This window comes from Dermacentor variabilis, chromosome 7, assembly GCF_050947875.1.
Source record: "Dermacentor variabilis isolate Ectoservices chromosome 7, ASM5094787v1, whole genome shotgun sequence".
In the NCBI taxonomy this organism is placed as follows: domain Eukaryota; kingdom Metazoa; phylum Arthropoda; class Arachnida; order Ixodida; family Ixodidae; genus Dermacentor; species Dermacentor variabilis.
The window spans coordinates 161,309,919-161,570,902 of NC_134574.1; the positions used below are offsets into that span (position 1 = coordinate 161,309,919).

Here is a 260,984-nt window from a genome sequence, read left to right on the forward strand (position 1 = left end):
CTCCTCGTGCCTCCCTCTCTCGGTTTTTGTTGCATGGTTTTAGACATAATTTGCTCCGGCGCGCCTATATACTACCACGCTTGCACGGGCGGCGGTTTGGGTTTAGTTCCGCGGGTGGTTTCGACTTCTTGCGCTCGCAAAACTGATGGCTATCTCGCTACTAATCGCTCAAAGGGCGACCGCCTGTTTTTCGCTTGTTTAGTGCTCACAGGGGTGAACATGGGAAGGATGCCGCTGTGCATGCGTTTCCTTTTTTGGGGGAGACTCTCAATATCTATTTACCCCTGATTGGCGATAAGATGAATATTAGCGGAAGTTTGTCGCACATTTTGCTTTCTTGATGGGCACACAACCACACAGTTTTCTTGGGTGCGCTTACCTACGCAGTTCGATTAGGCTATGAACGTAAATATTAGTGTAGGAGCAGGAACATTTGACACTTGTGAAATATTCTCGTGTGCACATATTCTAAGCCTTGAACTATAACAATGCATCACATTCTTAATTCTTACAAGTTTATTTCCGTTTTTTATTGTTGTTATTCATATATACAAGCACAAAATATTTTTTTCTCACTTTATGGTCACCCTAGAAAAATTACGGTAAATTTTTTTCAAAATAGGTCCCTTAGAAGAATTGGAACCTGCAATAAAAAAAAATCGACCTTGGGTGGTCGCATATGGCAAAAAATTTGACCTTGAAAGGGTTAACTAGGCCAATTCTTAAGGTGGTTCACAACACGCCCCGAAGCCTTAGCTGCCACAACGGAAGCATGGTGGAATCTGGTGCACTCTTGAGATGTGACATGCACACCAATTATCCCAAAGCACCAGTTTGCATGTGGGGAGGTGTGCGGTAGTGCTGTAACTTTCTTGTGCCACTTTCTATTGCCTAATGGACATAAAGCTTTTGGGCTAGAGAAGCCTCATCAGACATGATCATATTGTAGTAGAAGCCCCAAACAACAAGCAACAGCAACCTGGTGGCAGTCGTGATGTTGGGAACAGACTGATCTAGCCTGCTGGTTGAGGCTGCCAATTGCTCCACCTGTAGCCTCTCTTTCAAGGTACATAGTCGCCACATTGATGGAAGTCCACTGTCTACAAAATGCAAGCAGATGTAATATTTATCTTCGCATTATCTATCTATCACAAAGTGCCTGACAAGATGCATTAAAGCATCTGTTAGGGACCTTCCAGTTGGTGTGTACCACATGCCATCTAGCGAATATGAGGGGAGTTAATATATGACATCACAGCAAAATACTTCCTGGCAACACAACCGGATTCTATACAGAAACGATCGCAACGATGATGCAACTTGAGAAGGCAGCTAAAGAATGCTTCGCATTAAAACCAAATCCAGCAAGCATAAGAAGCAGAGGCCATGAGAGGTGCAATGCAGAAAGGTGCAAGCGGGAAGAACCAGCCTGACAAAAAGAAGCCAAGGCAAAACAGATGGCGGCAGAATTTTGCAAAATGTCCACAACATGGGTAAATACAAAGAAAAATAACCATAGCTGCTATATTTTCTCACAAATGCAAAGAAACTTGGTAGTCTTTAAAAAAAAAAAACAGTATAGACAACAATCTCAGTGTTAGGGCCAGAACATCCAAACTTGCACATCGCAGAAAGCCAGGGTCATGTTTTTGCATTTTACCACCAGTTAACAACCAAAGCTGAAGGATACTGATGATGAGTTCAGGGCAGTGTCTCATATCGTTCAATATCAACCCTGTTTGCCGATGCAAGTTGAAAAAGAAATTGTGGCTTTAGATAACTCGTCACAATTACATTAACAAATATTTTGCTTTCTTCATTCGATTATATGGTACTTTATACAACAGTAATCAGGGTAATCCCTTTGAATTCTTTCAAGAATCCCTAGGTATATTCAAACCCTTTGTGCTATCAGTTTGCTGGACCCTATCACTAGGTAGAGCTCCCAACATAAAATTTGCCATATTGCAGCTTTTATATTGATGATAGAACAGTGAGCAACAGTGGTGAGAACATACCAGCTACAAAGGCTACCTACCAGTAATCGGCCTCAGTTAACAGCAAAATTTCCATGCATATTTATTCGAAACGACCAAACTTTGCCGTAAATGTTTTCATTCACACCTGCCTTGCCTGCCAGTGCACTCTGGCCCTGCATCGGCAGACCTCAAGTCATTCAAGGCTGTGATGGCCTCCGCACACGTCTTGATGAGGTTGCACATCTGGATTGATAGCTCAACACTAGAGCAAATTTTCAGTTCCTGTGTGGCCCAGACCATTTTTCCCTGAACAGCTTGCATGGCTGCCACAACTTCCTGTTCTCGATGCGTCGAGTCGGGAGGCATTGAGGCATTCTCCACCATCTGCTGCTGGCTCCTGCACAACCGTGGGTCTTGCGATGCTAAAATGCATGGTGTCATGTTTTCGGCGGTGACAGGTGCTGTGGGCACAGAGGCACTGCTTGAGATGACTGTTGTGGCTCTGCGCGGGATCAGTGGTGGCGCGGAATTGTGATGCGGCTCTTCTGAGAGCGTGCTCCGAGAAGGGGCAGTCAACTCTGAGCTTGCTTGCCGTTCCTCAACGAGGCGCTGTGCTGCCACATCGGAGAGAACTGCAACACACGCAAAAACTTGTAATGCACTACTTGCATGCGAGAATACAATGCGTTTCTACATACTCTGAGAAGATCAGGGAATGATAAGCACAAACTAACTCTGTCCATTGCCATGTCACCACTGCTGGTGAGCTGTGCATGTTGGTCAGCATAATCACAAGTACACTGGCTCGTACTTGCTCCACTTGACAGGCATGAGACAGAGCGTTAGTGAGTGAACAAGAGTGCGAGTGGGTGTGTGTATGAACGGGAGTGGGTGCCTGGCCATTTGAGTGGACGTACGTATGAACAAGAGTCTGGGCAAGTGTGAGCATGTATGTGAGTAAGTATTGACAAGTGTGTAATAGCCCGCGAAAATTTTGGTGAGTGAGTATACCTATATGGCTGTGCATTGCATTATATTTCAACCAGTTTAGCATATTCAGCGGCAGTGTTTTCACTGCTTCCTTCCCTATTCTGAAAAAGTCCAACGACACTCATCACCATGAAATATATGGCAAGGCCACCTTGCTGAAGAGCTGCTAACGTCACGTAGCCAAGACATTTTTTTTTTCTTTTTCGAGACAAACCATTTTCGGTTAGCGCAAATGATCGGGAAGCAGCAGATGGTAGAATTGGACAATGCCAGGAATTTCGCTTTCTTAATGCATCATTATCGACAGTGTTCCAATCACATGGACCGCCAACCAAGGCGCCAAGCCCGTTACCACACAATCGTCTCAACGACAAGCTTCAAGACGCTCACCTGGGTTGTCTTTGACGTTCTCCATCGTGTCCACCTCTGAACAAGCGATGCAGTACGATCTGCGCTGGCGGTCCTCGAGGAGTATGGTCTGCGGTGATACAAAGAGGCAGGCATTTGGAGTGCTGGCACAATCGGAGGAACAATTAACCGTAAACTTAAATTTTACTCACGCTGCAGACATCGCAAACCTCGCTGAGCATTTTGTATCCTTTCAGAAGATAATCGCCCATAATGCCGCTAATCTTGTCCATTCGTTCTCGCCTAGCTTCGAGAACTTTTAGCTCCGCCTCAGACGGCGGTTTCCATTCGTAGTCTTCCATCTTCAGCACGGAGTCCGAGTGAAAACTGGCACCTCCTAGATCACCTGGGACAGAACGGGCTATGCGTCTTTTTCCTCCAAGCAAATGTACTACCTCGAGAGACAGCCTCCTTCAAGAGAAATTGCGCACCAAGAGGGCAGTAAAGAGTGATCTACAAGAACATGGAAGGGCAGAATAATCAGTAAACGGGGTTATGTACGAAAGAAATCTTAACCGATTTTACCATTACGATAGCAACTCAAGGCAACCAACGCGATCACGGCATGTTTTCCCGAATGCATCACGAGCGCCGATTTCTCCCCTAGTAGTGGGTAGGTTTCTGAGTTAAAGCGTCGCCCTGGTAACGGTTTTGTAAATGTGCCATAATTTGTAGACTAGCGCCTGCCGCGTTCCTCTATATACCTATATACTATTAAGGTCTATGTAGTGATCTCCACCTGTGAAATAGTCTCGGCAAGTAAAAGCGAACGCCAAGCTTCACTTGTGCCCATGTCGTTTACGTTTTTCTTGTTCGTGCTTCGGTTTAGCAGAAGTCAAATCGAAAACAGCAGCAACACTTAAGAAGCGCTAATTTCACGTCTCCCGTTAAAACAGGAATCCGTCGCATCACGTGGGGTTTGCCGGCGCCCATTTAGATGCCGCTTGTTTTCGATGTCATTCTAACAAGCGTAGCAAGCGTAGCTTGTGAGCCGCCGCGTTTCACCAGTGCAGTGTTGGAAGTTTTAGGACATCACGCGAAACTATGTTCACTCCGCGTCGTGCGGGCTCCTCCGGTGGTTCTTTTCTCACAACTCCTCACTCGCTGTCCAAAAGTCGGCGCAGTGCTACACCGTTACCGTACGGCCGGTCGCCATGCGCGCCTGGGTGATTATTCTTGGTTTCGTTTACGTATTTAACTTTTGTTTGTTGAAATATTAACCTCGGAAGAAAGTAAAGTATGACTGACATGTAATGCTCCCGTCACTTGTGTTTTCTTTTATTCCTCTATTTAAGCATGCTTTCGCTGACTCAACTTCAAGACAGCTCCCTGCACCAGTCCCAAGTGCTCGAAGAGACTGCAGACCATGTCGTTGAGCTCTTCGGCAACATTTTGCCAGTACTTGTCAGTGAAGCTCTGGTCGAGGCCGAACGTAAGCACAGACTGCTTAGCACGATTTTCTGTCTGCGGGTTGGGTTTCTTGAATTTGTCCCTTGGGAGTAGCTTTACCCTGTTGCCGCGGGCGCCCCTAGCTATTTATTTAGTTTTTCGTTTTATTGTTGTTTGCTCGCAGCTGGTACAGATATCAGTGCCCGCATTTCGAGCTGTGGCTGGGCATGGCTCGTCTGTGGTCGAAAGTTGTTTGTGTGGCAGTACAAACAGGGATCACGTAACAGAAGTGTAAGTATTCTACTTCTCACTCTGCCATTTTGTTGTTCAACTGCTCTTTTGCATGAGAGCTCAGTGATGAGCATTGTCGCAGTGAGGCACAAGCGAGTCACATACACAGCGTAATCGGCGGCCGGCAGGAGATGGAGTCACATACACAGCGTAAGGCGGGAGATGGAAATTCAAGACGATGGGCAAAATGAGAACAAGGTGAAAGCAGGAGCCAATGTTTTGACAAGTCCACTTGTCGAAGCATTCGCTCCTGCTTTCACCTTGTTCTCATTTTGCTCATACCTTATCCGGTAGTATCACAAAACCGTTTCAATACAACTTTAGAGCGATGTTACTGAATACAAAAATAATAATAACAATAAACAAAAAATAACAAAACTTCAATATGCAGACAAAGAGCATGCTATGAATGTGTAAAGAGTTCTCACAGTGACCACATTTCGATGGCAGTGAAATGCAAATACACTTGTGTACTTAGATTTAGGTACACATCAACGAACCTCAGCTGGTCAAAATTCATAAGGACTCCTTCACTACGGCACTTCTCCTAGCCTCAGTGTTGCTATAAATCTCATGGATCAATCAAAATGAGCTCTGGTTCATAAGCATGCATAGATGATAAACATATTCATCACTGGTAATCAAAATTGCTGTGCATGACCGCGATAAGTATGATGGCAGCTCCGAAACTTCCGACACACCAGTGGTATTTTCTAACAATAACTTCACATAATCTCGACAGTGTCGCATGCTGACTCTGCCGCCAAGTGACCTGGCTCACCGTGCCGATCTGGTTTGCGTGCTGCTGAGGGACGAACTTGCTCCTGCTGCCCTGGCAGTGGCCCCGGCAGGCATCCTCCGCTACTGGCCCAACATTGCCCATGAAGGCTCTTCAACTGATGCCCTGGCAGATCTCCAGGGGGAGGAGTGCTACTCCCTCACCAATACACAGGTTGGTAGGCTTGGTAAAATTAATCTTTTCATTGGTAGTTCATTCTCGCTAACAGCATAGATAGCTGGGCAAGCCGGTATCATCATACCTGCCAACTCTGCAAAATATTCTGCGATGTTTACAAGTTTGGGCTCATTCTACAATTTTACAAATGTTGCATGAAGCTTTATGAAAAATCAGTTCTGTTTACGAAAGAGTTTTAAAGTGGTTGCAAGGTTGACCGGTGCATGTTGAAAAAACAAGCATGCAAAATAAGCAGTGATGGTACCTGCGCTGTCTTTGTGCTGCAGAGTAGCATGCCATATGCCACAAGCACAGCAACCTGTATACTTTTACGTGTCTGAACATGAGTTTCCACAGAAGCAGAGTGATAATGCTGTGAATTCTGTCAATTCATACCAGTTATGCTGAATGCAAACCTATATTTAGTACACCAAACAAGAGCCGAATGGAATTTCACCGGTCAGTCTCTGACCGCAACCTTTGAAGTATTCTGGTCGTTAAAGGACACCAGAGGGGTACTTGCTTCAAGCAAGTTTATCTAGAAAAGTTCCTGAAGCAGACGAAATTGGCTACAACACTGTTGCTGTAGAAGTCACTGTGATCAAAAAATAATTTGTTGCTTGTCAGAATCTGCATGCTGTTCCAAGTCTTCTGCTGCTTGCGTGTCACATGTAAAGCTGAATTATGCTTACCCCCGTATTCAGAAATGCATCTTAACTTCAAGCCCACGCTTGACTTGACCTAAATGACGCCTGTCGTGAATGCGCCGTAGGAAACGCAATGAGCGTCTTGGGCACGTTAGCACCAGGCGTCGTTTATATCACGTCAAGCATGTGCTTCAAGTTAAGATGGATTTCCGAGTACGGGGGTTAATAAAGTAAGTGTGTGTCTATGTATCACACAGAAGGCATGTGCTCAAGGCAAAATTTAAAAATGCGTGCCATGTTGTTAAGCATTAAAGATCGTGGTGGCTCAGTGGCTGCAGCATTCTGTTGTTGAACATGGGTTTACGTGTCCACTTTTCGCTGTGAAGCTTTGCCTGTGTGACTGGTGCAAACACTTTCTGCATGTAACACAGGACATCATACTCCTTTCCTTCAGTGTGCTTGACCTACCTGTCACATTATTTCAGCAACATCAAATATTGGGCTAATTGGTACTGCATGATTCAAAATGTGACAGTGCGACTTTGGACGAGGCCATAAGAAGAGGAGCAGAAGAGGACAGCACTTATCTTTGTCTGCTCTTCGTTTTATGTCCTCGTTCAAAGTTCTGCCGTTACTTGTGGCCCCAAGTGGTCACCTGTGTGTATGCAGACGTTACTTCACTGGTGCAGATAACAGTAGCAGTCATCATTAAAGCATTAATTGTGGAGCAACCAGCCCATGGTTTCAAATAAGGAACAGGACACGCAAGCACACTGTTGCTATAATAGCGCCATGTCACTGTTGTTCGTCTTGTGGGTCCGTGTGCTGGTTCTGGCATATTGACGTAGCAACCAGCCAGTACAACAACATTGCATGGTAGTGTATTGCGCGCTGTGGCATACTGAAACACTCCAGTGTCATTTGTCCAGAGGATGTGATTAGCTTGGAAGCAATATTTTTTACCAATCCTCAACGATTCCAGAATTTAGTTGCTCTAAGCATGTTATCATTAACAGTTGCAGTCAGAGCATGACTAGCTGAGTGACCTTTTCAGGCAAAGTTAGGGTTGCAAGCAGTTCTTGGGTCTTCTATAAGCGCTATGAAAATTGTGCAAAATGGGTAGAACTGTCTTCATATTTAACAGTTCTTTCTTCATTTATTGATTATTGTTTTAGAACTTTTTTGCTTTTTGTTAGGCACTTATTAAACCAACCTTTACTTAAGAGGGAGAGGGATGATTAGTTTGACAGTGCTGCATAAAGCAACATCCCACGCAGGCAAATACGTAATGACTGTCATTCTGTTCCCATTACAGCCCATTGGGTGCATTTTGGCCACCACCACAAGCTCTCTGATGCTGGTCACACCATCCGTGGTTGATGGACAAGTAAGTTCATTAGCAACACTGCATATGATGACATGATCTTTAATGATGTGTACTGTGCAACACTTATTGACCTGATAAGCTGTTACCCCAAAGCGAAAGTTTGGGAGGAATCTGTTGTTTATTTTATTTTGTACACAGCACACTCACTGATGGGCACACATGTAGTATGAACTTGGGGACACTAAGCGAAATAATATATCTAAAATTCTGAATGATCGTATGCTATGTTTGTAATATCATGGTGAAGCTAATGTTTTTCATGGGATTTCTTGGTGTGGAAAAACTGAATTCAGCCTTTTAAATGTTCATTTTCCTTGCTGTTTCTCAGCTCCCAAGACTTCTGTCGCCTACAGAATTTTCACTGGTACAAAAGAAGGATGTCTGGGCTCAAGTATATTTGTTCTGGGCTAAACCGTGCTGCATTCATACAACTTTAAATAACCACAATATTGTTAAAAAAAAAGGTTAATTTTTTTTTAATTTATAAATTAAAAAAAAAACTACATAAAATCAAGTTTTGTTTCGTAGCTAAAATGTACCACCTCACATTGCTGCTGGCAGTTGCACTACCTTCGTAGAAGTGATTTGCGAGGTTTGCTCCAATGTGAATTCAACATGTCATGACCAGATTTAATTTGGTTTTCACTGTGATGCCACTACCTCTTCACACAGACAGCACTGCTGATCAAGGCTCTCAAGGCACCTCAGGGACTCTTGGCTGGCATAGGCCGACGAGTCTCCTCATTCATTTTTGGAGCCATGCCTTCTCAGTCGTCCGAAGCGGTGAGTTTCGTGCAAGGCCACGGTTGTGATAGCTCTCCTAATGCATCATCTTGAGGTTGGGATGAAAGTTGCCCCTTCCATTCATGAATATTTCCACAAATTACTGGTCTAGTTGTAAGTTGTAGCAAAGAAAGAACATTTATGGAAAATCAGGTATAGTTTTCATCTTGCTGTTGCTATTATATATTTTATTTGCTTGTTTAGTCTAGAACTGCGAGTCTTTATTGATTTCAATTCTACTGCTGTTTCATGTTTCTGTGACCAACACTTACTTGTTAATTAATTCAATCTCTGAATATTGTATGGAGCCATTCAGAAACTGAAATGCTTTTAACCCATTGGCGGATCGCCGGCCGCACCGGCTGAGGCCAAAGTCACTTTGGCCGGCGAACTGCCGGCCGCTCAGAGTATGATTTGTTTCGGGTTTCTTCAATAGATGGCAGCACAACACAACTTGTGTAGTGATTGATTCATGTGTTTTCTACCAGATGAACATAGTTGTCCACTGTCTGAGGTCAGTTTTGTTGTTTTTATCGACAAAAAGTTCGCAATTCCGTCTCTTTCCAAACGTGGCTTCGCGGAGAAAGCGCACTTTGACGGTGGAAGAAATTCTCAATCTTGTGTTCGAGAGTGATGACGAGAGTGACAACTGCGATGAAGAGAATGTTGTGTCAGATGACGAGAGTGACCGGATTAGGGACAGTGACAGCGACAATGAAGACAACTTGTGTTTAGCACAAGATCCGTGCGACTCTCGGCCACCATCTCCGAAGGCGTGAAAACTATAAGACTGGCAATGGGAAGCGGATGACAAAGTGGAAAAGGTTGTGAAGAACACCTTTTGTGGTCAACCAGGCATCAAACAAGCCATCCAGCTACAAGTAGGTGCAAATCCCAGTGCTCTGGCAATGTTCACCGCCCTCCTCAGAAACGAGATTTGGAGCACCATCGCATTTCGCATGCACACACAAATGCGTTTGCATGCGAGAAACAGCGTTTGCATCCTGATCCCAGTTGGCATGAAACAACACCGGATGAAATGAAAGCTTACTTCGCTATGTGTGTGCTGATGAGCCAAGTGAAAAAGAGCAGCATTCAATCTTACTGGTCAACAAGAGCTTTTATAAGCAGACCATTTTTTGCTTCTGTGATGTCGAGGCAGTGTTTTTGGGCACTCTCAAAATATCTGCATTTCTGCAACAACTCTTTCCCTCAAAGTGGAGATAGGCTGTCGAAGTTGCGTCCTGTGCTCGACCACGTACTGAAATGCATTGATACAGCCAATGATCAGGAAGAGTGTCTGGCAGTTGATGAAAGCCTTATGAAGTTTTGTGGTCGGCTGTCCTACGTCCAGTTTAACCCCTCGAAACAGGCAGGATTTGGCCTTAAGTTCTACAAACTGTGTGGGTCTTCAAGCGGCAACTGCCTGAACTTCTCGATTTACACAGGAAAAAGTGAGAAGACTCCAGTTACCGCTAGATTGTTGTGCAGTGAGGCGGTTGTAATCAACCTTCTAGAAAAATGTCTGCGCGATGGCCACACACTGTTTATGGACAACTGGTATTCTTCACCATTGCTATTTCGCCACCTAAAGGAAGCTGGTTCGAATGCTGTCGGCATAGTCCGCCTTCACCGAAAGAACATGCCGAAGGATTTCAAGGCGAAGCTGCAAAAAAGGCGAATGCAAGTCCCACTTTGCGCGAGGCATCATGGCCCTCACTCGGCAGGACAAAAAGCAGGTCACAATGCTGTCAACCTGCCACAGTTCAACTGATCTCACTGATATCGGAAAAAAGGGTGGCAAGAATGGCTTGCCAGTTCTGAAGGCTCAAGTTGTAACCGATTACAACCGAGGCATGGGCGGAGTGAATCGCGAGGACCAACAACTGGCTTCCTTTCTAATTATGCGAAGATACGCCAAAGGCTACAAGAAAATCTTTTATATTATGGACATCGCTGTTTATAACAGCTACATTTTATCTGCCAAAGCATCAGGCAAGCGGCTCCACTACACAGACTGGAAAGTGAACCTCGCAGAGGAGATTCTCGAAGCGGACGTTTTGCCCCAGTACCATGGTCGACGTAAACCGCCTGTCGCGGCTACACCAATGCGGCTGCAGGCTTCCAAGTGGGCTCATTTTCCTTGCCATATCCCACCAAACAGAATCAAGCAGAATCCATCAAGGCTGTGCTTAGTCTGCAAGACACACGGGAAAAAGTCGGAGAGCTGGTGGGAATGTGAAAAATGTGAAGTTGCACTTCACATGCCTTTGTGCTTCAAAGCTTTCCATACACGCAAATCATATTAGGCGGGATGATGCAGCGAGCCCTTCCGAACAGAATAAAGTAAATTTTGTCTCTCTACGAGGTGTGCAGCGGAATTTATTGCTTTTTTTAAAGAGCGGCTCGCACGCCCAACGTGCGTCGCTTTTTCCGCGCGGAATACCAGGCAGGAAACGCCGCGGAGGGCGCAGAAGCCAATGAGTTAAGGTTAGCGCCAGGGTTCTCGCTTGCCTGTGACTCGTGTTCTTTGCAGACCTCACCTTTAAACATTTGTAATCACCCTGAGAGAACCCTTCTCAGTCATCAATAGAAAGGTCCGAACTGCTCAAAATGTTGCCCCAGGAAATCAGAATGATTGTGAAGGTAAAAAATAGAGAGTGAAGAATGATTTAGAGCAATAAATCACACACTAGGCTCTGCCGTGTTCTTCGGTTTCCAGAGGCACCTTGTGAAAGTGCTCGTGGAACCCACGGAGGAGGAGGAGGAGAAGTATGTGTACGTGCTGCTGCGTAACACCCTCCAGAAGTGGTATCTGGAAGAAGGAGGACCTGAAAAGGTGAGTAGTCATTCACTACTCCATACCTGCCAACTTGCCTGAATTTTTCGTAAAGTTCATGAATTTGGGCTTGTTCTACGATTTTACGAATATTGTATTTAGCTTTACGAAAAATAAATTCTGTTCATGAGAATGTTTGAACCTCCTGAAAATGTGGCTGCACAAAATTTAAAAAAAAGAAAATGCACCCAGAAAAGAAGGAATTGGGATGGTGCCCGTGCCATCTTATTGTGGTAGTTCCAGGTGGCATATAAACGGGAGAGTACTTGCTTTGAGCAAGTTTATGCTGAAAAAAGGGTCCCCGTGTTCTAGAAGCATTGTGGTGCTTGTCAATACCTACAGTTTTAAATTTGCTGCTGCTTTTGTCCTGCATTTAAAAGTAAGTAGTGGTTAATAATGTGCATATTTATTTCTCAAAAGGCGTGTTCTCGAGGCGTATCTTTTTTTAATGCATGCTATTTTCCCCTCTTTATTTATGCTTTGTCATATTCTCTGGATATTTACGAAGTTTAGTATGCACGGGTTAGTAGCTATCATATTTGCTGTTTTTCTACATTGAGCAAATGCAGTGACACCTTGTCTCCCTACTAATGTTGCCACACACTGGCATCATGTGCGTGCCATTTTTCAAGAGACACTGTGTGAATACTGCTTCATGTTCTGCTGTTTGCATTAGCATAATGTATGCATTGTTTGAAACCTTAAGGCAGCTACTCTTCAAGAAAAACTTTTAGAACAAAATAAATGGATTTTTGAATTTTCAAGGCTCTATGTCAAAAAGCAAGTGTCAGAAACTGGCTGCTTGCAAAATGCACTTTCATTGTTACCAAAAGTTCATTGCTAGCAACACTTGGGTGAGGACTTCAGAATTCATTCAACATGATGGTAAGGCAGACTGACTTCTGCGGCCCCAGAAACTAATATCCATCAAGTGGTTCTAGCTTCTGCCTGAAAGACTTGGAGAGAGTGCACATCCGTTGTGCCGCAGGTGTTTCGAGGGAATGAGCATGTAGCAAAATACAGCTGATTTGTACCTATTGTTTCTGCCGCGTTATCATGGTGAGCAGGAAAAGAATAGCTGGGGATTTAGGATAAGACCTCTGTTCACTGAAGAGAGAAACTATGTTCCTGCTCTCGACGTTCTTCCGGTTTCATTGTTGGCTGAGTATTCCTAAAAAAAGGAATTGTGCCTACTCTCGTGAGGCAGTAAACTAATGGCGATGTGGTGGTTTTTTTTTTTTTTTTTTTTGCAGTGAACAGTGTTCATAGATGTCAGGTTGCACTGCGTAGTTGTAAGAAGATGCAAAAAAATACACTAATGAGACATGCTGGATGATAATACGTAACTAACACAATGCAATAACATTTCTTTTTTTGTATCTTATTTCGACTAATACAATGCAACTTAACATCCGTGATCACGGTCCACCTAGCCTACATGCAACCTTTCATTGATCAGGATTGCTTGTTGATATGCTTTCGCATTCATTTATGTTTCTGTCACTTTCTTTTCAGTTGTGTGGCGAGTGTGACTTGGATCGTGCCATGAAAGAGCAGTTCCACGAAGTTCTGTGGGTGTGTACATAACTAACCTCAAGCATAGCGCTGTGCTGAACAATATGCCAGAATAAGCAGGAGGAACCATTAGGTCAGGAGCTCTAAATACATGGGAGTGTAGAAATTGTTTTTCTCAACAAACGCTGCACAGATATTTATGAGGCTTATTGTATTTAAAAATCTAGTGAACCTAGGAAGCAGATGTTTTATATTTAGGCTGTTAGTCTTTTAATAAAAAAATTGATTGAAAATTGTGAAATCATTAAAAAAGAAACTCGAGTACTAAGTTTTGAACTCTAACTCAGTAATAAATAATGATATTGCAATTCTGCAATTTGCACCTATTAAGACGTCTAAGCAAACAGAATTGATGTAGTATACACCGCTCTGAAGTATACCAATACAGTGGAATTTCTTTAACTGTAAATTGCTTAAACAAAACTGCCTCTTAAACGGAACACCATCGTCATAGTTGGTTTTGTATTCATGCAACTGTATTCAGCTTTGTTTATCGGTAAATGGAACTCCTGATAAACGGAACCAATTTCCATGGTCCCTTGAGCTTCTGTTTAAAGAGAGTCCACTAATTTGTGAGTAGCAAATTTGCTAACATTGTAAACATTGTAACAGTTTTATGTAAGCTGTAAAATCACATTTCAAATTTATCTGCTTTAAATACTCTAACAGATGTGGTATCTAACTGTGGTATCTGCTTTTGGTGCAGACTTACAGATTTGTAAACATTGTGCTTTCAGTTCTTTTTAAATTTACTGATTCTCTGAAACTTTAGTTAAAAACTTTCAGGTCCTAAATAAAATTTTGCTTTCCCAAATCACTAGAATTTAGCTTTCTCTCTCACATGTACCATATTTCACTCAAATAGATCTGGCAGTTGTCTTATGAAAGCATATCTGCATTTTACGTGTATTTGAATAAGGAAATCGGAGTTGGTCATGAGCTAAAGCTTCCTCTTAAAGAAAATATCCTCCAAGTATTAGTGACTCAATGAACAATGATCAGCGTCTTAACTAAGCATGGCAGCAGTAGTAACTAAGCTGCATCTTGCTGCAGTCTAAATGAAAACGTCTCGCACCCCTCATGGTACGTGCTGATGTCACGGGGAAACAAGATGCCTGGAATCAAGTCTGAGATGTCTTTATTCTGATACTGAAGCAGTGTTATGAAAGGCAAAAATTTTCATCTACCCGAATGTAGCACAAGGCTACGAAGAAAACCGATACGGGTTTCTCAGAAAGAACACTTCGCAGTTGAGCAAGAATTCGTCTTGGTTCACAGTTGAGGATATTTTTCCTCAACTGCAGACCAGGACAAAAACCCGTATGGGTTTTCTTTGTAGCTTCGTGCTACATTCGGGTGGATTACAGTTTTTCCCTTTTGTGATGATTCTTCCACCTCGCAGGATTCCACAGAACTGGTCTGCCATAAACTGAAGCAATATTCTTGGTCGATCACTTTCCAGGATAGGATTGCATTCGCAAGGTTTTGCATGACTTGGCGCCAGACATGTTGGTGTCTACAGTTGACAGCATTCCTGGCACTGTGCAAAGACAGCATGTTTTGCGCTTCTTGTGTAATGCTATCACCGGTAGACATCAATACATGCAGTGCCAAGTCGCACAAAATTTCGCTAAACTGATTGTATCCCTGAAAATGATAGACCGAGAACACGGTCCTTGGTGACGTCAAGTCCGGATATAATGAATTATTCGATGTAACAAAGTAGGTTAAAATATTTGTCATTGGTATCATAGTGTAATGGATACAGTAGAACTTCGTTGATACGTTCCTCTTATGTACATTTTCTTAGCGTCAATGTTCGCAATCGATAGCACAAAGATGACTCAATTGAGTTACGCTCATTTTTTACCAGTTCATACGTTCCCGGAAAACACTATTTTTAGGCACCAACGTTCAGTACGTCACCAAACTGCGATTGTGGAATAAGTTTTCCGGCCACTGGATCCCGTGTGAAGAAGAAAAGGTGTGAGGCTCATGCGATCGAGAACAGTATACGGGTGCCTGTATCTCATGGAAACAAAGGCACGCACAGTTTCTTATTCTGGTGCCAGCAAATCTCCGCCCAGGTCGTCGCACGCCACATTTACAACTATCGCCGCCAAACATATTGCGATAAACATCTTCACCTATCTGTTTTACAGCATGTGGTGTGCACCGTCATTGGTAGCGTACTGCACGCTTTTAGTAGGCTATAATCCAAACGCGCTGCCATTCCCTGCTACAGGTGGTGTGATGTGGGCATCACGTTTCGCTTCGGCGGTATCCGGCGTCGCCCACCAGCTCAATTTAATTTTGGTTTCCCCTCACCCTCTTAAAACACCACGCAATAGGAAAACAACAAAACGTGTCTCGCCGCCGGAACACCACCAGCTCGATGCGTTGGCATCTCGTGCTGCAACATTCTGCACAACACTTCGCATTACGTAGATGTCCGCAGCAGTTGAGTCTGTCATTCTTTTAGTTACTTCGGCTCGTACGTTTTCCCTGTTAGTAAGTTCCTGTCATGGCTTTTTCCAAAACGTATGAAATAGATTCTACTGTCTATACGTATAACAAATATCAGATCTAACAAAAGTGTTTTTGTGTCGGGCGCAACTTTGTTATATCAGGGTTTTCCGGTACCCTGTATTATGCTTAGCTGCATCTCATTGGTCAGTTTATGTAACAGGTTGATCATACACGTGCATTCAATATCATTGTTACGGTGTTTCATGCATTGGTACATGGCACATTCCCTCCCTCCCTGTTTGTTCACAGGAACATGGGAACACACTCCCGAGGCACTTGAAGGCCTGGTGCATTGACATGCAGTTGTCGGCGTACGTACCATTGTGACACTTAGTTGGGCTTTTTCTACAGCTTTCATTGCAACACAAGCTAGGTAGCTTTCTATATGTGGTTGTGACCCTTCCTTCGCTACATTATTTATAGCAATGGAGTGGCCGTACTGATGGCTGCCCTCAACCCCCAGGTTTCTCAACAGCTTCACTATGCTATCGGTGAGTCTTAACTAGTATCTCACACAATTAATAGAAGCATCTCTTTTTGTGCAGTGTTTACATAGTAAACCATTTAAAAGAAAAATTTTTGCAGCTTTAAACGGTAGACTTCTGTTAATTCATCTTCAGTTAATTCGATTTTTTAGTTAATTTGATCTCGACTGAAGGTTCCGGCCAGCGCCCATGCATTTCTGTATGCCCAAACATTCATTTGAATCCTAAAATTGGGCTTTGCCGCATAATTAGAACTTGACCTGTAAGCACACACATGCCTGACCCCTGTGGTGACATCAATTAGCAACCCCTTTAGTGGCAGTGTCCGTTTCGGTGAGCTTAGGAGAGAGTGAATGCGTTGGGGGGGGGGGGGGGGGCACACTTTATCACTCGTTGAAAGTGCTTATTTTCGTCCAGCCCCAGAAAGATGTTCAAGCAATAAACCGTGTGGTGATGCTGACTTTGGGAAACCGCCCAGCATTGTGCAACAAATTTTTCTTGCCAAGAAATTTGGTCCGCATTAGATTCCTACTTTGTTTATAATCTTTAATGTCATTTTTACATTAATTTTCTGCTTTGTATACATAGAAAGTGGGCCCTCGTTTGATTCAGGGGCCTGTTAGACTCGGGCAAGTACTTCCAATTGGCAGTGTGTTTTGGCATGTTTTGTGCATCTTGTTTAATTCAACCCGCCAGATAATTTGATCAGTTTGGTCGATCCACTCAGGGTTGAAATAACGGTAGTGTACTGTATGTGTTAAATTTCAAGTATCCGATATGCAACACAAAATTTTAAGAATTGTGGACAATTATGTCTGTATATCCTAAACCGGATTTACTGTTCTGTTAAGACAGCCGTTTTTCTTAGGAAAGCTAGTTTGGGCCTAAAGTGTTAATGTTGCAGACAGAATTTCTTGCTTGCTTTCTTGCATTGCTTTGACACTTTGTTCTTTTTTATTCAGCATGTGGTTGCAGTTTGTTTCCATTGCTAATGTAGACCAGAGCACCAGAGTGTACACATTGAAATTCCTGTTCATCCCATATTTTCCAGGTATTGTGGACGTTCGAAATGTGGGCTCACCTAATGACATCCCAGTCAGCTTTACAGATTTCACGGTGCTTCGTTTCTCGGAGCAGTACACAGTTAGTTGCCTTTCCTACTTTCGCAGTTTCTGCTGCAGCTAATGCAAGAACTTGTCTTGTTTGTAGAAACCACAAGTTATTTCACTCTAACACTTGTCCAAAGTTGTCTTAAGGGATGCCAAGAAGAAAAATTCTTTCAGCTCAATTAGTAAATTACCCTTCTACAATATCAAAAGTCACTCTCACCATGAGGAGAAGGTTCGGGAAGCCGGAACAGTCGCTGAAACTAAAAACAGTCGGCTACAGTACCTTGAAGTTGCTGCACTAGCTGCTCAGTCCTACTTGGCATTTCATTGGTAAGAATGGAATGCATCGTGTTTCAGCAGAGCCAAAGACTGTGATGGGCAAATTTCAATAATTTTTACCAGCTCACAATGGCCCAAATACGAGAAAATACTTAGAAATCCATGATGTCGCACTGTTGTACCGGTGTTGTAGCTTCGGCGCAACATTCAAAACATGCATCATTGACCTTAATTTGCTCTTGTATTAATCAACCTATTACCATGAAATTAACAAATGTAGAGCTTCAAAGGAATACTTAATCAGTCTAAACTAATTTAGTGTTTCTCTTTAGTGTCCCTTTAAAATGCCATTTTTCAATAATTTTCTTTTTACATAAATCCTAAACAGACATTTACACCATTGCTACCCATGCACAGTACAGCACAAATAACACTACATTCTTAATTGTTTTGTGCTGCATCATATGTTTCTAAAATTACTAGAAGAGGTCGGCAGTATGCATTTCATGTAACAGCTGTAGTGCTCCACCAAGTTTATGCACTTAAGCTGAGTGCGCTCAGCATGCTCGCAGTGACAAGAGTGAATATGTGATGTGGTAGTCAGGCTCCACATGTCCCAGAACTATATATATATTAAGAATTTTACACCTTTGAAACATAGTTAGCACCCAACACGGTTGTTGCTTGAAGCTATTAATTTTAGACTCCCTAAGTTCTATAGATTACCTTTTCCTTGAGGCAGCACAGTTCCATGCAAACCAACAAGGCACTTCTAATGTTTCCAGTGTTAAAAATATAACATGGCTAAAACTCATCTGCACAGCATGGTCCTTTCGAAAGTTGCTTTGTGCTATCTTTGTCTTTTTTTTTTAGAAAAGGTAAATCACTGATGACACCATCATACTTTTTAGGAAAGGAATGAAGAATCATTGCTGAGCTACAAATTTGTCCTTCCATCGGTGAACCGCCGCACGAGCTTTGTTTATGGTGCCACCAAAGTGTACTGCGTGACCCGTAAGTACTCACTTGAGGGAACGTGTCGATTGAAACATGGAATCTTTCTCCAACAAGTGCCATTTCAGAATTTTTTTTCATGCAGCGCTGTTTATGCTCAGACCTAGCTCTTCTACATTGAACGTGCCAGCGCAGTAACTTAAACTTCGTGCTATGCTCAGAAGTTCAACAGAAATCATGTCATGCTAGGGTGATGTGTTACAATGTAATTAAAGCAGTTAGGTCAGGCTACGAAACGGTAAAATGTGAATCTAATGGTACACTTGGAAACAGTAAGCTTAGTATTGCTTGAGGCAAAAAAAAAAAAAGAATGGTTGCAAGAGGTTAAGGTAGTTTATGATTGTCACTGTCCAGTTCTGCATTTGGCATAACGCAATCCTCTGCAAATTGAGCAAGGAGCCATTCTTGCTTCTTTATGGCAGCAATGGCTGTTGTGGTGGGCTCTCACCTGGTTGAGAATTATATTATTTTATTTATTTATTTTGAATACTGGAGCCCTTCAAGAGCTATTGGCATTGTATGTCACTGCTATCAAATGCACAGGTTGGCATACAGGTCGAATGGTGGCACAAGGTTCAGACAGGTTAGTAGCAAAATCAAATTGCACAAGGCAGGGTGATCAGCTGTGTTCAGTACAAGTGGATCAGCTCTTGTTTGTTTTGCTGAATTGCCTGTAAAATTCCAGTTGCTTGTCTCAGAATCTTAGACACAATCTTGGACAGACACGGTGACATGAACGAAATAATTTTAGAGGTATATCACTAACTCGAGCAATGCACAATGCATCAGTCAGCTGTAATTATATCGAATTCTTCAGAAGCACGCACAAGCGTTAAACAGATTGCTTTGCCTTTTGTGCTTTTTCTGTCTTTTTCTTTTATTGGTGCACATGCACGTTCCGTTAGCATTTGCCCCTTGCACAATAAACATGGTCGAGAGTCAGCGCTGTCCATGTGTGCTTGCTTGTCTTTCGTGTTATTTCTTGAGCTGGAAAAAGGCTGTTTGAATGTGAATCAAGACCAACGAGCCCGACTTTCAGTTTCTTTAACGGTCAAAGTATAGCTCATGTAATGCATCGGGAAAAACAATGGAAGAAGTGAACCCGCTGTGTGACGAAATACTGACACCGAGTGCGAACAGCCAGCTGTCTATCTTCCAGTTCGTCTCAATAAGACACCTTACACATAATACCGAAGCTTGCAGCACAAATCCAGTCATAAGTGTTCAAATGTGTATGTGGCAAGTTTTAAATTTAATTATTTTCGTCAGCACTTTTTTTGATGCATTATCTTGGTGTGCACACTTGTGAGCATAGCACCTGAAGGGGTCGAAACCTGGAATTTTCATTGCCTAGTGCACAGCACTGTTAAACTGATAATAGTTGTTTCTATTGTTTTTACTCCATCTTTTCAGAACAGTTGAAAGGTCTCCCAGAATTTTTGTAAACATTAAATGTATACGAATTCGAAATAGATACAGTAGCGCACAAACCATATCTTTCATTCAGGATTGCTCCATTTTTTACTAGATTCTTTTGGCAGACTGTTAGAATTATTTTATAATGAAGCCATGCTATTAATTTAGGCCTGTTGCTTTTTGGCTTGAGTTTATCTAGTTATTCATGTACAAGTATACTTAAGGGTCTGAGAAGATGCAGCAAATGTCACTGTCATTGAGCTGTGGATTCACACAGGGGTATGTGTGTTTTTGTGTTTTTCAGCTGGCAGCAATGGGGATGACCCAGATGTGATAGAATTCAAGAAAGACAAGCTCCTTGGAGCAGGTGAGGCAACCTGCTGACTCTAGTCTCGGTACAAAGACTACTTGCTGTCTTTTATTCTGGGTTTTTACTATAGCAGGCAGCTATATACTGTCAAACATTGACATAAGGAGCACGGGTATAATAAGTTATTCAGATGTACCAAACTAATTATAAAACATTTCTCGCTGATACCACCATGTTAAATCTATGCTTATAGGAAATATCAGATGTAACTAAGACATTTTTGTGTCGGATGTGACTTCGTTATAGTGGGTTTTCACTGCAGTAGCTTTAAGCTGAATTCGTGGCATTGATATGGTGTTGCCTTAGGAACTCTGGCGTTATTCTCTACCTTGAGTACTAAATAAGCCCTGTTGTAGCTTTGAGGGCTTTGTATTTGTAAAAACAAGCTGGAACGCATGTGAAACGTAATGATTCATTCCTGTTAAGATTACAAAATAATTTTTGTGCTTGAATCAGTGATAGCTTGAGCGAGTTGATAGTTATTCTAAATTGCATGTAGGAAGCAAGCTGCCACACATTAGATCATCATCATCATCAGCCTATTTTATGTCCACTGCAGGGCGAAGGCCTCTCTCTGCGATCTCCAATTACCCCTGTTCTGCACCAACCAATTCCAACTAGCGCCCGCGAATTTCCTATGTGCCAACAAATGTGTGTGTAGACTAATCTATACTTGTGTATTACTCTGAAAAAAAAATTTACACCCTTTGGGCCTTATCTTGTTCCGCAACAATAATCGTCATCGGTCTTGCCCACATATTTAATACTGCAAGCCTGGTACAGAACTTCCAAGACATAAATGGCTTGCGCGTTATCAGCGTGACACAGCATTCTCGACAGGAAAGTAGCGAGCACAGAGTCTTCAAGAAAGGAAATGCAAACAAGGCAGAAGACGGTTATTGTTGTGGGACAAGATAAGCCCCAAAGGGTGCAAACTTCTTTTAAGAGTGTAGGAATCCCTATAATGTGACTCGCAACACCACGATAGGCAGGACTTGCAGTGGCACAAAGCCATGCAGGAGGCACGTGATGGGATACTTTTATTGTTGGTCGCATCAAGCACATATTCAAGCAGAAGAGCCACACCAAGTTTGTCTTCGAAGCAAAACAACCTGAAACAAACTAAGGGCAGAGACTCGGACAACATGAGTGCTGAGTCTTTGTGCTTTCTCCATTTTGCACTGTTTGATTTCAAAGATATATTAACCTACGAACATGGCCAGCTTGCTCTTTTGACCAAGTCTGTGTTGCACAAGCTCGGGTCAAAGGAGCCTTTGCTTTGTTGCTGCATTTGGTTGCTGTGGCCTACGTAATTGCCTTGGGTGTCCTTAGCAGAGTGGTCTAGATAATTATATTTAACTACAGTTATAAACAAACAAGATGGAGGTCGAGGATTTACTGCTAGTGACTGCGTGTGACTGCCATCTGATGGTGGTTTCAAGAGCTAGGCTCAATTTTATTCACATGTAGTCTTAGCCACCGAAAGTTGTCCAATAAGAGCATCTGTGCTTTTTTAGAAACTAGTTATGAAATGTAGAATCTAAGACCTAACTTAACCCAACAACAGAGTTTGAAGCTGTAAGTATAACTTCGCTTTATGTAAGTAACTTATGTAAGTCACTTCACTGTCTATCCTGAAGCTGTTGCAATAAGTTGCACTTTTGCTGTCCAGCCAAATTGCAACTTTTTAACCAAATTGCAAGCAATAAGTTGCACCCAATGTGTCATCCGACAGAGACACATGCCCGTAGCTACACGTTTTTTCCCCTCCTAGCATGATGTGAGCACCGCTTAAGTAAAAGCCTACAATAATCAACTCGTTTTGTGGGGCAAAATGCAAGAACGCCTGTGTACTGTGCGTTGGGTGCTCGTTAAAGAATCCCCGGTGATCAAAGTAAATCCAGAGTCCCTCCACTATGGTATGCCTCATAATCAGATTGGGGTTTTGGCACATAAAATCACAGAATAAAAGTAAGGATAATGAATAGACTTTATTATTTTCTCATTCAGCAGTGACCGCTGTCCTGTTTGTTTGCAGGTTCTTACGAAGGAACACCGCTGTTCTTTTCACATGTTCACGGCATTGTCTGCATTCGTTCAGTCCATGCACCTGCGCAGGATGCAAGGTTTGTTTGACCTTGGTGTTCTTAACCTTCATGATTTTTACCTCATTCTTTCAATCCTTCTCTTTGGGTGATCACCTTCTCAGCAGTATTGCTGCTGAATGAGGCATCACATGTTCAATCCCCAGTGACTGTAATGCCCCAAAATATGTAAATATGTTAATGGTTGCTGTTCTACTATTGTGGATAAGTTTGCAAATTTCATTGCTAGCCATGTCAACTGTTTCCCAGTTGAACTGCAATGCAGAAATGACAGATCACCTTCATAAGCATGATATACTACACTGGGCAGTTGCACAGAATTGTCAGTTATCTCCTCCCCGTCCACATCTTGCCTCGTATTGTATGGCCCACTCTTGAACGGAATATCCACTAGTAATTAATATTCAAACCAACAGAACTTGAACGTATCAACTTTATAGGAGATTAAGTGCCTAATGTGCTGTGTTAGGTAGGCCTATATTGGTTAAAAATGATCGCCAAGAACTTGTCAAAATTGAGCTGTAATCTGCCCTGAAATGCCAATTTTGGATTTCCCCTAATCTAGGATCATATTGCACATGCATTCTGGGACCCCTGGAGCACATTATGTAATGGCACTTGCCAAGCAATCTTGCCCCGACTGATAATAGTTTGATCATTATTTATTCATTTATTACAGCCGTACTGTGGAACTTTTGCTTCAAGATCATGGTTCTACCGATGATAAAATGGAGGTCAGTACTGCAAGCCCAGCTTCTTATTTCTAGTGCAGCTGTGTGGCTTGAAGGGGATGTTCCAGTCCCTCTCGAGTTCTGGCTAGATTATGCAATGTCTTCGCTAACCATTACGCTGTACAGAATTCCTACAATTAAGCATCTAGTGTATCAAGTTCAATTTTCTGTCATTTTTTGAAAAATTTGGTGCCCCGTGCTCCTGTGCAGTTTTCCTTACACTTGTCTGCTTCGTTCCAGGTGGCAAGTGTCGATGAAAGCAATTTCGCCAAGCTGCGTTCAGCATTTGTACTGTTTTGCAAGAGTGAAATGGTAAGTGTTGTTACATGTGCACATCTCTTCACTAATTTTCACTACTTTTCACTACTTCACTACTTTTGTGCCTTGGTACTAGTGGCTGCTGAACACCTTTGAAGGCACGCAATAAAAATAGCTTAAGTGATAACTTAATGCTCCTCCAAAATGTCCACAGATAAGTTCTGCTCTGTGTGATGCACTCAAGGAACAATAAGCATTTGTTGCATAGATTGTGACTATTATTCCAGTTGATATGACAACAGAGCACACGTGTGCTGATCTTATCTGTCAGCTGCCACGTACAAATTCTCCATTGCTTCATGCATTTCGCTGTGCTTTACCTTCTTTTTGCATCTTGAGGTCTGCAGCAGAAAATCTCCTCAAAGTCCTTCTTGCCTGTTGAGATTGATTGAGGCCTGTTTACTTCTTAGGAGACTATGCAAGGGAAAATTGACATCCACCCAATTTGTAGCATGTACCTAGGAAGGAAATCCACACGGGTTTCTCAGAAAGAAAGCTTTGCAGTTGTGGAAAATTTTGAATTTTCCTTAATCTGTGAAGCTCTCTTTCTGAGAGATCTCTATGGGTTTGCTTTCGAGCTTCGGGCTACAAGTTGCGTGGATGTCAATTTTCCTGTTCATGGACTCTCCTCCACCTTGCGGGCTTCTGCAGAACTGATTTGTCTATGGAGATTAGTCGGCCGCCTTCAACACTGAAAGTTCTCTTGAAAACTTAGTGTTTGTAGTGCAAATAGACAGGACATGAATGTGCACAAGGAATGCTAATGCCTGTGGTGTCCGGTCTTCTGTTCAATGTGTTTGTGTTATTCACGCTACAATGGTTTCACTGAGTATCAACCAACCTGTCCAAGAACAAGTTATCTTAATTCACATAAGCGTTGACTACCAAATGGTTATTTATGAAATGTCAAAAAAACTTTATTACACGCAGACAAGTGATCAGAACAACATGTCTGCGTGTATGAAGTTTATACTTCACAAAAACAGCTGTAACAAAGACTTGGATAAAGAAATTAAGGTAGGTTCACACACAAGCACTGTTTTTGTCTAATATGAACATACACCAGCTTGCAATCAAGTTTCACTGCTACTGCTGTATAAAGTTTGTTTGATAGTTTATAAATAAGCATGACCTAAATCTTAGGATATGCAGTATGGTGCATTTGCCCACACACTGCAAAGCCTGCTTGTGTGAAACTCATTTTGGCGAGATAAAGAATCTCGACAGAAGAAAAGCTCAGACTGCTCTGTATCACTTATACAGCTCTAGCTGTATAAGTGATACATCGCTTCTGTTATAACAATTAGAGACAAAATTGTTCGACTGCTGTTTGAAGTAGTGTGATTAGCTTGTGCATGCATGTTGTATTCACGTGTGTATTAATGGGTCAGCACCTTAAATAAATCAATTGTAAGTGCCACCCGTGTTGACGTCAATGTGCCTTCGTTTTTGTGTCTGTCCTCCTTGTGGCAAATACGAGGACAAATCAGAAAGTCTTTGCCACTATTTTTTATTAGCCAAAATAAGGTACGTACAGGTAATTACAAATATACATACTATTCAATGTACCTTACACTATTTTTCCATGTAGTCCCCGCACCGGTTCAGAAATCTGTCCCATCACAGTCGTCACTCAGCGACGCACGCGGCCTCTCCAGATGCTCATTGTCGTGCTAGTCTTCACGGCCTTTTTGCGAACTCACAACACCACCACCTCGCACTTCTCAAAGCGAGGCACCTTTCCTCATACGTGGGCTGCATTTCACTGCGGATTTCGATGTGCGTTTGTCCCTTGCTCATTAGGAAACAAATCACACTTCATTGCTCGTTTGCCGTGGATGTGTGAAGCACAACCGCCATCTCCAGCAACTGACAGCAGCGCCGTGCTGTGGAGCTACCGGTAGATAAGATTGGGCCAGTCCAAGAAAGGTCCACCGCTGGGAATGCATATGTTGACTTCGCATTTACAGCCATAATTTGGCTAAAGAAATAGGGACAAAGACTTTCTCATTCACCCTTGTATGTCTTTCAGCTTTCTAAGTAAACGGTTTGAAGTTAGTGCTCACATACATCATTTGTGTGCATTTATATCCCATCTATTCTTGTTGCAAATATACCCGTTCTTCGAGAAAAATTTATGAGCTAGCCCATGACCAAGTACTTCTGTACATTGCAGCTCAGGAGCGAAGCAATCATTGACGAAATCTTCCTGGGCCGCACGGAACCGTCCAGCGAGCCAGACTCTGCACTGGACACGTGTGTCTCTCGCTTGGGCTATCGGCTTGTCGATGATGTGCCAGCTTTGGATCCTCGGTGGGCACACCAGCACGCACCAGGAGGCCTTGGATCGTCGTCTCTGTCGCTCCTCATCCACCACCAGCTTGAAGACAAGCTGCGCGCCCACCAGCTGCTCCTCAGTTTCCTCAAGGGCGTGAGCCTGTGGCCACGGGTGTGTACCAGACCAGAAGCACCACCTGGTGTTTGGGCACGCAGATGTTTCGAATGTCTTACCATGGTTATTGAATCATTCGTCAATCTGAGAACATACTGCCAACTTTGAAAGGAATTGCAGTTCATTTGCATTAATGCAAACTTTAGCAGGGGGGTTTGGCTTAGTTAGCGGTGATGCATAATTACCTTTTGGGGTAAACACGGGGAAGGCGGGAGATGGAAATTCAAGATGATGAGCAAAACGAGAACAAGGTAAAAGCGGGAGCCAACATTTCGACAAGCGGGCTTGTCTTTTTCAAGGCGACATATGCTTTCCTCGGCGCAGTACACATAGGTAGGGTTCTTCTAAAAGGGAGAGGGGGTAAGAAGAGTGGGTATGGCAGCAACCGAAGGTGTGTTAGCGGCGAGGGTGTAGAATTGAGAATAAAGGAGTGCTGTGCACAAGGTTGGTGACATAGCCGTGTGCACAGCATCCCTTTATCATCTGCTTCGCTGGAGGTCGTGGGCTATTGTGTCTGTGAAAAAGGTAATAAAAGGAGCGGAAGAAAACGGTGCTTGTGAAAAGAAAAAGCTTAAATGGAATAAATATGTAAATAAAGGAAATGAAAGGGAGGGGGAAAAAAACACTAAGCAACCAAACTGAGTGTTGTTGCCTATAGCTTGAAATTTATCATAGCAAATAGATTCTAAAGCTCCCTTTGAAATGTTTATGCATATTGGTTGCAATGTCTTGAACTTATGGATGAAGTATGATTCTCAATATTTTTTCTCATTCAGAACGGAAATCGTCCCACTTTTACCTTGTTCTCGTTTTTCTCATCTATTTTGCGATAGGTGCGCAACCTTCCTACCCTACTCGTCTGCACAAATACATGCACTACTCGCACACATACAGAGTGTACATGTATATGCCTCACATTGTGCAAATAAGTAATCATGCAAATGCCTTTTCATTTGGTTTGTGGGTTTTTTGGTAGCTTCTCGCATTTTTGTCAGTTTTACATGTCTTATTATGTTGAACTGTTCGGGCTGGTATCAGTTCTGTTAAAGTCATCGTTACCAATTGTTTTTGTTTCACGGAACTGTGTGAAATGTGATCCAAGGCAGAAGCTGTGATTTAACGGGTCAGCAGAGATTCACAGAAGGCTCGTTCTTATGCCTCCATGTTTAAAAGCTTGATAAGGTGCATGCCGTAAAGCTGAGGTGAGATCTTTAGGAGAACACTAGTGGGAGCATAATGAGATGCCATGGTACCAGGATTTTGGGTGTTGTACTGACATTGTTTCATTTCACGTGCAGCTTTATGCCGTCACTGTGCGTGGATCACCGATGGCCACCAACTTGCTGCTGCAGGAGCAGGCTGAAAAGCTAGTCGCTGCCATGCAGCTGCGCTCACTCCATGCCCAGTGAGTAACGAGCCACAGCGTTTTTCAATTGAACATTTCAGTGTTGGGTTGTTCAAACGCACTGGCACAGTTTGCACCATTTGTAGTTTCCTTGCTTTTTGGTCACATATTTTTGTCCAGTGCACATTTGCCTGCATTGTTTGTTTCTGTGCCGGCTTTGTCTTCGTAAGAGCACATTGTTGGCATGTAAAAGGGTGGCTCAGAAATAATGCGTTCTTACCTACTTAACATGACCACAAGTCTAACTGAAATGAAACTTGTTGAGGTACTAGAGATCAATAAAAAGAACATATTGTTACAGTTACGACACGACTTGACACTGCATAGAGCAACCACTGCAAAGATCTTTGAAAACTGAATAGGATGAGTGCATGTGCAGTAGAAATTCACTGGCACATTTTTCTAGTAGTACAGTGATACCTCGTTAAACCTGAGATGGCCAGAGCTCAAAAAAAAGTATGTACTAAACGGTAGTACTGCTTGACCGAAATACCACGAGATCACCCACTTACCTGTCAAAAACGGAACTCAGAGAGAGTGCGATGAAAGGGGAAAAAACATGCAATGTTTATTCACTTCGCGCGACAAAAGTTATTTTCATTTGATGCCACGGCGGCCTAGCAGCGACGACAGCAGCCTCAAACTTACTGAAGCTGCGAGCCAGCTCTTCAGCCTGCCCTCTCTTCTCGGCAAACACTCGTATGGCAGATTCTTCATTGGCGTTCTCCGTGCACGTGCGCGGTAGCACTGCAGAAGTCGTGGGGCGCCTTTTTCATTGAGGGGTGCTGTTCTCATCGCGACGATTGCATTCAGGAGGCTGACGTAATGTGTAGCTTCTACTCTTGCCAGGCCTGAATCGCCCGTGCTGTTCCTTTCCGTGTCGTCCTCATCACTGTCGCTAGTCGACACTTCGGCCACAACAGAGGCAACGATGGCGAAAAGTTGAATCTCGTAGCCGACATCTTTTCGCGGTCGCAGCAGTGCTGCCGAGCAACTTCTTTGCATTCCAAATGCCACACACTGTAGTCAACAGTAGATCCCTGTCGCGTGCCATCGTCGACTTCGTGTCACATTCAATAGCACGAACGATGTCTAATTTTCCTTCTGTGCTGAGCACCTGGCATCTTTTTTATTCGAGCTTCGGCATGATGTGAGTCCTCGCTAGCATGACACCACAACGCTCTCTGGCACGGCGTTGAAGTGATGTTGATGTGGCTTCACGCGCAAACACGCAGGGCGCTTGGAGGCCGTTGTTGCGATCTCTGAGGCTTATTGTTCTGCCAGGCCGCCCGATGGAGACGACGCACCGCCATGTTTGCACGACGAAAAGTGGAAACGTTACGTTTTAACCGATATGTATGCAATAAGCTGGTATGGTTTATGCGTATACAAAACACATTATGTTAAATGGTCGCTGAGTCAAGGATTTGACTTTACTACTTTTTAAACAAAGCGGTTTAACGAGGTTTTACTATATTGTCGTAGTATTGGCAGACGGCAAGCGCTGGGAATGCAGTAATAGGAATCTGTGGGCCATGCAAGTGCAAAGTAGCTCTGTGGACAGCTTGAAAACCAGCAACACATCAATGGGTTTCTGCTGTATTTACAGAATGTCTGCATGCGGAAGAAGGGTATTGCATGCCGCTATTTGTGTACTCGTAGAATTGCAGATTGTACTCAATGAGTCCAGGAGCTATGACAGTGGAGAATCTGTAAGTTTTTGTCTTCTAAAGTGCAGTTGTGGCAAAAAGAATATGCAGGGAGTTCTGCGTACTACTTTCTGTTGGCTTCACTGTGAATTATTTGGGAAGGGCTACATGTCGCTTTGGAGCTTTTCCAAGGCTGTTTTTTTTTTTCTGTGTGTCAGTTGTGGATCCTAGGCACTCTGTCACCATCTTTCTCATTTCACTTCCACCCCATTCCAAGAAAATTCTCCCTGGTATAATTTTTTCTTTAGAACTCTGGTGAAGACTGCACCATGGCCAAAACATTAGCAAGTAAATGTGCTGCCATTCTATTTCTCTTGGCCAAGAACAGTGCATGTCAATAATGATTGTTTGGCCATTGTAATTCCTTCGCTTGCACACACTTTTGTTCCAGGTTCAGTGCCGTGATCGATGCTGGCATCAAGCGTGTAATCGAGGCACGTAGGGTCTCTGCATCTGGACGACTGACAGCAACGGACCACTTTTACCAGCAGGTAAAAGGCCTTGTCTCAGTCCTGTAGCTCTGCGTCACTGGTCAGACATATTCAAATAGCTGCGAAGTAGTTCAGTTCTGTTCATGAGCTGCAGAAGACAGTGGAATTGCAGACTTCAGTCATTGGCCATCTTTTGGACTGCTCTTCCCACCCTGCTAAGAAACACTTGTCTCACAACACCACATTACCACACCTCTTGCGGAATTCTTCTGGACTGCGCTCATCATGGTGCCACTACCTGTCAGAAGCGGGGGTACACCAGAGCCGCCCACCTTACTAGTACTATCTGTTGATCTGTTATTCACCAGACTCCACAACATGAATGCCTGCTGGAGTTCATGGACTTCAATGAACATAACAAACCATACATGTACATGAAAGATGCTTCACTTGTTCTATGCCAGAAGGTGAACTCTTGAATGAAAAAAAAAAGAAGTGAAGGAACGAAACACTGCCTGGTTTCAGAAAAATTGGCAGTTGTCAAAGTTTATACAACTCTGTGTAGTTTGGCTAAAACTCTTACAGTCCAGTATACATACCTTGTACGTTGTAGATCAAACTTTTTCAGTTCTTGGAAGATGACTTAAAGTAATTCATCCCCGCAGGGGCGTCTGCGTAAGCAGGCGTTTGGTGTGTTGCGACACCACGTACCCGAGCACACGAGGGTTGGACCCTCCCGCGTGTAGCCTTGCGCGGCTTAGCCGTGTCTGGGGAAAGGGGGATCCTGGAGGTTGAGCCGATGCCGGGTGTTCGGACCTTTAAGGCCCCCCGGTGGAGGCAACACGCCTCTTTGGCCTCCGCTTCACGTAGACGGCACCCCCGGACTGACCCACCCGGGGGAAATCGGTAGTTGCCTTTTCCTGTCTCTCACTCTCCCTCCAACCTTCGTCTTTCCCTCACTTTCCATCTTTCCTGTCTTCTCCTAGCTTCCGCTCACTTCCAATTTTCCAGGCAGCAAGGGTTAACCTTGTGTGAATAGCCAACCTAGGTTATCTCATATTTGGTTATAGTGATAACGTACAGCTGGCGCATACAGGACCTGCTTTTTACAGTCCCTGTAGCGTCCCCTTGTAGGGCTCCACGGTGGGTGGTTGGCGTTATTGCCGAAAATTCAATCCCTTTATGGCAACCTCTTTCCCTCCGCTTCCTGATCGCCCTCAGAAAAGAGGGCGCACCGAAGATGTATTTCAGTTTTTTGGACGACAAAGACCCAACTTCCCACGATTTCACGTCGTTCATTCAGAAATGCCAGATAAACAAGTACGCACAATCTCCCCATTTCTAGTTTCTAAGTCTTTAACTGAGGCTCTTGGTCCAGGTTACAAGGCATCAAGGATGGCAAGTGGAGATCTCCTTTTGGAGCTCCGTGACCTGAAACAATACGAAAAGCTACCTAATCTAGTGTCTTTTGGTGACTTTCAAGTGACAGTGACTCCACACCGCACTATGAACACTACACGCGGCGTTGTCTCAGATGATGACCTGCTTCAGCTGACAGAGGCAGAGCTCCTAGAGGGCTTCAATGAGCAAAATGTTGTTAATGTGAAAAGAATAAAGATACGGCGCGACGGTAAAGAAATTGCAACCAAACACCTAATTCTCACTTTCAATTCAAGTGTCCTGCCCGAATCAATCGAGGCCGGGTACATAAAGCTCCGTGTCAGGCCTTACGTGCCTAATCCACTCCGATGTTTCAAATGCCAGCGCTTCGGCCACAGCTCGCAGAGCTGCCGAGGCCGCCAAACTTGTGCTAAATGCAGTGCCAAAGAACACACCACTGAAACCTGTGAGAACCCTCTCCGCTGTGTAAACTGCGATGGGGAGCACGCCGCGTACTCGCGGTCGTGCCCATCCTGGAAGAAAGAAAAGGAAATTGTTACAATTAAAGTCAAGGAAAATATCACTTTCAAAGAGGCACGCAGGCGGGTTTCATACCTGCCCAAGAAAAGCTTTGCCGAAGTGGCGCGTCAGGGGGCAGCGTCACAACGGCCTCCGACGGCTGTCCGACCCACAAGCAGTGAGTCGGCAGTTACGCCGTCTGCCCCTGCGGCGGTTGCAGCTAGCGCTGCTCCGTCAACCGTGGAGAAGGGACCATCGATCCCGAAGGTGGGCGCAGCCGAGGCTGCCTCAACCTCCCAGGTCCCTTCCAGCGCTGGCAACGGCCGGCGCAGCCAAATCCCCCAGGGTGCCCCAACGAACTCCGGGCTGGTGGGCGCAGCGGTCTTGCCCTCCAAGGCGGGACTCTCTCTGATAACTTCTCGCTCGCAGGAGCACGTGTCCGGCGCCTCACAAGAGGCAATGGACACACCTATCCCCACGGCGCGCCAAGCGCCTAAGGAGCGGCGAGGCTCCCTCGAACGCTCCAGAAAGAGCAAAACTCCCGTTACAGGGCCTCGAACGGGCTCTGTAATTTGATCACTGTAATTTCCATAATCACTACTTCTGTTTCTGTACACACAGCACATATTAACTCCCAATATGGATACACAAATAATTCAATGGAACGTCAGAGGTCTTCTCAGAAACCTTGATGATGTGCAGGAACTTATACAAAAACACAATCCAAAAGTGCTGTGTTTACAGGAAACACATTTAAAAAACAAACACACAAACTTTCTTCGACAGTATCTAACTTTTCGCAAAGATCGCGATGATGCCGTCGCATCATCGGGCGGTGTTGCCATAGTCACTCATAGAAATATAGCGTGCCAACCTTTACAGCTACAAACGCCCCTTGAAGCAGTGGCGGTTCGAGCGGTCCTACTAAACAAACTCATCACCATTTGCTCGCTTTACATACCCCCGCATTACCAACTAAACAAACATGAATTTCAGTCCTTGATCGATCAATTGCCAGAACCCTATGTTGTTCTTGGCGATCTCAATGCGCACAGCAGCCTGTGGGGAGACTCTCGTATCGATGCGCGAGGTCGCCTCGTTGAACAATTTCTTTTTTCGTCCGGTGCGTGTCTGCTGAATAAGAAGACACCCACATATTATTCTCTCGCAAACAGAACATTTTCTTCAATTGACCTCAGCCTAGTTTCCCCTTGTATACTGTCTGAACTCGAATGGGAAGTCACCAAGAATCCTTACGGAAGCGACCACTTCCCCATACTGCTAAAAACACATAAAGAAAAAGAATGTCTACCACAGGCTCCTAGGTGGAAGATCGATACAGCCGACTGGGAGAAGTTCCGAAACTTAACTAATATCTCATGGAATGACATGTCTTGTTTAGGAATTGATGCTGCTGTGCAGTATCTTACAGCCTTCATTATAGATATTGCATCTAAATGCGTATCAGAAGTAAATGGCTTGGCATGTAAACGGCGGGTCCCGTGGTGGAACGAAGACTGCAGGATCGCTCGTAAGAAACAAAACAAAGCGTGGGGGTTGCTACGCGCTTCTCCCACTGCAGAGAATCTAGTCAACTTTAAGCAAGTAAAATCCCAAGGCAGACGAACCCGCCGACAGGCCAGAAGAGAAAGCTGGCACAAGTTTTTATCGAGTATTAACTCGTTTAGGGATGAGGCCAAAGCCTGGAACAGAGTAAATAGGATTAGAGGGCGGGAAACACATTCGCTCCCCCTGGTAAACACACAGGGCGATACACTGCAAGACCAGGCAGACTCACTTGGAGAATATTTTGAGAGCGTGTCAAGTCAAACAAATTATACACAATCCTTTCTCAAATACAAACAAACAGAAGAACGTAAGCCATTAACAAGAAAAGGTCGAGAGAATGAGCCGTACAACCGTCCTTTTTGTATTGCGGAATTGAGGGCTGCCTTGAGCGCATGCAACAGCTCCGCACCAGGATCTGATAGAATCATGTATGAAATGCTCAAACACTTACACAATGACACGCAGGATACACTACTCACACTTTTCAACACCATTTGGGATGCAGGGTACCTTCCAACTGCATGGAAGGAAGCCATTGTGGTCCCTGTTTTGAAACAAGGCAAGGACCCTTCCTCAGTGGCAAGTTACCGCCCGATAGCCCTCACAAGTTGCATCTGTAAGGTGTTTGAAAAAATGATTAATCGGCGACTCATTCATTTCCTTGAACTGAGCAAAATCTTTGATCCCTATCAGTGCGGCTTCCGAGAAGGGCGCTCCACAACTGACCATCTTGTACGTGTCGAAGCACATATCCGGGACGCATTTGTACACAAACAATTCTTCTTATCCATATTCCTCGATATGGAGAAGGCGTACGATACGACGTGGCGTTACGGAATCTTAAGAGACTTGTCAGAAATGGGCATCCACGGTAATATGCATAATATAATAGAAAGCTATCTGTCAAATCGTACCTTCCGGGTAAAAGTCGGCAATGCATTCTCACGCCCTTTTACGCAAGAAACGGGTGTACCCCAAGGAGGCGTGCTGAGCTGCACGCTCTTTATCGTGAAGATGAACACGCTTCGTGTTTCATTACCACCCGCCATCTTTTACTCTGTCTACGTGGACGACATTCAAATAGCTTTCAAATCGTGTAACCTCGCAGTCTGCGAGAGACAGGTACAGCATTGCCTGAACAAAGTCTCAGTGTGGGCAGACAAGAATGGATTTAAGATCAATCCTAACAAAAGCTCTTGCGTTCTTTTTACAAGAAAGAGAGGCCTGGTTCCGGATCCTTCCTTAGAACTGTGTGGACAACAAATACCCGTAAACAAAGAGCACAAATTTCTAGGTGTTATATTAGACTACAGACTCACTTTCGTCCCCCACATTAAACATATTAAAGAAAAATGTCTGAAAACAATGAACCTAATGAAACTTCTATCCCATACATCGTGGGGTAGTGACAGGAAGTGCTTAATTAATCTCTATAAGAGCCTGATCCGTTCACGATTAGATTATGGTGCCGTGATCTATCATTCTGCCACTCCAAGTGCGCTAAAGATGCTAGACCCTGTTCACCATCTAGGTATCCGTTTAGCCACAGGAGCTTTCAGAACGAGTCCCGTACAAAGTTTATATGCAGAATCGAATGAATGGTCACTTCATATCCAGAGAACGTACATCAGCCAAACATATTTTCTGAAAGTCCACTCCAATCCTGAACATCCCTGTTTTAACACCGTTAATGACATGACATATGCTACACTCTTTCGCAATCGTCCCTCCGTAAGACAGCCTTTCTCGCTGCGTGTGAGGGAGCTTAGTGATGAAATGCATGTCCCACTCCTCGAGTTCCGCCTAATGCCTCCAGCTAAGCTGCTGCCTCCTTGGGAGTGGCAGATGATACAATGCGACATATCTTTCATGCAGGTTACAAAACACGCTCCAGAGATTGAAATCCAGATGCATTTCCAGGAACTGCAATACAAACACTCCTGTACGGAGTTTTACACAGACGCATCGAAGTCACGCGAGGGGGTGTCATATGCAGCCGTCGGTCCATCCTTCTCGGAATCCGATTTACTGCATCCGGAAACTAGTATCTTCACGGCTGAGGCGTACGCAATATTGTCGACCGTGAAGCATATAAGGAAATCAAAACTCAAAAAGTCAGTTATATATACGGACTCCCTTAGTGTTGTGAAGTCTTTGATGTCGTTCTGTAAGCACAAAAATCCTATAATAATTGAACTCTATTCCGTCTTATGCAAAGCATATGTATCTAACCAGGATGTGGTTATATGCTGGGTGCCTGGCCATAGGGGCATCCAGGGTAACGTTCTAGCAGACCAGATGGCCACATCAATTGCATCACACACTGTTAATTCTACTGCTGCAGTCCCTGTCACAGACCTGAAACCCTTCTTAAGAAGGAAATTGCGAAACTACTGGCAACGATTGTGGGACCTGGAAACAAATAATAAGTTGCATTTAATAAAGCCACAATTAGGTTTCTGGCCTCCTGTAACAAAATCACGCCGGACAGATGTCCTATTCTGTCGCCTCAGAATAGGACACACATTTGGCACACATAACTTTTTACTCACTGAAAATGATCCTCCAACCTGCGGTAGATGCGGGGAGAGGCTGACCGTCCTCCACGTCCTCCTGGAGTGTCGGGCAGCCGAATCTGAAAGAAGGAAACATTTTTCCCTAGCATACCGGCAGCACATCCCCCTACATCCCGTAATGCTACTCGGCCCAGAACCTTTATTTGACACCAACACAGTACTAAATTTCCTGAAAGATGTCGTCCTGCATGTTTTTAGCCCCACATGTTCGTAGCGGGTCCTCTCTTCAGAGGATGCCGCTGCGATATCTCTTTAGTATAGCACATGCCTCTAGGCCCTTGTCTTTCAAGGGCTCTGGCGAGGCAGCAGTGCTCCAAGTAATTTTAACATCCTACATATTTTTGATTGTGCATCATTCTACTACGATGGATTTTAATGTTCACAGTAATCGTCATTAGTCATCGCCATAATTTTATAGCACGTAGATTTTACGCACTTTACAGCGACAATTTTAGGCCACTTTACAGCCAAGTCACATCTCCATAATACATCGTCAACATCACTACTTGTCATGGCGCTCTTTGGCCAAACCTGGCCCTTGCGCCATTAAACACTACATATCATCAAAGTAATTCATAGCAGTGAGGGAAAGTGGTCGAAAGAGAGTTTTTAAGATTGATTTGTCATGCTAACTTTTGCTAACCAATTAGGATAATGGATATTTAATTGGTTGCTCGTCTCATTTCCACTAAAAGTTCCAGGTCCAAATGTGTGCTCCAGTCCAGGCCACATGGAAATTCGGTCGTGCAGAAGTGCAGAAGCACAATGATGTGTCACGCTACAGTATCATTGATCGAATTATCTTCAATCTCAACAACCCCACAAATGCAACAAGCGATCGGACAATTTGACAATCACCTCATCGAAATTGGCAAGCCCGGGTATGCTTATAATAAGTGCAACTGGTCCCTGTGCTACCCAACTAAGTGTAGCTGCTCATGGACTGAGAAAGAACTGCAGGCTTGCCACTCCGAATATAGACGGATGACCCTTAGAGCACTTATTGACCTCCTTAGTTACAGGCTTCAACTCGTATTTCTTCCCCGATTCCACTGCACTGTGGAACACTATAGTCGAATACAACTCAAGTCTGCAATGAAGCCCCGCCCACGCCTTCAGAACCGCCAGCCATTGTTCCTTCACGAGGCTGCAAACAGTTCGTACTTCAAACTTTCCCTGTTAGCTAAATAAGGTGGTAACCACAAAAACAAAATTATAAGCACGTAATTTTGTACGTTTTCAATCGTCTATTATAGCGGAACGGCGAAAGCCTAACTCCTTATTGAATTGAAATAAAACGCTTGCTTCGCTGCAACTATATATTGCCAAGTTTCACTTCAGTTGGCAGTGAAGTTTCGGGAGTAAAACGGGGTCAGCAGTGAAATTAGCTGTACTACGGACTTTTGAAGAGTGAAATGCTCAGACTCCATGCACTTTGTCCATGTCTGTTGCACACCTCATCGCTTCTGCCAACGAAAAGAACAGCAGACGCTCCAGAGTTATCAAGTACAATGCTTTTTCGAAATGGTCACATGACAACGTTTTTTTCTGCTTCTGTGATTGGCTGGCGGAGCAACAACCTGGCGTAGCTCGTGTGCCTTTGTTGCCAAGTGCTGTTTTTTTTTTAAGTTGTATCCTACTATAGCACCTATCAAGCAAAATGGACACTGCACTCCAGTAATGCTCTACTGCTATTTGTATGACAGCAATTTGCTTGAAAAGTGCATTCACACTGCAATACATTCAAGAGCATGTTCAAGCCGCCTGTTTGCAAATATTTGGTCTAGATTTAAATTATCTCATTACAAAAGTAGGGACAACTGGTCGGAACATTTTTTGGGGTTAGTTGGTTCGGGATTAGGATATGTAATTACCACACGAATGCGAAGAAAGGTACAGCGCACAAGTAGGCACATAGAAGTAGTGTAAGCACTATTCTTTCTGGGACCTGTGCACCTCTAACCACAACTATATCTTGCCACATTTTTTTTTTTTTTTTCAGTTGTGCGTACGCTACTTCTATTTCTATGTCTTCTTATGTGCTTTATCTTTGTTCGCATTGGCACAGTAATTCCCTACAAACAACTGCTAACATGCTGAAAAACAATGGTATGAATGCACTGAAACATTAGAGAATTTTAGTGCGTCCAGTCTACTGGCAAGCGCGGGCAGTTTGCCAGTTTAGCGGGGGTGTAAACGTGATCGGCCAGATTGGTAGCACCAGCTGGTGGCGCAAAGCTCAACCACGCAAACACAAAGCTACTGAATATAGAGCTGTATAGAGCACAGAGCTGTCCAGAATATACAATTACTATATTCTGTTTAGCTGCTGGTGTGAATTTTCGACAGCGGCTTAATCGTGTTCACAGTTACGCCGCAAAGTTTTAGCTCTGTGTTTGTCTGGTTGAATTCTACACCACCAGGCGGCTTCCCCGCTCTGGCTGCTCACACTTACGCCCCCGCAAATCCGGCAATCTGCCAAAACCGCCCCTGTTTGCTGGAATAACGGACAGGCTAAAAGTCTCTATTGTTCTGACAGTTGTGCCCTCACAAGTTGGTGCACTTTCTCATTGATCATTGCCTTTCCTTATTGCACAGGTCTCAGAACTTGACAAAATTTTTCCTGCCCTTGTTGAAGAGGAGGAAGCTGAGCTGAACAAGGGAATATCTCCCAAAGATGAGTTTGCACTGATCACCGAAGTGAACACAATCTTTGTGGTGAGTTTGTTTTCTTTATGCTAGTCCATTCGCGTTGCCTTTCAGCAATATTCGCTGGCATGTGTTCATTTACTGATCACATGATGTGCAGTTCCTTTTGTACATAATTCTTTAGTAATTTTTTTATAAAGTCAGGCATCATGACATCATTTCCTTGTTCCTAGCTTTCACCTCCTGCCTTGGAGGGGCTGATCCTCTTGCCCTGTTCTTGTCATTCCTGTTATTGTACACTGTATTTTTTTAGCATAACAGACACTGAAATTTAAATAAATTAACAATAAATTGAGGGTGCAAGCTATACTAGAATTTTGTCTTGAACTGCCGCAGCTTTGTGGCAATGCAGTGCATTGCTGTGAAGCTATGCTTAACTATAAATTATTGTTTCCCGTAACTGCACCACATATTGACAGAGCACAGCAGTGTAAGTGGGAGGTCTGAATGGACAGAAAAAAATTGTTTGGGGAGCTTTGCCTCATGCTGAATGTAGTAGTGGGTTTGTTTCCACAAAAACTTGTGCCTTGTTCAGTGCTGTCATTCGCATTGGGTTATATGCAACTTCTTGTTTTTTCAAGAGTTCTAATTGGGAGAGAAGGTTAAGTCTTGGGTTAAATTATGACTGGGATTTGTTACAATAAAGCTTTGTATACTGTTCAGGATTGTCATTTTCATGAGTTGCAGGCAACAACATGTGCTTGTTTCTTTTTCCTTTTTTATGTGTTGGAATTGGGAGAGAAAAGTAAATCTTAGGTTGAAGTGTGGACTGTTGTGTATAGCCACTGTTTTATGGAAAACTCTCATTCTCGTCTGCTGCCACACCCATTTCAGAAAGTCTTGCAAGAGGTGTGCCTGTTCAGGGAGAAAGAGCAGCTCGTTTACGAAGCTGCCCGAGAAATTTCCCTGGAGTTTCGGCCGTGGACGTCGGCACTTCGAGCTGTCCTTTGCAAGCAGGTGTGTACATTTCTGACTCGGTTTATGGCACTGCTTTTGGGACTAGCTCGATTCTTTAATAGCTGAAGCATATATGCAAATAGGTGCTTTGGCTAGAAATACTCCTAAGTTTAGGACTACCGCATCATATATTGCAGCAATGGTAGGGTAATGAAATTAAACCATGGGGCGAAGCTGTCTTGTGGAAGTTGTGCAGGTTGTGGGTTCGCATCTCCCACTCTCCCCCTTGTCTCACATATTGAGTCTAATTCATTATAAAAAAGTATTCCCGCTAATTGAGAAGAACCACAGCTTTCCCTGTGCTTTCCTTTCCTTCAGTACCTGTCGCCCTTCAGCACATTACCCTTAGCACAGCAGGTCCTTTCATACACTACGTAGCAGCATTCATGACAGTCATCCTCATTTCATCGTATACCTTGCGTCCTGCACACCATTTTCAACCATGAGCAATTAGCGACAACATGCTTGTATTCCTGTCCTCTCTTTTCGCTCCACTTGCAGCACAGCATGACGGCCATAGGCGCAGTTCCACTGGCCGATGACGCTGCATCCCGTGGAAGGGTGTTCCAGCAGCTCTGTGACCTGGCAGACCTTGTGCTCAACGGCTACAAGATCCAGCTGGACTCGCTCGGCCATGACCCAGCAGTGTACGAGGCACTCGAGCTGCAATACCAACAGGACAGGAAACGCCTCATTGCACCTCTCAGTGGGTGCTCTTCAATGTCACTTCGTTTTGCACTTAGTATTTCACGTCATTTGATGTTACCCGTATAGCTTAAAATCTACTGCTCGCTTGACCTGTAATTCCCATCCAGGATAGACAGTGGAGCTGTCCCATCTGTTGTGTAAAGTAAATGCGATATACATCACTAGTTGAAGAATTACAGTACGGCAGTTTCTAGGCAGGGTGTTTCAAAAGTGCAGTTGAAATTCCTCGAAGATAGGGCAGGTGTCGTAATTAAGCGATTGCCTTAGCTTTCACCACAGAGGCATGTGTGTTGAAATTGCTAGAGGTAGTAATTATACTAATTATAAAATTTAGCCCAATTATCTTTTTAGCCGAATGAGTCGCATGATTTATGTTAATACAAGACATAATCTGCCTGTCATCTGCAGCATTTTTGAATACTTGCTAACTTAACACTGCATGTATTATCTCTGCTTTATTCATACTTATAAAATTTCCAACTTCTGTTGAAAAGATTTAAGCATGTACTTACAATGCTACCTGTTTCATTTGACTTCGGTTTTATAATGTCTTTAATATGTATATACCATATCTATTAGATTATAAGGTGAGGGTGCAGTTGGGGGACCTAAGAAAAAGAATTTAAGTATGTAGGTATGTATGGTATAGAGTAGCCGACAAATTATTCAGACTTCGCAGGGATTGCCCAATATACCGAATATAATCAGAAGACCCCCTTTCACAGCAATGCGGCGCGGGCTGCCGTAAACATTTACTGCTAAATTTTTGAAATTCTCAGTGCAGGTTATACGCGTAGAAATACGGTACTGCTGCACCTGCCGAGGGTTATTAGGTGTTAAAATTTACACTGCCATCTAAAATTTGGATCGCCGGAGTTGTGTGGGCTGCTGCCGCATTGTTCAGTTAAGTAATACGCCTGTCACACGGATGCGGCTAAAGTCCTTTTAACTCCCTTCAACCAAGGACGTCTTTATCTCGAGGGAGATGCGCGCCGTGTCACACGGCAGTCCTTTAGCAAAGGAAGCTTAAGGAAGTTCCTAGCGAAAGGAGATGGAAGATCTCACTTGCAGACTGAAGGGAGTACTCTTGTTCCCAGCGTGCTTGAATTTCGAATCAAGAAATCACCCCCATTTTTATTAATTTCCCTTTTACCAGCAATTATAACTGTTTTTATTGCATATAATATACTATTTGAGCACCGACAAAGATATTTGAGTTGAGCAGCTACATTCGACTCTCGAACCTGGCGTTCTCGGAATGGCTGCATAATAATTGCTGCATAAATAATTGTATTTTGTAAGTAAAGAGAAGTAACCAAAACTTTTTAGCAATATATAACGTGTTTATTTCATGACTGCGTACGAGGTGAGCAGCGCCTAATGGGCCCCCAGCGGCAGCTTTCAAAAGCTCGCTTATAGGCCTTGTGACACGCAGCTAACTTCTTTGAGGTGAAACTCCCTTGTGGTCCTTTAAGAGAAGGAAGTTTGAAGGAGGTCCGAGTTGCCCGTGTGACACGGGTATTACTCTATCTAACAGTCTCGCATATAACGTGTGTGTGTGTGGGGGGGGGGGGTTGACTTCAAGTCTAAGGATTTGGGGATAAAAATGTCACCTTATATTTCAATAGGTACTGTAATTTGAAAGAGTTCGAGAGAGGGGAATAAAACTGTTGCTACTTTTCTAAAGGAAGGACCTACAGCTATTGCAACTGGTTTTTCAGTAATGCTTAGAGGCAAACCGTGGTCTGTCTATTCATTGCAGTCAAGGCCACCCAGTACGAGAGGGCAGCAGCACTGGCGGAGAAGTACTATGATTTTTCATCCCTGGTTGAAATTTGCGAGACCACCAAGAACAAGGACAAGCTGCAGAACTACATGATCCAGTTTGCTGATCAGGTGTGCAAAATTGTCTTGCTTGTGCTGGTATACTCCGTTTTGTAGTTAGCAGGACAATGCTGCTGAAGCTATGCAAATACAGTGGTCAAGCAAGTCTCACTCAATGCATTTTGAAGTGCAATTGGAATGCTAAAAAATATTTGACCCACATTTTTAAAGACAGAGCAACATTTTTAATTGCTTCATGGTTATGCATTAAGTTGCAAGAAACTATTCGAAGAATTGTAAAAAAGCATTTTCAGCTTCGTTGCCTTAGCTAAAATGGCACCACAAAGCCACTGATCTCGGAGTCAGTGAAAGGCGCTTGCTCGAAAAGCAAAGTTTGGGAACCCAAAAAATCCTGTGGTCAACATAGGTCTAAATTTCCTTGGGTCAACATAAGTCTGTCTTTGATCTGCAGTGCTCCCTGTACGGAATGACTGCTTTAAATAGTATTACAACTACAACTTGCAAACATCAGGTTGCATCAAATCATATATTATTTACATACTATTACATATATTATCACATACTAAATACAGTAGACTTCTATAATTTCAACTCCAATTAATTAGATTTTTGGTTTAATTCGATCCTGGCTGATGGTCCCCTCTGGCGCCCATGCACTTCCATGGCCCAAATTTTCATTACTTTAATCCTAAAATTAGCCTTTGCCAGTTAATTCGACCTTGACAAGTCAGTATGCAAGAAAGTGACAACTGTGGTAACCCCAATAGCAACCTCTTTAGTGGCAGCATGTCTTAGTGGTGCTTAAGGAACTGAATGCTTGAACACACATCATTTCTCTTAGAAAATGGCTATTTTCGGCCTGACCTAGGAAGATTTCCTAGCAGTAACAGTAGCTCACATTTGGCTGATTATAATATTTACCCGACTCTTAACGCGTACATATATTTTTCTTTTTTCCCAAGAAAAGAGTTTGGAGGGCGCTTAAGCTTCACTTTTAAGAGTGAAGCATTCAAAGATCGCTGACTGCTTCTCATGCTTCCCAGCAACTGGAGCGTATGTAACTGTAGTGTTTACCAGTAAACGCTGGCCGTGAATGCTATGCACAAAAGCGGGCTTTCTGGTAGAAACGCGGCCTCAGGCGTGGGCCGCAATGCGACGGAGGCGAGCACCAGCTGGAGGTATTGCAAGGAACAGGGTGCACCGCTCCATGGGCCCCGAGACACCCACCCGCCGGGTCGCACAAATGGCGGACACCGCGGCTGGTTTGTGAATGGTATAAACGCTGGAAAAGGGGTTTCTATGAGTTTTTGCATAACAGAATTATGTTTTCACGTATAGTCAAATTACAATCTGAGAGCTGCCATGTTTGTAGGTTGTGTGTAAGTCATAGTTTACGTTTTTTACACTTATTTTAGCTTGAGGAATTCATTTAGTTCAGTAAATTCCTTGCGTAACTTGGAGGGCCTAGGTATGGGTGTTTCGAAAAGCTTTTCACCGAAACGACGTCTGACGCCGACACTGGATTTTCTGCGACACGAGCTCCTTAACGCTATCGTGCCCACACAAGATTTTCTGCAACACGGCGCCCTTAACGCTCTCGCGTAGCTCGTGAATTGGAGCTGCTAAGTTGGAGTTTGTGAGGAGCTAATTCCTTCCACGTGGTCTCCTCCCGAAATATCTGGATACAGTGCGAGTTCTTGTGTTCCAGCCACGTGTCCATCCATTTGGTGAGCTGCCCTCGTGGCTTTTTTTTTCTGTTTTTTTCTGTGTTTAGCTGAGGCTTTTAGCTTTTACACTCGTGCAGTGTTAGCTTCACTTTGGCTTGTGTGGACTCCACGTGGTTTTCACCGCGATGGTGGCTCCTCCACGACTTCATCCGCTGACTTTCTTCAGTCGTGTTCCGAAAGGCACGACCAATGTTGATGTTTGCAAGACGCTTGTGCAGCGCTTTTCGCAGTCCAAGTTCAAGTCAGTTCAGGATTTTGGTGCTAGTCATTTTGAGGTGACGTTCAAGAATAAGGCTGTGGTTGATTGCTCCTCAGCTGATCCCGCATTGAAGGTTCGTGATGTCGAGGTTCGTTTTGAGTATCGAGGTGTTCATGTGAAAATTGTGAGGGCTTTTGGCTACCCCGCAGATCTTCCAGACCAAGCTCTTGTCACCAAGCTGGAGGTCTTTGGTAGGATCCACGGGATCTCCAAAGAGTGCGTGCCAGGGTTCTCTGGAATTGGTTCTCTGGAAGCGTGGTGCAGCAGCAATGTCTTAAGTAGACATCTTTCAAGGAAGAGCACCACTCTCTTCCCTAGTAGATCCAAGTGATGGAAGCATAGTTCATACACCAGCTGGAGTTCTTGCACTGGCGAGGCAGTTTTGCATGAACTTGTATGCCGAACCAGCTGCCACTCCAGCTGTCTGTCCATTCGTTTCACCAGCTGAGCCGCCAGAAGTCTGTGACTCAGCCATAGTCATAGACAAGCCATTTTCGGCTTTGAAGTCTTAAAGCATAATTGCAGTCCAGGATCCGATGGTCTGACAGTTGAATTTTAGGTCAAGTTATAGACACTGTTAGGGAAGCTGTTCACATCATTGGTGAACAGGCTACTCGGCAGCTAATCATGCTCCTTTGTAAGTATGAGTTGAGAAGCACCAATCTAAGAGCCTGGTGTCCAATCACACTTCCAAACTGCGATTACAAGCTCATAGCAAAGTGTGTGTATGCGACTCACTCCAGTGCTCAACACTGTTTTGGGTCCATACCAGGCATGTTGTGTCCAGGGACGTTGCACTCAGCTTCACGGTTTAGCAGTCAGGGACTTTCCCCTGTGGGCAAATGCCAGGAAACCTCCAGGTATTCTGTGCTGTTTTGATTAAGAGAAGACTTTCGATATCATTAGCCACAGGTACCTGTTCCAGGTTTCGGAAGAGGCTGGCTTTAGTGTGGGTTTTCGGCAAATGGTCCAAGCTTTCTATTCTCGGCTGACTTCTACTGTTCTCATACAGCATCGCATCTCGGAGGCATTCATTGTAGGACGTGGTGTATGGCAGGAGGATCCTCTGTCCGCCTGCCCTCTACGTGCTCGCTTTTGAACCACTACTGCAGAGTTTGTCCTGTGACAGTAGAATTGGCAGGTTCCTACTTCCACCAGGTTCCCCTCCGGTTGCAGTCTTCGCCTATGTGGATGACTTGTCTATTGTCATCTCAGACGAGGCATCAGCTTGCACCATCTTGGATGTCATGGACAGTTACTGCGGGGCGAATGGTGCAAGGTTAAATAGGTCAAAAAGGGCAGCCATTTCCTTGAACTCCACTCCATCCAGTCCGCAGCCCGTTCATGGTCTTCCCGTCAAAACACGGTTGCGCATTCTAGGTTTTCAATTCGATCCAGATGGTCTGTCTCCTAAAAACTGGCATCAAACTAGGGAGAGCTTGAAACCAGGATTCAGGAATTCAGCGCGTTGTCATGTTCACTGATGGCTCGAGCAACAATTCTTCGCTCACTTCTGTTTTCCTTCCTTACATACGTGGCGTGTGTGTCTCCTGTTCCAACCCGAACCAAGCATATCTTCAAAGGGTCCTGTTTCGTTTCCTCAAGAAAGGGACAACTGGTTGTGTAGCTCAGCAGGTGCTTATATTGCCCAAGGATAAGGGAAGACTCGGAATCCCCGACCTGGGCATCGTGGCTACTGGACTACACAGCAAGTGAACCCAAGTATGCTCCTGACTCGACGCTTCACTTCATTTTTTCTTAGTACCCGACTCCACAAAGCACATTTTCCCACTATGTGCCTCGCTCAGGTTCCCCGTCCGCCACTTATGCGGCAGCTGCCAACTCTCTCTGGTATCCTCCGCAAAGTTCACCCCGGTATCGATGTAGTTTCAACTCCAATGCAAGGACTAATCAATATCCTCGCCTCAGGTCTTGCCCCACATTGCCAAAGGTATGAACTGTCCATCCACAGGCCAAGCTGGAAACTCATTTCTCCCAGATTCCTTGATGCCAGGCGAGCTACGTTCATGTACCGCCTGGCGCGAGGGTGTCTGCCGTTGAGTTACAGACCCTTCACAGCCGCACCTGCTCGTGGAGTGTGCCCTTTTTGTGGCGGTCATGAGGATTCGATTCATATCTTTACGCAGTGTTTGCTTCCCGCAGCTCTTCTCTAATGGATTGCTAGTCTTTTTAGTCTCCCGGCTGTCCCATATCAGTCTGTTTGATTTTTGCACCCTTTGCCTTAGCAGGCGATCAACCAGTTCGTCCTTCTTCTTGTTGACTGCTCATACCAAATTTGGTTGGCACGCTGTGAAGCGGCTTTCGGGGGGCTGGCGCCGGGCCTTCACAAGGTGCTTGCGAAAGCACCGAAGGAGGTCTGGTTCCATCTCACCCTGGAGCAGCATCACTTGGGCGACAAGAAGTTTCTCAAAGTGGGAGCTCGTCCTATAGTGATTTTTGATGAGTCAGGTGGAAAGCTCTGCATTAAGTTAGGATGCATGCCCCTAAGGTCGCTCGACTTGGCCGTGTGTGCCGGTCGATCCACGGGGTTTTGCTTTCGTCAGGGGAACCCAGATCCTGAACTGGTCGTGGCGCACCCTCATGTGGTCGCGCTCCATGGTTGTATGCCTTGACCGCTTTTGTGTTAAGGTAATCCGAGGGTCTGTCAGGCTTGTGTCCTGCAAGTCTGACATGGCTGTTTGTGTGTTGAGTGCAGTAGCTCAGTTGTGCTGCACCACAGCAGCCCCTTTGTCTGGGAAGGACCGTTGGCCCGAATTAAAGCTCCACGCCCAATCAACCTGGATAGAGGGGTACATGGTTGGAGAGTGTTACGTCGAATTACATGATGCATACCGATATCTTTCTTTCATATGTGGCACTTTATTTTTCCGTCGCGAACGCAACCAGTGAGAAAAGTTTAGCAGTTGTAGCATTTCTTGCAATGTATGAAATTAACTATGGTGATGGAATTGTCCTGTCGGCACCCTGTAGGAGCACCATGTTGTCACTGCTCTAGTACTGCATACAACAGTATTGTAGACAACTGCATGTTTATAAACAAGCGAGTGTAGTGCTGCCGAAATGAGCTAACACATCTCTCTGGCTCTGTTTTCCATTTTTAACAACGATGCTTGCTGAGTAGGTTTGGAAGATTTGGCTACATCTATTAATCATGCCTGAGAAAATTTATGACAATAGAGCTTTTCCATTTTTTCCCTGCACGAAGTCACACAGCAGTGCCGCTGCAGGATGTTATACTTTGCGCTTTGTTTATTGTGTTTGCTTCTTCACATGGCTGGTTACAAAAACAGAGCTTGAACAAGCAATGAATATTGAACAGCCAGTGCTAGATTGTGTGTGGCGTTAGCACAAGAGTTGAGCCTGGCTGGTTTTGCAAAGACCAAGAACAGGTTGAGGGAGTTTGTGTATTTGTGTTGTCCACAAATAGTGATAATACTTCCATAGTGTGTATTTCTTTACCTTGTGCTGACATTGCTTACGTGGACAGTAACGTCCAGAGTATGAATGGGCAGGGGTTTTCACAGGCTTCATGAACTGTACTGAATTAAAACTTTTCATCCTCATTTGACTAAGGCACTGAATAAGTTGCACTGTTGGAAGATTTTGATTCAATGGTCAATTGCTGATCTATTGTGATCAGTGTCTCATTTCTGCCTTATTTTCTTCGTAGGGATTTCCAGAGTTTGTGTTCAAGTGGCAGCTTGACTCAGGTGAGCTATAAAGTAATAGCCATCTTTCTCCATTGCAGCACCCTTGTTTGGACAAGGGCTCTCTCTTTCTCTCTCTCCCCCATTTTTCTGGGGGCAAAAACGTACTAGTGGCCGTAATTCGCATGCTATAGCTTGAGCATATTTATCGCCATAGACAGCCATATGCAAAACAAAGCTTAAGGTTACACAGGCTCAAGGAAATTCGATGTCCTAAATCTGTATCTGTGTTTTCTTGGTCTTCCAATTTTGTCTGCAAGAACTGTAGAATGTGCTGGTGTATTCCGTCATTAGGATTTGTTTTCAAAGCATTCTGTGCTTTGTTACTTATGGCCACGTAGCCATGCTCAACAGCTAGCACCACTAGCATCTGCATTGTTCAATAGTACCACCTGCCACAGTAGTTCTGCAATATGCTGTTCTGCTGCTGAGTGGAAGGTTGAGGGTTTAATTCCTAACCGGAGCAGTCACATTTGAATGGGGATAGGATGCAAGAACAATTGCGTACAACTTAAATTCATCCTATAGAATCCTATGTGGTCGGAATTAATCTGTAGGATTAATTCGTGGCGTCTGTGATGACCTAGGCATTGGTTTGTGATGGGAGGCCCCATCGATTAGCGTTACTGTTGTTGAATGCCAAGTGACCTCAGTGGCTTGTGCTTTGATAAATATGTTTTCTCTTTTTGATGACTTGTACAGGACGACGTGGAGACCTGCTGCGTCAGCCCGCTTCACAGCACCGTAACCTCGAGTGCTTCCTGGAGGGCCATGACTCCCTCAGCTGGCTGCATGCCATCCAGCTTGGAAAGATGGGCCAGGCTGCAAACACGCTGCACAGTCTGGGCTTGCGCGAGGACAAATACTTAGCTCGAAAGAAGGTGAGCTTGCTGGCTCGTCACATGCATTTCGTGAAGCTGCTTCTCAAGAAGGCAAAGCTTATGCACCAAATCCGTGCAATGCAGTCAGAGCTGTTTTTTGGGGAGGAGGAAGCAAACAACACTAAAAATAGGGCAAAACAAGAAACAAGACAGATGTTTTTAGCGTTACGTGTTTCCGAAAGGTGTACCAACTAGCTCATATTGTCGCATTATTGGAGTCAAAGGTCAAAAGAGTGGCATGTGAGCCTATGCGAATCCCTTGAAATTGTAGGCAATCCTTTTAGTTAAAAGAAATGTGAAGTTTACTGACAGCTCTTAATTTGAGAGCATGGGAAACAGGTGTATGTTTTAGAACACTGTAAAGGAGTGCATGTTTTATTTTAAAGTTATGTCAATCTCTTGTACAGACTGTGCAGCAGTAAAATTAAGCACTTGAGCCCTTATTAAGTTGCATCCCAACCAGCAGAGATGCTAGATTCCAGCTCTTGAATCTATTAACCTGCCATTGCAATGTGCATGACATGTTACCACATGCCAGTTGCATCCTTGCTTGCAATGCAGCTTAGCTTGAACTGTGTTCCACTTGTTGATTTCTTTCAGCACTTATGAGCCTAGCAGGTTTTTTTTTTTTTTTTAGTGTGTGTGTGTGTGTGTGTGTGTGTGTGTGTGTGTGTGTGTGTGTGTGTGTGTGTGTGTGTGTGTGTGTGTGTGTGTGTGTGCACGCGCGCGCGCAATCTTGCCCTAGCACTTGCTGATCAACTTTTGGCCAGTCAGTACTGCAGAATACTGCAAGGTGAAAGAAGGTTCATGAAAGGGAAGAATTGTCATCCACTTGAGTCCATGACAAAATTTTTCCTTTCATGAATGTTTGTTCTCTTTCATAAATGTTCATCTCTGCATAAGCCTGCAAGGGCTTATGCATAGATTAGTTGCCATTTACTTCACTTTCATGCCTGTGCTTCAAGTTGTCCATTAATAAAGCCTCACTCTGTGCTTAGCGGCTATGGTGTTGGGCTAAGCACAGGGTCACAGTGGCTACATTTCGATGGGGGTGAAATGCGAAAACACACTTGTACTTAGATTTAGGTGTACATTAAAGAAAACCAGGTGGTCCAAATTATTCCTGACTCTCCCACTACGGTGCGCCTCATAATCAGATCGTGGATGAAATGCATGGATGTTATGAGCGTCTCCTTTGAAACGGGGCGGTGGGTTGCGCCACCAAGCTCTTACTATTGTACTGCCTAATGTCCTAACTAGGTTAAAAAGAAAAAGAAAGAAAACCCCACGATTAATTCCCATAACCAAATTTTCTGACCCCCTATTGTGAACTTTGTTTTTTTATGTCTCCATTTTTTGTCGTTTCCCTACTTTTCTTCCACCAATCTTCCAATCGCCTCTTACTAATCTCTATTGCAGACATGTTTATTTTCCCCCTGCTCTCGCTGAACTCAAGGGCTTCAAGGAGGCCATTGGTGCCTAAATCGACCGCTGGGCAGACGTCTTCACATTCTAATAAAACATGCTCCGTCGTTTCCCTAGGTTTACCGCAGCAAGCACATGCTTCTTCTTCCTTCTTATATCTCGCTTTATAGGTGCATGTTCTAAGGCATCCTGATCTCGCTTCAAAAAGTAATGAACTTTCCTTTGAGTTATCATAAATTGTTTCTTTCTCTTAGGTAGTTACTCATGGCAGGTTTCTTTTCCATTGCTGCCACCCATGAGATTATTTTAGCCTCTCTGACTTTCTGCTTGAATTTTTTGATGCTGTTACGTGGTTTTGGTACGTTAAACCCCATAATGAAGAAGGGGGGGGGGAAGGCCTCCTGGTCAGCTCAGATGGTAGAGTGACTGGCCCTGGAACAACAGTGGTCCCTAGTTGAATCCCCAGCCTAGGTCAAATTTTTCTTTAACTGCAAAGCTTTCTTTCTGAGAAAGACTTGGTAGCCTCATGCTAAACTTGGGTGGAGGACTATCTTTTCCCTTTCTTGATTAACTTTTGGTGCTTGCCACTTGTTTCACTGCTTGATAGTTGCCACTTTCGCTTCTTTTTCTTTTTGCAGGCACTATTAAGCCTCAGCAAGTTAGCTGCTCTTGCCAATGGTGGACTGCCTGAGTCCCGTGCCGACCTCATCAAAAGTGCGTACAAATTTGTACACTATGGTCTAGGTTCTATGTACCAGCTTTCCTTTCTGTGAATCTTGTTGCCTATGGGATCCAGTGCATATTTCTTAATTAGAATAGCTTATTGGGGGGGAGGCCAGCAGTAATTTTCAATCACAACCCCAAACCGTCAAGGTTTGCTGCTATGGCACAACAGAACCACTGCCATGTTGTCATAAGAATAACATGTCGTTGTGTCATAATATGCAATATGTACATGCATTCTTAAAGAAAACAATGCACGGCACTCAGTCACAAACATGATGCCTGTCGTCCGGTAAACTGATGCGTGCTCCAACTGCATCACTAGGACATTGGTGGGCCTAAAGTTGGAGCTCTAGGGAGTAAATGCCTTGCAGGACACATGTCGAAATGTGCACTTGCACAGAGAAGAGCCAGGAGCTGTGGTTCATCAATGTTGCAATAACTGGGATGGTAGCATCAAGTAATACACAGCTGTGGGGTTAGAGATTGCAGTGTGGAGGTCCATTTTGTTTAATCAGTGCTCAGCTGTTGGTAAGGGAGTCAGTTGAGAGGAGGCACAAGAAACCACCATATGGCCTGGCTACTATCACCAAAGGAGCCAGTCAAGAAGAGGTGTTTGGCCATGTCACCTGACAGTTTATCAACAATGTCTTATGGCTTCTTCATACCAGCGACTTGACGAGGTCGCGCGACCATTTGCGACTCGCGATCAAAAAGCGACCGAAGGCAACGGGTGTTCACACCAGCAAGCCCAGCTGAGCACGACCCGCAAGTCGCAATCCTGGAGATTATCACTGTCAGCGAGAACTCTCGGAATCTACGCAGAATTTGCCGCGACACGGGAGGAGGCCGGATGTAGACACATGAAAGATCACTTCCGGTGTGCCGCCGATTGGTTTGTCAGTTTTGCGACCACGGTCGCACGACTGAAAAATCGCGCAGAGAGAGCGAGAAAAGCGACCGTTTCCGACCATTTGCGACCAACTTGGTCGCGCGACCACTGTCAGTCGCCGATGTGAATGAGCCCTTACAGTTGCAGTGAAACTTTGTATAGCTTGACTATTGTTGCTTGTTAACATATTTGAGCCCATTGTTTCTCCATTACAGCAAGAAAATTCAGTTCGTTGTACACAGGGACAGATGATGAAATGGGGCTTTGACGCTGCTAACTTGCAACAAGTTTATCTCAAAGCTTGTTACTGTACTTATGCCAGGTTAAGCAATTCACTGTGCATATCAAGCTTTTGTTGCTTGATATGCACAGTGAAATCCTTTGACTAGTGCAAGGGCGATTATGAAATTTGAAACAAACTTGCTGTGAGTTGGCACCATGTGTGTCCAATTTCTTTGTCTGCCCCTGTCTGTAGTGCACTGTGTTTTCTGCTTGCAGCTTTTTCTTTTTTTCTGCTATCTGCTGCTTTTTCTCTCTGTGTCTTCGTTGTTGCCTTTTTATTCTTGACACATTTATTAGTCACAGTGCAACAGGCAAACATTCCTTTCTATATGCATCCTTTAAAACTCGTGCTGCATTTTTCCCAATACATTTGCAACATGACATGGCTCTGCAAAGGCAGCTTCCAGACCCAGTGGACCCTAGTTCACGTCTCACCATGAAGCTTGTTTCTGAACTGCTTTTGTGTGTATGTGAGAGAGAGAGAGAGATGTATATTCAGGACTTCGAAGGAGAAAAGGAAAGGCATTTAATAGTCCCATGTTTATACAGTCTGGCATAACAGCAGATAGGACTGCTATTCTTTTATTCCCATTCATTCATTCATTCATTCATTCATTCATTCATTCATTCATTCATTCATTCATTCATTATTGTCTTGCTGCAGGCATCAACAGAGAGCATGAACTCATTATGTACCAGGAGTCACTTCCAGCGGCAGTGAAAGAGGTGAGCCGCACATTCACTTAATTTAGGAGCACCATGTCCATCTCTGTAAAGATGGGCTGTATATATTAGTGCAGTTTCAAACAACATGTCCTTATGTGAAATGTTGGAATTACCCAGGTCGTTCATATCTATTAAAAGTTTCTAGTGCTTTTACCACATTACAACAGACTAAAATGCATAATGAAACAATGGGACAAACTAAAAATTGCTTGCAATTGAGTTGTTAATTTGCATGCACAGACTGTTCAGAGAGGGCAAATGATCGCTGTATAACCTGCCGCGGTTGCTCAGTGGCTATGGTGCTGGGCTGCTGAGCATGAGGTCGCGGAATCGAATCCCGGCCACGGCAGCCGCATTTCGATGGGGGCGAAATGCGAAAAACACCCGTGTGCTTAGATTTGGGGGCACAGTAAAGATCCCTGGGTGGTCAAAAATTCCGGAGTCCTCCACTATGGCATGTCTCATAATCAGAAAGTGGTTTGGGCATGTAAAAACCCAATAATTTTTAATTTTAATTGCTGTATAGCCTGTAAAGTATGGCTACGTAAGCAATGCAGCCTACTCCACTACACAAGTTCTCATGTTTTATGTATATACTATGCCCCCAGGGGCAGAAATTTACTATACTTTTACTCCAAATTGTATGTTTAATTGAGTGCAGTTGACATATTGAGATATTCGAAAAGTATTCAAAAAATATTTGCATTCATGAATAGTGACTATTCGATTCATTATTTGAAAGTTTTGAATATTCCCACACCCCTACTTAGCATTCACTTATAATAGCTTATCACCTTTGCTGTGATCCACCACAGATGAACTGAAGCCCAACAAGTAAATTAAAAAGTGCCAAGTAAAAACAGTGAATACAGGTTGCAAGTCTAAAATGAATAGTAATACCAGTGGAAAAAGTAACATTAAATGCTGCCTGTGGTGGTGACGAGGATGATCCAAAAGGAAGTTGCACATGCCTGCAAAGATTAGTGAGGAATGTAATATAATACTGAGCCATTGTAATAATACAAAGGTACTATAAGGATTCAAGTCCAGGTGGAATTCAGATGCGTGTGAGTGAATACCTTTGGGGTTTCGCGCGTTCATCCGGCTTTCTTATGCTATCACTGTAAGTGCCAACCTGATACTTGCAGGCGTACTGCTTAGACCCGAAGACCATGAGTGCACTTGGACCGGAGGAGTTGATAGAGGTGAGTTCGCAGACATTTTGTTTGTTTTTTCAGTGCATGCTGGGGGAATGAAGTGCGGGCCTTTCGCAACCTAGGTTTTTACCACGTGGTACACTGGTACCAGTGGTCATTTAGCATCAAGGAAGGGAGCGAGCAGCGTCTGAAGTTTTAAGTTTTTCTGAGTTTAGAGGCTTGCTCTTACTTAGTTCATAAAGTACCAGCAACATGACAAGTTTGTGTAAGTTGGTATATGTGAATAACTTAAAAAAGTAATAATGTGTGTGAGACTACATATACCACATTACTATGAAGCCACATCCGATGTCAAAGTTCAACTATATATGCACTCCAGTTTGCCGTAGAGTCGCAGCACACTTCAACAGAAAGAGGCTGTAAGAAGTCGCACTGACAGATGAGAAAAGTAAAAAGACTTTTATTCATACAAAATAACATTTCGAGAGCTTTTCTTCGTGCTGATCGTGCTGTATCAGGTCACACTTATGATTGTATAACATTGTTTTAAGCGGTTATTTCTGTGTTTCTTTCCTGAGGGCTGGTTAATCCGGCATGAGTTATATGCAGAAGTGTAGAATATGTGCGAAATTGCAGTATATACCAGCAAGTTCAACTTAGTCACTTATTGACTAGCACCTGCGTCATCATTTGGTTGTTTGCATGAATTGCCTTTGGCACAGCTGTTGTGTTGGATCAATTGTGGACAAGCATGACAGCTACTTCGTGCCAAATTAAATGTTGACTTTCATCTTCTGTGCAACTACAGTTATACCTCGTTATAACGAAGTATTTAACTTTTCATAACCTCTTGTCCATAGAACACCATGCATTTAGAACCTCAATGTAAGGAATTGTGTTTGTATATGATTTCAATGTAAGAAAATTTCACTGCCGCCGCAAAGGAATCCCGAAAAAATAAGTGGAAGCTTCTACAGGCGCAGATGGTCAAACGATTGAATTACAAGCGGCTGCAAACGCACCTCAAATTGCGCAGCCCCAGGACAAGAGTGACCACTTAAGTGGAGCCACATCATGTTCCGTATAAAGTTCAAGTGTGATAAAATCCTATCACGCCCTGCGCACTGTGTGCTATTGGTGCGAGTGAAAGTGTGTGAGGTCACCCTCGCACACTTTCACCCGCACCAATAGCATTAGATGGTGGCTTCACGAGTGCTGCCTTCCAGCGTGAGCACAGGGAAAAACGAGGGGGGGGGGGGGGTGCAGCGAGCTCGCGCTAACGCGATCAAGCGTGCACGAGGGCGCGAGAGGGCAGAGTGGGGGTTAAGTTGGTGCGCGTCTCAATTTCTGCCGCGCGTCTCGGCCGTAGCCGCGCATGGCTGTAAGCGCGGCTGAGCACACACTCAGGCAGAGGGAACAGTGGCAGATATGGAAGGGGCATTAGGTTTTCCCGAGGAACGAGGGCAAATAGACGAGAAAAGAGTGGCAGTAATGAAGGGGAGGCTAGAGGATTGGTGGAGGAAGTCAAGGGAGAGATAATACCATAAATCGGGGAGATAATGTTTCCTCTACTGGTTTAGATAGTTATTTAGGGGGGAGGAGGGGAGTGAAAACTAGGTTAAGAAAAAGAGGATATAAAGAAAGGGGAAAAAATAATAATAAAATAGGAGGGGGAGCAAAAGGCTAGGTGGCGCCAACCGCCGCCCGTTACAAAGGGTATAGCCGCCATCCATCCATCCATCCATCCATCCATCCATCAGCCACGCACCCTGCTTTAGAGGTAATCTGCCACGTGTGCAAAGAGTGGCCGTGCCGAGTGGGCGTGGCACCATGTAAGCTGTCTTGCAGCGCGTTTAGTATTGGAGGTTGCATAATCGTGTGTTTCGGTGACCCATTGTAGCGAGGGGCAGACGAAGCATTTGATCCCTGCTGTAAGCCGCGGGGGTGGAGTGCACGCGAAAGCTTAGTTGGCTTCGCTTAATTCATACCGCCGAGAAGATATCATCAACATACGTGGCATGAAACCGTACTATTCGTCACCGACTCCCAAATTTATAAAAATTCATTGTTTTCTCATTTAAATTTGCTTTTTTTTATTGCCCGATAATTCGAAAAAGTCTGTGGCCTCTTTCCGTGTAAAAAAAGCTGACTGTCCTTGCTTGCATAAAAGATCGAATTTCGATACAACGAAATTTCAATATAACGAAGCAAATTGCCGATTTTACCGACTTTGTTATATCGAGGTTTAACCGTATAATATTCTCTCTGTCGTCCAAGGTTGGAGAATTTTACAAACTGCACCTGCAATTTCTACTGTGCCTGGTGTGAGCCCACTTTCCTTGTGTGCAGATGTACATCAGCCGAGACAATGTGAACGCTGACGAGTATGACTTTGCCAAGGCCCTCGAGCTGCTGAGCTTTGTCACGGACCAGACAAGAGCCCACATGCTGCGCATGCGCATCTGGTGTGCAGCCATCCTCAGGAACCAGTAAGCAGAGCACAGTCCAGGCACTCCTTGTACCGCTGCATCACCACTAGTACCGAGGGTACACCGAAGCTGTCCAACATGCAAAAAAAAAGCTATGGCTACTTCACGTGTGAGAGAGTGGCCTCACCCAGCTGGTCGGGGAGCAAGTTTAAAATTTAGCTTGTGTTGAGTCGCCCCTAAAGTGCACAGGTGGCATCGATGGACAGGTGACCTTGATCGATGCTCACATAGAGACCCTATGGGTATAAAAGTCAATAGATAAGTTAACATGCCATGGCAATGAGTGCCCCTCTTATTAACATAAATATAGACACTAAGCATGTGTATGCATACATTTGATCTGCTGCTGTCTTTACATCTACCATCAGCTACAATGACTTCTCTACTAGTCTCTCGATCTATGATTACTGGAACACATCGCAACACTCAGATCTAGTGTGACGGGACAAGCATGTGCCTTGTCCTTGCTGTTCCCTGCATACGTGTTGGAGTGTTGCACTGTTTATCGGTACACTGAATCTGCAACAACTATCCCGACTGTTCATCTTGCTGGTTTCTGGATACACCGTAATCCAGATAGAAGTTAACATTCTGTGTTAGACTTCCAGTTAGCACTGGGTGCAACACCCTGCTTTGAAGTGATAAGCAAAATGAGAGCAAGGTAAAAGCTGGAGCCAATGCTTCGATAAGTGGACTTGTCTTTTTCAGGACGACAAAAGACGACTTGTCGAAACGTTGGCTCCTGCTTTCAGCTTGTTCTCGTTTTGATAATCGCCTTGAATTTCCGTCTCCTGCCTTTCCCGTGTTTACCTTGCTTTGAAGTCATTCCACGAGGCTGTTGTTTTCTTTTCCAGCTCTTGTTGTTCATTTAGAGCCTTTGCATTTTCGTGTGTACAAACAATGTCTTTTTTTTTTCTTCAAGAAGATCTCGCACATTCGACTAGTTAGACAGCAGTTAGATGAAAAATGTTGTTGCTAACTTCATGTGTACTGTCATTTTCAAATCAGTGTTGCCGTGCTATGAGCCAAGTGGCTAAATACATTTTTATACTCCTTTTGATTTAATAGAAAGACCTGAAGTAGGCTGACCAGTGTGGTTTGTTTGTAGCCAGCAAAACAAGAAAGCTATGGCCTAAATTTATTCTCTTTTGGCAACTTCACGTTGGTGTAGACTACAAGCACGCAATCTTCAGAGATAAATGGCAAATGTTGGGTAAAACCTATTCCAGTTGTCTAAAATTAAATTGTAAATAATATAATTGTGTTGGTACCTTGTGCTCCCAAATAATATGAACACTTTCAAGCAGTTTCACAGAGGGTTTCATGATGACTTCCTATCTCTTGTCAGGGGGGGGGGAGGGGAGGGGGGGCTTTGGTCTTGCATAGTATTTGCATTTTACCAGTTTTTATTTATACTAACCTTATGAACTCGTGTGTCAGGCATATCTTGCACAAAAGTAACAGTGAGAGCTTTATGTAAGCAATTAGATTCAGATGTTTTTGAGTACTAAACATTAAGCACACCAGTGCCCTCTTCTAGCTCTGTTATTTACTTGCACATCTGATGTTTCTAGATGGGAAGACTTGAACACTGACGATCCCGTTCGCGTCATGCCAGATCTGCTATTCTTCAAAATTGCAGAACTGCATTTTTCCAAGGGTAAGTCTCTTTCACACATTTGTATTTTTAATGGGAAATAAGTCGTAAGAATACCAGCCAAGTGTGTCGAGGAGCGATGAGACTGCAAAGTCTGTTAGGGCATCTTTACTTCTGTTGAGGCCGAACAGGGATAATTGCAGATCCCTGTAACAAGGCTTCACCATTACACTGTGCTGATTAAATACTGTGTTTATACTGTGCTGAGGAAAGCACAGGAAAGTGTCGTCTTGAAAAATACAAGTCCACTTGTCGATACGTTGGCTCCCGTTTTTACCTTGTTGTCGTTTAGCTGATCGTCTTGAATTTCCATCTCCCGCCTTCCCCGTGTTTTCCAAGGCTTAGCACTGTATTACTTGAAATGGGATGATGATGAGAATGACCTTTCACATTGTTAATGATAAGCAGTTATATCTGTATGCGTCTGTGCTGTTCCCACTCGCACCACTTTGTGTCCTCACATCATGCTACGTTCCTTTGCCGTGGGACAAAGGTTTGAACTTGGCCGAGTTCCTGCCTTCCCTGGATGAGCTGCTCGAGATGCCGGACTTGCAGGACCTGGGAAGCAACCCCGCCTTCTCTTTTATGCTTGGGGCCGGCTACGAGCACATGCAACGAGTGGCAGCATGTTAGGTCCCCTGACATGACGTCCAAGATTGCCACACTCGTCTCAGTGTAAAAAAAAACATCATTCATGCTGGACTGCTGTTTTTTGCTGCCATCGTTTTATGTTCCTGTTTTGTGTCTTGCCAGCTTTATACTGTTGCTTGTACTTCATCAAACAGAAGTTAACAAATGCCCACGAAATAAAAAACATTGCGCTGCTCTTCATGTGATGGAAGCAGTGTTCAGTCCTCGTTATAACTGTACATTGGAACTTGGAAATTAAATTACCTTTTAATGAAAGATGGTTATGCTTGGTTTACTAGACCCTTGTACAATAATAGCAGGTGCACTAACCCTGGTGTCTTAGTCACTGGAAAAGGGTATGCTTGTTGAAATTTGATCAGCACAACCTACATTATTCAACCCTCCTCAAAAGTATCGGTAGATTCTCAGTATTTCTTAATGTCACTTTTTTAGCAAATGCACTCGTTGCTGAGGATTAAGGCTACAGCTCTCCACAGGTATTGCTGGATTCAGAAAATGTAACAGTAGTCCTAGCCGTATTGAGTGGTTGAGCCATACAGCCGACAAGGCAAAGAAGAAAAATACAAGGACATCCAAGCACTTTTTACGAGTTGTGAATGCGAAAGCGTTAACATCCAAGTGAACGCCACTGTGTGGTGCCGGTCCTTCAAGCTACGCACTCGTAGCGGGCAAATGAGCGCGTTGACATGTTTGGCCAAATCCTACGAGATAGTACAAGGCCGATGCAGTTCAATCCGTGACATCATGCTGCCTTGCCCGACTGCCATATAAACTAATGTGGATGCTCCCGAGTGATCCCAAGGCCTCCTAGATAGATCTAGGAGGTGTTGGTAAGCTGTGGTGATTTTGACGTGGCCACATTCATCATGCCGGCCATGACAACTGAAATGTCAGTCCAAATAGCAGGAGGTTGTATAGCAGAGTGCACAGGCCTGCTATCTAGGAGGTGCTGGTTTAGCCCAGTGGGTACGATAATCAGCCTCTGAGCGTGGGGTTGTAGGTTTAAAGCTCACTACCACTGGGTTTCTCCCTTAGAAATATATTTTGTTTTTCTATACATTTTCTTTATAGAGATTACTGAGGCATGGTTAGAACACAGGCAAGAGCTTGCGCAGGTAACGCAGGCTTCCGAGAGAGAGGGTGATTTGGCAACGGCGATGCCCTCTCCCCTCGCGCAACTCCTGTTGCGCTAGTGTAGCAGCAGGTGTATTCTTTCGCCCGCTCTGGTCCGTCGAGGCGAACTGATGACGTGGCCTCGCAGCCAATTTGAATTTAGGTGCTTTTTTTTCACTTGTCCATACGACAGACACCAGCTTTTTCACTCAATGTGACATTTGACGCCTTCACATCAACAGACGGAGGGAGGTACACTGATGTTAGTCTTTTACAACCCGCTGGATTGACGGTAATCTGGTAGATGAAAAAGCTGTGATAGAATTATTTATAGAACAGAAGTATTGTCAGTATCAATGAGAAATTTGTTCAGGCTCTTTGCCATGACTCGCAATTTTTTACTTCACTCTCACATTTGTGCGATTTTTGACATGCACTTTTCTAGATTCGTATACAATGCTTTCAGTACAACATTCATTTTGTTGTGTATGTTGCTTTAGTATCTCTCCACAATGAAGCAAGTTGAATTACAAAACTTAAGAAATTTGTTTCGCTATCAGCGTATCATGTTTTGTCAATAACCTGCCTAGTTGGTGATGAGTCCCACTCTCGAAATAGTTGGCTTGCACAGTTGAACTTGCTGGTCTCGTGCAAAGTTATGTGCACTATGTACCTAAGTATAGCGGTAGATACAAAATAAACATAGAAAGGACAAAAAAAAGGGGGACATGAAAATTCTGAGGTGCACTTTATGTGCAAGGTAACAGTCATTTGGAGCCCGCGTAAACTATCAATGAAATTGTGCGTTGCGTGCGCGCGCCTGCGTGCTTAATGCAAGTCGTGTGGGAAAAGATGCAAAGACATGCTTGCAATCTTTTAAAAAGACCCTGATGGTTTAACAACGTAGACACGAAATTAAACCGAAGGAAAGAAAAAGTCCGGGTCCGTTACGAACTAGAGGCGAAGGTGCAGTTTTAACGCGAGAGCGTTAAGGACCCCGTGTGGCAGAAAATCCGGCGTCGCTTCGATAAAAAGAACTTTGTACCAAACCCACTCGTAACCAAACCACGCATACCCAACTATGGTGCCATAACCCAACCACTCTTCTACCACCAAAGTTGCTCACAACCTTGCTTTTCATTCTTTACAAAGTTATTCCTCGGAATTTTGAGAACGGCAGCCCACAAACAATTGTAATGGGAAAAAAAAGACACCCGTCACCGCATATCCTTTATGTCCGCTTTGCTTTTTTATCTTTTATGTTAGCGCATAACTTTTATGTTAGAGGCCGCGTTCCTACTAGAAAGCGTGCCTTCGTGCTATATTCTAAGCACTATATTCGTGCATAGCGTTCATCGCGTCCCTCCCCCCCCCCCTTTTTTTTTTCCTTAAAGCATCCGAGGGCGAAAACAAATTTCATAATTTCCCCCACAAATGTGCTACCGAGTGAGCGCATTATCTATAAATATTATAGTAACCGCGGCTGTGCGATTTGCTTGCAGTAGCCGCGAAATCGGAACCAAAACTAAAGAAAAAAAATGTGACTAGATTGTTTTTGTTGTATCCTATTGCTCTCTGTGACTGCTGTTTCCTTACGTCAGGCCCTGTTGTAATTTGAAGTTGTGCAACGTTGTCGTTTTGCAATTTTTTTTTTTTTTTGTTCTTGAACATCTTGAGGCTTTCATGAGCGCTCGGCCTGCTTCTGCTAGCCGCTTCATCGTATCTAAAGAAAACACCAGTGGCCAAACAACAGCGATGCCGATGAAAGTGTGAGCAAAAACCGCAGGTTGCCGCAAAAAGCTCGCCATGTCTTGCGACTATGCAAGCGGGCTGTCCGAGTACGCCGACAAAGGCATCTGCGGCCAGCCCGAGCATTTCGACGAGCCATCGCTGCTCGAAGACAAGATCGCGCGACTCGCCGATTGGATGCAGGCCTCCAAGCACATCGTAGTGATCACCGGCGCCGGCATCAGCACGTCGGCCGGGATCCCCGACTTCCGCGGTCCGCGTGGAGTCTGGACACTGGAGCAGCAGGGTGAAAAGCCGCAGGTCAACATCTCGTTCGACGACGCGGTACCGACTTCCACGCACATGGCGCTGGTTGAGCTGGCGCGCAGCTCGCATCTCAAGTTCCTCGTCAGCCAGAACGTCGACGGCTTGCACCTGAAGTCGGGCTTCCCGCTGGACATCCTCACGGACTTGCACGGAAACATGTTTCTGGACCGATGCAACCAGTGCGGTCGGCAGTTCGTGAGGACCACGGCGACCAAGTCGGTCGGCCAGAAGCCCACAGGCGAGTCGTGTCCCGTGCCGAAGAAGAACGGCCGGCTGTGCCGCGGTCACCTGCACGATTCCATCCTGGACTGGGAGCACGAGCTGCCCGAGGACGGGATCGAAGCGGCCGACCTGCACTGTCGGGCCGCAGACCTCATCCTGTGCCTCGGCTCGACGCTGCAGATCGTGCCGTGCGGCGCGCTGCCCCTTCTGGCCAAGAAGACGGGAGGCAAGATCGTCATCTGCAACCTGCAGCCGACCAAGATCGACAAGTCGGCCAACTTGATTCTGCGCGCCTACGTTGACGACGTCATGGAAAAGCTGATGAAGCGCTTAGGAATCGCGATACCGGCCTACTCTGCTGAATGCGACCCGACCAAGATCAAACGCGAAACCCCTATGGAGTATCCAAAGGTGAAACTGCCGGACGCCAAGGCGCCTGCACCTCGCAAGTACAAAAAGAAACCTCGGAAGAGGGAAAGTAGTAACTCGCCGGACGACGCGACCGCGCGGAAAGCCATCAAAAAAGAACGTCGTCTGTCGTCAACCGATGCAACCGGTTGACAGACGACGTGGTAGAGAATCTTACGTTTTGCAGCTTAGCAACGCCTCTTGTTAGTCGTGCAGGTGTCAATTGTTTACGTATACATCGTGATTGTGATGTGATATGAGGTGGTGTTTGGGGCCACCTCTTTTAACTTCCCTCACGTGTTTATGCTTGTCCAAACAAATGCCAAGCTTGTGACGTGCTCGTGGTATTTACAGCTCAGTCTTACCTTGACATCTTCCACTTTGCGTATAATTCGCTGCCTTTGTGCATCACACCTGTTATCGTTGTTTTGCCAAAATGTACTATCCATGCTGCATGGAGAGCTAACAAATTGTAAGCTTTTATGCATTCATGTTTCATGATATTGACTGATGAATCTTTTTTAATTCCCAAAGAATGAAGTAGCCAAACTGTCGTGTAGCTGGGCATCATCCCGTAATTACATGATTCTTGATCACAGCAGTTAGTTTGACACCTGTTTATACATCTTTCACAGATTATGAGCTTGGAATAGAAAATGTTGCTCACCTTTCCGCACAAACGTTGTGTTTGAAAGTATGCACTCAGTGGTGAGGCATTCATGTAAAATGCCTTTTGGACGAGCTGTACAGTTAAACATCATTTTCATTTAAATCCACTGCTCATTCACTGCTGCATCTAGAGTAAAAGCATTGTCTAGTGAAACAAACTACATTTCAGCATTTTTTATGGCTTCATGCAACACCTTCCAAGTTGACCTGCATAGTCATTTCGAGCATTTTAGCTGAATATGATGTGTGCTGCTCAACAAGCAATAGTTTAATTTATTTTCTTTCATTTGTTATGAAAATTATTTATAGAAGATGTGCAGTGGAAATAAGTTCTTTTATTATTATTATACTTTTGTCCACTGTATTTTGTTACAAATGATTTGCTGCTGTAAGAGCTTATAAGCATTTATATGACCCACTTATGTCACATTATTTATAGATGCACATCTGTAAATTCGTGTATACTCATCTTGCTTCAATGACAGTCCATAATGCTGCATCTAGCCAAGAGCAAATGACCACCAAAGTCCACTGAGGACCATTAAAACACTGCTTGTCATGTGCCAGGGAAAAAGGTGTTTCCAAGGGTCAAATTAAGAACACCACATGTTGAAGAAGTGGAGCAAAAGAAAGAACAGAATGAAAAGAAAGCACTGCTTGTGAGAGGCTGCCTTATGGAACGAGGTGATGCACATGATCCACTGGCTTCAGGAACAGTGGAAGGGCTGAATACCTTGACAAACGCTTCTTTTGTCAATGCACTATCCAGGAGAGCTGGGCATCCTTGTGGTGGCTGCTGTGTGAAAACTCTCAACTCTTGTGAAGCAATGCATTTTTTATATCCCCATTATGATCTGCTCTTTGCTTATGAAGAAGTGGAATTATCATGACCCAGTCCTATGCCGTCTGACTCCAGACTGTGCCTCCAAATTGTCTAACCTCACGCCACCTCATCTAACCATTTATTACACCCAACTGTGTTGTCCAACCATTGGCACCCATTCTACTACTGTAAGAGATTCTGGTTACCTGTTATATGCACAACATGACCTACCTAATCATTCCTCCAATAAACAATTGCATGTAGGGTAGTTGGCTCATGATCCTAAATGTGAAGTTGATTGCACTGCCTAGATCTAACAGAACAGAAAGAAAACTTGATCACCATGTGCGAGTGATCGTTTCTTTTTCCTGTGTGTCCTGTAAGAACTGTGCAGTGCGACTGCATATCAATGATCCACTTCCTCTTATTTCCAACTAGAATATAATTAACTGATGTTTGCTCTCTCATCCATGCTGCCATCTTTTAGTCTTTTACTTTCATGTTAATCACTTTCTGTTCAATCGCCCATAATGCCATCAATAGCTTCTTTAAAGTTTCGTAGTTATCATAGCTTGCTAGGTCGGTGCAACACAACTTGGCAGTGACTGTAGTAATGGCCTTATGGCAGAGCATCAGCCTTGTATGTGGTAGGTACTGGGTTTGAATAATGGCACCTCTGAAAACACAATGGCTTTTCTCATGGGTAGAAGTGTCCCCTGGCCTGGTGCTTGGCTACTTGTAGTGGTTCTCACCTAAAAAAAAAAGCCTTTTAGAGATTATTTTTACAGGTCATCTGGCAACCCTTCTCCAACCATCCAGCGTTGTAGTAGAGTTTTCACCATTGGTGTGGAAGGCAGACTGTAGATCCTCCCGTAGATCGTCCAATGCAAAGAGAAAGGCCACAACAATCATCATCATAACACCGTTGATGTTGCTGGGGGCATAGCAGTAAAATATGTATAGGCGTCCTCCCAACCAGGTGCTCGGACATCACAGGGCCTCTATGCTTGAAACGGCAAAAAAGCCGAATTTCATCTCGTTCTTGTTCAGGAGCCTTGGTCCATGTCTCAACTCAAAGCCGGAACCCACTACAGCTGTCATGTTGCAGCCGTGGCATAGCATCACAATGTATTCTTTTGTGTTGCTGAATAATCTTCGTGATGTATGTAGGTGCCACAGATTTTTATTGTAGCCAGCCATGCAGTGTATTCAGCCATGCAAAGTGCAGGATTCATACTGCATATACTCTGTTTCCTTTAATGCAGCTAGCATTCTTAGCCTATGTCCCCCTCTTTGATATGCTGCTGCTGTCTGCTAGCAGGCCCTTAAAATGTCGCTCTTGCTCGCAAAACAACAGCACACATGCAGTGTCACCCAATACAAAACAACAGCTGCACACAGCCCCCACTATGATGCCCATCCAAGGTGTGCTAGTGCCCCTTACAAGAACCTCAATATGAACCCCTTCGCCGTGAGACCAATGAGGCTAAAATACTACTGAATGCGAAGAAATCCAGTACCTTTACAGATCACATTGGGGATATATGACTAGCAGAAATTAAGTACAATGGCCAAAAAAGTGTACTGGCACTCTTGTACATCTCTCGAAGTTCTTCTAAAGCACTATATCAGGAACTCATTTCCTTAAGTTTAACTTGATCCACTTCAATCTGTCTTGCCCTACTATAATAACACCTCTGATAAGAAGATGCTAATGATTATAAGAGGGGACTTTAACATTGGTGTATCTAAACCCGCAAATGCTTGGTTTTCCCAAAGATTGAGAGAAGCATTCAGTGTTGAAAGGGCCTTCAAAGACTTGATGCACAGGATGCAAACATGAGGGGTCATCAACCATGTGTTGGGGCTTACTGACTTCAAAGCACCATCCATCCATACTTCACCATCCACAGAACCCTCGTGCATTTGGCGACGAACCCTGTGGTGATGCTTGACTCGCACATCCCCTGATGTTTTCCCCGTATGGCTCTCGCATCTCCTGCAATCTGGCTTCTCCTCACAGCTAAGCGGCGGTCGGTGTGGTTACAACATATTACGGGAGATGGTGCGAGTGTTACCGCCTAACATCGGGGTTAGTTGGCCATGACAGGAAATAGGCTCTTCCTCTTTGGCTCGGGGTCAGTGGGTGGCATGGACGTTCCGAGGGTGCGCCGATCCATGCTTCTGTGAGACCGTATGGCAAGGCCTAGGAGCAGGACACCAGAATAAACAAACACAATTGTTTGAACGCGAGCAGCACCATTCGCATGACCGTACATGCAAACGACCAGGTGTTGGTGTCCAGCATGGGGTGAACATATTCGCTCGATATCCAGTTGCGGCGAGTCGAACTTCCTAGATTTGTTGTGGCACCCATCAGCATGTTCTGTAGGTAATGATTCGGCTAGCAGGCATTAGAGTGTGAAAGGTGCAATAAATGCCCTTGTGATTGTTTGCACTACTGTGTTGTCGTTCCTTTGTGCCAAGAGCATGGGTGAGACCCCACAACTCGAAGCTATGTAAATCTGAGAATGACCTCAGCAGATTGTAAATAAATGTGTCTTCAGCAATACAGTGTGTCGCTACATTGCTTTAATACTAATCACATTAACATACACAGTCGCTGTGAGACGGGTTCCACCAGAATTTGTTTGTCCTACATGCTACAACCTACAAACCTGGTTGATTTCTTTGTAGTCCCATGACATCCTGCTTTGTATCTACCATTCAAGTGGAATCGTGCACTGTACATTTCTCAAGTAAATCACTGGGAAAGGAATAAACTGCAAAGTTGGCAATCTGACTGTCGATTTCTTGAGAGCTAATGGCATGGTGCTTTTGATCAATTGCAAATATCCATCACGTGACAATAAAACACTTTAATGAATTTGTTAAGTGTTTATTCTCATCACGCCAAGCGCTGAACCCAGCAGTCAGATGTCGTAACATACCGTATCCAGCGTTGAACGTTGCTGCCAGAGTGTTGGTCAGCCTTAAGAAAACGGATCTTGAGCCCAGATGTCGACTGGTTTGAAAGTTCAAATTTCATGGAGATGGGTCCAAGCTCTAGCTTCCCGAAACCACCTTCATTAGCATTGGCAAGCTGCAAAGAATTGTGCATGAGAAGACATGCATCAGAGGGCTTTTTGCCAAGAGTCTAGCCAAAAAGAATGTTGCACGCACTTTGTGTTCAAACACTTACTCGGAATTTGGCCACCGCTTCCGACTTGGCTTTCAGACATTTTATCCTCCACACAATTTTCTTGGTTTCGTATTGAAATTCTGCACTCTGTTCCAATTCATTGAAACGCTTCATGACCCTGTTTTGATTTGAGATAACAAGGCAGGCCTCATTTAACGTGGAGACTCTCAGATAACTGCTAGTGTTGTAACTGCGGATCCGCACACTCAATGGCTCATGCCTTCAGAATGCATAAAGGTACAATTGACTCGCATTAATATGAGCCCCTAGAGACTGCAGATTTTTGTCTAAATTGCCTTAATTTGTATAAAATCTGGTCCCACAGTGAATTATCGGTCATTACACTGATATACACATAGAATTCAAGGCTCCATGGTAGAGAATATGGATACAGTACCTACACATCCTGAATATCTGTACAAACACAACTGGCTAAGTGTCACTATACCCTAATGGCAATCACAAACATTCAGAGCAGCCCAATAAATGATAGCAAGTGTGTTGTGAATATAGGTGCCTTAATAAACTGGCTCTTATCAACTGTTCTAGGAAATACTACGGCAATTGAAGGTAAAAGGCTCAACTTAAAGACTTGTTCTACTCAAGCAGCTTCGAAAGTAATCGAGGGCCAATCAAAATTTTGGGGGCTAGTTTGAATTATAGCAAGCCTACTGAACTGTAAGAAATAAGTATACAACACTTTCTTTTTAGATAAGCTGCATGCAACCACACCCACTTATGTCGGGCAGTGTGGGATAATTAAATCCACACAAAGAACCTGTGCAAGGCACTTTGATAACGACTCAAATAAATTTTCCAAGATAACATTCTTTCATTTTTTCCTGTGAAATGTATCGACGTCTTCTATTGTGTAACTAGAGCAGGACTTCTATTGCTTCCTTTGTATGCACTTTCTCGTATAGTAGCACCTACATTGACAATGAAACAGTGCTTCAAGCAGTGAAACCACTTAAGCATGTAAATGCAGGCTGTGTCAAAACTGCCAGCAGGATGATTGACAGCAGTAGACTTACCCGCTTGTGTTGCAAGGTAGGGGAATTTCCAGAGTAGTCCCAACAGCTTCCGATCCCGCATTGCCTTCACAGCGTAGCTTCACTGTGAGGACCAGGTCCCTTCACAGTGGTAGTAAGAATCACTGTTACCTCTTAGGATTTATACACGACAGCAAGCAGATTTCACTCTCCTAGACAGTACTCGCGTAAATGTTGCCGTGTCTTATGTCACACTGATGCATTTCAAGCATAAAGTAGTTCTCTTTTTCATTTTCTTTTTACAAATGATTTAAAGTTGCAAAATTTCAAGAACCTAAGTATCAAGTTTACACCTCTGTAAGTCAGCAATAAAAAAAAATGAAATTGCAATTATGTAAATTGCATCTATTGAGACATGTAAAGTGAAAAAAATTGATGTATCACTCATTGCTCTCCAGTGAACCACTAATTTGTGAGTAGGACATTTTCAGAACTCTTATAAACATTGTACCATTTCACGTAAATTTTAAACTTTTGTGTCATGCCCGTCCACTTAAGGCACTCTAAAAGATGCAATTAACAGAACTGTGATATCTCTTTTCCGTGCAGAGTTAGATTTGTATACTTATGTTTAGTTTGTTTTTTAGCTTACTTGTTTTTGTAAATCTTTTGTAAAAAATTCTAGGCTCTAAATCAAAATGCTGCTTCCAACAGTCATCAGAATTTAGATTTCACTCTGAAATGCAACAAATATCATTCATATCAGTCACCTGATGAGAGCATTTAGACATTTCACATGCATTTGAATAGAGAAATTGGAGTCGACCCTCGAACTAAAGCTTCCTCTTAAGTGGAGTTAACTGCTCAATTACCGCAATAAGCTGAACAGCAAACGAACCAAAAAACAGGTTTGGAAATGAGAGACAAAGAATGACCTTGAGCTCGGCACTTCCTCCACTGCTGCAACAATTGAGAATGGGTATCCATTGTTGGGCCTAGTGGTGCAGTACCTCAGAACTGGAACCTGCAGTGCCGTGAGCGCGGGAGGGGTGAAAAATATAAAAGAAAGCAGAGTCAACAAACATACAGGCCAGTGCTTTGGAGCAGTGGAATTCGTAAAATAAGAATGTTCTGAGAAAAATTATTAATGTGAAGAAAAAAAAAGCTGCCTGCAGAATAAGTCTGAGCTGACTGGGAGACTAACAACTTGTCTTCTAGCCTAGTATCTGGTTCACGTTATGCCAATGTTACTGCATGGTCATAAATATTCAGTCAGGAAGAACTATTCATGCAAAATTGGAAAATTTGGACTTCCCAAGATGATATTGTTCTCGTCTATAGAGAATTAACACAATAGCACCAGAATAAATGGAATTCATGAGTTGAAATTTAATGCTTAATACTTTTTGCAGCACAGTGGCATGTAAGCCAGAAGTTAATGTTCTAGTTCCTCACCTCTCCTTGAGGGGCTAGGACAGTCAGTGTCCGGTCCACAGAAAACTTGTCACTTTTGACCGTGTCATGAAGGATGTAGTTAGAAAGGACGACATCTGTGCTGTAGGATTCTGGAAAAACAAACTAAATTATGGGGTTTAACGTGCCAAAACCACTTTCTGATTATAAGGCACGCCGTAGTGGAGGGCTCCGGAAATTTCGACCACCTGGAGTTCTTTAACGTGCACCTAAATCTAAGTACACGGGTGTTTTCGCATTTCGCCCCATCGAAATGCGGCCACCGCGGCCGGGATTCGATCCCGCGACCTCGTGCTCAGCAGCCCAACACCATAGCCACTGAGCAACCACGGCGGGTTAAAAAAGAAAAATGCAGTACAGATGTGGCGCCCTGTGTAGTTCAATGTAACTTGCACACTTTTCAGTACACAAGCAGCCTCCTGACTAATACAACCTCAATGATGCACTGTTTTTAGCCGTTTTCGAGATACTTATACATAAGTGGCTAAATGTGTGACAATGTGTTAGCACAATTTTACCAATGACAGCCAGCTTGAACATAAGACGACAAATTATGGCATATGTCTACTATTTGGGTTGCACTCAAACTTATCCTTTAAGCAGTATTTAACTAGCTCTGACAAAGACTATTCTTTGTAGTTAATGCATCTGTGATATGCACCTTGATCCATTTTTGTGTGAACATACACTTTCATGCACTCCATATTTTCCTCGAAGCAAATTGGATGAAAATTTTTAGAACATAGTATACCTGATTCAGATGGTGCTGATGCAAGAACCAAATCTTCGTTGAATCCAAGTATGATGCTTGCCTTAGACTCGAGGCAGCTTTTTAAGTTCACACTGCCGCACAGAAGAAAGTTTGTGACACTTCCCTGGTTCCGAGGCAATGGGAAACCAAATGTGAGTGGTTTTGCGTGGACTTGAGCTAAGTTGCAGTTACCTCTGTGGAGATGGAGGCATAGACCTTCTCAACAACATCAAGAAATATTTCGGCCTTGTGCTGGTTCTGCAATCAAGCGAAGCATTCAGTTGAGCCATAATAAAGAAATTGCAAGTTTTACCAGAGTGGCGCTTGCGCCAGTTACTTTGTGTCATGTATCACACAACTCTGCCCGGTGTCTTTACCTGGCTTTGCTCCAACCTTGATCCAAACACTGGCCTCAGAGCTGAGGTATTTGGCACAGCTGACTTTGTGTCCTGCAAACACAAAAGAGTCGTTTTGAAAATAAAACACTGATCGAAAAGCAATGTTTCTGTTTGCGGCTGTGTGCTTACCAGTGCCAGGAGAGTGGACGTCAATACGGTCTTCTTTAAAATGGGTGTGCCAGCTGGTTCGCTATAGATGCAGGGTCGCAGAGAGGATAAATCTGTCGTGTAAATGTGGCCACGGTTCTGAAAACAAGGGGTAGAGGCAACAGTATTGCAGGGTGTTATTTTTTACAGCTGTGAAGAGCGTTGACCAATGTTACAAAACAAACATACATAGGCATGGCTAATTCGAAGCGTGCACTGCTAGGACAAAAGTTGTTTCTTCTCGTGCCTTTGCTTTTATCCTAGTAGTTTGCACTCCGAAGTAGCCATGCTTCCATACCAGCTCGTCCATTTTTCGCTTCTGATATATAGGCATGCTGCACCTTCAGAATGATGCTGCATAACAAGGTCAACTAGCAAATTGTTTAACAAATGTGACACATGCCTGCCTCTCGCATTAGCTTAGCTCATGACCTCTACTATGCTATTCAATAATTTACAATACCAGTCTGTTAGAAGGGGCAAGGAAAAGGAAAAATACACAGCGGCAGCTGTTATTCACGCAAGTATGGTGAATCACTGAATTGAATTACGTCAGCAGTACTGCTGGTATCAAAATTGCATGCATCACATTTCAGAAAAATAAGGAATTCTCAAATAAAGCCGCTTACGCAAATCATGCACTTAGCACTTACTCCAAGAGCCGCCAACAACTGCATAACACACTACAAATTTTGGAAATGGAAGCGATTTCTCCACGGCATACACCAACAAGCTTTGGCCAGTGCAATTTCATTTACGCATATTTCTCAACAGGTACGAAAAAATGCGGGATAACTTTTCAAGCACTCCTTACAACTATCTCAGAAAGTATCTCCTCGATGAGCAACGCATTTTTACGGAGGCTTTCTTCAGTTGTGGTTCCACAAAAATTCTTGATTAACATGTACAATCTAAAATGAAGAAAACAAACAAGATTGCCATGTCAAACACATGTACATGCACAAGTATGGGAGCAGGATTTTTCTATACAAGCTGCTTAATTTGAGTGTGAGAACTTACTCATTTAAAAATTCAGTGGCTGTAACATCTGCAGCCAATGTGTCTCCAGTGGACCTCATTGAACAGAGGAGGTAGTAGATGTTCTCACGACAAATGTGGTAAATGGAAACATCCTCAAGCTTCTGGAAAGACAGGCACTGAAGAGGCTGCTGTTTCAATGAACATAAAAACATTTTATTTATTTTACAACTTCTTTTTCTAGAATATTATGCTTCACTTTCTAACACAAGCGCTAGTATGGCACCTGCCCAAAGAGTTCGTGTTTCAACCTCAATGACTTCTCTAGTCATTGAGGTTGAAATTTCCCAGGCCAAGCATGCACACATGACCGCAACTGCTGCTAGCCTGAGGTACGAATTGCGCGGCACTCAGAAACTCAGTTAAGGACAAGGGTTGTCCTCAATCCTGAGGTCTTTGTAGGGACGTGCTATCGACTCTTGACATAAGTTCGTTCTTTATTCTATGAAATAAGCTCCATATGGCACCAGCGATGAATTACAGGCGTTGCTAGTCATTAGACACTAGTTATGTTGTCGACGTTTTAGCAGCGTTTGAAGACGCCCATACTATAAGCAGGGGTAAGCATAAAACTTAACAATAAGCTTCTCGAGCATTAAAGCGGCTGTTATTTGGGCGTGCACCTGTTCAGGTCCAACGGATTGCACATTGGTGCTCAATACGAGGTCGACGCACTCCTGGAAGCTTCTTGCTCCGACGTCATGTCTGTCTGTAGGGAGCAAGTCAAGGCGTTTGTGAACGCTCAAGGCGTTTGTGCTTCTGCGATTACCAGATTATGTTTATACGAGCGCAGGATCTGCAACGCAGAAAAGGATACATTGACGGTGAACAAGAACTTGTCGTTTCGGGTTTGCAACACCCAGGTGAACAATCATGACGACCTCACGCACTCTCCATTGCCGCACCTTCGCGTTACCTTAGTACTTTAGTAGACCGCGGCCAAGACAGTGCGATCAAAATACATGGTGTGAAGTTCTACAGCCGCGGCATGTTAGTAAACAAAGGAAGCGGTACGACGCGCGGTGTCTTGCTTGCTACCCTAGAGTTTCACGCAATGGTGGCACGAACTTCCGTGTGAATATTTTAATGCCAACTCAATGTATCTATGACCATGACGGCAAAATAACGATTAACCATAAACCATGCCATAAACTGAATTGGATTGGATCGGACCGGCCGAGAAACGGCTGTTTTCATGACGCTAGCAAACGGGGTGGTTGCAAGCGCCACCCCGCTTTCATATATGATTGATGCAATAAATTGACCCTTTTTCTTCATAATGTATTATTGGTAAAAATATCATCATTCAATGCAACAGTCGCAGACCGATGCAATGTTTTGACTGTGTTTGTACCATTTCAGCTCAACTAAGCAATAATCTGTCCAGTGACGCTTCTAGCTGTGACCTGTGTACTCATCTCTCTAGTGGCTACTCCGCTCAGCTGATTGGAAGCAGCCGAAATTAGTCGAAAGTTTTTTCGTAGTTGTGATGGGGCGAATAATATTCGAGCGCGTTGCCGGGCTCGTTGCGAAACGGAAGTTATTCGTCGTTCCCACATTTAACATAAGTCGGTGCCTTTCAGTGGGCGACACAGCAAGCATAGAGCGCACTTTCACGCGGGCGGACGTCGAGGAATTCGCTACTCTCACAGGAGACTGCAACCCCATCCACCTGGACGTAGCTTACGCGCAGAGCAAAAATTTGCCAGCATGCGTCGTTCACGGGGCACTCATTAACGGGTGAGCAACGTTTCAGAAAGAAAATGAAGGAAACAACGCTAATGATGGTCGCGGAATTTATTTTAGGTCCACAAATATTTTAGCAAAGTTTACAAAAATATATTGCACTCTATAACGTAGCGATTCCTTTCTCGCGATTGGGCACTCGTGGTGATAGGACCCTCGCAATACATACCTCTGACAAACAGAAATATACAAAACAAAGGACGGCGCGCTAGACAGCTAGCGTGCTTTAAAACCTCGGTATCCTCCGCGGTAGTCCAGTGGCAGTCGATTGCGTCGTGCTACTGAGCTTGAGGTCGCGGGTTCGGGCCCAGTCGCGGCGGCCGCATTCCGATGGGGCCGCAACGCAGCAACTCCATGCGAAGACTCTACGGCGCCATGCATTAGTTACACCGTGATATCTAGTGCTACCAAAAAAAAAAAAAAAAAAAAACATGCGTTTACTTGATCAGATAAAAGCCAGTGCAATGAAGCTTAATTGTCATATCACAGTGCATCAATGTAGGCATATGTCTTGGTCGCATTGGCATTGTCTTTGAGAAAAGTCATCATTTTTGTTTCCCGATGGATTGAAATTTAAGTAGCGCAGACCGCTTTGCAGATTGCATAGGCATGAAACAGATCCCTTTGAGAAGCTGACCTAAACTCTTTTAACTCTCCCGAGCTAAGAAGACAAACTGCTGCTAATAGTAATGCATGATTTCATTTTTTCACAGTTTGGTGTCAGCCGTTATTGGGACAAAACTTCCAGGCCCTGGCTGTGTTGTTGTCCATCAAGTGCTCGAATTTCCCAAGCCACGTGAGTTAAGCACCGAAACACACATTAAAAAATTGCGTGTAGCAAACTTTTTCATGGCAACGCAAAGTCTATCTGCAGCACTTTTATCAAGCTCACTGTTTCTAATTGAATGAGACTTCAGCATACAGTGTAGCCCACTCGATACTGCATTTGTTTCCAAAGCACTGAGACATTTTTTTGCCAAATTCATAATTTCTTCTGTTTCGAACTGAGTGCAAGGTAACAAAAATATAAATGTTCAGTCCACTTACCAGAATTTAATTATCCAGAGTAGATGACTGCTTTTGTCTCGTAATTTTGGACATTTTGAGTTTTGTCTAATGTTTACCTGAAAAGAGATAATGTGGTACAATGTAAAATAACATACGGAAGGAAAACAGATGACAGAAAGAGCACTTTTTTTCTTCTTCGTTGTCTGCTTTCTTTCACGTATGCCATTTTACATTGTGCGACATTACCTTTATTAGCTATGTACTAACTCGCCCAACATAGTACCCCACTAAAGCATCTTTACCTGAACTTTAGCTTTCCTTGTGCACTCACAGTGAATGTGACTGCCAGATTTGTTATGTGATCTGTTCCGTATGTGTTTTTTATTTTTCCTCTTCCCACTTTTTTTTCTTTTGTCTTTTTCATGAACCAAAGCATGCGTGTACTTTTTCATTGCACCTTTGTGCTCCCATAGACTGTAGGCTGGTAGCTGTACTGAAAACGCCAAGATGTTTACAATAATTTTTTCTGTTCTTGGAGACAGCACGGGCTTATCTTCTTCATTGTCTTCACTGCATTCACTCTGAGGCAGCCTTCATATGTTGTTGTTTTGTATCAATATTTTTCAAATGATAACCAAAATTAGCAATGGGCAGCAGGGGCATTGAGCTTGTCCATTTTTGATCATCTGCAGTTATAGGTGCCATGCAACATTCACAATTCATCTTCTACATGTCTGCAACGTGTTTTATATGTGCTGGTGACCTTCTTTCACTTCCTTTCTTTTCACTCTTGCTTGGTCCAAACAGGCTTTAACTGTTGCACAAATTAATTGCCCCCGCTTCCTTGAAATAAACACAGTTCATCTCTTGCAACCTAGTGCTTGAAGCCAGATAGATGAAATTAGCATTGTTGCTCCAGTTCTTGTAGGAGAGCCAGTCTGCGCACATGTAGAGGTGACATCCGTCCGAAAGTCCATTGTCCAGTGCACTTATCAATGCAAGGCGGGACCTGAAAAAGTGAGTTCTACAAAGGCATTCATTGAAAGCAATTATGCCACCTGCATGTTCAGTTTGCATGGGGGTAAAACATGCTTGCCTGCCTTCTTTACTTTGTCACAGGTGGTCATGTCTGGTGAAGTGAAGCTCTTCATCCGGCCTGAAAGTTCAACTTAGTAAGCAAGCAAATGGGTGAGCCATAGTGAAGTCAATTTCTATTTGATTTGTGTGCAAGGGTTAAAGTATTGTCAAGATCAAAAGCTTGCATAGCACTGCAGGAGTAGCTATAGTACCGCATTGCTGTGCTGTGTCGTAGTCGCAGCATGATTCCCATGATGAGTGTTCATCATATGTGCTGTTAGTGTGAATATTGTAATGGTAACATGTTTGGTGTGTCACGATTGAGAATTCCTGCAAACGACAAAAGTGAGCCCTGAGGCTGACAGAGTTCAGTTACCACTCAAGTGTTATATCAGCTTCGTGTTACTAACAATGCAGCTAAGCAAACACATCTCGGGGTAGAAAAAAACAAAACATAAAAGATGAACACAACATAGATTGCATTCTGTAAGCCTAAATGCAAGTTTTGTGTTTACTATTGCTTTTCTCAACCGAGGCTGCCAAATTTTGAAAGCGTCCACGTGCTGCTTTTTAAAAAGATTGGTGTGCATTTCAGTTTGCTCCATGAAAGTGCTATGAAATGGTTAACTCTGGTGAAAAAAAGTCATGTCCACGAGAGGGCAGGAAGACTAATTTTGTGGCAAGAACATGCTTCCATGTGTGCTGTAGAAGAATAGTATTTGGAGCCACTTGGGGTGCGTTTGCTGGTGCTGTGAAGATGGTGTGTCCGTGTGTTCATTTGCCAGCAGCACTTGTTTGTCACTGTTCCATTACAAGTGTGCACACTTGGAAGCACATTACTATAGAAATACCAGCATCGCTTACAGGAATGTATGTATAAACGCTAAAGAGGTATGCATATGGGTAGAGGGGCAGCATCAGCAGGTAAAAAGCAAATTATTGCTCACTGAAACGGAGACATTCTTTCTTTCCCTTCATCTGAGCATACTCATATGCTGTGTCTTACGTGCACCATTTGGTAGGTAATCAAAACATTTGTTACTAAAAATTAGTTGCTGTTTTCAATGCACATGAACGAGGTCTCGTCAGGTGACATATCGCCTTTAACCTCAATTCCCTGGCAGAATTATTGTACCAACAATGCTGTGAGCTTCATGTGATGTCTCTGAAATAAATATACAACAGCATTGTAGCTGTGAGAAGAGGGTCATCATCAGCTGTGCTTTGTGTTCTCAAGAGCCATTTGTTGGCGCACTCTGCTGCCATTCAACCTTGCCACAGGCAAAACAACAATGCATACAATGTCTCTGTGGCATGTCATGACAAAGTTAAACTAGTGCTGGAGGGACTAGTTGAATGTTCACTGCACACATTTTGAGCCGCTTAGAATCAGAGATTCACAGCCAACAGGACTGAAAAAAAAAAAGGATGATAATGGCGCGATAGTTATATTCCATTACACCAGTCGTTTGCAGCACTGCTGAAGGTAGAAGGCGTGCACAGGCAATATCCTTGCGCAGCAGATTAGAGTTCTGAGCATAACTGTCTGATTAATGGTGGGATGATAGAGCTTTGCTTTTGCTTGGTACGTGATGCACAACATGTTAGGATCTTTGCGCATATATGTCGCATCCCGCGAATTCAGCAGCTGTGGAGCAAACGACGCAGCGTTGACGAACACATCTGGAGGGGCATTCGGCCTCCCTATTGGCTGAGGAGTCTTGCAGCTTTCACCGCGCTACAAATGAGTTGCGAGATGGAGTATGGTATCTCTTCTGTGAGGTCTCTAGAACATTTTAATATTTGAGTTTGGTCATCACATCAATCATTATTTCTATACTGTAAAAGCATGGCACACTTGTTCCAAATACAAAGATGCTTGAGTATATAGCACATTTTATTATTTACATATCCAACTCCCCCTTATGAAGAAAGAAGTATGGCAAGGACTTGTTTTTCTCCATCTGGAAAGCATGAATGGTGTTTCATAACAAATACTGAGGGGCAACATTATAATTTTTTCTTTATTTTTTCTTTATTAGCAGCTGGGCACCATTGCAGCCACATGCATTGCAACCTTTGGAAGGCATGTTATAAAGTGGCCGCAGACACCACAAGGCCTGTGAGAGTAAAACAAAAGATAAAAGTAATGTGGGGAAAAAACTTTATTCTCTTAAATAGGAAGATGACAGTAAGTTCATTTGGGTTACACTGTAACATATGTAAAACACTCACAAGGCACTTCACAAAAATGTCACGACTCAAACGACATTCTTTAAACAATTCTGTCTTATTGGAAACTGTGCCACTTCAGGTAACAACCATGGCAGTTCTGTTGAGTCAACAAGTTCCGAGCATCATTGGGCTCAAACATCATTCAACGAAGCCTTTCGTGTAACAAACGTCATTGTCAAAAAGGAAAATTGATCGCAATATGACCAGCAGTCGTCCCTTTGCTAGCAAACCAACTCTTACCTCGCAGCTAAAAAGCATCCGATACACAAATGCTAACCAACTATTAATATAATTGCACTGTGTCCATAGCCATGCAGGCTACCGTAGCAAGAATATCGACGAACACATTTTTACAAAGCTTGCATAAACGCGCAAAAAAGCACTTGATGGCATGGGCACAGTCTGTGTTCGTTGCAGATGTGCGAAAAAATGCGCACAATCCATTGGCGGCACATCGTAACGCTGAAAAGGGTGAAGAAGTCATCGTATATACATCTGTAAACATAGGTAGCCATCCTTTACTGAGCCTATTCTAAAATCATAGCAGTACAGAACTAAAGAAAGGATTAATTGTATATTCAAATAAATGCAGTGCTGAAACGAAGCAGTTGTCTATAGGGAGCTTCTAGAAGTTTGTCATTTTCATTCTATATTATTACAGGTGACTAATTACAAGACGTAATATAGCATTTTCATGTGTGTGTATATATATAAAGGGTATGTGTGTAAATATGACAAAGCTTTAACAACTAGTTAAGAGAATTTGATTTCATCTGACCATGTATGGAGGCAGATATATATCTTTTGCATCGTGAAACACAGTAGTGCCACTTGTTGGCGATCATGCAGAGACTTTTCTAAAAGGACATTTCTTCCAGTAATTACATGTCATCAAAACAAAGATACAGATGCTTCAAGCCCTGAGAATTACTATGAGGAGCAAAAACTGAACATTACTCCAATTGTGTTTATTCAATTGCAGGATTTTCTAGTAGCTCAATGCTTTCCTTGCAGCAGCAGTCAGTTTTTTTAATAGAGATTTGCCGTAAATTTAAAACGGCCATAGCCAAGCTTCTGTCCTATTGGCAACAACACTACAGAATGTGGAAGGCTTGGCTCCATCGCTAGGACCAGCTAACACTGCCTTCGGGTGACCTGCGCGGCACTGTTTTGGAACAAGGTGCGTGTTCAGTTTTTGACAAGACGGTTGGTAACAGTTCTCTCGATACTATTGTACAATACGAGGCTGTTCAGCCAAAATTTGGCACACTCGGCAATATGAAATTCACTGCAATTGCATTACACATTGACATCACAACCGATAAGTGGTGACAAACTTGCCACAAGTATAAGTGCCTTCCAAGTGTGTGTCTTTCTCTCTAGAGTAATTGCGAATGTGCAGACAGTTAGGTTCTGTGTTCACTACATACTAGTGTGACGACAGTGCTGTTTTCATAATTCAGAAGTGTCGAAGGAGGGAGGGGTGTCATAAAACATGTTCTATGAAATGGAAAAAGAAAAGTGTCAGGGCATGGTGATGTGATAAAAGCTCCAGCTGTGTTGGCAGCCATTGTCTTAAAATCTTTGTAGTGGTTGGATGAACAATTCATTTCCACAGCTTACGACATGCTGTCAGAGGCAACACACCCACTGGGTGTTACCTTTCACCAAGGAATACCGCGCATTGTTCTAAGCTCCTGCGGAAATAAAAAAGCATGAAAGAAACTGTGCCTGACAGCGCATTGTATGGTAGAAAGTTGGCCTGTTCTGCTACTGAAAGCAAACCCCACCTATAGTACAATGTATTCTTGCTGTAAGACTGGCATATTGTCCTCTTTTAAAATATTATTCGTAGTTGCTCACAAGGTGTCCTAGGATAAGGCAATTTTCAAGCTTGAACATCTAGCCACTTGATAGAGCAGCACTTCTAATTAAAAATTAAACATCGTAATAACTTCTTCAATAAAAAGTATGACTGAGCAAAACAATGAGTCAGTTCTTTCTAACAGCATGCCAACAATTTGCTGCTAGGGCACAGTTTCTAAGAGACTACTGAAAATTCACAGCTGGCACTTCACCAGGCTTATCTTCCGTGAGCAGATGAAAAAAAGTCCTTCCGACTTGAACCAGCTCTTCACCAATCACTCATTGTCTCAACGACAACATGTGCAGGAAAACTGCCGAGTCCAACAATGCCACTGGACTCGGCAGACTGTGACAACAACAGCCAGCTAAGATGACGCAAGTCTCTGATGCAAACAGCGAGTTATCGGCATCTTCTTGCACTGTGTCGGATCCACAATGATGGCGACCTCCCGTGGAAGATGCCAGTCTAGCATGTGCTGTCGCAAATTGATGATGAATGCACATTCCGAGGTTGTGGCAGTCGAGTGTGCCGCGACTGTGGTCACTCAGACCCAACCTCCTGTGAGCTTGTGGAAGAGCTCCTCATTCAGCGTCTGGTTCTGGTCTTTGGAGCGCATGCTGAGGAAGATGTAACCGCCGATGAACTCGTGCACAGTCTTGCAGTCGGCACTGAGGCATGAGAAGGCGACACGTTGGTCCTCCTCGAACTGGACGTTCATCTGCTTCACCTCCCAATTGACGTTCCAAGCCATCATGGTGTTGAAGCGCCAGGTTTTGATGTGATCGCCCGTTGACAAGTCCATGCGCATCAGCCGGTTGAAGGCCACTCCCAGGAGTTCCTGCAAGACATTGTGGTGGAAGCATAAGACGTATTGAGTCCACTTAAAGAAGGTTCATTAACAAACATTGTTGGGCAAACTGGTGCTTATTGTGTGATGTGAAAGCTTCAGAGAGAGAGATAAACATAAAAAGGGTGATGCAAAGAGCATGCACATTGATATTTACAGAAAACTGAAATTGTTGAGAAAACCTGCGATTAAGAGCGAACAGGGTGTCAGCCTTGTGGGAAGAATGCAAGAATGTTCACTGCCAAGATTTCTGTGTACGTTAAAAACTCTCGACGTTTGGAACTGCTGTGAAAGCTCTCGATTATAGCATTTCTCACAGTGCAGGTTTCTCGGGAGGTGTGGTAAAACCAAACCATGTGAGCAATGAAAACGCACCTCTTTCTTGCTGCCACTGAAGCGTACAACGAAGAGTGAGATGCCAAACTCGGGCAACGCCTGCCAGGCCTTGATGAAGTTCATCTTGGCATCTACGAGGCTGAGGTCCTTGACGTTCCCATGCGCTTCGACAATCCTTTGAACAATGGCCTGCATGCAATAACAGCATTCTGCTATGACACCGCGCAAGATCAGAAGCACGTGGGTCAACACAAAGATCCCAACTGCTGTGCCAACCTGTATTCTGCAGCCAGAGTCAACTCCAACAAATGAATGTCAATTTCTTATCAAACTGTTGCATAATGCTACAAGGGATGCCAGCTCAGTCTCATGAAAAGCAAGACGCTTAGTAGTAGAATTCAACACTGAGCTTCCACTAGAGAGGAACAATTGGCCCCTCAACTGAGCTAAAGCACAAGGTCAAATTACAGTCGAACCTCAATAATAATGAACACAGAACAAAGTAAATCTAAAATGTTGGTCACCAATGTCAGCATGTAAAAATATATATGCTTATAGTGAATAAAATATATATGGGCTGTATGTGACTTCATCATAATGAAGCTCAACTGTACTTGACTACCCCAATCAGCACAGCTTGAAACACCTTGCGGATTCCTGCAGAAAGTACCATTCTGTAGATCACTGGGTAAACCAAGTTTCTTTTCAAGTTAAGGCACTGTACTGCCGTTCTTTGGCATTGCACAGTGAAGCAGCACAATACTTTGTTACTACTGCTCAAGATGCCGCTGGTCTTTGCATCAGTAAACATTTGTTTACAGATACAGTACTAAGTAAAGCTTTAGGCTGCACACTGTGAAGCTGCATGCTGACAGCACCGCACAGCAATGGCTTCTAGCACTGTACCGTGCAGTGGGTAAGCTTGGGGAATGACATAACCTGCTACACGCAACACTACTGATAAAGTGATAAAGTGCTGTCAGAAGATCATGGAAACAAGTAACGACCAGTGATGGCCTATAGACAATCTTATTTTAGACTCGTTAGCACCTCCACATTGGGCTGTTCCATGAACAATTTCTCATGCGCACGGTGACGTCAACTTCTCGTACATATATGCATAAATTATAAAGTGCACTTATAATCATGTGCCACTAAAAGGTAGTCATGCCCAGCCTTTATAACATATTGCATAGCTCGCTCTGGTAACGGCCTGTAGCATCCACCTGGTGATATGAAAATGCACATATGTCGCATGGGATAAAAAATAAAGAAGAAAAATATTCAGGACATGAGGATTGAGCATACAGGTGTTTCTTTCTATCATCATCATCCTATTATGTGAACTGAAGGATGAAGGACTCTCCCAGCAATCCCTGATTACCCCTGCCTTGTGTCGGTCGACTCCAGCCTATGACTTCAGATTTTCTGATCTCAACACACCACCTAATTTTCTGTCGTCCTCGACTGCGCTTTCTTTCTCTTGGCATCCAGTCTGTGGTGCTAAGAGGCCACCAGTCATCTGCTTTCACATTAGACGACTTGCCAAATTCTACTGGCTTCCTGTAAAGCTTAGCACAAGTGCACCCAACAGGATCCGTCATGCCCACCTGTTTGCTCTTTAGTTTCTTGATGAAGCGGGGCGCGACAAAGTCCTCAACGTCAATGTCAAGCTGAGACGGCACCAGTGCTGGGGCAGGTGCGGGCCTCTGCAGCTGCAGGAACTGCTGGATGGAGTGCACCTCGGCCTCGTACGAGGCGTCCGCCATGGTCTTTCCCTTGGCCGCCAACCGGCAGCCAGCCATCCACTGGGCGTACTGGTCCTCCTGGAAAGCACACGCACACCTTATCAACACACGGTCCCCAGAGGAAACCACACGACCTCAAAAGAAATTGCGCAGGTCTGAATTGGGAGAATGCAAAGCTTTCTAGGCATTTGCGCGGATGCTGATACCCACTGCTTGTTGCATTGCACTGAATTCTCTTTCGGCTTTCCACTCCGCTTATTCAGAAGTCTACGCAGGCATCTCTGGTGGTCTCATCTCAACGCCACTAGGATTTGTACCACAATACTGCCTGTAAACACTTCCGTGCGAGCACATTGCTTGGTGTAATTGATGCACTCAATCTATTGCACTTAGCGTTTTGCGCACTGTGCTTGAGAGAGACAAGGTAACCACTGCAAAACGAACCCAACAGATTAGCTAAAGAAAGCTTCGCTTTAAATATGCTGTAATCTAGAAGTTGTGGTGCACGGATCTTGGAAGATGTGAAAGGAAAATTGTATTTTCACTAGAGTACCAAACCTAGTCAAGTATCAAGTGTTCGAGAAAAACTCATCCGGTAAGATAGCATTTAATAAAAAAACACGAAAGCTTCTAGTCACTGACCAAGTGAAAAGTTAATTAGCATTTTGGAACCCATACAGGTTCCTTACAAGAATGTAAGAATTTCGATCCCATATGAGTCCTGAAATATCAATAAACTTTTGACTTGGTAAGTGGCCTTTGTGTTCTTTTTTTTTTTTTTCTTAGTGCTGGACTTGATTGCCCTAAAAAAGTTTTCTGGTGTTGAAACCCTCCTCAATCTAGCAATGCACATGTCTGTGTTGCAACAAAAAAAAAAGCAATGTGGGCAAAAAGACCACAAAGCACTTTCTGTTTACATTGTCAAGAGCAATCATCATGGATCAAGCTCAGCCTTCGACTCCCTTGCAACATCACTGTTCTACAGTTCTCACGCCTTTCACGTGCCTAGGACTTCAGCTACAGGCAAGGAAAGATAACACAGACTGGGTAACAAGACAAAAAAACTGACAACAATGCAGTAATTCCAACCCAAGGCCTCTTGACAACAGATACCAAATTCACAACTGACACTTGATGAACTTGTAGCTTCATAGGTCTGTGCGAACAATGAACCCAAGCCATTAATTCGAACTCAACAGCTCAAGATGAGGTTGTTGAGCATCTGTAAACTGCTTGGAATCCCAACCAAGTTGGCCAAGGCTGAAGTGTTGATAACATAAAACTTGTAGTAATATCTCGAGAAAAACAAATAGGAGCAAAAGCTTCTGGATAAATTGTCAAAAATTTTCAATTTGTAGCCCGTGAAGAACTGCAAATGTGATAGTTTTACTATTTTTAGCAGGTCTTACGGGCGCCATCGTTTGTTAAGAGCAGAGCTGAGCTAATCAGTGCCTACCGTTTCGCAGCGGAGCCAGTATTCGGTCATTCCCTCGGGGCCAGGCACTTCAAGACGAATACCGTACTTGCCTTGGGCGAGGTACACATCAGGCGTGACTTCAGAGCCTGCGAAAACAAGAGAGTTGTGCAAGCTGGCTTACTAAAAGTCGCTAGGCATCACACAAGCATTGACTCCCAAACGTATTTCAAACCTGCTTATTAATATTCTGCTGCTCACATTGCTATTCCGATAAATTATATCATTTTGCCTGTCACAGTTCTGCAGCTATTAATAGCTATCACTTCTTACCTGTACCACAGGAAGGTGAAGCTATAAAAGCCAGTTGAGTGGCAACACGACGATCTCACATGTGCAGCGAGCCAATTTATTTTAATAATATGGTACAATCATGCCAGCACAATGTTTCAGAGAGTAGAATAGTCAAAAACATGCACCGAATGCACCGCCACCAGTTGCTAGGCTATTCTTTTCAGCATGCTAGTATCCTCACTTTTTGTAAGCTCTCAATGCTAGGAGAGAGAAAAGAGAAAATTGCACATCTGCTATTACTTACTACCGCATGAGCTATGAAAAACAAAAACAAAATTGGAATAGGTGCCTCGTTTTCTTCATTTTTTGTGCATGTTTTTGCTGCTGTGAGCACTGCAATATGATAAGATGATGAAACTGTGGCACACTGAAGAGAGCAGCTTAGTGGATAACGGTCAGTGTCATATTTTTTGTATACACATAAATTGTCAACAATACAATATTGCTTATTAGGCACCTATTAAAGCTCACGCAGTATTACAAAGAAATTATCCGGGTGCTAAAGTTTCGCGAGAGCACGAAACTAAATATGGCGGCCCCCCCTACCTTTGAGGTTGATGACGTACGAGGGGCTTCCACCGCCTTCGTACTCTTCCCTCGACTTGTAGATGCACATGCGTGTCTCCTTGAAGATGAAGAACATGCGCTTGAAGCCTTTCAACGTGAATCGCTTGGGCCTGCACAGCACAGTTGCAGATTCAACTTTCGTGAAGATAAAAATATTGTTGTAAAGCAACTAGTACAACTAAAATGTGTTTAATATTAGTTGGAAGTTGAGACTACAGACATAAGCAAACATAATGGCCTGGATGAAGTCTCTTGCTCTCTCTGACCGAAACAGATGCTTTAAAGAATCAACAGTATACTAATTGGGTGGAGAAGAGTGAGGCTGTACCAGAAAAGGCAACTTTCTATTTGGAATTGTGAAATCGTATTTGTTAAGTACAAGTGCATCATGTAACATTGAATAGTACTACAGCCTTTGGAGGTGTTTCAGGGCGCTCTTGCAGTTACTAAAGCCAAAGTATTGCATTAAAGGAGAAACCTGAAAGAAAAGCTAAGGACCATGATATGAGCAGTGGAACAAAAAATTTTTAATATTGTGATAACCATTATCATACAGGAAGGTGCTAGCATAGATGTGAGAGCAAATATTGGAGTCATCCAACATTTTCAGGATCAAGAACCTTGTTAGGTTGGCAGTTTGTGCAAATTGACATTCCATAAGAACTTCCAGCTTGTAGCATGAATACACAAGAAAATTGATATATTCAGTCAACCAAACGGAAGAAGTAAGAATGCCAGTGTTGGTTCACTGCACCAAGCAAGGCCAGTCAGTGGGCAGAAAGAGACGTGACTCACTTGAGGAATCGCAGATAGCTGTGCAGCTCAGGCACTTGGGTGATGTTGGAAGTCTCGCTCGCGATGGCACTGCCTTCCAAGGTCACCTGGAGATCGGTCAGGGCAGCATCGATGTCGTCTTCGCCTTGTGAGAAGTCAGGCTGGCTGCTGTTGGCCTGCAGGTTCACTTGGAGCTGGGTGCGTACACGAGAAAGCCACGTCAAGCGCCACTTTCCATTTTTTCACTTGACGAGTCTATACTCTACACTTTCTCCAAGAAAAAGTGATTGTTGATTGATTCCAATACAGCTGCAGGGTCTTAACGTCCCAAGGGCATAACACAATCTGCAGGAGATGTAACGTCGACCATTTGGGGCTTCCAGTATCATGCACCCGTAACATGCACCTAAAGCACATTACGCCAGCACTTTTGCGTTCCACTTCCATCGGTATACTGCCGCTGTAGCCAGGACTCAAACAAGTGACATTGTGGTTGGCAATTGAATGCCATCAGCAAGTCAAGAAGCAATTGTAGTATCAAGCAAAACATCCCTGCTTAGCAACAAGTAAACTCGCTGTAGTTGGCATAAGTGAGTGGTAAATATGCCAGGGCCTGCAGTTAGAACTATGGCTTGGTATTTAGCCGCACATTTTTCTTTTTTTTTTTCTGAATTTCTGGTGTTCACGAAGAAGTGTTGCAGTTGATCCTGGATATAACAATATAGCTCGATATGTCGATAATATTAAATATACCGTATTTACTCGCATAATGGTCGCACTTTTCTTGTAAAAAAAATTGACGCAAATTCAGGGGTGCGATCATTACGCGGGTTAAATTTCCCACGAAAAGAAACATTTTCTTTTTTTCATCCCGCATTTGCTACGAGATGACAAGCAGGCGGCTGTCAGTGCGGGACACCAAAACAAAAATGGCGGCCGGCGAAGCAAGCCGAACGCACCGAATTAGACTATTTTTCTTCTTGCGAGTACTACACGCATTGAAACAGTTTCTTCTGTATCAGTAATGAATGATATTGTTAATATCGGCAATTTTGCAACAATAACGTAGCCATGTCCACTTTGAGGGGACAGAAGCAGACATGGGCGCGCTTAGCTGCCAGTGACATAGAAACACATGGCGAGCATGCTGCGGAAACTGCGGCATTTGTCTTCACTGCTATCCTAATGCGGCATGTTTCCACTAAAAGTGGGCGAATATCTTAGCTGTGTTACAAGCGTCTGCGTATGAATAGGGTACACTTCTAACACATCAGTGTAAACGTGGCCACTATCATTGCCGCTCGCGATTTGTTGCGTGCCCACTAGTGCAGACGAGAAAAAAGGCACCCTTTATGTTGTTGTTGTTGACCAAAACTATTATGAAGCCTACAAATAATAAAGCCGAGGCAAGTTTGGTTGTAGCTTTTTTTTTTTCATGGCAGTGCTGAAAGTGGTGACAGGAATGAAATGGGGCGCCTGCTTAAGAATGTTGGGTGCATGCAGACCGCTCGGTATGTCTTCAAGAGTCATTCGCGTAGCATTCGACAGATGGTAAGCGCGATCATCATTAGCTAGACTTGGCACATGACATATCGCTGCGACAAGTTCAGGGTGCAATCATTACAAGGGAAAGAAAAAAATCGAACTTTGACGACAAAATTCAGGGGTGCGATCATTATGCAAGTAAATACGGTAAGATATGCCCATCTGAATCTAATCTAAAAACTGCAAGCCTGAGACGACTTCCAGAGATTGTGAAAAATGGGAATTGACCTATTTGTTTTGCAAAGGTTGCGTTCAATGCACAAATGCTTACTTAAGTTTTAAGCACGAATGTCAAAGTAGCTCATGCTGAGGAATGGCCTGCGATATACCAATTGCAATGCTAACCCTAAAAGCCCGCGTCGCCTCTCTGCGAAACCGGTGTGCCTCGCCTGTGGAAGTGCTTGTTGCATGTTTTTATTCAGGGTAAAGAGTAATCAAAAGAAGCCCACCCCTCCTGCTTCCTCGCTACCCAAAGCTTGTCTCATGTTGCGTCTTCAAACACTTAGCCTAACGCAGTGCCCCAGAGGGCAGTTGAAGTGGTGCAATGCTAGCTGTGTGTGTAGCAAGCACTGCAGTACAACACTGACGGCACCAAGGCAGGGCTAAGGCAAAGCGAAAGTGTCGACAAGACCCTGCAGTTCATGAGCAGGAAGCAAATGCCACCATGTCCGACGTAAGGGTGCAGCCGTGCCCATAAAAAAACACGCCTTAGTTTATGGTAATATTCTAATAAATTTCTATCCCTGTCAATGCTTCGCCCTGCGGTTATAACTGCACCAAGTTGTTTTTTTTTAGACACAAAGGTTGACCAACTAATGGCAGTTCGGTACCCACCTGGAGTGCAGCAAAGAGCATCATCTCCTCTTCGGTGCAGTCGATCTCCTCAGTGAGCAGGGCCCAGCGTGCCTGCTCGTAGATCTGGTTGATGCGCACAGCATCCTTGCGCGGGTTCAGGTCGTAGAATGAGTAGAACTTGTAACGCAGCTGCAGCAGGTCAAACTCCCGCACGTCCTGCTCCATCAGAGACAGCGACGAGTCCAGCCACCTGCACGCAACAGACGAGGGCTGTCATCTCCAAGAGTCCAGGCAGGGAAGACATAACAGTGCCTTCTCAATAGCTTTAAATTCTTTTTTTTTTTTCAGCAGAGCTTTTAGGGCAAATCCGCAACAATTTTCGTGTGGCGGCATGGTCGGTATTAAATGTCCATCAGCCGTATTTCGCCGGCTCCACGTCAGTTGGAGGGGCCCAAATCGGCTAAAATTTTCTGGGTATCGCATAGTAGTATTTGTTCGTACAGGTACGCTTGTGCAGTACAGTTTACCATTTATAATTTTAAAAGCAGAACGCAGGTCTCTGTACAAATCTTATTTATGGTGAAGGAATCGCACTCAATATAGTGAGGCGTACATAAAGTCTTTGGTATACTTCGGGCAGTGGCAAAACAGACATGTAGTACTTTTGAAGGATGTGAGTACTCCCTTATACAGGTTCCCTGTCTTTCATGCACGAGTTGCTCGGATAGATGTACAGATACGACGGACTTTTTTCTTGAAAGAGACCCTTCCAGGGAACACCAACAAGCGCAACTTCTCCATTGAACTGCGCTAGGCTCGGCTCGTTACTCCTGAGGTATTTGACAACTGGCCAGAATAGTGCCAATCACTCCGAAGAAAGAAAAGACATTACACTTTCAACTTAAATAAGTCGCAGCATTGAGGGTGTCGAAACCGTGGTGGCTTTCCTTTCGGCTTTTATCCTGGCTTATGCCTCACTGAACAAAAGGCCGGTTGGTTAGTCATAGCTTTGGTGTGTTTCTTCATTTTTTTCTTGAGTCCACTCTGGTATGTGTTTCATCCCGAAAGCTCTTATTTTGCTGTGGTTGTTACATTCATAAGGAGAGTCTTGCTGTTACTGCTAATAAGCTCACAGTTGGTGGGAGCAATACTCAAATAAAGTTCAGCAGGCTTGTGCTTTCATCCTACAGTGCAGGCTCTTGGCAATGCCAATATATTTACATAACAGACAAGGCGTCTCTAGAGATTGAGCTATGGAGTCGTCTGATGATTCACTTCCTGCAAAGCTTGCATGCATGTTGCCTTGACCTGCATAGTTCAGCGCTGCTTATTTTGCAGACCTGCCAGAAGAGTGTACAAGCATGCTTTCGCCAAGAACAGGCACGAAATTTACTTTGCTTTTTCGCTAATCCCTGGCTCTTTCTGGACACGGTGTTTCCAACAGCTCGAACTCATTAGCTAACTAAACATTGTGCTTATATCTTTGTCACGACACTAAAGAAGCAAGAGAAAGTGGAGCAAGAGGGAAAAGGTGCCAAGACAGCAAACCTGCCCGAACTCGTCACGGCATTTTTCGTTTTTTCTTCTCCGGTTGCTCCCGTTCTGCTCTTTGTTTTCGCACCAACCATGCCAGCTGGCCTCGATCCAATTCCAGAGGGCCATGCTTGTGTGCTGGCAGGCAAACATGTGGTTTTTTCTTTATTTCTTTTCGCCCCCCAGACATCTTTAAACCTCGTCCAGCCTGTGGTCTTTGCCCAGTGTGCCAGACCACTCCCCAAAGACTCGGGAAGTGCGGCCGCTAAAACGCTGCATGCTGCCATCATCACTGCTGTCGTTTGCGTTATTTGCAGCACATAAATCAGTAGGGAAGAATGACAGAAGACAGCTTGAGCTGGCGCTTAGTTTCTTTGGAGAGGACACACACCCGTGTTTGCTTTCATAGGAGAAAGAAGAAAAGCAAAAGGGAAAACAAAAATTAAGACGTGAGAAAGGTGCTTTGAGAATGGAGAAAGAAAAGCCAAGAGGTCATTGGGCACATCGTTCATGCTCGAACTGTTTGCTAGCAGCGAGTTCAGCTGAAGCTGGGCACCACTTCTTGGAGCAGAACGTCTGGTTCTTAAAATGAATATAAAAATATTTCATAAAGGAAACCAAGTAACAAAAGCAAAAATAAAATATAGAGAAGCGCCACGTAAAACCTAAGATTGTTTTAGTAAAATGTTTATTATGAGTACAGGAAGAAACAGGAAAAATAATACAAAAGATTGTGAAAAAGCATTGCCAGTCTGTCCTCTTCAAGGTTGCAAAACAAGTCACTAGAGAGCATGCCACCATAAGGTATGTTCTTGATTATGAAGTATTTCTATTTTCTGAGCATAACCTAGTACTCTTTTTTCCATCACTTGCACTAAATTTACATAAGCTCCCAAGTGTTATTTTCTAGCTCCAACAATCATGAATACGAAAGAAAAAAAAAGAAAAGGAGATTTCAGCAGGTGCTGTTGTCCTTTCAGTGACAATAACATCAAGAAGAGGGGGGGGGGGCTCACGTCACTAAGAATTAATTGCAAGCATCAAATAACTTCGTGAACATGATGAGCAGAGACTTGCAAGTGAGTGATGAGAATGCAAATGCACTCAGTCACTCACCCAGCGTTGAGGCGTGCCCTCTCGACGAGACTCTTGGGCCTGAGCAGGGCTGCCTTGATGTCCTGTGGCGGCTTGTTGGGGCTCTGGGCGAGGGGAAGCTCATACTGGGAGCTGAAGCTGTTGTCGGGAGTCAGGTAGCTCCCGTTCAGGCCTGGCGGGATCCCATTGTTGAAGCTCGATGTGTTCCAGTGTGTCACCGACTGCGGACCAGAGGGAGATTTTATTAAAATAAATGCAGAGAGGTATGCCGTAGCAAGTGTGCTCTATTTTTCTACTGTGCACAGGTGGGAAAAGGGCAAGAACAGATGGTTCCTCTTGGTAGAAATGGCATAGGAACAGACTACAGCACAGGTGCCGCTAACAACTCTTCTATGTTATCGTAGAAATCGCACAAAACAAGACAGTACATAACAGCAGACGTCAGCTCAGGTGCCAGTAATAACTCTTTTGCAAAAATAACTTTTTGTAAAAGCTCTGTGAAAGAATTCTATTTTCTTGACCTAAACTGCTTTCATAAGCCATTTTAAACAGGTCGATTTTCGTAACATTTCGTACATCACACAAACAAGGCTTCCAAACACGTAAATAGTTCATCCCTTTTAGTTTCACTTTAGCACAATGCAATAATGTGCCTCCTAGCATACCCACCTCACATGACAGTGAGGCAATGGCTCTACTACAACATGCACTAGGTGACCTACGGCCCACAAAAATGTTGCTCTAGTTTTGTCGTGGCCATGGCATTTTATTTTTGCAGAGCTCAGAAATTGAACTGTCAACACTGGCAGCTGCTTATGCATTAGCAAAAGAATGTTAGAAGAGCTGAACAGGAAAATAATGCAGCATTAGCAAGAAAGCTGAGATGGTCTAACCTGGTGATTTCCTGAGAAACCTCATCATCTAACTTTACAATAACCTGAGACAGCTGAGATGATCTAACCTACCATGATTTTTCCTATAGCTTATAGCTGTCATGTGATGTATTTATCAAATATTCCTGTCTATGGTATACAGGCACGAATTTGGCAGTTAATTGGTATAAAGGCACAAATGTCAGCTGAAAATATATTTATGAATCAAAGATCACTGTAGAGCCAGTTTTGCTTGTCTGATTAGTAAATGTAAAAATTTCAAACGTTAATAAGTCCATGCACTCGTAGGCAACAGACTGGAAAATATGACAGCAACAATTTACGCAATACTAATTGAAAGAAGGGAAGTAATCATGAAAAGCCTCTGACCGAGTTGTGGGCCGGTCCGAGAGCACCATCAAGTGAGCCGTTGCTGTCATTGGCTTTTGAACGATTGAACTGGATGCTGTCAGTGCCTTCCTTGGGACGCTGGCGCGGGCTGCAGCCGACAGCACGATAGTTGCGCTTGAGGTGCTCATTCACCAGTGGTCGACAGAAGGACATCTCCTCGGGGTGCCGGATGCCTGAAGAAAACATGAAATGCAACACACGGTTAGGTTTCCAAAAGGACTCGGTTCACATTAGTGCATTATGCCAGTTCAATTATATACTCTTCTAATGAACAGCACCATTCTTGACACAAATGCATAAAGCAACTTGTGAGTTGCTGTGTTAATTTGCTTATTGGCTGTAGAGTGGCGATGTCTGTTTCTCAGCACATTCCTGCTTAACAAGGACTTTAAAAGTAGATGTACAAAAGTATACATACACATAATTAAAAGCTTACACTGTTAAAAACCAAGTGACTGAAGAGCTTCTGGCCTTGTGTGTGTTGTGAGCCTTGTATTTTATGTAGAAATACCTTTCTTTATTTGCAACATGATTGTAGCAACAAGATTCAAGATAGTGCCTTTCAATCAAAGGACAATAATTTACATGGCACATCTGTCTAAGGCACAAAAATTTCTAGGAACTTCATTAGCGCTGCAATGAACAGGATGAAAAGGGATGTAAGCTATGAACAAATCTTATTAACTTGTGCATGGCTGCTTCACCTGGCATCCCACTTGTACTGGTTATCCTCATTAGCTTATGCCAGCTTCTTAATAAACACGCTTCATTGCCTAGACCAAACATAAGTTGTTGTTGCTTTTATGTCCTGCTAAGAGAACAAAAAAAAAAGGAAAAAAAGGGTGCCTGCCTAGCTCTTTGCAGACTTTGACAACAGATGAGAAAGTCTTGACGGAGAAATCCGTTCGAACATCCATGATGCGCAGGTCGGGGAACTGGACGCGCAATGTCTTGTGCATGGGTGTGAAGTGCAGCAGGGCGTCGGCCATGACACCGCACTGGTCGAGCGTGGACTTTGTCCGCGTGAGCCATATGTTCTGCTCGGGCCACCAGAGAGCGTGGTCTGACCAGTCCGTTGGCACATCTGCACAGAGAAGGTACGGGAAGCAGGAGGCATGACAATTTAGTGCCGTTGACGGCTCCACACATAAGATATGGAACTATGCAGGCAACAAGAAAAATAAATAATTTTGTGGGTATTGAATGCAACATGCACCACATAAATAATTTTTGCAAAGTAATATTTCTCATTTTTTATATTTTTACCGACTTTTTTTTTTATTATTATTACAAAATAATTTCATGCCAGTTCACTTGCCTGTGGAAGTCTCAGATTTCTTGCATGAAATCTGCACTAATTTGCCTACTAGTTTAAAATGTGCCAAACTTACACCAACAGCACCAAAATACTTTGTCAGTTTTCAAACTCTGCCTTGAGAGTACTCTGGAAATGTGGCACCATTTTCTGTTTACTTTTGCAGCCACTGAGCAAAGTCTGTAGTGCATGCCACTGAATAGCAAACAAGGACTGGTCTTGGAACAGTGTATGCATGTGTGTGTATAGGCACATGTGTGCGTGCATGTAATCTTATCAGAGGCCATGTCTCGCAAGACTTCACTCATTTATCTACCACGTTGCTGTGCACACTACAGGTTTCATTGTCTGACGAGTGCAGCAGCCAGAGAGGAGTTGCACACTGTACGGCAATAAACACAGTAATCTATAAGTGCTGGCTACACCTGCTACACCTATGTGTGACACTGTAGCAGAAGTTCTCAGATTAGTTTCAAACGCACAGGACAGTTTGTTAATTGCCCTATCAGGATTCAGCCACAATAGCTGCTAATCGAACCCACACCCTTGCACTCTGCAGTGAGACCACTGAATTACCATGCCACGGTAGTGACTGGAGCATGTGGTTAGTGACTGGAGCATGTGCTATGCTCTTGCCAGAGCAAAAATTGAAATGCTGTGGATTCAATCCTAACAAAACTTGAAACTGCATGTGGTATTGAGAATTCCCGAAATGCACCGCACAAGTGCTTTTAATTTTGTGACAAGGAAGATTGCAGCTACATTTCAGTATAACTTTGCGCATCAAGAAACCCAACATAACCTAGGCATAGAGAAATATTTTTTTTTGCAGTTTTCCAAGTCTTCCCATGCAGGAACACCAAAATGTGCTATGCATCACTGCATGTTGTCCTCAAGTCCTCTGAAAATGTCGGCTCAAAGCTGTGTCTTGTGACAGAAAGAAGTGTAGAAACCAGGCTAGATTTTACTGCAGTCAACCAACCAGTGATCAACCAATCATACAGTGCACACAGTTTACTATGTACATATTTAAAACAACTAAAGGCAAATACTTCCATCTGAAAAGCTTGCAGGCAGCACAGTCTAGCCAACCATGAGGTTAGCCATGCGCAGGAAATGAAGATCATATTTTTGTTGCTCATTGACGTGTTTACACTAGGAACAACACCAACTTCAGTCTTTGATAAACACATTCCTTGGCATGCTGTCAAGAGTTGCAGGGTTGCATTCACACTGGACAACAAGAATCGGAACTGTTTTTGGAGATGTGTTGCAGAGTGAACATGCCATCTAGCAGCTTTTCTGAAAGGGCAGCTAGAAAGAGGAAGTTGCAACCAGGAACTGTTTTCACAGTATGCTTATCAAAAAGGACACCTTGTGCGATCTACGTCTATCAGCATTTACTGATAATTCACTGTGCTCTGCTGCTGCACAACCCTTAAGTCCGTCCCGTTTCCAGCATACATATGTTTGTTTGCTCGATATCGTGCGGGCCTCCACATAAACACACTTCACGGCATGTCCAGGCTGAGTGACAAGCACAGTGATAAGCTCTTCTTATCTCTGCGAGTAAATGGTGAGTTCGCTTGCCGCTCTTGCAAATATCGGCCCATGATGCCTCTGCCGACAAAAAGATAACTCACCGACACTGCAATTCTGGTGAACAAGATCTTTCTAACTCGATGTACAGTTTACAGGTACCCACTATCCAAAGCACTGACCATTTATTAAAGAATCAAAAAGAAAATTGCATGGATCCCAAGTAGAATTTCGGGTAGCAACCCTCGACAATCCCAACATCACGTAAGAATAAAGAAATATGCTGTGCCAAGCAACAGAAAAAGAGCACGTTATCCTCCTAAAAAGATATTTAAATGCAAACTATGTGATTTTACTGTTAACTCAATGCGGAAACTGCATTGCTAAAGACGAGCATAGAGCATGGAACACGGCACCAATGCACGAGGTTTGCACCTGGACTAGCTTGTGTGTCACGAGGAAAGCCTTTATGTGTGTACAGACACAAACGTGACAGAAACACACATAATGGCACATTAGAAGCGTTTCCTAATGCACTTGTTGCCCTATGTTAATTTCCTTCAGGACCCTAAACAGCCAGTACAGTTCTTTCTGGTTATGAAATTTTTAAATAAACATGGGAAAAACAACTTGCAGAAAAAAACATGTACTATCGTGGACAGAACTGCCCAAGGTGCGGCTCCAACGGCCGAAGCAGGGGAAAACTGCATTGCTGTGCCGCCTAGTGATGGTTTGCCTGGTTTGAGATCAAGAATGGGCGCATGTGCATCCTCGCTTGCCAGCAAGTGTGTGCTGGATGGCACCTCCGCACGAGTTGCTCTTTGCTCACGAACCTTGCGCAAGATGGCGCTATGACGACATCGGTTCAACATGTCTGCTGCGCGTGCTGGAGCGCTGGTGACAAGGCACTTGTCATGGCTTTGGCCGAGCGGGCGCGATACCCTCTTAAGCAAGCATGCATCGAATGGCAACGTCTTTTCTTTTTCTCTTGTTGCTAACCGAGTCTCTTTTTGCCGTCTGTGCCCAGACAATCAAACATTGGTTTTGTGGAATGGGAAAGCGGTACAAACAATGACGCTGCCAATAACACCGCATGTGCCATGTGCCTATAAACTGGATCACAAGCAAGTCATGCTCCCAGCCGATGCCCAAATAGCGGCATCTCGCAGAAGGTTCCTGGGTGAAGAGCAACTCGCATGAAGCAGCCAGCGAGTACATGCTTGCACCTAAGCTTTATCTCGAACCAAGAAAACCATCACGGCGCAGCGATGCAGTTTTCCCCTGCTCTAGCTGTTGGAGCCGCGTTCTGGACAGTTCTGTCCCCAATAGTACATGTGAGGAAAAAAAAAAAAGAGAACGGAGGAAAAAGCCTTTCTTTGCTTTCTCCAGTGTGGAGTTCTATCTCAAGATCAAGTATGAAACACCTTCCCTAGCACAAAGTTGTGACTAAATCTGCTCCAAACCAAGCATCCGGTTGGCCAAACGCATGACTAACGCTGGATGAGTGTTTCATGCCCTCGTTCTATATGCAGAGCAAGTCACAAGAGGAAGCTCCCGACCTTAACCTTATCTCAAACACCAACAGGGGACAGGGTCGGAGTGTGAAGGCAACACTGCACACACATCTTACTCTAGTCAGCCTGCTGCTGTTTGCTTGTGAATAGAAATCGACTGTGTCTCTGCTGCCAGCTGCTAACCAGCTCCAAGACTTCACACTTCCACTTCTCCCCTCGGCGCTCTGCAGGAAGCTTTTCTTCTTTCTTTGTGCCATCCACCGGCACCATCTCGGAGGGGGACAAGTTCCAAAAATAGGTCTCCGCACTCTCCCCCGAACCTAGCGATCACCCTGCCTCTTTCTATGTCTGCAGCTGCTGCTGCTTTGACAGCACCCTTGCCTCGCCAGCTCAGCTTGGCCTTCTTGGCTGGCACTGGCAGACGACATGGAGAACACGTCGAACAGAGTGGATGCCTCGCTGTTTTCACCCCGAATCTCTTAGTACTAAATAGAAGCATTAAATCAGTTCAGACAGATAAAGTATTCTTACAAAACATTACTTTTCATTGTGCACAATACAAAAGGTCGATTACCAGACAAAAAAAAAGTTCAAAGTTTCATTTTGTAATTTCATGCTGCAACTTTGTGGAATTAAAAGACAACTTTGTGGAATTAAAAGAAGTTTCTCGTATTTCGACCATTAACAGCGCAGTACACATTCTCGAAACTTGCCAGTTGAAGTGCTTGGCTTTTGTATCCTATTCGAATACAGTGTAGATCAGTCTTGACCAATAAAAGGTTAAATAGGCATGAGCAAATGCGGCCAAGGTCTACGACATCACATGTGAGCTGGTGCAGGAACATTCAAGCAGGCATCACCACCTATCTTTGGTTTTTCAGTATTTTTCAGTATTGTACAAAGGTAATTATTAATTATATCTAAACTTACTTTTCCTATTTACAGTCCATTTAAGAGATGCATAGCATGTTTAACAAGGCACAGCTAAACTAGGGGCTCTCGCATAACAAGAACTTTCAATGTGCCTTCCATTTCGGTGCCTTTAACATGATTTTGACCCACTCTGTAGAATGCTCTGCAGGTATATGTTTCCTTTCAGTGGTCCAAAATAGTGAGGCGACCGAAATTCAACAGATTCAGCCTTTGAAGTGACTTTAAACCACGAAAGCTTTTGATTGATTATATTGTATTTTCAGGCCATTAAATGTCAAGGCAAACTTCACAATGCAACTTTGCAGTACTTCAGTCACTGCTTAGTGTAATCCAAGAAGTTGTACTTTCACAGGTGTGCAGAGAGAAAGGCCAAGTGAAACTCCTGTAGGTCAGGTAATAATAAAAGGTGTTCATGGACATACCAAGATGCCTTATTAAGTGTGCTAGCACACAACAAAAATAAAATATTTTCAGGAAAGAATGAACAGGTAGAATACTGAATTCCCACTGCTTAAGTGCCTATGGAACTATTTAGTGGTAATTAGGCTAGCGATTCAGGTCAACTTACAGCCTGTTTCAGAACTTGCACAAAAAGTATTTCCAATTCATTACCACACTATATAATGCTGTCACACCTTTGGCTGTTTTTTAGCGTGTTAAGTTTGCAACCGCACAATTTCACCAAAAACAATAAATTTCGAAAAAGCACCCATTTGGTAAAACAGCCCTAAAGAGTATCGTACTTGCATAATGAAGCGCTCTGCTGGGTGAATGTTTAACTACCAGTAATTCACAACCTTGCGAGTTACTGGTGTTGCCTGCTTTGCTAGAGTGGCAACAGATTTCATGCATGTTAACCTCTGAACATTAAAGTAATAAAAATTTGGTGAACACAACACCTGAAGTGGGGACATTTTTTTTCTTCTAAGTTTGGCCCTGAGCATGTATCTTCTGTAGGACACATGTGCACTTCATTAGCCATGCTTTATCCTTACGTGCAGCGCACAAGCAGTGGAAAGTTTGAACAGCACAAACTGACAACCAACGCACTCTTTAAGTCACAATGTTGCTAAATTTTGCCTGGGATGCGTCTAAATTAACTGAAGCATGTACCTCTCTGTTGTTTGGTCACAGTCAGACGACTTCCAAGGATGCAGTAGGGGTCTGACAAGCAAAGCTTTTTCACAAACAAAATTTATTGAAACTTGTAAACTCCATTGAAAATTCTGGAGAGTTGGCAGGTATGGATTTCGCGGACGTTGCGAGGCTGCCACTCCATGCAGCAACTACACCCGTGCCCAGTAAGAGAGAGCTTGGGACCCGTGCCAGAGGCAACGTCGCCCTAGTTGCCTTAATTCACACCAACTTTCTTTTTTAAAGACTGCTGCAGTGCCAGCGTGCGACATGGCCGTTTCCACGCGGCTGCCGTCGACCCGCCTGCCCTAGCTTTGTTTCGTGGGGAGAGAGAACGGGTGTTTCGGTCCTCCTCTCCCACCACCAGATGACTGACGGTGGAAAATGTTACCACTGCCAAATGCGGAAGAACCTGTCATGAGCTTTGTCTACTGCAGTGTCATGGGACAGGTGACAGAAAAACTGACAGGACAGCTACGACACAGTTCCGTCGTGTTCGCTGGTATGTCTCTCCACTAGGGATTACGTGCATGCCTTTTGCGCTGAAAAAAATCTGGCATGGCATTGCTGATACAAGCACAGTTACGGTGTAGCCGATGGAAAAGGCCATCACGTTAGAAGCTTGACAGCACAAGTAGCAGTTACCAGTTCTTGTTATTCTAAATGTGTGCTTGCCGTACTTATTTATGCCTGTTGGCATACAGGCCTTTTTAAATTAAGAAAGCATTACTTTAAGTCGGTAACTTGCGTTGGAAAAGAGAAAAGCAATCACCACTGTTGCTTCAGACAAGAGCCCTGTAATCAATGACAGCAAGCACTTCTTTTCTATACTCTTACCAATTCACTTATTATGCACAAAATTAGTACCTTTGATTCATGCGACACTGAATTTCAGAGAGATTTTTCAGGTGAAATATTCATTTTCTTTCCGCTTTTTATGGGCTGTGCCACTTGTTTACACTTAAGTCTTTTAAGAGAACTCTGCCTCATATTAGTTTGAAATCATTTGGACACCCTAACAGCTGCTGAATGCAGAATCACACATACAAGTTTCTTCATTCTGGTGCAAATTAAAGGGCAGGAAAACTGGCAAGACGGTTGAGACTATGTTTCAGTATGTACTATACTTTGTACGCCTCACATAATAGAGACACATTGGGATACGACACTTGCATGTGTGCACAGCACTGCAGCCCTTGACAGCCAGCCCTACCTGCCAGCATTGACAAATATTTATCGTACAGGTTCCATGGCTAGCATTTACATATACATTGATATTGCGTGGTCATGCAACCAGTGAAATAATTAAAGCACATTTTCACAGCAAACAGAATGGTAGTAAAGTGCTTAGTAGATTGTGAAAAGAGCCAAATAAGCCTAACTGCCTCATGTTGTTTTCCCTGTCTAAAACCATCTCACTTTGTCAACTGTGCAGAGCTACCCAATCACTTAGAATGACAGAAAGCTGAGCAAATAGGTGAGAATACACAATTTGAAAGCTTAGGTTAGAATTTTGTGTTGTCAGTTTCATTACATTTGTGTTGACACATTGTATGCCTAACCTCTAGAATCATGTACCTAATAACTACTCAAATTACACTGTTAGCAGGGAGTACATTGTTCATATCTACCTGTCGTGAAAAAGCTGCACCAAAGTTTTAGGTTTCTACAGCTTTCACCTTTATTAAGCATTTTTCGATAAGCATGTGGTAATCATCTAATCCCCTACAGCTTAGCAGCAAGAGGACAAAAGAAATAGGTTGCAGGGACTTGCAGATATGACCACGTGGCAACTTGGGAACCTTGTCACTGCCTGGCTGCCTGTGCCAATAGAAAGCAACAGCTGCAGCACAACCAAAAGGGGGGAAGAGGTCCCCTGGTTCATCCTTCCAGATGCAACCCCACCTTCTACTCAAAATAGGCTGTGGTGTGAGAGGTTACTCTCGGTGCCGGTAGACAGCAGGCGAGGTAGTGGAAGTAGGGTGGGGGGACAGTGTGACTTAGATGTTTTATTGAAGGGGAAACACAGAAGCTGCTAATGCATATACAAAAATGCATGAACATTAACATACCATGGCCCTAAAGGCTTTCAAGAGCAGTAGATACATTTTAAAAAATTTTTTTGCAATATCTAGTTATTGCATGACTAAAAGTCAGGGCGACCTGATGAATTCAGGCCAACAAATGGGTGGCCCCTCTAAAACAAGCCGAAGTAAGGAGCCGAAGTAAGGAGCACAGCTTGTGCTAAGCTAGCCCAAAACAAGTGGAACATTTTGTCCAAGGAACCTGCCTCATTTGGACTAAAAATGCACTATGTACATTACATTTCCATGCGCATATATTGGGAGATGACAGATTCTGTGAGCAAAAACTGGCCAACGTCAGTGACAGGGACGCCATTTTTTGTTTCCATTATCTGGCTGGGAATCTAAATGCTCCGGTCCGTGAAAGGACTCGCAATAGGCTAAAATTTTCACCATATTGTGTTTTCTTTTTTCTTTCTTTGTTATTAGACAGCTTAAATTATTCTTGCGTACCTTGCTGCTTATGGCACATGCTGAAGCAGATCTTATGCGGCCAAACAATGTCGCGCCTCACTGTGAGCATGCTACAATGCTATGCTATTCGATGCTCAAAGATGCGACAAAAGAAGAAAAGCATACCGACAACAGGAGCTAAGGAAATTTTCTTGAACAAGAACAACTCACTGAGCGATTCGACGAGCTGAAGCATGACGCCACCAATGTGCATGTCTCCCTTGACTCGCAGCTTGCGGTCAAGCTTGAGGTCGGTGACGTGGATGCACAGCTCCCAGCTGCCGTCCACTTTCACCCCGTCAGCTATCATGTTGTTCAGTTGTGGGTACACTGCGTGGAAACAAGGCATGAAATTGTGAAAGAAAGTCGTTCGCATTCAGCAAGTCATGAGGCAAAGTAAAGGAATGATAGAGTTCCAAAGATTACTTCAATACTTAAGGGAGACTAAACAAGGAAACTGTCACGCCAGACTGGAATATTACACTTTGAATGTGGTAAAAAAGTTCCGTTCAGCACGAAGAAGTTCGAAGCATAAATTCAGTATGCCAGAAGGCAATGCAAGAGCGCTTCTTAGAGCAGCTTTCTGCGAAGAGGCACAGACTGTTGCGATAGCTGGCTTGTACTAGTTGCATGTAAATTAAAGAATTAATCATTCTGCCAAACTTAAAAATGAACATCAAAATTACAGTCTTCCTGGGATTCTCCTGAGAAGGACGGATCCAAGCTCACAGGAAAGACATAAAACCTGATCTCATGCAATGATGTCGCTGCCACAGCCTTATGTGCAGAGATACCAAGTTACAGCCATAGCCATACAATTCTCAGCTCAATGCACCACTTCAACTCCAGGAGTGGCACACAGCACTATCTGTGCCCATAAGCAGAGCATACCACCACCTTCAATCGATGCAGCCACTGTGCTCTAGTTTTGCACCTCAGCCATTTCCAAGTTACAATTTCCTGATCAGGCATATTTCACCATTTTTCAAATCCTTCCGTTCATACTGGAGTGGAGGAGTGTTAATCATGCAACTCTGCATGACAGGAATCGTCATCCACTCCAAGGAGTTGAGGTGGAGTGTCTGTGGAGGAATGTTAAAAACTGGGAGGTGCAGGGGTTAGGCTAAATTCCGAGAATTCAAAAAGCGTCACATACCAGTCCAGCTTGACATACTCTTTGCACATAAAAGACAGGATACATCTAGGCACAAATGTAAAATGAGCCAATGTTAATCGTAATATCTGCTCTGCCCACATCAGTGTTACATGTAGGCATTCAAAGTTATGGGATATACTCAGATGGGGGACTGTAACATCTGTGACCAAGTGTATCAAATTGGATAAGTAATTAGAACCGTGGTGCTATCTGCCCATGTGATGAGATTAGGTGCTGGCTGTACAATTACACCAGTTGCACGCCAACTAATATATCGCAATGCAGATGTTTCTGCAAGACTGCACATTTTTCTTTCCATTGTGGTAGACTAAAAAGACCACAGCAGATAAGTTCAATTCCTATCTATATTTGCTCATGGGAATAGAGGCAGTGCTCATTGTCTGAAAAGCTCTCTCATACAATACCAGAAAATGTCAGTGATTAGGAAACAGCAGCCTCAGTATGAAAAGAATGCATTGATACCTATAAAACCATAACTATTCAGTGTAGTACAGAACATTCTATAAAGCACACTCCGCAGGCTACGATTTAAAATGAAGTCAGACAGGTAATGCCCTTAAATGTTGTGACATATGTTTTGCTGAACTTATAAACTGGCAATAAATTGGAAATATTCCACTGAATAAGAATCCAACCTCTTTGAACTTCAGTCACATGTTGTTCAAAATGAATTTCAGCACTGTAAAATTATGGCAATTTTATGTGTTTTGTGACGGAGCACATGAATTTCTGTCAGCGTTACATTTTTACAATGTAGCTTTGTGGCAGAAAAGCCATAGGCCCTGTACAGATTAGTGCATTCAGATGTTGCAGTTACACATGCACTTTCGTGATTTTGCAGGAAATCTGTTTTAAACATAGCGCTTGCATGTCTAGTAAGAAACACAACCTAGGTGCATGTGACGTATGATTTGTAATAAGTGCTTGCTGTAAATATCTTTGTGAACATTTACTAGAGCCATGCAAAACCATTTCCTATTTTCAATAGCCTCTTGTTCATTGTAGTTTAATGCCACCACCTCTGCTTCATTACCCCTACTGCTTTGCCTGTGTACAAGTGACAAGGGCACATCTCACAACCTACAACATGTTATTTCTACCTTTGCATATTGCAGACCTAAGTTTTAGGTTGAGCTAGTGGGATTTTTCTTCAACATGGCAAACTGCAGACAATGGGAGAATAGCTGTACAAACAGGATAGGACCCTTGTCTCATCAGCAATATTTACACTGCTGACAGTGTGCCTATTGTTTGTGTATCTCTTGTCTCGCTGCCTGTGGTGTTCTCCACATTGAAAGTGTTCTGCAAGTGATTGATAGATACACTTATCAAGCTTCCAAAGGCCGGCTTAACAATGAACACTCAAATTCCCTTGACACCACTAGTTCACTATTCCTGACCATGAAAGCAGTGATGTCTCTAACTTTTGTGCACAAATATTTCGCAGGATTTGCTACAGCAATGTTCAAAGCTGCTGTGTCACAACCAACTGCATAATGTTTCACTGCCAAACTTCTGCAAGCTTCTCAGATCAAACTAGTGAGAAATTGTTTATTCTGCTAGTAAAGTAAAGTTAAGAGAAATCATGCATGGGAGGAGCAGTTAAAGCCTGTACGTGTCGGGGATGAGTCAGACAGCATAAATGCATCATAGTTTCAGGATTTTCTTCTCCAGAATGTCTGAACTGACATCCGCACGCATGTGACTAGACAAGTGGAGCCTTGCTGTAGTCTCTCACATAGCTGCCAAGTTTTGCTTTTGCAAGTGAGTTTGCAAGGCCACTCTTGGCAGCATTTTGTGCGGTGTATATAGTAGAAACTTCACTGAATTATGCATGCACTCATGATAGTTTTTGCATGCAGGGAGGTGCCACTCCTAGTAAATTACCTAGCTTTTTACCTGCTTAACAGCCAAAGCTGCCCCAACATACAGATTCACTTGGTACTGCAGGCAATCTTGCTCACCAATGCTCTTATGTCCTCCCCCCTCCCCTCTTCTTTTTAACTCTTTCCAACTGGACGACTAATTAAGGCATGTTTCCGGCTGCAGCAGTTTGTTGGAAATGTGCAAAATTTGTCTACATCACTTTGGAAAATCAATGCCTCCTGTTCAAGTTACGCAGACCGCTTCTACATTTTTTCTCTCGCAAGTTTTGCCTCCTCCACACCTACGCCGCCCTACCACCGCGCCATTCACGGATCCCTCTGGCGTTCCAGCGTGACGTCACGGCGTGTAGTGGGCACACGCCGCTTCTACTACACATTCTACGCGTGGGCAGCTCGGGAGAGATGTAGTACCGGCCTCGCATATGCACGTGCGAGCCTCGGCGCCCGTGTGCGCGTCTCGCAAGCGCGCCGCACCTACGCTTGCGCCAGCAGACCTACCCCTACGCTCGCTTCGCTGTGCGGCTGCATGCGAATGCTCCTTGGGTCGACCGCGAGCAAGGCCGACTGAGAGAGCCCGGATCAATGCCCCACGCACATCGCAAACACGAGAGGCCGCACCCCCCGGCCACACAATTCGCTCGCGGAAATGAGTTGGAAGAAAGAGCGGCCGCTGTATCGTAGCGAGATGAGAGGTCTTGACGGCTGCCGCTCGCTTCGAGATGGAACTGTCTTGGAAGGCCGGTGGCTTCCGCGGTGGAACGCTGTTTGCAACGGGATGCTGCTCGCGGGACGAGCAACGCCAGCTGAAATAGCAGCTTGTTGCAGGAGTGCTGAACGGTGCATTTTGCACAACGTAGTTTCATGTTAACGACAAGAAAATCATGCGATCGCCAGGAACGAAGTGACAATACGAAAACATGTAATAATCGGCGGTTAGTTTAAAAGATCGCCGCCCATAGCGCTCGATTGCGGGGGATGTTTTTGCAACGTAGGGAGGAAATGCGTTGTTTTTACTACTGCAAGCCTTGGGACCGCTATCAAAGCATGCGAAGTTGCAATGCGACTCCATTGCTTTCATCACTGATTTTGTTGGCGCGTGTTCTTTACGATTTCATAGTGGAAGCGACGATACTTTTTGGTTTTTCCCTCTTTCTTTATTCGTGACAGGCGAGACTTATTTTCGTTTCGAAACATTATCCAAAGAGCGCGCTCATCCTGTCGCACCGTCGTCTGCTCCACTGTATCGGATTTCGTATGTTCGGCGGGTTTCGGTGTTACTTTCGGATTCTACGTTCGTGTCGTTGATCAATGACGTCATAGTAACGGCTACATAGGATAGATTAATGTATACCAACAGAGAAACATATCACCACTTCGCTCTTAATGACTACAGAGGGAGACTTGCGAGCCTGCAACTCAAGAAAAACGGGGCGGTTGAAAAACATGGAGAATTTTCTGCCACTCTTGGCTGCCAGACAACTGAGAAAGAGAAAAGAAAAATGCTGAAGCAAAACCAGACAGTATACGGCTCCAAAAGTTGGCAGTTAAGCAGCTTCATCGTTTGCTGCCCTCGTGTCACGGCGGAAGCATTTTCCCACAACAGCTGGTTCATGTTAAAACCGACGCCCAACTAACACGGTCCGGCGACAATTACTCTCGGCGGCGATTCTGCGGAACTCGTTTCTCTAGACGTGGCCTCAAGGTAATATTCATTAGCCGGGTGCAGCTTCAACTTGCAGAACCCCATGCACGGTGCGACAGTTGCGTAAGCCAGGAGCAGACGATGCCAGCATCGAGCGCTTCTGCTACTTCTGCTTCCGGAATCCGGTCCCCGATCGACCTGTTGCGTGGTTGCGTGCAACCGCTCCGACGCGCCAGGAAGGACGAAAAGTAACGTCATAAGCTTGAGGTAGTCCGTATCCGGAGGAGCTCATCGCGTGCATTGAAAACGTGGCGAGAAATCTTCGGCGCCAAATAAAGATGCTTCAGCGGAAAGAAGGCGCCATCCGATATCCAACTCTCCATAACACACGAAGATCGCGTCATACTAGCATTGCATTAGTAGTGGCATAACTCGTCTCTGTGGCACGGGAATTAACGGCGCGCAAGATAACATTTTCATATGAAAATGCCTTCTCGGCTACAGCCTTCACACAAGCTCATATCAAACAGCTGTTGGCCTTGCGCGTCTTCAGAAGAAGGCGGGCTTCCACAAGGCTCATATGCAAAATAAATGAATAAATAATGTGAAAAGCCGACACTTGCTAGTAAAACACGCGCAGCTAGAGCTGAGAGGTTGCTACTCGGTTAGGGGCACATGTTATCAAAAACCACACAAACAAAGCAATTGACATGCGCAAGTTGTTCAACAGCTGAACAAGCCAAGTAATCTCTGAGTAATTTCGTGCCTACCGCGACAGCACATCCTAAATCGTGGAAGTCTTTCCACCATCTATGATAACGCAATATACAAGCCGTGACAGGCCTCTCCGTGTGATCGAACTTTTGGATGCACGCCTCGGTGCAAACCTTCGGGTAAACATTCAGAGGTCATTGGTGATGACTCACGACTATATATATATGACATGCGCTGGGGCCTTATCGGCTTCAATGAACGTCGATTGCACGTCATCTGCCGAAAATCCATCTGCTCGTGCTCGTTCGAAACGTCACATCAACACCATGAGACCGGGCATAAGCAAGACGTACATACACCGTCACGTCGCGCCGCTCGAATGACCATTCAATGTAACTGTGTCACCGCTGTGTTTTCCTGGCGGACCTTTTAGTCACGGAGAGACCACAACGGCGCTATCCGGTTACTCACCGTAGCGCGGCCATGCAGGGTCGGCCGCTAGCACCGGCAGCTTGCTCGCCGTGGCCGTGGAGAACGCACTTACGTCGGCCGCCATGTTCGCTCGGTACCGTGCAGCTCACGACGCCCGCCTGTTCTCTCGCTCGCGCGCGGCTTTCTTTTTACTGCTCGCTGGAGGGATCACGAACACGGCAAGCCGCGGGTTGCACTATACGCCACACGCCGAAACAAACTGCATGATACTCGTTCAATCGGCCTCTGCGCCGGTGACTTGACTGAAGCGAGCGCGAGCTACTACGTGGGCTCGAGAACGCCCCAACGCAAGCAGCCGAGCGCAGGTCGTTGGGGAGCGAAGTGAAGGAGGTTGGTTGGACCACGCCGGCGCCAGGCATGACCAAAAGTGTAACCCACGAACCTTTCGACGTAGGAGCGACGTGGGAAGCTCCCGGCGCCGCTTTCTTGGTTCCTCGCCAAGGCGTCCCAAATAAAATCGGGTGGCGCTCAGCGCGGTGCCAGTAGAAGCGCACGGCCTCACCGCGCCATCGCCTGAACGCAGCAGTGCTTGTCGCTCCGGAGAGACCGAATTCGTTCAGCGCCGATCATGTCGTACCGTAGCAACGTCGTTTCAAAAAAAACGTAACGACAGCTGCAGACAGCCGATCGAGATTCTCCGAAGAGTTCACGAGCCTCAACATTTTGAGGAGGGTGGACTTACCACTAGTCGGACGAGAGTTCTGTTACCTCGACGAACACATTCAACGTCGTCGGGCGTTCGGAGACGGTCGTTCCCAGTTGACTTTGCTGAGGGCCCCCAGTTTTTCGACGAACAAGCACGATGTTTCCCTCGGGCGCACTCGACGACCTACGACGGCCGCATACCCTTGCAGCGATGATACGGCCGCGCGTAGTCACCAACTTAGCTCACTTCACTGGCTGGGCCTTCGCGCAAACTGAAAGTGCGGAAAGAAACTTTTTTTCTTTATTTTTGTCGCGCGTGCCGAGGATCTGACGCTGCGCCGACGGACGACGACAGCGAGTAACCAACAACGAAAAAAGGGCGCGGACACTAAGCAGAAACGAAAAAAATCCGCCGCGTAAAGAAAAATTTACCAAAAGGAAATTGGTGAAGGGAGGAGCCATGGTCCTTCCTTATATGGGCAATAGGCGTGACGTCACGAAGCGTCGTATCAAGTCGTGCACTTCAGTGTGTACGCCGATTGGTTGGAAATGGCGAAGACGCTAGGGGAAGAATAAAATCATAAAATCTACGTGAAAATATTCGCAGATGCTACTGTCCGCTGCTGCGACGTCTGGTTCTGTCATTTCTATTGCCTGTGTGGATACTTCGCGGTTTCCTTGGCATTGCGAAATGTTTTCGAACAAGCCGCTTTCCAGCTCAGCCACAAATAACGTGGCAAGCGTTCTGCCTGTGAGGTCATACAAAACAGCGCCCGTTCGATGTTTGCTCGAACGGAGAGGCTGTAGTAAGTCGACGACTGAGGCATTCACGAATCTTTTGAGTTCGCTGACGTTTATCACTTCGAAGTTAATGTGTATACGCGTGTGTTGTAAATAGTCAGGACATTGAACGGTTGCACAGTTCACGATCACTTCGTGGGGAGACCACGCCCATAAAATGCAAGGCGCGCGATCGCGCTATCACTGAGTCATAAACTCGCCGTTCGGGGCTTGACTTGGAAACTTTTTATTTCTCAAACCCACGTGTACACAGTTTACACAAAACAGATCCACCGTGCTTGTTCCGAACTAATAACAGGCATACAAGTATTTATGGCAACGGCGCCGAGTTCTTCAAAACCTTAGCTGTAATGTCGAAAATGCGTTCAAGAGAAACATTGCAGTACCGTGCCAGCCCAAACGATGACATTTTACAGAGGACTTCGGCGAGTGTGCATTTAAGCAGCACTGTCCGAGCCAAAATAAAAACTTCCACAGAACAGCACGCGTACCGTATATTTACAACTTGCGGCGAGACATTGCGAAAGTGTATATAGAAGATAATGAAAGATTATTTCAGTTGTGCAAAATGAAATGTTGAATCAGCAGTGTGCCAGAAATAAAGGTGTAAATAAAAGAGTACGAAAGCTGCTAACGCTTGAAAGAGCGTATGCTTGGGAATGTTGGTAACGTATAGTAACAACTATAACTTTTTTAATGCACATACAAAAAATAACACACGACTTAAAGGAACGACGCACTATATCCACGTCGTTCCCTTCAGTCCTGTGTTCTTTATTGTGTGCTAAAGAAGTTGCAACTATTCTTGCTAAAGCTGCTAAATTACAAAACTGCTGCCAAGATGACACAAATGGATGACTAGAATCAATATGGTCAAAGAGAAATGAAAACTATTTCAACACAACAAATGACGGGAACACGAAAGTTGGAATGATAAAAAAACTATGCTTGTGCACTTGTAATGCGAGCTAGTATATGGCAGAGGATGATTAACAGGTTTCTTAACTAATGTAAAATATATACACCAATATCAAGGCTAGACACATTCTTGAGCCAGTTAAACAAATACACATGGCCAATGAATAAACTAGTAAAATACATAAATGACAATACTGATAATAAAACTCGGTTTTGTTTCACAAAAGAAGTGTCAAAATTCAGATTATTTTGTAGCTGATGTCACCCTGTCGAAAGTAAACAAAATGCATGTGTCAGAAATTTGATAAATGTTACATGTGGGCTTACACTGCAAAAACAAAAAATTGCAACATTTATTAAAAAAGAAGGTGCCTAAGCCACCAAACACTTATTTAATTAGGCAAACATTTTGCAGAAACGAAATACCATGCTGGGAAAAAATAGTGCACTTGCAAGCCAAACGATGGAGACCATGGCATCGGCAAAAAGTTAAAATTTCTTCGAGCACAGCTCTACAACATGGCATTGCTTCAATGCATGGTACTGGTCAAACATGCACACGTAGGCTTTAAAAAAAAAGTTTTTTGCTGCTGCACTTGTCTCCAAGCTTTTGCTCATGACTGTACATGTTATTATTTAAAAGGTATGCTTCTTAAATGAGGGCAGTAGACAAAGCTCTTCACATAATGTTCACCACTATAATCATAGAACAATGCTGCTTGAAGTATAAGCAACACAATGACTTGTAAAACCAACAAAAACAAGAAATTTAGATTGTGAGGCACCCGACAGTAGCAGAATGTCAAAATTATTGAATGAATGGCATGCATTCAAAATAAATAAATCATGAGCTGCTTTTGGTTTTGTGTGATGAAATGGTCCAGCGTGTTTATCACTTTGTGTGTGCTAACCCATGATCGCATCTCGCATTCTCTGAAAAGGGGTCCACAAGAGACAGTGTTCACAGACGGTGTGTCAGTAGTGCTCCACCTGATATAAAATGGATGTGTGCAAGGATACAAGACAATGTAGACCAAGAAAACAAAACAAAGAAGTTTTGATAACATAAGATAATAAACACCACACAAAGTCAACAGCGTGGCAAAAGTTATCAGCAACTACATTGCTTGTGAATGGCAGTAGACATACATCACTTCAAGCTCGTTGGAGCATTGATGTTCTTGTTTCAATTATCACAAGCTTGGACATTCTGGCAGTAATATAACACAAGGCAAAGCTGTGATTCCATGAAAACGCAAAACATATTTGTTACACCTTGTTATGCAGAAGCTGAAATAAACCTGGGTATCGCCCAAAGTAACCAAGGACCAAGGTTCGTCGTTCATCAACATTGCATGTTTCAAAACAAGTCGCATATTGTTGATTGCTTTGTCTACACAAAATTTGATACGGAGGCCGCATTTGTATTATCTGGTGCCTGAGGAGTGCCCTTGCCTTTCTTCAGCCACTTTTGGCTGCGAAAACTGCATTATTTTTTGCTGCTATGTCTATGGAAACAAAATGGTGTGACCCACTTAAATGCTAAGGAACATTAAGATACATCAAAAGCATAGCAAGCCTGCCATATCTTGGATGTTTTTTACAGTTAAGTAGAATTACAAATTATAGGCCGAATTGCTTATAGAGCTAATTTCATTGTAAACAAGGCTCCCATGAGGCAGCCCAAACCTCATTTTAGTTTTATTCCCCATGCTTAACATCACTGCTTTTATTCCTACCCTGTTTAATATTGACCAGATGGGTCTACATTAAAACCTTGGACTGAACACCTTGGTCTTCATTAGCCTTCATCATGTGTATGGCCAACCTGTTAAGCAGTTTTGTTTAGAGACAAAGTGCTTGCAAGCTTATTTTCGCCATCTACAATGCTCTCATACAGGAGCTGAAATGTTTTCTGTTTTACTCCTTGTGTTTGACCCCATTGTCCTTACCTTTTACCAGAACAAACAATTATGCGAGTCTGAATTGTTGACAGTCATCTGCACTATATCTACATTCAATGCAAGTGGGGAAATACATAAGTTACACATGCACACCACTGAAAAAAAAAGAAAGAAAAAAAGAACTGCTGTTCATAAATAAATACTGTTCAACTAGATAACCATTGGCACACTTGAACAATGGCAGTTTTAAAGCTTTGTTCATGCATCATGCAGCAGAATTACTGCGATGTGGCATGGTTAAATAAAAATGAATGAGGACATGCCAAAAGCTATTCAATCAGTTATCTGGAGGCAAAAATATGGCTCTAAAAAGGTCGCTTGCTCAAGGAATGGCCACACGGAGAGACAATTATTATAGAATGCAGGACTCCAATCCACAAGTTTCTCACACACAAGACTAACTAAATGAAATCAGCAAGAGATGCAAGAAAATTAACAAAGCAGCTACACCAACAAATGTGTTTTAAAAAAGCAATGCGTTTCTTACAGAAGTCTCGGTATAAACAGTAAGTTAAATTACATCTATTCATGCTAGTTAGAAGTTTTAAAAAATGTTCCACTGACTTTGTGCAGATCTACAAATACGAAAGTTGTTCGCTTCCCGAATAAGTGAAGTGAGTACAAGATATATGTGAGCATTATAGAAAGACTTGGATGATGAAACTCCGGAATGGTAAACATGCCAAGTTTCACCAGGTAAATTTGTGATGATATAGCAACGTGATTCAGCAAAACATTGTCCAACACTGTTATATTATTGTAATTGCTCAAGTATTTATAGGCGAGCAATAGGAAGGGTGACCCGTTTCACGTACATGGATGAAATGCATGTGTTTGTTGCTGCCTCAAGGCTGATTATGTTTTTTTTAAATGGTGTTTAAAGGGACACAAAAGGCAAATTTTAAATTAGGCTAGAGATATAGTCTAATCATTTATAGCTCTCTTAGCACTGGTCAGCACCTTTTCTACATTTTCCAATGCCAGCCAGACGCGGCCGATTTAACCGTTCACCACCCTCTCCTGTCGTCCTTTCCTACTCTCATGTTCACAGCTGCTTTATGGTCATGGGGGAGAGTACCATCTGGGTGGCGCCTCACGATGGAAGTCAGAGGAAAACTGACAGACACGTGATAACCTGAGAGACGCAGGGACGGAGCATCTATCACTTTTCCACCCGAACGGCAGCAGCATGCCGCAAGCAGTCGTACCATCCGGGTAGCGTCGCATTGTGGCAGCCCACTGAACTAAGGCGGAGCAATTGCACTGGCATTGACAAAATAGAGAAGGCCAAGCACTGGTTCACTAGTCAAGCATGACTTCCGGCAAACAACTCAATTTTTATGATTTTCATGAATGGTCTATAAATCACACAAAAGAAAGCGGTTGTGAAAAAAAGTCGCACTTAAATGCCACTAAACATCTGGGCCTTCCATCTCGCATAACTTAATGAATGCAAGCTATTCCGAAACATAAAATGTATAACTTGCTGTTCCAGCACCGCCTATCTAGCCTAACTTAGTAATTTACTTCAGCACCCCTTTAACATGACAGCTTGCCTAGAAATCCCGACGAGAAAAAACAACTGCAACATGTCACAAACACAACATCTGTACTAACAGATAGTGACATAGCTTTGAATACACAGGGTCGATGTATGTTGACAGAACCCAATGAGGCTGATAACAGTCCATGTCACAAAAGTACACATTATAGTTTCATTGTGCACATAGAGTTCAAAAGAGTACTTCACACAACATTGAGTTTCATGTCACAAAGAACTAATCAGGGTGTGCTGATCCAGATGATAACATGTCACAATTAGGTGCAGCATCCCTCATGTGTGCTTATCATTTCTGGCATACATTATAAAAATGACAATGTCCATGTGTGCACAGCTGTTGCATTCTTCACAGACACTACAAACATAAGCGCCGAGATAACCAAGTTCTGAAAGAAAGGGGGAGGGGAGGAGCATAATATTATCTGGCATTATATGAGAAAGATTAGATGAGCTGCCTACACTTTGTTTCATGCTTAGCAGGTAATGCTGTGGAAGCTGCACTAGTAGTGCGGTCATAGAAGTATCGCTGTGTGCATTCACAGTGCAGCTTTTTTTTTTTTTCCCAACACTTTCTGTGAAATACATGCTTCACATATTACAACTAGAACCTTCGAATGTAAGGTTACATCGAATCGCAGATTATTTCTGAACTGCTGTGCTTCTGGAAAGAGTCGTAATATCGGGTGCTATAACGTAAAGCTATTTCAAACTTTTCTGTCAGCCCTATCAGCTCTATCAGCTCTGTACAATCGGTCAAAACATTTTCAGGCCACCCCCACTTCTCCTGTCTGTCACGCAACATCACGAAAACCGTGATAGTTCCCCATTTGATATGATGTGTAAACACTGATTATACGTGAATAGACCGAACAAAAGAAAAATAACTATTTCTGATTCGACGCCTTCTCGCCATTAGCCCTCTGCTATTGGTAAAAAATTCTTGGGCTGTTCCCACTTCACCTGCCTGTCCCACGACATTGCAAAACTGCGAAAACTCACTGCATCAAAGTGACGTGTACGCATTAAAGATGCATCAATATGCCAAACAAAACGACTTTTTTCTGAATAGCCGGGGACTGTCCCATTTCAAGAAGAATAGAAGATGGCTGCCCGCTGATCGCTCAGGCACTGGCTACTCGCACCTGCCAGAGAGCATTGATTTATTTATGCGTAATAAAGCTTTTTGCAGTGCAGTACATTATCTAGTCCTCCCGGCATGTATACGACGTCGCTCCACCAACTCTTCGTTGCTGAAGATCTCTTTTAGCAGCATTCTTAACCTTCCGTTGTATACTGCCGCAATTTTCGACCAGCCACCGCAATCTAGTAAGAGGAAGCAGACCAATTGCAGATTCCGGCACCACCCTCTTCATCTAGCTATCAATTTTCACTGCGCTGGCTCGACTCCATTGAAGCCCTTTCCACTTGAGCATGCTCCTCACCTGTTGTCAGCCAATTAGATAAGAAAAAACCTTCATTGTAGGCAATGTTATTCGTTTTAAAGCAAACAAAAGTGACCTCCTATAAAAGAGGAGAACGTTTGATTGGGCTGTTCAGACAACCCTGTGGGTCACCACCCGATGCTTGCATCGGTGCTTACATGAATTTGACATAAGGAGATTGGCATAAAAACAGATTGGCATAGTTTTACGTTATAGGGCCCATGTTTTCGTTGCATGTGCAAATAGAGTATTGCAGCTGCTGGTAACAGAAACATGTCACTCTGCTCGTTTGGTGGTTAATAGGTTGATCTGCGACATCTGCCATGTAATATTTAAGTCACATTTTGTGATGCAAAAGAATGAGACTCGATGTTTCACTGAATTACACGCTACTCTCTGGTAGCCAATGTGCACTGTGGGAAGAGTCTCGCTCCTTCGTAGCATTCCTGCTGTGCGTAAAACAAAGTAGCCCACATCCTGTGAAAGCCATAGCCAAAGCAAAGAAATGTACTTGGCTGTCGTTTCAAGTGCACAATACCTGAGGTGAGATCGCGCAAGCATTTCGCTTTCCAAACATTCGCCTGCCCTCTCGTGATTCACATGGCGCCGCCCTCCTGCTGTGCGGATGTCCACTGACAAAAGCATGGCACCCGGCGAATCACAAAAAGGCTAGCTCGATGATTGCACAATCTCGCCCCTTATGCAACGGCTCAGTGGCTATAAAATGCTGCTGCTTGGTACAAGGTCAAGGGTTAAATACCCGGCTGTAGCTGCCACATTTTGACGAGTGGAGAATGCAAGAACACCAGCGTACGGTACACTGGGCGCACATTACAGAACTTCCGAAGGTCAAAATTAATCTGAAATCTTCTACTACAGTGTATCTCATAGCCAATGTCGTTTTGGGACATTTAACACAGACAGTTGATATCAACTTGATGTACAGCACACGCTAACTTGAAGCAAATGCCTGCTTTTTCGCTACAGGCTGTTTGACGTTCCTGATTTTTGCAGTAGGTTGAAAGCGCATCCGCTGATGCTTTCTTGAACACAAGGACCTCTTGGCAAACATTAGTGTGTGATGTTAATATTTGCACTTGCTAAATAGTCGCTGTTTCAATATTAATGAAATGTTCCTTTTCATCTCGGTGCGCCCTGTACCTCTGAAGCACACGTGTAGGAGTTTTTCATAGTGCATAGTTGTGAAACCTATGTTCACTGCATGTCCTCCTTGGAACTTTGTAATTTTGTGCCAGATCGTGTGAATGTCTAAGTTATGTCAGCTTCAAAGCTTGCTCTCAATTCATTAATCTCGGCAAAAGATCCTGTCCTTGTCCGAATTTGCCAAGCAAATTCAGAGTGGTATATGAAAGCTTCTTTTTCACGCATTGATGTTTCAGGCACGAATAGGAAAAGGCAATTAAAGAGCTCAATGACCACATTATGATCCTTGTTCCTGCGGAAGAAATTCCACAGTGGTATGGCCTGATTGCCTGTTGAAATGGATATGGCGGAGTGCTCTCCAACTGTGCTTAGCAATGGAGGTCTTTGTCAATTAAAAGTAGTACTTCTACGTCTAATGCAACAGTATACGTCCAAAGTTACAAAACAACGATTAACCTCTAAGCTGCCTTAAATTTAGGCAAAACAGCTGCCGCTTAAACACCACGTACCTCGCCAACACGGCGACAAGACAGTTATTAAAAGAGGATCCTGATATTTGTCAGGACACGAATATACTCTTGCAACAGTGATTAATCGAACCAGAAACAACAGCAAGATTGAGTCCTGTGTTTACAAACACATTACAACCGTTTGTGTCAGCAAATGGGTTACCATTCCTTAACGTGATTTAGAGTGCACTTCTCCACGACTGTTATCTGTGTGCTTACATATTTTATGCACCATTATGAGTAAAACAATTTTCTGGAGTTAGCCTTCTCATGTGTCCATTCCGTCTGTCTACATACGAGCTAGGAAGCTTCAGCATTTGTTGATACAGCGTAGAAGGTATTAGGATGTACAAAAAAAAATTATTATGAGGAATCTTTAAATTTTTATAAAGGAACTTCTTTAATGCTGCGCCACTTCTCTTTTTTTTTCTTTCAGACATCTATTATAGTTACACGAGATGTGACATGAAATATTATAGCACTTACACAATGCAATATGCTATGCCAATATGTTGGGCTGCGAATCTGTAGCGATGCCTTTTACGATGCTAGTGTTCTGCTGCGCTTGTCACATTGGTGAGTGACCGGAGCAATGCTCCGCACACTCAGGAACGTGAAGAGTGCCAAAAGAGCGTTAGCATCGGAAAAGGCATCACTACAATATTGTGGCCCTGTTCACAATGGTGACACACCATTCTAAAATCTGTGTGACCCCTATTCAGTTGAAACTGCCAAGGGCACACTTCAATAGCCTTTTTTGTGACCGCAGTTCATGAGTGGCCAACTCGAGTATTTCAATTTCCACATCTCGCCTTCAGTGTGCATAAAGCAGTGCTAGACAGAGATCTTGTGACGCTCGTTTTCATTTCGTGTTGTTTTCTCCCTTTATCATTGGATCACATGCTAGCATGCCACCACTGCTGGAATCAACCACTTGGCACAATTAATGGTAACAACATGATAGAATATGAGAAGAATCCATGCAAAATATGGCCACTGAATGTTATGACATATCAATTATTTTAGCGAAACCCTCTGCGCTTGTGATTATGCTGCTCTTCAGCAGCTTTCCATCGTTTTCTCAACAAGACAAACAAATTTCGTACAGGGAGACAGCAGTAAGATGCAGACATGACAATGATGAAGATGCAAATATGCTGATGCTTCATCAGCTTTGACGTTTTGAAAAAGTGCGCGATACGGAGTCTCAGCTCGGCTTCAGGTTTCTGCCTTGAACTGTTATTTCACTCCAAGAGTCACAAGCGTTCACCCTACTGCCCAAGTTGACGACAACCTTACAAGATCACCTGAGCATCTGCTCCAGTCCAACAAGCCACATCATAAACATACCTGTGGTCATCAGAGCCCACATTCTCAACACATCTGCAGCAATGGTTGCTTGATTCACAGAACGTCATCGTACTCGCCGCTGGAGCCGGATGAGCTGTCGATGGCTAGCGTCCTCTCTGGCACGGCCATGAGGTTCCTCGGCTGATGCCGGGTGTCATAGCGGCGTGGCGTGGAGCCCTCGCTGCTTGACCGTTGGTGTCGCGCTGTGGGTGGTGGGATGGGAGTCAGGTCGAAAGCGGCAATGCTGGTGGGCGATGCCCCATTCAGCTGACTCAGCAGTTCCTCTTGGGTGGGGTCCCAAGATGGTGACCTGTCCTGAAGTGCCTGTTTGTACTCCTGGATTGATTCGTTGAGCGACCACAGCTGGCAAAGAAGTGACATGTCCATTTGACGAAGTCCCACCTGCGTGGAAGACAAAGCACATGTGTGAGGACAAGCACATCAGGCAACATTGTGAAACATGTTACCAGTGCAAAATCAGTATGGAAACAAGTAGGAAACGGTAAACACCACAAGCGCTAGACTACTACTGAAATATACTTAAGAAGAAGTTTTAGTTTGGGGCCAACTCTTACTTCCCTATTTAAATACACGTAAAATGCAGAAATGCTTTTAAGAGACAACTGTTAAACTGATCTGAATTAAATTTATTGCAATTGAGAGAGCAAGTTCTAGCAACCCCTGTAAACAAAATTATGATTTATGACCTCTAATTTCTGACAAATATTCTCAAAAATTGGTAATTAAAAAAAATCTAGGCACGAAGTTTACAAATCCACAACTCCACGCAAAAAAGATATCGCAGTTCTGTGAACTGCATCAGTTACAGCATCTAAAGTGGACAAATTTTATATTTATGAATTTCCAGCTTACACGAAAATGTTACAATGTTTATTAGGGTTTTGCAAAACTCCTACTCACACATTAGTGGTGTATTTCAGAGTGGTGCACAATACATGCATTTTGTGTGCTTTAGATGTATCAGGTGCAGTTCTGAGAATTGTAATGTTTTTAACTTCTGAGTTGTAAACTTGTTAGCTGAGCTTCTGTAAATTTAGCAAATTTCAATATCTTTTTGTACTGGTGGTCTAAATAAAAAAAAAATGTGCTTCCTACATTCACTTGATTTCTACCTTTTTCCTTTAAATGCAACAAACTTCATGAAAATCAGTGCAGTGGTTGCCGGGAAAAATGATTTCTCCGTTCCCGCGTGCCTAGGTTGGAACTCCCAAGCTAAAACTTCCTCTTGCCACTTTTTCACGAATCTAGCAACTAACTAAACTGTCTGAAGGCACACATTATATTACACATCGACAATTTTCCTCAAGTGAGTCAGTTCATGACCAGAATTTCCAGCCACACTCGGGTATTATAGAGTTTTTCAAAGCTTGGTAGAAGAAAAACTGCTGTAGCAGCCGTTCGACCACCATGCAAATGATGGGAGCTACAGACATTTGCTGGCAGGCACTTGTTTGCCCATCCTGTACTACAGATTCATTGCTCTAGCTCTGCAAGTTTTATTTCCCACAACTCAGTCTGTTTTCCATTTGCTCAATGCTTTGTAGTTTTGCACTAGTGCCACAAATATGCACAAATTTTCATGTGTTTTAATGTGTTAGCATTGGGGGTGTCAAGGTGGAAAAAATCTGCGTGTGTAATGTGTAGAATGCCGGTCACATGGTATATATAGTGCAAGAGATGGTGGTCTGCTTTGGGCCATCGTCAGTTGCACTTCGCTCCTCAAAGAGGCAGGACATGTGTCAAGTGAGCTCCCGGACGACACTTGAGAAATGTGGTGAACACAGCGTGGGTCGGAGAGAAAACGGGGATAGCCAATATTTTAATTGACATAAAGATAAAACATGGAGCTGGGCAGGCCATGTAATGCATAGGATAGATAACCGCTGGGCCATTAGAGTTACAGAATGGGTGCCAGGAGAAGGGAAGCGCAGTCGAGGAAGGCAGAAAACTAGGTGGGGTGATGAAATTAGGAAATTCACAGGTGCAAGTTGAAATCAGTTGGCGCAGGACAGGGGTAATTGGAGATCGCAGCGAGAGGCCTTCGTCCTGCAGTGAACATAAAATAGGCTGATGATGACGACAATGAAGAAGATGATGATGATTAACACGGCTTAAATCATGGTTCCGGGGCCCTGTCAAGTCATTGCTGTCACCTGCTCATCAGAATCTGTAGAAGATATAGCTACTTTATTGATTTGAAACTGTGGTAACATCCTTTTGTATCACAAGTTTCAGAGAACCTTTCTCCAGATACACCAATGAAATGATCCGATCTTTTTTTTTTTTTTTTGAAAACCTTGTGGCCTAGCAAGTTTGCAGTGTTTACAGCACGTGCGATATTTACACACTCTGTCTTATCAATTCCGTACAGTACAGCGAAGGATACAGCTCGTGCCAGGCAATCGATAACCACAACCAGTCGCACATACCACCAAAGAGAGGAAGGGCCCGCCCGTAGTGTGCCACGGATCCTTCCACAAAGTTTTTGTTCAATCGGTGTTGCACGGAGGACATTCAGAAATGGAGGAGCCCTTTCTCTGGTCCACTCTTCTGATTAGTTGGCACAACCCATAGCTGTCACTGTGGTGCACGGGAGTTGGTCAGATGTATTACAGTGCCTCACTTTACACACGAAGTATAAGACAGAATGTTTTAGTAAACAATCAGGGCACTTGTCCTGCCAGAAATGGCGCTTACACAGTCATGCTATCTCAGTCAGGCTACCTGCGCATATTGCTGAATGTAATGATGTAAAAGCGTTCGAAACTCTTCTTGATAGTTTTGTTCCTTGAAATTAATTCAATGTTTTCTTGGTGTTTGCATTCCTGTCAATCATTCTATGCCACTTGTTTGATGATCTTGATATTTTTTGATGATGCTTTGTTGAAGTTTTATGATACGTCAAAGTTCCTTCCATATCAGTTTTGTATTTGTGATGTATTCCCTCTCTGTAATTACCTTCACATGAGGGTTAACGGTATGTTTAAATAAATAATTGCATTATGTGCAGAGCCGTGAGCCAGACCAAGCCTATGCCTGTGCGCTTGCAATCGCTCCCTTACTAGCTGAAGTGCTGCTCAAGAAACCTGCGTACACACTAGCAGCACATTCTTCTCTAGGCCATGCTTTAAGAACGGTATGGCTTACTGTAAGCAGATATGGGTTTGTGCTACTTGCAGTGTCCCTATCAAAATTTTTCAGTCATTTATCGTGGATTTTGGGGGGGCTTGCTGGTATTTGTGGCTTCCTTTTTTTTTTTTTTCAATTTAAGTAAATGTGATACGCAACCTTACCTTCATCAACCCATACGCACAGTCAAATTTTAGTGTGGCCTGGACTGATGCACTAAGTAACTTTTGTCGGCAAGTAGAAAAGCGACGTAAACATATTACTACCGTCAAAATTAGACATAATGAACACAGATACATCAAATTATCACATATAACAAAGTAGCTCTCCAAATTTTTTGGCTGATATTGGTGGGTAATGAGCATGTGCTTATAACAAATATGCGATATAGGAAGGCATTTCCATGTTGCATGCAACTTACGACTGTAATCAATAAGTTAAAAAAAATCAATCAATAAATAAGAATACAAGTTATCACCATCTCCTTGCGGAGGACTGCCAGCTGTGCATCGAGTCTTGACGATCGGCCTGACCACGTGTTTTGCGCTTCTTTCCCAGTGCCACCAGCGACGCGGCTGTTTCCAAGCGAGCCGTGCGAGTGCTCCGCATGCGGCGCTCGTTGTCGAGATGCCGATGCTCGACTAGCGCTGCTACTCCGTGCCGGTGCGACGGGGGCCGCCCTGCTCAGATCCTGCTGAATCATGGTGCGCATGAGATGCACACGTTCCAGCTCACGCCACTGGCTGCTGTTGAAGTTTATGAGGCCACTCAGGCTTTTTGGGAGTGGTGGCAAGTCTCTCAGTGCTTCCATTCCCTTCCGCTTCTACGGACACACTGTAGCGGACTGAATGTTTGAAAGGCCTCGCACCTGCATAGAATGAAATAAAGAGAAAATACTGAAAAACGAAAATCTAATCTGCACTCGACAAAAGTTCACTATATCTTGGCAGGAAGTGCGGAATTATTTTGTAGTATTAGCTGAAAGTCCAATAGGCGACTGCCTTTGCAATTCCCGTGAAGCTGCAACTCAAGTCTATGTAAGCAGCTCTGTGTCTTGTTACAGGGAGAAAAAAAAAAAAAGAAAAAATCTTTATCAGGAACACGAATTCTAGCGTGTACGTGATCTCCTCATTTCACAGCACTTTGTGGATGCACCACACTAGGAATGACCACAGAAGTGGTTAAGCAAACCGTAAGCCATTTGATTACCCCTGGACCCACTCATTAGTTCACATGTACAACTCTAGGTATGTGAAGAACTTCTAAAACCCACCACTACCATGACTTTGCACAAGGTAGCCTTGTGGTTAATGATGACAACCAGTTTCATTATGACCATAATACTTGGAAATTCTTAAAACAATCCAACCACGGCTATACCTTAAGGTATGTGCACTGCAACATTATATGCATGATCTATAACTCAAATAAAGACTGGTTTTCAAGTTGACCTTTTTAAATGAAATGGTCGTCTTGAGACGAGCCTTGCCGCTTATTTTGGTTTGTTTTGAGAGGGCCATCTGCTTGTTTGGCCTGGTTTCATCTTGAAACCTTGACTATGACAACATTAAGCGAGAATGTCAAATTAAGAGATCTCATCGGTAATGTTTTCTACAAAGCAAACATCACTTCAATAGTTCAAAGTAAACAGTTGTACTTGCTTAAGAGGTAGAGGCCAAACCTTGAAAATATGTTTAAATAGTACTGAAGCACACATTTTATCTATTCTGACAAAAACAAGCCAGTACAGCATAGTCTGTAGGTCATAATCCATATTCGGTCACTTTCCTCACTATAGTATACTATCAATATATAGAGCTGCTACAAACTAGATGATTTCAAAGCGAAAGGGACAGTCTTCCACACCATTAGATAACTATCCAGAAATTATTGCCAGATTGATCATCTTCCTGATGCAAGTTTTTAATGACTTTATGTTGTTACTAAACCATACTGCACTGGCATCATCTTTCATTTGTTATTTACTAAGCAGCATGGTGATAATGTGGTCAAAGTTTGATATGACGTATATTGGCATCAAACTTGAGAATGTGACAGATTTACTTTTGAATAGAAATTTGAGGAGGCTTGCAGGTTAAATGTCTCTCATCATTCTGTGCATAACATTTTAGGCGTCATTTACGCAGTGCTTTAACAAAAATGTCTCAGTTTTGCCATAAGGGTGAAGCAATGAATGTGATAGCAAGATATTAGAATATTACACAAAGTGTAGACCTCGTAGCTGTAGTGGCAGTATGAATTGAAGTAAATGTAAGCTAAGTAAAAACGAACTGTTGGGCTACGGAGTGCTGTTTGAATCCTGCATGCACTCTGACAATTTCATCTATGCTTATTAATAAATGCCATTGCCTTTCTTAGCTAATTTACCACCACATTTCCGTATTGGGTATGTTTCAAACCTCTTTCGTGGGCCGATCCCGGAGGTAGTGCACAGCCATGGAGTTGCATCGTTTTAAGGTTTGAGCTCAGTTATTATTGTTGCGCACTTGAGAAGATTTTAGAATGAAAGGCATGTGCTGTCGGTGTTTTACTTCATGACATTTGTTTGTAGGCTGTCCATTCTCAAATTAATTAGAAATAATTTTATCCAGAATCTAAGACCTGGTATGAACAACTTTCAGTGACAGAATGGTGGCGCGGCAACTGATACGCATGTCACATAGCATGGTGTGTCCATATAATTGCTAACGCAATAATAATAATAATAATAATAATAATAATAATAATAATAATAATAATAATAATAATAAATGACATCCAATCGCGGTAACGCGCATGCGGAAGGGAACGGCAAATGGTGTCAGGGATACACGAAAATCAAAGGTGAAGAAAACGCTTGAATTCTCGTTTACGGGCGTAGCTACGCTGTTGTACGCTAAATAGTTAAACGAGCGGCATACGTATCTGACCAAAGGCATTGATCTGACGTATGCTGCTAGGCGATGATAAGGCCATTCGTGTCGCCGAGGCTCTGCGAACACACAACCGAACCAGCACCTTGAGCGGGAACTTGAGCAAGCGTGAACGGTAAAAACGGAAACCCACGTTATCGGCCCTCCAAAGTCACGCAGGTGCTTTCGTAACAAAATTGGCAGCGCCGACGCGAAACTCCTGAAAGCAGTCACTTTTCCGCGATCCACGAAATAAACAAGCGAAACGTATCAAGGCCACTATACTCTGGTTACACATAGCAGAAGCTTTGCGCCTCCGATCTCGATAAGTCGCACTCTTTTGAAGAATTGAAAAGAAACACGGTTTTCACTTCGATACCGCTGAAATGAGATCACGATGTCAGACCATGAGACGATCGGCAGTTGTAGTATGTTTATATTAGTAATCCCCCGCAATCGCACAATGAGCAGCGTGTCATAGCCAAGACCGGCGAAAGAAAGTTTACACAGGAATACCTGAAATAATGACCAGACTGGCGACCGCGTCGGCTGAACGGTACTGGCTTGATCCGATCACATCGGTACCGCAACCGTAGACCGCAACAACTAACCGGGCGTACGGAGAGGAAAACGGGTGTCAGAAGTATGCCTAACTACCGACAGGTGACAGCACGCCACAGGCCGCCGGGCGTTGTGAGGAGAAGCCCGCGCTTCACGCCCCCGACCTATATGCAAGGTTTCTAGCATAGGGTTACTAGTTTCTAGTTGTGGATCTTGGCTCTTGATTGACACCGTGTAGATAAAAAGGAATTATGCCGAAAACCGACGCATCATGATGTCGTAATAAACAAATTCATTATGGCTTGTTCGTGGACTGGTCGGTTTCGGGTCGTGGTAAACAGAGAAAAAAAGAACGAAAGGAAAGACAAGCACTCAAGGCGTCCACCCTTGCTCTTAGGAAGTTATTTGGTGCTTTACAACGAACAGTTGTTTGGATGGAACTACTGACTTCATTATGTAAGCTTTGCACAAAAATGTGATGTTGCATACTGCACCGACCAACCTCAAACCATCGCAACGTTGCCTCAAACATTGCCGCAACATACTTTAATATTTGGCTTGTCTGCGTTTGCCACTGCAATTGCAGTGTCTCCAAAGACAAAAGTTATCTTGCCCATTCCCTATAAAAGCGTGCAGAGACATTGGCATAACGGTGCTACGCTATGTGGTGCTATCGGTACAGGCCACTGTACTATCGGTGCCTAGCCACCGGCTGTTCCACACTGCGGCTGGCGAGCCTTCGTCGACTCTAGACAGGTGGCGCCACTAGTTCCGGCCGTCGGTCGACCGGCCAGGCCGGCAACTTACGTCAGCGTCGTGGTGCATGCTGTGTGCTCGCTGCCGCTGACGCGATTTTCGAGAGGGGTAGGTCGGTACTCGGGGCGAAGCTTGCCTCTGCGGCGCTGGTTGGTGTGGTGGTGCGTGCGTGTGTGCTGTTGTGCGCGGCGGACGACGAGATCTTCATGCACAAGGCTACAGGCCGTGGCAGCTCTGCCGCCGCGGACGCTGGGGCCGGACCGACGAGACGACGGCCGCGTGCGAAGGGATTATGAGTGGCTCCTCGACGGCCGTGCTCCGACGGGATTACTACACAGCGGCAGTGTCGCCGGGGGAGCAACGCCACGGAGTTGCGACGACGCGCTAGTGAAGGGGGGCACCACGAACGTCGGGAGAGAGCGCGCCCGGTTCGGAACCCCTCGGAACGAACCCGGCACTTTGAGGTGAGTGCAGCGGTCTCTCTCTCCAGGCCTAAGCACGTCGTGGAAAGACTTCGGCGCCTCGTGTTCTGTTCTGCTTGTGGCGAGATCGTTATGCAGGGGCGTTCTTTTTTGTCAAGCCGCGCTCTTTTTCGATGGGGGCCCCGCTCTGAGACTCCTGTTCTCTTCGGCACCACCGATAGCTCACGTTTTGTTGTCGTCTGCAAAAGCGACGCTTTAACACGGCGTGCGGCGTTGCAGTTTCATTCGCCCAATCGCCGCCGTTATACACCGGAAGAAAAAAAAAAAAAAAGCATAACCGGATCAAGAGTTGCCGCTTTCGACGTTCGTAGCTCGCTGTAGCCTGCCTCGTGAACGAGCCTGTCGTCGTGAGCTACGCCACCACCGCCGGGCTGTCGCATAGCAACACCATTTTTTGCCGCGTATTCTGGAACACTTCCCCCCGCCCCCCATGTTCTTGCTCGGGCCATGCGTGTGACAAACACGCCGCGAAGGCTGGGCCACAGAACGGCAAGGACGTTGTTGGCACGCCGTAGCCGCTGCTACTGCGTGTATGACGTGCTCCATGGCTGTACTTCTTTTTTTTTATTTATTTCTTTTTTCTGTCGCTCGTATGCGCTAGGAAGTCGCTTGTGCAGACATCACTGATTTTTCATTGATGCCGCGGCGCCATGTCGGTAGAGCTTTTTCTCTTGTCTGGCGGCATCGACAAGGCGGATCGCCGTCGTTGGCCGGTGATTTGTAGTCGTCTCGCGCGAGCTTATCGTCGAACGACGGACGGCTCGTCGTCTGGAAAGAAATATCGCATTTGCCAGCGCGCTACCCATCATGTTGCAAAATATCACAATAGAAGCCGCTTCCTCCCTGCCGAAGGACATTCGGACGTGGTTCTTATATCACCCATCTTGTCGCGATCGCTTCACTCCGGCCCGTATCTACTGTTACAAATTCTAGTCGAGTTTGCTCCGACTTACACGGGCAGCGGGTGTATGTAAACTTTATGGTACAGTGCTTGCGAAGTTGCACGTTTCAGCACGTGTGAGCGAAACTGAAACTGCTCGCGCGAAGTTCAGCTGTCGACAGCACGCGCACGTTGAAACATATCTGATGGCGCTGAGACAAAATTGTCAGTTGCCGTATCCAGCCGACCAAATGAGCATACTTTCTCCGAATATATATATTCCATATGATTTTGTTGTACATCAGTTTTGTCTCACCATGACAGGAGTAATTTACCTTTACGGCGGCAGCACATGGCCTTTTTAGTCGAATTCAGTCCGATTATGTTTTACCGTGATGTAACGCGAGTTCACCTGGTCTGCATATTTCGTTTTATGCCCGTAGTTCCGTCTCTGCTGCCATCGGAAAAACAGAAACGTATTAGGTAGGTGCAGTACTTTTAATCAACGTTTCCTGCCAGGTCCCGTGGCATAACAATGGTCTATTACAACTCGCCCGGGGCATCAAAAGTAGTTGCCGTTACCGCCGGCGCATAACTCGACGAGGCACGTCTCGTCGTCGTCGTCGGCGGCGGCATTGCTTTGCGTAGGCCGGCTGGCTCGCTTTGCATTTCGGTGTCGGGTGTGGGAAGGCGGGGGTTAAAGGAAACACTACAAACCGGCACGCCAAAGCTTTGGCGCAGTACGCTTACACGCCTCTGCTCTGTGACGTGCTGCGGTGCGCGCTGCGTGGGTTCGTTGATCTCGGCTTTGACTAACCGCCGACCAGCAGGTTCGACGCCCGCTTCATTTCGCGCCCCCCCCCCCCTCCTTTTCTTTTTGTCCCCACACCCCTTGTCGTCCATCTGCGCGTTGTTGGCGTTGTCTCGCGAGAACGGTGCAGTTCTGTGGAAGGCATGGCATGCCTGTGCAGTGTGTTCTTCCGCGACGTTGTACACGTCTGCTCCGGCCGCTTGTCGTCGGCTGTGGTAAGGAACCATGAAGGAAGGAAAAAGTTGAGAGCATTACGTCACGCAGCCAGCCTTGGCAAGCAAACCCTCCGTGAAGCCCACCCTTTGCTCAGTGGCGGCCCAACACGCGACCTATTGCGTCGAGATCACGTAGCAAGAATCAAGATTTGCTGAGACGTTTAGTTCCCAGTAGCTATGCCAGTAGTTTTTATTCTCTGCACGCTGTTCGGCTTCCGTGCCGTGGTTCTGGCCACCCTAGCTCTGCCTGCAGAGCGGGAGCACCAAAACCAACCGCTCACGTTGACGTGCGATCACGTGTTGGGCCTACATGTTTGGCTTCAATCGCGTTGCATGATGCTCCCTCTTAACTCCTACCTTCCTCCATGGACGGAACCATTCGAATGAAACTTCGTGCAGACGATCATTTTTTCCGTCATGCAGAAGACGTAAGCATGACGCGCGACGTGACTTGAAGATGGTTTTACGCGTGCAGTTTCGTAAAAAACATTACTAGCGCGTGGTTTGCATGCGGCAATCACTCAACCGCCACGCAGAATGCCGCTGTCGCCTCCTGTGAGAAGCTGTCCTTGAATGAAACTCTATGCAGACGACATGATAGAATGTCTGCTTCGGTGAATACGTACCGATGTTGATTACTAATTGAATATGGTACCGTTATTCTAAAATTAACTAAAACCCAACCTACGAGCCCTGTTCACGCCCACAACACAGAAGAGCTAAATGTGCGGAAACTTATTTGTGACGCCACACTGACGTCATAGGCCTCAAAGTTCTGGCGCGAAATTCGAAAATAATAGTTCTTTTTATTTAGCTTGTGTAACGAATCTTGGACACTTCAACTTTTCGATCTTATGTCATCGGCTTGCGCGCCGAATTGCCGATCCGTGCACGCAGTCGACACGAGGTATTATAAATGAGTGAACAGGAAATTATTCGTTACGAAGTACGACGATTTACCTCGTAGAAATCCATCTTTTCTACCGAACAAGGTGGGAAAGAGTTCCTAAAGAGAAATGTACCGCACCGCCTTGTTGTTCGCCTATGCAGCAACCGTTCGCTTTGATAGTTGCCAAGCGCTTTTGAACGGTAACGAGTGTAGATTTCGGTTGGAATCGGGAACTACTTTCTTCCGCGCGCCGCAAGGATCGGGCGCTCCGGAGGATTTCACCATGATTTCACGTCGTGGCGTGGGTGTTCAGTCAGCTCATGCAGGTTGCAAACGAGCGAGGAAATCGCGCGACGGCGCACAAAGAACTGGAAGCTTTTTTTTTTTTTTTTTCTCGGTCGCCAAATCCCTCCGGTCGGCTTGCGTCGGTGTTTCTCGCGCAAATAATTGGCCCTCCTCCGTTTGAGCGGTGACAGCGAGGGGAAGGCTCGTCGCCCGCAAATCAGCTTTCTGTCTGCGCGCGACTCAAATGTCATTTTCGTCTCGTCTCGAACCTTGTTCTGCCACCTTCCAGGGGCCGTAGTTCTGCCAAGCGCTGCGGGAAGCCCTGTACCGCCTCATTTCTTTGCTTATTCGCCTAACTGCCTGCGCTTTTATTTGTGGTTATTTTCTTATTAGAACTGCGACGCGTGGCCAATAAAGTAGGTCGACGTTTCCTGCTGGAGGTGACGTGGCGAGCGCTCCCTGTATTTTCCTCCCTTGCGAAATGATCTCGAAAAAAAAAAAATATTCAAAACTGCATCGGGGTCCCAGGGCAACCTAAATGACATGCTTCGCTGCGGTTAAAAGGATTGAAAAGAATGGAAGCGACGAACGAATTCTCAGAAAGTGGGTTCATTCATTTCATTGCACCTGTTGCCTTGGGTGCATGAATGCCGTCTCCCGCTGCTCAGAACAAGGCCGCGGGATCGATTCCCCGCCGCGGCTGCCGGCATCAAATGATGCCGGCAGGATGCGAAAAAAGAGCGTTTGTGGTACGTTGGTGCACGTGCAGGTTTGAATAATTACGCGATGGGGGGGGGGGGGTCAAAACTCATCTGTATCCATCGAACTACTGCTCCTTTCGCAATCATGTGCATAGGATGGGGGCGCCATACTTCGTCACTAATTGTTGAAATTACGTGGGTGCGATTCCCGTCAAGCCGCGTGGTTGCTTTTTGACTGTGTCCCCAACATTGTGTACGCATACGGGACGTTGAAATAAAGGTTTGATTGCGTCCCATCTCACCAGCTCCTAGCATCCAGCGAAGGTGGGGGTCCAGTCAGGTAAACTGGAACGAGAATTCGCTGCGTATGGAATAATAATAAGTTATTACCGTATTGTAATGTGTACATAGCGCATCGGACCTTTCAAAGCCAACGGAGAGGTGTGCCTGACTGGGCCCGGCAACATCGGCGAGCGGAAATGGCATTATAAAATCACGGGATGTTTGCACCCACTTACTAACGCCTATTGGCCTCGAGCTCCACCACTGGAAAAGCTGGCGCCACCGTCGGCGTGACGTGCTATTAGGGATAACGTGGACATAGCGGCCGCGTCGGCTGCTTCGGGAGCGCCGAAGCCAGCTGAAAACGAGAGTTTAAATTCCCTCGTACGCCGCGGTCCTCATTTAGTGGCGATATTTTCCCGCTTCGAGTGTCTCCTTTATAACGCTTGAAAGCCCTACAATAGGTAGCGGCAGCCTTTGAAGGTGCGCCACATGGCAGGCTACTGCTCGGTGCCGCAGTCCCGGACGTACGCAACGTAGCCCGGTGTCAGCCTTATTCATACTAGCCGCCGGACAAGAAGCTGCGTGAAGCTTGGCTCGCGAAACACAAAACCGGCAAACAGTCATCGGCTACAACTCGAGCATGCAGCAAGCACAGACGCGAGGAAGATTTCTGCTACGGCGCCGGGTCTGCGATGTTTGGAAAACGCGCACAGAGACGCTCGCCCGAGTCCGCTGTCCGACTAATGTCATGACGGTTTGGTCTATGAACTTGTCGATGCTATAGATACTGGCACGATAGGCACATAAAAAAAAAAGCATGGCATATGGTCATGTTTGTGTTATCAATTAATGCACTGGAGTACAAAATAGAAGCAGCGGGAAATCGCACGCTGAGAACACTGATAAACATACAGTGCAACGCAACTCTAGAAATAATATTGAAACGTCCAAGAATTTAGAAGAAAAAAAAAATTGAATCGTCGCGACGGCACATCACAGTCCTCGTACGCGTCGAAGTCTCTACAATGAAATTATTTTTGAACCGCTCTGAATGCGCCCACGCAACAATGGTTGCTTGTATACTGTCAAATGCTCATATTCTGCGGCCTAAAGCTCATGGCACGGTGCGAAAACGCGCACGCGGCGAAAGCGAAACAGTGCGCGGACAAGCATGCAGACGCGCAGTCGGTCGCTGCTAAACTGTGCGATCGCTGCATTGAGGCTTCATTCTATTACGCTCCATTTAGTTATACAAACTCTATAAGAACATATTTCACATAGTTTGCTCTCAAGGTTTACCTACCTTTTACGCAAGAAGCCGGTTCGCGAGACTCCATCGCAGCGAGCGCGCGCAGTGGCGTTCTCTGTACGTATTCGGTAAAGAGATAGCGTCTGTAAACGATTCTGTGCTTTCAGTTTGCCCAAGATTAGTATTTAGACAGTAAAAAACTTCTCTCGTTTCGAAAGTACTTACAGAAATGTCCGGGAGAGCTCGCGCGTGGCGTTTTCAGTGAGCGCTGACAGCAAAGCCTATGAGGAGCGCGCCGCGTGATCCCTCATACTACGACAGCGAGGCGCTTCCGATAGATGGCGACTCCGTAACTCCTCGCCGCCAATAATAAATGACAGGGATCTAATTGACAATAATATCAGTAGCATACGAGAAGATGGATAAATAAAAAAAATGCCTCAAGCTTCAAAATTTATTGAAGATTTGGGGAACAAAACAGCGATGATTGTGAGCAGGTTGCGCTAGGATGCCTCAATTGCATGCGTCTCCAGGAGGCGGCGCTGACATTGGTGGGAATATACTGCACACTCACGGCAGCCTGGCACTGTGGTGCGTGTGCGTGCGTATTTGGAATGTTCTTTTTTTGTGTGTGCTTGTTTGTTTTTCTCCCAATTCTTTGGGTAGGGCGCTCTCGATTTTCCCGCCCGATGCAAAGGGCCCAGCCACATTTCATCATCACCGTGATCAACCAGGTTACGCTGCTATATGCGACCAGCGACGGGCTCCAATGTTTTGACATAGTACGCGCCGAAACTGTGCCAAAGTGGTTCCTTCTGATATTGTGCGCAGAAACTACTTCCCGTAAATGCTTGTTGCCTATAGGTACGCATAAACCGCTCCGAGATGTAAATATTAGAGAGTTTTAGATTGGGGGACGCAGGCGGCTTGCGTCCCCTAAAATAGTGAGCACCTCGACGCATTACCGTTGTTGACATGATAGTTTAGCGAATTGTCCATACCTTCCATTGCTCCGGTACTCCTCCAAGCCGGTCGAAATCGTGTTTCCTCTGCGGCGCCTGCGAAGGTGAAGAAGCTGGACGCTGTCGTCGTGACACGATCTCGCCTCCGATAATTTGGGCACACGCCGCCCCAATTTTTTTTCGCGCGCCATAAATTGATTGGCTGTCCAAGACTAGTAGGTCATCTTCACATCGCAAGAACTTGCGTGTGCGTAACGTTGTAGCACCGTTGTTTTTACTGGCCGCCGTGGCCTTCGAGACGGTGGTCAACCCTGTGTGATGTATTTGCAGATTGCTGCGGGTGAAATTTGGAACACCGGCAATTCTTCGGAACGCGCTGAAATTGCTAAGCGCGCACGTCCTTATTTTATTTTATTTATTTATTATTTTTTTATCCATCTTGCGCTCGTCGGAATCGCCTACGCGCGGTCGGGTATACCGAGGCCACGACCTTGAGCTCGGCGACAGGAAACCAAAAATGCGAACATCATGTCCTAGATTCAGCTTTGAGCCGTAATCCTATCGAACAATTAATCGGTCAATCAGTGACACGCCCGAGCCTTTAAAAAAGCAAAAAAGAAAACATTGTAACTGCGTTTTTCCCTGAATATCGCAGGATTCAGTTTGCGCATCTGATTCACCTTGAAAGGAGACCCTTCGCTAATGCTGCATTCGCAGCTCGTCTTCCGTGTCTCGACTACAGAAGCTTCTCTCCTCAGCTACAGGTAACTAACCACGCGGACTCGAACGCAGCGTTTTTCAGACGGAGCTCTCTTATCGCCCCGAGAAGCGAGAGAGATAACCTTGTCTTTCGCCGTTCCTTATTCCTGCCGCCTTGCTCGCGCAAGGCATCGCGAGAAACCTTGCGGCTCGGCGCGCGATAAGAGGACGTCGCCAAGAGCAAGTTCAGCGCGAAATCCTCGGAACAGGCGATTGACGCGCGAGGGGCCAGGGCTGTGGGCTCTCCCCTCCGAGACGGTTCTCCATCCTCCCTGTTGACCGAGATGGGCGCTTGCGCGTGCGTGTTTGGCTGGCCGATGGGGGAGGGGGGGGGGGGGGGGCAAGACGCGCTATGGTGCTTGTGCCGGGTAAACCGTGCCACCAGCATGTTCGCGATTATTTATCCACGCGAGGCGCTGAAGAGCGATGGGGCATAATAAAATGAAAACGGGTTGGAAGAGCGCTAGCTCGGAGGAGAAGCAAATGAGTACGTGCCTATAAGAGGTTGACGTGCGTGCGAGGGAAAGAGGGAAAGCGGCGAATTCGGGCCGCGCCTCGGCCTGAGACTGTTGGGCGGACGTGTGTGTGTTGTATGCCTCTCTTTCCGGCACGGTTGCTTCGGTCTTCTTTTTTTGGATTCTGTTTGCTGTGCTTTGTACTACCACATAGCGGTGCAGCTGTGTGTGTGCATCTTCCGTTTCGTTTCTGTACTGGTCGGCGCACTTTTTTTTTTTTTTCAAGCGCACAGCCTGTCCTCCTCGTTCTCTCTCTCCCGCGGGATGCCTCGGCTATCTATCAGTCCGCTCCTGCCGTCGGCGCGTCGTTTGCAGGGTGCTCGCCTTCGTCTCCCGACGAGTGCCACCACGCTGCGTAAACACTTCGTCTCGCGGTCAGCGAGCTGCCGACGTGATAAGCGGGTCGGTCGTACGCGCCGGCCCCACCGACCCGTTCCCGCTGCTGCTGGCACGAGAGCTCTCGACTCCGTCGTCGCAGCAGCGGGTGTGCGCGGTTTGCGCAGCGGTAAGAGCTGTACGTCGATCGTGTTTATCCCCGTTTTCGCGATGGGGACCTCTCCTGCCACCCCGCCCCCTTTCCCCTATACTTTCTGCTTTCCCTACCGTCCGCTGTTCCGAACCCCCTCTTTCTCTTTCTCTCCGAACACCGTAGAAAGATGAACTTGCGAAGCGTTCAGTTGAACGCAACCAACGCAAAGTGTGTTGGTTACACATTGAATAACAGCCGCTCGGGAGAAGCGAGGCAGCGCATGTGGAGAAGGAAGCGAATTAGCACTTGTGCAGTTCTATCTGCCTCCGTACAGCCACTTTGTTTCGTGATGTTTTGATACGCTGGCTTTTCAAATTTAAATTATCGAGCGAGAGTCCGCCACACCTGTTCCCCGCCGCTCTTCGTTCGCTACATACTTTTTTTTTTTTTCTGGAAGGAGGGCGCGAGAAGAGGGCAAAAAAATTGCTAAAGTATGAGTCGAGTAAATTTGGTGTAGCTGTTATGGTTTCATGAGGCTTTCGGTGGGTCCATCCATACGCCTTCCTAAGATACTGTAATCGAGTAGTAGCAGTAGTAAACTTTATAAAAGAAAATAATGTGCGATGAACGAGGTGTCGTGGCAAATATTAAACATAACAGTGTTGGAACGAAAGCGTGCATCCCGCAAATGCAGGGAACACCCCCCCCCCCCCCCCTTCCACCCGATCTCCCACTTAAGTGGTTGTCACCTTTGTTTTCTGGCCTTTGAAGGGTTTTAGCTTGGTCAGCCAACGCTGCTTTTGTGTCAGGATTCCACTGACTGCGCCTCCGCAGTTTCTTATCGCTGCTTGTGCCCCCCCCCCCCCTCTTCCTCTCCTCAGATGTTCTAGCAGTGATGCAGATTCAACAACGGACACTCGGCACGTTTCTTTAAATGTTCACTCGCGTTCCTTATCCAACGCTTACGGTATCCGCGCCGCAAGCTTGCATATATGCACGGGCGCATGAACACATTCCCTGACGCGCGCCCTCAACAAGGGCCAGTCGCCACAACACATGTAGGCGCACGCTTGTATCTCAGCTCGGCGATCCAGCGCCTTCTCCTCGCTTTATAAGCACGTGCTCGGGTCATCACCGCCGCTCGCTTCAGGAGTGATTCCCCCCCCCCTCGCCCTTCGCGATAATGGCTCTGGCCTGGCAGCGGCCTCGTTTGGATATCAGCTCGACCCATCGCCTTGCGTTCTCGTCTACGACCTGCCGCAAGGACGGTGCAGACTGGCCCAAAGAAGTTCCGCGCGCCGGCGGAGGGGGCGCTGGCATGCAGCGCGAGTTCTGCGCGTGCGCACGCGCGCTGACGTTCGGCCGCCGACAGTGCAGTGAACGCGCCGACGGTGCCTCGGTGCCGAAGTGAAATTTCGCTGTAACGAGGGTGATCCCTTTAACACTGGCTCGTCTATATAGAGATCGAGCGCGGAGATCCACGCCTCCCGACGCCGCGGCCGCGCTGATAACGCGAGACTGTGAGGTCGGCTGCCCCCCCCCCCTCCCCGAAGGCGATGACGTCAGCGTCCCACGTCGTGTACAAATGAAGGGCGCAAGAACGAAACGGGTGGTTTCAGTACAACTCGTATCGGTGGCATCGAAAAGGAACACTGAGCGAGTAGCTGCGCGATGCTTAAAATGTGTGTGTGCGCGCGACTGTGTGGTGGAGGGTATGGGGTGGCGTAAGCAAAATTTTATGAGCGCGGACAAATAAACCTTCCCGGTGGAGCTAGGGTGGAAAGTTTGGTGAAATGGCGAACGTCGACCTTTGCGAACAACGCGAAACGAACGGGGTCAGTAGGCGGACCCGGGTAGTGTTGTTGCAGCAGACCCAGGGTAGTTTTCTCGCAACGGCCGCCAGGGCCACGTCACGTTCAAGTACTGCGGTCTCCCAAACAAGAGGCAGTAGTGCCGGGCGAGTGCTTCATGCGGAGATCGCATCTCGAAATGGTCGTCGCTGATGGCCCGTCATCTGCCGCGGGTTCTTTGCGGGTACACGCCATGAGCGATTGACAGTTATACGGCATGCGTGTGTGAGTGCCATTTGTGGCAGCCTTCGACTAACGATAATAGAGACTTTTAGACTAGGGGACGCAAGCGGCTTGGGTACGCAAGAAATAGGGGGGGGGGGCGGTACTGCGCATGCGCAGACCCCTACGTCGGCGCTTGCGTCTCCTAACCTAAAGCTTTCTAACAGCCGAGAGAGGACGTGAGAATCGGAGGAGAATCCTTGTTTTGGGATGACTGGTTCGTACTCAACGCTAATTTGAAAACGTTGCCACAGAACGAGGTTGATGTAGAGGAAGATAGGATTGTAAACCCTTCGAAATAAACAAAACAAGCATTTCTTCAATCAATCAACGCGCGGGGATTCTCAACGCCACGTACCTCTACGTCCTCTTTATCCGGCGCCGCCGTTTCAAAATTGGCGCCTTTCGCAAATAGCGGACACAACCTACTCAGCGCACACCGACGGAAGTCGGTGTTATCGCCCTGTTTATTATTAAACAAGGTGCGTATTATTACCTTTGTGTGTACGTTTCACATACCTAAGAACCAGTCACAACTGTCTTTTTTTTTTCTTGCGTAATTAGACTGCATTTATTGTCTTTCAGTGATGTGTGTAGCATATCATTGGGTGCGCGCCTATACATCGAGCCAGCCACTCCCGTAGGATGCACTCCCGCACACCCGGGGGCTGTGATTTTTTTTTTTTTTTTACTTCTATACTTTGGACACGCGAACAGACGAAATTTATGGAGCGCGATGTTGTAAGGGTTCGCACCCACGATGTTGTGCGTCCTTCAATTGATTCACCGGGGCAGTGTTTTCAGAAAATGAAATCAGCTGTCACGCTATGCGCGCATTGCCAATAAAGCACTCTTGTTCTTTCTTGTACACATTGTGTGTGCCGAAAGACTACCGCGAGGAGTATACATATCTGTTTCGCCAACAGTCATTATTGAACCTCAATATATATGTTCGGTAAGGAGATTCTGGTAGGGGGCGTGGCGGCTGCGCAAATGGCACGCCCTGTGAAACTGCGAAACGCCCTGTACAGTAGCAGCAGCAGCGCGATTCCGCAGATACTTTTTTTTTCTTTTTTTTTTTTTTTCGGAGAATGTGGTCGAGGTTCCCAGCGTACCGTGACTGAAGAGGACATGCCTCTTTCTTTCTTTCTTTCTTTCTTCCGCAACTGCTCGCTGCCTGCCCCATTTTGTTGCTTTTGCCGACTGCACTAGGTGTGGTTTGGAGGAGCTGCCTTTTGCAGACGCGCCGAGCCGTTTGCGAGCGCGATGACTCACGCTCGGCGATTCAACCCCCCCCCCCCCCCCCTTCCCTCCCTCTTCTTCCGCCCGCGCGATCGTTTGTATACCTTCTGGGGCTGCCTACGTTCAGTTCTGGGCATCGGGGCAGGGCGAATAGGGCGCGCCGAGGCTGTCACGTGACCCCGCCATTGCGTGACCGCTTTCTTTCCTCTAGGTTTCAGGTTTTCGAACGCAAAATTCTCTTGCGGCATTTACACATCTATCCACAGTCGTCGGTGTTTGTGATTGACCCACCCCTTGGTGCTGCTATTTCGGCCTCTGTAACTGCGCTTCGTTCCTCACCGAGCCAGTAATTTGGGAAGCGTCGTCGCGGACGGCAGAGAGCTATGAGTTGTGTGACGAAATTAGGAAATTTGCAGGCGTAAGATTCAGCTGGTACAAGATGTCGCCAATTGAAGATCTTTGGGGGTTGCATTCCTCCTGCGGGGGACATAAATAGGCTGCAGGTGATTATTATAAAGGAAAATCGCTCGATGCTAACGGGACAAGGAATAGAGAGGCGGATAGAGCGCCACGCAGCGACTGAAACCACCATGCAGTGGCAGCACCAACTTTCCCAAGAATCCTTCCGCGTAATTCGGTGTGAGTGGTGGTCTGCTGCCGAGCATGATGTTGCCGTTTCACCAGAGGCTTGTGGAACGGCAAATGAAAAGTAGTTTTTACTAGACTATGCTGCTGGGCTATAGTTGGTTTATTCTTGCATGTAATAATAAGCGCCAACTTTAGACGGGACAGCACCCGTCCCTTGTGTGTCTCACTGTCCCTTCTAAAGTGTGTGCTTGTTATTCCATGCAAGAAATAAAAATTTTAAAAAATCACGCTATAACTCCTCTAGGAGTTGTCTAAGTATGCGTAAGCATTGTGCCACTTGCTCATCTCCACGCAGCCCTGTGTCATTGTCACTGTTAAGAAACCTGATCCGACCAGTATGAACCTTTGTCAACCCTTATCGGTCGTTGTCAACCTTATCGAAGATTATCCGACATATTAACTCTTATCGTTCCTTATCGGCCTAGATGTCCAGCGAAGCTGTTGAAAAACCACCACTACATTTGCTGAGTATACAATGCTTTATTGGGGGTTCGGATGCTTGTTTTGAGCAGCTTGTGTTTCATTGAAAAGTATGTTGTTCTGGGTGTGTTGTACATGGGTGAGTTCACTTTTATCGCGCGTTCTCACTTCTATCAGTCGGACGTAGAGCGACGTTTCAGGGGGCGCGATAGCAGACATCATGCCAAAGTGGGCGAAGAAGAGTGCTAATCCTAATGCTGGTTGCGACATTACACCAGCGTTACTTGATTACTGAGTTTGCATCATTCTTTAGTCCGGATATGTAGGACTTCGAGAACTTGGAATCCGTGTGACGTTTTCGATAAACTTGAACTATAGGCGGCAGAGCGGAGGACAGAGCGGGTTTCACAGCTCCGGCCGCTGTGTACAGCGCTCATAGGTTCGGAAAGGCTAATTAAACCCATTTCTATATATCCCAATGATCCCTGTAGGAAGCTCGGTGATTTACAAGGAATGCCCCGTACATGCAGAGGAGGCACTAATTGCGGTAAATGTGAACGCCGTATTTATGTAGGCTCTGCTGCAGCGCGCTTAATTACTCATCTGTGGCTCATCTTTGTAGACTGTGCCCGCGTAAGGCAAATAAACGGCATGTAAAATAGTCCTCGTTTCACGCACTTAATATAATGTGTTTTAGGAGATTCAGGCGCAATCCTATGTAATGTTCCGAATTCGTGGCAGAAAGCTCCGGCACATAGCGAAAAACAGCACCGTTAATATTTTTGCTCGTCTTTCTCGCCCTGCAGGCAATCGAGTTTGTTTGCTGCGCGTTTAGCATCCGAAAATAAAGCGCTTGATTTTGTGTGTGGAAAAAGGGGGCGGGGGCGGGGGGGGGGAGGCGAGGGAGTCGATTGCGTAGCGAAAGATGCCGTCTGTTCAAAATTGAAATTATCGTCTGTTCGAGAGAATACGCGTGGGGAATTGAACAAGTGTACACGTGCTGACGACCACATCGCCTACGACTACACTCCTTTGGGATTCCGGCTGTGCGCTTCGCAGCCTCACTGCACGCAATTGTTTACGGGAGCGCGCGTGCGGGAGCGAGAGCAACGCCGACGCTTGCGCACGCTCTAGACGCGCGCATTGTGCGATCGGCGCGACTGCGGCAAATGGCGGAGCGACCTTCCGGTTAGGAACGACGTGGTGACGGGGAAAAGCGAGAAAAATAAACTAATAGTATAAAAAGGATAGGCAGAGAGAGTGAGCGAGCGAGAGAGAGAGATGTAGAACTCGAAAGTGAAGGGCAGCAGGAGGAAATAAACGCGGCAGCGATCCGACGCACTTTTTTATGACTGCTTTGCCGCTAGCGGAACTCGGTGCGCACGCAGTTTGAAAAGGGCTTTTGCGCGACCGGCCGGTGACGCGTGTCGGTCGTCGCTGCTAGTCCCTGCGCCGCACATGGTTTGAGCGCGCCGTCTTTCAACTGTGGATGGATAAGGACTCGGGGTGGCGGCGCTGCTGCACAGACGTCGTCGTCCACGTCGTCCTTGCCGAGAGGCAAAGCCTTGCGTGCCAACGGTTTTCTGGCATATGTGCCGTTGCGTGCGTCACCGCCTGCGTCGTGGAATCTATAAAAAAAAAAAAAGAAAAGAAAATGATAGATAGACCGCAAGGATTTGTCTTACCAGTCACGAGAAAGACGGTGCGTGTAGTCTTGATAGTGGGCACACAGGCGCGGCGAAGGAGCGATTTCGACAGCTCTCTCAACTCCGCTGCCGTTACCTTGCGGCAGAGATAAACCGGACCCGCGATAAACTGGCGCGTATAATGCAGACCAGTAAAAGAGCCCCCCCCCCCCCTCCGCATTGTAAATCTAGCTGTGTCTACGAGGCATCGTAGTTTCTGTCTGTCTTCTTCAGTCTGCACATACGCGTGTAGTTTGCGCATTATTTGATTTAGAATGGCGTGTCCTGCCGAGTCGTCCCGCAGGCAAGCGCAACGTGGCCAAGCGGGACGCTATTCGCACTTCCGCTACGCCCCGGGCCCTCGGCGTAATGACCGCACGTCAGTTTTGGCCCACGGTCATTACGGCGCGGCTGGAGCCAACCAACCTGGTAACGTTGGCTGTGTACTATACTGCCCTTCGCCCGAACCCGCGGCGGCGTTCTAATTAATGGATTTTAAGCTTGACTTGATTTGATTTATTGGAGCTAGTGAGCGTTCGAAATGTGCGTACCCTCTTTATGCGTAGTTCGAGACGGGCAAGTATCTATAGAAGTATATTGAAACGGGATACAAGAACGGGCTGATGTATGGAGGGGCTTTAGTGTACTCCACATTGACAGCGACTACAGCGCAGAAACGACAAAGCGACGAATAACACGGGAGAGACACGAGCGCTTGACATGTCTCTCCCTGTTAATTCGTCGCGCGTCTGCTTCTGCATGCGCCGTGGGCGCTTAATTTCGTTCTCTAAGAGCTTCGTTTACGTGAACTCGATGCGAGCGAATCGAGTCGTAAAGTCGAGCCGACCCATCTCGACCCAACCGCATTTTACAAAACGCATCTTGCGAAGCGGGTTGAGTGAGTCGACGCACCTTTTTGCAAGTGCACCTCTTGCAGCTCGCCCGCGACGTTCACTCGATCAGCCCGAAACTGCGCAGCGTTGTCACGAACCCCACGAGCGGTTTTCAAGCCGACTCGACACGCCTTCGTCGGGTTCGTGTAAACGTTATATGCTTATAGACCCCGCATCGCGCTCACGTTCAGGGCCATTCGCTTGGGTGCGCGTCTTTCAAATCGCGCATCCTTCTGCTCGCCTATTACGATGCCTGTTTTGCTTTCCGGTCGCCCTTATATCGCCGCCCGTCGCCGGGGCTGCCGTGTAATGGGGGCTCATTACAAAGAGCCGCCCCTGAATGCTCCGTCGCAGTGCCGGTTCTTCGTGGACGCCAGATCCTTGAAGAGAGAGAGAGAGAGAGAGAGAGAGAGAGAGAGAGAGAGAGAGAGGTACGAAATGTTGCACAAAATACATGAGAAATGAGAGCCCGAGGAACTCTTGATAATGAGGCATCGAAGAGGAGGCGAAAGGGCTGAGCGGCAGAAACCGGAATCGAGCAGCGGCGGAGAACTTGGAAATGCAGGCACGGGGAGAGATGCTGTAGAACAACGCCCGGTTAGCCCGCTGGCGGCGGTGCCGAAGCGTACGCGCTAACGGGACGGCCGATAAGCGCGGTACTTCAGGAATGGGAGGAGGAGGAGGAGGAGGAGGAAAGGGGGAGACTCCCAACAGATGCGGGAATGCCGCACCTTGGAAACTTACAATGCCGGCCTGCGCAGCCGTTCTATTCTATCGCGTCTGTCCGTCTATCTCCGCGTAAGTTGTAGATGGCGCCAGTATCCGAAGCCGAATTAAAGCCCCATGCGCGAAGCGCGCGGACGAGCGCATATCGGGCTTTTCATTGCTGTTGCAGAGTCGTCAAATACTTTTTAAAGCACATAAATTTTGACGAACTCCATGGCTATTAAAGCGCGCGCGCATACGAAGACGTCTGTTTTCCCTGCGCATCATAAAGTAAGATCACTTTGCGCTTACAGCTGCTCTCTTCCTACTCGAGTTTCTTGTCAAGATCGCATTTTTCTTGGCCCGGGTCATTCAGCATACGCACTTGGCACTGTTTCCTGCGCGGTTTTCACGAAAGAAAGAAGGAAGAGGATACGCCAAGTTCCTCTCGCCGTAAATGCTTTTCAAAACATGGCGGTTACGTTCTCCTCCTTGGTGGAGGAATATGTTGGTCGCCTCCGTCGTCTGTCGTACGGCAAAGCACGGTCTTTCGAGATTGCTTTTCACTGCTCGCTGGTGGGTGCGATCAAGAGGTGCACAGAGGAAGGTCAAATTCTCATTGTTCCGTCCTCGAAGCACGCTAGTAACGGCGCCATGCGTTATGCTGAAGGATCCTGAGTGTAAAATGAGATTTGAGAGAGAACGATGCAGGCGGTAAGCGCTTTTTTTTTATGGTGTGCGGGGTTAGAAACGCACGTCACTGCATAAATCGGCACTGCGGGACAAACGACGCCGCATATGTAAACAACGCCGCGTTGAAGGTTGGATGCCGTATTCGGTGCACGTGTGTGCCGCAAGCTCAATGCTTCGATGTGGTACGTTCCCGAGTGAGCTCCGGCAACGCTGCAGAGGACCGAAGATGTGTCCCTGCAGCGTCGTCGATGCTAAAGTGCATCCTTGTATTAGACGGCGAGGCCGGTGTTAGGGGGGCACAAGGGAAGCTGGCGTCTGTTTACATACGTGTACCACAAGCGACCGCGGCTCCTCATATACATTACAGCACAATTGCCGGCGTTCGCGTGCGTTCTAGAATGTACGTGCACCTTGTTTACAACAAGCGTCGGTGGCGTGTATGCGTCTCTACTTCGAGATGGGCGGCCCGGCGTCTCCAGTATAGTGTTTATATTACGACGAGTGGAGACGTGTTTGTAGCGTGCTCCTGCGTGCGAATAACTTCGCATTGGGCGAATTGTGTACGAACTGATGGATACGTACCACGTGGGCAAGGCGAGTTCTGAGGCGGACCTATACTCCGTGCAACGCGGAGTAGGCTAGAGAGACTTCTTGCAGTGGCTACGTGCCCACTGAGAAATAGTTCGATGTTCTTGATCGCAATTGTGCGAAACGGTTTATTTATTTATTTATTTATTTATTTATTTATTTATTTATTTATTTATTTAAAAATACCTTACAGGCCGCAAAGTGAGGCATTGAGTAAGGGGGACAATACGTAGAAAATACATAGAATACAACACATCTATAAACTGTATCTGTTTACAACCTACAACCGCAAGTACAACTGAGAATTATTTAGTTGACGATTCACTAGGGAAAAGAAGAAAACATAATAACAAGGAATAAATCACACAGATTGTTTTCAGTGAAGTCGTGTAATTAACATGAGTGTTAACCAGTAATAATGAAAAAAACATGACAGAAATGTTACAGACGCGACATTCCAACGGAACGGTAAACATAGCAACATAGCGGTAATAGTGCGACAATAAGCTGTAAAAGATAGTGCAAGTATAGAAAGCATTGTGCGACAAACATAAAACTTCACATTTCTTTAGTCATGCATTCAGTCACTTTGGAGGGCCTCTCTTCTCACATAAATAACCTTAACATGCCTTCTTCATGTGGCATAGATGGTATAAACTCACAGATTTTAAAGAATACGGTAGAAATATCAAGCAAAATTCTTTTTCACATATTCAGACAGTCACTTGCGACTGGCCACCTTCCCGCAGATTGGAAGATGGCGAAAGTTATACCTGTATTTAAAAATGGCAGCAGGAACTCACGTGAGAATTATCGTCCCATTTCATTGACATGCATTCCCTGCAAGTTGCTTGAACACATCATCGCTTCGCAGATTTACAGACATCTTGAGACTAACAAATTCCTTTTTCATAATCAGCATGGCTTTAGGAAGTGCCTCTCGCGCGAGACACAGTTATTTGAATTTACAACAGACCTACACACTAACTTAAATTATAACTTACAAATTGATTGCTTGTTCCTTGATTTTTCGAAGGCATTAGACCGTGTCGCACGCTGTCGCCTAATATCAAAACTCTCCGCACTTGAATTGGACTGTCTTACCTTGTCATGGCTCCGAAATTTCCGGTCTAATCGTCAGCAGTTTACTATTGCAAATAACTACTCTTCCTCCGTAACAGACGTTTCTTTTGGTGTACCACAGGGTAGCGTCCTCGGTCCCTTGCTTTTTCTAATTTTTGTTAACGACCTACCTCAAAATTTGTCCTCCACCATCAGAATATTCGCCGACGACTGCATTATTTATCTCCCAATATAAAAACTGAGATGATCATCTCGTTCTTCAGTAATACCTTCAACAAATCATCAGCTGGTACAATAAATGGCTAATGACTTTAAATACCACAAAATGCAAAGTAATGTCGTTTACCCGGAAGTCGGCAACCTCACCGTATCACTACCATATTAACAATTGCACTGTTACAACAGCTACACAATATAAGTATCTAGGAGTTCTATTCACATCGAATCTTTCTTGGACAGAGCATATCGCGTCCATTTCAGCTAATGCCTCCCAATCGTTGGGGTATTTGCGACGCAACTCAAGAAATGTTCCTTCAAATGTCCGCAAGCTAGCTTACCTAACTCTCGTTCGTCCCAAGCTCGAGCATGCATCTCCCATTTGGTCCCCTCACCAGAAATACCTCATTGAAACGCTAGAACGGATCCAGAACAGAGCAAGCCGCTTCATCATAAACGATTACAGCTACCAGTCTAGTGTAACACAAATAAAACTTAAGCTTTCATTACAATCCTTGAACACTCGTCGAGACATTGCCCTTTTATCACTGTTCCACAAATTCCTTCACTCCACTCGGAACACCCGCATGCTTGAAACGACCTTACGTCACATAGGCTTCATAATCATTTCAGCTATGCCCGCCTTTACGGTTCTACAAAAGCATTCCATATACTCTGCTCTTCCTCGTGCTATCAGAACATGGAATTCGCTCCCGGACAGTATTGCATGCCAGCCCAACTACGATTCATTCCGTGATGCCTAGACTGAGTGCCTCGAGACTTGAAACTGTTCTTTATAAAGGCTCACGTTTTAATTCTTCAAAGCAAATAAACTGTGGTTTACGGTTATCTAATGCGATGTTGTAGATAAATTTGCTTTTAATTGAGTTTCTTTTCGGGTTTTTTATTGGCAGCCCGCAGCGGCAGCCTCGATCACGTGCATGCTCGCGCGAGCATACGCCTTTGGCGTGCAGCGAGGCCTGAACGGAACGCGTGGTCATTTTCGTCACCGAACATCTTGCGTAGCGTCCACGGCGTTGCACCTGATGTCTGAAACGGAGTACAAGGGGAGGGAACGGCAGTGTGCAGATCATGCGTGCGCCCACTGATCATATCTTGCGGTGGGGACCTCTTTCGCATTCGCCATCAGCCGGGATCTCGTTTATCAGGAGTGTGCGAGCTCGCTTCATCGGAAGCCGTGAAGAAAGGGGCCTGCAAACTTCAGTGCGTGTGCGTTTGTCATCATCATCATAAAAAACTTTATTGTAAGACTGAGGAGTTTGGAGCACGCAGGCTCCCGGGCCCCCGCACGACCCCACTGCACTCAAGCGTGTATGTTGCTTCGCTCCATAACGCTGGCAGCCCGATCAGTAGCGTTTGTCATTCCTAAGATTGTGTAGGTTGATACAAGATGGCAGGCCTATAATCGGTGACAAGCTAAGAATTACAAAGCTCCTCCGACAAAAACGTATAGTGCACCTGCTGTTGAGCTCTGAAAGAGAGCCGTACCAGCTGTAGTCCGCTCACAGCTTAATGACTTTGGTCCGCTAATGTGAATGGTTGGTTAATTAGAAAATAAAAGCTGGTTGTTTCAAGCCGATATATTACCCTTGGCTTAGCATTGACCTAAGTATGACCTGTAAAATATACATTCCCCTCTGCAAGGAGAAAATAATTGTCGAAGGGTTTCACGAGCTTTAAACGTCAGTTAAATAAGCGAATCTAATTGGCTGGTGCATCTACGCAAGTTTTGTTTCAATTTTAAAGTGCACATATAACCTTGTATTTCTTAGGCTGTCACCTGCTGCATAAATGTAGCTGCATGAGCGTGTACGAGACATAGGGACGGTGAAAGTGTGTTCTGAAACACTGTTGAGAGCGACGATAATATTCATCACTTAAAGAATGCACTTCGTGTATCGTGCGCTTGGTGTACTGCTGTGAATTCTGTCCTATTTATTTATTTATTTATTTATTTATTTATTTATTAGCTTTTAAGGCTTAGACGAGAAAGTATTTCGCAGCGTCCTTATACCGTGTTCGAACACACGAGAGAGCACTCGATCGAGCCTCTATTGCGGGGACGCCCGGGCATTGGCGCTCGAAAGTCGCCTTGTTTTGGAAGCGGAACAGTTTTGTTAAATTTACGAGGCATTTACGAGGCAACACGAATTCTTCCACATCGCCTTAAGCTTTGCAGCTTGTTAAAAGAAATCCTCGTTAGGGAACTTCACATCCCTCCGCGACTGCTTCGAAACGCGGTGCAGGCATTGTGATTGCGAACAGAACAGGAATTGTCACCGCAACTTTTACTACTTTCACTTATACGGTTTAGTATAGGGCATTTTGCGACATTTAACCTCTTAGCATTTAGTCTGTGAACGTGCGGACTTCTTTTTTCTTTTTTTTTTCTTTTTTTTTTTTTTTTTTTTTTTGTCAGACGCTGCACGACTCGCGCGTACAGCGAGCTGTTGCTGGAATTCTCTGCGCCGGTGCAAGGTTAGTGCGACGTTGACGCGAGGCTTTCCTCGACTGCAGAGGTCGCACGCACGCGCTGTCGCCGTTCATGCCGTGTGCATCGTGCGTGTAATACGCGCGGCGCTCAAACAGCTATACAGTACGTAGCGCAACATCAGGAAGGCCTGCTGCGATTGAACGCCTATAAGCACAGAGCCCTCGCCGCCAGTTTATTTCCTCAACCGCGCGCGCGAGCCAATCCGGAAACCGCACGAGCTTGTTTGCATCGAGCATCGTATACGCACCCAGGCTGCTTGTATTACCGCGTTATACGTTGCGGAAACCAGTGCTCCCTCCCGATCGACAACTACCTTCGTCGGCGTATGTTATAGCCTTTTCGGTCACTAAGCGTTATGTGTGCAATCGCTTTTCCTGTGCGCCTGCCTGCCTGCCTGCCTGCCTGCGTATGCATTATGGCATTACACGCACGCGACTGTATAAGCTCCGGAAGAGCAACTCAACCCCGTTGCGAGTTCGACAACGAGAAGGGGGAGAGCACGTGGTATCTGCGTCAGCGGCTATAGACTCCTGTCCACGCTCGTGTACGTGTGTGCGTGCGTGAATGGGACAAGTTGCATGCTCCTTCCTGTGGGGCTGCCGGCGAGTCGAGGACCGACGCGTGGGCCACCGGCTGCCGCGAGGTGAGGCATCCCATTAACCCACTGGCACACGCCCTACGACCTCGCGGTGGCGTTTTGTTCTCTCGCTATGCGCAAGCTTGTAGCGTGCGCTTGTCGTACACTTATGGTTCGTGTATGCACCGGCTACGCTGCTGCACGTAAAGAATAAATGGGCTTTAGCTACACACGCGCGCGCGCGACCTCTATCGGCTGTCGATTAGTCATCCGACCTCGGCCGAAACGAAGCACCGTATCGTATTGCTGATGCGGCGGCGGCATTTGCCTTCGCCTGCGGATCATGCGAGTCAGCTGTTATACCTCCTCTAATGGCGTTGTCGGGTCGTTCCGATAGAGGGTGTAACAGGAGGCGATTTGCCTGACAGCTAATGTCCGGTTGGTTAACTGTTACTTCTTTTTTGTTTCAGAGCGCACCTTTTATTGGGCGCCCGTTCCTGAGACGAGCGTCGGTGTAACCGAGCGAAGGAGAACTGCGAAAGATGAGAGCGAACGCAGCGCTGCGGCAGGGCACGAAAAAGGTGGGGAGAGAAGAGCTGAGAGGAGGAAAGCGAAGAGGGGGGTGCGGCGGAACCGCGAGGCGGAAAGCGGAGGAGGGTATGGCAAAAGCGTGCGAAGAAAAGCGTAGTGCGGCGACGATCCCTACGAGATGGCGCCAGAGTAGCGCGCGTCGTCTGGGATGTTTGTCGGCGGCGGCTTCTTCGAATCGCGCCACCCTACGCGCGTGCGCTCGCGATCTCCGGATTTAGCGAGGCAGCGTGGCACCACACTTCGCCCCGACTGCATCTTGCCGCACGAGACAGATTGCCCGCGCCAGCCCATATATCGCGAAATTAAAACACGTATGGAGCTGCGCTCGAATTTCCCGTTAGGGAGTATCGTAATCGTCGGTGATCTTTTTTTCTTCTTCTGAAACTCTAAAGTTTTGACTCCCTGCGTCCGTGAATCCCGCCCAGCCTTGCACGCGAGTCGCGTCAGCGGCAATATTTTTAGATGCTTTTTGTTCGTCTCCGTGGCTTTTCGTCGTGAGGACGCGTCACGTCCGAGAGTGTTAAGAAAATAAGTAAAATATTGCCAACACTAGTCCATACGTTATCTGCGGTAACTTATGCAGACGACGGCACCGCCGTCTATCGGGACTAGTATATACGCGACCAGTTTCGAGTATATGAACGCTTGTACTGTCGATTCTTCTTTGTCCTTATGTGCCGTGCTTTCTTCATTTCACCATGGATTCGTGCCAATTCCAACGTATTCCTGCACGTCTCGTTTGCGTTCTTGTCTGAAATTTGTTAATTATACATTGTCGTGTTTTCGGAAGCGTAAAGAAAAAACGCGATTGTTGTTATTTTTTTTCAAGTGCTGGGTTTTTCGCAGTTCAGGATGCCGCAAATGCGAATTTCGCATTGACCGATCGTATAGCGGCTGCTACGTTCGCATTTGCGAGCACCTATGGAAGAAGACTGAATTAGTCTTGGCATCACTGAAAACAAGTTAAGCAAACTAGAATTTTTTTTTTCGTGAAACGTTCTTCTTTTTCGTGTCGGAGCTCGTATACTCATCAAAACAAAAGTGGCGAGCAACCTAGTGACGTGTTTGACGATCTACGTTTTTATTGGTTCCGCACCCACTCCGCATATATGTTGGAGCTCAGCACCTGCAAGCATCGAAAAATCGCTGGCACGATGGAACTGGACACGTGCGACGCACGCGCGAGATCGCGAGCGAAGTCGCACCATGCGAAAACAGACTGATCTCGTCTTCGAAGGAGCATGTATGCTTCGCTATAGCTCTGTGTTTTTTTCTAATTGCATGCAGGTTACCGAAAGACGCATCATAACTCAGCGACGCGCCTGTCTCTTCTTCGGCGGACGTCCATTTCCGTGCTTCCCCATCACCCCGAAAGCTTCGAAAACTGCCCGCGAAGGCGCCCGCCGAATACGCTCCCGTCTGCATGGTCGTCATCCTGCTTCGGTTTACGCCTTTCCGAACGTGCGCGCGCGCGGAACAACGAGTCCGCCCCCGCTGATGGAAGTTGACAGCACGGACGACGGCGAGGCTTGCAGCTGCGGGACGAACGAGCTATGTTTTTGTTCCGTCCTCGTCGTCGTCGATCAATGCTGTATATCACGACGCTGCCGCCGAGCAGAGCAGGAAACTGCACGTATATAGTGCTCGCCGCATCATCTGACAGCGCGAGAGCTGGACGCGTCGCTCCCGTATAATATTATATGCGGATGTTGCGCCTCTAAAAGGATGGCCCGGGTCGTCTGCGCCTCCCTAGTACCGTGCAGTGTTTGCGAAAGCTGTGGGAGGCGTTCTGTAGTCCATCTCGCAAGTCGTTTGCAGCGCTGCCGAAGGTTCGAGGCGGGTGCTAGCAATATCCTTGCGCAGCGGAACACAGTTCCGGACGTAGCTCTCCGATTATTGGCAGAATTAGGTAGTTTTCTTTTTTCTTGCTATGTGATACTTTACAACGCTTCGTGGCATACTATGGATTTTCGGGCATGTGCATCGTATACCGCGAATTAAGTAGCCGCTGAGAAGACGACGCAGCGCGGATGAATACATCTGGAGAGACATCCGGCCTTCCTGCAGCTTCCGTAGTGCTGCAGACGCCGGTGGCACGCGTGGAAGAAAGTGATGCTCGAGTTGCGACAGCGTCGATTCTTTGGTTAGTGCCACGGGTCGGAGTATTCGCAGACTTCCCTAATCAGAACTACAGAGGGAACTGTGGCGATACAATCGCTAAACAGTCGTGGGAAAAATGGGTGGTTCCACGGCCGCTCGATGGAGGCGGTTGATGGAGGGGCTGTGGTAGTTGCATGGATTTGTCAAAGAATATTCGCGCCTGTAACTGCAGACGTTCTTGCGGCCTTATTTAACATGCATTTTTTTTATGACTGGTCTCCAAAATATGGCGTCCGTGACGCGTTTTCGAAACTGCGATTGCTTCCGGTGCGTGCAGTCAGCAAAAGCATAACCTTAGAGATTGGTTTCTGTTACCCGGTGCAAGTCGTCACTGGGTCATCCATGGGTTCGCACACCACCTGTTGGCCTGAAAATTTCCAAGCAACCGTGTTTTTCTAAATGCATGAAGGCATTGAGACTCTGAGCACACGCGTAAACATTGCCAATAAATAAATTTATAACGCCATATTTTGTAGAAAATGATCTATTTGCAAAGTCACAAAGTCGTATGAAGATAGAAAAACGTAGTTTAGGCGAATCCATGTATTCAATTGAGTCGACGACTTTATGCGAGTATGCTCTTCACCTTTCACTGTGTCCATTATTCCTTCTGTCTACTGGAATGACTACACTACATCATGCCCCTATTTCCGTGCACTGTCCCTAAGTACTCGTTTGCTCTGCTGACCGAGGTGTCAGCCTCCCAGTTATAGTGGAATATCGCTGTTCTCGTCAGCAAAAATTTTGTCTTCCTTCTTTCCCACTTTCTTTTGTCAGCTAGTAGAATGATACTAACGAGAGAACATAAGCGCCGTACCGTATATCTAGCCTTGTCTGTTACCGTTCTCAATACGCGGTTATGGCAGCAGCTGTCGTCGTCAACCCATCTCGCCTCGTCGTCTGCTTTACCGCCCTCGGGAGCTGTTGCGTTTCGCCTGCGACACGTGGTTTTGCCGGCGCGACTGCGGCGGGGCGGCAGACATTTTGGCCCGATCGTCGTCGCCGCAACGCTCCCCGCCAGGTGTTTCCAGGCGCGACTGCGGCGATGCGACCGCATAGGGATCATCCTCTCATTCCAGTCATTGTGCCCGAAACAGGCGATGCCAAAGCAGGGATCATCCTCTCATTCCAGTCATTGTGCCCGAAACAGGCGATGCCAAAGCAGGGATCATCCTCTCATTACAGTCATTGTGCCCGACCGGCAGCGCTACAACAGGGTGCTACGAGATCGAGCTCGACATGGTGCTACGGCAGCGCTACAACAGGGTGCTACGAGATCGTGCTCGACATGGTGCTACGGCATCGCTACGACAGTGTGCGTCACCATTAGCCCATTGTACATTCACGTGCTCGTCTTTTGAGGGGTTCCTTCTTGCCCTCAACTGCGAGAGTATAAAAACAGCTGCCCCCGGACGCCAAGAGGAGGGCTCCGATTTCTTCTGTTGAGTGAAGTGCTCTCCCGTCTCTCTACTTCGGTCAAACCTGACCGCCAACTCTTTGCGATGTTAAAATAAACAAGTTGTTTTGTTGTTACCAGTCGACTCATGCTTTGCCGGGACCTTCGGATGCTTCCAGTTGTACCCCAGGCCGCCAGGCCAACGCTACCCTTGGGGCTTGCGACCCAGGTACAACCACGGGCGTCAGCGCCGAGTTCCCAACAGATCGTACCAGCGGTGCGATTCCAAACAGAGCAGACGACGCGGACGCCAGACGCTTACGTTGCGGACGAGAAGCCGAGTGCACTCGATATCCTGATTGGCTTACATGAAGTCAGCGCTGCACGAGGTATACATAGCTTCCATACGCACTGCATGGTTTCCGTGAGGCAGCGTAGTGCAGGCGCTCAGCACATCTGGGAAGAAGAGTCCGTGGCTGTCAGTTCTCTTTCCTTTTTTGTGTGTGTGTCTGTGTTTTTCGCTCAGGTGTTACGTGGGCTAAGCTCATCTGTTTCGTTCTGCTTCGCTGCGTTGTACGTGCGCTCGTATTGTGCCCTGAATGCATGTCTGTGCGTGCTTGTTTAGCGCCGAATGTATGTCTTCTCGGGAACATCTGCTGCCTCGCGAGCGTTCGTTGCGCTGTAGCCGCGGTAACGACAGACCGCCTGTCTCGCGGCGAGACGTGAGCGATGTTTCCAGACGTGGACCCATTGTTCCGAACTCGTACGTGTGTCGAATGAAAAGGTGGGGACTTCGCTATACGCTGTACTACAATACGTTTATTCGTATATTTGGAGAGGCACGACGGTGGGATAAAATAAAGTTTTCTTTAGGCGTCTTGGCGAGGCTCTCAGAAGCGATTGCAGAGCATATACGTGGTTTCGTAGAGTAAGCAAAATCGACGAAAACGGAAAAAAATTTCAAGTGCAAGACAGTTGTGCACTAGCATGGCAGTTTGTGTGTCCTCGTGTATATAGCCAATGACAAAGCTTTAAGTGCGGTGTTATTTGGCTTATATGGTTTCTTAAGACGTCTGGCGTGCGATGTTCGTCAATCTTACCATCATCGGAAGCTTAGTATGCCACGAGGGCCAATCAGAAAGCATTTCCCCCGCCCCCTATTTTTTATTAGCCAAAATAAGGTGCACAAAGGTAATTACAAATATACGTACTATTCCGCGTACCTTAAACTATTTTCCCACATAGTCCCCACACCGGTTCAGACATTTGTCCTATGGCAGCGCTAAATTTGAGGTGCCTCTGTAGTAGACCTCGTCCGGCTGACTGTGGAACCACCGTCGGACTGCTGTTTTAGCTTCATCCTTGCACGTGAATCTCTGTCCTACGAATAACTTATTCAGCGGACCGAAAGCGTGGAAATCACTAGGAGCGAGGTCCGGACTGTATACTGGTTTTCACCATGGCATTCCACGCGGGAAATGTCAGTCAGCGACGTATGCGGCCTCCCCGAGCGCTGATTGCCATGCAAGTCTTTACGGCCTTTTGCGAACTGGCGACACCACCACCTCACACTTCTCAAAGCGAGACACCTTTCCTTATACGTGGGCTGCATTTCTCTGTAGATTTCGATGGGCGTTCGTCCCAATTGCTCCATAGAAAACTAATCACTCTTCTTTGCTCGTACGCCGTGGGTGTGTGAACATGGAGGAAGGAAAAAAGGAGGGAGCATACCGCAACACGATTGAAGCCAAGCTGGTGGCCCAACACGTGATCGCACGTCAAAGTATGCGGCTGGTTTTATTGTTCCCGCTCTGCCGAACAAGCGAACAGGGCTGCCGAACAAGCCGGTAGAGAATAAAAGCTACTGCCATAGCTACTGGGAACCAAACGTCTCAGCAAATCTCGATTCTTGCTCCGTGACCTGGACGCAAGGGATCACGTGTTGGGCCACCGCTGTGGCTTCACGGAGCGCGCTCGCTTGCCAAGGCTGGCTGCGTGACGTAATGCTCTCTCCTATATTTTTGCTTCCTCCATGCCTGTGAAGCACAACCGCCATCTTCAACAACTAGCAGCAGCGCCGTGCCGCGTAGCTGCCGGCAGATAAGGCCGGGCCGCTCCAAGAAAGGTCCACCGCTGGGAATGGATATGTTGACTTCGCATTTACAGCCCTACAAGTAGGTGTAAATACTTTCTGATTCGCCCTCGTAGAATGCGCACAATGACGGAAGACTGGTGGCGTCAACATCTCGAAATTTCCGCACCAACTAGCTCACCGTAGTGTCACACGCCACGGGCCAAATGGGTCGTGTCTCCTGATTGGAGAAAATTATTGGCTCACTGCCGGACGTCCAACCGCCATACGTCCAGTGCAGTTAACTGCTGAGGAGATAGCCTCCGAGATCGGGTGGGGCGCTGTTACCACCGCCTAATCTCTGAGGTCATGCTTATTAAGGCACTCACTCATTTGATCGTCCGAGCCTCTCGGGCCCTTTACGTCCAGCCGTCTAGATCTTTGGCGACGATCGCGATGGACAGGTGGGCAGGTTGCGCGCGTTCCTACTTAGAAATCGGCAGCCTTCTATGCAAAACTCGGTCAGCAGGCTTTTTTTCCCCCAACCATCTTACTTGCCATTACCAAGGTGGTGTCGTTCTCGCATTGTAAAAGCCGAGGCGCGTGTTTTGACAGCGTGGAGGGCGCATGGAAATAGAAGGCGCGGCTTGATTGTGTATTTCGTGTCGCGTATGTCAAACGAGGCGTGTGGAAAAACGCACTTGCAAGATTTTGCAAACCGTTCCATGAGGCGAAGCTCTGCACACCCAGGCTCCTTGGCCGCCACGCGGCTTCAAGTATAGTGCGTTACTGGTGCACACAACTAGCCAGCGTGCCGTATACGATGAATATCGCCTCGATTGATACGATGCGCTTTTGGATAGATAGGCTCGTTTGGCTCTGCAGTTGCCGACAGACATTGTCCATACGTACGGGGGCACATTCCGGGGAGCCCTCGTCTCTGCGTGGCCGCGGCTCTCGACGGCTCGCAATATCCGGCGGCCTTGTGCGCCTTCCGTGTGCTGGCGGGCCGTTTCCCGTCCCCTCTTGGCATACCACAGGGCGAGCAAGGCGCGTCGCGCGCTGGTCTTTCAGACGGCGACGAGCCGGCCAGCCGCCCGGTTGACATCAGTCGCGCAACGTTAATGAGATGCAACAGGTCCGCGCAGGCGCAGCGCCTGCGTCGAATTACCTGGGGTTTCGGCAGGGAGCGAGCGTCCGGCTGCTGTTTTTCGTTGTGTAGGCTGGCAATGTTGTCGTTCGCAGGCATTTCTTCAGGCTTGCACGTAAACTGACCCCCTCGGGTTACACACCGGTCCACCAAGCGCCATGTCGGCCTTATGTGGACCTCGTTGCGTGCCTAAGAAAGCTAAGGAAACGTCTCCTTGGCGGAAAAACGGCGCTGCTATTTTTCTTTTTCGATCGAATAATTGGAAGCACCTTGAACTGCTCTGCCACGGCAAATCACTTCTGCAGAAATCCACGGAGAGGATGAAGTTTCGTGAAATGCGAAGATTGTCACCCACTGAGTTAGCTTATACTGGCTGGCTCTGGTGTGATGCACTGTTGGGCTTCAAGGTTGTGGGTACGAGTCCCGGCAGCGGCGGCCGCGTTTCATTAATTGGGGTCGAAATGAAAAAAAAACGGCGATGGCTTAGCTCGGCTATACCAGGATATACGTAGCGAAAGCTAAGGCATAGCGTGGTTAGCCTTGGTTAATGTTGATTGCAAGTCCAGGTTAGTCTGGTTGTTTAGCTATGTTGCGGCGTTTAGCTGGTCGTTCGGCGCGCTGTTCGTCTGTTTCCTGGGCGATTCGTTTCCTCTTCATCTCGTTCCGATGTCGATTCCAGGCCTCCTCCTGCTTATCAGAATTGTCGGCGTCCATACTGCCGCCTCAACTGTGGTTGCGGCGCACGCGAGCTCTCCTTTTCAATCCGCCGACATGTTATCAGGCATGAGACGCAGCTGGCGAAGCGAGCTGAGGCGAGCGCAACGACAAGGAGCGCGGTGTGACGTCATACTAAACGGCGGCGGCAGAGAGGCGCAGCGCTGCGCAGCGGCGGAACACCTGTGGCTCGGTGCTACTAGTGGCGCATGCGCAGTAGTGACCAGGGAGTGAGAGAGAAATATCCGCCGCGAGGTGCGCATTGTGACGTCATGTGCCTTCTCGGAGCACCGCCGCGGCGAAATCGCAAGTTCGCGGCCAGTAAAGTTCGCTTTAAAAAAGGCTGGTGTTAGCAATTTGTTGGTTGAACAGCTGTGGTTCGGGCAGCGATGCACGTTTAAGCTTAATTTCCCTCTATAGGAGCTTTCGCTTTCCTTCTTCGCATAGTTAATTCACCGATATATGAAGTTAATTGTACCAAATAAATATAAAACGAACCAATTACACTTCGTTAAGATGGACATTAAAGAGAGGCGCTAAATTAAAACTTTCAAGGTATTTTTTTTCTTCAGAACTCTCTTTGTGAATTCAGACTGACCTGGCTCCGCCAGAGCTAATTGAGCGAAGCATGACCGTGCGTCCACGTGGTTTCTTCGCTTTTGCAGCCATGCCCACTGCCCGTCCCTAAAGAGCGTCTGCTACTACTCGCGGGCTCTGCGCATGCGCGTCGATACCGTGACAGCACGACGACGGCTGAGGCGTCAACATCGCGGTGAAACTGAACTAGGCCCGAGTCACGTCTAGGGGGCTATGCCACAGAACACCGATATGCTGCTATGTGCGAACAGACCGTCAGAATCCATGACGTCACGTCGAGCCGCCGCGGGAACTTCGAGGCGGCGTCTCTAGTCGTCGCCACCCGTCTCTAATTTCTTGCGTCTTTTCTGGCTTACCAAGCCTGGTATCTCTGCACGGTAGTTATCACTTGTTACCGTATAAGGATAATTTACAGGTTAAATATTTTTTTGTGGCGCTTCAACTAAATTTCCGGACCAGGACGAATTCAACTAAAAGGTCATTTCAAACTAAATATTCCGGACCCGGACGAATTTTTCCTCAACTGCGAAGCGTTGTTCCTGAGAAACCCGTATGGGGTTTCCTTTGTAGCTTCGTGCTGCATTCTGGTGTATAGCAAATTTTCCTTTCATGAACATTCCTCCACCTTGCGGCATTCCGCAGAACTGATTTGCCGTATTCCACTAGATGTGCTCCTCGTAATCGCGCTACCGACTCATCGTGCGTGCCTCATTCGTTTTCCTAGCATCCTGCTCTGTGTTTGCATACTGCTCGCTCTGGAGTTCCATCCAGGTGTCTGTGCGCTTACGTGCTCTTCTACCACCCGCCGTGGTTGCTCAGTGGCTATGGTGTTAGGCTGCTGAGCACGAGGTCGCGGGATCGAATCCCGGCCACGGCGGCCGCATTTCGCCCCCACCGAAATGTACTTAGATTTAGGTGCACGTTACAGAACCTCAGGTGGCCGAAATTTCCGGAGTCCTCCACTACGGCGTGCCGCATAATCAGAAAGTGGTTTTGGCACGTAAAACCCACAATTTTTTTTTTTTGCCTCTTCTACCGTCTTCGTTTGTCTGTGAGATATCTGCTCTTCTATTCCCCCGACTACCGCACGAATGCAAATGTAAGCATCATCTGCGTCAATGACACCGTGAAAGTCGTGCGGTCGGCTACAAATGCATATACAAAAATGAAGCCTGCGCCATCGCGAAAACAAAAAGACACTTTTTATTATTTTTTTAATTTTCCTTCTCGATGTCCTCGCAGACGAATATGATGCTCACTGGGCTGCGAAATTTACGTCTCGAAGTCTTATCCCCGTCCTCAATATTTGTAAATTCTGCAGCCATCTGCATATGGGCTTGTTATAGGAGGATGTCCGTGTCCCAGATTTAGTTTCCTCGAGAAAGATATGTACGTATGTCTGAGGACTAATCCCGTGTCCTAATTGGCTGGGCAATTAGCATCTCATTGCGCTTTTCCAACGTTCGTCGTATCTAACTGTACGTGAATGCTAGGACTAATCCCGTACATCCGTTCTAAATTGTCATATGTAGTGGTAGCTGGAATAGGAAAAAAAAAAACGAACGATTCGTCAAATTGTCTTTCGGTAAACATGTAGGAAATCTATATACATGCGTATAGTAGGCTCAGTGATCCGAAGTGCCTCTACCTTCTGTTTGTTCCTTCGCAATCGCTTTTCTAATATGAAGTGTTAAGAAAATTCTGCCATCAACTATAAACTCCGTATTTTCGGGAGAATTATCTGTGCATTCGCTTTATCTCCCCTATTATTTCAGTTTTTTACTTCCCCTTACCCCCCCCCCCTTCAGTGCAGGGTAGCATGTCGGAATCTCTTCCGGTTAACCTCCCTGCCTATTCCATCCCGTCTCTCTCTTTTTTCTCCGTGAACGAGTCTACAAAATTTTTCATAATAAAGCGCTGCAGAAGTCCCCACAGCACGTTGCATGTAGACGTCAGCAGTTATACGCGTAATCAAAAAAAAAAAAAAAAAAAAAGAGAGAGAGAGAGAGAGAGAGAGAGAGAGAGAGAGAGAGAGAGAAACGTCTGTATAGTCAATGCCGGCCGGAAAGGAAATTGGTTAATCCTTCCTAAGCAAAAAGCAAACGAACAACAACAAAAAAAAAAGTGTGCGTTGTGTGCGAGTCCTTCGTGGGCCCAGCTGTTGAAATCGCCTGCTGCCTTGGCACTCCTCCTCCGCTCGGTGGCTCGCGGCACCTTGGGCTGAGATAAGGTCGTGCTCTCTTCCGGTTCGCGCTTCCGCGCTTTTGTCGCCGTCGGAGACAGCGAGCGTCCCAATGCCCGACGCGTAACCGCAGCCACGCCCGCTCCATCGGAGCGCTCCTTGCGTGTCTTCGTGAAGCGGCTTTTTCGATCCGCTCCTCCGTGTCTCCTTTTTCATATACGGGGGCGAGGACTTGCGGAGTCGCCACCTGTCGGAAGCGCCTCTCTTGCGTAGTATGAGGGATCACGCGGCGCGCTCCTCGTAGGTTTCGCTTACGGCGCTCAATAAAAACACCACGCGACAGCACTCCTGGACATTTATGTACGTACTCTCAAAACGAGGGGAGTTTTTGACTGTCGATATAATAATCTTGGGCAAACTGAAAGCACAGAATCGTTTACAGACGCTATCTCTTTAACGAATACGTACACGGAACGCCACTGCGCGCGGTCGCCGCAATGGAGTCTCCCGAACCGGCTTCTTGCGGGAAAGGTAGGTAAACGCCGAGAGTAAACTATGTGAAATATGTTCTTATAGTGGGCTGTCGGTATAACCAAACGGGCCATAACAGAATGAAGCCTCAATGCGATAGTCGCACGGGTTCGCAGCGACCTACTGCGCGTCTGCATGCATGTCCGCGCACAATGTTTTGCTTTCGCTGTGAGCGCGTTTTCGCAGCGTGCCGTGAGCTTTAGGCCGTAGCATATGAGCATATGACACTACACTAACAACCATTGTTGAGGGGACGCTATCAGAACTGTTCAAAAATAATTTCGTTATTTATAGAGACGTCGCCGCCTACAGCGACTGTGATAGGTGCCGTCGCGACGATTCAGTCTTTTTCTGTCTTCTAAAATCTTGGACATATCAATATTATTTCTCAAGCTGCGTCGCACTGTATGTTTATCGGTCTTCTCAGCGTGCGATCTCCCTGTGCTTCATTTTTTTTTTTTTTTGTAATCCAGTGCATTAATTATAACACAACATGACCATATGTCATGCCTTCTTTATTTTTTAAATCACATGGGGCAGGTAGCAGAACCTAACTTAAATTACTCGATGAGGCGGATATTCCTTCCGCGAGCCATCAAATGCGTAATTAACTGATTGATAAGATATCGCCAATTGAGATTTCACTAATTAATTTACTTTGCAGCGTAGGAATTGTAGCTAGCGAGTTTGAAAGATATATCGACTTGAAACGAATTCTGAGGGATGGCACTGGTTTCGGGATACGGGCTGTCAAATTTGCGGTAAAAAAAATTCATTGCTATTCCACATATTTTTCTTATTTTAAGGAAAACGCTGTCGTATGCATTGAAGCACGATGCTAACTGACACGCCAGTGTAATGTGTTGCATACTTCGGTAAAGAATATCTCGAAACCGGTGTCATCTTGACAATTTGTTCCATGTGGGTCCGCCTTGCGAATTCACTGGCTACAATTCGTTACTTCCTATACGTGACGTAAATTAATTTAACGTTAGCGGAATTATTCGATTTATTCCATTAAGCATTTCGATTTCTTGTAAAAGTAGTGCCCGCGTCATCAAGTAGTTTAGTTCCAAGGGTTAGTAGAATTGTGCCATCTGCCGCAAGAGATATTTAAAATTTTGGTGCAGCTGTTTCGCCTCACTATTTCGCCTCACTGGTCAGAACCATTCGCGATCCAATACCGTAGCTACTGGTTTCTTTTGATACCTTTTTTTTTTTTAATCAAAGAACTCCGCTATAACATACTAGTTCAGGTCGACCTCTCAGCTTTTATCTCATAATAAATATCTCTCTGTTTTCTCATTGTGCACTCGTGGGAGTTTTAATTAGTTCATACTTTGGTTAATGCAGTACATTCTCGCTAGTAAATATTGTCTCACTATGCTGCATGCGAATCATCGTGTTAAGCGGTCTCACTACCTTTTTAAAGCAGTGAAAGATATCTGCGTATAAAGAACTGGAGTTTCGTTTCGCGGCTGTCGGTTCACGAGTGCGTGGACGTTTCATCCGGCTACAGCGCCGCAACTGGTCCCGTAAAATGCCGCAAATGCGTCCCGCTGGTCCTTCGCCTCTCTGATGCGTGGCGTTGCCCGATCGGAGGAGAGTGGGAGCGATGACGACGACGACCGGATTGCGCGTGTATTTTTTGTTTGAGCGTTTTTTGTTTTCCCCTCCCGCCGTTGTTCGTCCCGGTTCTCGACGGGCCGCCAGGTGGTCGTCCTTGACGGTGCTGACCGCTCTGCCGGCTTGAGTTGGCCGGGACCGGCTTTGCCCCGCCGGGCCGCTTCTCTCACGCTTCTTCGGCTAGTGGCGCCGCCTCGTGACTGGCGTCTCTACTGTTACTAGGCACGGAACCTTCGTTCGCCCGTGGCCCCCGAGATGGCGCCAACTGTCAGAGTGCCCAATCTCGGAGGCCATGGTTTGCCACACAGTTGCTAGAGGGAACTTTGGCGCGGCCGTCTCGCAGCTACCATGGGAATGATCGTTTGTCACGGAGGAAGCGGTTAGTTTTTTTATTCGTGCTGGAGGCTTTGAACGTTCTTCTGACGTTATTTATTGCGCTTCACATTTCTAATTTTCCAAGCACTCCTAGTTTTCTGAGAACAGCAAGGCAATAAGGCTGAGTGCGCAAGCGTAATAATGTTCGAAGGGTTTCATTTAGAACTCAGTATTTTATTGAAAATGATACGCTTCATAAATCCATCCTGTTTTACCATTGTGCACATCGTCAAATACTGCCGTATTGTCAAATTTTGTAATTGTGACATTTTGAACCAATCATAGGAGCCGTAGCAGCCTTATGGGCCAATCGGAGCTGACAAGTTGGCTAACTCGACAGTGTGGCGAAATTCGGCAATATTCATGATATAGCACTCCTTGCTGAACTGCCACACCTGCAACAGCCCGTAGACGCCACCCGCACCACAGTTCCGTCTAGTAATTTTTGATGCGTTAGCATTAGAAGTGTCAAAGTGGGAGAAAGAAAAAAAGTGCATCTGTGTTAAGTGCGGGAAGCCGGTCATGTGGTAGAAATAGAGAGGGGGTGGGAGAGCACAGAAGGACGTGCACATGTACGTGTGTATCTATATACGGAGCAACTGAGCAGACCGCTTTCAGTTGCACTTCGTTCCTCGACGAGGCAGGACGTGTGTCGATTGAGCTCCCGAACAGAACTTTGCAATGTGGTGAACGCTGCTTAAATCACGGATCCGGAACCTCGAAAGAGGTGCGACGTGTCGCTAACGCATTTTTCTCGCATTTGCCGCTAAATCATCGGCACTGAATTTTTTGTAGGAGGAAACTCTGTGGTTTGCTATGTAGGCATTAGGCGGTGAACGAACGTTTGGGTCGAAGTTATTCTGCACCCTCTGGGAATTTCTCTAATCATAGCGCCCACTGTCACGGCACCCACTCGTGAGCGTTCGCGTACGTTCACACTTGCATCGAGACGCACTCGCAGCTGACAAACACGTGAGAGTGCATGCAATTCGTGTGAAATGTGGCAGGTTGCGCATGTCTTACGCGTTGGCGAAAGCGGCTCCTCAAGCGAGTGAGCTGTCCGCAGCAGCAGAGACGTGCTCGGATTATTCGCTTTGGTTCGAATTGTGAGCTTGGCGGTAGGTTTGAGCAGCATTCAAGAGGTAGTGTATCATGCCTGATCATTGCATTGTAACGGGGCTAACATATGGAGCCGATAGTTTAAGCTTAGCTTGGGGAGAAGTTGGGGACCTCGCGACGAGCGATGGAACAAAAAATGACAGGAAGACAGCCGTGTGAATGAGAGAGCAGACGGGCGTGACCGGTATTCTAGAAATGGATTTAGGCAGGCCGCGTAATTCGTATGGCAGATAACCGGTGGTCCATGAGAGTTAGAGTTTGTGTCGAGGGGAGGGAAATGCGTGGAACTTCCTGCGCTTAAAATTTCCCTCCTCTTCAACTTTCGCGCACCGAGCAGTAACGCCACTGCAATTCTCGGAGAACGCACTGGCTTCCGCGTGATTTGTTTATCCCCGAGAGATGGCGCCACCACTTTCATAGCGTGAAGCCATAGAGTTACTATATGCGTGAAGCACGCGTGAATTCTCGCTGGGACTAAACCCTCCGTTAGAGTTACTATATTGACACTATGCGTGAAGTCTCGGTATGACAAACAGCTGGCGATGCCTCAAATGAACGTCTCGTCTGAACCCTCCGCCCCTCCATCCACGCGCCAGCAAAACGCGCATGGAGGGGCGGACGGCGGCTGCGCTTTGGTGTTCTTATTGTTTTCATTTGTTTCCGGGTTTCGCGCGATTTGTTTATCCCCGGCAGATGGCGCCACCATTCTCGTCGCCTGTTTGAAATCTCCTAGCGCGGGCAAGAGCGTGGAGAAGTGAGCCGCTGCTTGTAGTATTCCGATTCCTCCGTGATTCCGATATACAGGGACGATAGTGCGCGGCTGCGCCGCTACGCGCCGCGCTGAGACAGCAGTGTTTAGCAGTGTTGCTTGACGGCGTACGCGACGTGGGAGTTTTGAACTGCCGCCGCGAACGGGTGCCGAACCCCGCAGAAAGCGATGTTCAACGGTCCGGTGTTGCTATGGCAATTATACGGACACTCCAGGCACATTTTTGCATTGGCCGTGATGTTCCATATAAAGTCCACCGGCAATAACACCGTTGCCGCGCGTCTTTTATGCTGTATGTATGAGTGAAAGCACGCGAGGGGAGCGCACGATCAAGGCTCAATCTGGCGCGCGCGAAGGCCGTAGGGGGATGAGAAGGGGGGAGGGGCGGCGGCGCTGTGCTCCGGCGGCAACTGTTACACGACCCACGAAGGCAAAACATATATGGCGGCAACTGTTATACGACCCACGAAGGCAAAACATATATAGAAATGCGAAGGCAACAGATATATGGAAACACAGGGGAAAATAAATGCAGCTATTATGAAACGCAGAGCGCCATGGGAATACAATAGGTACGAGTAACTCCGGGGTATGTGGAACGGTGTAATGGTTCCAGGACTTACTTCTGGAAATTCGGTTGTTTGCTTGAAGTCAGGGGTACAATCAGGACTCGATGGCAACCAGAGGTTCGTGGGACACCTCGCATTGGGCGCTCACGGGAAGACTACAACTGAAGCTGTGCAGGGTGATACGAGCTGGACAAGTTTTGAAGTGAGGGAATCTCCGAATAAAATTTATTACGAAGAACGACCGTGGAATATGGAAGAACGTGAATGGGCTGGGAGAGTGTTCAGGTATTTGTACAGGAATAGCATTGATTCACCTTGGAGGAAAAGTACTAAGAAGCTTACCAGTAAGTATGCGGCCTGTAGGGTTAGCAACACAGCAAAGAACATCAAGCGAAATGCACAGAGGCTGAAATAATCTCACGGGTGGCGGCAATGGAAAAGAAACCTACCAGGAGTAACTGCTTAAGAGGAAAAAAAGTAATCCAGAAAAAAAGCAATGTATAACTCAAAGGGAGGCTCGTTGCTTTTCGAAGCGATATCTGGATGCCTTGAATACGCTGTTAGGAACGGCCTGCAGGGGTACTGCTCTGCAAAGCTATTTCAGCCCGCTTCACGTGCTTCGATCGACCCGCGGTGCTGGCGCCCTTCGGAGAATCAGCGAGGACGACAGCGCTAATCCACCATGCGCCTCGTTCGGAGAATCGGTGACGACAGCAGGGCGGGCCACGTTTGGCACCCAACGTATTGTTGGTTGATTTGCCGGGTCTTCATGGTCTCTCTCGGCAGCAAGAAGAGCTTCCCTAACAAAAGGGTGCTTTGCGGTACGCGGGCCCCTGGATTCGTCACAGGTTGCTGACACTCGTGGCGACTACAGGAGAAAGACAGCTCTGGAATTTAGAGGCGCAAGACAATGGGCAACTGGCAGCCGCGCTGCGCGGGTCAGCTCGGGGAACCGACGCGCCTTTCAAGACTCAAGATAATGGACAACCGGCGGGTCAACTTCGATGACTGGTCGAACGGTCCTCTCACCTAGGGAACTAGGGACCAATGGAGTGTTTATAAGAGGCTGTTGTCGGCTGCTAGTGTGTGCTCGTCGTCGTGCTCTGCTCGTTATCGTGCTCGTTAATGTACTCGTGAGCTGTGTGCTCGTAAGCTGTGTGCTGTATGCTCGTCTTGCGTGCTCTATTTGGGAGCCACGCTAGACTGTAAATGTATCTCTTGTTTAAAATGTAAATACTGTAAATAAACCCTGTACGCCTAGTTCCTCCCAAGTTCCTCTCTACGACCTTCAACTCTTACAAATGGTGGCAGTGGCGAGATCGTCCGACAACTCCTACAACTGGATGCCAGCGGGGGGATCGTCCGACAACTCTAATAACGGACCTATAAAGCGAGATATAAGAAGGAAGAAGACGCATGTGCTTGCTGTGGTAAAGCTAGGGAAATGATGGAGCGTGTTTTATTATAACGTGAACATATCTGTCCAGCGCTCGATTTAGGCACCACTGGCCTCGTTGAAGCCCTTGGGTTCAGCAAGAGCAGCGGAAAAGTAAACATGTCCGCAATGGAGATAGTAAGAGGCGATTGGAAGATTGGTGGAAGAAAAATAGGGAAACGACAAAAAACGGAGACGTAAAAAATCGAAGTTCACAATAGGGGGTCAGAAAACTTGGTTATGGGTATTCAAGAGCAATAGCAAGAGCTTGGTGGTGCAACCCACCGCCCCGTTTTAAAGGGGGCGCTCATAACATCCATCCATCCATCCATCCATGCATCCAACTGTGCATTTCGCGCAACGGAAACTGCCGATTGCGGTTCAATCTCGCGTGCAGGAAGCGAGGGGGGAAGGGGTGGGAGCTTCGACTCCGCCACCAAGTGCGCACTTTGCACGGTCGCGCGCGCCGTTTCTTGAAAGCGCACTTGGTTCTCGCTGCTCTGGTTGAAGTGATAGACCGCGCGAAGGTCATTTCGCTCGCTGCTGCTGCCGCGCTTGCTCACACCAGCGTTTTGAGTGTCCGCGCTCATCGATTGTGACATGTTCATGTTTGCTTGTGTGCGCTGACACCATGCTTGTTAATTCAGTTGGTGAGCGAATGTTTCCGAGTTCATACGACCGATAAAACTACTGTGCTTGCTTTGTATAGCTGTCTGCTAATTTGCTATCGCAATCGATGCTTCGCCATTCTGGTGAAACTGCGACATTTTTTTTGTTTCGGAGACGAATCTAGTTTGTTCATTAGCAGAACAATTTCACTTCGTTAAAGCTGTTTTACGTACGTGAATCTCTATGGGTATTTGAAGGGGAATTTCATTTACTTCGTTATATCCATTATTTCGTTGTATCCCGTTTTATTACGGCGAGGGTCGAGTGTATGGTAACTCAAAATTCGTCTGCACTCACTCACGCTGGTAACCACATCCCCACACTCATTCGCTCTAGCCGGTACCCACCAATGCTCACTCATCAAAGGGGATATTCTGTAGTTGCCCGCCTGGTGGACATGCCCATTTTGCCCGCTGCTGAAGTGCTGATTGGTTGGGGGCGCCTGTCTGCTTCTGACGCGTACCGCAGCCCAGCCAATCGAAACTTTAGTGGCCTAATTTCGCTGATACTCGCGTTGACTGGCACTCACTCTTTATACGACCACTCAAACTCATCGGCTCTCGTTCACGTTCACCCTCACGTCAGGTCACACCATTTGTCACTCGCTCACATTCTTTCCCACGTCTGTGAAATGAGTATGGAGCGACGAGTGTCAGTCACTGTACTCGTGAGTGACTACGCCGACCCACGGCCCGGAGACGTCTGTGAACGAATCGCGCTCAAAGGCCCGCTTGCGTCACGAAAACCGGCGGTTTTTGCATCGTGTGCGGGCCAGGGTTTGCTAAGCTGCGACAGCGAGCCGCCGAGGAAGCCCCGAAGCGCAGCACAGCCGCGGAACGCTAACGACAGGGCTGTGATTGGCGGAGGGAGCAGCGTTTTATTTTTGGGACCCACGTGCTTGGCGTTGCAGCAGGAGCCGCGGTGCTGTGTTCTTGCGTTTCGTTTGGGCGCGGGTTGCTCCCGTGGCCCTGGGCGACCCGCTCTGCCGCAAAACGTTTTCTTCGTATCCCCGTTTGTTTTCTCTTCTGCGCCACGTGCGGTGACAGACGGGCCGCAGTGTCGGGCCTCGTGACGTCGCCTCGACGCCCGTGTGACGTCGGCATTGACGTCACCCGCGCAGTCGATCGCTGCTGGTCGAAGCACACGCCCTGCGCTCCCGTTCGGGTTCGGCAGTCTTTTTTCGAGGGGGAGCGCTGAGGACGTTTGTGGGGTGCCGTGGTCGGGGGGGCTTCTGGGACGAAGTGCGCGTTAGGTTTCGGTGCGGGAAGAAGCCGGAAGAGTACCGCTGGGCGCTCGTGCTGGAGGAAGTTGTCGGTGCGGAAAGTGTGCCCCGGTGGCAGTGGTTGTGCGGTGAAGGTGTCGGCGACGCGTCGTCTGCTCCGGCACAACTTGGCTCAAGGGCGTCGTCTTCCTGCCTAGATAGCTTTCCTGGTGAACTCCCAAGAGCTCGGGGAAAAAAAAACATGAGAAGACGGCGCTTCGTCGTGCGTTAAAGTGGGCTGAATTAGTCGGCGGTAACGACTAGCTGCGTTCTTTTAAATTTGCCTTTTAGTTGCATTTCGTGGTGCCGTGTGCTGCTGGCGCCGCGCGCGCGGGAAGTTTAATAGAACTCGAGAAAAAGAAGAACATCGCCACCTCCTCATCTACTTTTCCTGTGATTGCGAAATGTTCGCTTCGTGCGGGTGTTACGGCCCGTGAAGAGGTGTGCCTTTCGGAACGTCCGCGACCGTTTCGAAAGCTCGACGTCACGGCCTAACAACGGTTTAGTATTCCGTCGACGTTTGTATAGAATACCAAGACCGACGTGACACCATGACGGCCGTGCTGTCAGCTCTGGGTGACGTTGGTGGCGCTGCCATCGGCGTAGCCGGCGTGGGTAAGCCGAGTGCTTTTCCTTAGCACGCAGGTGTAGCACGCAGATATACAAAGTTGGTTCTTTATTCTATGGATGTAGCGCAGAGGAGGCGAAGCACCCACTAGCAACCGGTGTAACCGGCTGTCATTCCCGTCACTTGCTCGTAGACCGGTCTTCCCATTGGCTGCTGGTCGGCGCCTCGTCTTTCACCTTCCTTTGCGCCATTTCGTGTACATGCTGCGGCTTTTTGTTTTTTTTTTTTTCTTTCTCGCGTGTGTCTGTATGTGTGTGTCAGATGAAGGTGAAACCGTACTTTGTCTTCGTTTTGTGGTGTTGTCCCGCCTTCAGCGTGAGGTGGTCAACGTGCAAAGGCGCCTTGTGTAGCATTAGCCAGCTGAAATAAAGAAACAGTTATACAGCTAGGGCTATATAACGGTCAATAGTGATTGAGTGTTGGCTGTAGAAGCGTGCTTCAATTTAACCCCACTGAGCAATCTCGAGATGATTCCTCAGTAGAAAATATTTATGTAGAACCAGGCGTGCACCTGGTTCTTGTCATGCGGTGCTCATCGTCGCTTGAAACGCATGTTGTTTGGGCATGTTGCCACCAATTGACTGCGCCACGTTAGAGCCTGGCCCCACGGGAAAAAAAAAAAGAATTGAAGAAGTGATTGTTTACGGCTGGTTGTCTGGTCACCTTGGCTTTTGCTACGTTTGTCGAACAGCCAGGCTTTGCGACGCGGTTTGCACACATTATGCGAGAGAAGCATCGCTGACGAAACTTGCTAAGGTTGAAGACTGAGCGTGTTTGTATAGCATATTAGAGGTTGGATTGCGCAACATTCTGACGAGACACACAGAAGAGAAACGCACATCGCAGAGCGCTCTGTGGTGTGTGTGTTTCTCTCCTGTGTGTCTCGTGAAAATGTTGCGCAATCCAACCTCTAACATCGCTGACGTTTCAGCGACTGCATTCCAGGAGATTACAGCCGGTGATCCTGCGAAACCTGCGAGAGTTGACTTAATCCTCCTGCGCCCGTATAGCCTTCCCGCGACTATGCTACCGATTTTTTATCATCGCGAATTCCACAGATTGTGCGCTCCTCTTGTTTAATTTAGTCGCCCGTGTCCATTGTGTAAGCTCCTGCTTTTCCACGTGCACTGTTATACGGAGGTGCGGCGAACAGCCGAGTGCTAGTGCAGTCACGAGCAAAAAGTCTAGAGACCACAGATATGCCACCACGAAAATTTATTAGTCTTCGCAGCCTGTGTAGATGCATGCAGGTTTAAATCTAGTGGTATACGGTCCACGTACGTTCTATATATACATATGTAATCCATCGATACATTTCCACGTTTCACGGCTGTAGTTTTTTTGCTGGCGCCATGGTCTCTATAGATCGACTTTTGCAGTCGTGTATAGTCAAGCAACCATAATGTCTTTTTTTTTTTCCATGCCTCCAGACATCATGTTGGTGTAAATTTAGATTTTATTTGATTGTGCTCGCGGATGGCTTAAAGTGACCCTCATGAGTCGGGGAGAGTCTGTGCAAGTGTGAGTTAGTGGGCACGAGTGTTAAGACCGAGAAGTTATCCTCGAGTCAGAGCGAGTCAGAGTGAATTGGAGTTGGATGGATGGGTGGGCAGTGGGGGAGGGGGGGAGGGGGGGAGGGTTGAGTCTGCGTGCTCGAGCCTACATCACACGTAATTTCATTTGTTTCTGGGTCCATAAGACTTTATTACGTGATCGATCTTCGTGTGACGATGAGCGCGCGCGCGTTCCCGATCGAGCGAAATCGGACTGTGTATTCTTGAGGGGAATGGTCGAGCCTTCTCATCGTGGACAACAAATGCGTGAATTTGTTGATGCAGTAAGCTGCATCAAACTGGACAGAATGTGATGCCCTTCTCGAATAAAAAAAAAAGGGGGGGGGGGTAGGAAGGGCCTACGAGTCCATGAGCTAGAGTGAATATGAAATCTCGAAGTCGTGTGTCTGAGTGAGCCTGCCAGAGTCTGATTTTGGGCGGCGCGTCTGTATCCGGGCTGTGCGGATTCTGAGTTCTGCCGAGTTTGAGTCCGAGGGAGTACGGTCGGGTGATTTCGGTGACTCTATCTGATTGAGTAAAGCAATGAAGGTGGCTAGTTGGTGAACGTTCATGGCTATATTGCGCTCAGTTTTACAAACACGATATTAAGGAAGGACAGGACGTGGACGGACGCAGCGATTGCGCTGCGTCCGTCCACGTGCTGTCCTTCCTTAATATCGTGTTTGTAAAACTGAGCGCAATATAACCATGAACTATCTGATTGAGCCTTAAGCCGGCGGCATAGATTTTAATACGAGAGTCCGAGTAAGCGGTGCTTACATTGCCAACAGCATCGTGTGAAACTCGGCCGCGGTCGACTCCGTTCGGTACAGCGACATGCCGAGGCTGTGTGATTTTATTAATGAAGATGACTACGGAGGGATCTATATCGTAATGTGCATAATGGAAGCCTTATTTTAAAGAAAATGCTACGTGCAACACCAGTAAATCTTGCTGCAAGTTTGAGCGGGCGTTCGCTTCGAAACTCGTGGTATTCTTGAATTCTCGTGAGTCCTATAATAACTCGAGTCGACAAGTGTTGAGCACCAACTGACTTTAATTCCGCATTTGCAAAATTTACGGTATACTAGTTGGATAAGTTGTTGGAGGAGGAGCAGAAGGAGAAAAAGGCGGAAAGACGGGGAGGTTAGCCAGTTCTCAGACCGGCTAGGGTCTGAGACACCCTGAAGATAAGTAGTTGGATAAGTGTTGGAGAACTAGTTCGGTAAAGAGCCCGTGATCACGGACCTAGTGATATGCCTTTCACTGATAACAGAAATTGTTTGAAATCATTTTTAAGCGCTGAAGACAGCCGTCGCTGAAGCACCCTCGTATAAAAGCGTGTAAATAGCTTTACATGTGATCGTACGTGTTAAGTGATCATATGCTGTACATAGGTGTTATCATTCGAATTGTTGGCCATATCGGTATTTCTAATATCAAGCGATGAGAAAGTGTCTCATTTTTCGTTTCCCTCCTTCCCATCGCAGTGCGTCCTTCGCTTGCAAACGCGCTGCGCCAGATTTCCATCTGGTGGCATTGGTGCCAAGCTAGACCCACCATATAGGGTCTAGCTTTAGACCCGTAGGGTGCAGCATAGACCCTTTTCTCCGCGATGTGCCAGCAGTGTGTCCGTGATCCCGAAAAACTTTGCGGTCGCACGTTTTCGGCACCCGAAATTCCCGTGGAAACTGAAGTATCTTACCTCGCGTAGTCGACCAGTTAGGTTATTTATCGGTTCAATTATAAGAAACGCACCTCATGTGCCCAGCGCATGGAATGTGCGTGCGTGCGTGCGCTGTTCATAGCACTGGAGGCGCGCGAATTGTTGACGTTCCCTGACGATTCATTTCCGTACCATTCCCCTTCGCTGTCCCGTTCGGTTCCTCTCCGAGTTGCCATACGGACGGGTTGTCTTTGCGGAGAACCAGGGGGCGGCTCGGCGCTTCGCGTCCGCTGCTGTCAGCTGCACGGGCCCCTTCTCCTTCCTCGGGTGCTTGCACTGCGTCGATAAACTCCGGCATTCCGCTGCGGTGCCGCATCCGCTCGTTGTTTCGTATGGACGCCACTGCACGCGCCATAGTTGGCGCGCCGGAGAGAGGGAGAGACACTTGCGGTGTCTCGATCCATACTCGCACAGGTCACGCATTGTGTAACCGCTTCGGGTCAGCCTTGTAGTGCACGGCTACAGTTCACTGTAGTATATGGAGGATGTTTTACGTGGCGCGCCACATTCTTAATGCTCGAAACAAGTTTATAGGTTCGACGCTATGTATAGCGAATGGCGTACGTATGTATTTGAGATTATGCTCAATTTTCCACCAGTACGCTCGTTTTTCTTGACCTGCCGACTCCAATCAAAGCTATAATTATAATGTTTTTTGTTTGGGTGAAATGGGGCTTTTCACTTTGGCTACAATTACTACATAGGGCATTAAAAAAGCTGCGTTACGTATGCTTTATTCTCCGCGCTACAGGTTCTAGTGCGGAGCAGCCGGTTTATGAGAACTCTAATGTCTAGTTCTCGGATATATGGCGACTTAGCGGGAATCGAGGGGCGTGCTATATATAGGTTGACACTGGAGTGATCACGCGTCGTTCTAGCTGTCGATACAACTGTACGTAAACTGAGGTCACAACGTTCCACGAAAGCCCGCTTTCTCACATGGCGTTCTGTTTGCAGTACGTAAGCGTGTTTCAGCGAACACTTACAAAATTTTTGAACAGTTCGCGTGTAGAAGACAGCACAATTCTAGCTCTTGAGGTGGTCTACTCGAAGTGGCGGACTATACTTGCCCGAAAAAAATAGAAATGCATAATCGGCTAATTATAAAAAATTACTAATAACGTTTTTAACTAGTTAACTTATGGCCCATATTGCAATTTACATATTCTAGCGATTGAGTTCGCAAGGCGATCCACTTGAAAGAAATTATCATGATGACATCAGTTTCGAGGTAATAATTCCCGAACTTTGCGGAGAAATGCATTGGCGTTACAGTTAATTTCTTAACAGAACGACGTTTTATGTATTGAAGCACAAAAGTAACTGGAACAAATTCCCGCGAAGTTCTGAAATTAATATCTCGAAACTGGTGTCCTCCTGAGAATTCGTTCCAAGTGGATCGGCCTTGCGAACTCCACGGCTAGAATTTGTAAATTGCAATATGGGCCCTAAAGTAATTACTTAAAAACGTGATTAGTAAATTTCCGGTAATTAGTCGATTATGCTTTTCAATTTTTCGTGAAAGTAATAATGTCCGCCTGTTCGAGTAGACCAGCTCATGAACTTTAACTGTGCTATCTGCTACACGCAAACTTGAAAAAAAAAATTGAAAGTGTTTGCTGAAACATCCGGTATATTACAATGCAAAATTATGGCTATACATATGCATACCACAGCAGCGACGACAGCCGAGCTTTGCGTGGCCGTGACCTGTCAAAAAGGGAGAGGGGGAGGGAGTAAGAGCAGCGGGAATTGCCCAACTGCAACGGGAAGATGAACCACTCATTTTTTGCTCTACTAGATTTGAACACGAAACGACACGTGTGCCACCACTGTGGAGCGGACCGCGAACAAGGAACAAGCAGTGGAAGCGCGCCCCTAAACCGGTGCAACAAACCACTCGAAACTAAAGGTGTGTTTCGGCGAGGTAATACATTGTTTTCCTATTTTGCTGACGTGTTACGAAGCGTATCGAACCCCTGATGTTGAAGTATATAGGATGTCGATTCCGTTGGTGGGCCCCAACCAAACGAATGTTCGCATCGTAACCTTCGCCGGACCGAAAACGAGTTCTGGTTAGGCACTTCACCTGTATAGGTGGCTTAGCGGATGTCTTACTCTGCTGCTGAATTAAAACTGTTGGTTGGCTGGATTGTATAAATCGTGGTCGGACACTCCTGTCGCGCCATCTTTGGTCTGCATTTCAACTTCGCGCTGGTGTTTTGCCCGCCCCCTTGAGTTTATAAAGAAGAAATCTTTTCACTATTGGAAATTAACCAGAGGGTACCCGCCGAGTGGTTTTTGGGGCCCACGGTAAAACCACAAGTGAGGCAGTGTGGGGTGACATAGGTTGGGCTTCTTTTGAAGTCAGAAGAAGCGCAGAGCAAGATTAGTTTTTGAAGAAAGACTAAGGAACATGGACGAAAAGAAAAGGCCGGCTGAAGTGCACGAATATCTGCACCTGAAAAGCGTGGACACGGAATGCAGGAAGCGGTCAAGAAAGTTGCCAGGCAAGTGCAGGGTAATCGAAAGTGTAAATGACAACCTGCTGGCAAAAATAAAGTGAGGGGAATAGAGACGGTAATTTGGATGCAAAGGATAGAAACGAAAGGGCCACGAACATTTACAAAAACGGCAAGAAAACAATCGGGAGGGAGAAATCTGTATGGTAACGCAAAGGGGAGTGCGTTGTTATTAAAGGCCTAAGCTGGCTACCTGAGGACAAACACATACCGCTGCAAAAAAAGAATTCAATAAAAAAAATAAAAAGCATCATCATCGTCATCATCATCGCATATGTCCCTGCCTTGCTTCTGGACATCAAACCCATGGAGTCAGTCAAACAGTCGAATTCAAGTTTCAGTTCCGCACCCTGATTTTCACAGCGCGAAGCTCGCGTCTCTCTCTCTCTCTCTCTCTCTCTCTCTCTCTCTCTCTCTCTCTCTCTCTTGTGCTCGTTCACTGTCTGTAACGCAAGTGTTCTAAGGCGGAGGGACGAGCCACGAAGGAACAATGGCCCCGGCGCTGGCTCGCTGGAAGGGGCTCCTCGCAGATAACTATTGGGCAACGCTCGCTAATTTGGAAGGGCGCCGCACTCGGGTTGACAAACCTATAATTGCGCGCGTGCACACGCTCCCTTCACTCAAGCGGTGAGCTAATCGGAGAGTCAGTGGTGCCACCGACCTCCTGGGCCGAGTTATTCCTAGAATAATCTCCGAGAAATCCTTAGTATGCCGACAAATTCCTATAGCCATGTATGTTGGTTGTTTTGTTTCATCAGTCGACAGTCTTATTTGTTATGTCGAGCTTTATAATTGCAGTCCAATAGCGCAAAAAAAAAAAAGGACAATGTCCAAAGCTTACGGCACGGCATTTTTACTTCAACTCATCTTATACGCTGCAGAATCCATTAAAGAATCAACTCAAACTTGTCCTACTTTCTACTGACAGCTGATTGATCACTTGCATCAAGGGACTGTCGCTGATTAATGAGTACGCCTTCAGTTTTCGCGAGAGGGTGCATTTTATTTTTTGAGTCGCCCTTGCGCATCATATAGGCCGGTGAGAAGGATTGACGTGCACTTAGTGTTTACATGCAGTACCTCCTTATTCAGCGTACACAGTGCTGAAATCCACTTGTAACGTTTTTGACGAATTTTCTCTTTGTACGGTGAGATAATTTGTTTTAAAGAAGGCAGAGAGGTCGGCCTGAACTAACGCGCTCTTGCCTGCTATACTCTGCACAAAGAGGAGGGGGAATGGGGACATAAAAGTGTGATGAGGGATGATGATGACGACATAGAAAGAGGGATGCACAACGGTGAAAGCAAGTTCAACATTCTGATAAGCCTTCATAAATATGATCCACGAAGCTACTACCGGGTTCCGTATCTTTTCTGTAGTCACTAGCTCAAGTTAACCTATAGAGGTACAGGCGCTAATACGAAGATGGTGTGTGGGTCTCCTCTGCGTGAGCAGCACAGGCGCCGATCAGAAGCTTTACAGCACGTAAATTGTTTACAGCAGTACAGCATTGTTTCTATAAGCGGCGACAAGAACCGAACTACAATTGCTAAGGATACGAGCTTAGTGTCGCCTGCCGCCTACGTGCACCTGGCGTACATATCCACATGCGCATGCAGTTGCTCCGGAGGAGTCAGATCTCTTTGTTTATTTGTTTACTTGTTTCCTTAAAGGTCTCTTGTTGAGATATACATGAGGGAGTGGGCGGTTACTGGCAAACAAAGATAATACAAGTCACAATGGGGTTTTTTCGATAAGCCGCTTGAATGCAAGTGGGTCGATGATAGTGGCAACTTCGGTGGCCAGGCCATTCCAGTCTCGTGCTGTGCGCAGAAAAAAAATTACTGCTGAAAAGTCACGGTAACGGCTTGTAGGGGGACATACTGTGTTACAGTGACTGGTACGAGCAATTCGGTGGGCTCTTTTTATGTACGGGTTATCAAAAGACAAAGGATGGGAAAAAGTTATGAAAAAGGTCAAGAGGTGCTATATTCTACGGCAGTAAACTATAACGGGTAAGCTTATTTGGGCTTTTAGTACTGTGATGCTTGAATTGGGGTACGAATAATTACACAAAATAAATCGTGTCGCGCGGTCCTGAACTGACTCGAGGGCGTTAGTTATAGGGTTATTGTGGTGCGGGTCGAAAAATGGCATTGGCCTACTCCAGCTTGGGCCGCACAAAAGTTTGGAAAGCAAGTTGTTTAATTGAGGGAGAACCGAGGGGAAGGTTACGGCGCAGATAACCTAGAGTGCGATTCGCAGAATTTGTTATGTGGGCAACGTGACAGGTTCAAGTTAAGTCATGCGAGATATACGCACCAAGACATCTGAATGAATCATTTGTTACAATCTGCGTGTTATTGATGCTATAATTAGGCACATTGTAATCACGGCGACGGGCAACACTGTTTTAGAATCATTTAATGACATGAGCCAAGTGTTGCACCAGTTTTGTAGGCGCGATAGGTGACATTGTAATGCGAAATTATCGATAGGGTTAGTAATTGCTCGGTAAACCAAACAATCGTCTGCAAAGAGTCGGGTATGAGAAGAAATATTACAAGGCAGGTCATTAATATGTGCCTGAAAGCACGGGTTTCAAGGACGAAGAATGTGAGCTGGCGTACAGGCGGTTAGTTAAAAAAAAATCTTCGAATCCAGCTTAGAGCGCACGGATGAATGTTAAGACGGGATAACTTTAATAAACGACGACCACAAGGAACCTTATCGAACGCTTTTTCGAAACGTAAAAATAATGTGTCAATCGGGATGTTGCGATCTAAGTTTAAATGCAAGTCGTTCAGGAAAAGAAGAAGTTGGGTGTCACAGGAATAATTATCTGCGTAAACGATGCTGACGTGGGTGAAAAAAAAAAGGATTGGCGGATGTTAGAAAGTTAGCAATACGTGAGTATAAGATATGTTCCATTATTTTACAAGAGACGCTTGTTATGGAAATCGAACGCTAGTTACTCGGTGATGATCGGCTTCCTTTCTTGAAGGCTGGAATTACCTTGCCCGCCTGCCAGTCATGTGGAATTGAACCGCTGTTAAGCGATTCCTGGAATATGAGTGATGAAAACAAGACTGGCTACACACATGTTTAGTGTCTTTTAGCACTTTGTCCTTGATACCACCTACTGCCGTGGATAACGAGTTCAACAATTCAGTTACTAGGCAATGCCGACGGGATCAAATGTGATGTTTTGCATGAGCGGATACGCGAAGTATGCTGGATCGGGCAAGCTGTCAGTAAATCAGTAAGTCAGATCGGGCAGCTGTCAGTGTCATCAGTAAAAACCGAACTAAATGCTGTGTTAAGAAGGTCTGCAACCTCGGTCTCAAGAATCGGAAGTTCAGAGCTATTATTAAGTGAAACCTCATTCCATTGATTAGCATTAATGGTTTATAAAATCGATTTGGGTTTGTTTGCAGCATAGCTGGTAAAGTGGTAGAAAGAAACTTGTGTTTACTTCGAGCGGTAAACTTGTCATATTCTGTTCTTACAATTTTAATATAGGCCAGTTTTAGTTTGCTTCGTATATTAGCGCTTACGGCAAATTCTGTAGAAGGCTGAAAGTTGGACGAGTTGGTTTGCGGTTCATTGTGAAAAGCAGCACTAATTGAACACGGACGGGAAACGTCCGTGTGGTCATTCTGTCTGTCCGTGTTCAACTCGAGCTGCTTTTCACAATGAAATTCTGTACAGCTAATGTCGTGTAATTACTTCGAATTTGCGACAAATGCTTGTAAGTGAACTGGTAAAGAAAAAAAATTGGAAACACGAAAACAAGCGAAATTACTCGCGTATTCAGAGTTTCGACGGAAGAACCGACCATTTATATGTCTTGAGGCTTTTGTTGGCATGTACCTCTCGTAACCTCGTCCGCTGCTTGATTTGCATATCGGTGTGTACCGTCCAAGTACTTTTACCACCGACCAAAGCGAATTAAAGTCGCTGCCAAGCGGTGATGCCCCCTGCATAAAATCATCCGTTTTTCCGAGCGCAGCCTCTGGGCGCTTGACGTCACCTAGCGAGAACGGCGCGTGTTGTGTGACGCCGCCGGCTGGGTCACGTGTTTCGTCTCCAAGGCCGACCAGTACGCTGTGCCCGTGTGTGCCTTTTTCTTTCTTTATTTTCCCCGCGCTCTCAACGGGCTTGCTCACCTCCCCTTGCCGAGCTGCCAGCTTTCGGTTTCTTCGTGTTTTTCCCGTCTTCGCCGCAGCTAGCGCGAGCCGTTTCTCTCCATTGGCACACAGCGGCTATGCCGCCGCCGCCGCCGCCGCCTCGTCGGCCTCTCTCTATGCGAATATGGGGCGAATAAAACGTCGCTCATTTCGTCCAGTTGCTTGCGCCGAGGCCTTTGTAGCGCGATGTCGCTGCTCAAGGCGCTTGCTCCTCCGAGCTCCCAGAAAAAACACGCGGGACGCCTCGCTTCTGCCCACGGACGTGGTTCTGAGGCGTTTCGGCCTGCGCTGGCGCCCATTGTCTGATGGCGTCTGCTTCTTTGTAGCCTTCTGCTTCTCCCAGCTGATCGCCGCCTATTCGTCACGCATGGGCCGCCGTCTGCGGTGGTGCAGCGGCCAACGCCGCCGCGGCCAAGATTGAGATCGCCTCCTCTTGCCCGCCGAGAGGGGAAAGGGAGACTGGAGGCGCAGCTTTTTGCATATCTTTCTCTCTTCTCTGCTTTGCTTTCCTGCTTGCGGGCTGCTTGCGTATGTATGTGTGTGTGTGCGTGAATCTTCAGGCAAGCGGTCGTCGTGCGAGGGAATACGGGGACCGCCCCGTGTGGCGCTTTGCCGCTGCTTCACACGCGTACGCCTGCCGAACGACGCCCGTCTTCTGGGTTGCTTCGTGCCTGCCACTTGGCTGTCTGCTTTGCCTACGTATTCTGGCCATATCGCTGTCGTCTGCTACTGTACCTGTCGGTCGCCTTGCCCCTGCCTATGCAACTGTGTTCACATCTGGCGACGATCGACAGCGGCTCGATCGCCAATCGCTCCAGTTTGTGAATACCTGCCGCAAGAACGGTTGCGGGACAGGTTTAGTCGTTTTTATCCGACGAAGAGGGAGCCGCGCGACCGACGTGCATCTGATCCCATCCGGAATCGGCCGCGTTTTCTTTCTTTTTCTCCGCGCGCGTGCGTGGAGCCCCGTATAGCCTCATTCTCATCGGCAGTCCCAACGAACGACGCAACTCCCTCGCTCGCCCTCCGCCGCGGTTTTCCCGTGGCCTCCGACGCCGCCACACCGCCTCCTACGTGCGGCTCAACAACCGCCATCGGTGGTGTGTGTGGCCCGACGACTTCGGTAACGATGACGACTACGACGACGACAAGGGTCGGCGACGCGCGGTGATCCGGCTCAACGACTGCGAGGCCTGGACCGGCGCTGCGTTTTGACCGCGGAAGCAGACGACGCGCGGACAGACACCGCCTCCCGGCTGTGCGCGGCGCGCTGCTGAAAGTTCGTCGTCTGGTGGTCTGCGTTCGGCTGCAGACGGACGGGGTCGCGCGGTGGTTTCGCTAGGCCTAACTACCGGCTCGCTCACCCCTCTGCGAACGGGTTGTTGCCTTATCCCGTAGTTGCACGCTTCGACGGTGGCGTAATATTATAGTGATTTCGTGGTTTGTGCGCGCGTGTGTGGCCGTCTGGTTTGTGTGACTTGCGTGTCTGTGTGTGTGTGTGTGTGTCTTTTACGACGTCGTTCGCCGTGTTCTCAAGAGTCACTGGGAGTGTCCGTCAGCAAGCGCTGTGCATACCGTGACAGTGTGAATTCACCGGCCGATACAACATTGCCGGGAGTTGGCTGTCAAGGAGGACACCGGCGAAACAGTGCGTCCCGATCGTCGTTAACCCGTCGATTTGGCCTAATAGGAACTGCAGTAAGAAGAAAGCGGAAGCTCGGCGGCTTTCTCCTCAACCATGGGGCAACCGCATAGCCGAGCAGCGCCCGGTGGTATGGGCTACACGAACCAGGGCGGATCGCCGGAACTGAGGCCGCGGCGGCATTCCACGCGACTGTCGGCGCGTCGCGCCCGCGTCGGTGAGTCTCCTGCGTACGAAACGAGCTGCAGCTGGCTATGACTGGCTGACGTTTGTCGTCATGTGGAGTTTCCCATTAAAATGGCTACTCGGGAAACTACGGCGCGTGGCGATATCGTTCAGCCGTACCGTGGGAATAATAATAGCACGCGGATTTATCTGATATCCGTGCTCGTGGCTTCAGAGGTTCTTGTAGCGTTATTTACAGTACGTTCCTGACTAAATTTACTGCCCTAAATTTCGAAGCAATCCCACTTTTCTAAACGCAGAGGGCAATGGGAATCGGCGCACACGAATAAGTAGTGCGAATTGTTTCATTTATACCTTCGTATTCTGTTGAAATTGGTTCGTTTGCGAAGTCGCAAAGCCGTTTGAAGATTAGGACTTGAAGTTTAAGCAGATGTATGTATTAACCATCATTCGGATGTGCGCTGAACCGCGCCGTGCCTACAGCTCCGACAGACGCTATATTAGCGCCAGATTTCTTTTTTTTTCCTCTAGCGATTTTTTTGTAGGAAAGTCTGCGGGCTTACTGACATTTGGCGTTAGTGTATCAGGCGTGACAAGTTTTTCGCGACATCGATCGTACGACACAACTCGACACAGACAGAATTCAACGATCTCTCTCCTTCTCTTCCCGAAACCGCGCGGATTCTTCTGGAAGCTCCATCCACCCCTGTCGTGGGCTCTGTGTACAGGTAGCGTTGTTACGGATGCGTCATGCGACGGATTGCTTAACGCTGTATGAAGGAAACATGCGCCTCGAAATGCAGCGGGGTTGCCGATGACGTATCGGACGTGCTCGGCCTACGACATTTCGCCAGATGCGTGTCGCATTTAAACCCGCGCGCATAATTGCACTGCGAACTGTCCCGTCGGAGAAACAGAAGCAAACAACAACAACAACGGAGTTATTGCCGCGTTGTTTTTCGTGGTAAACGTGCATATCTTTTTCTTTTTTTTCGAAGTTTGTTCGCCTTGTGTTAGAGGCTAGTGCACTAGCCTTTAACACAAGGCGAACAAACTTCGACAACAGCTCCATTGTTGCACGTTTCAAACCTAGGGCTTGACGAAAGCTCGTCTGGTAGGGAATGATCGTGGTACGCTTGTTTAGGGACACGGACACTGACAACACACACGGACAGCGAGGGTTTGTTACTCCGCCAGCCAATCGCATTTATAAGCAAACACAAGCGTCGTCGAAACAAATGGCGTCGTACTTGATACCCCCGGCTCCGTCTGCTGTTCTCGAGTCTTTTCATCGGTGGAAGCGATGAGATGTGCACCAGACATGGATAAAGTGTATTGAGTCTGAGAATTTCATTCTTCAAAAGCCCGCGGTACAGCTCGTTTCACTGCCGAGCCCGTTTCACTCATGAAACTCCACTGCCAACTGAAGTCAAACTTGGCAATAAGTTGCAGCAAAGCAGGCGTTTTATTTCACTTCAGTAGGGAATTAGCCTTTCACCGTTTCACCATACTAGACGACTGAAAACGCATAAGATTACGTGCTTATAACTTTTGTGGTCCTCATTTGGGGAACAGGAAAAGTTTGAAGTACGAATTATTTGCAGCCTCGCGTAGGAACAGTGGCTGGCGGTTATGAGCGCGTGGGCAGGGCTTCACTGCAGACTTAAGTTGTATCCGGCTGTAGAAGTTTAAAAGAACAAATGTACGAGTTCCAAGACATATTGTGGTCGGTTTCCGTGTTTTTTACGCAACTGTGCCCGCCTAAGCTTGTGTCGTCCCTTTCGATGCTCCGCATAGGGCTCATTGACCCCTAATAGGCGTGGTGCCACATCTTAGTGCACCGAGAATATTGCGACGCGCTTGTAAACTGACGGCGCATCAGTTGTATAGCTTGGTCTTGCTACCGCCTGCAATTACAGCTCCAAATAGGCTAATGGCACCCGAGGGAACGCTGCGTCAGTTTCTCGTCTTTCGTATACTTAGTCATCCATCTCGCCACAAGTGTAGTTGCATGGCGTTTGGGATCGAGAGAGAGCTAAAGAAAGAAAGAAAGGAAAAAGATGTCCTCTATTTTCCATATACGTGGTGACAGCACACTAGACAAAAGTAAATACAGAAAGAGTTCTTGAATGGAAGCTTCTGACCTTTCATATGACGCATTTTGAAGAACTGAAGTGTGTGCAGACGGGTACAAAACAAATTCAAAGCCCCCTTAAGCAAGACTTCTAATTTTAGTCTTTTTCAAGCTCCGAAATTGCAATGAGAACAGCTGCTGCATATCCACAGTTCCACCAGACGACAGAAAAGAATCCCTTAGTACACTGTTAAAAAAAAAAAAAGAAAACGTTCGCTCGTGTTAGCTTACACAAAATAAATGTAGGGATGTAGAAGAAATACAGCAATTGATTGCGCATTTTCGAAATTGAACATTTGGGAATGCTTCGTAACACATTCGAATATGTCAAGGTACACAGCAAGAGCTGGCAATCGTAAATTTAATCGTTATATACAGTGAGGAAGTAAAAGATGTGAAACTACGTTCACAGTGTAGTCTGTGTTTGACGTTCGAGCAAACGACAGGCCACATCGATCGTGTGCCGTCGAAGCCTCTTTCGACATCTTGTGGTGTTTATACCGATCGTGCGATCCATGTCATCGGAAGCCGGTTGCGCAGCCCTAATACAGGAAATAAACGCTGGGAACACAACTAACGTCATTTGTATTTCTCGCGTATACTGGAGTGCATAAGAGATTGCGCGAACTTATGTCGAGACACCCGCTACGTAACAGCGGTGTACTTAACCTCGAAGGAAGCGTCCCCCAGAGTCATTTGCATGTTTACGATATATGTATTACTACGAGCACCGAGCGGTCGTAAAGATCGGCCGGACTCGATTCGCCGGCCGCGACTGTCGAACGTGATAGCGCAGGGACGCTGGAATGTACGTCAGTGAAGAAAGACCAGCATTAAAAGTTTTACTTGAGAGGGCTTTGGACAAGGCAAGAAGGTATCGGGACGTAATCTATCGATGGCTGTGAGGGGCTTTACCGTCAGTTCCCGCTATGATCGAGCGTCCACTGCTTTCTTCAAAGAGCAATTTCCGATCGGAGTTCCTCACCGAGAAAAATAGTTCTCGCCACGGAGGGCACGTTTACTGACAAAGTGTCATTTGAGTTGCAAATTTGTGCCGAGTAGGTAATCACTACACAAATAATTTGCAATTTGTGTAGTGATTACCTACTCGGCAATTGGTTTGCTAAACTATCCACAGCTAACAGGTCGCCGCAGCGTATCAAGAACGCGACGGAGGGCCACGCGTTAAGTTTGCCTTGCTTAAATCCGAATCTTGTGGTATCGAAACACGTGGAATAGGTGTTGCCTTGGGCACTATAGCCGCGGCTGCTCCGAACGTGATTAATCAGGATCCATTCAATACAGCGCCCCTCTCGTTCTCAAGGGGCACTCCGTGATGCTTATTTGAGTGGTGCAGCTTTAGGACTCACAAACATGTCAACCGTCACCCCTCTGTTAACAACTCTCGAAAGTAATTGCCACGCAGTCCTCTGTCCACGCGTGACAGAACTGTTGTGAACTTCGCTTTGCGGCAGCAGCTCCGCTGTGGCTATTCCGACACATCGGACCAGTGTCGAGTGACCGCTGGAGAACAGCAGCGTCCGCGTTCGATCACTTTCGGGGCCATACTTTTTCTGAGTGACGTGGCCACATACATGGCGCGACCCGTCACTGGAGCGAAGGGCGTTCTGCCAGGCGGCTTAGCCAGTCAGCGTCCACGGAAAGAGATACCTCCGGAAGCGACAGAGCGGGAATAATACGCTCCGGTTATTTGCCGCCACGGTATCCGCGCAAAGGCGTGCATGCAAGCCCGTTCAGATGGCGCTCAGTCAGCTGTGTCTTTTAACGATAGCCGAAGAAAGTTTCACCCAGGCATGCAAGCCCGTTCAGATGGCGCCCAGTCAGCTGTGTCTTTTAACGATAGCCGAAGAAAGTTTCACCCAGGCAGTTAATTACCGAGTGTCCTTGCGTTTCTCTTGCATAAATCGGCTGTCGTACCTAACTCTCGCAACCCCTTACACGTCAAGAGAGAGAGAGGGGAAGGGAGGGGTTAATAAGTTATCGTAATGGCGAAGGCTCTTCAAGCCACTTTCGAAGCAAGCCCGCGGCTCGAATTCCTTCCGCAATGCCACAAGCTGTTATGATTCACTTCATACACCCAGTACTGTAGCTATTGGCGCTTACACTTCCGGGCAGTTGATGCGGTTAGAGGGAAACTGAATAGTTTGGAATCGAGCAAGGCTGAGACCTCGATAACAAACACGCGCGCAAAAGAAACAACAATAGGGGTGAGACATGACACTAGAAGTGACTTTGCTACGGCCTCTGTACACAAACCCTCTATGTCTGTGCGCGCGCACGTGCTTGTGTTTGGATGGGGGGGGGGGGGGGGGGGAAGGGGGCAGGATGAGTGCGATCGTTTTCCGTTACCGCGTGTAAGCCTCATTTCCGGCTCAATATTATCTCACGACCTGCTCTTCTCTTTCGTCTCCACAGCGATCCCGTTTACTCTCGTTCGGCTTTGCAAGCACCCTTCCCCCCCCCCCCCTCCTTACCCCTGGACTGAATTCGACACGACGCGCTGTTTGGGAAACACTGTGCACGAGTGCGCTCTTGGTCACCTTCCTGCGGAGCTTGTTATTCGCCCGCACGGTTTTCTCTCTCTCTCTCTCTCTCTCTCTCTCTCTCTCTCTCTCTCTCTCTCTGCGTTACGCGACGAGGGCCGTGCCGTCCAACAACAAGATCGAGTGGCGATCGATGCCCGGCCCCATTGTTTTCCCGCGGATGGCTCGCCTCGGGTTTCCGGGATGGCCGGCGATATCGCTGCTGCTGCTGCTGCTTTCCCCTGGTACAGGGTTCGCGTTTGCGCATGACTGCGCTTCGCGTACGCGCTTGCGTTGACGCGCACGACTGCATTCCGTGCACTCTTTCTTTGCCACGTATAGGCGTTCACGCGTCGGCGTCCGGAGTGAGATATCTCCAAGATCCGTGAAGCGCCATGCTATTGGGTCGTGCGCGTCTTTCGCGGTATTGAAAAGAGCTGCAGCTATTTCACATTCTGTCATTACGTTCGGCGTCGCACTGCTGAGATCGAAGGTGCGGGTTCGATCCCGACCTCACTTCACTAGGGGGGGGGGATGAAATGGAAAACAAAAACAAGAAGACTCTCGTGTACATAGATTTAGACGCACGTTAAAGAACCCTAGGTGGTCAGGATTAATCCGGAGTCCCTCCCCCCTCCCTAGCTGCTGCGGCGTTCCTCTAATCGGATCGTTGTTTCGGGACGTAAGACCCTGTAATTTAAATTACAATCGACGTGAGGTGAAGAAAACGCCCAGACGTGTACAGTTTGGCTAGTTGACGCGGTCTATATAATATGGCTTGCGTGGAGTGGCCCCGATAAAGAAAAAATAAAGCTCACCTCATGAGAAAACCAAGATGAGTTCGTTTCGGCCTTTCTTGTCTCTCGCACATTTTCCACGCGACGCAAGGAAAGCGCAATATTTGTCAGTGCACGCGACCAAGAACCCCCTTGCTACGGTGGCACCGTATCCTTGCCGGTGCCTGTGGCCGCATGGCGCGTGCCGCCAGATCTCTGAGGCCATGGTGGCCGCTAGATCACGTGCTTCCCGCAAGTCGGCGAGTCAGATACGGTCTTGGTAGAGTTACTCTATACGCTAACAAAAAAGTTGCATGTACAGTAACTCTTGGTCATGGAGGATGTAAATAGCTAAATTACAGGTGGGAGCACTGGGCGTCACAGTTGAGGCCAAACGAGCGGTCCCAACATGTGATCGTTACGGCAGAGCGCACGGTAGATTTTCGTGCGCCGCCGCCCTGTAGGCAGAGCTACAGTGTAGCAGAGCCAATGTTGCTGTGCAGCAGAGCCGAACAAGTGCGCGTCGATTAAAAGGTACCGTGAACCAGACATTCCCGGCCATTTCTGCCAAGTCTCAGAGGTCACGTGTTGGGGCGACACGGCGAGAGAAAAAGCAAAGTGAATGGCTTTCGCAGACAGTTGGCTTGCCAAGGTTAGCTGCGTGACGCCATGCTTCCTCCTAGTCTTATTTGCTTCCTCTATGGTCGCGGTGAACACTACCAACGCCTTCCTAATCCGCTGAATATGTAAGTGTAGACAACCAATCCGAAGTGTTATCCGGTCCCTCTCATCTGTCGTCATTTACCGGTGCTCTCTCCCTCTCTCTCTCGTAGTGACTCCTCCTCGAAGGGTTATTCGTAGAATAAAGAACCAACTGGGTTAATGTTGCCCATGCGGCAACTCGGCGCACCACCTGGCCGCCGCAGCAGCGATAGATAACGCGCGTGTATTTATTTGCCTTGCGTCTGCGCAGATATACACGCATGGGTTCGTGTTTCTTTCCCCGCGGCCGACCTTGATAGCGGAAGTTGCGCGCCTTGCTGCCTGCCGGCCGTTGTGTCGTTGTGTGTGTGGTGCACGCGCCGTCTCCCAAGTGAGACATTCATTACCTCCCTTGTTCGGCGCCGGAAAGGTCAGGCGTGTCGTGTATCTGCGTGGCCGCGTCCTCCGCGGCTTCTCTTCCGGGCGTCGTTGTAGAACAATCGCCGCCGGACCAAGGGAGGCGGCACTGTTTTATATGCGTGCTACAAGGCCGAGTAAACATGCTTGTTTGTGTTGTGGAGCCTGTTGGTATACGTCCCCTTAAAGTTTGAGTAGTGACATTCTATTTCAGACTTTGCCTTTTTTTAACCGTTAAATGAAAGTCCTATAGACCTCTAAACACTAGCGAAGATCCTTGCAAGCCTTAAATCGCCCTGAATAATGTAACGTACTAGCTTTTCTACAGCCAGTTTCGGTTTCGTTTCTGTTGCATCGTGACGTCATGACCCAGAAGGTGGTGGCGCTGGAACAGTAGTACATTGTAGTGTTTTGAAACTCGCTCCGGCTCGCTCGTTCGTCTGCTATGCCGCTACATCGGGCCCGAGGTACACGCACGTTCAAACGGCGTTGTCCGACGTGCGTTATTAAGCGAAGCGTCTCCGTCATTGCTCGGTAAATAACTGTTATTTCCAGACAATCCGGTGTCCAGTTAAGCGTCATCTGCTGTCGATGCTGGTATAATAAGCAGACGACGATACCAGCGAGACTCGTGTTGCACAATTGCAGATGCCTCGAATGGGCGTTCGGTGCGTCCCTCGCATCGTCCGCTCGTCTGTTCCACGCACGTGCTTCTCGTTTGCACGTCGTCGTCGTCGTCGTCTGCTCGCTTGAATGAAGAAGGTCGTCCAGCAGATGGATGCTTCGTCGCGCATCCGGCCTCTGTGTCGATCCCCTTCCTCGTCCTCCCGCTTCGCTTCAAAAGCATGGCTGATCATGCAGACGCTGGCATGCAGGCGCTGGGGGCCGTGCCAAGCGGCGGTCGTATACGGGGCGAACGACGATGTGCACATTGCTCGCTGTGGGCAACACAGGGCTGCTGTGGATTCAGAGCACGTTGACGGGCAGTTAGCCTTGGGGAAGAAAGAAAGAAGAAAGAAACCCGAGCCTAAAGCGGCCTCTAGTACGACGTGTTGCGAAAGGCTGAGAATGTGAGCGCTATGTGTACAGTATACGTATACATCCAGACGACTCATCTTCACGGACGCCAGCCGAAGGCGCATTTACTATACAGTCGTGATTGTCTCCTGCGAACGTGCGCCGCGTTTTCGAGTCTGCAATGCGAAGGTCGCGTTGCCTGCTGGTCGCGAGGCGGTGTTTGGATGGCATTTCTATGTTCATTTACTTTAATTTAAACCTGCTACAGCCGTGATGAGCTGCTGAGAATGCTGTAACACGGCGTTTTGTGTCCGTCATACTTCTCTATGATCTGACCGTGCTGCAATCTTGAATGTCATTACTTATACGAGGAATGTCATTACTTGTACTCTGTCTTGAAATCTAAGAGTTGCAGAAACTGACATGATATAGCAGAACGTGCCATAAAAGTTGTTTGTAAGAAGCCACGTGTTCTACTATCGCTGTGTGACTTCGTGTGCATTGCACAGTACTTTACTACAGTTGCTGAACAGTTCTTTTTTGTCTATTTTTATCATTGCTAGCTCGTCTGCGGGCATTTCCAACAAGCGCTTTCCTCGTATACCTGTATTTCCGCGACTTGACTTGCTTGGAACGGCCCGTACAGTCAACCCCGATGCGGACGCGGCTTCCGAAGAAGCCTATACAACACTTGCTGTGCGGTGTGCGTCTGGGTGTACAGTGCGAATTTCGACCGAAATGATGAGGGCGTTCTGCGTTTGAGCGCAAGCGGTAAAAATAAACTCCCAGCGCACTTTCCCGTAGGGTAAGTACGTAAGGGCGGAGCAGCTTTCGGCGTTCGCGGTGCGAACATGACTTCCCGTCGTCCGTGCACATAACCGCCCGTAAGGCCCCGCCGCATAGCGTTTCCCGCCCAGACAGTCTTTAAGTGCACACGTGTACAAAGGAAAGACTATGAGCCGGCCTTCGCGAATGTGTATGTACGCCTTTATTACAGTGTGCGAAGAAATCCTTCCTGGAAGAGACTCGCCGTATAGTAGTGGCTGTTGTGGCGTTGCGATGCTGAGCCCGAGGGTGCAGGATCCAACTCCGACATTTCGATGGGGGCGAAATGCAAAAACGCCGGTGTATCGTGCAGTAATCATCGTCGGCCTATTTATATGTCCACTGCAGGACTGATTCCAACCTGCGTCTGCAAATTTCCTAATTTCATCACTTCACCTGGCTTCCTGCCGTCCTCGACTGCGCTTCCCTTCTTGTCTTGGCACGCATTCTGTAACTCTGTAATGGTCCACCAGTTATCCATCCTACGCATTACATAGCCTGCCGAGCTCCACCTTTTTTTTTTTCTTCTCTTAACGTCACTTACAATTTCGGCTAACCACATTTGCTATCTGATCCACACCGCTTTCTTCCTGTCTCTAAACGTTACGCCTAACATCCTTCGTTCCATCGCTCTTTGCGCGGTCCTCAACTTTTTCTCAAGCTCCTTTGTCAACCTCCAAGTTTCTGCCCCATATGTTAGCCGCGGTAGAATGCATTGATTGTACACCTTTCTTTTCAATGATAGTGGTAAGCTCCCAGTCAGGACCTGGCAATGCCTGCCGCATGTACTCCAATCCATTTTTATTCTGCTATAAATTTCCTTCTCATGACCAGGCTCCCCTGTGAGTCATCGACCTAGGTAAACGTACTCTTTCACAGACTCTATAGATGCTGACTGGCGATCCTGAACTCTTGTTCCCTCGCCAGGCTATTGAACATTATCTTTGTCTTGTGCACATTAATCTTCAACCCCACTCTTACAGACTTTCTCTGTTAAGGTCCTCAATAATTTGTTGTAACTCGTCTGCAGTGTTGCTGAATAGAACAATGTCATCTGAAAACCGAAAGTTGCCGAGATATTCGCCGTCGATCCTCACTCCTAAGGCTTCCCAGTTAAATAGCTTGAATACTTGTTCTAAGCATGCATTGAACAGTGTACGTGTGTGTTACCGGCGGTGGTCTGCTCTGGACCTGCGTCATTTTCACTTCGCTCCTCCCTCGAAGAGACGGGACGTGGTGTCGAGAGAACTCCCGAAGAACACTTGCAATATGTGGTGTGAACGCCAGTGCGGGCATGCCTCCCTCCTCCCCCGGAGGAATATTTCTGGCTACGCCACTGCTCTCGCGAGATGTCGACACAGGCGTTGCCGTTACCATCTGTACGTCTTCCGGTGTCGCAAGCGAACTGCGATGGTGCCTCCACAAATCACACCTGTCAGCCGCTTGCCGGCTTCCTCCAGTGTGTGAAACGTGCGTCGGTGTAGCCATCTATGCAGCGTCATCGCGCAGCTGGTCGCACTTCCGAGCCGCGTGGCCGACGGTCGTACTGCGCCGAGGACACGCGATTCAAACGGCGAGAGATGGGCGGGCGTTGCACTTTGTGCGGAAACTACACGAACGTGTCGTTTGGGAAGAGAATATCCTCCGAGCGCGTCGCATTTCGAGTTACGCGTTACTTAATTTCTCGCCCTTGTCGCGGACCCTCATTCTTACATGGATCGTGGTCACACTCTAAGCGTTCTGGCATGGAGTGAGTTTTCTATCATTTTGTTTTGCTTCTGAGTTAACTTAGAGGGGGGGAGGGGGAGTGTGTATCATGCAGGAGCGAGGACGGGTGGTGCTTATGGTGATCGCATAGTCGTCTCTGGGTCCGCTATTTCTGAAACTCTCAGCTAATTAATTGTGCGCACGAGTAACTTTCGTATACGTTGAATAACGTAATCGCGACTCTGTTATGCTTCGGTCACGCTGCGTTTACCAAAGCCAGCATTGTTACACGGATGCCTCCCCTCCTCCCCCAGCCCCCCTGCCGTTCTGATGTCGCCCTGTTCCCAAGTTCCGACTCAAGTAACGTTAGGGGGAGGCACTTTCTTACTCGATCCTGACGTTCTTGGTGAATAGCCCCGTTACAGTGCACTACAATAATAGACCCGTCTTCTTTCCGATGCCAGGAAGCGAGACGTCGGAACAGGACGTCGTGCGCGCGCCCCCTTTCTTCCGGGCGGGCGGTGTGGGCTGCAGGGAGGAGGAGGGATCGAGCGTGTAACATGCGTGCGAAACGAAAAGCCGCCGACTCGGTTGGCGCTTCGGGAGGGAAGGGGTAACGCAAAGCGGGGGACTTTTGTTTCGCCCACCCCGCTGAAGTTTTCGCTGAACCACCCCGTGAGCTTGTTTTCGTTTTTACTTTGTGTCCTCTATAGTTTTCCCGTTTCTCTGCCCTCACCTCCCGTTTATTTCTCTTCTCTCCTTTTCCGCATAGGATCTCTCTCTCTCTCTCTCTCTCTCTCTCTCTCTCTCTCTCTCTCTCTTCGTGAGCCGGGTCTGCCAGAATGTTTCGGATACTGTCCGGAAGACCCTTTTCCGGGTGTCTGCACACAACCACACAGGCGCACACACACACACGTCTGTCTTGCCTCTGTGTCTGGGCGTACACGCGTTTCTACCTGCTTTCCTTTCTTTTCCTTTTTTTTTTCTTTCTCGGTTGCCCGTGCCTGCCTGACTTGCGCGGCGTCGACGGTCGTGACGGCTCGTCGTCCCTCTGGTAACCCACATAAACGACCCTCAACCCCGCGACGACGCGTTCTTCCTTCCTCGAAAGCGACGACGAGAAGCTAACCTCACCGCCGTCGACGCTTTCATCCGCCTTCCCGTTCCTTTCTTTCTTTTCTTTTTTTCTCGCTGTTCTTGTTTTATGTTTCACCTCGTTAATTTACAGTTTTTTGTCTGTCTGCGTCTTGCCCGGCCTATTCTTGGTGTCCAGTCTGCACGTTCCGAAAGGAATCCGCGGGAGAAACGGTAGTCCGTGTGGGAAATCGAGAGTATACGTCTCGCGATCCTGCTTTTAATGCGTAAATGTGAACGATATTTAAAAAAAAACGAGACAGGGAGTGAAGAAAAAAAAAAAGGTCATTCGTGTATAGTATCATCGGTCGTGCGTGTGGTCCGGTTTTGAAACCATTATCTCGGAGAGCAAAGCAAGAATATAAAGAGAAGCACTTTCCGTGGGCCAGCGCTTCTCGCTTCCACGATGGCCGTGGCGCGGTTGGCTTCGCTTGTGGCGTCATATTTTTTTTTTAACCCCTCGCTATTTTAAATGATTTTCTGGCATGTTGTGGTCGAACGTGTTGGCGAGCAGTGAGCGTGGTGCAGACTTACTTACCCGTATCTCTTCCGTATCACGACTTGTGGTCAGAGCTATAGCTTCTCTCTTTGTATTTACTTTTGTGTCTGATTGGGTTTAATATTTGGGGACGTGGGCGGCGGACAAGCCTTATTCCGCAGCCAACTCTGAGCTCCCCTATTCAAGTGCATGTAAAAAGCATAAGTTCCCTCTTGAGACAACCACTACGCCGTTTCGAATTAAATTTCTTGCATTTGAGTGACAAAAGTAAAATTCTAACAACTATATAAGTAGCAGAATTTAAACTTATGACCTCGAATTTTTGCATAAGGCTGTTAACATAAAATTTGTTACAATGTTTAGAAGGGTTTTTCAACAGTATAGTGCTGGCAATTAAGCGGTACATTTAAAATCGCTGTATAATACATCAATTTTGTCCGCTTTAGACGTATTACTAAGTGTACTTTACAGACTTGCGATATCGCTTTCTTTATTATTATTATTACAGAGTGACAGAGCTGTTATGTGGACACTTGCGATTATCTTTTTAATATATATATATATATATACATATATATATATATATATATATGTGTGTGTGTGTGTGTGTGTGTGTGTGTGTGTGTGTGTGTGTGTGTGTGTGTGTGTGTGTGTGTGTGTGTGTGGCATAAATTGATACTCCACTGTTTACTTTTAATACATTTTGACTTCTTTCTTTTAAATGCTACAAACATCATCAAATTCGGTGAAGTGGTTTCCGAGAAAAACGATTTCTCCGTTACCGCCTATTTGGATGGGAGCTCCCGTGCTTAGGATTGCCCTTAAACACGGGGTTTTTGTTAGACCAGCGACCGGATGGCGTCCGGTTGACGTGCAACGCTGCGAAAAGCCCTTCTTTACCAGCCATTTTCGTTTTCACTCTATTGTACGAATGCATATATAAGGTTCGATCGTTCTCTTCCCTGGGTTTTAATTAAGCGCCCTCGTTTAATTATATCCCCCTGGCAGGCATCACATCTCTCCCTGCTCATTGCATCCACAAATGACACCTTCCTGGGGCTCGCGCTTTACGATCGCGTTCCGTGAATTTAGCAAGCGCCTTCGGGGGGAAAACAAAAGAAAGAAAAACCGGTCTCTACCTCTCTCTCGCATTCCAACGCAGTTCGCGAATGTTGTGCTGATAGTTAAGTGGTTTCCGTTTACTTTCATTAATTTTTTCCCATTAGCTGAGGAAAGGAGCCGAAGCCAGCCGAACGCAATGTGCACGCAGTGTGCAGTGTACTAACCGCTTCCTGTCGCCAACGCGCCTGCGTCGTTCTCGCGGTACGGGGGCGTCCTTGACTGCAGCGTATACACGAGTTTATGTGGGTGTACCGTGCCAACATTCGGGCCGACGTGCTCTTGCCACTTTTCGTTGGTTGGCGGCCGTCGGTTGCAGGAACGTGCGCGCGTGCTCGTTATTCGATGTCAGCGCATTGCAATTTGCGTGCAGTGTTGCTTTAACTACAAACTGTGACTATATAGACTTCACTGGCCCCACAAAGGCGGGGCACGCGAAAGGTGGGAGGCAGAGAAGAATGAGCATAACCTCGGTGCACACTAATTGCAGCGCAGCTGGGTCCCGATGCGTAGTTTTTATTCGACCCGCTGCCGTGTAGCTTGTACTGTAGTGGCTGCGGCGTTGCGCTGTTGAGCTCGAGGTCGCGGGTTCCGTACCGGCCGCGGTGGCTGGCGCATTTCGATGGGGGCGGAATGTAAGAAAGCCCTCGTATATACGCTTGTGGAAAAAAAAAAAAAAAAAGAGAAGAGTCCAGACACAGAGGCAAGACAGACAGGGGTGTGTGTGTGTCCTCAGGAACACGAAGAAAAACGCTCGTGACCCCCAGGTAGTCGTCGTTAATATATATATATATATATATATATATATATATATATATATATATATATATATATATATATATATTAAATCATTGGTTTTCCCATTGTGCGAGTTCAGGTTTTCGGCTAAAGGAGCGTGCTGCTGCAAGAGCGATATACTTTTCAACAAGTGCGTCTCTCTCTTATTTTTTCTGGGGGGGGGGAGGGGGAGTGGGGAAGGAATTTGACAGGACGACACGGCGCGTTCCTCCGTAGCTCTCTCTACGCCTACGTTTCTGTACAGCATAGCTGCTAGGGTCGGTCATCCCGGCAGAAGAGCTGCCGTACTCCATTTGACTTTGCGCAGGCCGGTGTGCGAAAACCGGCAGAAAACCAAACTGCGGTCGGAACGTGCGGGACCACGCCCCTTCAAGTGGGGCGTGGCCCCGCTTGAACTGTGTATGCGTCTGGCCGGTCACCACCCTATCGCTTACGCGGGCGTGCTGCGGTCACCTTGCGGGCACGTGTTCCATGAGCGGCGTCTTCTTTTCGATCTCCTCGAATTCGGACGGACTCGGCGGGAGCGGACGTTTATACGAGAGGAGGTTGTTTGTGGGCACGTTTGTGGGGCGGCTTGCACGAACATTTAATAACGAGAATAACGAATTTGAGAACGCGTTCTTAAATGTTCCGTAAACAACGCCCGGTCCGCACAAGAATGCGTCCTTAAACTCGGTGTTGCTTTCGTTATTGAATGTTCGTGCAAGCCGCCCCTGGTCAACAACAGGCTCGCTTCGCTGCGTTTTACTCAGTAGTGGGTCTGGCAGAACGCAGAACGTAGTGACGGAAGCGAACGGTCGTCGCTGTGGTCACGTAATATCGTGCGAACGTGGTGTTTTCTATGCGGGAAGGTTACAGAACGCGAGGACGTACTGTACGCAACGGGCAACAAACGTGTTCCTTGAATCAGTCGCGCTGCATTTCATCACCGGTCTCCCTTTTTAGGTGCACGTTAAAGAACCCCAGGTGGTCCGAATTTCCGGAGTCCCTCACTGCGGCCTGCCTCATAATCAGATAGTGGTTTTGGCACGTAAAACCCCATAATTTAATATTTTTTTCAATCGCCCGGTCGCCCAATTCCTTCCCGCTACAGAGACGATTCGCGTGCGGACTGGCTCTGCCAGCGTTTGATTTCAGAGAGGGTTGACATGTAAACGTTGATGGTTTATCAGATAAAGTGTGTGGAGCGCTCATTTAGGAAGTCGGGGGGGGGGGGGGGAAGGGGGCGGCTAGAAGTAAACCTGATAGCCCACTTCCGACGCGTTGCCACCGTGCGAGTGTATTGGCTTTTAAGCAGAGGCCGTTCGAAATGCACGGCAACCGCACGTATTTTGTTAACGACTCGTGCAAGTAACGGGACCGCAGCGATCTTTCATCCCCTCCTCTTTTTCGTATAGTTGCGGCACTGCGTATATGGTTGGTGCGGAGGCCGTCTCTGCGGCGGCGTGCACGTTTTTGACCCAGCAGAAAAAAAAAAAAAAGGAAGGGGGGGGGGGGGAGGGTTGATTGCGAGGTCTGGCGGGGGACGCGCGAGGCCGACCGTCGTGACCGGATCGATAGCTCGCTCGCCGGCTGGTACACTAGCGAACGCGTGCGTCCGTGCGTGCGTGCACAAAGGCGTTTTCGAAAGACGCGCCGCGCGTCCTTTTCCATTTCGTGGACGTTGGGACGGACACCCGAGGACGCCTGCCTGCGTGCGTTTCGGTTCGCTCCTTGTAAGTTCGTGCTGGCGTTAGTGCCCACGAAAGTGTTGGCGCGCGAGGCACACACACTGGAGGTGACCTTTTTTTTTTCCCCCGTCGCGTCGAGGGGCACAGCCGAACGCCTCTCCGCGCGCGATAGCGTGACCGCAAGCGTGACACCGGGTGTCCGCGGCGGCTTGGCTGCGTGTGCACCAAGATGGCGGTGGCACGGTTGTGCTCGAGGACGGGTGCAGCAGCGTCGCGTCCGAGGTCGGCTTATCGCGCTCTCCGGGCCGTGCCTTCGGGCCGCCGTACGGGAACAGATGCGCCGTGCCGTGAATGTGTCGCAACGAGAGTCGAATCGTGAGGCTCCCTCTCGCTGCCACAAGCGTTCTCCCGTCGCTCGTTGGGAAAAAAAGAGTTGCGAGGATAACGCGAACTCGCGCTCGTAAGTTTGAGCCGCGCGTGGAGTATTTTCCCACCGGTACGCGGTCTGGCGTCACACCGCGCCCGCCGTGTCGTGGGAACCGGCGCCGGCGGGAGGTCGCCTCGCGAGCAGCTTAGGTTCCACTTGTTTGGTTACGTTTAGATGCAGAACGAAGGCTTTCGACGAGCGTGTCTGTTTCACTCCTTGCGTGTGCCGTACAGACCAAGATGCACGCTTGTGGAGGGTGGTGGAGCATTCGTCCATAGGCGACTACGTTGACACATTTCTTTTTCTTTGTTTCGATGTTCGCCGCTTTGAAGAATGAAATTTGCCAGTGAACTCTTTGAATACGCGAGCTTGGGCGCTTCCGAGAAAACGCACGCCGCCCGTGCGCCGTCAGACTTTGGCGAAATTAACTGGGCCTCGTGTTGACCTACGTTCGCACGCACTCGCGTGGGTGCATCCGAGTGCTTCCTCCCCCCCCCCCCCCCCCCTTGAAAGAAGGACCGCCCGCTCCGCCGCTGCGAGCAGCCGCGGCCTTGGCATGCACCGAGCGTACGGAAGCCGTCCGTCACCGTCTTCTGCGCGCGACCTTCTCGCCGAAAAAAATAATGAAAGAAAATGGAGACCGCCTTCCCCCCCCCCCCTCTAGGGAAATCTGCGCCCCGGCGCTCAAACCCCGGCGTACGCGCCACGAGCTGTACTGGCGCAGAACGTTCAGGCGCACGCCTAAATAGCGCTCCCAGCGTGAACTGCAGAGGGGGAATTCGATATAGCGCGGTCGTAGGCGCGCGTATGCACCTCTGTTACTTGATAAGGTGGAAGCGTGGGCGAGTTGGTGATTCAATATCGGCATGTGTGCACAGCGCGAAAGACGGGGACTGAAGGAAGAACTCAACACAGGCGCCGACTTCCAACTGATCTTTATTTGCGAAATCGCCAGAACACGGGCAAAAGTAACGAAAAACAACTTTCGCATTATGTCACACGCGAAACCCCTGTTGCATCACAGCCAGGTGTACTTCATATCGTTTTTGGTGAGGGCAGTAGACGGCATGCTGACGCAAAGGTCACCCAGCCGCTGTATCTTGTCAGCCTATATATGATTTCACGTGTAAGCTGTTCTCGGTGTTTGGAGATTACGACGCATTTTTCAATTTCAGTGTCACCATGGCAGTCTCTGCAGTGAATGCCAAGATACGTGATTCCCCCGACTTGCGGAAAGAAATACGTCGGCCAAACAGGCAGACGTTTAAATGAGCGATTGAAAGAGCATTTTTACAATGTTTACACCGCCGTGCAAGGTCATCTTGGCATTCACTGCAAAGACTGCCATTGAACGCCCGCGTGCGACGTGCTTACTTCACGTATGCTAAGCACGATAGCGCCAAAGGTAGACACCTAAACCAGTCCCTGTATACATGACAGGGACACTAAAGCGTATAAGTTGTTGTGCAAAGCACGGAGTTTCCTTCAAAAATCACTGGAGGCTATATAGTGTCTATACGAGACCTGCAAACGTGACGGTTCAGACAGGGCGGGAATTATGGGTATAACGCACATGGATTTGACTAAGCTTCCTCCTTCGGATTTCTAGCGACTGTTTCTTTGCTGCTTGTCAGTTGGTCATCTTTCAGCGCATTATTGGGCTTTAAAACGCATCCGCTGTGGTGGCGTTGGTGGCTTTCGCGTAGCGCTGCTAAGCCCGAGGGGGCACGCGGGATCAAATTCCCGCGGCGTTTCGATGGGGGCGAAATGCAAAAAAAGAAAAAGAAAAAAGAAACTCCCGTGCAATGGCTGCACGTTAAAGAACCCCAGGTGATCAAAATTAGTCCGTAGCCCTCCTCCCTACCCCCCCCCCCCCCAAAAAGAAAGACACACACGCACACACTACAGCACGCCGTAATGGGGGGGTGGGGGGGAGGCTCATATCGTGGTTCTAGCACGCAAGACCCCAGAAATAATTTTTATAATTGCCTCTTGAACGCTGCAGTTTGCAGTGACTACGCATGTCTGCGGAGACTATAGTCGGCTTGCTGTGTTTGGAAAGCAGCGAATGCTTGAAAATTTAGAAAGTGAAGGCGCGGTGGAAAACGTCACAAAAACGTCCGAAGCCACAATCACACGAAGACGAGGTCGGGGCGCCAGAGTTTCGAGCCCTGCAGGATAATTTTTGTGTGGCCAACTTTATGATGCGCGGGAGTCCCGAATGCCTTCTTTAACTTTTCCTTTTTATAGTGAAGCACCGCCTCGAGCGACGCCCCCTTCTCGTTGTTTTCTCCCGTCTGTCCCAAGTGCGTCTACACTGACAGTGCGCCTGTATACGACGCGCGCCGCTCCTGGCACGCGTCGTATGTACACACTGTATTATACGTGCCTCCGCGGAGGAGCTTCGCTCGTTACCTCAGACGCGCTTCGCTGCCCGCGGCGCTGGAACGGGCCGAGGGGTTCAACCCTTCGCCGTAGCACGGCATGCGGTTAATGAGCTGACGAGTTCGGTCGCGCTGAGGTAAATGGTGCGAGCACGGCGTCCGCTGTGCGCTCGTCGTGCAGAGCTTCTCCTCCGTATCATCCGTCGCTCTTCACGGCCGTTAAAGCGCTCTCTCTCTCTCTCTCTCTCTCTCTCTCTCTCTCTCTATATATATATATATATATATATATATATATATATATATATATATATATATATATATATATATATATATATATATGTAAAGCGGGCGCGCACCCTCGCGGAGGTTGTTCGATGGCCTACACGTGTCGCCTATAAAGTGTCGTTGCAAGGAGCCGGAGGAAGTGGAGCGGTGGGAAGTGTTTCTGTAGTATGATAATAATACGCCGCTGGAAACTCATGGAACCTCGAGCCCAACTCTCTGAAAAGTATTATTTTCTTTTTTTTTTTTTTATAGGATTGCTTAAAAGGAGCTGGAACGATTTGCGCGGCAAATCACAGACCTATAAGCTAGCGAAATTCCGCCAGAGAAAGTATTTACCTAAAATGGCACATATTGCAGACAAGCAACCGAAGGTTGTCGGTATAGATGAAGCACGTCCACTGTGCAGGCATCCCTAAGCATATTCCCAAATACCCGTCCCCGAAATGTGCCTCGAAATAACGTTACGTTCTGTGCATCCTTTTGCTAGCAGCGGCTGACCAAGTCTTCTAGGCAATACGTACACTACGCGTAACTAACTGCAGGCTAAATCTATAAACCCACACCTCGGCGCATTTCCGACTTATTTTCGACACGGAGTCACCGACGTTTTTAACGGTGCCCGCATGCGTATAGTGACAGAAATTTGTTCAAATTTGCGAGGATGTATTTTGTAACTGCTGTTTTCATGTATTTTGTTTTTATTCCAATCACCCGTTATGCCAAAGTGGCTCGTAACGGTATCACGTAACGGTGCAAACCAATGCTGAAAAGCCGAAAGAATTGTCGGAGGTGACCAGGACCTTGTCAGGCTCTTACCTTTTGTCTTGGCGTCCTCTTTTCGTTGAAAAGAAATAAACTCTCGCTTTCATATAAGAACAAAACCCTGGCTGCCTTTGGTGAGAGCTGTGCGAGAGCTTCAGCATGGCGGAGGCGCCTGCTGAAATGATCGATGGACGCCTTCGGCAGCACTGCTGTGGCGGTCGGTTCGAGATTGGTCAACTCGACTTCCGACTCGACCCGCTTGCGTCGAGTCGGGTCGAGTTCACGCAGACGATAAGTTGTTCCCGCTAGTGCACGTCTGCTCCTAGGAGACTATGTAGAGACTTACCCCCGTATTCAGAAACGCATTTTAACTTGGAGCCCGTGCTTGGCTTGATGTAAATGACGCCTGGTGCGCTCACGACAGGCGTCATTTAAATCAAGTCAAGCGTGGGTTTCAAGTTAAGATGCGTTTCTGAATACGGGGGTTATTATAATGTAGACCAGCCTGTTTCTGACATGCTAAATTTGTCTACCACAGGGAACGCGTTCCCGCAGCTGTCACACAGTGTGGACGCATTGCGCGCGTCGCGAAACGGGTGCGTTGACGGCGCGCTGAAAGCGCACGTCGGAAACGCGTTCCGCGCTGCTGCAGCCTAATGCGCAATCTGCATCTCTTTGTCGCGTCGACTTTTACCCGGCAGTGGATTGAAGAGAGTGTGAAGCGACGACGACGACACGCACGTATGGGCACGACGCGACGCTGTATGCTTCGACGCGCGTTGCGCGCGGATGCTCTTCAGACACCGCCCCTAAAAAAAAAAAAAAAGAAAGCAAGCAAACATCCGCCGCGAACACTTCCTGCGCCAGTGACGGCGGGCCTGCCAATCCCTTTGGCAACAAAATATGACCTTGTGGTCCCGGCGAAGCTCTCGTTATTGCACGCGCTGTGTTGGCGCTCTGCTGTGTAGCATAATTGAAACAAGTGCAGCCTAGGCAGAAGACGGTTACGCCAAGGAAAGCGAACCAACTGTTCTCTTTAATTGAAATGTAGAAATATTAAGCAAAAAGGTAAACGAAAGTCAAGGAACCAGACCAGTTTTAGTCCATTTTCGTTTCACTTTTCGTTCGTTGTTCGTTGGCTGCACGGAGATGTAAGAATATAAATAGAGAGCTGCCGAAGAATGAACCGCCACGGCCGCCAACCATCGAGCGGCAAAGCTGTCGTTAATATTAATTTTGGTTTCTCTGCGCGTTTCACTGTTTTTTTTATCATGCACATCATGTGTGTTTTTGCACAATACTGCGCAACGGCTATATATATATATATATATATATATATATATATATATATATATATATATATATATATATATATATATATATATATATATAATGGTAAAAATACGAAAATGCGAAATTTGAGCGCAGCTCTTATGTTTTTTCATCTCGCGATGTATTGGTGGACAATCTGTCGCTTGCGGAACTATACGCTTCTCACGCTTTCGCCATCCCCTCCTCCGCCTTCTGCCTTAATTGTGGTTGCGCTGCACCCTCCTTCTCCGCTTTCCTTCTCGCGCTCACTTCGCTATCGCCGCATTTCATCCCTCGCTGCTCCGCGCGTTCGCTCGGTTACGCCGAGGGCCGTCGACGCCAAACGCAGGAACGGGCGCCCAAGAGCTCTAAAACGACACCATCCAGACATTCAATGGATTTGTCTTTACATAGCGTTCTGGCTTTCTGTATGCGACAGTCTTTGCTCTCGACAGGCTTGACTTCTACGAACAGCGTTATCGCATTCAAGCGTCTCTCACAAGGAGCCCACCGCGTTATCGTCAATCTCCTTCCGAAGGTCCGTACTGCGCCGTGCATCCTTCGCATTGGCGGTTATCTCGTTGATGTGGTCGGCTTATCAGACCGTGTGCTTTCGTAAAAGTAGCCATGACAGCAACGTGGTGACAGTAAGAAAGAAGCACTTGCTCACCGACTCAGTTACCCGAGCTAACACCTCCTACACAAGTCTAGTTGCCCGAGCCAAACTGAGCTGCCCGAAGTGATATCGCCTCTTGATCGTTAAATATCTTCTACTCTTTTTTCTTCGTCGCTCCCTCGTTTGGGACGTCGCCGCGGACGGGAGAAAGCAGCTGACATGCGAAGTAGAACTGGTCGGATTTTTATCACATATATGTGATAAGTTGCAAAATTCGTAACAGAAATACGATTATGTTCAAAACGGAGCGTAAAATCCGAGCTTCCACCTGTTATCAAATGTGGAGTGGTCTATTCCCACGTACGCGAAGGTTATAATATGATATAAGGAATGCTGCACTTTGTAAATGACCTTCATATTTTATCGGCTCGCTGGTATTTAATGTGTGTCACGAGCTGTGTCGATTTTCTCGATTCTCGAGATGAAAAAATGTCTCTGGAGACTTGCAGGGGCAACGTCGTCTGCTTCGAAGGGTTTTCACTTGCGCCGCCCGTGTCGTCTGCTCCGCGCTTTTCTTTTCTAGTTTGGAAATGACGGCCCTCGTCGGACTTTGTGTCGCGAATGACCGGCGAACGAAGTGGAATGAAGGGCGCCGAAGCGAGTAATTTCGCGTCGCCGCGCCACTTTTGCCGCGGGGCTCCCCGAGAGCGATTACGAGCGCGCGCGCCGTCGGCACGCGCCGCCTTGCGTATCGGCATCGGCGATCTTACTTCTTTCTCTTTCGACGAGATTTCGTCGCACTTCGTTTCACCTCTCGGTCCGGCGACCTGTAGCGCCTGTCACTTCTCTCCGTGTGCTGCCGCAAGCTTTGACTCGTTCCTAATTCTACCGGGCCTCACCCTGACGCCTGCAGCTTGTCGGTATCGCCAGAGCTGGCCCAGGGTGTCGGCTCTTGTTTTCGAAACGTTCGCTGCGCGCGATCGCCGTTTGGAGGGAGCGTAGTACACGCGTTATTATTCGGCTGACGGGTGTGTCGCTCCTTGGTGCCCTTGGCAGCCGCAGCAGCAGCTGTGTAGTATCGGGGCACGCCGACAGCGTTTTGGCACTCCGCTTGTCGGTTGACTTCGATTAACCATGGGCAGGGTGCGGGTAATTACCGCTGTCTTGTCTCTGGGGGGAGGGGGGACTAGGTCACACTTGCGGTATGCTATCGAAGGACACGCGCCGTGGGGAGCCCCGTTTGTAGAGCTGGTTAAGTGTCACGCTTCAGTGAATAAGAAATAGTTGTTCTTGCCGGGGGGGGGGGGGGGGGGGGGGGGCTTCTGTAGGGGCAATCGCCGAGCTGTTACTTCCAGCCTTCGTGACACAGTCGATAAACCAGCATTGTGTGACGAACCCCACATTACTGTTGTGGTAGAAGGGCCTCTTGGGCAGGGTCCTGCTTGCTGACATTGCAAGCAGTGGGGCTGACAAAAGCTGTCATTCACGTTTCGTGATTGGATAGCCTCAAACTTAACGCATGTGTAAAAGACAGCGTCAGTTGTACAACACCATCATGCATCGCATTTGGATTTGTTCCTTGCCTCAGTTGCTCCTTATTCAGGAATCTTGCATGTAGAATGCTTTGATGCATTGGTTAGTAACATCAGTGTAAGAGTATTACTCTACCCGCTTTTTCGAAGTTCTAGTTCTGAGGATTGTACATTATGATAAAATATGTGCATTTGAGGATTTATATTCCATGCAACTATGTCGAATCTGCTGGTTGAGCTGGCTGTAAAATTCCACTTCGAATTAGCGTTTTCTGCTATAGTCATAATTAATCTTGTCCTCATGCTGATCTTCCTAGCTGTACCAAGCTAGAGCATGTGACTTATATATGCAGTCGCATGATCGTTAAATGTTACAAGCAAACCTTGATCAATACTAAGTCATGATTTTCTTGAAGGCTGCCAAGAGCTGATCTTGTGGTTAAAGTACAGTGCTCTCTTGGCTACCACAGTAGCGCTCAATCATGTTCTCTCGATTTACGCAGGCATGGACCGTTTACGGCGGAGCCTGCGAGACAGCCTGCGGCGCGGCGCGCGGCGGGAACATGTGCCAGAATGCAGCAAGCCGCACCAGTGGCAGGCAGACGAGGCGGCTGTCCGGGCGGGAACCTGCACCTTCCCGGTCAAGTACCTCGGCTGTGTTGAGGTCTTTGAGTCTCGCGGCATGCAGGTAAATCTCCCCGTGCTTCCAGTAGTGGTGGTGCAGGTCATGATTTTGATATTGGAACTGGCAGTCTTGCTACGGCACTCGAGTCTGCCAATTTCTCCACTTGTAGCGCCTCTTATCGGGTTTTTATCGTTTGTCAGCACATGTCTGAAAGTCCACTGTTATAAAGAAACACACAGCTAGGCAGCATAAATTTATCAACGGTCGCTGTTGCACTAGAGAAACTGAAGAGATGTATTGCCCAGAATATGGTCAATGGGGGGGGGGAGCCATTGCAGTCACTGTTTGCAGCACAAAAGATTATCAGAAAAAAAACGGGAAACTGACAGAAAGAACACAACAGCTATGCTACAATTAGCCCAACATCATAATTTACTAATGTGGTCATTGCCAAAGAAAATGTGCACTTTGTCAGCTATCGCAGCATCTGCTATCAAATTTTGTCAATGATCACTAGACCTATTGAAAGGCAGCAAAATGAAATGTATTAGTTAATGCCTTGGTGAAGGAGAGAGTCTGCAGGGTAGGTGACATAGTAGCCTACAGTCCATCACTTCTAGGGCCATCGAAACAAGAAAAGTGAAATCACTTTTAACCAGCATACTGTTCATCCAAAAGTTATTCATTGGCAGAAAAAGTCTTATTGTTAGCAGATAGAGGGCCATGCCTTGCCTTCTCAAGTTTTGCAACCAAACCATGATGCCGATGATGCCAGTGTTATAAGTTTCACAATGTTTTTTAGATGTCCCATCTGTATTTTGCGGAAATTCAGAAATTTCCCACATTTGAGTATCTGCTTACTTTGGCACGCTGTGTAATCTCTTTCATAAGTGAATTCAGTAGTACAAGAATTTCATGGTGACATGGCCATCAGTTCTTTGTTTTTGCATCCTTACTGGCTTACCAATTCTCCAACCACAGTAAGACTTTTTGTATCTGGCACTCCACAACTGTAATGTAGCATTCTAGCCTGCATTAATATTGTCTCTTCAAGGCCTTAACCCTTTATCTCCCAAGTCCCTTAATACAAATGTACGCAAAATTTGGTAATTTTTTTTATTATTCCAGAAAATCATTGCACTTTATATTGTGATTCAATAGATACTACACGTGTGGTCTTTCTCCTCTATTCACTGGAAATATTAATTATCTGAAAGAGAGGCTTTGCCTGGGCACACATGAAAGGTTCGATTGTAATTATATGAGTGGATGATAATGAGATGTAACGAATGATGATAATGAAATGTATCAAATCCATCCAGGAATGTGTTCAAGTGCTAAAACTTTTGTGCACGATGCAAACAGAGTTTACGAGTTTGGCTAGTCTCCAGCAAGCAAAGCAGAAGCTGCCATGGACTAGAAGAGCATGGCTTGTCTTTGCCAATACTGGTACAAACAGCTAGGATGAGTATAGCTTGGGCTTTGTTGTTAAGGGGTTAAAGGACTTCCAGGCCTTTCTTTACTGGAAGTTTTTTTCACCGAGACTCCAGACTCGCTAAGTGATCTCTGAAAGTTCTGGGCAATGTGCCAATGAATCGGGCATTTCGTAGACACTACTGGATTTGATGCCTTTATGCTGGCACCTTCTTGCCACTTAGTTTTTCTCAGCTGCTTGAACAGGGAAAGGCTAGAGCTGTTTTTTTTAGTACTTTTGGGCACAAGTGCTGCTTGAAAGGAGTACTGACATGGCAATTCCGACTTCTGATTCACTTGGAATCTGCTGTGCTACTACATCAGGCTATGCATCAAGTATCAGCACTGTAGGTGACTGAGCGAGCCAGAGCGAGTGCCAAAATGTTAGTGTTCTGTTCCCATGTGACTGCCTTCTGTGTAACTGACTTCATGACAAATCCACCTTCTGTGAAACCAAGCCAGAACCGGTTCTAAGAAAAGCTCTTATAGTAAATTACTTAGGGTGTGCAAGGCTTGCCAGTATTTTTTCTAGGGTTTTGAGGTCAAAGATCTTTATGTATAACATTAAAAAAAATGAACAGTTGAAGATGTTGTGTCAGTACTCCTTTAAGTCACTGTTGTACATCTACACCATGTAGTGACTCCAATACCAAACAGAACACGAATAGTGTGCTCGCCAGAAACACTGAACTGACAGCCTAGGGTAGTCAGAACAAATTTGAAGCCCTCAACTACGATATGTCTCACAGCCCTGCTTTCAGATGTTAATTCAAATAAGTCAACTGATCACTGGAAGACAGAAAAAAGGAATGCAGCAATACTGGCACAAGAAACCAAGGATAAAGATAAACATACTCCCATCTACCCTAAAGACCACGTGAAATGCGCTGCACGAGGCAGACTTGACGAAGGCCCACCCGTTTCCATTTGCAGGTATGTGAGGAGGCTTTGAAAGTTTTACGCAACAGCCGGCGGCGCATGGTGCGGGGCACGCTGCACGTGACGGGTGACGGCCTCCGGGTGGTGGACGAGACAGGCACCCGGGGCCTGCTGGTCGACCAGACCATCGAGAAGGTGTCCTTCTGCGCGCCCGACCGCAACCACGACCGAGGCTTCTCATATATCTGCCGTGATGGCACCACACGCCGCTGGATGTGCCATGGATTCCTGGCCCTGAAGGACTCGGTCAGCAGCTGCTCACCTTCTCTCAAACTGCACCTGGAGTGCATGCTGTGTCGTGCGTGGGATGTTTTACACTCTTAAAAACCTGAATCGAAGAAAAACCTGATGTAACACTGGCGAATGGCATCCCTAACTGTATCCGACGCCAAACAGAACGTTAGATGCGTGAGTAGGTACCAACACCCATCGCACCTTTGTGCTAGTGCATGTTGCATTGCACTGAATTCTGGCTGTTTGATTATTTTGGTGAAACACTCGAAGAAATGCTGAGGATAGTTCTGTAAGAAACGCTTGGCATCCTCTGTGCTTAAACATTAGACTGTAATAAGGTAAAGTAGCACTGTAGACTTTCAGCATTGAAGTTTGATAACACTGCTTGCTCATTATGCAACATGCATTAATTAGCAAGCTCATTGCTGGGCTAGTGACAGCACACCCAGCCAACTCCTTGCACCTCTCCACTTTCGTTGAGCTGGGATATATTCATAAAAGCAAGTTATTTGTTGTCTGGCACATCTGATTCACTTGCAGCCAGGACAAAAGTCAAGTGTAGCCAACACAGTGAAGTGAGGTTCCTCCATGCCAACTTGGGGGTAGTGCCTGGTGTTGATCACATTATGAGTGTGCTCTGCTCAGTGAGCCGTGCATCCATTATTTCTGTTTGGTCATTTTCAAGCACCATCACCACTTATCTAGCCAACCTCAGTGAAAGCTGTTAGTCACATCGGCCATCCATAAACAAGAACCAGAAAGAAGTATTAGCGATTGTACACTGCTGACCCCCTTCATGCTTGATGCTTTAATGGAAAAATCACTGAAGGATTGGCAAATGGCAAGGCCAACACAGACAGTTAGGCTTCTTTCTAGTTTGGCTGATACAACTTGTAGCTTCCTGTTCACTACTTAGAGTTGGTCAAACAGACTGTAAGGAATTGTGCTGTACTAGCCAGGAGGGACAACAGCACTTGGGAGTGTGCAAACTAAAATATGCTGACACCGTCCAAAAGGCAAGCCACCGAAATGGCAAAACATTTTTAATTATAACACACATTCACGTATATCAATACTTACCAGTGCCTGACACATCCAGCCGAGCTCTGTCCACAGCCATGCATAATCTGAGGAGCGCATGCACTCCTACATTCTAGCGTGCAGGTGCCCAGTCAGGTAAGACGATGGAGACGTGCCTCAACATGAGCGGTGCATTTTTGTGTTTCCTGAAACTGATAAAAACTTCTTCCTCTGCACATTAGACTGTGTGTTACAGTGCTGCTGTTGGTGCACCAAGTTTCAATGATGCTTACCCATAGTGTCTGTTAATAATGTGCACATAATCAGGGCATGTGTAGTGTCTCAAGCAAAAGTCTGGAGACCGCTGATGCTGTGAAAAATATTTTTCGTTTGAAGCCTAGTCATGGCAGTCTGAAATCGCACTGTACAGCCTATATGTGCACCTGTTTGGTAAATGTAATGGATTGAGACAATTTCATGTTTCACAGCTGTGATAGAAGAAACTAAAATTTTATGCTGATGCTGTGACCTCTTAGACTTTTGTTCCCGACTGTACATGATGAGGGTGAGCTGTGGACTGGCCGTGGAGACATGTAGATCGCGACTGGTCAGTGCTCCTTCCTGACATAGGCAATGCCGCACTGCAGGGTGAGCGGTTGAGCCACGCCGTGGGCTGCGCCTTTGCGGTGTGCCTGGAGCGCAAGCAGAAGCGGGACAAGGAGAGTGTGCTCATGAGCATCGACCCGAAGACATCGAGCTTCACCCGCACGGGTTCGTTCAGGCAGGGATCCCTCACCGACCCCGCCCTGCCCCACGACCCCCAGGAGGGAAAGCCCTCAGGTGACCCTTGCCTCACTTTCCGGGTGCACGGTGTGCAAGGATTAGGCCTGTCATTTTAATGCCTCAGTCACACAGGACAATTTCAATCACATAGTCCTATCGGCATTGAATTATTCGATTGCAGTTGGCTCCCTTCTGCAGCTCGTGCAAAGGAACCAATCACAATCAAGAAATTCAATTGCAATAGAGCTCGATTGGGATCAGAAGTGGGCGTGTGACACCAGTGTAAGTTTATTGATTACTTGTCGGGCAGCACTTACTGGAGGTTCAACCTGCTGAGGACCGGCTGCTGTGTTCTGCTAAAGGCCATTAGAAAGCTTCCAAGCCAAAGCAAATTGGCCTTCATTGCTTTTAAACTGCTAAAGGTACCCCACTTTTGAAGGCCTGTTGTAGTGGTAGTGGTTGTAAATATTGCAGTAAGGTGTGTGTGTGAAGGATGCATTTAATAGGAGGGCTGCATGGACAATCAGGAGTGCTGCATGGACAAGTGATAAATCTTTTGACTTGACAGTAGGGCAGGTGCCTTTACTGAGGCAGCTTCGACGAACATTGATTCAATTGCTTATTGGGTCGTTGGAGGAGCATGGAACAATATTGAAAAAGCTGTCTGCTGTAGCATGTTCTGGCAACAAGATATTCGAACTAAAATATTAGCAGAAATGTTCACTGTGTTATAATGATTTATTCTAACAGAGAAATAGCAACCTCTTCCCTCACTATGATAGAAACACTGCAGCCAATGGCATCAGTGTTTTTAGACTGATGTGGCTCCTGCCTGTTGATTGTGTTTGAGCTAAAACAGCATGTTTAGGAACTGAACTTCAATTCTGAAACATAAAATGTATAATATGCAGAATTATTAATAAAGGTGTGCTTACTTATTTTTAATATTTATTATGGCTGGCTATCATCAGGGATGAAAAAGCATCGCTGAAGCCAGTGTCACCTCAATTAGTGCCTAGTGGCATGTTATTGAAAGATTTTAGTGATTATCCACTTCCCTCTGCAACTGTGAGACAGCACCTTTAAGATCAGTAGAGTTCAATAGTTTAAGATGAGAGACTGAGTTAAATAATTTAATTCTTAGGTTTACGTGCCATAGCCATGATCTGATCATGAGGCACGTCGTAGTAGGGGAGTCTGGATCAATTTCCATCACCTGGGTTTTTCTTTAATGTGCGCCTAAATCCAAGTGCACAAGCAATTTTGCTTTTCACCCCACAGAAATGTGGCTGCTGCAGCTGGGATCACACCCGTGACTTTGAGCGCAACACCATAGCCACTAAACTACCATGGTGGGTGCTGATGGTAGACTGAATAACCATTAAAAACTGCCTTTGTGAGATTGGCGTAATGAACCAGCTGTTCATTCTTGTATTGCTGCAGGTCACAGTGAAAGCAAGCTGTGTAATTGCAAAGGCTGCTACAGTGCTGCAAATCTGGGAACTTGAAGCCTATGAGGCAGGAAATGTTCACAAGAGTCTCTTCACTGGTACAAGTGAAAGAGGAAACCAGGCGACATTGTGCTGAGAAAAGGCACAGGTAATGTGCAGTCTGAGAGAATGACAGTGTACCTATTTGGCTGTGGCTACGGTAGCAGTACAATAGTTGTCTTTCCAGCCACCACATATCTCCAGCAGCTGGGAGGCAAAAAGACGGGCCTCCAAGTTGCAGGGTGCTTTTGTTTTCATCTAGTGATACGACCACGATTGGATGAGGTAGACTTAACCCCAGTAAATCGGGAGACGATGACGAAGACCGGCTTCATGATAATGAAAATGAGAAAAAAGAAGTATATGTACAAGGTATTGACGCTCGTCAGAGCCTCGAGCAGTTCTGGTAACAGTGGGACCTGGATGGCCTAAATAGCATCTCACAGCCGCGACAATCAGCAGAGAATTGTGAGGAAGGTTGGTCTCCCTCCCATCTTTTGTCACTGTTATCCAAGTCATCCGAAGGTGTGGTCGTGTGTGCGAACAATGGCCGGGGCCAGATGGACCGGAAGCCTGTCCAACCTCAACAGACTGGGTGTGGGTACACGCAGTGGTGTTCTCTCAAGAAAGGCGCTTAGCTCAACAAAGGACAGTGAGCTGAAGCATTGCCCGGACTTGCGATGCTGAATTACAGACCGATCATAACACCAGGAATGGAAAGCCTCTGAAATCTTTGCCAAAATGTACTCAAATATTAAAATTTAGATGTAGGAAACCATGAAAGAGCAGCGGCCTCAAATGGTGTCAATGTCTTAACAAGGAGTCAGAACCAGAACACAACTCTGGTCTTCTTACTTTGCATTAGCGTTTGAATGGCTACCAGGGAATGAACAGTTTGTAGTGGGGAAGAGAGTCTGCAACTATTGGGAGAAGACAACGAAGTGCGACAGTCTAGACAGCGCAAGATAGCGACCGACGCTCTTGGGCCAAGGCAGTCATTGCGTAGCCCTGCTTGTAAATAAACCTCCTTACAGTTTTGTGAAGGTATGGAATAGTATCCCAGTCTCCCAACCTGGAACTATGAAGCCGTACCTTACTTCCAGCCTCATCTGTGCCAAAAGAAACCAGCACAGAACGCTCCCAGACTCAAGCCACAGTCTGTCCCGGCGTGCTGCCTCAGCATCACCCACCTATATTCAGTGGGACTGATGACCAAGCCGGAGAGGACTGGTTGGCAACCTACCAGAGAGTGAGCACAGTCAACAAACGGAACGCTGCGACTAGGCGGACCAATGCGATATTTTACTTGACCGGCGTCACCAGTCTCTGGTTTCGAAATCGTGAAGTGGAGATTCATAACTTGATGTCAGTCAAGACAGCTTTTTCAGAAATCTTTGGCTGCCCCGCGATACGCAAGCTCCGTGCAGAGCAGCGATTTTGTGAACGCTCTTAACAACCTGGTGGGAACTTCACCAGTTATACTGAAGACATCATCGACTTGTGTAAGCATATGAACTTGCCAATGCACAAGTTGGATAAGATCAAGCAAATCAGTTAAACAGTTAAAAAGCAGTTAAATGCATATTATTTGGGTCTCTTCCTCTGTGTCCTGTCCTTGTAGTGCTTTTAATTCGCAGGACAAGGTGTGGTGATGTTGCTGTTGTTTCTGATGCAAACTGAGTTTCTTGGCTAGAACTGCACTTCTTTGTGAGCGCTGATACCGCTTGCAATTTACCACAGTCTAGCTCAGTGTCGCTGCATCCCACGGGCATGCCCTGACCGCTCCCTTGTCGGCCACGCAGAGACCCCACCGGTGAAGGCGGTGGTGAACCCATATGCGATCGAGCGGCCGCACGCGACAGTGACGCTGCTGCAGAGGCAGGGTTCCTTCCGGGGCCTGGGCAGCCTGAGCCAGGCGTCGCCCTTCAAGAGACAGCTGTCCCTGCGGCTCAACGAACTGCCCTCGACGCTTGAGCGACAGCGCGCCATGTCCCTCGATGCCGCCACCGACCTCTTCCAGCCACCCAGTGCACGACACAACGGATTCAGCAACGGTAAGCCTTGGCTAAAAGTAGTCAACCTTTACACTCAGTTATATGTATTGCAAGGCACTTGTAAAGAATGGAAAAAAAAGATGCAGTTCACCAGGAAAGGGCTGAGAATCATAGATGATGAAGTGCAAATTACCAGTAGTAAGTTTTTATGTGCGTGTTTTTTTGGTAGCATGAAACCTTTAATGTAAGGAAGATTCAGGAATAAATACAATAGGTACTGATTTACTAATATTTCATAGTGCTTATGAACTGTGACCATTCATTCCTAATTATGAGAACAAAGTTCCTAATTATGAGAACACAATGAACTGTCTGCTTTATCACATAGCCAAGGAACTTGGCAAGAATACGACACAAAAGTCCTGAACTGCAGAGCTATCCTTGGAAAAGGCACAGTGATGTTTGTAGCTGGCAGCATAAGAGGAATATCTAGGGTTCAACATTTTTTTGTTTTTATTATTCAAAAGCTCTGCATACTTTTTGCACTGTTTGCCCACAGACAGGCAGACAGCATAAGCAAGAGAGCATTCATAAAGGCCTTTGTCCCATCATGATAAGGATGAAAGATTGTTGTTATACTGTAAGGCAGCACTTGTCGATTGCGATGTTTGGAAAAGCAACAATACCAAAGACGCCAATGTGTAGTGGTGAAAACAGAAAAAAAATGCACCTGTTCAGATGCGTAACACCTAACATTTATGGGCTAGTTGGACATCACATGAATTCGAGGGCACTGGAACAAAATGCTAGTTTAACTATGCATTTAAATGGCCATTTGCTTATGCATGCCGTAACTCAGTGTTTTTAAGGACCACCACCTTGTTTGGAAGTTGCTAAGGCACAGGTCTCTGATACCTCGATCAGACGGCCAAATTTAGCGAAATTTTGAGCTCGTGTACTTCACCACAGCGAGCGCCACTTTGGCGGTGTGCTGCCACACGAGAAATGAAATTGATGGCCGTGTCAATGGGCTAATCGGTAAGCACATTATATATTTGTTATCTCTTGCAGTGTTTGAAATATAACACTGCATTACACTTAAGGATGTTGCTTAAAGGGATACGGAATTACAACTTTAATAACAACGCATCAGCATTGCACTCGGAATACGTGATTATTCCGATACATAATGATCGTAAAACATCTTTTAGCAGATGATTATATATTTCCTAAGTTTTATGAGTGCGCGGTGGCCACAAGCCAGCCGGCACAGGCAGTGCGCTGACAGGCATGAATTCACGCCTACCCGTGGCAGCAGCATACAGACGCAGACAGCCAGCGCTTTTCATAACTTTGCTGATGTTTGCACGTATTGTGCTGTGCTATGTGAGCACATAGAGAAAGAGGAATAAAGGGAAAGGCAGCCATGCACCAGCGATTTCCAACAAGTTATGACGGGATGTGGCATTGGATTGGACGCCGGAGAAACCACAAAGTGCCTGCAAATCCTCATGCGACGGTGGGAGCAATCAAACGGCCACAGCCAAATACAGAGCGGAATGCATGTGAATTTTCCTGCCACATAGCCGACACTTTCGGTGTCCTCGGCATGCCTGTTTTTCACCATTTCGATTACTCCAGCAGAGGCGTTCACATCTATCGCCACTCACAGTGGCACAAATATTGGTCAGAATTAGTTCTTGACATGAAATAGTAACTAACAGAATAAGTTTATGTCGAAGTTTTGCCTGTTCTACAAACCACTGCTGTGATTGGGAGCTGCGGTGTACGAGCATTTGACGGGCATGCAGCACACACCAGCCGTCTCGGCGAGGCGTCTCCCTTGGTTTGCATATTTGCTCTTCGTACTGGTGGTGTCGAGAAAACAAATTGCCTTCATTTACGCGTGACATACTTGTACAAATGTTAATCCTGTCGTCAAAAAATAGGTGCTCTTTAATGAAGTGGAGCTGGCTCACAAGCACTGTTGGCCACGGTGTCTAGCGAGCTCTGCCTACCGGCCCTATCGGCGACTGTCAGCAGAGCCATCAGTTGATGGCGCGCCATATTTGTTACTTACCCAGACATGCTTTTATTGACAATGTTCGTGTAAAATAAGGCAGCCTTATCCAAAGATGTTTGTTTCGCACCTGTTGAGTATGTGAAACCTTCCGAGCATACATGCAAGATTCCAAGTCTAGGCAGATAACGTTGCACTGGCTCGTTTGTATGCCTGTCCCATGTGTCCTAAATCATCATATGCTGCGAGATTAAGGAGCAATGAAACCATACATTGCGTGTCGTTTGCCACCATCCGTACCACTTTGTATTGGCCAAGATATGGGCTACGCGAGCAAGCGGCCCAGTAGGGAATGTCAATGGGAAAGGAGTGAGCACAGCAGTGTGGCCTCCGAGATAGCTTTGATTGCATGGAACAATCTCAGAGGCTGCAACAGGCGGTATTCAGCTAGATTAATGTCACACCCCGTGTATAGGTGCAGCAGTTCATGAGAAAATCACTAAGTTCATTATTTCCAATTGATTTCTTTACAAGAACAGTGCCGTGTTTGCCATCCTTAGCACCCCAGCTTTCATTTGGGTTAAAAATCTCGGCAGCAAAATTTTTATTCAGTATCCTCTTACATAAAGTTTAGTGTTAAAGAAGTAATTCATTACAACTGCATTAACATGACCAATCGTCACAAGCCAAGACGGGCTTTTGCATCCAAGGCGAGCAGAGGAAGAGTGGGGGTGTCTGTTGCACATAGCATGGGGATGCTTATAATTATTTCATATCAGTAGGGAAATAATGTGTCTGCATAATTAATACTGACATTGCCGTAAGTAAGTTTTTATTTTTGAAGCACTGCTATCGAGGCCTGCACTTTGATGCAGCGGTGTGAGTTCAGTGGCCTCCCTCTCTGGAGAGTGCGTTCTTCAGTGAGTTTCACCAGACCGTTCTGTCTGACGCTCTGTGAATGACACAAAAGATAAAGGGCACTCACTCTCGCACAAGCGTATTTGTGCGACCCAGGCTGACCTGTTGCTTTAGTCTTGGCTTTTCAACACTGTTAAGTTCTCGCATGTAAATAGTTGGTAAAAATAGTGATGTGGATCTAAATGGAGCCCTGGCGGCTTATGCCATCATGCCACTAAGATGACCATGCAGCCAGCGCCCACCGACTCTCGCCAAGCCAGTGATGTAGTAGTGACAACTTCAGTAAAGCATCTGTGGTTTGAAAGTTCACAACTTCAAGCGTTATTGTCGAACCGGGCACTCTCCGAAGCCCGCATCACTTTTGCTGGCTGAACACTGCTCTCTGCACACTTGCATTGCATGGCCACCTTGTGCCACTGTGAAAATGAGATAGCCGAAAGTTGGAGAGTAACATTTGGTTCACCGCTTTTCATTAATTTATTTACCCATGGAGAGTCGTACAATGAATATAAGAATGACAGTAAAATCAAATAAGGAATAAACAGGAGATGTGTTTCAAAGAAAGGGAAAGGAAAAGTCAGGAAATCGGTCAGTAGTTGCAACAAAACTCGAAAGCAAAGCTAAGAGAGAGAGAGACAACTTCATGTAGTCGCCTGCAGAACGACACCATGACTAAATGGCGCCGTGACGCGGGCCCTGACGTCTTCTCAGTGGGTGGTCTCTACTCAACTCCAGCGCGTGTTACTCCCGCGGTCGGTCGCCCTGAGGGGCAACGTTCCGTCAGTTTCGCTCGGCCTTTGTCTTTCAAGAGCCGCCGAGACCTGCTGGACGGCCCAGGTTTGACTTTCGTGGTCGTAGCATTCCGCCGCAGCCGCGAGTCGCGGCGGAATCGTTGTACTTGTCGAAGCCTCATTGGGGAACTTGGTGCAATCCCATAGGATGTGCGTCAGGGTGGCTCTCTCCCGCTGGCACACGCGGCACACATCACTCACATATAATTTAGGGTATAGATGAGTCATTAACACTGGGGTGGGTAAAGAACCAGTTTGCAATTGTCTGAACAGCACCGCCTCCGATCGGCTCAGCCCCTGGTGCGGGGGTGGGAAAGTCCTTCGAGCCAGGCGGTGGAACTGTGTAAGTTCATTTGCATAAAAAGACAGCACAAGAACAAAGCAAGTTCTGAAATCATCATTCTATTAAAGGTCAATAAGGTTGATCTCAATGAAGATGTATCTGTTAACACAGCAATGTTGTATGGTAGAGCGTTCCTCTAAAAAATTGACAACACAAGAGTGGCTTGTTGAGCACATTGGTACATTATTGCTAGGAGTGTTTGAATAGGAATTTTCGAAACTGAATTGAATACGGATTGAATTGAATATAGAAAACCTTTCTAATACTTTTCGAATAACAAAGACCCACTATCACAATCAGTATAAAGTTAGCAAGTTTCTGTCATTACATAGTATGTTATGAAGCATTCTCTATTAAAAGCACAAATGGAGCATTAGAGCAAACAAGTAGTTTCTTTACATGCTCACGACTCTTCAGAAAGTGCGACTGATCGCTGTGTAGCCCATAAAGTGTGGCATCCTAAGTGGCATAGCCTGCTCCACTACGCAAGTTATGTTTTATATTTATACTATGCCCGCTGGGGTGGAAGCTTACCATACTATTGCTCCAATTTTATGCTTATTTGGGCACAGTCGATGTTTTGAAATATTCAGAAAGTATTCAAAAAATAGTCACATTTACGAATAGTGATTTGAAAGTGTTGAATATTCGCACACCCCTAATTTTTGCTCTGTAGAATGCCAGCAGACAGGAGGGAAACCAGAAAAAAAAAAAAAAGAGTAACCAACAGACAAAGTGACAGGAAGAGTGACACTGATACTTCCTGTCACTTTGTTTCTTACTCATGGGTGTTTTCTGGTTCCCTTACCGTTTGCTGACATTCTGCCTCCACGCAATGGCAACTCAAGGGGCACATTTATGAAAAGTCCTTGTTTTACAGCAAAGATAGGCTGAACTGTATGCACTTGATCAGGACCGAGAGAGATATGGTAAGCCAGGAAGATACTGTTGCCTTTCGGTGTGTGCTGCACGTACGTGCGAGGCACTGCACCTTATTGCTTGTCCTACATGCGCCCACGCAGTGCCCCCTCCAATCCCGGAGTCCTCCCCACTGAGCGAGAGGCCCGACAGCATCAGCGCCATGTGCCAGCAGGTCAGCCAGGGGCTAAGCCTGCTCAGTGACTCGGCCAGGGACGACCCGTTCCGGGAAGAGGCTCCCACCGAGCCCCAGCCACAGCAGCAGCCACCGCCAGAGGCTGCTGTGGCACCCGTACAACAGAGTGAGTGCAGCCACAGCTGGTTTTGCGTTGGTCAGCTTGGCAACAGTTTGGGACTGAGGAGCCACTGCTTGCTATCTCCATAAACTTCCCACTGAGGGTACCCCAAGTGTCACCATAAGTAACCCTGGGCTGTTGCACATCATCTGTGAGCATTTCTCAAAAGCACTAGAAATAGCAGCAACGCTTGTGATATGCACGAAGTAGCAAACAGTCTAGGGAAGAGAAGTTCTTGGACACCAATGTGACGGTGTGCACGGCTAGTTGGGCAAATTGGTTTGATGTTGCAAGCATCTGAACGCGCTTAACACACCTGGACAAAATATAAAGACGAGACACACGAAGTGCACACACAATGCACTGCGTTTGTCTCATCTTTTCTTTTGTCCACGTCTGTTAAGCACGTTCACATGCTTGTAAACAGTGTATTCGGGGAGCTCTTGCATGCTGCACTGTTTTTGCACGGGATGCAAAAATGGTGCAATTGGGCAGGCATTTGAAATGCCTGCCCACTTGTGCTAACGCTAGAGTGCTACTTAGAGGGCGCCACTTTCCCAGATGTTGGTCACAGTTTATGAGGTGCAGTTAGGGTGACAATTTCGCATGCTTCTCACCGATGCTTCTGAGAGTTCACGTGGAACTGGACGAGCAAGAGCTGCACACATCAAAAGTTGTTCATTTTCTTTTTACAAATGATGAGATATACCTGAGAATGTGGCACCCACATAAGATGCTTCCATACATTTCAGTGGTACTTTAACAGGCATTGTAAAAATTACACTGTTGCAGAAAGCATCGAAGATGATTGTCAAAGTAAATGAATGGCTAATACGAAGAGCGCAAATAAAATGGACGCAGTAGCCATTTTTCCAAAGTACAGTAAAACCTCATTCGTACATTTCAGAAAATAATGTGACAAACAACATACCGTATTTACTCTAATCTAATGCGGATTTTTTTTTTTTTTCAAGAAAACAGGTCAAAAAATTGTGTGCGCGTTAGAATCGAGTACGACCCTAAATCTGCGTTAGCATATCACCATCGGCATTTCAAAATCGCCACCTCGTACGCGCTTAAAGCCTAGCTGCCGTAGCTTTTTCCATGTGCCGTAGTGTGTGACGTGTGCTTGGGCAATGCTTCTTTTGGGTTAGGTTAGCGCACAGTCTGCCATCCCATTTTCTGCATTTGCTCTATCAGCATGGAAGCGCCAACTGCAAAGACACGCTGAGTTCATCACGATTCCGCAATTAAAAGGAAAGCGATAATGTGTACAGAGACTGACGGAAATCGGGCCACATCACAGGCATTCGGAGTTCTCGAAACTTGCATGCGAGGCTGGCGCAAACAGGAGAGGCGTTCTACACTGGCGGCTGCTATGTATGACGTTGTCGTGCGGCCCCTATATTGAAAGCGATCTGCGACTGAGGCAAGAGTCTACACCTCTAGGCACACCATGCTGTGTTCTCATCGCTTCGTTTGCGTCGAAGCGAGATGCCACACAAAGGTCAATTCCCTCGCTCCTGCTACCGCACTTCCTCAATCCAGCATTTAAAGAGCTTCCTTGGTCATTGAGTGGGACGTGTTCATGTTTGCTTGTGCACACATGACATCACGCTTGTTAATTTAGTCAGTGAGCGAATGTTTAAAAGATTAACGGGCAATAAAACTACTATGATTACTTTTCGTATAGCTGTCTACTAATTTGCTATTGTAATCGATGCTTCGCCTTTCAGGCGAAACTGCGACTTTTTTTATTTATCGCAACTTTAGTGCATTAGAACTCTATTGTTGTTTTTTTCCAAATGAGAGAAACTTGTATTTCTGTATGAAAGAATGAGGTGCGCGGTATTGTAAAGGACTATTCTTTAGGTGACGGCAGACGGGTGCGCGTTGCAATCGAGGGAGTTGTTTCTTTTTGTGTGTGTGTAATTTTAAGGCACGGGTGTGCCTTACAATTGAGGGTGCGTTAGTCGAGTAAATATGGTACTAACGGAGAAAACATAAAATCTAAAGTAACTGAAAATTTCGATAGGCTCAACTGTAGTTGACATCTACGTAATGCGAAGCGTTTCGTACATGGTTTCGCACAAAACGAGATGCTGACACGTCAAGCTGGGGGGGGGGCTTTGGGGGCCTGAGATACGTCTTTGTTGTTTTCCTATTGCCTAGTGTTTTAGGATGGCGATCGAAAACCTTAACGAAATTGAGCTGGTGGGCGACACCGGATGCCGTTCAAGCGAAACGTAATGCTCACACCGTGGTGCCTGCAGCAGTGAACGGCAGCGTGTTTAGATTGCCGCCCACTAAAATTCTGCAGTACGTACTCTTCCAATGGCACTACACCCCATGCGCTGTGAAAACACATAAGTGAAGATGCTTATCGCAATAGGGTTGGCTGTGAATGTAGCTGTGAATGTGCCGTGCGAGGACCCAGGAGGGGTTTTGCTGGTACTGGGGGGGTAATAAGAAACTGAGTGCGCGCCTGTGTTTTCACGTGAGACTGGCGGTGACGCTGCCACCGTGCACAGCTACTGTTCTCCATCACGCACGTCTCCCACATTTTCTTGTTTACATGGGATCTAGCAACCGGAAAATGTATCACAAGGTCGCAGTTTCGCAATGTACTGAACGTTGGTGCTGAATGATTGTATTTTTCGGGAACTTATAAACTAGCAAAATGTAAGCATTACTCTATTTAGTCATTTTTCGTGCTCTCGATTGTGAATGTTGGCGCCGAGAAATCGTACGTAACGAGATCATATCCACGAGGTTCACTGTATACTGCCGACATGTTGCAAAGTAAACCGCATAATGATGTTTGATGATGGGAGCACAAATAATTGTTGACATGTTTTTGTTGACAACATGACAGCACGACGGCAGCGTGGTGACAGCATGATGGCAATGGTGTGATAACGGCTGCACGCACCTACACTTTCTTGTCCGCTCATTTACTCAAAGAAGGCGAGATACTCATACAACCGTCCTCTTTAAAATCATGCAGATCCCAAGCACTGGAGGATCTGTATTCAAGCAAATACCGAACATACCATATTTGCCATTTCAGCTTTTTCAGTGAATGAGCCATTGACTCTGCTTCTACAGAAGGCGCTGTTGCATATAATGGGGCATCGTGGTTTCGCGGTTGGAAAGAGGCTTTGTTTTCCTGCACAGAAGTTTTGACATGAGGTATTTTCTAGCCATTGTGTCTATTGTTAAGTCGGTGAAAGGTCAAGAATGTGGAAACAAATCGCCGTTCAAAGGGTGCGTGAATACATGCACTAGTGAATCTGGCCATCTTAGTCTCCCCCCCACCCCCCCTCCAGCCCTAATCCTTATCATTCGTATACATGTCACTGCCTTTACTTGCCTCTTTGCTTCAGCCTAGTGGGGCAGCTTTCTTGTTGAAGTGCGAGTGACACCGAAATTTCGCAGCCAGAAGTGACCAAAGCAATGTCCACATGGCATTTCTTCACAACAGGCAAGAGTAATGGCACTTTGTCCTGACTTGGGAAAAGAAAATCGATTGAATTCGAGCCACAGCAGACCAGGCGACCCTAATCGTATCTGTCGGAGGCTTCTTCTTCACAATCAACAGCCGACCATCACTTATGCAGCATTGTGCGTGGCATTTCAAATGTTGAATTTCTTGAACACCTTGCCGACCGTGGCAGCCTAAGAAACTTGCAGAACAGCTTCTACAGCTGCACTGGTGTGTGGTTTGAATGAGATAACAGAAATTTTTTGTGCTAGTGCAGTTCTAATTTGTACCACTAATTGTGCATGTTACTTTCAGTAATTTTCTCCAGAAAAAAAAAATTGTGCGTTCGAATTGGTTAAGCGCAGGATGTGGTACTTCTTGAAGTGTGGAGGGCTGAAGGTTGGCACATCATGCTTTTCTGGGATTAGCTTCTCCTGCGTTGTCACCAGACTATAATTCAACCCTACATTTATTTATTCTGCTTCATATTCCCACCGTGTGCCAGTACCTGGCCAGCATACCATTGTTGCATTTAGCTGTTCTGATGAGTGTGTTTGACACGTCTGTGCAGGCAACCCCTGGGCTGACTCATCTCGCGCCGATGCCTGGCTGGCCTCCCTGCCCACGCAGTCCTCTTCCGCAGCCCCGTCCACCACCCGACGGAGCCCCGCCCCCATAGCGGCCCCGCCTCACGCCCTGCCTCGTCGAGTCGGCGCTCCACAGCTGCGCAGCCAGTCGCTGAGCGCCGCCGACGGTCTCGTGTCCCCAACGCGTTCCACCTCGCTGTTCTCCTCCCACTGGGCCAAGGAGTCACAAGCCCTGCCCCTCGCTGGAAGTGCCACGCCACCACTGTCTGGAGATGCCACAAGCTCCGCCTTCCAGGATCCCTTCGACGCCGAGTGGGCGTCGCTACCCACACAGAAGGCGCCAGTGGCGACCAATCCGTTCGTGGGGCCCAATGCTGTGAAGGCCTTCGAGGTGCACCTCTAGTGGCGCCACTTTCTTTTTAGTGCGCAGGATTTTATTGTGCCGGTGCACTTCGAAGCCACCGGCAGCTGAGGGCGCCTTGCCGAGCGCCTGCATTGAGAATGAGCAGTAGTCTCCGTCTCGGGGGAAAGAGTAGCGCCCCTGAAACCAGTCGAGCGGGTTTGTCGCGATGCACGCGTTTCGAGCGAAATTTAAAACCATAGCGCGACGTTTGTAGAAGCCGTCTTCATTTGGGCAGGACGAATGAAACGGAGGGTCAGGGACACTTCACAACAAAGCTGCCTCGGAAGTGTCTCGAAGAGATAACTTTTCATTTGCGCTTTTTTTTTTCATTAGCTTTCATTAGCTTTCCTTTTTTTTCCCCCCTCCTCTTTCTCTAACTTCAGCAGCCCGCCATTTTGTTCATTGCTGCGTCACATTCATGTTGTTGGGTGTATAAGCGCACACATTCGACTACACGCGCTCTTTTTGTACATATGAGGCCATGGTGGCAAGACCCTCTTTACAAGCCCAGCCGAGACGGTCAAGGAGAAAAAAAAAGGAATTCTGATGAACCCTTCTATGTACCTTGATCATCCTTGGCTACGTTACCACAAATCCCCAGTCTGCACCATCCCCCCGTGACCTGCCTGTGGCAAAGCTTATCGCGGTGCCAATTGTTTTTCTTTTGCGGCACTCTGCTGCAATGTTGCATTCCACGTGATAGTGTTACTGGGACACGGCCCTTTAGTCGTCGGTGGTCGGCGTCCACTGACTTTCCTCTCTCGATGAACTTGCATTTCCCGAGCCTTAGAGAGGTTGGTGCATCCACTCTAAATACCTCCGAGACCCTTTTTATCCTCACCGTGTGTGCATGAATGTGGGGAGTGAAGTGTATTTATGCCGCCTTTTTTTCTTTTTCGTCTTCATATATATCATGTTTTTCTAGAGAGCTTTTTATGGCTGAGCCGAGCCCAAGTGGCGAGGTCACGTCTCTCCCTCCTCATTGTATGTTACAAACGGTGATTGAAAAATGATGAAACAAGAGAATAGGCCGATGTTACAATTGCTGAACGGAAGGTGCTTGTTTACATTTATTTTTCGTGGACGATTCACTCCAGGGTTTTCGCCCACAAAGCTTCGACGTCTTTCCCCATGTGTTTTTAGTTGTTCTGTGTTGCTCTTCCATTGTGTTCTTCACTGTTCGGGATCTTTCTGCGGTTTTCTTTCAAGTGTCAAAAGAGAGTTGCTATATTGCCAGACATCCTATGCCGTCGTTCGCACTGTATTAACTGCTGCATCTGGGGGGCTGTGTGTGTGTGTGTATGTTTCAGCTTTTACCGTTGGTGTGCTGAACTGTTTGGGCTGTGCTTTCGTAGACTGTTGCTTCTGGAAGGAAGTTGGCGCTGTTTCGAAGAACGAAGGAAGGTTGTACAAGCCAGGTTGACAATGTACAAAGGAAGGAAAGAAACTAGTTGTGTGTTTTGATGTTCCATGCTTTATCTGCTTTTTCTTTGAAGGACACTAGGCTAAAGCATGCAAAAGACTATTAATGAATCACTGCATTTTAGTTTCAATGTCCCCACATCCACTTCTTTTTCTCGTTGTATGCGTCACTCTGGGCTAGCCGCAGTCCTCTCTGAAAGTGGTGCAACACGACAGCTGTGAAGCGCCTTATGGCTTTTTTTTTTTTTTTTTTTTTTGTTACCATGGTTTTCGTTCTTGCCGACTACATTCGTGTTTGTGTGTATCCACAAGTTATGTAATAAATGAGTATGGCAGTGATCAAGTTAACTAGTTGATGTCTCGTTTTATTTGCGTTTACATTGCCCATGGTGCACGAGCCGGTGATAAGGTGCCTTCATCCAGTAAAACGGCGCTTGATATCACCTTCGTGCTTTAAGAACAACTATGGATGCAATCTTGGCAGAAGCCATGCTGCTGCCTTGAAGTCTAAACGGTGCGAAGGATGGGGGTGTCAACTTGGAAGATTTAGCTGCGAATACAGCAAGTGAGCCCTTCAGTGTGTTTAGATGTTAAGTTATTGGGCCTAAGCGCAGAATTGTGACGTGCAGCTTTCAGAAAAGCAGCACCTGTATAACTTGATGCATTCTATAGAAAACGACGCTCTGGCCCTACAGTACTATGAACTGTTCACCATAGTTGGAGTCACCAGAAAAACGGGTGACGTTGCAAAGTCATTCTTTCAGTTTGCTTGTGGCGTTGCTTGGGAAATTTATCCGCCACTTCAACAAAACACACGATTTTGTTTTCAAAGAGATACTGAAACAGGCTGTAATGAAAAGCCGAAAATGTTAGTCGCAGGTTGAAAACCACGAGCATTTTCGTAGGACATATCGAATATGTGTTGTGAAAATATTTCACCATTAGAACTGAATCTATAGGAGCAAAGAATTATTTAATGAAGCCATAGCAAAGTGGCATTCCATTGGATAGTCTGTATAATTGCAATCTGATGAATGCAATGTGAACAAGGTCATCTTAATGTGCTGTTGTAGTCAAGACACTTCTCACTACAATGGTGCTTGAATACATATTACAATCACAGCACTAATTCAAGCTCGTAAAGGCGAGCCTATTCTCAGAAACAAGCAGATGCAATGCTTGGATTCCATCAAATGCTAATCAATACGGCTTGTCACTTAGCAGTAGTCCCACTGGGCAGCACCCACGGGTATAACTATTCCGCTAATTCCTTTAAATGGCACAATCCTTCTCAATGTCCACATTTCTCAGGAGAAGTGGATGCCATTTGAGTTGAACAGGTGCAGCAGAGCCATAAAGTCATCGGTGTCCATTGTGCGGGCACGCTTGTCTGAGTAGCCTCCTTGCGACAAGATCTCGTCCACTTTCTCCTTCATGTTGAATTCACCGGGCAGCTCTTCGTTGGCCACCGAGCAGTGGACCCTGTAGTTCTTTTCTAGCATAGCCAGGACGGCTGTCTGCTTGAAGGCAGCACTGAGGGTCTTGTTCTTCCGCACGAAGCAGATGCGGAGCAGGCCGTCCCACTCTATGAAGTTGATGGCTGGCGGCGGATTGCGTGGCTCGAGCCGAACAACGCTCGACTCAACCTTGGGTGGGGGCCGGAAGTTGTTTTTGCCGACCTTCATGAGAATGTCGACGCGTGCCAACAACTGTGTGTTGACAGACAGACGGCAGTACAGTTTGTCACCTGGCTTAGCCACGAGCCGCTGGGCAAACTCTCGCTGGAACATCAGCGTGGCACACCTACAAACGAGAGCATGCGAGAATTGTCAGTCTTGCATGATGCAAACACTGCACAGGTACTGCATTTATCAGGTAAGCTTGGCACAAAATGCAGCCCTAACATAGGGCAGTGACAATAAAGAGGCATGACTGCCTGTAACTGGTCTTATTCATGCCAAATTGAGCTCCAAACATCTTGTATAGTCTTGACAACCGAACATTCTATCTCTAGACATTGCCTAACCCTTTGTTGGTCACTGGGACATATATGTCCCACCTGCAACCACAAGCGAAAGCTGCCTTAGTGTGCGCAGAGGGACAAAGATATCCCCACAGAAACATGTAGTGCCACGTCATAGAAGATAAAGGAATTATGCTGCTAAGCTTTTATTTGAACTGGTAGGTGGCACTAGTTGTTTTCTTTGTTGCTATGTTTTTTGGCTGTTGGCGCCCTTCAAATGCGTGAATTTGGTTGCTCTTTTGCCACGTATATACGAGTTGTCCAATTAGTTCAAAAATTCAAAAATTACTTCTTGCACCCCAGTAAGGCAAATTAATTGTAGGCAGGTTTGATGTGAGAGTGAGCCATTGTTTTCAGCTACATGCAAATGTGCTGAACGCAGTGCTCGAAGGTGTCCAGAACTGCTGCCGAAACAGCGTGACATACCTGTTATTTTGGGTCATACTGGACAGCTCATCAATGGGAGGAGCTTTCACAAGGGTTGGCACAGTCTAGCATATACCAAGAGAGGAAGCTAGAAATGCTCAATAATGACACACGTGCCAATAGACGTTCGGTTCAATGAGCATGGGCACTAACCATGCACCACCACTACGTGCAAAAGGTGCCAATGGTGCTCAATGACTTCAGAGGAAAAATGCACAAACCTAGCATGTAGAACCTGCCAAGTACCTCTTCGCATTGTGTGCTTTGAACCCTTCTATAAGAAGCCATAATTAACTCGGAGCCTGAAAGAAAGAAGCCCAAGGTGTGCAGAGGGACGTGTATCCCATTTTCGCTCGTGGCCTCAAGTTATCTGTGGGACAGGTGTTGTGCTGCTGATTTTTCAGAGACTATTCTTGTACAAGAAAATTTTTTTCGGTTCTTCCGTGTGGTACATTTCATTTGGGAAAAGGTATAGCAGAAATCGTGAGTAATTTTTTCCACCTGATAAAAGGTTAAAATTCTAAGAGCAGTAATCTTTATTAACTTGCACATTAATACACATGTTAAACGCAACGAACAATGCCTTTAGAAGTAATCCTACCTGTTTGGTCGACCTGGCCATAGTATGTCCTAAAACAATTTTTTTCACAAATTGCCGCATCACATAACACGAGTGTCGCATGGGCACTGTGAATAGTTACATGCAATGAAATCCAGTAAGGCACATGTACTCCCCTGAGCAAAAGGATATGCACCAGGAATTCTGCAATAAGGAAAAAAACTTTATTTTAAAGGCCAGCATTAAAGCCCAGTATAGAAGTCTGCTTGCTCTGCAAAGGGCATAAAGCCAATTTTCTTATCTGCCTAGGAATCTAACTTGGCCTTGCAAACTTTCGAGTGCACTCGTCGGTTTCAGCTTGTGCATCTGAATTGCTAATAAATTCAGCTTTCTCACCAAGCCTGTGGTCCATATACAGGTGTAAACTTAAGTTGCAGCTGCTCTCTAGCAGGATCCTTCAATTACGTATAATGGAAATAGTGGTTTCTCGTCTGCATAGACCTTAACTCAACAGCGATAGGGTTTAACAATCAATCAATGGTCCTACGTAATGGTATAGCACCCCATTACGCACTTCCCGAATGTTACAGTAAGCCATGGGTATGACATAAACAGTCTTTTTTTTTATTCCTCTAAGGGGCCCAGATTTATGAAATAACACAGTAAATTTTTCTAAATGCTGCCAGAGAAAGCCAATCAATGTAGCAGTGCAATGACACGAATAAGGAGAAAAAGAACTAAAGACAACGCAACGGGGCGCAAGCAAGATGCTTTGTAGCTTTTTCTCTCAGTTCTGTGGGCAAATTCCTACGGGCGCAGTATGCTGCAGAAGTCGCAGGGCGCTTTTTTTCGTTGCGGGGTGCTTTTCTCTCTCTCTCTCTCTATTTTTTTTTTAACGAGTACTTTTCCAGGAGGCAAACGGAGGCCTCGGGAGAGCACCTGAGAAGATTATTATAAGGTAGTCGGCGCAGATTCTTCAGGGCACCCAAGGAATGAGGGGGGGGGGGGGGGGGGGGCTAGAATCGGTCTGTCCGTAAGTTGGGGTCTCTGCGAGCCCTTACTCACGGACTGCAGGCCGGGTTCTAGCTTTGGTGTCCTGAAAACACCGCCAATAATACAAAATAAACAAGTCGTTACAACTGGTAAATGAAGACTATTAAAGAATAATAATCGCGCCCAGGCACCAAATTCTGACGCAGCGTTACCGCTCTGTGTGCCGCTGATTTACTCAGAATGATACATCGACTCGTGTGAGCTTTGGCTAGTTTCGTCGCCCAGTGCACCAGAAAGCTTACATGTCGCATGTCACTGCGCTGCTTCACAGAATGGGCTGTCCGCCTTACCAACTACTCGTACGACAGCTAGTCAACGGAGAAAGCGATTACGAACTTGCGTCCACGCTACCTAAAGAAGGGCCGGTGCAGCAGCAGTTTAAAGACGAACGGCGACGAAATCTGGTACGGCAGGTTCGCAACACAGATGTCGAAGAAGGGCAGCTCCGATTTCAGCACGTCGCCGACGATTATGTGCAGTTTGCTGTGCAGATGCGTCCCCTGGACGCGCTTTTGCAGTTCGGCGACCAGCCGGGTGTCCACTTCGCAAGCAACCACTTTCTTGGCCTTCTCTAGCAACTTGACGGTCATGTTTCCCGTTCCGGGACCGACTTCGAGAACGACGTCGGTGGGCCGGATAGCCGACTTTTCGATCATGCCGTTGATCACCAGCGGGTTCTTGAGGATGTGCTGGCCGAGCTCGGTGCGGAAACCGATGTTCTGTCGCTGCACCACCTCGTGATGACGCGTCCGCTCGGTTTTCACTTTCGGCATGGCGACCGATGACTGAGTACTACCTTTATACTAAATATTCCAGAAACACCAGATCCTGGATCCGCAGTTCAACACGTGTCCACATCTGACATACGCAAGGACAACATGCGCGCAGACATTGCAGCAGTTACAAGCAGCGGCAGCCAGTCGAGGTTTAGCAGTTTAACTGTTTACTTTCAAAAATGTAATACATCTATAAAAACGAAAATTATTTAGCTATGTTTTATAAATGTGTACTTATATTGTATTTTATAAAACTTCTTAATAATAAGTTTCAGTGCGCAGCTGCGCCTTGCATGTAACAACATTCATTAGGACGCGGAAGACGCAAAATGGCGCCGCCCAGCAACTCCGTATCCGCCGTGTCCGCATCTATGCTATCCGTACGCCGCAATATGTAATGTGAAGGTGTCGTCCACACCACCGTGGTCTTGCTCACCATGAAGGGTGTGAAAAGGGCCCTACAACTGCTATCGAAGAACGTAAGGAGTCTTTTGTACTTCGCATCCCCTGTCTGTAAGCACTGGGCACTCCTCGATTTTTGCTAGCATGTGCTGGGAAGCTGTGTCTGTCCCCGAAAAGTTGCTATCGTTCTTGACTTGCGCTAGCGTCGTTGCTTTATGGCCCACGCGATCTTTTAGTTAACCAACTAAACTAACCTTCACGACGATTTCACGAGTTCACTAGGATTTCATTAATCCGTTAGTTCTCTTATTAGTTTTCGTCTGGTTTTTATGCTGCCTGCAACACCCAGAAAAGTTAATTAAAGCAAGTTGAGGCGAACCTCTCGACCTGTGAACGTTTGCGAGTAACTTGACTGTAGCGCTGCAAGCCCTGCGCCGTAGCACATTCACCGCTGACACCAGAGTGTCCTATAAGCCGGATGGTTGCACCATTGAACATCGCACCATCACGTAAGTCGGATGATAGGAACAGTGAACATATGCATGCGTTTGATCTTCGGGAAAACACTAGAAAAGCGGCGTATTTCTTTGACAACTTCCACGCTTTGTCCTCTGGCCCATTTCGTTCATAATTCGCGCTTATATACTGCACTGTATGTTATGTACTTAATAGATGTCTTTCTTCATGAAGCTGCTGGCTTGTTTACTTCGCGAGGTGTCGGTTCGAACAACTTTGTACCAGAGCAAGAAGAATTACAAGTGCTCGTGCGCTTTGCTCGTCACACGTGTACCCATCGGCTACAGAAAGACGGCTATCGCGTGTTTTTCCTTTTTTTTTTTTTTTTCAGAGCAAAACTGGTGCAGTGAAGGTGAGCAAGGCCAAGGACTCCGTTCTGCCCCAGGACGTGCAACGACTGTCGGCCGTGGCGACGGTCGTGTCCCCCCCACACCCGGTGTCCAACCTGCGACGCGTCGTTCTGCCCGCCCGACCGAACGAGTCGGCCGCCGAGCTGCTGTTCAGGGAGCAGTACGGCGCCGTGCAGGCGTGGAACCAGGACTACTGGTCCAAACACAACGCCGAGTTCCAGCGGGTACGGCCGGCTGCGCGTTTTCTTACGTTTCAAACACTAGAGTTGACTGCATTGGATGCTGCCGAGTAACTCGTAATGTAACAGGCAAAACCTTTCCTCAGTACTTGCATGCTGCTTGCTTGCTACTTGCAGTACTTGCAAGTAGTGGTTTGCGTTATACAGCATTATGTGGCTGTTCTCGGCTACGAGTAGGAGAACCATAAAAAGTGGAAAGCATGCATCCGTAAGGTATGTCTACAGTGCATTAGGATCACAGAGAGCAGCACCGTTTATGGCAGATGGGAAAGCCCTCCGTCACTACAAGATGTTCCAAACCTGCTTACTTCTTAGTATATCACTTCGTAATAATTTCATCACCTTCTAAAGGGCGGTAGCAAAAATGCCAAGGGGTTTTCTTCAATGCACCTGCTGAAGTGTTGTGGTAAGTATAATCGCACAGTGTCTGACATTTGCTAACAGTGATGTGTAAGCTACCAGTCTTTATAGGTCAAGTAAGCACATTTACCTTTATTAATGGAATGTTATGTGCAAATTAAATCCAGTAGCTGTGCTAGACATCAAGATAATCTTTGTTATATTTGTTAATGCCACAAAAGACAAAACAATGTGTAAGAAAGCAAATGCCCTCATTTATTTTTACAGAGCTCATAGGCAGACAAGTTCACAAGCTTGAGCATAAATGGCAGAAGCAAGGAAGAATAGCACTTAAACAAATGCATATGGGGTCAAAATCGAGTTGGGATAGTGTTCAGACTGCGGTTTCGAAGATTCATACTGGAGTGGTGCTTTTCTGTAATGTTAAATGTGGCAGTGCAAAATGGGACACATATGAGATCAAAGATAAGCAATTGTCCAAGTTACTTGTTTTGTGCTGTAACGTCAGTGTTATGAAATGCCAATTGTGCACCTCTTCGAAGATATGAGACCTATGTCTCATACACGAGCAGTTTCAGCTCACCGCTGCCTGCCAGCCCCTGAAAAAAACTGAGGCATACTGTTGGGTAACTTGTCAACAGTACTTGAAGAAGGAACGTCTCATGAGCCAATGTTTTGACAAAAAGGACCTCTCTTTTCCAGGGCCCTTGCCTTACACCTTGAACGAGTCCTCTTTTTAAAATGTTGGCTCGAGCAGCTTTGTTAACAGCTGTTCGCCAGCCGTTTCAATACTTCAAAATAAAACAGCACGAAATAGGAGCCAAAGAACTGAACTAGTTCAGACATGGCATACCATATGTTCTGCTTCATGTGTGAGCCAGACATCCGTCACCTTACACTACAAAAAAAAAATACAGGTTCATGGATGGCTTTATTTGCTGATGCACTTTCCATAGGCAGCACACACCACAAACCTTTGTATAAGTGTACATAACCTCATCAGTGCAATAAAACATTTAACTGTGAGTCAACAGCTATGTTGTTTTTGGCTTCCATCCGTTTTGTGCTGTTTGATCTCAATGATCTTAAGGCACCAGTTCGCCAGCCGTTTTGATCGCTTCAAGTCTCCACCTCATGTGCAGCGTTGTTTTGTTGGTCAAGTTGATTGTTCATAGCTTGCGTGGCATGGCACTCCCCTCTCCCCTCCCCAAGAATAAGTAAACACACAGCAGACAAGAAAGAAATGACAAATGTAGACACTTGTCTGTCATGCCTATTATGGTTTTTGGCACCTTACCACATAAGCTGTTTGAGAATACAACTTCTATCTAAGGTCACTGCACTTTGCATCGTAATGCTGTGCTTCCATTCGTACCAATAAATATTGGGCCTCTTCGATTTTCGGAGTTCTGGCAGCCCGCTGGCAGCCAGATGGCAGCTAGCTAGTTCCGTTTCTGACAGGAAGTCATGTGGGCTGGGATCCCAAGACAACCCGAACCTGCCTGAAGTTTGCTAAATCGAACGCCGGTGCAGCTGGCCAAATGTAAACATGCTGCGAGCATGGCAGCGCCCGGCAAGGCCAGCGTGCGCATGGGATAGTCGGCCCATTTATGCGTTGCCAGCTTGAAAATATATTGTTGCATTCAGGGATACGATCACTTTCGCGCGACTCGGCGCAAGACACGTACTCGGCCAACCTCGCCTTGCGCAGCACAACAGATGGCCTCCAACGTGGTGGATGACAGGACGCGAAATCGTGATTGTATACTTGAAAGCGATAGCTGGAGGATCCCTGCTCGCGGCAATCACGTCGACCACCGGCGACATTGATGAGTTGGCGTTATGTCATCACAAGACATGAAAAAGCAGGCTATCAGGTACGTCTCATACGCATAAAATTTCACGCCGACCTGCTTGGGCTTCGATTTCAGAAAGTTCATTGTGGCTGATGGTGCTGCTCATTTAAGGAGCTGGGGACGCGGCTGGCGCGTGAAAATGCACATCGCCTTTGACTAGGGAAACGTTTCACATGAAAAACAACATTTGTCGCAGTCATGAGAGCAATAAGCCAATGTACGTGTGTCTAAATGTACCGAGTGCAATCAGTGTATTCTTAGATCAATGGCCTGCAGTTTGAACACATATCGGTATCGAGCTGCCACCTAAGCATACGACGGAGAGACGGAGCGAACACGGGCTAGCTGCAAAGCCTTCGCTAACTGCAGAGAAAGGAGAGATATACATACGCGAGATATGTGAAAAGGAACACCACCAGAGAAAGACGAATCCAAAATGTACCGCAATGTGTGAAGGAGCATCTACAACTTGCATGGAACACGATGCAGATAACATGCACGCATGAGAGTGCAGCACGCTGTTCACCGCTGCGAAGAAGCAATCAGGGGACACACACACATATGCACACACACAAAAGCTTCAAACGGTTCACCACGGCTCGTGTCACACCGCTTCGCGATGCGGAACGGAACGGAGTTTTAGCACCTAAAAAGATAACGCTAGAAGTAAGGAAATCCGAAAATGACCGTAGACAGTTGGCTGAGCGAGGTAAATTTCCTCAAGCGCCCGCGTTGCAATCCGTGAAGTCCCCGCAAAGATGGCGGCGAGCGCCCATAGCCTCTTTTAGTCGTCTGCTAGCCAGAGAACTTCCAGAGATCAGCCAGACCAAAATCGTCCTGGCAGGTTCTGGCAGCCCGCGGGTAGCCAGAACCGTCCAGCCCGAGCAAAACGAACGCCCGGCGGAAGTGCATCGCACGGTGGGCGGAGCAACCCGAGAAAAACGAAGACGCTCTGGCTGGCTCTGGCAGCCTCGCGGGTAGCCAGAAGTGGAAAATCGAAGAAGCCCATTGTTGGTACAAGTGTGCATTGCACAAGAACTGTAGGTTTTGTTTCTTCGCTTGTTTGTCCTCAGAAGAAGGAAGAATTCACTCAACACAAGCTGGCCGAGTACAAGGCAAGAGGCACACCTAGAGACAGCGTCCCTATAGAGGACATGGCTTCCTTCTACAAGTCCTTCCTGAATGACAACCACCGGAAGCACATGCAGTACAACTGGTGAGTGGAGCTGTACGTCTAGAGAAGAACCAGGAAACGCCAAGAGTAAAGTGGAATTTGATATTCGGAGGACATATTGTAGACATCTAGGCCCATTCCTTCTCGCTCTTTGTTGTGATTCTGAAAGATGATTTCATTCATTCATTTTATTTCTCTAATTCCAAAATAAATGCTCGATCAGAAGAAAATCACTAAGGTACTGGCACATCCCCAGAGGGAATTGTGTGAGCTGGTGGGCACACCCCCTCTCCCTCTGTGCCCTGCCCTATTCTGTCTTCCCCGAAACATGCTGGCACTTTGTCCTCACCTAGTATAGCGTTCAGTGTACCCGCCCCCCCGCCCGACTACCTTGGGTCTGCCCCTGCACAAACAGTCACGTTAAAAGACTTTTACTCTTTATGGCAGATGTGATTAGAGGACGCGGCAAAAAGAAAGAAAATTTTAAATATAGGTTATGCTATGATACTTGCTCTATCGCCAGGACTGGTCAGCCGAAAGTGAATGCTAATAATCTCAATAGGATAGACCAAAATGCCTGTAGGAGTTTACGAATTGTCTTACATTTTCGTTTGTGCTGTCATTTTTTTTTCTTGTTGTTTACATGTGTTGGCAGTTGGGTTACCTTTAGCTTACGTTGATCTACTGAGTCTCCGTTGCATCGATGTTACCGTCCTCTAATGCTTGCAGGGCCTGGTACAGAAAAAACATTGGCCTCTTGATGCCGGCACTCCTTGCAAGCTGGGCTTACTTCTACAGAGAAGTGCTCCCAAGTGTGGTGGCAAGGAGAAAGTGAACCAATGTATCAGAACGTTGTTGTAGGTTTATGCCCTGATGGCTTCTTTCCTGTGCAAAAAGTATGTACAATAATAAAGCTAAGCAGCTGGGACACTGAAACATCTCTACGTGTATTTATGTGTTCAAGCAGAGTGACATCCCTCATTTCTGGGCATTTTCTGCGGGCATGTGCAGAGCTTTACACTCTTGGCTTCGTGCACACTCCTGTGCAATACCCATATCATAACCAAGACTGTACAGTTTCCTATTAAAATTACTGGGGCAAACTGTAGTGATGCGATCGTTTAGCTTTCATCGGAACGATGGCTAGTGCAGTCAACCACAAAATTTTACGGAAAATTAGATCTCAGAAATTTTTCAATTTCCAAGAAACCTGTAGCAGCAGTCACTAAACCGTAAATCACAATCTTGTTCGCATATGCTTTTAGAAGCTGAAAATGCAAATACCAGTCCGCATTGCAAAGCTGCAAAGATGTTTAGCTTTTTCTAAGATCCTGTAGACCATAAACATTTTTGGTGAACTGTATATGGAATAGTCTCATCTTTGCACTTGCGACGCTGTTTTTTACGCTTCATTCAAGTAGTCATAGTTTTGTAAACAAAAAAGTGCAATGAGTATCGATGTGCACATGTAATTGTGGCAATTATGACGCAACATTTTGTTGAAAAGGATCAGCTTGGAAACTCGCAAAGTAAAGGTGTGCGCATATTCGAGAATTCACTGTTCAGTGTTGTAGAATATTCATTTTGTAATACTATACTATATTATAATGCTATAAGCAACAACAAGATTTGTTGCTGTCTACAGGAAAACTACTGATGCGAGTGGAGGCTCTTCCGAGTGATTCTGCTGCCAGATATCTGCAGTTGTCGTGCAGATGCAATTGTTCCTTAGCCAACACATGGAGGAGATCTCTCATGCACAATAGTTTCCAGTCGTTGAATAATCGGTTTCAATGTAGGCAAAGCAATTTGTTATTTGGACAGTCTCATTGTATTTGGATTCCTGTAAAACAATGGATAGTGATGTAGTATTACCACTTAGCGCTTTCGACAATCACCGCACCCTACTACATGCATCTAATGACGTGTTGTTTTGTTACTATAATTGCCTTGATGCCCCTGATGTACCGCCACTTATCCTTTGTTCCTTGTTTACAAGCTTCTCAGTTGAGCTTGAAATGCATTTGATAAACGGCATTATATGTATCTAATAACATATACTGTCGAGCTCCTCTGCAATGAACGTCACTTCAACTAAATTACCTGTATAACGAAGGAATAATTCTTTCCTCGTTCTACTGTGAGCTCTTGTGTGCGGGACCTTTACAATGAAGTGATCTGTATAACGAACGAGTTCAGAGGCCCCAATCACTTCTTTATAAATGCAATCGACTGTATAAGCAGTTTTGTTTCCAAACCTACTCCACGGCACCTTTACATTTAACATTGTTCATAAATAGCAAACATTCGGTGTTTGGTTCGATATTCGCAGGTCGTTTTTCCCATGTATTTGTACTCGGTTAGATTTGAAAAATCCGCTACTCGAGCACCCCTATAAAAATTTGACACCAGAAGGACTAAGGTCGTTTTCGTGTAGAGTGAACCGGCACGCTTGCAACTCTCGTAGGCCCTAGCGCCAAAGTCCTCTGTAGTGATTTTAGCAGGACACTAAAAGGCCACGATGGGCCAAGGTGCGCGGCTGCCTTTGCGATGGTCACGCGGTTTCTTGACAAGTGCCTTCAGCCGCCACCAGCTGGCGCAACGGGACCGAACTCGAAACTGCGCCAGGTTGTCGTCTGCTGCACTTCCGTTTCCTCTGCGACGCCCGCTAGCGACGGTCGCGTTTTCGAAATCCTGCAAGGTCACCACAGCAAGGTCAGCTGACGTTGTTGCTGGACGAGGATATGGCGCGAAATCGGGCTTCGGCAACTTCCGGCATCGGCTTCGGAGGAACCGCGTTTTTGTTTCCTCTGCGTCATTCCTTTCCGGGATACATGACGGCACCTGCCCTCTGTTTTCTGCGGTTTCAAACTCACGGAGGTGATCGGAGTTTGTCAGTACTCTACTGTAGATTAACTAGATGGTATTGCAAAACTTGACTAATCTTTAGCACGCTGGGCGTTGCGTTGCTATGGCGAAAGGGCGCTAGGATATTAAATGACGCGTTAAATGCAAATATGTTAGCTGAGAGCGCGGACTCTTGTTTTCATTACTGCAGCAAGTCATTTCCTCATTTCCTAGCACTTTATTACTCTGGTTCGTTTCGTTCGCGAAGTCTTCCTTTCTTGTTTCCGTAGCGTACGGCACCGCAATATTTTAGAATTTTTATTATGCCGTTAAAAAAAAGAAAAAGAAACGGCTCGCTGCTGCCGCAATTTGACCACACCCAGTAAAACCGTATGATACTATGTTGTTCGCATATACTAGTACAAGTTGGAAATCTGAATACCAGACTGCTGAAATATTCAGCTGTTTCTCGGATCTCGCGATCCGTAAACTTTTGACGCCGACTGCAAATAATAGTGCCACCCGTCACGACATTGCGCATGCGTACACTGCCGTTGTTGAATTGCACAATTATCTACTTAGCGTAATTACCCTCGGCCGAAACGTCGAAAATAAGTTGTTTGAGTTTTACAGCGTAGATTTCTTATATAGGAGTGCGAATCAGAAAGCCCCGGGCTTTTTATTATTATTTATTTTTTAGCTAAATTACGGCTGTAAATGCGAAGTCGGCATATCCATTCGTTTCCCAGCGGTGGACCTTTCTTGGCTCCATCTTAACGAAAAAGTGCGCGAAAAAGACCTAGACCTCCCTGGCCGGCTGTTTTCTGCAGCTGCCAGCAGGCGGTGACACAAGTTTATGATATCGCCATTGCTGCAGCAGCTCGCATCCCCATAAGTGCAGACAAATTGTCACTTTTTTCTTAAAAACCAGGCAATCAACTGTGGTAAGTGATATGCTAAACGACGTGGACTCCAATATGCGATCGTTAAGCAAAATTTGAGCAAGAACAGTGCAGCGGTGAGCGCAAAACCTTTTTTCGAACAGGCGCAACGAAATATGCAGGACCCTGCATATACAGGGTGTTCCAGCGAACGCCTTAAACATTTTTTTTTTTTTTAATTTCCTGTGGCAGATAGCTCAATTCTAGTTTATGAGCCGGTCCACTCGAAGCGGCGGACACTACTTGCTCAAAAAAAAAAATGAAATGCGAAATCGACGAATTAACAAGAATTCGCTAATTAACTTTTTAGCTAATTATCTTCTGACCCACATTGCAATTTACAAATTGTAGAAGTGTACTTCGCACGGCGGATCAACTTGGAACGAATTCTCAGGACGACACAAGTTTCGAGATATAAATTCCCGAACTTTGCGGAGAAATGCATTGGCATTCCAGTTACTTGTGTGCTTCAGTGCATGAAACGACGTTTTGTTAACAAATTAACTGGAACGCCAATGCATTTCTCCGCAAAGTTCGGGAATTCATATATCGAAACTGGTGTCATCTTGAAAATTCGTTCCAAGTGGATCTGCCTTGCGAACTCCACGGCTATAATTTGTAAATTACAATATGGGCCGTAATGTAATCAGCTAAAACATTAATTAGTGATATGTTATTAATTAGTCGATTTTGCATCTCAATATTTTTTTTTTTTTGCAAGTATTGTCCGCCGCTTCGAGTAGACCAGCTCATGAACTAGAATTGTGATATCTGTCACAGAAAACATTTAAAGATTTTCGAAAGTGTTCGCTGGAACACCTTGTATTTAAAGCCAGCAGGCAATGAAGTCAAAGAAAGCATAGGGGTAATTAATTAACTGCGGTTGAAATTGAAATGTAGAAAATTGTGAAGGGGGAAAGGGGAAATGATAGTGGACGGAAATCCCTTTCCTTTTTTCTCATTGTTTCCACATTTCAATTTCAACCACAGCTAATTGCCCCTATGTTTTCCTTGACAAAAATCGAGCCTCTCTGTTTCCCATCGCGTTTATGCGTTTATATTTATTACAGGTATTTAGTATATATATAATGTGTGTTTCTTTTGTACTATATACCTGTAATAATCACGAAGCCCATAATAAGAAATGATTATGATATGTTTTCATGTATGTGTACGCAAACACACTCCGGCTGTTTCTTATTATGCGGAACACTTTAAAAAAATCTTCCGTTGCCGTTCCTGCGATAGGCTAAGTGGCTATAAGCGGATATTAGCAGCAAGAAATTTGTCGACGATAATTTCGGTAATTAAAGTATGCTGCTCAACTTTTGCGTTACTAGCTTAAGGGCACAAGTAACCGCGAAATTGAAGCCATGGAGTAGTGAAGTGGTCTCTGCTTAGCAGAAATTGTTAAGACTAGCACCACATTAGCGTTTCACTTAGCAGTTTACCAAACGTGTGTATATAGCAATTCGGGACCTTAACTGGAACGCCCAGCTAGGCCCTTAATTCTTAGCAGATTGTGGGGAAGGAGATATTGAAAATGGTGCTAGTCAGTATTTCAGCTTCGCAGAGATGAATTTACTACTCCTCAGCTTCGAATTCGCAGTTACATGTGTCATAAAGTTAGTAATTGAAAAAGTAATTAGCATAATTTTCTTGCTGCTAATGTCTGCCTATCCATGTAGCGTATCTGCAAGAACCGCAGGGACCTATATATAACGATTAAAGAAAAAGTGTTCCGCATAAAAATAAACGTCGGTATATGGGGTGATGAAAATTAAGTCTTACAGATTTCTTGAAATTAAATTAAGACATATTTTTTTTAATAAGACATCCGTATCGCACCTTAGCGCCGATCCTCACGGTCTTGCATGTGTGATGCATACGAACTGAGATGAAAATTTGCAGGTGCATATCTCGAAACTCGGACATGCTAGGAGAATTCTGCGATATATAATTGTATATAGAAATACGACTACCTCCAAGTTTCCAATACAAACATGCCCGCTTACTGCAGTCACTGTAAAGTTCATTAATCGATTTTAGTTAATTAGGTGACTGACGGTGAGAATTATCTCACTTCCTTGGCCCCATAACTTGTGTGCAGAGGTGGATTTCACGTACTTCGCAGGGCCTAATTTTAAGAAATCTGTAAGGCTTAATTTTGATCACCCTCTATAGTCGGCAATAGTGTATATTGTGAGCCAGTAACGTGGTTGTCACGCTCAGTCCGTCCATTCAGAAAGCAGCTCATTCCCGTGTATCTTGCATGCATAAAGCGTGCCTCCACGCGAATCGCATGCGTTGAAGTGAGGCGAATGAGCGGATTTCGGAGACGCAGGAGTCTATTTCTGCCTGTGTAAGGAGCCTCGGAGCCCGTGGTTTACTTTCTCTTGTGAGCATCGTTTTTGCGTCGTCGACATGAAACTAAGTTACAATGCACAGCCGGGCAATCATTGTTTAATTCGTAAGCATAGTTTAATATGCAACCGAAGTACATATTTTGTGGCGTCACTGTTTCCTGACACGACCAAACAACAATGCGTGGATGCTACACATTATTTCGCGTAGTCGATGGGTGGGTTGATGCCTGGTTCTGACAGGTTACTGGTGTTTCTGAGTGCTTGTTACTCCGTGGTACAGTTCAACGGCAGGCAGCTGTTGGCTTGCGTTCCCTTGGCGAAATCAGGTTATTGTTAGAACCGCGCGCTTGGAAGAGAATGAATAACGAGGAAGTCATTGACTCCTCCATCATGACGCGGCCTTTGTTTAGTCTTATCTTTCAACCCACTTGGATTTTTATCCCTCGCGATGCCCGAAAGTGGGGCGTAGACTGTAGCAGCCCGCATTACGATGTTCCCGAATTGTTGCCACGTTGCGTCAGGGGGCGATGGTGAGGTAGGCGCGTGACGTCACCTGGCGCTTCGCTTCGGCGTCGTCTGCTCGTTCCCCCACGCTCGCCCTCCCGCACGTACGTACGTATGCTTGCGCGCGGCGCGTCGGCCCGGGTTTTCTCGTCCAACTCGCTGGCCGCGCTTATTTTCGGTAGTGGGCCGGGTTTGTGCGCGCCCGCTGTTGGCATAGCGGGGCAAAGCAGTTCAGCGGAGCGTCTATTTCTAGCGTGGGGCGCTCCTTCGCCCGTGTTTTTCGCCACGCTATGAAGCGTACTTATAACCGCGCCGGCGCATTAGGCTTAAAGCGACTGCACGTCGTCTGCCGCCGTATCGTCTGCAACACATAGGTCCTGGTTGTGTTGCGGGAGAGCGCCATCGCGCGGAGCTGCCATGGCGGGTTTTCATTTTTTTCATTCCCCCCCCCCCCCAGGTCTTTTTCTCTCTCGCTTAGCCGTCCTTATATCGTTAATCTTATTCCTCCTCACAAGCTGACGACGCCTCGGCATTGAAAGTCACTGGCGCTTGGTCATGTTTCATTTGTTACTTTGCATCGAGCGGCGTCATCCACCTATAGCGTCGCCTGCTGTTTAAAAACACAGGGTGAGTAGGAGAGCGAGGGGGGGAGAGGTCAAGGGAGGGGGAGTTGACCTAGAAGACAGTCCCAACCGGCCTAACATTGAGCCCGTTTTCTGAGGTCGCGCACCGTGGCCTGTCATTGCGCACCTTCGCCACTGTTTTATCGCCATAAACCTATATACACATAAACCACCTATATGCGGCATCAAATTCAGATCGTGAACAAAAAACGACAAGAACACTCACTATACGGCGCGTGGTCCTTTAAACTAGCATAAACCGATGCGAGAGATATGCAACTCCTGCTGCAAAGGATGACCCCCATTGACTATATATGTCTCGGCGCGCTTATCTGGAGCGCGCCAGGGTGGCTGTTATCTCTCCAAGCGTACGACGAAGGTGTTGCTTCGCAGTGTATCTTCGCCGCGCATTCCTGCTCGCCAGTTGCGGCACCTGCGCGCTTACAAGAAAACAGACACAGATGCCAACGATACCTATAGTTTCATCTCTTGGTTGTGTCAATCGATGGAGGGTTAACTTAACGAGAGGACATGTTTAGACTATACAAAAGAAAAGGCGCAAGAGTTGTCCCTGGCGTTCTTTTAAATCTAATTCCGCCGACCGGGAAGTTGTACATTTTCAGCGCGGCCTTCTGCGGTTTACGTGCTTTGAGTGCGTTATACCGGAACATCTGGTAAGAGAAGGACATCGAGGCCTGGATTTCACCGAGGAGGCTTTGCCCCTTACGCAGTCTTTCTTTCCTTTATTTTTCTTTAATATTTTGCAGTCCGTCCAGAGCGGCTGCCTGGGTCACGTACAAACACTGCAACCGGGTTTTGCTGTTCGATGAAGCGACTCCGTTTTGTACTTCGTATTCCTTGTCTGGTACACGGCGTTGACACACGATCGTGTGCTCCGACTAGTGCAGCCTGAGCAGTGCTCAGCTTATTGAACGTCTCCCTCGTTGCTTTCACCATTATAAGCCACCGTACAGTGTACAAGATAATGTATTAAAGCATACTGCTTGTGACGCACCTTTCAGTCGAGACGTTTGAGAAGCTCGGTACGTGAGAATTGCATGGTCCCGTATTACAGGTCCATAATTTGAAATATGTAGGATTGTCGCGTCACCTGCTGGAAGGTGTGGTGATGAAGCGAAAGAAATTGAGTCATACTTTTTTTTTTCCATAGCACGTAGTACTCTTTATTTGTATATTTGCATGAATAAACGATATTGTCACAGGAAACAGCTAGAGCGAAGTTTGGTAACTGTGATTTAACGCAATTCTTATCAGGATGGCAGTGTCCTTCAAGGAAACTGAAATGCACCAAGAGGGAATGGAGGCGCAGCCAGCATTGTTCTTTGGCCTCAGCTGCCATATGTGTTCGTTTGCCTTAAAAAAAAAAAAAAAAAAAACGTCGCGTTCATTTTCACTTTCTTGTGTTGCTTGTTTGCCTGAAGGAAAGGCTTCGGGTATATATTAACAAGATCTGTTCATGAAGCAACCTGGCAGTCACGTGGGCTAAATTAAAGCTTGCTGTTCAGCAGTTGCGGTTCCGATTCGTCTGCTGGCCTTAGCTGCGTACAGACGATTCCGATGACTCTCTAAGAAGCAGACGAATACGGTTGTCGAAGCCGGCGCTTTTTACCCTATACCCTCGTCCGGTTCTCCTTCGCGCGGTTTCAGAAGAGAAAAGCAACGCAAACCCTCTGGCTCAACACTCTCTGAACCGTGAAACGACCTCCATATAAAGGTAAGCGTACATTTACGTTCTGCCCCAGCGTCCGCGCAGCTCCTTTGAGGAACGAGGAACCGAAGAAGCTGGCGCCGCGTGGCATGCGATCGAGATTGGCCCGCGCTCATCCTGAAGCCAGTGGCCTCGTTTTATTAGATTCATTTATTTTCCTCTGTGGTTCGGCACGGAAAGGTGCAGTTTCCATTCCAGAGGGCCGCGACTACATGCGTACACAGCAACTATTGTTCTTTTTTTAACTCTTAGATGGGCACTGGTTTGTGCCTTGGCTAACATCCTTAACAGCACCTTTAAGGGTGCAAACAGGTTTTGCTCTGTAAATACTGCGTCTTTAGTGTAACTTCTGCTGTGACGTAGGTGCGCATGTTTTGGTTCGACTGCTACCTACAGATGAGTTAATATGAGGGCGAATCAGAAAGTCCTTGTCCCTATTTTTATTATTCTTTAAAGCCAAATTACGGCTGTAAATGCGAAGTCAACATATCCATTCCCAGCGGTGGACCTTTCTTGGACCGGCCCAGCCTTATTTATTTATTTATTTAGCATGGGGGAGGGGGGGGACGGTTAGAGAAAGATTTATTAAATTGTTTACAGAAGTAAGTAAACAGTACACAAAGTAACATCAAGGTGGAAACATACAATAAGTTAACATTTTCAATCGTTACACAAAATTAAAATTAAGACAGTAATGCATTGTCACAAATTGTGGCGGGAATAAAAATCGTGATTATGAGATACTGAAACACATTCATTCGGTAACAAATTCCAGTCTGTCACGGTCTGTGGAAAAAAGGGATTTCGCAGAACGGCGCGTATTACAGCTGCGTTCGCGCACCTTCTTTAAGTGGTCGAGTCGGGTGGAGACATAAGTTGGCTCCGACAGGTAGTTGCGGCTATCAATGCCTGTTTGATTACAGGAGATGCGGTGGAAGAATTTCAGTCTTAATTTTTTTTGTGTGTGTGATTAAAGTTTCCCAGCCGGTAGCTCCGAATTTTACTACAGGGGCCCATCTCAAATTTAGTGCTGCGATGGTACAAATGCCAGAACCAGTGTGGAGACTATGTGGGAAACTAGTGTAAGGTAGGTGGAATAGTACGTATACCTGTAGATACCTGTATGTACCCTATTTTGGCTAATAAGAAACGGGGGCAAAGACTTTCTGATTCGCCCTCGTAATAAGCGTCACATGATCGGATCACGTGGAAAACTAAACGAGCGAAGCGAGTAATCGGTGCTATTTGTATGCCACCCATGCATTTAACGTACGACAGAACCACGCCACCTTTGTATGAAATCGACGCGTCGGGATAGAACGGAGAACGAATGGGGCAAGTCACTGACGTCGATTGGCTGCTTCGATGCGGCAGTCGCCGGTTCCATTGCCGTCCGCTGCCGCAATTTCTTTTGACGGTCGGAAGCAACCGCGGCACGCGTTTGCAAATTTCGAACGCGCGCGTCGCGGAAACGGATATGCGTCATCACATGAGCTGTGTGGCCGGTTTATCCTAAAGCTCCTCCATGGTACTACCGCCGCGAGATCAAAAAGTGTGAGCTGATGGTAGGGCTTTACTATATCCGAGACGCTTAATTATTTGGGACGTAAAGTATAAGACCACCTGGTGATGTGCAGCAAAGGAAAAAAGAAAGTTACGAAAACCATGCTGTTGATGAAACGTTCCCGTGTGTGTGTGTGTGTGCGTGTGTGTGTGCGTGCGCATACACACTTTCCGCGCGCGCGCGCGCGAGAAGAAATTTCAAGAAATAAGGAATGTCTACAAACGAAGATATCCCGCGCATTGCCAACATTACGTACGACTCAATGGGCATTATACAGGCCGCATGCGTAACGACCGCCGTGTCTGTGACGAAACGATGCGAACGCTTCATTGTTGAGCACCTCCCACAGCTTTTCTTCGGCTCGTATAACCGTACACGCGGCCTGCGAACTGCCGCCCTTAGCGATAAAACTCCCGCACCATCAAAGTAAACAATGGCACAACGCAAGCGGTGAGCACGCGCTGGTCTGCGCGGTAGGGCCGTATAACTCTGCGATAAAAGGAAGAACGCCGCGTCAGCGGCAATAATTAGGCAAAGAAAAACGAGAATGGCCGGCAGACTACAAAGGGGAGCGCGCGCGCGTGTGTTTGCACCGCGCGGGAATCTTAAAAGGCCGCCCCTCTGCTGTGTTTCGTTAAATACGTGCAGCAGCGCTGAAACTGGAGCGAACTCCAGCGGATCGGGAAAGCGAGTGTCTGCTTACCCGCTACGGGTATAGCAGACGACGTAGCACACAATATGCGTAGCGCGTCGCCAAGGTGCTATTTAATCGAGGTTGTGGAAGTCTTGCCTTGACAAGGGGAGCTTGACACTAGCGCTAGCACGTGTAGCGATGATAAGAATGAGTCTCTTATTAAAAGGCCATCGTTCCAAGGCGAGAAGAGTTCGTCGGGCGAATCTAATGCCGTCTAATACAAACGTGGCTGCGTCGTCTGCTCTCCAGACGACCGTGTCGAAGAAGACTTGAAGGAGCTGGCGCGGGAGCTGTGATGTCGAAAATTCCCAGGCCTGCTGAAATGTCGTGTTGAAACAGACGTGCACGCGCTCTGTGATGAAAGACACCACCAGTGCGCGGTTTCAAGCGCTGGTGAAACGAGGCACTACTTTGGGTTGCGCACTTTGCAGCGAGGCCCGCAGCACGCGCCGCCGTCTTCTTAACACTGCACGCTTTTAACACTGGGTCGAGGAGGAGCTGGGGAGATGCGCCTTAGCGGCGTCGTATCTTCCGCGACCCCTTTTTCGTCCAAACGGGGTCATCGGGTCTCTCTCAATCGCCCGCGTCCATGCGGTGCGGTTTGTCTGCCCGAAGTCTGCATCGCGAACGCGTTTTGCCCCTCGTGGTCCTTCCTATCTGCGACGACTGCGACGCTATAAAACGGCGAATCTTTTACTCGTGCGCGCCGCCGTGAAGTGGTACGCCTGTGTGCAGTATGCACATCACGGGGGTCGCGAGGTCGCGGTTGACTCATAGTCAGACCACGGCACTGCTCCCCCCCCCCCCCCCCCGTCACCGACACAGTCAAGGAAGAGACGCTATCAAAGAGGGACGAGTTAAAACGAATGAAACGCACAAAGCGGAGCCGTTGCGTTGCGACGCATATACGCTGTCCCAAAGCGCCAGCGCCGCCCTGGAAATGTTCTGAAAGTGCTCGCGACTGCGGAGAAAGAAACCGTATTGTTGTGAACGACGTCAGAACTTTTTTTTTTTTTTCATTTCTTTTTCGTGTACCGTTGGGTATTCTTATCGATAAGGATTTGTGCAAGGTGTTTGACCCTCCGTGGAAGGGCGTGCCGTTGCCCTCTATTTACCGTCCACGGCTTCATCATGAACGTCCTCCTTCTGACCTTTGCGATACGTGCTCTCCCGGCTGGTCTCGCTATTTTTACTCCTTGTCAAATAGCTCGAAATTTACTTTTTTTTTCTGTAACACGTTTTATTCGCAAGTAATGAACCTATATCCTGTTACGTAAAATATGAAATAGCACGGACTCACTCGATATAACTGGTATAACTGGAGGCGCGACTCACCGAACTGGACTTGGGAAGCCAGCTGGCGACCCTAGTCTAGGCCCGGCGAGCCAGTGGGGCCCTGGAATAGGGGCTCCATCGATATACGCCACTCGGATTTGCGAGCCAAAAAAAAAAGCGTTTTTCTCTGTTTCAAATAGAGGAAACCATTTGAGGGGGCAGTGGGCTGTCATTGGCAGCGGGGCATGTATCAGTTAACATAACTTTTGTCGTGCGCCATCATTTATTTATTCACTGTGTTTGTTTGTTTTCTTTTTTCTTTTTTTCTTTTCGAAGTGTACAGGATCTGATAGAAGGCCTGTTTGTCAACAGTACAATGGTCCCTGTCAAATACGCGCATGGAATACCTACACATATCGTCAAACGCTTTGAAAATTAATATCTCGGAACTGGTACTGTCCTGAGAATTCTTTTGCGAGTGTATACGCCGTGCGAAGTCAGCGGCTATAATTCGTAGATTGAAATATGTGGCGTAAAGATATTAATTAAACAGTTAATTAGCGTCATCATCATTAGCAGCAGCATCATCAGCCTATTTTATGTCCACTGCAGGACGAAGGCCTCTCCCTGCGATCTCCAATTACCCCTGTACTGCGCCAACCGATTCCAACTAGCACTCGCAAATTTCCTAATTTCGTCGCACCACCTAGTCTTCTGCTGTCCTCTACTGCGCTTCGCTTCTCTTGGTTAATTAGCGTAATTACCTTAAATATTCGATTCAACATTTTGAGTCCTCCTAGAGGTAATGGCCGCCTCATCGAGTAATTTAGATCAAGGGCTATAGAGTTGTACTATCCGCCACAGGCACTCTTTAGAAAATTTGGTGCAGCTAAAAAAAAAGAAACTGTTTTTGGCGATGAAAGGCTTGGTGCGAGCTATTTTCCACCTATGCAGATCGTTCCTGCGAAGTTGAAAAGCCGACCCTGCCTATAATTTTCGAGAAATAGCAGATAAATTACGGAAGTCTTGCCTCGAGTGAGCGCCCTCTCTATCGGTGTTGTCGTTGCGGATCACCCCGAATCACCGGAAGACACATAAGTCACTTTGATCGTGCACACGCAGCTGCCAAAGGCAGCTCAACCATAGTTTTTTTTTTTTTTTCTACTCCGTGTTTCGCGACGACCGTTGGTGTCTCCCGCTCCCTCAAAACCGCGATCACCCTCTACGTTGGCCGCGAAATACTCTATATAGGGTGCGCCGCTGTGTACCCTATATAGCTGTGCGAAAAGGGTTCTACTTAAATTCAGGACGACGCAACGAGCTATGGAAAGAAGAATGATAGGTGTAACGTTAACGGATAAGAAAATAGCAGATTGGGTGAGGGAACAAACGCGAGTTAATGATATCTTGGTTGAAATCAAGAAAACGAAATGGGGCATGGGCAGGACATGTAATGAGGAGGGAAGATAACCGATGGTCATTAAGGGTTACGGACTGGATTCCAAGGGAAGGGAAGCGTAGCAGGGGGCGGCAGAAAGTTAGGTGGGCGGATGAGATTAAGAAGTTTGCAGGGACGACATGGCCACAATTGGTACATGACCGGGGTCGTTGGAGAAGTATGGGAGAGGCCTTTGCACGGCAGTGGGCGTAACCAGGCTGATGATGACGACGACGACGACGACGACGACGACGACGATGATGATGATGATGTGCACCCAGCATTGCGGAGGTGTTGCGATGACCGCGACGCTGCCGTAACGCCCTATAGCCACCTTATATTATAACTTGTACGTTTGGAGAAGAGCGGGGGTTGTTTTGCGCTGCAGTTCTCATGAGACGTGTGTTATCGCGTACGCGGGAAAGCGATGCGGTATTGTAATAGCTGAAAAAATAAAGTGCTGGGTGCACGAATGGTACTAGCATCAAACACTTAAATGCGTAAAACTGTAAATGCTGCAAGCGCAGCACCCCGTAAACTGGCCAGCGCGACAGCGTAATTTTTGTCGCAAATCATGAAATTGTCACGCGTACAGTCCAGTGTGTCGGCGGCGTTTGTGGGGCGGCAGCGTCTTAGCGGTGAACCCAAGCACCCGACTTCACTATTCTATTTTTTTTTTTGTGTACCTATGAATTGACGTCATGATGACGTCCAGTTTGGCCGGCCTGGAATTCTTTCTTCTTCGAATCACACTTCACAATCGAAACAAAATACTATATTTATCTGTTCCTTCCGAGTTGCATTTAGTAACTAAGAGCCATTTTCAGAGCCGGTTACGTTCGGTTACCGAGAGGTCCATTTATAGTAAGCCTGAGAAACGTACTACGTGTGCAATTCAGTATACTGACGACCGTGAGAATATTCCGCACCGCATTTTTTTTATTCTTTTAAGCATGTTGCACGACCGACAACGGCGGGGCCGACGATTCCCGACACACCCAAGCGAGTCAAAAGAAGCCCGTAACAACTTCCGTCAGCGACTGCCCTCAATACGGCCGTCCTGCGCTTCTCTTCGCAGACCGCACTAAACCGGCTAGACCCCGTAACATCTCTCTCTCTCTCTCGCTTTCAGTTTTTCTTTTTTACCTCGGTCACATCCGTTGCTGGCGCAGAAAGCCACTCCATAACGGTATCGCGTTAATTAAGGATTAATTAAGGGCCCGTGTGGCAAAAAAATCTAGTGTCCGCATCCGTCGTCGGCAGCGTTGTCCATTAAAAAAAAAAATAAAGAAAATCCGAGCCTTAGCCACGCAGGCCCTGCGCGTGGCGCAGAGGCGTTGCTCAACTAATCGAATTTCTCAAAGTAAAATTCATCAGAAAATTCGTGAAGTCAGACTTGCTCACAGCCAACAGGCACGATAGCGCCGGTTTATAATTTGAACATACGCGAAAATAATTTGAATACACGAGAAAAACATAATTTTGTTACGCTGTAACTCAAACACAAACCCCTTTTTGCTTGCTTACGGGGAGGGGGGGGGGGGGTATGAGCCATTTCCCTGCCCTGCACTGCCGCCAGGATCGGTCCACCGTTGTTTTCTCTCGGACCTCGTTGTTTTTTTCTTTCTTTCTTTCTTTGCAATGCATCCTGCCGCGCGCGCGCAGTGCTCACTCTCTCCCTCTTTTCTTCTCTCTACTCCCCCGTATCCCGCAATTGTAGGGTAGCAAACCGGACGCTCCTCTTGGTTGACCCCGCTGCCTCTTCTCTGCTTGCTTTCTGCATAGAGAAAGACATTCCTCTGCAGGCTTTCTACATCTCTTGAAAGAAGTGCGTTGAAGGTATTCCCGCCCTCTTTACGATGAACCACGTTCCTCACTTCTAAAATTTCTCGCGCTGCCGTCGCGAGCAGACCCTCCGCACCAGTGGGCAAGGCGTCAACCCCGACGCTGCGGACGCGAAAGTATACGCCGTCGTCGGACAGTCGCAAATACTCGAAGGAGGAGCTGCCCCTCGCGCGCACACACCGTCGGGTTCGCGCCGCCTTATCCCGCTATCAGCTTGGTTTTCCGCCGCACTGCCTCGCCGGCTTCGTGTCAGTATAGCGCCGCATAAGTAACCTCACCCCTTATCTGCGGCAACAGCACTGCAGGAATGCAGTCTTCGGGTTTCTCCCAAGGACGGCCGCTACTTTGGCGCACACGTCTTGCCGCTCCTTAGGTGGCGTGCTGCATGTGTGTGTATATGGTATAGACGCTGAGCCGGTGTCCTGCCACAGTCTTGCGATGAATTAACGTCGTTTTGCCCCCGGGGCGGCTGCCTTCGCGAGGCGATACTTGGTTCGAGAAAGGAAGGCCGAAGGGGTTGGCGACGGGGACAAACATGCTCGCTCTCTGGCACGGCTCCGCAATTAAGTCGCTCGCAATTTGCGCGCGGCGCGCCGTTGCCTCTTACGCGCACGTCAGTTCTTGTATTTGCCTCGCGTGTCGTTGACGGTATATTGTTCGCCCCCCCCCCCCCAAAAAAAGGCCATGTTATTGGCGCGAAACGATTAATTGTTAAAGCAGAATGGGCACTGAGTAATATGCAGTGTTTGCTGATGCACTGCATTCATCGATTAATAAATAAATAAATAAATAAATTCATTTTGTAAGGATACCTGCTACATGTCATGTGATTCCATAGGGTGATTCGCGCCTTTCTGTTATAGTCCTGGAAAAATAAGCACGATAATTCGCGCTACCGAGGTGGATTTCAGCCGGGACACACCTGCCGATACTTTCTTCCGCGTGGCCGATCACGTGCCCGCAATTTCACATCCTTTCACGAAACTGCACGCGCACTCAAACGAATAGAAGCGGGAACGCCGCAGACACGACCTGCGATTTGTCGGCCATCGCCGAACAATTGCCAGATTGCCTCTCTCTTGCTGGAGGTGTTCTGTACGCCAGGTACGGAAACTGATTAAAGAAAACATTTTAAGTACGCGATCTTATGCATCTATTTATTTTACAGCGAAGCTGTTATCTTCTACTTGGTCGAGATTTTTTTGTGTCCGCCTACGCGACCTCTGCTCAAATCAAAATGTGGGCCGATCCCGGAGACAATGAAAAGAAGCGGGAAGCGCACAGTGTGCGTTTGACGTGACGACGTCATCAGGCGATATCGTCACGTGACGATGTCGTTATCACTAACTTAACGTTTGACGTCACGATATCATCACGCGACCTTTGGTGAGAGGTTTGACATCGTTACCTAATCGCAATACGTCATCATGGGCTGATCCTGGAGACAATGAAAAGAATCGGGAAGCGCACAGTACGCTGCTTCTCTAAGAGGCATCACATGACGTCATCAGGTGACATCATCACTTGACGATGGCGTCATCGGGCGATATCGTGACGTGACGATGTCGTTATTGCGTAACGTAACGCTTGATGATGTCACCATGCGGTCTTTGCGGTCTGGTGACGTAAACACGTTTCGTCATCATGTCAAACGTGACGTCACCACTTGGTCACGTGCGTTTTGGTACCATCGGATGTTAATGCCGGATTTTTCGCTTCATGGGCCATATAATGATTCCGTATTTGTAAACAGTACTGCCCTCCCTCCCCCCCCTCCCCCCCGCCACGTTCAGCAGTTGTAGTGGCAGTTTTCCACAGCACTTTGGCAAAGCCGTGATGGCGAGTCATTTTTTTAATTATGTGCTAATATTATTTTCATTATCTACTGTGGACTCAAGGTTCAAGGTATCAATTAGTAATTGATTTCCTGAACTATCCACAACTGAAAACTCGTTGCGGCATGTCAGAAACGCTAGTTCGGGCTATGCGCGTTAAGTTTCCTATGGTTCAATCAGAATTTCGTGGTGTCAAACTGCGCGCGGCATGGTATGATACGTTGAGCATTAAAGGCTTAAACTGTTGTAATTATCCTACCCCTTATGTAATTCCACCTTCTATCTATCTAAAGCAAAAAAGAAGCCACATGCCTTATTTCCAATAATCCCATATGAATGTATGGGTCCCATATGCAGGGTGATGATTTTTAAGTCTTATGGAATTTAAAAAAAAATCGCTTGTGGCCCATAGCACAATTCTTGTGCTTGAGCTGCATTATTCGAAGAGGCGGCCATTGCTAGCACGAGAAATCGAAACGCATGTTCAACGAATTAACTGAGATTCAACAATTAACTTCTTAATAAATTACTTTACGGCACTCATTGCAGTTTACGAATGTTATAACGAATTCCTTAAATTCCATAAAACTTAAAGGTGATCACCCCGCATAGAAACCCGCACTTTCCCATCGGGGAGCAAGCAAGTTCCACGTGATTATAAAACGCATGAAAATTCAATTTAAACATGTATGTTCACATATATCGGACATCGCCCCATCTATGATTGTATAAGGGAACGTGCGGGTCCTGACACGCGTGAGCAAGCTATAACTTTTTGGGCTATAGTTTGAACTTAGAAAGCATGCGCTCGTGCCTATCTTGTATACTTTCTGGTCTAACGCTGTGCCCTCGCGATTTCATGTGGCATTCCCGTGTGTCCAGATGGGATCATCGGACACGGGACTTGTAGGGGCTTTTTCGATAGGGTTTCTCTGGCGCGATTGCCTCGTTTTCTTCGTACGGTCGTAATCGCCGCTCGGAGCTTTTTGTTGCACGAAGTGACCCGACGGAGTGGTGTGTACTCCTTGCCCGCGCTGTCCACTTCAAGGTCATCGCGTGGCGCGAAGTCCTCGGGCGAGTCGCCCTCGAAACACGATCGGCGAAAGCGGATCTTGTGCAACCCTTCTCCTCCTGCCGGGGCGTTTCTTGAGCCACCCAGAGGGGCCGGCGTATTATATGGAGAGCATCATTCGTTCATGTATCATGTATATATGTATATATATACACGCAGACATACAGGCCACGGCGGACCTGAAAACGAGCATGTGATGAGGAAACAGTACCGCGTTTTCTTTTTTTCTTTTGCCAGGCAAGGCAAAATGTGCTCTGCGTGTGGCAACGTAACGGCGCGTATACGTAAGAAAGCAGCTCGCGGTTTCGAAAGACGAATGAACATCTGGACTTGAACGCTGAGGCGTGGTCCTGCTTACAGCGTTGTATAATGAACTTTCTGCGGAGTTCGAACGCGAGTGGTGTGCACAGCTACCTCTTCCTAAATTTTTGCACTCGATGCCTTGTCTTTATGGATTGGACCTCTCTATAGCTGAGTACAGCAACGCGTGAACAACACATACGTTGCTTTTAAAGGCACCGTATCAAGAGCAGAGGGCGCACCATCTGCACTGACTAGACCATACACTGCGCATCATAAATCATTATCATCGCGCATTATAAATGACTACCAATGACACGCATTTTGGAATACAAAAAATTAAGTGCAGATGTGTTCAGGATACAATATATACAAACATGACTCTCAGGTAAGTGCCAGTGGTTACCATGATTATGTGTAGTGATAACAAAATTACGTACACATGCAGATACAAAGGCGTGATGTTTAGCACACGGCATCTCTAAGTGCAACCTCGAATTATCTAAAAATTGAGGTGTTAAGCGTACAACTTCAAACCGCAGCCACATACGTCAAAAAATCCACATGTACAAAAAGCGTTGAAATCATACATGTACATCGTGTGGAAAGTGTATATTTATGCTCAATCTAAAGTTAGACATGTTAGTTTTCCTTTGTCTTCATTTATTCCGGACGATACAGTGTTAAATTTATGAATCAGGTAAGATTCGCGAAGCTCGCGGTCATGGCTGGTGCGAAATCCAGATTCGAGTATTGTTACTTTGAGATTGTTAAATGAGTGGCCCGGCATGTTAACATGTTTCGAGAGCGGTAGATTTGGTTGGGATTTGGCGTGCAACCTGTGGTTGTTAAAACGGATTCTGAAAGGTGTTTCAGTGTGGCCTATGTATTGCGGTCTGGCCTATGTAAGCATTTCATTTTTTGTGTTCCAAAATGCGTGTCATTGGTAGTCATTTATAATGCGCAATGGTAATGATTTATGATGCGCAGTGCATGGTCTAGTCAGTGCAGATAGTGTGCGCCCTCTGCTCTAGATACGGTGCCTTTAAAAGCTACGTATGTGTTGTTCATGCGTTACTGTACTCTGACGAAGGCTGGTCCACCAGCCGGAAAGGTTTAGTAAATAAGCCTTCCAAAAAGATAATGGACGAGAAGACAGGGGATTAACCGAGGGGCCCGATTTTTATTAATCATAAGAAGCCAACAAACAATGACACCAAGGACAGCATAGAGGGAATCATCCGTAGTTACTTATTGAATTAAAGAAATGAAATGAATGAATGCAAATGAAAGTGGATGAAAAACCTCCTGGCCGCAGGTGGGATACGAATCCACGTCTTCGCATTGCACGCGCGCGATGCTCTTGCCAATCGAATCTGCCATCACCACGAATTGGTTACCCAATCGTTGTGATGATGATACGCATTTATGAATCGTACCGGCTAAGGGCCGTAGGACGAGAATCGGACGGCAGCGAGTTTGCTGGTCAACATCCCTGCCTCCGCTCTTTCTTTCCTTAGCCGGACCCAGGACGTGCTTGCTCTGATTTACCCCCGTATTCAGAAATGCATCTTAACTTCACGTCCATGCTTGACTTGATTTAAATGACGCCTGTCGTGAATGCTCCAAAATAAACGCAATGAGCGTCTTGGGCGCGTTCGCACCAGGCGTCATTTATATCAAGTCAAGCATAAGCTTCAAATTAAGATGTATTTCTGAATACGGGGGTTAGTGTTTGACCAAGGAGCTAGAATACTGCCGACAAACGCGGTTCGTGTCGTCCATCCCTTAATTTCACAGCTGACTTCTGGCCTGGGGCAGCCGATCCTGTTTTGGTATGAACACTACCGAGTGAAGGACCTCCGTATCCGAGGGAGAGAAACAAGCCCAGCAAAAGAGAAAGCAATTGAGGCACACGCGCGACGAGGCCATTAGTACGTATTTCTCGTCCGGTGTTTACACGGGCATTGCCGAGGGTCGCCCCGTTCCCACTGCCTCCGGCGGTTTCACAGTTTGAGCTAAAAGGTCTGCCGAAAAAAAAATAAAAGCGTGTTTCGTAGTGGGCGGTTGAATTCAAGGCGACCACTTTCGCCGCGCCTCGAATCCACCGCGGTGAGCTGCGAAATCCACTCTCTCCGCTTTTCTGGGCGAGCGGGGAAAACGGTCGTGCGACCTTGACCATCCGAGCCGCCGCCGCCCACCCACGAGAAGACACTTTCTTTCTTTGGCCGTCCCACATTTCCCTTTCCCCGTGCCCTCCCTCCTTTTGTCCATTCCGCTCCGACGGTCACGATGACGCCCTCTCTCTCTCTCTCTTTCTCCCGTGCCTGCATCTACTCGATTGACCCTTCCGTCCACTTCGTAGGAGCGGTTTCCTCTGGCGGAGGGAACGTGGCTTCGGTTTTCACTCGCTGGATCAAATCCTCATCGTGTAAGCTATCAAGTGGCAGGATTTGCACTCCACACCCCCCGCCCTAGTAGGGAGGAAACAAGCACTAGGGGTGCACAAGGAAACGTGCAAGATATCATATAAAATATATGTATATAGACACACACAAGCGCGCACCCACAAACACACACCTATGTGTTGTCCGACGAGTGACGTCGTCACTCGTCTTTCGTTTCACCGTCTTTTCTGGCTTGCCGATCATAATACGCTCAGCGGCGCATTTTGCTATCATCAGAAAAGTACTTGATAATATTTTTCTTTGTGTACGTTTGTGTGTCTTCTTGTAGGCTCATAGCTCGAAACCTTTGTGCGAACTCCAATTTCCATAATCAGATCCATCTGCAAAATGAAGACGCATTTACTACTGCTATAGATTCATGTGAACGCGGGAACGCTCTCACTGGTCAATCACCGAACCGACTCCCACGAAATTTGTTGCAAAAATATTCACTGACTGCTGGAGGCAATAGATGTTCTCTATTTCTTGACAATGGATCATTGTCAGTTGAAACGATTTTCACATATCGCTGACAGAAGACATTGCAGCTGAAGGCGACGAAGGGACTGCTTCGGTTTTTGAAAGAGACGGGCTTGGACAAGCGGCTGTGACAGTGATGTCACATACCACGCAAGAGTGACGGACTGTAACTGACGATGTGTGTACTGTGCTATGTGCTCTCTCTTTCCTCTCTATCTTTCATGCCCCCCCCTCCCACCCCCATGTGTAGGGTAGCAAACCGGTTGAGCTAAGCTGGTTAACCTTCCTGCCTTTCCTACTCCGCTTTTTTCTTCCTTCCTTGCCTCGTATTAAAAAAATTTTTCCTTAAATGAGTGCACCTAATTAGTGACTCCGCACAAAAACAGATATCGCAGTCCCGTAAATTATACCTGTTATAGTATCTAAAGTGGACAAACACGTTTTAGTTAGCTAACATATGAAATGGTTACGTTGTTAAAGTGAGTTATTCAAATTTCCTGTTAAAAAATTAGGCTCATATTTGAGAGTGGTGTACAGCGCACTTTTCTTCTTCCGCTTCGGACGTCCTATAAATGATGCAGTTCACAATATTTTGATACTTGCGTTTATTGCAGAGTTCGAGAGTTGTAAACTCGATCTCCTTACTACATTTACGTAAATAGTTTCGGGATTGTATAGTTATTAAAATCCTACACCACTTACGGTTGCAGTTATCGGCAGATTCATACTTTCCCTCTTAGACGCAACAAATTTCATTCGAATAGACTCGTCGGCGGTTGTCGAAGGCGAGCATTTTGTGCGCTTTGCCCCTCACGTGTATTTGAATGGAGAAACCGGAGCTGGTTCTCGAGCTGCCTCCTAAAGGTCGCCTTTTTCCTCACGCGGTGTCTTCAAAAACCAGAAAGAAACTGAGCTTACGTCAAACATGTGACGAATGCTGACTCAGACCACGCGACAGCTGTACACCGACTCCTAAAGTCGCCTGCACACTTATGCACTTATGTCGGAAGCGGTGTGCGACTGTAGCTACTAAAAGAAACAAAAAAGTGGACTTTTGCAATGTTCGCAGTCGGCACCGTTTCCACTGTGACGAAGTCGACGTGAAGCCTGCTGCGGTGTTCAGCCGTGGTGTCGTAAATTTCTGCAGGTGTGATGCAGACTCTTTTGAATACACAGATACGTGATCACACTTCGTTTTTGCGTACGCCAGTACAGCTATAGGGGTTTCGTGTCCTAATCACTAAGCAGGAGAAGGTATGCGAAAGTGGCCGAGACAACACTCACTTGGCCGGCCGGCCGGCACTGCCACCAAGGGCTGACTGCCCAGACACGGGTTCCGAGCGAGATCGGTTGGCGCCCCCTCCCCAAATCTCGGAGGACATGGCGAAGGGCAATCATTCCAGATGTCGAGCGGAGCAGCAGAACCTCCCGCATGCTACTTACCTCTCACTAGCGCCCCCCCCCCCAACACACACACCTCCAAACATACGCACACGCACTTTATTACACACAAAATTACAACCACCGTCAAATTAAACGGCACGCTACCTTCGACACCTGCTGTGGATCTACCGAGGTCAGAAGTGGGTCACCCCGCCAGCTGCGACGGCTCGCACCTCACTCGGGTCGCCGCGGGCCTTTGCCCTGGAAACAGACATCCACCGGGAGGTGTAGAGCACCGTCTCTGTGTTACCGATTCCCGACCGAGGCCCAAGTACCAGCACTGCAAATAAATAAATGCATTGGTACGCGACTTCTTCTGTCAGCAGTACGTTCCATTGCTGTGTGGGATCGCTGTTTCTGTTGAGCCCCTTCCACGTTTCCCTGTTACTTATACGTACCCGTATATACTTCCTCAGCTTTCAGCGCTCACTTAGTATTCAGTTATGTCCTGGTAGCTATTTTCTTTATTTTTTCGTGTGTGCGAAGGCATGCCACGGGCCATTGAGTGAAAAAGCCGGCGTCTGTAGCAACGAAATGGTACCTAAATTCCCATTGGACGCCACGTCACAAGCGCGCCTCGACAGAGCAGAGCCACCACGGCGCCAGGTGTTGCGTGAGGAGAGAGGGCATCCCCGCGACGCACGTCACCCTAGATCTCGCTCTCGCAAGCCGGCGCGCGGTCCGTATCTCTCTCTCACCCTCAATGGGCTTATAGCTTTAGTAGCTTTAGCCGCTGCGCGCGCCTGCCGGCCTTGGTGGCCGCTGTTGCTTCCTCAGTCTATCGTCGCGCAGAGCGTCGGTGGCATGCGGCATTGGCAGCGCAGGCTGCTGTGCTGACTCGGGCATCACGTACCGCTATGGAGTCTGAAGCATCTAATCGTCGGCGCCCGCAACCTCGGCAGTAGCGAAACGTGGCCGACCACGCCAGTACATCGCAGAAGTAAGGAAGCGGAAGAACGCGGCAAAACGAGCGATGAGGCAAGCAGCGCACCAGCTGAATGGAAATTAAGAGATCGTGGCCACCGAGGAAGACCATCGTCAGCTTGAAACTCCCCATAAGCGAACGCACTGCGTGAAAATAAGTGCACTTGACTTCTCAGCAACATCGTCCAAATGATTCCGGTCTACAGCCAACATGCAACGTAGAAACTGCAAAAAGAAAAAAAAAGTAACCCGCACTAATTTAATCGAAAACTCCGTAACGTACCCCACACCAAAACTCCAAAACATTACTCATAGCGCAATACTCCAACGACCACTCAGCGGCGTTCCATTGGACATTAATGCTTTCGCATTCGCAACTCATAAGAAGTGCTCTGGTGCCCTCGCAATATTCTTTTAATTTGACAGCCCTTCAGCCGCGGCAGACCGGCCGGTGCATAGAGTGAAATGAATTTGCGTTTGCAATAAATAAATAAATAAATAAATAAATAAATAAACCTCTATTCCCCTTGCCCCTGAGGTCACTCGTCGTTGTCCTTAAGCCTCATCGTGAGAGATCGATTTCGACATCGAAACCGAAGGCACGCGCCGGGCACTGCCGCTCCGTTTGGTCTCCCGACTCTGTGGCTCCTTCTCCCTCATCCGATATTCGGCAGCACCGGTCATATCCCCGTCTCGCTCCCGTGGTGCGGCGCGGGTGTCGTTGGCCGCGGCCGCCAGCCAGCAACGGTCGAGGTAACGGGTTTCCTTGGCGCGTGCGCCTAGCGTGACACGTGATTGGCTCGTCCCCGACGTGCGCCATGTTTGTGCCTTCGCGTGCCGCGGAGGATCGAGCGCCGTTGCAAACGTGGGCGCGGTTGGCTCCGCGGGGCCGAAATTTTCGTACATATTCCTCCCCCGCCCGTTTCATCTGCTTCACTTTGTTTTCTCTTGTGCCCGCAGTGGGCGTGCCATGGCCGCGCCACCGACCTTGGACCACGGTGGTGCTTTGCGAATGACGATGAAAGGGAAACGAGTGGTTTTGGCCGTGGCACTACCTTGTGCTCTTTGTGGGCCTATACCTGCTGACATCGTGAACTTTCTAGTTTTCTTCTCTTCGTGCGCTTTTCTTTTTTTTCTTTTTTTGCCTTTCGGTGTTGCGAGCGCCGTGCATGAAGTATGGCGCAGAGAAGACGTGGCTCACCGGCTCTGGCTATTGTCTCTTGGTGGCATGAAAAAAAAAATTGATAACCCCATCATCTTCGCTACAGTGCGCGCACTTAACGTATCACCCAGGGGACATAGAGCGGACCTGTGCGCGTGAATACACTTGGCTCAAAAGCGCGTAATGAGCACTACGCCCGCTTTTTGAGGGTGTTATAGGTGCACTGCTGAGTTTAATTTTTCTTTTTTCGAAGTTCTTACTGGTTGCTTGTTTTGACTTTGCCAACTGTAGTGAGACACGCATGTGACCTTGACATTGAAATAAAGCTTCACGGTGGCGATGAGGATAAGGGCTGGTGCAGCATATCCGAAGATTTTGCAATGGATCGGCATGTGCGCCCTGCATGATTGCCACAGGACACGAACTTTCTCGATCAGTACCAGGTTCGAGAAGGGCCTAGTCTCTGTGGCAGGGCGTTGGTGACAGCGTGCTGCTCATTCAAGTAGAAACGTCACTCCTTTGCGCTCAAAGTTAAGGGCCGGACGCGTGAATTAGATATATTTTTGGAAGGGGGAAACTATAGTCATAATTCCGAATACCCGCCGTGGTTGCTCAGTGGCTATGGTGTTGGGCTGCTGAGCGCGAGGTCGCGGGATCGAATCCCGGCCACGGCGGCCGCAATTTGATGGGGGCGAAATGCGAAAACACCCGTGTGCTTAGATTTAGGTGCACGTTAAAGAACCCCAGGTGGTCAAAATTTCCGGAGTCCTCCACTACGGCGTGCCTCATAATCAGAAAGTGGTTTTGGCACGTAAAACCCCATATATTATTATTATAATTCCGAATGTACGTAGCACGAAGAGTCAAAGAAAACCGATTCGGACTTCTGAGACCCGGACCATGCAGTAGGAATTTTTCCGCAGCTGCGAAGCGTATCTTCCTGAGAAACCTGCAGGGTTTCTTTTGTAGGTGCGGACATAGGTGCCAATTTTTCTCCCTTCATGATACTTTCTCCTCCACCTTAAGGGATTCCGCAGGACTGATTTGCTGAGCAGATAGCATATCTTTACGTGAATCCAAAAAAAAAAAAACAGTTTACTCACGCTTAGAAACGGCAGCTAACATCAGCATCAGCCTATTTTATGTCTCCTACGGGACGAAGGCTTCTCTCGGCGATTTCGATCCAATTAACAATGATCCCTGTCCTGCGCTAGCTGAGCCATCTTATGTCTGTAGAATTTGTAATTTCATACCGCCACCTAATTCACTGCCTACCGCGCTTCCTCTTGGCACCCGTTCCGTAATTAACTCTAACAAACCCCCGGTTATATTCCCTACGCATTAGATGGTTAGCCCACACTCCGCCCCCCCATTTCTTTCTCTTAATTTCAACTGGAATATCGATCTGCTACCCCCGTTCGCCCTCTATGACCTACGTTGCTGTCTTTCTGTCTCTTAACGTTACACGCATATACAATTGTTTGTTTTCTCCTTCCGTCGTTCGTTGCGCGATCCTTTACTTGTTCTCATGCATTTTCTTTAACTTCAAGTTTCTGCGCCATATGCGAGTACCGGTATAATTCACTGATTGCACACTTTACAAGTTTCGAGGATAGCGGTAAGCAGCCAGTCATGACTTGGTAATGCCCTTGCCGCATGTGCGTCACAACCCATGTACTTAAAATTGGTCATATATCTGTGTTATTATATAGCTAGTTTGAGGCAGCTTGATTAAGGTATATAGCTTACCTCTTTGTGCACGAGCGGAGCGCGAAACAGATACCGACTGAGCATCGAAGATGAACAGTGCGGATATATCACATAAACACTCGGTAAAGTGGGCAACAAAAAGTGCGCGTGTCCTACAGCCTTATCTTCTCATCTGTTTACACGATTCCTTATCTTAGATAGATGAGTTTGTAAACGCGGAAAAAAAAAGACAGCAGGGTGCTCGAATGCACTTAGAAGACACTATATCCACTCTCGATAAAGGAGATAAGAGCGTTTCCACGCGAGACGTGTATACGGGGGACGAGAACCATTTGGTCTTCGTTCTGCACGCCGGCTCGCTGTCGTCTCTCGGTTGTGACGACGATCGCGATGACGCGCGTGGGTTCGACAGCCCGAAAGATTTCGACAAGATCCTCTTGAAGGGGCAGGGCAAGATGGCAAGGACAGAAGGCAAGAAACTCACGGGGACAGCGCTGAACTCACAACCAACTTTATTAGAAGGCGTACACAAACTTAAGTACTACGACTTATACCCACGTGCTCTCCCATCGATGGCATTATTAACAGTGCACAGGCAAGCCGCAAAACCGTGTAATCTAATGCGACTCGACGAAGACTACACTGCACTACACTATGTTTCCTGCCTTCTGTGTTTGTCGTCTCGCGCCAGCTGCCCCTTCAAGACGTCCAGCCAGTCACCGACTTGCCCAAATGGCGATTCTACAACGCGCTCCCACGTGCGACGGAATCTGGGTCGAACTTAACCGCCACGTACGTGTTCGCCTCCAAATGAGCCCAGTAGGGGGACTCCGGAAATTTGGATTAGCTGGGGTTCTTTAACGTGCACCTAAATCCAACTATACGCGGGTGTTTTCTCGTTTCGCCCCAATCGAAACGCGGCTGCCGTGGCCGGGTTCGCTTTCTTTCTTTTCTTTTTTTTTTTGTGTGTGTTTTTGTAATGTTGACATTTCGCTGTTCCAGATCGCCGGCTGTCCAGTGAGTGGTGCCGACTTATTTACATATGTTTTCTGCTTTCTTTCCCTTATAAGCGCTGTATGGAACCAGGAGAGCTGTGTATTGCGTGCACATTCTCTTTTGCCAAAAGCGCCAGCATTACGTGACGTGGAGCCGGTAGGAGTGCCATCAGTTAGCCTTGGGCAAGTCCGAAGGAAATAAAGAAGCGAACAAACTTGAAAGATAGGAAAGTTGGGAACGACGCTCTAATTCGGCTTCCATGCCGAACGTGGTCAGAATCGCTGATCGCAGGACACAATCGAAAATGTGTCCTCTCCGCTCATCTTTATTTTTCTCACAAGCATCCTAACGCGCTCAGCGGATTATCGCTCTGCCACTGCTGCGCCCAAACAGGAAAAAAAGTACAAAATAATAATTAAAAAATATAAGTTCCGAAGTCCGAAGGACGAACTCCTCTAGGGAAGGGGGTGTTTCATAGGGTATTCCCGCACAGAAACGTTATGTCGATGACTTACAAAGTTCTAAATTGTTAAACGAACGAACGAACGAACGAACGAACGAACGAACGAACGAACGAACGAACGAACGAACGAACGAACGAACGAACGAACGAACGAACGAACGAACGAACGAACGAACGAACGAACGAACGAACGAACGAACGAACGAACGAACGAACGAAGCGCCTCACTCCTCCCCTCCCCCACCACAAAAGAAAAACATAATGAAAAACAAAACACAAGGTGGGTTTGTGTTCTGGTCACGCGCAATATCACTGACACTACGACTCAAGTACGAACGACGTCCGCTACTTCTAAAACGCTGTTGTCATAGTAACCTGCACCTGCCACGGCACTTCTGTCACTGCTGCAGTTTTCTCCTGCGTTTTAGAGAATTAAGCCGGCGGGTCAATTAAATGCCACCAGTAACATAATCTCACTTGAGCTCCATTTGGTCAAAAAAGAGAAAAAGAACGAATAATGTAGATACCACCACTTTAATTGCGGAAAAGCACTCAACCATGCAGATGTTTAATTAACAGCGTTCAGGTTATACCGCAGCAGACGACCGACACCTGCAGCGGTGTTCCGCGCAGCTCTATATACGGTAAGACGGATATGACGTCTATAGCCAAATCGCACACGGCGCCCTGGGAGCCGTCCCGGAGTGCTGTTATCATGGTTATAACGGACACTGTCACATTACGCCATGTTGTCGAATTCGTCATCTTGTCAATTCTGACTGGCCCACAGGCGTGCTACGGCCTTTCTGATTGGCTTAAAACGGCCACATGGCGGAATTCGAGAATATGGATGAATTTGACAGAATTCAGAATAGCGCCTCCTGTTTTAGTTTCTGTCTTCAAGATACACTAATTTAATGAGCTCGTCGGTCTAAGTGAGCCTCCTATAGGTGAGGACTAGTAGCGCTCGTAGCTCAAAATAAATTAACAAGAAAGACGTCAGCAAAATAAAAGTAAATAAGCATAAAAGATAAAATAGGCAACTCAGTCAATTACGCAATATATCAATTACTTAGATTAATTACACCGTGATTGTTATTTGAGGATCGATAGCGGTACACTTCTGCCCCGTCTATATTCTCGCGCGCCCCTTCCCAACAACAGCGCACGTCGTCGTCTGCAACATTCACTGACGCGTCGCAATATTCGCGCAGCGTGCGGAAGTAAACCCGTCGAAGCAATAACCGCGCTATATATACACATATATATATATATGCGCACTCGTATATTATCCGTGGCGGAGTGGCCATATAATCTCGTCCTGTTTACCAACTCCGCGCGCTCCACACATGGGTGAGACTCCGGTGGTGTTTCGCAACGTGTGCGATCTTTCACGACCCCCGCCGGGCAGGCTGGGACGCTCTTCGATTGGGATCGATGACGTCAGCCTCGCGAGCAAGCAGACGACGGCGAGCTCTGCATTTATAAATAGCAGACGAAAGCGTGTAATGCGTCCGCTCAGCAGACGACACCTGCATGCCTCTATGCGCATATGCGCAAACAGGACGCATATTAGCGGTTCGGCAGTGTACGGATGCGTTTGTCTCCTACAGTGCAACCACATCTCTCTCTCTCTGACTTTCTCTATCTCTCTCTCTTATACTGCATCCGGTGGCAGGGCGAGTCGGAGGAAATTATGTAACAGCGAAGCCAGTGCCTGTGGTCGTTCATCTACATTCCGCACAGTAAAAACGTGCATTGTTGTGGAAACTGGCGCCGATGTGAACGATAAAAGGGCCAGACCTGCGGCCGGGCCTTCACGGGACGCCGAATCTTTGTGCCGTCGCAAGGACAGTGTGTAATAAAATGGGACATTTTGGGCGGTTCGGTTAATCACACTGGACACTCTACATAGCACTGAGAGACAGGACACGCTATATAGACTCGCAAATAATTTTTGGGAAATAAGTAATTGCTTATATATATATACATGCAGCTACATAGGTAGGATCAACTTTCGGCGCTCAGTGCTCGACGAAATAAAGAATAAATTGAATTCTGGAGCTTACCGTCCCGAAATCACCCAGTGGGTAATGAGGAACGCT

General features: G+C 46.5%; 10 protein-coding genes across 24 annotated transcripts; 5 read left to right on the forward strand and 5 right to left on the reverse strand.

Moving 5' to 3' along the window:
• Positions 1–1,566: 1,566 nt before the first annotated feature.
• On the reverse strand, positions 1,567–3,975 carry LOC142588338 (protein ZNRD2-like). The gene is made up of 4 exons (XM_075699962.1): positions 3,903–3,975; positions 3,530–3,723; positions 3,360–3,447; positions 1,567–2,611 (listed from the first exon to the last, which is right to left on the reverse strand). Exons 1-4 carry the CDS (start codon positions 3,958–3,960, stop codon positions 2,115–2,117), a joined length of 837 nt encoding a protein of 278 aa, XP_075556077.1. The 5' UTR covers positions 3,961–3,975; the 3' UTR covers positions 1,567–2,114.
• A 278-nt stretch (positions 3,976–4,253) lies between these two features.
• Nup133 (nuclear pore complex protein Nup133) lies at positions 4,254–58,641 on the forward strand. The gene is made up of 31 exons (XM_075699943.1): positions 4,254–4,543; positions 4,673–4,809; positions 4,951–5,057; positions 5,800–6,009; positions 7,975–8,046; positions 8,719–8,829; positions 11,552–11,668; positions 13,184–13,243; positions 16,022–16,083; positions 16,196–16,263; positions 17,309–17,400; positions 18,557–18,659; positions 20,380–20,442; positions 22,484–22,571; positions 23,230–23,284; positions 23,522–23,593; positions 25,776–26,048; positions 27,350–27,456; positions 29,557–29,656; positions 38,239–38,358; positions 39,184–39,306; positions 39,808–40,012; positions 41,777–41,910; positions 47,537–47,576; positions 48,276–48,454; positions 50,518–50,593; positions 52,441–52,502; positions 53,651–53,707; positions 56,009–56,148; positions 57,723–57,808; positions 58,299–58,641. The coding sequence occupies exons 1-31, from the start codon at positions 4,422–4,424 to the stop codon at positions 58,436–58,438; spliced, it is 3,381 nt and encodes a 1,126-aa protein (XP_075556058.1). The 5' UTR covers positions 4,254–4,421; the 3' UTR covers positions 58,439–58,641.
• Positions 58,642–61,039: 2,398 nt separating this feature from the next.
• Positions 61,040–63,833, forward strand: Sirt6 (sirtuin 6). The gene has a single exon (XM_075699960.1). It carries the CDS (start codon positions 61,376–61,378, stop codon positions 62,405–62,407), a length of 1,032 nt encoding a protein of 343 aa, XP_075556075.1. The 5' UTR covers positions 61,040–61,375; the 3' UTR covers positions 62,408–63,833.
• A 2,777-nt stretch (positions 63,834–66,610) lies between these two features.
• Positions 66,611–72,920, reverse strand: LOC142588334 (uncharacterized). Of its 7 annotated transcripts, XM_075699957.1 has the most exons (13): positions 72,565–72,919; positions 72,371–72,456; positions 71,730–71,878; positions 71,524–71,620; positions 70,692–70,808; positions 70,542–70,613; positions 70,357–70,422; positions 70,165–70,288; positions 69,396–69,505; positions 68,876–68,964; positions 67,983–68,081; positions 66,949–67,066; positions 66,611–66,849 (listed from the first exon to the last, which is right to left on the reverse strand). In XM_075699957.1, exons 1-13 carry the CDS (start codon positions 72,620–72,622, stop codon positions 66,655–66,657), a joined length of 1,380 nt encoding a protein of 459 aa, XP_075556072.1. In that variant the 5' UTR covers positions 72,623–72,919; the 3' UTR covers positions 66,611–66,654. The 7 variants fall into 7 exon arrangements, with proteins under 7 accessions (XP_075556072.1, XP_075556071.1, XP_075556070.1 ...); XM_075699956.1 differs by having other exon boundaries at positions 70,542–70,808; positions 71,730–71,848; positions 72,565–72,920; XM_075699955.1 differs by having other exon boundaries at positions 70,542–70,808; positions 71,730–71,851; positions 72,565–72,920.
• Positions 72,921–73,157: 237 nt separating this feature from the next.
• LOC142588341 (hydroxyacyl-thioester dehydratase type 2, mitochondrial-like) lies at positions 73,158–121,053 on the forward strand. Of its 4 annotated transcripts, XR_012829703.1 has the most exons (6): positions 73,160–73,487; positions 74,207–74,289; positions 75,421–75,518; positions 75,621–75,689; positions 92,898–93,068; positions 120,240–120,353. XR_012829703.1 is itself a non-coding variant. In XM_075699967.1 (5 exons), exons 1-4 carry the CDS (start codon positions 73,237–73,239, stop codon positions 75,672–75,674), a joined length of 486 nt encoding a protein of 161 aa, XP_075556082.1. In that variant the 5' UTR covers positions 73,158–73,236; the 3' UTR covers positions 75,675–75,689; positions 120,240–120,353. The 4 variants fall into 4 exon arrangements, 3 of the variants coding, with proteins under 3 accessions (XP_075556082.1, XP_075556081.1, XP_075556080.1); XM_075699967.1 differs by lacking the exon at positions 92,898–93,068 and having other exon boundaries at positions 73,158–73,487; XM_075699966.1 differs by lacking the exons at positions 92,898–93,068; positions 120,240–120,353 and adding an exon at positions 120,917–121,053 and having other exon boundaries at positions 73,159–73,487.
• LOC142588332 (unc-112-related protein-like) lies at positions 77,726–107,915 on the reverse strand. 3 transcript variants are annotated; one of them, XM_075699946.1, is made up of 12 exons: positions 107,537–107,915; positions 101,115–101,273; positions 92,822–93,055; positions 91,951–92,144; positions 90,710–90,909; positions 88,100–88,310; positions 85,742–85,914; positions 84,926–85,056; positions 84,068–84,174; positions 82,474–82,689; positions 80,903–81,052; positions 77,726–80,518 (listed from the first exon to the last, which is right to left on the reverse strand). In XM_075699946.1, the coding sequence occupies exons 2-12, from the start codon at positions 101,251–101,253 to the stop codon at positions 80,225–80,227; spliced, it is 2,049 nt and encodes a 682-aa protein (XP_075556061.1). In that variant the 5' UTR covers positions 101,254–101,273; positions 107,537–107,915; the 3' UTR covers positions 77,726–80,224. The 3 variants fall into 3 exon arrangements, with proteins under 3 accessions (XP_075556061.1, XP_075556062.1, XP_075556060.1); XM_075699947.1 differs by lacking the exon at positions 107,537–107,915 and adding an exon at positions 107,237–107,388; XM_075699945.1 differs by lacking the exon at positions 107,537–107,915 and adding an exon at positions 106,834–107,191.
• LOC142588339 (leucine repeat adapter protein 25-like) lies at positions 108,056–121,169 on the reverse strand. The gene is made up of 2 exons (XM_075699963.1): positions 120,837–121,169; positions 108,056–117,610 (listed from the first exon to the last, which is right to left on the reverse strand). Exons 1-2 carry the CDS (start codon positions 121,167–121,169, stop codon positions 117,263–117,265), a joined length of 681 nt encoding a protein of 226 aa, XP_075556078.1. The 3' UTR covers positions 108,056–117,262.
• Positions 121,170–124,663: 3,494 nt separating this feature from the next.
• On the forward strand, positions 124,664–220,835 carry numb (NUMB endocytic adaptor protein). Of its 4 annotated transcripts, none has more exons than XM_075699951.1 (7): positions 124,664–125,051; positions 201,251–201,435; positions 203,779–204,030; positions 205,686–205,878; positions 209,114–209,365; positions 214,400–214,597; positions 218,647–220,835. In XM_075699951.1, exons 2-7 carry the CDS (start codon positions 201,253–201,255, stop codon positions 219,063–219,065), a joined length of 1,497 nt encoding a protein of 498 aa, XP_075556066.1. In that variant the 5' UTR covers positions 124,664–125,051; positions 201,251–201,252; the 3' UTR covers positions 219,066–220,835. The 4 variants fall into 4 exon arrangements, with proteins under 4 accessions (XP_075556066.1, XP_075556064.1, XP_075556063.1 ...); XM_075699949.1 differs by lacking the exon at positions 124,664–125,051 and adding an exon at positions 165,535–166,256; XM_075699948.1 differs by lacking the exon at positions 124,664–125,051 and adding an exon at positions 176,837–178,120.
• LOC142588337 (dimethyladenosine transferase) lies at positions 219,991–225,444 on the reverse strand. Its single transcript, XM_075699961.1, has 2 exons — positions 224,900–225,444; positions 219,991–222,290 (listed from the first exon to the last, which is right to left on the reverse strand). The coding sequence occupies exons 1-2, from the start codon at positions 225,319–225,321 to the stop codon at positions 221,795–221,797; spliced, it is 918 nt and encodes a 305-aa protein (XP_075556076.1). The 5' UTR covers positions 225,322–225,444; the 3' UTR covers positions 219,991–221,794.
• A 182-nt stretch (positions 225,445–225,626) lies between these two features.
• On the forward strand, positions 225,627–231,193 carry Coa8 (Cytochrome c oxidase assembly factor 8). Its single transcript, XM_075699964.1, has 4 exons — positions 225,627–225,803; positions 226,574–226,816; positions 230,121–230,263; positions 230,951–231,193. The coding sequence occupies exons 1-4, from the start codon at positions 225,762–225,764 to the stop codon at positions 231,054–231,056; spliced, it is 534 nt and encodes a 177-aa protein (XP_075556079.1). The 5' UTR covers positions 225,627–225,761; the 3' UTR covers positions 231,057–231,193.
• Positions 231,194–260,984: the final 29,791 nt, after the last annotated feature.

Coding starts and splice junctions, on each gene's coding strand:
- LOC142588338 (XM_075699962.1), bottom strand. CDS start 3,960: ATGCATTCGGGAAAACATGCCGTGATCGCGTTGGTTGCCTTGAGTTGC. Junction 3,724..3,902: donor CTTGAGTTGCTATCGTAATG/GTAAAATCGGTT, acceptor GTTCTGTCCCAG/GTGATCTAGGAGGTGCCAGT. Junction 3,448..3,529: donor AGGTTTGCGATGTCTGCAGC/GTGAGTAAAATT, acceptor GTATCACCGCAG/ACCATACTCCTCGAGGACCG.
- Nup133 (XM_075699943.1), top strand. CDS start 4,422: ATGTTCACTCCGCGTCGTGCGGGCTCCTCCGGTGGTTCTTTTCTCACA. Junction 29,657..38,238: donor CGGACCACTTTTACCAGCAG/GTAAAAGGCCTT, acceptor CTTATTGCACAG/GTCTCAGAACTTGACAAAAT. Junction 53,708..56,008: donor GACCGGAGGAGTTGATAGAG/GTGAGTTCGCAG, acceptor CCTTGTGTGCAG/ATGTACATCAGCCGAGACAA.
- Sirt6 (XM_075699960.1), top strand. CDS start 61,376: ATGTCTTGCGACTATGCAAGCGGGCTGTCCGAGTACGCCGACAAAGGC.
- LOC142588334 (XM_075699952.1), bottom strand. CDS start 72,622: ATGATTGTTCACCTGGGTGTTGCAAACCCGAAACGACAAGTTCTTGTT. Junction 69,506..70,164: donor ATCAGCACCATCTGAATCAG/GTATACTATGTT, acceptor TTGTTTTTCCAG/AATCCTACAGCACAGATGTC. Junction 67,067..67,982: donor CTACCTTGCAACACAAGCGG/GTAAGTCTACTG, acceptor AAATCAAAACAG/GGTCATGAAGCGTTTCAATG.
- LOC142588341 (XM_075699967.1), top strand. CDS start 73,237: ATGGGGCGAATAATATTCGAGCGCGTTGCCGGGCTCGTTGCGAAACGG. Junction 73,488..74,206: donor CACGGGGCACTCATTAACGG/GTGAGCAACGTT, acceptor ATTTTTTCACAG/TTTGGTGTCAGCCGTTATTG. Junction 74,290..75,420: donor GCTCGAATTTCCCAAGCCAC/GTGAGTTAAGCA, acceptor TTGTTGCTCCAG/TTCTTGTAGGAGAGCCAGTC.
- LOC142588332 (XM_075699945.1), bottom strand. CDS start 106,918: ATGGCGGCCGACGTAAGTGCGTTCTCCACGGCCACGGCGAGCAAGCTG. Junction 85,915..88,099: donor TGCTCTTTGCTGCACTCCAG/GTGGGTACCGAA, acceptor GTACGCACCCAG/CTCCAAGTGAACCTGCAGGC. Junction 85,057..85,741: donor AGCTATCTGCGATTCCTCAA/GTGAGTCACGTC, acceptor TGTGCTGTGCAG/GCCCAAGCGATTCACGTTGA.
- LOC142588339 (XM_075699963.1), bottom strand. CDS start 121,169: ATGGAAGCACTGAGAGACTTGCCACCACTCCCAAAAAGCCTGAGTGGC. Junction 117,611..120,836: donor CAGTCCTCCGCAAGGAGATG/GTGATAACTTGT, acceptor TCTTCCACGCAG/GTGGGACTTCGTCAAATGGA.
- numb (XM_075699948.1), top strand. CDS start 178,000: ATGGGGCAACCGCATAGCCGAGCAGCGCCCGGTGGTATGGGCTACACG. Junction 178,121..201,250: donor GGCGCGTCGCGCCCGCGTCG/GTGAGTCTCCTG, acceptor CGATTTACGCAG/GCATGGACCGTTTACGGCGG. Junction 201,436..203,778: donor TTGAGTCTCGCGGCATGCAG/GTAAATCTCCCC, acceptor TTCCATTTGCAG/GTATGTGAGGAGGCTTTGAA.
- LOC142588337 (XM_075699961.1), bottom strand. CDS start 225,321: ATGCCGAAAGTGAAAACCGAGCGGACGCGTCATCACGAGGTGGTGCAG. Junction 222,291..224,899: donor CTGCACCGGCCCTTCTTTAG/GTAGCGTGGACG, acceptor TCTCGTTTGTAG/GTGTGCCACGCTGATGTTCC.
- Coa8 (XM_075699964.1), top strand. CDS start 225,762: ATGAAGGGTGTGAAAAGGGCCCTACAACTGCTATCGAAGAAC. Junction 226,817..230,120: donor ACAACGCCGAGTTCCAGCGG/GTACGGCCGGCT, acceptor GTTTGTCCTCAG/AAGAAGGAAGAATTCACTCA. Junction 230,264..230,950: donor AAGCACATGCAGTACAACTG/GTGAGTGGAGCT, acceptor TAATGCTTGCAG/GGCCTGGTACAGAAAAAACA.